A 243,483-nucleotide genomic window follows, 5' to 3' on the forward strand; every position below is an offset into this window, starting at 1 on the left:
TAACCATGAGGCACAAAGAAGGCTTCTAAGTTTGTTCAAATGAATGACCTGGACCTACATTCATGATCACAGGGGTCAAATAGGCTAAAATCTTTAAATGACCTTCTCAATAACCAAGAGGCCCAGGGACTTGATATTTGGCCTGTAGCATGCTTGAATGAAGGACTACCAAGTTTGCTCAAATGAATGACACTGACCCTCATTCAAGATAACAGAGTTGAAATGAATGACATTGACCTACATTCAAAGTCACAGGTCAAATAGGCTAAAATCTTAAAACCAAATCTCAATAATCAAGAGATTCAGGGACATTGTAAAAGGCATGTAGCATGCTTGGATGAAGGGCTTCTAAGTTGTTTGACTACCAAGGGGTCAAATAGGCTTAAATCTTTCAACAATGATTTCTGGACAGCCAAAAGAATCTGAGACCTGATATTAGGCCGATAGTATGCTGAAATGAAGGACATGAATAAATCTAGCCTACTCTGATATTTAAATAAAGTGGTGATCAGCTTAATATCTGCAGAAATGACCTAGATCAACTTCAAAATTACTGTAGAATCAGGCGAGCGATACAGGCCCATCAGACCCTGCAACTGAAGATCAAGGCCACAATGTCTAAGGTACCCTTTTTCACATCACATCCTCTTATCTTTTACTCAAATATCACTTCCTCTATTCTTCTCACCACAAACATCACTTCCTCTATCTCTCTCACACCAAACATCACTTCCTCCATTCTTCTCACCACAAACATCACATCATTTCCTCTATCTCACTCACACCAAAAATCACTTCCTCTTTCTCTCCAAATATCACTTCCTCTATTTCTCTCACCACAAATATCACTTCCTATCTCTCTCAGCACAAACATCACTTCCTCTATCTCTCTCACACCAAACATCACTTCCTCAATCTCTCCAAATATCACTTCCTCTATTTCTCTCACCACAAATATCACTTCCTATCTCTCTCAGCACAAACATCACTTCCTCTATCTCTCTCACACCAAACATCACTTCCTCAATCTCTGTCACAACAAACATCACTTCCTCTTTCTCTCCAAATATCACTTCCTCTATCTCTCTCACCACAAACACCACTTCCTATCTCTCTCACCACAAACACCACTTCCTATCTCTCTCAGCACAAACATCACTTCCTCTATCTCTCTCACACCAAACATCACTTCCTCTATCTCTTTCACCACAAACACCACTTCCTCTTTCTCTGTCACAACAATTATCACTTCCTCTATCTCTCTCACCACAAACATCACTTCCTCCATCTCTCTAACCACAAACATCACTTCCTCTATCTCTCTCTCCACAAACATAACTTCCTCTATCTCTCTCACCACAAACATCACTTCCTCTATCTCTCTAACCACAAACATCACTTCCTTCCTCTATCTCTCTCTCCACAAACATAACTTCCTCTATCTCTCTCACCACAAACATCACTTCCTCTATCTTTCTCACCACAAACATCACTTCCTCTATCTATCACACCAAACATCACTTCCTCTATCTCTCTCACCACAAACATCACTTCCTCCATCTCTCTAACCACAAACATCACTTCCTTCCTCTATCTCTCTCTCCACAAACATAACTTCCTCTATCTCTCTCTCCACAAACATAACTTCCTCTATCTCTCTCATCACAAACACTATTTTCTCTATCTCTCTCACCACAAACATCACTTCCTCCTCTCTTACTCAAAAAACATCACTTCCTCTATCTCTCTCACACCAAACATCACTTCCTCTATCTCTCTCACACCAAACATCACTTCCTATCTCTCTCACCACAAACACCACTTCCTATCTCTCTCACCACAAACACCACTTCCTATCTCTCTCAGCACAAACATCACTTCCTCTATCTCTCTCACCACAAACATCACTTCCTCCTCTCTTACTCAAAAAACATCACTTCCTCTATCTCTCTCACACCAAACATCACTTCCTCTATCTCTCTCACACCAAACATCACTTCCTATCTCTCTCACCACAAACACCACTTCCTATCTCTCTCACCACAAACACCACTTCCTATCTCTCTCAGCACAAACATCACTTCCTCTTTCTCTCTCACACCAAACATCACTTCCTCAATCTCTGTCACAACAAACATCACTTCCTCTATCTCTTTCACCACAAACATCACTTCCTCTTTCTCTGTCACAACAATTATCACTTCCTCTATCTCTCTCACCACACATCACTTCCTCCATCTCTCTAACCACAAACATCACTTCCTTCCTCTATCTCTCTCTCCACAAACATAACTTCCTCTATCTCTCTCACCACAAACATCACTTCCTCTATCTCTCTCACCACAAACATCACTTCCTCTATCTCTCTCACCACAAACATCACTTCCTCTATCTCTCTCACCACAAACATCACTTCCTCTATCTCTCTCACCACAAACATCACTTCCTCTATCTCTCTCACCACAAACATCACTTCCTCCATCTCTCTAACCACAAACATCACTTCCTTCCTCTATCTCTCAATCCACAAACATAACTTCCTCTATCTCTCTCACCACAAACATCACTTCCTCTATCTCTCTCACCACAAACATCACTTCCTCTTTCTCTCTCACCACAAACATCACTTCCTCTATCTCTCTCACCACAAACATCACTTCCTCCTCTCTTACTCAAAAAACATCACTTCCTCTTTCTCTCTCACACCAAACATCACTTCCTCTATCTCTCTCACACCAAACATCACTTCCTCTATCTCTCTCACACCAAACATCACTTCCTATCTCTCTCACCACAAACATCACTTCCTCTATCTCTCTCACCACAAACATCACTTCCTCTATCTCTCTCACACCAAACATCACTTCCTATCTCTCTCACCACAAACATCACTTCCTCTATCTCTCTCACCACAAACATCACTTCCTCTATCTCTCTCACCACAAACATCACTTCCTCCTCTCTTACTCAAAAAACATCACTTCCTCTTTCTCTCTCACACCAAACATCACTTCCTCTATCTCTCTCACACCAAACATCACTTCCTCCATCTCTCTAACCACAAACATCACTTCCTTCCTCTATCTCTCTCTCCACAAACATAACTTCCTCTATCTCTCTCACCACAAACATAACTTCCTCTATCTCTATCACCACAAACATCACTTCCTTCCTCTATCTCTCTCTCCACAAACATCACTTCCTCTATCTCTCTCACACCAAACATCACTTCCTCTATCTCTCTCACCACAAACATCACTTCCTCTATCTCTCTCACCACAAACATCACTTTCTCTATCTTCCTCACCATAAACATCACTTCCTCTATCTCTCACATCAAACATCACTTCCTCTATCTCTCTCACTACAAACATCACTTCCTTCCTCTATCTCTGTAACACCAAACATCACTTCCTCTATCTCTGTAACACCAAACATCACTTCCTCTATCTCTCTCACCACAAACATCACTTCCTCTATCTCTCTCACCACAAATATCACTTCCTCTATATATCTCACACCAAACGTCACTTCCTCTATCTCTCTCGCCACAAACATCACTTCCTATCTCTCTCACCACAAACATCACTTCCTCTATCTCTCTCACTACAAATATCACTTCCTCTATCTCTCTCACACCAAACATCACTTCCTCTATCTCTCTCGCCACAAACATCACTTCCTATCTCTCTCACACCAAACATCACTTCCTCTATCTCTCTCACCACAAACATCACTTCCTCTATCTCTCTCACCACAAACATCACTTCCTCTATCTCTCTCACCACAAACATCACTTCCTCTATCTCTCTCACCACAATCATCACTTCCTCTTTCTCTCTCACCACAATCATCACTTCTTCTTTCTCTCTCACCACAAACATCACTCCCTTATCTCTCTCACCACAAACATAACTTCCTCTATCTCTCTCACCACACACATCACTTCCTCTATCTCTCTCACCACAAACATCACTTCCTCTATATATCTCACCACAAATATCACTTCCTCTATCTCTCTAACCCCAAACATTACTTCCTCTATCTCTCTCCCCACAAACATCACTTCCTCTTTCTCTCTCACACCAAACATCACTTCCTCTATCTCTCACCACAAACATCACTTCCTCTATCTCTCTCAACACAAACATCACTTCATCTTTCTCTCTCACACCAAACGTCACTTCCTCTATCTCTCTCAACACAAACATCACTTCCTCTATCTCTCTCAACACAAACATCACTTCCTCTATCTCTCTCAACACAAGCATCACTTCCTCTATCTCTCTCACCACAAACATCACTTCCTTTATCTCTCTCACCACAAACATCACTTCCTCTATCTCTCTCAACACAAACATCACTTCCTCTATCTCTCTCACCACAAACATAACTTCCTCTATCTCTCACTACAAACATCACTTCCTCTATCTCTCTCACCATAAACATCACTTCCTCTATCTCTCACTACAAACATCACGTCCTCCATCTCTCTAACCACAAACATCACTTCCTTCCTCTATCTCTCTCACTACAAACATCACTTCCTCTATCTCTCTCAACACAAACATCACTTCCTCTATCTCTCACCACAAACATCACTTCCTCTATCTCTCTCACCACAAACATCACTTCCTCTATCTCTCTCACCACAAACATCACTTCCTCTATCTCTCTCACCACAAACATCACTTCCTCTATCTTCCTCACCATAAACATCACTTCCTCTATCTCTCACACCAAACATCACTTCCTCTATCTCTCTCACTACAAACATCACTTCCTTCCTCTATCTCTGTAACACCAAACATCACTTCCTCTATCTCTCTCACACCAAACATCACTTCCTCTATCTCTCTCACCACAAACATCACTTCCTCTATCTCTCTCACCACAAATATCACTTCCTCTATATATCTCACCACAAACATCACTTCCTCTATCTCTCTCACCACAAACATCACTTCCTCTATCTTCCTCACCATAAACATCACTTCCTCTATCTCTCACACCAAACATCACTTCCTCTATCTCTCTCACTACAAACATCACTTCCTTCCTCTATCTCTGTAACACCAAACATCACTTCCTCTATCTCTCTCACACCAAACATCACTTCCTCTATCTCTCTCACCACAAACATCACTTCCTCTATCTCTCTCACCACAAATATCACTTCCTCTATATATCTCACACCAAACGTCACTTCCTCTATCTCTCTCGCCACAAACATCACTTCCTATCTCTCTCACCACAAACATCACTTCCTCTATCTCTCTCACTACAAATATCACTTCCTCTATCTCTCTCACACCAAACATCACTTCCTCTATCTCTCTCACCACAAACATCACTTCCTATCTCTCTCACACCAAACATCACTTCCTCTATCTCTCTCACCACAAACATCACTTCCTCTATCTCTCTCAACACAAACATCACTTCCTCTATCTCTCTCACCACAAACATCACTTCCTCTATCTCTCTCACCACAATCATCACTTCCTCTTTCTCTCTCACCACAATCATCACTTCTTCTTTCTCTCTCACCACAAACATCACTTCCTCTATCTCTCTCACTACAAACATCACTTCCTCTATCTCTCTCACCACAAACATCACTTCCTCTATATATCTCACCACAAATATCACTTCCTCTATCTCTCTAACCCCAAACATTACTTCCTCTATCTCTCTCCCCACAAACATCACTTCCTCTTTCTCTCTCACACCAAACATCACTTCCTCTATCTCTCACCACAAACATCACTTCCTCTATCTCTCTCAACACAAACATCACTTCATCTTTCTCTCTCACACCAAACGTCACTTCCTCTATCTCTCTCAACACAAACATCACTTCCTTTATCTCTCTCACCACAAACATCACTTCCTCTATCTCTCTCAACACAAACATCACTTCCTCTATCTCTCTCACCACAAACATAACTTCCTCTATCTCTCACTACAAACATCACTTCCTCTATCTCTCTCACCATAAACATCACTTCCTCTATCTCTCACTACAAACATCACTTCCTCCATCTCTCTAACCACAAACATCACTTCCTTCCTCTATCTCTCTCACTACAAACATCACTTCCTCTATCTCTCTCAACACAAACATCACTTCCTCTATCTCTCACCACAAACATCACTTCCTCTATCTCTCTCACCACAAACATCACTTCCTCTATCTCTCTCACCACAAACATCACTTTCTCACCACAAACATCACTTCCTCTATCTCTCTCACTACAAACATCACTTACTCTATCTCTCTCACTACAAACATCACTTACTCTATCTCTCTCACAACAAACATCACTTCCTCTATCTCTCTCACTACAAACATCACTTCCTCTATCTCTCTCACCACAAACATCACTTCCTCTATCTCTCTAACCACAAACATCAATTCGTCTATATCTAACTACAAACACCATTTCCTCTTTGATCCCAAACATCACTTGCTCTCTCATCATCCGAAGCATCACTTCCTCTAACAATATCCCAAACATCACTTCCTCTCTCACATCATCCCAAACATCACTTCCTCTCTCATCATCCCAAACATCACTTCCTCTGTCATCATCCCAAACATCACTTCCTCTCTCACATCATCCCAAACATTACTTCCTCTCTCGCATCATCCCAAACATCACTTCCTCTCTCATCATCCCAATCATCACTTCCTCTTTCATCATCCCAAACATCACTTCCTGTCTCATCATCCCAAACATCACTTCCTCTCTCATCATCCCAAACATCACTTCCTCTCTCATCATCCCAAACATCACTTCCTCTCTCATCATCCCAAACATAACTTCCTCTCATATCATCCCAAACATCACTTCCTCTCATTATCCCAAACATCACTTCCTCTCATTATCCCAAACATCACTTCCTCTCTCATCATTCCAAACATCACTTCCTCTCTCATCATCCCAAACATCACTTCCTCTCTCATATCATACCAAACATCACTTCCTCTCTCATCATCCCAAACATCACTTCCTCTCTCATATCATACCAAACATCACTTCCTCTCTCATCATCCCAAACATCACTTCCTCTCTCATCATACCAAACATTACTTCCTCTCATATCATCCCAAATATCACTTCCTCTCTCATCATCACAAACATCACTTCCTCTCTCATCATCCCAAACATCACTTCCTCTCTCATCACCCAAACATCACTTCCTCTCTCATTATCCCAAACATCACTTCCTCTCTCATCATCCCAAACATCACTTCCTCTCTCATCATCCCAAACATCACTTCCTCTCTCATCATCCCAAACATCACTTCCTCTCTCTCATCATCCCAAACATCACTTCCTCTGTCATCATCACAAACATCACTTCCTCTCTCATCATCCCAAACATCACTTCCTCTCTCATCACCCAAACATCACTTCCTCTCTCATTATCCCAAACATCACTTCCTCTCTCATCATCCCAAACATCACTTCCTCTCATATCATCCCAAACATCACTTCCTCTCTCTCTCATCATCCCAAACATCACTTCCTCTCATTATCCCAAACATCACTTCCTCTCCCATCATTCCAAACATCACTTCCTCTCTCATCATCACAAACATCACTTCCTCTCTCTCATCATCCCAAACATCACTTCCTCTCTCACATCATCCCAAACATAATTTCCTCTCTCACATCATCCCAAACATCACTTCCTCTCTCATCATCCCAAACATCACTTCCTCTCTCATCATCCCAAACATCACTTCCTCTAATATCCCAAACATCGCTTTTTCTTTCATTAAAAAAAACACGTGTCATAGTTTTCATTCAACAACATTACTGTTTGAATGAATTATTTGTACATCATGAATTATTTTCAAAAATGATCTTAATTCTTTTAATCTTATTCAAACCGATTTCAAATGGACTGTAAACCTATATATGTTACATTCCATTGCATACATGTATTTGAATAACTAACATTTAAACTCTTTCTTGGTCGTACCCAGATGTGCAAACATTACGGTTGCACACGCGACAACAGCGGATAATCTGCCCTTGATCTTAGCATAGTTTTGGTATCCGAAATTGCCGTAAGAAATGTCTGCTTTTTGGGCTGACTTGACCTTCACGATGTTGGATGTTGTCAGATTGGCTTTTATTGTCAAAATCTGGTAGCGTCTCATCCCGAGGTCGCATTCTTTTCAACTTCCTCTGTGCTATTGTCGGCACTGCGGAATGCAGCGCATCTGTGTGGACCTTCATCAGGGCAGCAGATAACCTCGCCAAGATTTCGCGAATGTCGGGGTTATTTCTTTTATAACTGGAAACCCAGAGAAAACAGTAAATCTGACTCATTTATTGCAATTCGTGGTGTAGTTTTATAGTAACGATACATTCAAGATGTCGGCCATCATTCTAACAAGAACCACATGAAAAAGCATAGGCCTGTTTCCTCTTGACGTAAAACCTGCTTCAGATTCCCCAGATAAAAAACAACACTGTCGATTAAACCCGCAAGCAGCACCCGACCTTGCTAATTGATGGCATTAAAAAACTCGTATTAAAACAATTAACAATGATACGACGTTCTTGCTGTACAATGTTTAGTTATGCAAGGCAAGACGAATTCTCTTTAATTTGACAAAAATACTAACAGAGACGGTGGTTTTTAGACCCGATGTCGATCTTTTTTTTTATTTATTATCGTATGTTAATCATCGTATGCGGTTTTCTTTCTCTGTCTAAATATACAACTTCTAAAAAAATGATTAACTGGTTGCGAAAGGCCGCAATGACTTTATCTCCTTCTTCCGGTCATTATTATGAAATTTATCAGCGATGATATAAATGGCGAAACGTGCACGTGTATCTGTAATAGTTCTATTCAAAATGTGCACATTTTGTTGGATAATATTAAAAATGCTACAAATCTGACAAGAGTACTTCTGATCGGTTGAAAACGAGTAGAATAGACTGTTGAATATTTTGTACATTACGCCATCACCGCCCTCCAAAAATTCTATATTTAAAGTGGATTACAATTACTTGCGTCCCGAAGATTTTTTTCTGGCTCTACCTCTTTATTTTATCTGTAAATAATCGGTCTTATAAGCGGTTATAATTAAAATATCCCCCCCCCCCCCCCCCGTTTGTTGCTGTGAATTATATATATTTCTATTCCATGCAGGGTGCCATTTGTGATAAGCAGTGCTGTATATTTGTTTCGCTTACATGGCCTGTAATTAAGCTTGTTCGAAATTAAGAATTAGTTTGGTCAACTCCCGGGTTTCTATTTCATCGAATTGACCTCAAATTCCGATTGGTGGTCGGTGTTAACATTTTGCGACACTTTGAACAGTTTCTGTTTGCACGAAGTCATCCTCATATAACTTGATTGATTCAGTTCATTGTCTATATAGGTATTGTTTTCTATTTCTCTTTAAAAATTACATTGAGCATGACATTAAACAAGGGTAACGCAATATTTTCATAATATACTCTCCCATCCTCTCGCAGCGCTTGTTAAACAAACAAAAAAAAAATGCACGAGTTACCTCCCTTCTCATGTCAGGTTCAGATATTAGATTTTTAATCTGTAAAATGAACGATGTTTAAAATTGTTTGAGTTTGCTACAATCGTTAATTCCTACATATTTTGCTTGTTTAATCAATCATTTGAATTAGGCCTACATTTTGTATTATTATTATTTTGATGAGAAGTTGAGATATTCGCGCACCCAATACTTTCTTGTAGCAGTTTTTCGTTCAATGTCGCAGCGTTATTTTTACTTCTTAAATGTAGATATTTTGATTGTGGTCAGTTTGTGATGAAATAAAGAAATTCAGCAACAAAGAACCAGTGTGGCATACAGTTGGGACCAATTACAACATCCAATTAAATGCAATACCTGCAAATATTTTGGTTGTGCTGACTTCCCTTCCGGGTTTTACCGCTGGCAATCAGCTAATGACGAAAATGACATCATCATTAAAATAATGTATATTTCAAGTCACGTATACGTGTAAACTTAACATTTCAGACAGTGAAATATTTTCGTAAATGATTAACACCTGCATGGAGAAGTTGTATATAAATTTCAGTTTTAAACATGTATTCCGTGGACGAACAAAATGCAATTAAATTACCGCTAAAATTAAATGCGACAAATTTGTCACCGTCCGTGCACGCGCCTGCTCGAGTCCGTATTATGACGAATCGCAGGCCGTGTAGATAATGTCTGGCCCCTATCGAGATTATCCGCCCTGTCTCCCTGACGGGCATCTGATTACGAGATAACGACGAAACGAATGGCGATCGTTGGTCCGATACAATGATTTGTGAGGGATTTGTCAAAATTGTCAGCTTGGACAGATGGTGTCCTACCACAGGCCTTCGTAAAGGGCCACAAACCTATTAACAGATAATCACGTGACCAAGTTTAATACATATATACAATATTACTATTTTAATACTTTTAACGAGACAATATTTTGCGGGTAGGTAAAAAGAAAAAGTTTATCACTTGTATTTGTGTAAGTTATTTTTACACAAAAAAATGATATCTTTAATATGATTTGAATAGAGATTACTCACAGGCGCCTGTGCGCCAGACCACAACGCCGGACTATTAGCTTCGCGCCATACCCTTATCTTGGATTAGACTTCCGCACTAAAATAATATTACACCATAATGTGAGAATAATGACATTGATAGCTTCATTTCTCACAATGTGTGGTTATTAATTCTAAATGATTTCTGATTAAAATAATTCATTTATTTTATTTTTGGGGTCTTGGGATTTCGTATTATATCTTTCTATTATATCATATTCTTGGCATCAATTGTGTCGAAAATGCACTTTAAGCATACAGAACACAGTCAGATCACGGGAAATGGAATCGAGACCAAATATGCAAATCAAGTATTGATTCGCTTCCGTGAGCAACCACGTGCATCATGAGTAGTCTTTGCAGTATTACATGTCTAGATGCTCTTCTTCCTTTTTATGTTTGTTTTGTGATGTTCGTTTTTGTCAAACTGGAAGTCGTGTATCCAATCGCCTCTGTTTGGTAATCTGGTCATAGAGTTTAAAAAAACCCATATATTTTCATTTTTTTTATATATATATTTTAAAGTACATTCAAGATTTGACCATCTCGTGTTTTTCCCCCCTTCCATTTAATCTATCTATAAATGTTGAATCTGGTATACATAGCACATGTTGTGTTTTATACTTTGATTTAATACCAATCCGTTAGTATCCAAACTAATATCAAAGCCCTATTCTTAGATTAAGGTCTGAGTAATGCAAGGTCAATGTCATATACCCAAACAAAGGTGTATGTCCTATGACCAAATGTCTAAACTTAGGTCAAGGTATAATACTCGCACAAAGGTCAATGCTATATGTCCAGTAACAAAAGAGTGATCTTTCTCATGTTTCCAGTTTCTCTTTCTCTGTTGTGATCATGCCTCTTCCGGTTCTTGTGTCTATTTGCCTGTGAACGTGTCCATGGTTTCTGGTTTCAGTTCCATTGTATCCTGTTTGCGAGTGCATCATTGTTTCGTTATTTCCAGATTGTTCCTCTTTAATTGTTCCCGTTCCCAGTTTGCGTGCACATGTGTAACTATTTCCGGTTTGTGGTTTTGCATCGTAGTCCCCTGTTTCAAATTTGCGTGTACGCCCCTTTTTCATTCTTGGTTTAACTTTGTCTCCTTTCCTGATTTTCGTTTCTTCATCCCGCGGTCTTTCGGTTTCCCTCAGTATATCTATATTTCCAATCATCACGGAGTGTGTGTTAATAAGTCCCTATTTCCGGTTTCTCCTAAACTCATTTCAATAACCCCTATTCCTGGTTTCCAGTTGGCATGTCCCTGTTAAGTTTGAATCCTGGTTTTCGTGCCCCTATGTCCCGTTGTAGTCTATGCAGTTGTATATGTAACCAGATGTTCTATGTAACAAGCCTGGGAACTTCATTCATTTTATTCGTTGCCTGTCATTTCAAATATAAACGAAACTAGCCAACAGACTTATCATCTCGAAGATGCTAACAGTACGAATGCCGCGCTGCCACAAATCGAATTGGGCATGGAACAGAAAGTTCACCGTTTGCCCACCTTAAAATGTCTGTGGTCATAAATAAACTCACATATAGACGAGGAAGTCTACTTTTCTGAAAATAAAAATTATTTTATTACAATGACGTCATTTTTGGTAAGACGAGGCAGCGAAAACGACATCATTTAACCCGGTAAACGTTGCATACAAAATTCCAAGATATTAAATTTTATGCACGCGCAGTGAGAATCTAGCGTGCTGGTCACCAAAATGAATTTCATACATCTATTTTTTCTTATCAGGAAAGAAAGAAAGAAAGCCAAGTTTGATAAAAAGTACAGATGGTCTAAGCGAACAGGTTTTGGTATGTTTCAAAATTAGTCTGCGTACTAAAGAAAAAAGTTGGCAAACGCGTTTTACTGGCATAAAGTCAGACTACTTGAACTCAATTGAAAATAATTGAACCAATCAATAAAAAATATGAAAAAGTGTTGTTTTTTTAAACCAATGTTGAAAAGTTTTGAAATAATAACGGAATTATCTTTTATCTTACTCATACAGGTGTAGGTCTCTGTTGTAACATTTAATATATATTGTGCATGTAATTATTGGTATAGACATATATTTGTTTACACGGACACGCAAAAGTATTTATTTTACGCACCCAATTATCACATTATGTATATAGATCTATAGTCGTTACATTTTCACCTAGAAGATGCCCTTGTTATGACGAGAGCCTATTTGGTCTATAATAAACGATAGCATCTACCCTCGGACTTTTCTACTCGAATGGAAGTTTGACAGATAATTGTTTTATCGTTAAATGAAATATATGCCCGTAGCCCCCTGTTGTTCCAAATCATTTGCCACAAATCCTAATTATTTTGAGTGAGAGATCACCATCAGTCGGGTTGCTAGCTCAATGTCGCCCTCACAACCGTAGATGCTAACGGCGGGGCAGCCTGCCACACATGTATATTGAGATCTCGTGCTTATGTGGAGGCTACAGCGCACTGAAGTGGAAACCAAACTACACACACAGCGTACTACTATAGCCATTCGGTAGTGGCAAAGTGAAAATACAACACATGTTCGTTACTGATAGCCCGTCAACACCAAATGAAAGTCTGTTGTGAGGGGGTTTTCAGCACAAGAGTTCCTCAGTCTCTCGGATGTAAATTCATCATTTAAAAATTTCATACGAGAGGAAGCAACTGTCGGACGTTGGTGTTTAAATGTGGTGTGGATTTATTATTGTATATATATAATATCGTACCTCGTATGCTGTTTATGCACCCAAAAGGATAACGTTGGCTAGCGTTAGTTTCAGTTCGGAGTGGAACTCTGTAACATGAATACAAGTTAGGGCCTTCTTGTCCAATCCGAGAACAAAAGGAATTGTACCTTTATATTCATTAGACTAGTGCATTGTTTAAAGCCTGGATTAATGATGGCAATATACAGTAAGTATTACCTTTTAAATATATCTATTATAGACGTTATAAAAACGTGTGTGAAGTTTCTGTTTTATAGTATGTACACAATCTATTGTGTTTTATTTTACCTACCACCAAAAAGTACTGATATTTATGTCATTGTGTTTATGGTGTTCATTGAGCGATGAGAACATTATGTACATAATAAATATATCATAAACCTTTCAACAACATGTTCACAGTGACATAGTGTAGCAATGGATATTACAGGAAGTCGGATAAAAAAGGTGTCACTCTAGACGTCTCGCACCACGATATACATAAAGCATATATATATACATGTCTTATAAATTGTTTATTATTGTACTTATATTCTCCATGTTATTCTAAAAATCTGAAAAAAATCAGTATATTTCTTTTGAAACTTCTTCATCCTCTTATTAACTATGAGAATTTGCCAGCATATTAGATTTCTGTTGAATTTCACCATACCGTATTTGGAAAAAAAAAAAAATATCTGATTTAAGTGTATACAATTGTATAGGTTACCATTGTCTTAGTACTCTAAGGTCTTTCAAAACATAGGGGTCATTACATATGCCCTAGATGTCATAATCCACAGTTTTAGCATAAATTAACTTTTACCTGTAAAACTGGCCGGAACCTAATTAATACTGTGTTTTATATATATACATGTATATAACATGTACATGTATATAAGATGTTGTTATAATAGAAGCAGAGATAATTTTCATATGATGGAAATTTTACAAATTAACAGAAAGATTTGAAGATTGTTGATTTGTGATTTGGTCAGAGATATTGTACAGCCAAAATTGCACAACTTCCCAAAGTTATCAAAACTTGCACAAGTTATTTTCCCACAGTGAAGGAAAATAGGAGTAAAATTTCCTAATTTTATTAGAAAAAACCCAACTTATTAGGCTGCTGTGAAATTTTGGATGAAAATTAACATTTTGAAATTTAAAAAGACACATTTATAAATGAATTCTAAGAAATTTTGAACTTTTTTAAGATGTATGTAGTTTTCACAGTGAGCGACAGCGTAAGAGAAAATAGAATGAAAATTTTGACAAGACGATATGAAAAAGGAGACTTTTTTCATAAAGCTATCAAAGAGGTGTCCATTTTGGGATCAGATAGTATCTTAAACCCACACAGCTTAAATTATCCTTGATGCCAGAAAAAACAGCCCTCAGGCGAATATTGCTAACATGAGTGGAAATTAAAAGGTTACGATGGCCCATTGACTATTTTCATGGTTGGTTATCAAGGCAGGCAAGAGATCATTCTTTAGAATTTAATCTGAAACATTATAATGATTGGTTTAGTGTTTATTGATTATAATGGGGTACTGCAAATAAAAAAAGAAAGATTTTTTTTCGTCTTAGGGCTTTAAATAAATCTTAAATTGAGATAATTATAATTGAGTTCAAGTTGGCCACACCGAAATATTTTTCTTGACAAATTCTGGGATAAAAAATATGACATTAATGTTTTACAGATAAAATTTATGGCTAGAGCATTATACATACTGAACTTTTAAGAGGTTTTCGGAGACAAAAATTGATTACTTATGGGCCCTTGTAGACATATGTCGAAACACTGGGGGCATAGACTTGGAAGGAGTCTGGGCTGATATGTACAGGAGCCGTGAGAGTGAATATGCTTATACATTCCCTCTAATAGATAGCTTGTATATCCCGTAATGATGGACCGATAGCTGTTTATTCGTTCATTATCTTGTTTCCCCATGCCATAGTGCAGATGTCTGAATTAACCAGAACTTCTTCATCTATTGCCAGTTATTCTGGAATTGGTAGATGCAAAAGATTCGGTGAGAAATATGGGTTTGTAATAAACTCTCCATGTGTCCTTTTCATTGGCGGCGTCCCGTGCAATTCTGTGAGGTACATAGCTTAGAACGGCAACATAGCATGTCTTGTAATATCAAAATCATTATACGTATTAATCAGAATGATGTAATCTTATGTTTATCAGAGAGGTAAAGATCTAGCTTATGAGGTGTTCAACACATCATAATTACATCACGTTATTACGCAGTCATAAAAAGAAAATAGCATCGATTTATTATGCATTGAAAATAATATGGTTCTGAATTTGTTAAATTCATATCTTTATGTCAGTTATATAAAAACCTGAATCCAATCTCAGTAATGATGTTTGAAATTTTGGAAAACATGGTACGTCATTGTATTATTTTGTATTTTACCGTAAATTACCTGTTAACGGAGAGTATGCATACTTAAAGCGACTATTACCTTAGATTCATTAAATATACCCATTAAAAAGAGTTAAACAAGTGTATATCATCAACTGTTTTTGTATTTTTTTGGGGATTAAAATTTTGTCCACTTTGACTGTCGTTTGTAAACATGATATATGATCATACATAGTCATTGTGATTTAAAACCACTGTTTCAAAAATGTCCCAAATGAGGTAAGGGAAGGGATTTTACAAAAGGGAAGGGAGCTTATTGGTCGATATAATATTGTAACAGGGGTGCTTATTAGAGGAAATGCGGTAATTTCACTTTCATCCCTTTTCTATGGACAAGGTCACAGGACTATTGACAGGTTTACTACTGAGGTGGGGAGCTCGAGGGGTGCTTATAAATGGAAAGGAAGCTTATTGGTCCATATGATATTGTAACAGGGGTGCTTATTATAGCTAAAATGGTAATATCCCTTTCATCCCTTTTCTATGGGCAAGATCACCAGGGCTATTGACAGGTTTAGTACGGTATAGTAACAGTTTTATCAGTTATGTCTTTGATAGGGACATTATGTTAAATTACTTTATACAGTGTATGTGATATACGGGTTATAAAATTTCATACAAAACCTGAGAACCCCTACACAAAAATTAAAACAACAACATTCTTTTTGACAAACTCATATCAGAAAATATTTAAGAATTAAAATCATATTAGAGAATAAATCATCTTTATTCGGTTCAATTTGGTGCTGCACTGTATGTTTTGAACAGGTTTAAAAATTTGAATGACTTGGAACTCTCCCATTTATGCGCTTATATATCCGGTATTTTTGTTTGTTGTTGAAAAAAAAGTAATCTTGAATGCCTGCCTCTCACGAACATCAAAGACTGGTATATCTATCCATGTACCCATTAATTTTCTCTACCTGGGTATGTATTTTACTACTACAAAGTCCACACCGAACATTTAAGATAGCTGCGAACACCTTTAGGTAAATGATTGGTTAGCTTCCAAACAATTTCATGTCAAAAATAGTCGAGGTAATTACAAAAAGTAATTGTACCTTTACTTGTGTAGAATAAAAATCTAAAAGTTTTAGTTTGAAAGGGAGGATGAAGGACAAAAACATCTGTTTATTTATTATTTATACAAAGGAAATTGACAAAAATAAGTTTTGTGAAATCTTTTTAAGATTAACTGTCAGCTTGTACTAATACAGTACATCAAGTCTGCACGAAACAAGTGGTGGTGTTGTTCTCTTGTGTGTCGGTCCAGTGTAGGAATTCTTATGGAGGAATGGGGGTAGGGAGGGGTGTGAGGAAGGGGGCAGGGAGACAGGGGGGAGTGTAAGGAAGTGGGGGGGGGGGGGGGGGGGGGGAGTGTGAGTAAGGGGGCATGGAGACAGGGAGCAGGGGGGCAGGGGGGAGTGTAAGGAAGTGGGGAGGGGCTGAGGGAAGTGTGAATAAGGGGGGCAGGGGGAGGGTGTGAGGAAGTGGGGGTGGTGGGGGCTGGGGGAGTGTGAGGAAGGGAGGGGGGGGGGGGGGGGGGCAGGGGGAGTATGAGGAAAGGGGCATGGGAAAAAGTGTGTGGAAGGGCAGAGGGGCAGGGGCAGGGGCAATGTGAGGAAAAGGGGCAGGAACAGGAGGGGGCCTGGGACCAGCTCAGTTTTGTTTTTTTACTGGGAAAACTTTTTTTTTTCAATGAATATTCTTTGAAATCTTGAAGACAAACACTAAGCAGATTACCGATCTGATCTGATTATGATTAATTATGCAGATCATATAGTGGTAAACCAAGGTCATGTAGTATCATATAGTGGTTAACCAGTATCATATAGTGGTAAACCAAGGTCTAGTATCATATAGTGGTAAACCAAGGTCATGTAGTATCATTTAGTGGTAAACCAAGGTCATGTAGTATCATATAGTGGTAAACCAAGGTCATGTAGTATCATTTAGTGGTAAACCAAGGCCATGTAGTATCATTTAGTGGTAAACCAAGGTTATGTAGTATTATATAGTGGTAAACCAAGGTCATGTAGTATCATTTAGTGGTAAACCAAGGTCATATAGTGGTAAACCAAGGTCATATAGTATCATATAGTGGTAAACCAAGGTCATGTAGTATCATTTAGTGGTTAACCAAGGTCATGTAGTGGTAAACCAAGGTCATGTAGTATCATGTAGTGGTTAACCAAGGTCATATAATGGTAAACCAAGGTCATGTAGTATCATTTAGTGGTAAACCAAGGTCATGTAGTATCATTTAGTGGTAAACCAAGGTCATGTAGTATCATATTGTGGTAAACCAAGGTCATGTAGTATCATATAGTGGTTAACCAAGGTCATATAGTGGTAAACCAAGGTCATGTAGTATCATATAGTGGTTAACAAAGGTCATATAGTGGTAAACCAAGGTCATGTAGTATCATTTAGTGGTAAACCAAGGTTATGCAGTATCATTTAGTGGTAAACCCTGGTCTTATAATCTCATATAGTGTCAAAACTATTGTGATATTATTTCAATATCAAATTCATGTCAGTTGTTATGATAAAAATCTCTGATTTTGGAGTACCACAGGACTGCGTGTTGGGCTTACTGATACCAGGCCAATGCTGTCACACACCTCTGCTGCTCCGACTTCACTGTACTTAGACTATTAAACAACCATCTTATCCATATACGTTCAATATGACTCATTGGTTCCCATAAATGATATCAAATATTCATGAAATTACGACCAAACACGACATGTATGTATGGTGAGGAATTCTACTCATGCATGGCTGAACATTAAAATCGTTTTAAAAAGGAAAGCTAATCATTGTTATGGCGACCTTTAAAGAGATCAGAGCATAATTCATTAAGCATTTCTTTGATTGGTTTCGACCTGTACAACTTGGCAATTTTCTTAACTGAGAGGGAAGAAAAGGACATCGATTAACTGTTCCTCAATAATTTTATATGACCATGTCACGGTATGGAAAGGCTCACCATCATGTACAGCCCATTAACTTTCAGTAATAACAATGAAAACCTTTAAAGATAATTACGCATTTTCTCGTTTGAGGATCTATATCACCTGAAGATAGCTAAGTGTCCGTAAAATATTCATTGTTCCTGATACAACATTCAATGTCAAGGTTGTTTGTTATACCACATTCAATGTCAAGGTTGTAATACAACATTCAATGTCAAGGTTGTTTGTTATACTACATTCAATGTCAAGGTTGTTTGTTATACCACATCCAATGTCAAGGTTATACTACATTCAATGTCAAGGTTGTTTATTATACTACATTCAATGTCAAGGTTGTTTGTTATACTACATTCAATGTCAAGGTTGTTTATTATACTACATTCAATGTCAAGGTTGTTTGTTTACTACATTCAATGTCAAGGTTGTTTGTTTACTACATTCAATGTCAAGGTTGTTTGTTATACCACATTCAATGTCAAGGTTGTTTGTTATACTACATTGAATGTCAAGGTTGGAATACAACATTCAATGTCAAGGTTGTTTATTATACTACATTGAATGTCAAGGTTGTTTGTTTACTACATTCAATGTCAAGGTTGTTATACTACATTGAATGTCAAGGTTGGAATACAACATTCAATGTCAAGGTTGTTTATTATACTACATTGAATGTCAAGGTTGTTTGTTTACTACATTCAATGTCGTGGTTGTTACACGACATTCAATGTCAAGGTCATTACACTACATTCAATGTCAAGGTCATTACACTACATTCAATGTCAAGGTTATGATTATTACACTACATTCAATGTCAAGGTTGTTTGTATACTATAATGAATGTCATGGTTTGGATGTGAGGACAAGAGTGTTAGAGAACACTGGTGTGTCTTCTGGCTAATTGAATCTATTCTCCAAAATTAATTGTTTAGAGACACTATAATTCATTTAAGGCCTTGGCAAAAATTGCTTTCAAATGCAATGCTGTATTGAAGAGTTAGAAAGATGCTTTTGGAAGTTAAGCCCTGCAGGTATAATTGTTTGCACAAAAATTAATATAGAATGATTTTGTTGTAAACAAATTTTTACTACACAAGCACAAGAAATTTAAGAAATATGGTATATGTATTTTTAAATATTTTGTAAGTGGGTCCATCAGAAAACCTTAGTCATCCTTAAGTATACAATGTATATGCTTCATAGTAGTCAGGGTGAGACTCGACAGCATCTGAAAAATCAGAAAAAAGTTAATCTAAATCTAAACCAACATCTCGGAGGCTTGTACTCAAAGTGCATTCTAAAGTATAAAGTAGTCTGTAAGAATCTGTAGTTTTGAAGAGCAAATTGAATTTGACTGAAGTTGAGAAAAGGCTGGGCATGTATATATATAAATGTATATATATAGGACATGTTTTATTTTCAGTAAGGGGTATTAGAGTGCAGAGTCAAAAGATAGGGTTGCATTATTAATGTAGAGTACTTCAATCTGAAGGTTACGGCCATTTTGTTTACTTTTTCGTGATAAAGGATATAGGTCTTCGGTCCGTCTGTTGAGTTTTTTGTCTGTCGAGTTGTTTACTTTGTTAACTGTCTACATGTACATTTATTTTTTTATATACCTATAATATCTGTCTGCCTATTTTGTTTTCATCTTGTCAAGACTTTTGTTTGATTCGAATGGGGAAGTTATAAAACAATAAGGTTTCATAACATCACACAGCCTCTTGTGACTGTGGTAACTCAGTCACAGTTAGAGCTATTTAAGGTGACGTGCTTCAACACTTAATGTAGGTTTCTTGGGAAGAGGAAAAACAGACCGGTCTGTGCTGACATGGTTGTGTCCTTGGGCAAGACACTTTACCCTAATTGTTCTGGATTGCATGTGATGGGTCTCCTGTATGTTGTTCAGTTAGGTAGTCACCATCTACTACAAGAAGACCTCACCTCAATATTATCATTGCTGCATGTTCACGAGAGATTAACCCAACAAATGAATCTTGTTTTTCAATCAAAGTCACATATATGTATCTTCTTCTTTAACATATATCTGTCCTTGTAACAAGATTTTTATCTGTCTTTGGTCTGTCTAGCATATTTTGTTTTAATTTAAAACTTTATTTTACAACAGTTTGTTAAACAAGTTATATATCAACCAATTTCAATCACTCTTGTTGGCCCGTATGAAAGTATGCGAGCGGTCCCTACTGTGGGAGGAAACCAGTGTACCTGTAGAAAACCTATGTAGTCAGGCAGATGGCCTCTTTACATTTACACGTCCGATTGGGGTACCATATTTAGTTGTTTACAATAAGTTTTTGTCTTTCTGTCTATCCAATTTGTTTGTGTTTGCCTAGTTTTCTATCTGTTTTTTTCTACTGTATAAAGCATGGTTACTTACGCTGGGAATTAATTTCACGATTTTGTTATGTAAACTATACGTGTGGGGTAATTTTCGCGATCAATCCACCTTTGTTTGTAGTTCGAGATGAAATTTTCGCGATCAAAAGGACTCTACGTAATGTCGCCTTCCCGTAAATTTCCACGTTTACAGTATTATCTGCATATTTTTGTGTACGACAATTCAGGTTTTTGAATGAAGTTAATAAACAAGAATCTTAAAATTACAAGTGTCTATCACAATGCTTACGTACTAGTGATGAAAATACTGGTGTTATGTTGTATAATAAATCTCATAATGATTTACTGAGTTGCAGAGGTTCATGTGTGTAATGATTTACTGGGTCACAGAGGTTTGTGTTCATATTGCACAAAGCCAGGGCGCAGGAGATAACACTGAAATTTACGGCTAAACGACAATTCTTAATCCTCGTATGTCTCCTAAATTTTCTCTCCGACAAACAAAAAGCAATTTAGTGATGTTTTTTTTTCATATCAAGTGTCCATAAAAATTTCAATATCAAAGCATACACGATTCCCTGGGTAATCGGGTAGCATAAGAGGTGTATACATAAAAGAAGTGTGTTCTGTTTGACTAACTATCCCAACACCTAACAAACACGAATGATAATGTTTGACCGCCCGCTATGTAAGTAATTATATTGGTAAATAGATCTAAGACAAGGATTGATGCTTGTTACAATGCTGTTTGACTATTAATTTTGTGGATTTATTTTCAGCATTTAGTTATAATGTATTCATTTAATATTTTTATTCAAATAATTATCATAAATTATGGTTTAACAAATTTGCCAAGTCTGTCTATTTTGGAGGGAGACATTCTTTCTTTGACTAAATTTTATAGACTAACAAGAGAACTTCTAATACGGCTGTTGATAATAGTTACTTTTATGTCAGAATTTTTACTTTTTTACTTTAATATTGTTTTTTCTTAAGATATTTTGAGTTAATTTGATTCTTCCAGATGAAAAGAAAATGAAAAGTTGATGAATATTTACACTCATGGATGGTTTCGTTATCAATAAGATATCTCTATAACTATATCCTCTATACTGTGCAGTTGTTTGATGTACTTGTATCTGTTTAAACAGAACTATATAAATAAGAAAAATTATGACGGCATGAAAGTGAAGTGTTTGATTTCAAATGCAAAGGTAATAAACGGACTGTAAAATCGCTGAAATTTCCATACAGAAACTGACATGTGACCTCTCAAAAAGAAAGTTTGTCAAAAAGAAAAAATTTCATTATCAAATTTTGTGGATTAAATTAATTCTTTCACAAAATGTTGACATCTCATTGGTTTGTATATGGTCGTCTTGTGTTATAATTTGTTCAATGGGAAAACGGTTCTGTACTGTGGGAATTTATTAAGACCAGAAAGCCAGAAATTTACTGTATGTAAAGTTTTACACTGCAACTCACAAGTTACCCATGTGTTGATGAAATCTAGATTAAATCTCAGCATCGTCTTGTTTAAATACTTTTCGTGCAGTGTACACATCTACCAAGTGTATTCAAGATAAGACGAAATATTATAAAAAAAAAAAACACACACACACACAAATTACTTCATTCATCCATATTTACTTCATAGCTCTAATTTCTGTCGAAGTTCACTTTGAAAAAAAAAACACCCTTCTTTTGATTCGGCCCCAAAATATCATTACACATATTTAATGTCAAGATGAAAGATATATAAGGCAGGGTTATAGTAAAACAGAGTGTTTGTAGCCCTGATACTATCTGTGGGGGAGCGGTAAAGTTTGGGTGTCAGATCGTGGCAAAGATTGTCGGAAAAGTAACAATATCCTCGATGCTGTATTCTCTACCTATTGAATGACATCGAAAACTTACTAATCGGACACCTGCAGTTTCCGGAATTTCTTTAAAAAAAAAAGTTGATATTTATTAAAGATTTTGGGACTTCACTAAGTCTACATATTAGTGTTAATGATATAATACTGGTTTGTGGTATATCAGTAAGTCTATGGTGGCTTAAACTAATTTGGATGCATCCAGCATGTCTGGGATCAGATGGTATAGAGGATGAATACAACTTGTTTCACTAGCTCTAACGCTGACTGGTCCACAAGCTCAAGAAGACCAGGGTCCATTTAGTTATTCAAAGAGTGATTAGCTTAATCAGTTGGTTAGCAAAAATTTCATTTCTCCCTTAATTCAAATCTTGAGTGTGTGTATTCCTGAAAATAGACAGGTAGGAAGGGACTGACTAGTGTTATATAGTCTCATGAAATTTTGTCAACTTAGTTTTATCAAAAATGATTTTATCAGGATTTGTAAATTATCGTTAAACTGTGAATAGCCTTATCACCCTTTGAACAACTAGGGCCTGGATTTACTTATTAGTTCCAATGAAAATTTGGCATTCAATTAAGATTCAGATATGTATTAATGTGTATGCTGATAATTCAAGATTTTGGGACTATAGCAAGTCTATTGGTTTCTTGAACTACAAGTACAATTCAACATTTCTGATTTAGATGTATGCAAACATTAAAGTGGGACGGCTTGATATGCACTTGCTAGGCTGTTCTTGACAACGGCAGTGTCAACTCAAATTTATGAATATTCTGCATGTAAGGTTAATATAAAAAATCTGTCAACCTATTTCCATTCTGTTGACCTAGTTAATAGAATTAGAAACACAGGATTTCCGTTCTGTTGATTCTAGAAGATTGCCCTTCTGACTTCTTCAAATTTCTCAAAAAGCTTTGGATAGTGACTGCACTGCTGTTGTCTTTAATTTTGTCTAAATGTCCATGTAGTGACCAACAAGGATGTTTTGTATGGGACAGAATTTATCAAAGAATGTCAAACAGGATGGATGTTTGAAATAGCATATATGTGAATACTTTATATCAATGATAAAACACTGGTTTATTTTGGAACAGAAATTTTACCAAATGAATCCAAGCAGACTCATTGGTCAACAATTGTGGGGCTTGAGCAAGTCTAAGAGAGATTATCTGACATGTAATGTACAGCATGTTATATTGTACAGAAAATTGATATCAGTGCATCTGTTGGCATGTAATGGACGAGTGTAATGTACAGTTCTCTTCAATAAAACCTGCGTTTCATCCTTGGAGGGATGCAGATCTGCAGATGTTTGCTTTTTATTTTATTACATACCGTGCATGTTTTAATGACATTTTACGATGATTTTACATAAATCGTTTGATATTAGTGTAAAAAACAATATTAATGAAATTTTGATTGTACCACACTAGCGTATTGTGAGCTGATTGGCGTAGTAATAGAGTGGTAAATCGGGGATAAGGTACATCTTCGGATGTAATGTTATTTGAGGGTTTTGTTGAACACAGTGAGGTATCATGCCAGCTTTAATATTGATTGGAATGAGTTACAACTATCGTTTAAGAATAAAATGACACCTAATATAATTAAAAAGAGCATGGATGCAGTGTTTGCTGCTGAGAATGTTAATAATAAATTGTGATTAGTATTGTAATGAAAATGAATGTCCAGAGAGTCTATCACCTGCCCCAACCAGAGTGTGAATAAGGCCATGTCAGAACGAAGATCGAAAAATTTCACATTTAGTGTCATCTAACAACTTATTTCTAATGTTTTGTGTTTTTGAGCTTTTATAAACAATCTTAAAAAGAAAATGAACCACCCACCCGCCACCACGACCAAACCCCTCCCCCCCCCAATAAAAAAAAAAAAAAATTTTTGCTTTAATTCAAAAGAAAAAAGAAAAAGAGTAGGAATTAAAATTGTGTCAACCGACCTCTGGTTGTTGTAGATGTCTCGGGGAACTTTTTTTTGTGTGGCCTGGTGAGTTCTTCTGAATCCATAGATATTTAATGTTTAGACTCTCAATTATATTCTGATACAGTGTTGCTGATTTCTATTAAAAGCTGTAAAGTTTTTGTGTACCTGCTATTTACTGTCCTGGTCTCCAAGTGGTGTCCTGTCCCATGTCTGAATGTCACCTGTCCAGGTAGTTAAATCTGTTCAATATATGTCTATATCACAGGCGGACATAAGATCTCTACACCCATATGTGTACTAGTTACCAAGTCATTAAAAAGAAATTAACAGAATCTCCTTTGTTCATTTTCACATACAACAGAAGAACAGTGTCTGCCTAAATCAAGGATTGAAGCACTTTGGGACTCCAATCATCATAGCTCCATCATCCCATTTAAACTTCTGGGAAATCATTTTTAGAAGTTGACTATGATCGTATATATATATATATACAATGAATGCATTATCTCTACAATGGAGGGAACATCATCTGTTGGATGATGAGGTATAATGCTGGCCCTGTGTTCTAAATTTCATATTGTTGAAAGACTGGAGCTTTATATCCTGGTTGTTGAAATATTTATTTGAAAGTTAGAGAAGACTTTTTATACCTTTTCCGAAAATTAGCGGAAGACTTCTTACACGTTTTCAGTATCCCCTGCTAATATTGTTCAAATTTATATTCCTGGTATTCATGATATAGGACAGCTTAAACTGTGACACTTTACAGAAAAGGTTTTTTCAAATGTTCCTGGATTTTGCTACAAAGTTAATCTGGCTAATCCCTGTGGACAGTTTGAAAGGCACATCTTTATAATGAGAGAGAATTAAGCCGACAACTTTTGGCTGTTAACGTTTGATGGAATTGTATATGAAGCTACTTAGTTGACTTTTAGGACTTTATAATAGCATTAAAGGTGAATAGATAGACTTTAAACCTGGTCAATTTGTGTCGGTCAATGCTCTACAGCGGACAAATTGGGGAGGGGAGGTGTCAAAATTCCCCAACACCACAGGTGAAAAATTGTGGCCCTCAAGTTACACACCTGTCTGGGATTTTTATGAGGTCAAAGGTCAAAATTTGACATGTCAGCGGTCACTTTCATTCATAGTTGTTGTTGTACTTACTGGGACAGAATTAGAGGTGGCCACTCGATCTCATTAACCATGACAGGTATCTTCTTGGTCACCATTGTCACTTGAGCATGGGATCTATAAGCCTTTTCGAAATATGAACACTGGATATCTTAAACAGTTAGTGTCATCAATTTTTGTTTTTCTGACATTTTAATGTAGAAAATCTTTCATACATATATATTTTTGTTCTCCAGTTTTGTATAATTTATCTGACGAGTGCCACTCCCCGCTCTTTTCCCTCCTTTTCCAATATCCCCAGGAACCCTTTAAAAAATCTTGCTGATGGTTGGTGGTTTTGCAAAATAATATCTAAGAATGTATTTTTTATGTACGTACTTACTTGAGCTATGCTAGATATCTGGTCTCCATACCCTTTTGATACATTCCCCTAATTTTCGCAAATGAAATAATACCCAACAATAATGTTATTAAATTACAACCATTTAGCTGTATATACACATATAGCCAGCGTTTCTGATAACAGCTCTCTCCATTAGCAGAACTTTGTTTTTAGCATAGTGTACCAGATCTCTCTTGATTTGGAAAGATACTGTGTGTTTGTTGGAAGTTTAGATGGTACTGGGGGTCATACCTCTGCGAATGCTCCAAGCCTGTAGGAGAGGGCTGGGGTCAAACCTCCAGTTGAGTTCTAGGGGAGGAACATCAGACCTTTGAAAGCTTGGCAGCAGGGCAGTACATATCATCAGTGTTCTGAGATAGTAGACCTCATGGGATGTCTACATGTTGAAAACCTGTGATCGTCTCCATGTTAAAGGGTGCTGGGTAATCTTAACTGTGGTCCATGTGCCCAATTATATAATTAGCTTTACATTTGTGAGTTGTAGCACTCTTAATGTGTGAAAGTGTGAGTAGTTTAATCTGTCTTAAGACTTGAATCTTTTGTTGGATGTTAAACCTGTGTGTTTAGAATATCATGAGAGTTAGATGTATCTTGAAACTTGAATCTTGTGTTTGACAGTTGAATTTGCTTTTGAAATTTAAAACACTTTCAAAAAGTGAATATAATGATATATGTCTTAAATATTGAATTTGTAAACTGAAATTAGAATTCGAGATGGTTGATATTTTTGAAATATGAACCAGTCTATGACATTTGAATTTTTTTAGATATTGATAATTTGAATCAAACACAAAATGTAAATGTATATATTATGATAAAGGATGTTCTTTATGACATACAGATTTGGAATCTCACAATCTTTTTAAACAATTAAGCTTGGACATAGAAATTGTCCCTTTAGACTGGTATGTGGTCTTTTTAGAGAGGTATATCAAAGAAAGGTCTTTATAGAGATTTACGACAAAGAAATTGCCTCTTTAGAGATGTGTGAAAAAGGAGTGGTCTGTTTACAGACGTATGACAATGGAGTGGTCTCCTTAGACAGGTATGACAGCGGAGGGGTCTCTAGAGAGGTATGGCAAAGAATTGGTCTCTAGAGAGGTATGACAAAAGAGTGGTCTTTTTAGAGAGATATGGCAAAGGAGTGGTCTCTTGAGAGAGATATGACAAAAGAGTGGTGTCTTGAAAGAGATATGACAAAGGAGTTGTCTCTCTAGAGAGGTATGACAAAGGAGTTGTCTCTATAGAGAGGTATGACAAAGGAGTGGTCTCTTTAGAGAGGTATGACAAAAGAGTGGTCTTTTTAGAGAGGTATGACAAAAGAGTGGTCTTCTTGAGAGAGATATGAAAAAGGAGTGACCTCTTTAGAGAGGTATAACAAATGAGTAGCCTCTTGAGAGAGTTAGAGACAAAGAAGTGGTGTCTTGAGAGCGGTAAAACAGAGGAGTGGTATCTTTAGAGAGGTAAAACAAAGGAGTGGTATCTTTAGAGAGGTATGACAAATGAGTGGTATCTTTAGAGAAGTAGAGACAAAGGAGTGGTCTTTTTAGAGAGGTATGACAAATGAGTAGCCTCTTGAGAGAGTTAGAGACAAAGAAGTGGTGTCTTGAGAGCGGTAAAACAGAGGAGTGGTATCTTTAGAGAGGTAAAACAAAGGAGTGGTATCTTTAGAGAGGTATGACAAATGAGTGGTATGTTTAGAGAAGTATGACAAAGGAGTGGTCTCACTAGAGAGGTAGAGACAAAGAAGTGGTGTCTTGAGAGAGGTAAAACAAAGGAGTGGTATCGTTAGAGAGGTATGACAAAGGAGTGGTATCGTTAGAGAGGTATGACAAAAGAGTAGTTTACATTTGTTTTGACAATGCATTACCCCATGAATCTGCAACCATAACATAACAGATAAATACCATCTGGCACTAAAGGGAGATTTATTTTGTTGTAATCAAAATATCATTATAGTACTTGCATGCATGGATTATAATTTGTACATAAAAAAACTAATGTACTGTACTGCTGTGCTGTAGGAGGGAGTAACATCTGTAATCATCAGTGCCCTTATAGTCCCCAAAACTAGCTCGGTCATTATCCATCGTCTGGTCACCATACACGACAAATCTTGATTATGTAAAGTTGTTTCCATATCCTACATTCTCAATTGACATATATCTTTAAAACGTAACTTTTAAAACCAGAATGAAAAAATTCTTATCTCGTGATTTAAAAACAAATTGTTTGATTTTGATTTTTCAAGCTAACAAATCTTTTTTATGTTATACCATGTATTAAGTTGGACAGTAGGTTTCTACCATGGTAATGAGGTTGCCTGGGGGTTGTGTTGAAGTTTGGTATGTTGTAAACATTAATTTAATGATTCCTTCATGTAAATCATTGTCCAACATGTCATAGTTAGCCTACTAGTGAGTTAGCACCAGTAAAACTCAAGGAAGTAGAATCACAAGAACAACTTTTTTTTTATTTCTTCTGTCATGTCCTGCTCAAGATATTTTTATGTCCCACCTGGGACTTGGATGTCTTCCTCAAATTTTGATGCTCTACCTGGTGGCATTATATATCTTGTACTGCATGCTTCATGCATGGAAATTCAAATGTCCTCGTTTGGACAGTCTGGGGCCCAGAAGTCCTGTTTGGAACCCCATTGTCTTGGACAGTCTAAGGCTCAGAGGTCCTGTTTGGAACCCAATTGTCTTGGACAGTCTAAGACTCAGAGGTCCAATTTGGAACCCCATTGTCTTGGACAATCTAAGGCTCAGAGGTCCTATTTGGAACCCCATTGTCTTGGACAGTCTAAGGCTTGGAGGTCCTATTTGGAACCCCATCATCTTGGACAGTCTAAGGCTCAGAGGTCCTATTTGGAACCCCATTGTCTTGGACAGTCTGGGGCCCAGAAGTCCTATTTGGAACCCCATTGTCTTGGACAGTCTAAGGCTTGGAGGTCCTATTTGGAACCCCATCATCTTGGACAGTCTAAGGCTCAGAGGTCCTATTTGGAACCCCATTGTCTTGGACAGTCTAAGGCTCAGAGGTCCTATTTGGAACCCTATCATCTTGGACAGTCTAAGGCTCATTGGTCCTATTTGGAACCCCATCGTCTTGGACAATCTAAGGCTCAGAGGTCCTATTTGGAACCCCATCATCTTGGACAGTCTAAGGCTCAGAGGTCCTATTTGGAACCCCATTGTCTTGGACAGTCTAAGGCTCAGAGGTCCTATTTGGAACCCCATTGTCTTGGATAGTCTATGGCTCAGAGGTCCTATTTGGAACCCCATTGTCTTGGACAGTCTAAGGCTTAGAGGTCCTATTTGGAACCCCATCGTCTTGGACAGTCTAAGACTCAGAGGTCCAATTTGGAACCCCATTGTCTTGGACAGTCTATGGCTCAGAGGTCCTATTTGGAACCCCATCGTCTTGGACAGTCTAAGGCTCAGAGGTCCTATTTGGAACCCCATCATCTTGGACAGTCTAAGACTCAGAGGTCCAGTTTGGAACCCCATCGTCTGGGACAGTCTGAAACTCAGAGGTCCTATTTGGAACCCCATTGTCTTGGATAGTCTATGGCTCAGAGGTCCTATTTGAAACCCCATTGTCTTGGATAGTCTATGGCTCAGAGGTCCTGTTTGGAACCCCATTGTCTTGGACAGTCTAAGGCTCATTGGTCCTATTTGGAACCCCATCGTCTTGGACAGTCTAAGGCTCAGAGGTCCTATTTGGAACCCCATCGTCTTGGACAGTCTAAGGCTCAGAGGTCCTATTTGGAACCCCATCGTCTTTGACAGTCTAAGGCTCAGAGGTCCTATTTGGAACCCCATTGTCTTGGACAGTCTAAGGCTCAGAGGTCCTATTTGGAACCCCATTGTCCTTTTTTTTATCCTGATGTCCTAGTTTGGATGGCATAGGACTTAGCAGTCCTGTTTAGAATCAGATTTTACATGGCTGAATTCTGGTGTCCTATGTCGACTGTGATATCCTGCTTTGAACTCTTTTGTATTTTGTTTGAACCGACCTTCCACACACAAAAATTCTTATATTTAAAACTCAACTGTCTCAACTCAGTTTTTAGGGACTCCATCTTCTGTGAGACATATTTGAGATGAAAATTTGCAGTACCTAGTTTTGAATACTGATAACTACATGGTAGTTTCATGTGAGATTCTAGTGTCTTGTGTCTTGTTATGATACAAGCCTCCATGTAACTTGGTCTTAGGCTCAGAAGGGATGGTTTTAATTTGTGCTGATAAAATATAATCCTTCTTCATTTACAGAGCATAATGTGCCTTTACTTTTCTGCTAACAGTTTTGAGAAATTATTTTAAGATAAGATTTTAATTTAAAAAAAAAAAAAAATAGCTTCTAAGATTACAGGTTTGATAAGTTGGGAGTTCTACGTGTGTCAGTCTATACTTAGTAAACAACATAGCCACAGGTCTTAGGTAAATATCTTAAAGTGCATCGCTCATTGATTGGAATTATTTCTCTCATTGTCAATGGGGTTGTATAAACAGTCAAGATTTGTTTAGATTTTGAAGAATTACATAGAGGGCATTTTTATCTTCACGTTAAAAACACAGCTAACAAAATATGTGTGTACATATGATTGGCAGGTCGAAGTTTGCACCCTGCAGTTCGCATAGTCGCGTAAGTCACGACGCCTCCAGTCGGATTTTCAATTAATAGATTGTCCTAAAGCTTAATTCTAACAGACTGATGCATCGTATAATAGGCCAATGCTGAGAAATCAATGAAATAGCATCTAAAAATGCTTTTGTGGTATGGATGGAAATGATTAATTAATATTCCTCCATGTTAGGAGAGTTCCACTGACAACCAAATGAAATAGTAGACATTCTTTAAAGTTGTTGTATTGAGAAAAGTCAACCAGACCAGTAATCAGAGTGATTTTGAATCAATTTTCAATAAGTAAATTACAAGTGTGAAAAAATAATTGCCTTCAGCAAAATGAGGTCATTTTAGAATTGGACCAGTCTCAATATATCACGTACAGCTCCATTGATGTTATTTGAAAAGATGTTGGAGGTTCATGGTAAGAAAGTTAATGTTTAATTTTAAAGAAAAGAAAAAAATGTTGAAAATTTTTAGTTAATTTTTTTATAGAATATAAGGGCAATTATGCAAGTTGTTTTGTATTCAGCATTGAGAAATTCCGACTGCAGAATGGATCAGATAATAAATAGTCCCCATTAGTTTCTTGTCTGGATATTTTTCATACCATGATTAATCTAATCGATCCAGCCTTTTCTTATTTTTTTAAATTTTATAATGAAATATTTTTTGGCATATATCTGAATTAGAAATGTAAATTACAATGCTGTGCTAGTCAACGATGATGTAAGGGCCTTGAACACAGGGTAATCTTCATGCATAATAAAAGTTTAATAATGAAAATCTTTTTCAGTCGAAGTATACGAAACTGGTTTGTGTCTGAGCTTGAGTTGTATATTGCTATTTGTCAACACTTAATGCTTCTTACATAGGATATTGAGATCAAAGCAAATCAATTTAAGTACTTCCCTATTATTCAAATGACCTCATTTGCATATTCTTGTGCTTTTATGTGGATTTATATTAAAGTGAGTTGATAGGATATAAATTGATTGTAATAAAACAGCAGTAAAATATCACAAAAACAAAAATTGAGGAATTTGATTGTAGAAGTGATGTGGAGATGTTTGTAATCTAGTAAACCCACTATGTGTAATTTACCGGCTTTTACAAGATAACTTGAAAGACTTGTGTGTGCACATGAATTTCAGTATGATTTGCGGAAGATCAACATTGTATATCTACAGATAATCTCTGACCTTATTGAAACAATATTTGTAGACCATTTAAAATCTGTCTTAAACTAATTTTTTTTCGGCTGTCTTCTTAAGTTTGATGATATAAGCCTAACAACGGGAGACTTTTTCACTAAAAAAATCGTTGTATATTTTTCCCTGTTTTAAATCATATACAAATTGATTTTTATGAGTTTACTGGAATAGGTGTGTGAGGTACTGTGGTTCGTAGCAATTGGCTGCAGTGTTGAATTGATAACACACAAGCCCTGACACATTTTAATGGTACCACAGGAGATTGAAATCGACCAACCTTTTTTATTCGCACATAATTTGAGGACTCATTCTGTGTATATCCACGAATTTACCCATTAAACTTGAATAGTTTCATTCAGTTGTTTCCATGGCAACAGTTTCTAAGTAGACATTAGTCGAATGATTGGTGTTTTATGGGTAATTTTCTCTTCAAATTTCCACATGCAATATGTCATGGGTCGGTACATGCTAGTTTCCCAGTTATAATAGTAATTCAGCGTATGCTTTCACCCATCATTGACTTGGTCCAAAGGATGTTTGTCAAAACCTCGGCCATAACCAGGAAATAAAGATTTGTTTGTCAGTAATCGGGAGAAAAACTGTAAAAATAAATTAAAAAAGAAATTTTAACATCTGGAATGATCTCTGGAGAAGGGAGAGTACTAAAATGTCGGCCATATTTTGGTAACAAACACGTTCCTTTTTAAAATAAACTTAAGTCCTAGTATTTTATGTAACTTATGTTGTATGGAGCGTGAAACAATAGTGCATTGCTTATGGGAATGTCAAGAGGTTCAGTCACTATTGAAGATTTTAATAGAGATTTGAAGCACTATACTTGATATACTTTTAATTCCGTTTGCTTACAATAAAGAATCCTTCCTGTTTGGTATAGTATCACAGTACTGCAGTAATGTTGATAAGGAAATTTTAATTCTTATCAAGCATTATATGCGTGAAACAATAGTGCATTGCTTATGGGAATGTCAAGAGGTTCAGTCACTATTACAGAGATTTGAAGCACTACTTGATATACTTTTAATTCCGTTTGCTTACAATAAAGAATCCTTCCTGTTTGGTATAGTATCACAGTACTGCAGTAATGTTGATAACGAAATTTTAATTCTTATCAAGCATTATATTTATAAAACTAGATGTCTCAGCAACTCTTTAAATCTTAATGCGCTTATTAATGTCATCAAAGATCATTTTTCTATTCAACAATACATTAATTACAGTAAAAGTGAGAAAATTAAAAGGCAATTTGAACTCAATTGGAGAAAATGGAAACCTGTTCTACATTTATAGTCATCTGAAAAAGATAGTTCCTCTTTGCATATATAGCTTTAGGTCCCCAAAGACTGACATCGCCTGTTCTAGCTCCTTTCCATTACTTTTTATTTTTACCATTTAAAGAAATTTTCTCCCTTGCTTCAGTCATGTTTATTTTTGTCTGTCTTTGTGTGTGTGCGTTCTATGTGTGATGGTGTGTCCGGTTATGCGTCTGTCTGTGCGTGTGTCTGTTTTGTCTTGTGTGATGGTGCGTCTATGTGTGTGTCTGTCGGTGTCGAAGTGTGTGTGTGTGTATGTCTGTTTAATGGTGCGTCTGTCTGTGTCTATCTGTCTGTCTTGTCTGTGTGATGGTATGTCTGTCTGCTTCCTTCTCACTCTGTATAAATTTAGGTTAGGTTATGTATGTATGTTAATTAATATGTAAATGATGTAAGTAGATGTGAGGCTTGTGGTTCAAGCTTAAAATAATCGTGATGAAGATGATGTTTTTTGTGTGATGATAAGGATGATGATGTTTTATTGTGATGAAAAAAATGATAATAATTTATGTATGGATAATGATATCATGATAGATGATGATGATGATTAAGTGTGATTCTTTTGATGATGATGATGATGATGAATGGATGAAGATGATGATGCTGATATGATGATGATGATGATGTTTGATTATGTATGATGATGATGATGATGATGATGATGGTGATGATGGTGGTGATGATGAACCGATGATGATGAGGAGTAAGATGATGATGATGATGATGCTGATATGATGATGATGATGATGTTTGATTATGTATGATGATGATGATGATGATGAATCATGAGTATAGCTACTGTGGGTGTAAGAGTGAGAATGTGTGTGCATATATGTTTCAAATGTTTTGTATTTATGAAAAAAATCTTGAAAAATAAAAAAATTCAAAAAAAAAAATGTCGGCCAGTTCGGAAACCTTTACAACGATTACTGCTCACAACATGACTGCATGGGTCTGTTGAATGTTTTTTGGTGGTTCAAAGCTTGTAATTGTTTTAAATTATTCTATATTCTGTTTAAAGCTCATTTGTATTCTTCTTGAAGTAGGACTTAAATAACTTGTAAAGTGGAGACTTGGCTCATAGTTAGCCAGATCAATAACCACAAGTTAGATTTGAAACTCATAATTTCATTGCAGGCTGATAAGTTTGAAGTGGACTTGTTTGTGATATGGACCTTTGTTTGTTGTTTATTCCTTTGTGAATGAAAGGAAGTCAACTTAAAGGATGTTAATTTCTATCAGAATATCAGAAATTTCTTTCTATCAGAAATTTCTGCTAATAAATACTTGAGAAAGGATAGTTTTTAAAAAAAGAAAGAAAACCCCTTCTATTTTGAAATTTGACAGAGATTTGTCAATTTGATATCAGCGAAGCTTAATCCTGACTGAGTAACATGTTAGCTACAAAAACATCCAGACATAGATAAAATGGCTTCTATACAAGTTGTCTTACAGGTCAGCTCTAGATTCTCCCAGTTTAAGTGGCAATAATATGTGCATTGAATGGCTATCGGTGTTGTTTATGATCTGAAGATAGACATGAACCAAGTGCGCCCATCATTTATTGAAAGTACAGTCAGCTTTGTTTGGAATTTTCAAGATAATTCATCATTTTGAAATCCCTTTCTCTTCATCATATTTTAGGGGATCATGGGTAATGAACATTTATTTGAAAAAAACATTTTTTTCACAGGATTTTGTACTTGAAACAGCAAACTGTCTTCATTTTGGTTGAAATGTTACAATTTCATCTTTAAAATAAGAAATATTCTTCACTATATCACATTTCTGTTTTTGTGTTGAAATTTGAATCCAGTGACAAGGTCCAAGGGGATTATTGTGTCTCCTCTCCCAGGATTCCAATCTAAACTTAAATCAACAGATAGAAGTCGAAGATCATATCAATCCAACTCAAACCTAATGTGCTAAGCGGGAACAAGTTGACTAGGGAAGACCTGGTAGGCATTAGCACAGTGGGGCATCGCTTGGCCTTCACAGGAAGTTTGTGAATGAAGTCTTTGATTAATTTTGGTCCCTTTAGACGGAGATTAATCCATGGCTATTTATGGAAGAAGGGATATTGTTTGACTGAAAAATTGCAAGATGAGGCACTAACTAATTCAGATATAGTTTTATATGATTGCCTTTGGTTGTCCAGGCGGTGTTTAGCTGGATTAACCTCTTTGATCATTGTCTGACTCAACATTCATGTGTGTGCCTCAGCTTTAGTGGCTTTGGCAAGGAAAATCGACAAACAGCACAACCAATATAGAATATTCAGTAGTTTGGTTGTTGCATGATCTGAAAAGCCATATTTGTTGCTATTTTTAGCATTTTGTTATTTTTAAGTTTCAAATTCATGAAATATTGGGATTTTGTTAAGAAAACGTTTTTCTACAACAACATTTAATATAATATTACAGTCTTTCTCAAACAATAAATTAAATGAAAGAAACCAATATGCCATTTGGTGAAATAACCCTGTATTTGGCATTCTGCTTGGGATGAATAATTCATACATATCTGTCAAGAGCATGCTTTAATGTAATCTCGCTCAGCAAAGTGCTTATTTCCGAGTTATTAGAAAGCTTGTATAAGGGATGTATGATTACGAAACAGCCTTTGTATTGGACGTACATTGTCATTGCGTTTTGCTAGTTGTAGTAATCGTTATTATGCAAAAAGCTAAATGATGTAGTTTGCTCAGAGATGTATGCAGACGGCTATAGTACATGTAAGGTTGGCCAGATTGTGTTCGTAACACAAAGACAGGTTAAAAAGATATTCCAGATATTACGATTCCTGAGAGGCAACGATACTTGTAGTTCAACAAGGTTAAGGAGATCTGATGGGATTAGAAGGGCTTCTGTGCATTGACTTGTATATAAAAAAGATTCACTATACACAAAACAGCGGTATACTTTATAGCAAACTACTACGAAGCCAAATTGCACACAGTCAGTGTTGTAACCAAGAACGGCTCTTTTTACTGGCTAGTAAAACTTGGTACACGTACCAAGGCATATGCAGGTCCATTGTCTATTGAGTTACTATAGATGTGGTTTCAGAATTCTGATAATGTATCCCTTGAGACAAATTAGGTTAAAGGGAATCTGCGATCATATAGATGTTGCTAATGGTGCGTTTTCTTGTCCTTCCCAATATTGTGCAAATTTGGTAGGTTTGTCGTGCATAATACATTACGTACGTCTGAGTGTGACATTTCCTCCAGTATTCGTATTGATGAATAGTATTGCTTTTTTGTAACATGAAGACTCCATATATCCACTGGTCAGATATGAATGTTTGACTACCGATCGAATGAGAGATAAACAGTTCTAATGTGTTGTCGAATCATTAGCGGGTTATTGCACTAACTTATTAGTCCAGACAATTTCGTTTCCATAAAAATAGATCATAAATAAGAAATAATGGAGATATTTTTCGGATGAATGCACCATGTACTAACCTTTTATGTGTAGAGGAATGCAAATCTGAAATAATGGTTTGGGAAATCCTCGTTATTTCTCTTAAGTCCTTTTTAGCAAGGTGATGGGTTAGAGTTTAATGATTTGGATTAGCTAGGCACTAGATTAGCAGGGTGATGGGTTAGAGTTTAATGATTTGGATTAGCCAGGCACTAGATTAGCAGGGTCATGGGTAAGAGTTTAATTATTTGGATTAGCTAGGCACTAGATTAGCAAGGCACTAGATTAGCTAGGCACTAGATTAGCAAGGCACTAGATTAGCAGGGTGATGGGTTAGAGTTTAATTATTTGAATTAGCTAGGCACTAGATTAGCAGGGTGATGGGTTAGAGTTTAATTATTTGGATTAGCTAGGCACTAGATTAGAAAGTTGATGGATTGGAATTTGATGATTTGGATTAGCTAGGCACTAGATTAGCAAGGTGATGGCTTAGAATTTATTTATTTGGATTAGCTAGGCACTAGATTAGCAAGGCAATGGATTATAATTCTGGGCAAGGGCTTATTTGCAGATATATATGGTATACATGTACATATGTGATGTACGTGTGGGTTTAGATTAATTACGGTAAACTTGTGTGACGTACGTGTGGGTTTAGATTAATTACGGTATACATGTGTGATGTACGTGTGGGTTTAGATTAATTACGGTATACATGTGTGATGCATATAATCAAAGACTACGAACACATTATATCCTTAATTTGTAACCAGCTGATAGCAAAATTTACGCAAATGCAATATTAATTTGTGCTTTAAATGAGCTCTTTTAATTAAAATGTGATATATGAGATTATGTTAATTGCTAAATGAGATTATATGAAATAGATTCAGTTATACAACTGGAAAACAAAGGGTGTTTATAATAACAAGCATTAGTATGACTTGGAATCCTTTGCGTTTTCAGAGTAATATATCTGTACTGTAACAACCTTTGGCTTTATATCATATAAGTCACTTGAAAATATGAAGTGGTTATTTTTGTGGAAGGAACTCCCTTGCTACTTAATGACAATTCTGTGGGTGTCTGGTTAGCATAAGCAGTTCTTTAGCCAGTGATCATATTAAGGGAAGAAAATCAAAATCTGTTATTCGATTGGACTATTAATATGAAATTTTTCGATTGAAGGAATGTCATGTAAAATGATTTTATTGGTTGATAAATTAATTTGATGAGAAGATAAATAAAGGGAATTGTTTTGTTTTGAAGGTAAAGAGATGGAATTATTTGATTGGAGGATGAACATGTAATTTGATTGAAACATCAGGGAAAATGTGATTTGATTGGAAGATAAATTTTTTTTTTTGAAAGTTGAACAGAAGGAATATTTGGTATTTGGACGATGGACAGAAAGAATAATTTTGATGGAGGATTAACACGGAGTCTTTTGATGGGTGGATAAAACAGGAAATTGTTTGAAAGCAAATGAAAATTTCCTTGCATAGAAATATTTTAACGACTTTACGATATATCTGATAACTGGTCCACAAATCAAACGACAGTTGTCATGCTTTGCTGAGGTCATGTGATTGCGATCAGATTGTGTCATATCACAGGCCTCCATGTAAAGAACCACAATACTTCAAGGTTATTCACATTTGTGGTGACAGATCGATTTCAAATTACCTGCTTTTTAAAATATTTTATTTAAAAATTATCAGATGATTAATTCAAATATTATTGGATCCCATAGACTGGTTTGAAGGAGAATGGTGAATAGATGGGGCTGAATCAGATATTTGATTAAAAGGAAAATCATTCTTTCATTAACATAAATTATTAATATGTTGTGACCTATTAGGAGAATTCCTGGACTTGAGAGATGAGTCGGAGATGAGAGGAGATAGTGGGTTTCTAAAGGTTGTGTCTGGTATGTGGGTGGGGAAGTCCGCTACACACTTGTGAATTATGCCGAATATTCCTGCAGGATAATATTCATGACAAAAGTCATTTTTCATTTGCCAGTGTTTTGAGTCACATGCCCATACATTAAAAAGCCTGTGTCGTTTATCACCTGCGAGGGAAATAAACAGTCGGATATCATGAATGGCTATGTAATCGTTGCTGATTTATAAAACACTTGTATAGTCATATCTTCTAATTTTCATTATTATATTTCCGTGGTTTCAGATAGGCTGTAAATTTTGTATGGACATGCAGCTGTGATGTAATGGCTGGTCTTTGGTAGAATATACACGATAGCATGCAGCAACAAACCTACATTGATTGCATCCTTAAGTTTAAACATTTATATTACTGTACAAAGTCAAGTTCCTTCTGTAAGCTTGTACAACTATGATTATATAGATATTAATTACTCACAGATATGACTTGATACAAATATATGACTAGATATAGGAATAGATATGGATATGTCAATAGATATGGTGATGTGACTAAATATAGAGATATGAATAGATATGGGGATATGACTAGATATGGAAATGTGACATGATATAGAGATGTGTCAAAATAAAGAGATATGACACGATAAAGAGATATGACTGGATATGGGGATGTGACTGGATATGGAGATATGACTGGATATGGAGATGTGACTGGATATGGAGATATGACTGGATATGGAGATGTGACTGGATATGGAGATATGACTGGATATGGAGATGTGACTGGATATGGAGATATGACTGGATATGGAGATGTGACTGGACATGGAGATATGACAAGATGTGAAGATGTGACTGGACATGGAGATGTGACAAGATGTAGAGATGTGACTAAATATAGAGATATGACATGATAAAGATATTTTGCTGGATATGGGAATGTGACTAGATATGGAGATGAGACTAGATATGGAGATGTGAATAGATATGGAGATATGACAAGATGTGTAGATATGACTGGATATGGAGATGTGACAAGATGTAGAGATGTGACTAAATATAGAGATATGACATGATAAAGATATTTTGCTGGATATGGGGATGTGACTAGATATGGAGTTGTGACAAGATGTGGAGATATGAAGAAAACAAATGTTATTGCAAAATCATCATTACACAAAAATACACAACAGTTTTCTTTGATTTATATTTGATTATGAAAAAAAAAAAAAAACTCAAAAAGCAGTGTGCCTGTGCTGGATACAAAGCACATCATAGAATATTTCTGTGTTTGTATTTCTTTGTAGTATTGTTACAAGTAATCCCCACCAACATTTAACGCTGCCTGCCAGCTGGTCATTCGGTCCTGACGGTGCCCCAGCTGCAGCAGGGTGACTTCATCTTACTCACAATACAATACTCAAGTGGCTCGAGTGAGGCCGTTCACGGTCGAGTGGCTTATTATCGATCCCCTACATTACCTGGCATGTAGAATCGCTATGAAAATGGATGTTTGGTCGTTACTTTTTTCTGTCTTTGATGAAATTGTTCATTTTAGCTTGAAGACAAAGAGTCGAAGCCATGATGAGGGAAGTATAACTTTCAAACAGAACAGAAAAAAACTAATGACGGATTAAAAACTGAAAGTCCAGGAAAAAGATACTACTGGTCATGATCGAAACTGATGAATAATCACTTGGTGTCACCAAATTTCACGCATCGTTGCTTCTTGCCAACAGTTGCATGATAAACTAAGCGTCAAAGGACGGAGACAAAATTACCATAATCAATGGATAATGTCAATAGATTTTCACATTGTTAGATTGATTTTTATATTAAGCACCAAGGTAGTCATGGGGCTATTTAGAAAGGCAACACAGTATACTTTAAATCATGCAGAGATGCACGCAGTAAAAATGACAGGGCTGACGGTTTTGTCAATATGGAAATTTTTAAGTCTGGAAAATTAACTTTTACGTAACAAAAGCATCATGCATTGATTTGATTTTCTCTTTCATGTTTTAAATCACTTTTCAATTTTTTTTCAAGACTCGTGTTCGAACAACGGTAAAACTCTTGTAATCCAAATATTACATAATTGTGCTCGGTACAATAGTGACTAATTGACTTGAAACTTTTATTGATTTTTGTGTAGAAAATGGTAGGGAAAGTTGTCTAATAAAACTAGCAAGCACATACACAATGTTAACATGCATTGAATAGGAAATGAATGATGGATTATTTTACAATTTACAAAATCATTTATAGTAAAAAATTGGAAAAAATTACAGGGGCTTCTCACAGCTAACTGAGACGAAAAATAAAAAGTGATCTGGATCATCAATTAAAGATCTTGTTGTCATCGTTAGTGCTTTTTATCAATTAATTTATCAGTTCCTCTTTTCCCAGTTATCAGATTTCCCATTTAAGCATTAGATTATCAGAACCGATATTGAATGTTATCACTTAAAACAGACCTGATAGCTCAGACATGATTAAAGACATTTTGCATGATAATTTTTTTTGAGGATGTGTAAGAATTAAAACACAAAAGATGAACAATCTATGTATTTTTGTCTGAAGCCTTTATAAACAAGTATTTTAGATCACCCGAGACAAAGTTTCCAGTAGTTGATAGGTGATCGTTAAGGCAATTGGGCCTCTTGTATTAGTATTTGCTGCTAATATATTTCCCTTGCCCAATCTGTATCTGAAACAATTCTCCAGGTTAGGGTGATTTTGCTAACATGACAAAATATGGATGCCATATATAAATGTATCCAACTGGCTACATACAGTTGAGCTTTCTAAACACAGAATGTTAATTTTCATAAAATGGTGGCATATGTCCTCAAATTAAACTACCCGGTATGAAAACGAAAGCATGATCCATCGATCACAGAAAGGTAGAGTTGGATGATCACGTACCACGAGATAGTGGGTAATTTATAGACAAATACTGTTATGCGTTGCAGTGCAGCTGTTTGTTGACATACTATCAAGTGATTTTGATGAATGATGTCAATATCAAGCGATGGCAGACATGTTGAAATTGCCATTGAAATTTACACACTAAGTAAGAGAAATGGGACATGAGAGAGAATTGATTTCAATCTCTGCCATTATTTCCTTGTGTCATATCTTTGTTGTAATTAACAGAAAGTGAATTCTGTGTCAGGTACCAATAAATCTTGTGTTAATTCACATATATGATGGTAAAAAAAGAAAAGATTAAAATAGATTCGGGAAATTATCGCTCAGATAAAATTATTTATAAGTGTTTGTTGTCAGTCAGCAGTCAAACTTTTCCAGATTATTTTCAGCTTTGACAGATCTGTATATCTTGAATGATGTTTTTATTCAAAATAATCATTCAATTCTGTTCCTTAGTCGTCCAACAGAAATAAATAATATTATCATTTATTTTTTACCAGTGATAAACGCCTGCTCAGTGATAAGCCCACTCCAATGGGAAATCAGACAGGTAACATGTAAACATTCTCCGCACACACGGTCATTTTATGTCATACAGCCAATAGCTGTTTTATCCTTAAAGGATTCGAAAGATTAGGCTCCACGGCTTTATCGCTTGTAGAACACAGTAGGTAATCGGAAAACAAAGATATTTGTAAGCATCTGCATTTATAACACAAATTTTTTTAAGCATTTACAAGGAAGCAATCGTCCTTCACTTGAAGGCAGCAACTGATAATGTTTTACTGTCGTTTTTAACTTGAAGTAGACAGAAAAAACGTGATGGGCTTCTCCAAACAGGAAATTTGTGTAAAAAATGAATGATAGCTTCCCTTGGTTATCTAATGTCTTACTTATACACTAAGTCTAAATATACACAAAACTGTTAATTATTTCTTAATTATAATCTGTGGAAAATTTAAGGGTGTAACTTTAAAGATGATTTAGGTTTTTGTTTTTTCTGTATAAAACAAACTTTCTTTGAAATTTGATGGAAACTTTAAAATGCATTTGTTGGAGATTTTGCAATGAGTTCTGTGCCATGATTTTTTAGTTTTTACGCATCCGTAACATTCTTCTGGCTAGTGAAATGATGAGAGAAAGATGAAGGGATGTATGCTATTAACAATTGGAGAACTTTCAGTGGTTGATAGGAACAGTTTTATGCTTGTTTCTGAATATACTGGTCTATATTTACATTTGCATTCAGTGGGGATTGAGAAACAATTTGTTTTAAAATGAACATTTTGGTTTCCAGCCGTTGGTTTTATGAGACATATCATCATATAGAAAATTCTGAATTTATGCAGAATACTTGGAAGGAGAGTCGATTGCAAGTTGTTTTTTTAGAAAGTGGTTTGGTACATGTAATATATGAAATATTCTTCATGCTGAACCCAGGACTGCCTATTGGTATTCAACTCTTAAACACTGGTTTATCTAAGAGAATTATCCTGCTTAAAAAGAAAAAAATGATAACGATGGAGTTGATTGATTTCTGAATATTTTGCTTGTCTGAACCACAAAATTAATATGTGATATATCATTATAGGAAATATCTTTTTGCTGAACACATGGCCACCATTTTATGTTCCCATGTAATCACATAACCCTCCTGCATCTAACGACTCCAACCAAAATGATCTCTCAGAGATCTTCAACAGTTAGATTTAGGATATAAAACATTTGTATAACTCGATTGATCTGTATAGTATTCTTATTTGTCTGTGAACACAGGACCATCATTGGAGGTCCCCATTCAAGACATGTATCTATATAAAAATTACTAATAATATACAATTTTATAGAATATTGACATTACAAAGAAATTTAACTGAAATTTCCATTCACACTATCTGACCCTATGTGTGAGATATCAGTCTTTTTGGACGATAATGGAAGATTCATGTGTCCTGGAGTCAAACTGAGTTGGATGGCTTAGAATGGCAATAAAAGCAAAATGAAGAAAAATACACTGATGCTATTTTACTTTTGGAGTCAAGTTTTATATTACTGTAAACTGATTCGTATTTTTTTTCAATTATTGAGGCTGAAATGATAAAAGAATATCTATTTTCTTCAAATTTATTACAAGCCCAATGGTATCATTCACGCCTATCTGATTTGAGATCTGTAACATCTCCGATTGCCTCCAACATCAACAGGGGGCCCTGTTAGGATGGAAGGGTGTAAGGTATACATCTATATGGTGCCAGCGGTGGGATATACAATTATCTCAAAAAATGATTGTCAGCTTGTCATTTAGGTCGCTGTAAATTTATATATTTTAGTATATTGAAATGGCTGTAAGGTATGCCACTCGCGAGGGAATGATCGTTGCAAAAATAACAAAGAATACCAACATGATAATGAAACCATAATTCAAACAAACAAGGGGAAAATATAAATAAAAATATAGATTTGCATAGAGATCTCCTGAAAAGTACAAAGATAATCAGACCAGGTGTTCCAGTAGAGTAAGCGTCTTCTGCTTTATCCACGACACCCACCATACAAATCTAGGTTATGGACCATAAAACTTTCCCGTAGTCTTCATCAACCTGCATCTCTCGAAACCTTGTGTTGTTAATTTTTCCTCAGCAGTCAACATCTGTCACAGAAATCCTGATAATGGGAAGAAGCCTGGCTTGAATATTTAATCAACAAGGACATGTAAACACTATAGCTTGGAATACAGGGATGCATGTTGCTATTTAGAAATTAAATATTAACAATTGGGAAATTAAATTCATCACGTTTATCATGGAGCTTAGTTGTAAGCTGTCCCTGCTGGTTACGTTTAAGTAAGGATTGAGGTAACCTGATGTTCAAGAATCTGTGGTGTGCATGATTTCAAGATCTACAGGGTTTATACACGATCAACATTTTAAATGAAGTTTTTGTCATTTGATAATAACACATCATCAATATCCCCAAAGGTGAACTTGAAAGTTCTCTTTTTATCTGTTCTGCTTTTCAATATAATCAGCTTCGCATGGAAACAAAAAGAAGTTGGTCAACAGAGGGACACAGTTTGTTCTGATGGGTATGTCAGTCAGCCAACAGAGGGACACAGTTTGTGGGGTATGCCAGTCAGCCAACAGAGGGGCACAGTTTGTGGGGTATGCCAGTCAGCCAACAGAGGGGCAAAATGTGTTGGGTATGTCAGTCAGCTAACAGAGGGGCACAGTTTGTCTGGTATACCAGTCAGGTAACAGAGGGGCAGAGTTTGTGGGGTATACCAGTCAGCCAACAGAGGGGCACAGTTTGTGGGGTATACCAGTCAGCCAACAGAGGGGCACAGTTTGTGGGGTATACCAGTCAGCTAACAGAGGGGCACAGTTTGTCTGGTATACCAGTCAGCCAACAGAGGGGCACAGTTTGTGGGGTATACCAGTCAGCCAACAGAGGGGCACAGTTTGTTGGGTATACCAGTCAGCCAACAGAGGGGCACAGTTTGTGGGGTATACCAGTCAGCCAACAGAGGGGCACAGTTTGTGGGGTATACCAGTCAGCCAACAGAGGGACACAGTTTGTTAGGTATACCAGTCAGCCAACAGAGGGACACAGTTTGTTGGGTATACCAGTCAGGTAACAGAGGGACACAGTTTGTTGGGTATACCAGTCAGCCAACAGAGGGGCACAGTTAGTTGGGTATACCAGTCAGCCAACAGAGGGACACAGTTTGTTGGGTATACCAGTCAGGTAACAGAGGGACACAGTTTGTTGGGTATACCAGTCAGCCAACAGAGGGGCACAGTTTGTTGGGTATACCAGTCAGCCAACAGAGGGGCACAGTTTGTCTGGTATACCAGTCAGCCAACAGAGGGACACAGTTTGTGGGGTATACCAGTCAGCCAACAGAGGGGCACAGTTTGTGGGGTATACCAGTCAGCCAACAGAGGGACACAGTTTGTTGGGTATACCAGTCAGCTAACAGAGGGGCACAGTTTGTCTGGTATACCAGTCAGCCAACAGAGGGGCACAGTTTGTGGGGTATACCAGTCAGCCAACAGAGGGGCACAGTTTGTGGGGTATACCAGTCAGCCAACAGAGGGACAGTTAGTTGGGTATACCAGTCAGTCAACAGAAGGACACAGTTTGTTGGGTATGTCAGTCAGCCAACAGAGGGGCACAGTTTGTGGGGTATACCAGTCAGCCAACAGAGGGACACAGTTTGTGGGGTATACCAGTCAGCCAACAGAGGGGCACAGTTTGTGGGGTATACCAGTCAGCCAACAGAGGGGCACAGTTTGTGGGGTATACCAGTCAGCCAACAGAGGGGCACAGTTTGTGGGGTATACCAGTCAGCCAACAGAGGGGCACAGTTTGTGGGGTATACCAGTCAGCCAACAGAGGGGCACAGTTTGTGGGGTATACCAGTCAGCCAACAGAGGGGCACAGTTTGTGGGGTATACCAGTCAGCCAACAGAGGGGCACAGTTTGTTGGGTATGTCAGTCAGCCAACAGAGGGACACAGTTTGTTGGGTTTGCCAGTCGGCCAACAGAGGGACACAGTTTGTTGGGTTTGTCAGTCAGCCAACAGAGGGACACAGTTTGTTGGGTTTGTCAGTCAGCCAACAGAAGGCACAGTTTGTTGGGTATGTCAGTCAGCCAACAGAGGGACACAGTTTGTTGGGTTTGTCAGTCAGCCAACAGAGGGACACAGTTTGTGGGGTATACCAGTCAGCCAACAGAGGGGCACAGTTTGTGGGGTATACCAGTCAGCCAACAGAGGGGCACAGTTTGTGGGGTATACCAGTCAGCTAACAAATGGACACAGTTTGTTTGGGTATACCAGTCAGCCAACAGAGGGACACAGTTTGTTGGGTATGCGAGTCAGTCAACAGAGGGGCATGGTAAGTTGGGTATGCCATGGAGCTAACAGCAAAGATGTATTAGATCAGAAATTCAATCAATCTCATGATTTTATCTTAAGTGTATTTTCTATGAGCTCTAGTTGTATGTTTAATGAAACATGCTCCCACGAATAGTTCACAACTTTTACTAAAGAAAACACTCATTACAAGAGAATGAAGGCGTTCCTTACATTTGGGGCGTTCCTTACGTTTGGAATGGGGAATGGTAGTGTAACGAGTAAGAATATCAAATGTTTTGATAGAAGAATTGTTCTTCAGGAGCAGATGTTCAAAATTAATCAAAATATCTTTAGAGTTTTTCAAAATCCACATTCCATTAATTTCGCTTGAAAAGTAAACAGAATCCAAATGGGACTGCAGCCTCATCTTAATTTTATTAAAGGAAAAAATCTACCATATATTACAGAAATGTTATATAGACCTTTATAGACAGGTATGTTATAGAAACCTTTATAGACAGATATGTTATAGTGATTGATAGACAGGTTTATAGTGAGCTTATAGACAGGTGTGTTATAGTGACCTATATAGACAGGTATGTTATAGTGACCTATATAGACAAGTATGTTATAGTGACCTTTATAGACAGGTATGTGATAGTGACCTTTATAGACAGGTATGCTCTAGTAACCTTTATAGACAGATATGTTATAGTGATTGATAGACAGGTTTATAGTGAGCTTATAGACAGGTATGTTACAGAGAACTTTATATACAGGTATATTATAGAGACTTTTATATAAGTTTTGTTTAAGATACCTTCATAGACATGTTTGTAGTGACCTATATAGACAGGTATGTTATAGTGACCTATATAGACAGGTATGTTATAGTGACCTATATAGACAAGTATGTTATAGTGACCTTTATAGACAGGTATGTGATAGTGACCTTTATAGACAGGTATATGGTAGTGACCTTTATAGACAGGTATGATATAGTGACCTATATAGACAGGTATGATGTAGTGACCTATAAAGACAGGTATGTTATAGTGACCTTTATAGACAGGTATGTTATAGTGACCTATATAGACAGGTATGTTATAGTGACCCATGTAGACAGGTATGTTATAGTGACCTATATAGACAAGTATGTTATAGTGACCTATATAGACAGGTATGTTATAGTGACCTTTATAGACAGGTATGCTCTAGTAACCTTTTTATATACAGGTATGTTATAGTGACCTATATAGACAGGTATGTTATATTGACCCATATAGACAGGTATGTTATAGAAACCTTTATAGACAGGTATGTTATATTGACCCATATAGACAGGTATGTTATATAAACCTTTATAGACAGGTATGTTATATAAACTTTTATAGACAGATATGCCATAGAGACATTGAAAAGATTTGTTATGACTTTGTAAAACACCACAATAGATGTCTAATGCATCCTCCTGATCAATAGGTTTGTAGCAGCAAAGTAAACCTTAGAGATACCATCTGTGTCGAGGGGCTCATCACAGCTGTATGTAATCACAACCTCGAAAATTGCCACCTCTTTGTAAAACATATGGTGTCATTGTATTGATGGATACACTGTACAATTACTACCCCTTTTTGAGGTGGAATAAGATATTTATTAACCCCTATATTTTGAATGTCTTTGTAGTGTTGATCTATTTGTATTCATTCATCGAGGCTCAGAGGGTAGTTATCGTTATGATAGAGAGCAATCTTTTTGGTAACAGACGTTTTTTCATATTGATAATGAAAATGCTTGTTACCATTCATGCAGACATAAATACTGGTAGCATTTTCACAAATATTATTTCAGCTCAGTGTGATTGTCTTTTTGTCATAAATTTTAACGTCTATTTGAACATCAATTTTAATGTGAATTTTAAGATACTGGACATCTTAAAGCTTGCATTTTCATTACTTCAGTAAATGAAACTTTAATACCTTTTTGTGAGAATCTCTCTAGAACATTTCAGAGAAGTTACAATATTTTGGATGAATGAATGATTTTGTGGTCATCTTCAACCTGTGAACCCACAACAGATTCTAAATAAGGGACATGTCAAGGTTTAAAGTTTATAAAACATGACATATAGAGTCTAAATAGTCTGCTCGATTCGTACAGCGGTAGAACTTTACAGAATTCACGAGAAAGACAACATTCTTTGTTTTGTTGTATGTAGATGGATTGGTAGTTAAGGCAGTTTGAAGGTTGTTGGTAATGGCAGTGGAATGTGGAAAAGTTGCAGAACAAAAGAATTCTTATTTTTGCAGCTTCTGGTACATACCAATGTTAAAATGGCGGAATCTTTGGGGTAGTGTTGAAGAACACTGTTGACATGGGTATTTTGTGCAGTCAAAATTGATTTCTGTAATTTGTTTGAAACATTTTTTTTGTAAGTTTATGGTTATATTTTTGTTTGTTTAACTTTTTACACTTCCCACCCACTGCCCCCCCTCATTCCTTTAAGTTTGCGGTGGAAGGTCAATCCCCTTAGTTATAGGGAGTGTAAGGATATGCTCGTGTTTTAGGAAATACCAGTCAAACTTGAGAGAATATTCCAGATAGGTTTTTATCAGGCTTTTTGCCTGTCTGTGATGTTAATTAGTTCCTTGGTGCTATTTATCCCAGTTATAGCTTGAGTGATAGCTTCAGAATGATTTGGAATATTTTGATAAAGTTTTGTGTATATCATAATAAACCACAAGTCATTTGAATATTTTGCTAAAGTTTTGTGTATATCATAATAAACCACAAGTCATTTTCAATAATTCCTGGTTACAGATCTGCTTCAGTGGGTAAAGAATGAGACTAATGAAAACTCCAAGTTATGGTTGGTTCAATTCATACTCAGGCCAGTATATGTGTTTCTCACGAAGCTGAGATCAGGGTCTGTCCTATGTGAACGTGCTTGTGTCCTTGGGTAAGACATAATTTATCCCAATTGCTTTTGAAAGCATCCAACTGGCCTTCCAATTGTGATGTAGCCACCAGCTACTGCAAGGGGACCTGACCTAGCTGTTGTTGATTTGCTGATAAAACCAACCAACAAATAAAGAAATCATAGTTTGATGGCCTATTTAAGGAGTAATGCTTATTGATATAATACTGTACATGTAATTATGTGATGATATCTGTTATCTATCCTTCAAATGTTATCTTTGTAGTAAGGTCTGAAAAAAAGGTTTCAAAGGGAAATAACTCTTTAGTTCATTTCAGGAAGCATACACACTAAAAAGTGATTTATGTACCTTTTGAAGTAATGGTAAATGAAATAGTTGTGAACGGATACAACTCTTATACGTATAACAGTTATGTTGGAAAAATCCATAAGAACTAATTTATAAACTAAGATAAGGATTTAAATGTTCTGATGGGAGATAACTCTTATAAATACATATTTTGTGTAAGGTGGCATATGTCCTTAAGAACAAGTCAATGATTTTCCTGTAGAGAGTACACCTAGAATCTAGACAAAGGGGGAAATGAAGACCTCCATTATTAGTTATCTTGTGAAGCCCCTACTGAGACTTAATGTGTCTGATAATTACTAAAATTTAATGGAAACAGGAGCCTTGACCTTGGGTTTGAGGTACTCTGATGGTCTGATATATACACAGACTCAAAGTCTTAAAGATGGAAAGCTTGGCAGGTGAGGTGCTAGAACCACAATCAATTCCTCTGTTAAACATGTTTCCAGAATCATAGGAGGGGGTTCAAAAGAAATTTTGTTTTTATTTCTTTTATAAATACAGAGGAAATTGGAAACTTTAGAAAGTTTCTCTTTGTACTTTTTGTTGAAACTCTATTAAGAAATGTACTTTTTGTTGAAACTCTATTAAGAAATAATTAAAGTAATATAGGACAAACAAAGCAAATGTAGTGGTACCTGTTTAATGTGAACCCTTGGGGAATAATATTGTAACATTGTTTCTTTGGTAATATTGTGTAATTTAACATATATTTAGTCTGACCACTATATATTGGGTCTCCCAAGATGTCAAATTAGACAGGTTTATCTGAGCCACATATATGTCCTAAAGTGTGTCATATTAGACAGGTTTATTTGACTTATGAGTTATGTCTAACAGTGTGTAAGATAAGACAGGTTCATCTAATGAGCATGTGTCCAAAAGGGTGTCAAACAATGACTGCTATATTTTCATGTCAGATAAGGCAGGCTAATCTGACAACGTGTCCCACAGGGTGTGAATTAAGTTAGAACTATCTGATCAATAAGTTGGGTCCCATGGGGTGTCAGATTAGACAGGTTTATGTGACCAATATGTTGTGTGTCAAAGGGTGTCAGATTGACAAGGTTTATCTCACCAATATGTTTGTTCTCACAGGGTGACAGATTAGACAGGTTTATGTGACCAATACGTTGTGTGGCAAAGGGTGTCAGATAAGAGAGGTTTATGTGACCAATATGTTGTGTCTCACAGGGTGACAGATTAGACAGGTTTATGTGACCAATATGTTGTTTGTTCCACAGGGTATCAGATTATACAGGTTTATCTGACCAATATGTTGTTTCTCACAGGTTGTCAGATAAGACAGGTTTATGTGACCAATATGTTGTGTGTCACAGGGTGTCAGATTAGACAGGTTTATCGGACCAACATGTTGTGTGGCAAAGGGTGTCAGATAAGACAGGTTTATGTGACCAATATGTTGTGTCCCACAGGGTGTCAGATTATACAGGTTTATCTGACCAATATGTTGTGTGTCACAGGCTGTCAGATTATACAGGTTTATGTGACCAATATGTTGTTTCCCAAAGGGTGTCAGATAAGACAGGTTTATCTGACCAATATGTTGTGTTCCATAGAATATTAGATTTGACAGGTTCATCTGACCAATATGTTGCGTCCCATATAGTCAGATTAGACAGGTTTATGTGACCAATTTGTTGTGTGTCACAGGGTGACATATTAGACAGGCTTCATATTCTATCTCAATACAGAGTCATTTGGATAAATTGATATTCATTCAGATAATAAGAAGTTTCAAAGTCATGTTATCTATCAAATATTTAACTGATGTCTGGTTATATAGAGATGACCAGATTAGACAGGTTATGATTTTGACAGGTTAAACTATTGTTTACATATTTTGAAGTTAGCTAACTTTTGCAGAAATATTCTGATCTTTCGATATTTTATCTTGTTACTGTTTGTGTCTTAAGTATCAACCTTGCAGTTTTGAAAATAAATTCAACTAAGTTGAATATCTACTGTTTGATATTTTTTTTACTTTCCGTATTAAAGCAGATGAAAGATCTTTGAAACATTCAACTTCAAAATCATTTTTTTTTTCACAGTACTTAGGGTAGCTATGCTCATATCTCAATTTAAGATATGCAATATTTTTTCATTGAAAATTTTCCATAATGTAAAACTGAGCTAAATTAATGATATAACAGTTGTGGCAATTTCTCTGAGGAATGAAAAAATAATTGAAGAACTTGCAAACAATTTCAAGGTTACAATAAAAAAAAATACTAATTGCCTTATTCCGGATTCCATTCTCGAAAAAAGTTGGATGAGTACACGGCATGTGAATGAATGGTCTGTTAAAGAATATTACCTATAGCTTCCTAGACGACAGTCGTTGCAGATGTTGCCATGTTGTAATATACTCGAAATACCACAGAAAGATTAAAATATCTCTAGAATGAACCTTTCACTTGTAAATAAGAATGAAATTAACATCAGTGAATTATGTAAATGAGCCATATGCAAAGCTTCAAAAGAAATCCATTTTTGTATTTTTGTATGCTCTGTGAAAAACTGCCCAATCTGACACCCTTCAAGTACTATTATGGTCAGATTAGACAGGAAATATTTAAGGAAAAACATTTCTGGGTTGAAAATATTGGCTTAGAAGAATTTTCAGTATTATTGATCCACTCATGATTATTAATAAAATGCTAAAATTTTATATGAAAGTTATTTATAGATCAAAGATCAATAATGTGTATTCAAATTTGAAATTTTTTTTTTTTTCCATTTAATGTTTTTGGGTTTTAGATTTCTGGCTAAGCTTTCCTGTGAGCTCCATTTCTATTACAGCAAAAACTTGGGCATACAAGTTTCACAAAGTCCTTATTAACCGTTATTATGGAAAATGACAAGATAATTTTTTGTGTTAAAATATTTAAAATCATCTTAATTCATCTATTTAATCTAGATATCACTGGTTTGTTTTGAAATGTTTGTATATCTGACTTTGATTTAGATGTCGAATCTTCAGTTAAGACAGACACCGTACAGGAAACTGAACCTAATTGGTGTTTCTCGGCTATAACTAATATTTATATAGCTATTAATGCGTATTTATGATTTGTCATCTGGTTGTGTTAATGGGCTGTCTGCGGCTACAGCTGCTGCGAGAGTTTACACTAGACAAATATAATGATAACCTATTCAGACGAGGGTGACCTCTTTCTTTGTCAAAATGTACTTAAACATTCAAAATGATCATAATTGTTTGCTGCTTTGACTAAAGATTTTTTAACCCTTTGTAAAACAAAACTTTTTTTATGATGTTTCTCATCAAAAATTTTACTCACAGGTAGCTTTTGACAACCTGACCTGGTTGCCTAGTTCAGTTCGTACTGTGGTCAGCAAGGGACTTATCTCATGTTAAAAACTCTGTAGTTTAAACAGATATTCTCATTTTTTATTTTTTATATAATAACAAACTGTCATGATTACATATAAAAGTATCATTAATAATTTATAGTTCGGTTTGGTTTCATTTAACGATTGTAAAGCATTTTTCATTAACTTATTGACCGCATTCAAAATTATTTGCCACAGAATGTTATTCTAAAGCTGACATATTGTATTGGCGTATTATGGTAGTATAGATTTTCCTTAGAAATAGTGTTTTCCCAAAATTGATATTTCAATGTTCATTTTTTTAAAGCATTGTGTAGATTTATTGAATTTTTATAAAGGCTTTGTTTTCCTAGAATTACATTTACGCCCAAAAGTGGTTATTTGAGCTCTCTGGACAATGGACTAGAAGTAGATTAATGTTTGGTCGACAGGATGAGTTATTGGCATTTTCTATAAAAAAAAAGGCCATAGCACTGTTTTACAACATAATACTGAACTACCGTATTTAACCCAGTTAAGGTCTCCCGACACTTTATCACTAGCCCTGACGACCTCTTGGTCGCAAGTTCGAAACCCACATGGGGCAGTTGCTTTCCTCCACCTCAAAAACCTAACATGTCCTTAATGAACCAAGCTGCTAATATGAAGTTAAACAAAATAAACCAAACCAAACTCAACTCTGAAAATAGGGGTGGGCTTATTGTAGGACTTTGTACATGGTTTAAAGTTTAAAAACCAGGTTTGTATCATTTGTTAGTGATTTTACCTGACTGTATTAGACATGGATGGGCTTATTACAAGAATGGGCTTAGTGTCAGATAATTACGGTAGGCATTTGAAAAGTACTTTGTATCATAGCAATGTATGGAAAGTATCTTAGATGACAAAGAATAATATAAATGGACATGAGTGGGCTTATTACCAAGCATGGGCTTATTGTCAGATAATTACGGTATGTATTTAAAAAGTACCAGGTACTTTATAAATGTGTTTTACCAATGAATGAAATACCTTAAATGTCAGTAGATAATTTCAAGTTGAATGAGTACATGTAGATCAATGTTCAAATTAAACAATGTTTATCATTTGTTTATGATAATGATAATGTTTGTATATAGGTGTAGTATATTTTCTATCCTCTACCTGTTCGTTCTGTAGATGTACACCTTCAGCAGTCTGAAGTCTATCATACCCCGCGTGAAGACAAGACATCCCTCCTTTCATTATAGGTGCTAGGGTAGAGAATCATTTCTCACTCTACTCCTAATCTAATGTTGTTGTATTCATTCCCATTTGCCGCCACTAGCAAATTAGACAGTATTTATAAAACAAGTCTAAATGATCGTGTATAAACATCTGTGTTCTGCCGTCCCACTGTGTTCCTCAGATAGCAGGCCCGCTTCTTTACTTATTTCCTGCATACATAATCACTGCACGATTGATACAACAGCCTGGATGATTGATGGAACAGCTGCTATTGTCTATATCTATAATTTCATTGGCTGTTTGTCAGAACGTGTAAGCTTGATTGAACAACAGGAGGTAGGCTCAATAAATTACATAGCTGATTGTTCGAAAAAATACATCAAAATGGCAAGAGATTTACCAGCGAAAAAAAAGTTCTTTTAAAAGCCGAAAAGATTGTCAGGATGAGAAAAGAATTTACAAGCAATTTGTTCTTCGCCATATTTCAAACCTTTTGTTGTTCTGTAGATAGTTTTGAAGTATACATGTACTTTGGCGATTAACAGAAACGCTGAAAAAAGAAGAAGATATTTACCTTTGTGTGCACGCACAAGTGTCGGATGATATCAGTTTTCTCAGATTTTGAACAAGATAATTAATAATGTTCATTATTTACTTTGAAGTTTAAGTTGTAACTTCTTCAAAATTTCAAAGATGAAGCAAATTAAAAAGGAGTTATATCGACACTGTTTATATGTTTCTTCATCGCAACTTTTAAATTCTGTCTTTCATCATCCTTGACTCATGATGTTATTGTAAAAACGCTCTCGTAAAATTTCTGAAGAGTTGATACTGAACATGTGCATTCCTACCAGGCGTTCACAGGAAACAGTTATCCTTACTAAGTCCTGATAACAAAACCCACATCTGACACCAAAATTTGAAACATATTTCAAAATCTTACATGAAACCCTTTATGGTTTCACTTTTTTGGTGGATTTAATATGTTAATTGTTGATTATAGGTAAAATTAAAAAGTTTATTTTATTTTCTGTGTTTATATTTAAATTGAGCTGTATGTCGTTGGGGCCACGGTGGCCGAGTGGTTAAGGTGTCCCGACTCTTTAACACTAGCCCTCCACCTCTGGGTTGCGAGTTTGAAATCCACGTGGGGCAGTTGCCAGGTACTGACCGTAGGCCGGTGGTTTTTCTCCGAGTACTTTCCTCCACCTCCAAAACCTCGCACGTCCTTAAATGACCCTGGCCGTTGATAGGATGTTAAACAAAATAAACCAAACCAAAAGTATGCCTTATTCTTCTTAATCAGAACTCAGGGCAATTAAAGTAACTGACATAAAGGGGAGATAATTAAGATATAAATGATCCTAAAGGGGAGGTAATTAGGATATAAATGATCCTCTCAAGAACCTGGCAGAGTAAGGTGCCTCGTGAGTAGAAAAGTGTGTCAAAATTCTCATTGTATGAATATTGATAGAAGCTATTCACAACTCTTTCCAAATGTGTAAAAGTTGTGATTTATGATGTAAGTTGCTAAATAGCCATAATAAAATACCTTTACCTGGTCTCCACTAGGGAGGGGATGGGCATATTTACTGGGAATGTTTGGAGGGGCACTTACTGGTGTAGGCTTTTAATAATGGTGAATAATAAACCACGGAGACTAGTTAACCAGACCCTGTATAAACCAGACACCTTTATAAACCAGTCTCTGTATAAACCAGTCTCTGTATAAACCAGTCACCTGTATAAACCAGATACTGTATAAACCAGACATCTGTATAAACCAGACACCTGTATAAACAAGACACCTGTATAAACCTGACACATGTATAAACCAGACACCTGTATAAACCAGACACCTGTATAAACCAGACACCTGTATCAACCAAACCCTGTATAAACCAGTCTCTGTATAAACCAGTCACCTGTATAAACCAGATACTGTATAAACCAGACACCTGTATAAACCAGACACCTGTATAAACCAGACACCTGTATAAACCAGACACCTGTATAAACCAGTCTCTGTATAAACCAGTCACCTGTATAAACCAGACACCTGTATAAACCAGTCTCTGTATAAACCAGTCTCTGTATAAACCAGACCCTGTATAAACCAGACCCTGTATAAACCAGACCCTGTATAAACCAGACACCTGTATAAACCAGACACCTGTATAAACCAGATACCTGTATAAACCAGACTCCTGTATAAACCAGACACTGTATAAACCAGACACCTGTATAAACCAGACACCTGTATAAACCAGACCCTGTATAAACCAGTCCCTGTATAAACCAGACCCTGTATAAACCAGACCCTGTATAAACCAGACACCTGTATAAACCAGACACCTGTATAAACCAGATACCTGTATAAACCAGACTCCTGTATAAACCAGACACTGTATAAACCAGACACCTGTATAAACCAGACACCTGTATAAACCAGACACCTGTATAAACCAGACCCTGTATAAACCAAACACCTGTATAAACCAGACACATGTATAAACCAGACACCTGTATAAACCAGACCCTGTATAAACCAAACACCTGTATAAACCAGACCCTGTATAAACCAGACACTGTATAAACCAGACACCTGTATAAACCAGACACCTGTATAAACCAGACACCTGTATAAACCAGACCCTGTATAAACCAAACACCTGTATAAACCAGACACCTGTATTAACCTGACACATGTATAAACCAGATACTGTATAAACCAGACACCTGTATAAACCAGACACCTGTATAAACCAAACACCTGTATAAACCAGACACTTGTATTAACCACACCTGTATAAACCAGTCCCTGTATAAACCAGACCCTGTATAAACCAGACACCTGTATAAACCAGACACATGTATAAACCAGACACTGTATAAACCAGACACTGTATAAACCAGTCTCTGTATAAACCAGTCACCTGTATAAACCAGACCCTGTATAAACCAGACCCCGTATAAACCAGACACCTGTATAAACCTGACAACTGTATAAACCAGACACCTTTATAAACCAGACACCTGTATAAACCAGACACCTGTATAAACCAGACACTGTATAAACCAGACACTGTATAAACCAGACACCTGTATAAACCAGTCACCTGTATAAACTAGACACCTGTATAAACCAGACACCTTTATAAACCAGACACCTGTATAAACCAGACACATGTATAAACCAGACACCTGTATAAACCAGACACCTGTATAAACCAGACACCTGTATAAACCAGACCCTGTTTAAACCAGACACCTGTATAAACCAGACACCTGTATAAACCAGACCCTGTATAAACCAGACACCTGTATAAACCAGACACCTGTATAAACCAGACACCTGTATAAACCAGACCCTGTATAAACCAGTCTCTGTATAAACCAGACACCTGTATAAACCAGTCCCTGTAGAAACCAGACTCCTGTATAAACTAGACTCTGTATAAACCAGTCTCTATATAATCCCGACCCTGTATAAACCAGTCACTGTATAAACTAGTCTCTGTATAAACCAGACCCTGTATAAACCAGACACCTGTATCAACCAGGCTTTTCCGTAGTGTGCAGCAATTTAATCCAGAAAAAAATTGATTTGATTATTATCATATTACATGATAAAAAAATTATAGGATATTGTAAATTACCGCCATTTAATGAATTCCTGTTGTAGATGTTTTAGGGATATGACAGAAATTCACACACTTTCAGACATATTGTAATTTATTTTATAAGCTCTTTGTTTATGTTATAAATATCACATGAATCTGACAGTAGTTTACGCCCAGATAATAACACGGAGATTGGTATAAATCGGTGGAAAATTAACTGGTAACATTTTCTTCACAAATTACAAGTGATGTCGTTATGCTTACATTCATAACAGATAATAATACTAGTCTAGATTTATGACAGATTCTGTTGTTTATCCCCAGCGGCAAATGAACAATGAGAATTTTCATCACAAAGTCTTTACTGGAGTTTATATGATGCTTTTTCTGGCCTTCCTAATATTACTTATGACATCATAAACCTTCACAAATGAAAAATGTCCTGCTGGTGAAAAGATTTGTCAGCTTAATATCAAAAAGTTTTTATTTGATTTTGACATATCTTTTGTAATCATGAGCTAAATGGTTCTTTTATTTTGATTCGAAACAGTTCCAGGAAGGTGAGATTTAGGGAAATATGAATATATTTTAGATATTACATGAATTGATTCTAATATTAAAAATATTAAAAAAATATTGAAAGTTGAGGTGACTGTTGTTGTCGGTGCAATATGGCCCAGAAGTCTGGTAGCACTACAGCTCTGTATATATATATATATATATATATATAAGAAACATGTGTTTGACAGAGACGGTACATGGCAGAGGTTGAAATGTTGTCAGAAGACTTATGATATGGTGACCTCTGTATATATCTTGTGTAAGATTGGTGATATTTTTTGTAAGGTTGTGACCAAGCATCTGAAATATCGCTACGCTATTAACACTCCCTCAGAGCTATATTGTTACTACAGGTATAAAGGGGCAAAATGTTTATACATATAATGTATGTATCACAAACAATGGGAAGTCTTTAGACAAAAATATATCATAAAAAGAGTATTTTATGGAACATTTCTGGTCTAGAAAATTAAGTCTGGTCCAGGAGAGCTAGGCAGATGTTGACGTTTTAGAAAGAAATTAATAAAAATTTGGGTTGGGAGCAATTTAAATTATCATGTTAAGGGTTATTATGGGTATTTAACACCAAGTTCTACTGTGCTGCTATCTTATAAGATATCTTCTTATTTTTCATAAGTCTATATATAATGTTATATGACGTATATATTTATTCAAATAAACACCCTTTCTGTCAGATAATTACCAAAAGATCTCAGAGGCTGTTATTAAAAAGAGAACAAAGAATAGATTGTTAATGGGTTTATTTATAGACATTTATTGCCGTATTTATCCTCAATTAAGTTCTTTCCTTATTGTAAACGTTTAGTATCAAAGTTTGGAGAGGGCTCATTTGGGAACCACTTTATCTTACTATTTCAAAAATTGATGATTCTGTAAAAAGGAAGGAGGGGCTTACTTGTGGTAAATACGGTATTGTGCTTTTGTAAATCTTTATTAGGATTTTATTTTGAATCTCAGATTTCTTCTTTCTGTTTACTGTCCTTTTGTGTTGATTCATAGTTAGATAAATGGGTGGGTGCATCTTCATTGCAATAAAAATGATGGACCGGTGTTCTTTTACCTACCATATTAGTATTTATCATCTGATAACATTTAAAATTACAAAATTTTGGAAAAAAATGTAGAATGTATTTATTTATTGTAGCAGTTTTTGAGGAATTCAGACGTCAGTTTTTGTGATGATAAATATTACTGTCTTCTTTCTCTGATATCTTTTATAAAAGTTTGTAGGAATGTATATAAACCATAAATTCCATTCTGTGTGGCCAATAAAATTGGTTCTAAAATATCAAGAAACTCAAATGAATTGGGAAAAAAGTCTTCGAGATTTATACAAATTAGGGTACAAACCACAGCATATTATAATATTTATTTCAAACAATTAAAAACAGAACTGTTTAAAGGAAGTCAGCAAACTGTTTTCAGAAGTATTAAATTTCATACTTTTATTATATAACATTGCATGAGATTTTCAAAACACATGTTACGTGAAAATGGAGAAATGGGAAAACTAGCTGCTGTCGACATTTCAAACTTGGTGTGATTTGCTTGAATTGCGCTTAATCTCATAAACTGCCAAATATGTTGACTCATTGAGAGTTGAGTCTTTGAAGGCAGCATGTGTCCAATACATTTCTGAAATAATATACCATTTAATGAAACGTTAGTCACATTTTCTTATCGTAGACCCGGTTAACGGGGATCAAAGACGAGGGCTGGGGATGTAAGGTTAGCAGGGTATGCCTGGAATGGCACACCTTCGGGGTGGGTATGTGACGCAGGCGCATATCTCATTCAAACAATTAATATACGGTGTTAACACACAGCTGTAGATCAGTTGTATAACATATCTTCAATCATATTTATTGGCCAAATAATATCATTTGCATAAATGATGAATTCCTCCAGCAGTCTGTTTCACTTTTTAGAAATTACCTTGTAAAAAAGAAGTATTTTTCGAGATGAAAAAAATGAAAAATATTTTTATTTGTTGATAAGAAAAGCATTCCAATGTACGTACATCGTGTTGTATGAAGAGTGATATAATTTTTAAAAATGTAGATATCTTTGAGGTATTAGTGAATTAACAAAATTATAGAGAGAAATATGAAGATCGTCAAGATAAAAGAGAGCATGTAAGAAGAATATGAGAAGCACCTAAAGGACAGAACATATCGAGGAAAAACATATGTGTTATTAATTGTTAAAGGGCAGATAACTCTTATGGAATGCTGGAATAGATTTTTCCAATATGGCCAAACTAGATTTATCTTTCCCGTTTTCATGCGACAAAAGATCTTCAGGGACATCTGCAGTGAGCTTTAATATATGTATAGTTGTTCTATTTTTAGAATGACTTTAATTACAAATTTTGTGTACACTGTATTGTATAAAACTAGGAGAAGATACAGGACAAATAGACCTCTTGTTTTAGGATGTAACCATGACTGTTGACTGCCTAACAGCAATGGGAAGTTTATGTGAAGATGCTGTGTTCAGAGTTGCGGATGACAGAAAAAGGAAAATTCCTCCGCTGGGAGTTAGAAACGGGAGGCGCTAGGTTTTATGGCTCGGCATTCATCAGAGGACAGCATTTAACGGAATGCTAGTCAGAGGAAATTTTCTTTCAAAAAAATACTCAGAATTTAATTCATTAATGGAAAAAATCTGTTTTTGTTTTTGTACCAGGTTCTCTTTCTGGTACCTGGTTAAAGCGGAGCTTGGCATCCATTCATCGTTAAGTGAGAAGTGATAACTTCACACCTTACCACCAAATATGAATTATATCATGTTATACACTTTTTAAAAGACTAGTGATCTCATATTATCAAACGAAAGTGTCTTGAATTAAAAAATCCCAAGAAATGAAACGCAAATTATGAATCTTGAGAAACACATTACTTTTAAAATAGGCATCAGGTAATCAAATTACCGTAAATACCAACCGGCACCTCGCAAAACTTTTATTTGAAACAATTATTATTGTAAATTCGGTCTTCTAGCTTAATCAGATGTATTTGTTTAATTAGAACCCAAACTGTTCTAAGTTCCCGTAGTATTGTTAGGTTTATATGATAAAAGAAAAACACACCTGTCCGTGAATTTTCAAGATTCTGCAGAGATTTCTTCATACCAAGGTATTTTTTCTCTCCAAATTGTTGAATTTGAATTCTGTATACTTTCTAAACCTCAAATAAATACTTGAGTTGGATAAGGTTATTTTACAAAGAGAGTTTAAATAAATAACAGTGTGCGTTTATTTTATCAAATGAAAACAAGTTAATTTTCAACAGATTTTCTCCTCCATTTAAAATTTGAGAATTGATAGTTAAGCAGAATTAGAATTAGTTTCATATCAAAGCCTGCTTGTTATTTTAAAAATTTGCAATGTCATACATAATCGCTTAGTGGACTCCAAGGTAGGCTATGATTGTTAAACTATAAGCTAAATAACCATAAATAAACGTTATTAAATGTTCCTTCAGGTGATCAATTGCGTCAAGGTCAAATCAACAATGGTAATTTTTACACCAAAAATGTGCAATATCATTTGTATACAGACCACCAGTCAATCTTAATATCGACATTGAACAATATTACTGGTTAGTGAGTGAAAACTCAATGAAAGTGTTTTTCATTAAATAAAATCTATCTGGGTCAAGAATTTCAAGTGGAATTGATATCCACCTTACAGATTAGTTAATAAGATAAATTTTCATTGTTCGTTTTAAAATGAATGAGACTATTGAAAACTTGTTTCCCACTTTACTAACTTATTTTTAATATCTAGAAAACATCTTTTTGAAAAATCGCAAACCGGTATCAATATTTGCTTATTCCGAAACTGACTGATGGATCACAGTATTTATGACAATAAGCATTAAATGCCTGGTAATAAGCCCAGCCATATCTATCACAGTATTGCAGCTAAATGAAAATGCTAATAGTGAAGAGCTTTTTCGTTGTCCTGTAGTAAGACGATCCCTTGACTTTGAATACTGATTATGTGTTGGGGCCCCCTGGGTTTACTTTAGGACGAATATGGTACGTAGTATTTTAGACTCTGGTAAGTTCGATCGAGCGCTTCATTTATCACGCTATAAACCCACTGGTATTTGATTGTATGAGCCTACTCAGTGTCATGCTGGCAGAAACATACTTTACAGGTCTAGAAATTAGATATGGATACAGTTTATAATCTGGTATTTTAAAAAGCATGAGTACATGTACCATGTTACGTGAATTATTTATAGAAGCCCATCATTCTACGATACCTGTACATGAAATGTGCTTATAACTACTTGATCAATATTATGCATGAATCGACAGGTTGTAGATGAAAGGGGATGATGGGAAATGGATCCTTAGGGATTCCTGATGTTATTTATTGACGACTGTTACTGAAATATGTCAAAACTTGTACATGTCCCTTCTCGGATCAGTACAGCTAACAGTATCCATAAATAGAATACATATAAGTTCCTTGACTATCTGAGTTACAGACTAATTTTCATGATGTAATACTTAACATAACTTTATTATGCATTAGTCCACCAGTACCCCATATATTTGTATAAGAAAATACAAGGTAGAAATCCCACACACACTGTGTGTGACACACCCCTTGGGAGGCCCACCTCTTGGGAGGCCCCACTAATCCTAGGATGTGCACACATACCCAGGGTACTTCCTCTTCTTTTTATTGCCACCATCTAGAAACTGAGTTACAAATGAATGCAAAAATATGTAATGTTCATTTGAAGGAATAGCGTCTTTAAATCATATTCATTTCTGTGATTGATTTGCAACCAATCTGACCCACAGTACAAAGCTTTGCCATGACGATGATCAACTTAGTACCAAAATTAATTGCTCTCAATAAGAATCCTCACTGCGTTTGATTCAAGGGACCACGATAGCTCAGTCAGTTAGAGCGCCTGACATGTAATCCAGGTGAAAGACCAAGATGTATGGTTCGAAGCTCCCTACCATGTCGGTTTGTGGTTTCTAGGGAAGCTAAGAAATGGCCAGATCTGTGCTGTCATGGTTGTGTCCTTGGACGACAGGCATCCAGTATGTTGTTCAGTGAGGTAGTCACCAACTACTACAAGGATACAGCACCTATTCTCCGGGTGATATCCTTACATGTAGCAAACGAACAAACAAACAAACAAACAAATGAAAAGCGTTGAATTCATCTGTAGCACATTGCAAAGCATTTTCGTGACTTTCATCAAAATGGCATAAGGGTCACATCATGTGATCTAGACTATGTGCTCTTAGATGCAGCCTATCAAATGTAAATATAACTTCATGGAACTTATTCTTTAGACCAAAACCTTGCCAGAAGTCATAAAGTAAAAATAGTTAGGATGGTGCCTTGTAATGGCTAATTGCTGTGAGGTTTCTTGAAATAAATTACTTTATAAAATATGGAGTAAATATATTTTTGGTTTGAGTAAAACATGCTTGTGGTTTTGAATGTTTAAATAATATTTTGCCTTGGCCAATTTTGAAGTTCTGGCAAGGTCAGATGTTTGTGTACACTATTTTAAACAAGATGAACGATACAGATCTGTTGGGCCTTTTCATTTTGAAGTTTTGAATTCTTCTTGGTGACTATGGTCATGTGACCTAGAATTAAACCTGTTTACCATTAGTCAATATGATAGCAACTTCAAAGATTTCCCAACAACATCAAACGATCACATCAGAACGACATTCTATATATTTTTGGAATACCAAGATTGTGTCATTTTGAAGAAATAGGACAAATTCTTACTTGACAATTCACTGATTTCTCACTAAATAGATATGTTATGTCAATTTGCACATGTCTAATCCATTATGCTGCTTGTAAAAATTTTGGCAGTATGAGAAATTGCTGGTTGTTACGAGATTGAGCCTTGTCCCTCCCTCCTGGGGAGGGGGTGGTCCTTGGTTAACCCGCCATACCTCCCTTCTACTTACTCCTAACGGCTATCATTCAACTGTTGTTTTCAATCATACACCATGTAGCTTACCACACAATTTTAATATTTTTTGATAATTTATGTGTCATTATTGTGAAAGGTTGGTCTGGCATGGAATTCCATTTCTGACTAGGGTGCTGCCATCTGGTGTCAATCATGTCATGTCTGGTGTAAGAAGGTGCCGAGTGCATGTTCTCAGGGCAGCAATGATGACAGCAGTAAGAAAAAACTGTCAAAAGCTACATCAAGTTTGGAAAATAAGTCTTTTGTTGATATCATATGATATTCTAACAGGAATGAAATGACCTCTGATGTCACCTTGTTTCCTGTTTTGTGACGGAAGGCAGGGAGGGACAGACAAAGGAAGGAAGGATAAGGATATCGGAAGAGAGAACTTTATGGCCATGACGGTGAAAATCTTGACGTAATCCTAGAGAAAACTGAGAAAAAAAAAGTTTAAAAAAAATAGCTTAGAAAGATCTTCAGTGTATCTTTCTTTTCACTGCATGAAGTGTACCCCCTGTAATTTAAAACACGTAAAACCCATCTATATAAGTCAGGATTCTGGAACAGACAATTACTCACAAATCTGTAAAATGTTAAAAAAATAAAATGATGAATGAAAATCAGATTAGTAAAGTAACAGAATACAGTTAAATTGCAATGTTTGTTAAGAATAAAGTTAAAAAAGGAGAAAAATAAAAATTACTTCGTGCAAAAGAACATTCCATGATGGTCAAGGATGTCTCAGACGATAAGAAAATAACAGTCCCTGATGCTCAAGGATGAGACAAAACAAAAGAACATTCTCTGATGGTCAAGGATGAGACAAAACAAATTAACATTTCCTGATGCTCAAGGATGAGACAAAACAAAAGAACATTCTCTGATGGTCAAGGATGAGGTAATAACAAAATAACATTCCCTGATGGTCAAGGATGAGACAAAAACAAAAGGACATTTCCTGATGGTCAAAGATGAGACAAAACAAAAGAACATTCTCGGATGGTCAAGGATGAGACAATTAAAAAAAGAACATTCTCTGATGGTCAAGAATGAGACAAAAACCAAAGAACATTCCCTGATGGTCAAGGATGAGACAAAAACCAAAGACCATTCCCAGATGGTCAAGAATGAGACAAAAAACCAAAGAACATTTCCTGATGGTCAAGGATGAGCAAATAACGCCATTTTTTGTTTTCTGTGTTTACAATATACCAAAGGCCATGTGAAGACAATGCCATTGACAGCAATTGTAATTATATGGCCCCACGAAACGATTACTTTTATGTCCATCTCACTAAAAAACACTTTATCTGTCATTCTGAAAACAAAGTAAAACTTTCTGCCAGACATATAAGAGAAAAGATAAAAGTCAAACATGTTAAGATCGGGAAATCTGATGTATTTAAATTTTCCAAGATCTGTGAGCAGAAGAATCATTTTTAATCTCTCTAACATTTGTAAGTAGAAGATAAATTTGTTAACAGAAGATGAATTTTCGGGCTTACAAAATCTGTGGGCAGAAGAGGAATTTTTCTATCTCTCCAAAAGTTGTGAGCAGGAGATCAAATCCAAAATTTGTAAGAGGCTGTACACATTGATGGTGTTGATAAGTTTTTATGGCTGATCAGTACGTTGTTAAGTAATTTAGGGTCAAAACATCTGTCATAATTGGTTCAAAAGGACTATATTGTGTATTTCAATAAGAAGCCTAGTATGAAGATGAATTAGTTTATCAGCCAATGGTTTATTGTTTTATTTTCAGCTTCGTTTAATTTTTGAGATCTTTGAAGATATCCCATGATTCAAAGCTATTTCGGTGAGATAAGAAACAGGAATACCCGAAACACCAAAAAATGGAGGCATTTTGGGTTTTTTTCACAGCCAGTCAACACAGATTTGAAAATATTTAAAAGTTTTGGTGTGTATACAGACGGTCGTTAATATGAAAACTTGTTTGTGGTGACATGTAAGATGTTTTAAGTCTTTATAATCAAGTTTGACAGACCGGCAGACAGAATTACCCTAAACTCTTCTTAACATTACCACAAAATGCTTTCAAAAACCAGGTTGCGTAATCTGTTTCCTCTTGGTCGACTCTCTGTCCATATTCCACTCTCGTTGGCAATCAGCACAATGATGTTTTAACATCTTTAATGGTAATGGTCAATTAATGTCATGTAGCAATAATTGACATTTTGAATATGCAGCTCTTCTATGACATTTTGGTATGAAATTTCTACATTTTAGTAAGAAATGGACAGAAAATAAAGAATTGATTTTGACAGGCATATACGAATGAAAAAAAGAAAGTAATTTAATCCAGCGTTTAGGAGTTGTTCTTTTCCTTTGGATGTATTTTTTACTGGAATACACATAAAATTGTTCGTTATTGCCTGTGACAAGTTTGAACCGTATTGTTACAGGCTAGGTGTAATGTTTCTTTTTATTTGTTTATCAATTTATTTACTCTGAAGTTTTAGAGTGCCATTAAGTTGATTGAAATATATTTTTCACTATCAGAAAACACCTGCTGTTGAGGAGTTATAAAGCATCCAAATACATTGACAAGGGAGGTAACTCTAAACTAGAGAAGCTTCGTACATGTACTGTGCTGTTAGATCTGTATAAAAGGGAAGATAATTCAAAAATAAATAAATTATATAAAAATGGAACTCTTTTGTGTAGTGATCAATTTGTTCAGTGGTATGCTTTACCTTAAGTGTATCATGCTTATTTGTTTAAATCTATCTAAAACCAAAAATGACTATATAGTTAGAATAAAGACAGAAGAAGTTTAATTGATGTGAATTTGAAAGAGAGTACTTTATCTTTTCAACAAAAATATACAAAAAGTGCATTATAATTTCGTTTTGGTTTATTTCAAGCAAATGAAATGTTTTCTTGAAAGCACTATGGAAGAAGGTCTATGTGTAGTGTTTTTGTGTACATAAAAGGTTTTTCATACACTTTGTAGACCAATATAAAGGCTACATATCTATACTGGTAATAGTTTTGAGAAAAAAAAAAATTCATTATTTTAGAATTGCTCATTTTGAATGATCGTTTTAGTTTCAAAGTATTTCATTTCAAAATCGAAGTTCAAAGTTCAACACCATATAAGGTTAATTTTAACATGTGTTCACTTTAAGATGATGAACAAGAATGTTTTAATAGATTGTTTTGCTGAATAAAGCTTTTGTCAACCACAATCCATCACGTGTATTCCCAGAATAAAATTACTTTCAAGATAGTGAGATACCAATTTAAATGGATATTTGTAGAAATTACCTACCGCATAAAAACCCTGTCATTAACGGTTCAATTGGTTTTCTAAACAAGTCTATTACCATATCCTGTCGTCCAGTTGGGTCATTTCAGAAATGATGTTCGTAAATGGCCCCCTGACTGTGAGTTTTCTATAAGGTATATCAAACTTACCTGTATCGACAAATTACAAACTTACCTGTATCGACAAATTAATCCATGGATGTAAAAGGGGTAACTGTATATCTGATTTTCTCAATACAGGTAAATATTTGCGGTCAAGAAAATCATGTTTTGAAAATGACTTGTGAAATATTTTGATTTAAGTGTGACTGAAGATTTCTTCTCTAAAATACATCTTATTCTAGTCCCTTTAATTTAAAGGTGTATGCTACACTTGCACTTTCATATCTCCTTTCTGAAAGTTCAGGACTCCAAAATGTCAGGAATGCATGGTGATATTATATAAGTTAAAAATGAACAGATGTGACTTATATATATATATATGTACAATAAATTAAATTAATACTGGTTCACTGAATTCTGATCAGGAGTCATGCAATGCATCAAAATGAAAGGTCAGTACCTAACAAAGGGAACGAACTCAATTAAAAATAAAACCAGAAAAATATCCTATAAGTTGATTGCTTGATGTTTTAAGGTTTATTATTTGTAACGATGATTATAACCTTAAGTTTGGAATATGAATATTATCTCCCTTTTCATGGTTCATAACTCTTAGAAAGGTGGCTTATACCCTTAAGTTTGAAATATTGACATTATAATGAAGAAATATAAAGAATAAGAGTTGAATTTTTTCTAAAATGTTTTATTGTCAAAATGAAAAATGAAAAAAGTCTAGCAAGCTGCATGTAGGATAAGAATTAGACTGGCCCATGTCTCAAGAATATTAAGATTATATATAAATAAAATTGAGCTTTATCATTTTGGTGTCTACAATATAGTCTGATTCTTTCAAATTAGGGGGAGATAATCTAGTATTGGAATTCAGCTGGGTAATTCTTTACAAAAACTTAATGGCCGGTCTAGATAAGGATTCTACCCTATGTACATTATCAAGGACTTTATAGGTTTCTGTTTGAATGATTTCGTGCAAGCCAGGAAGTGTCCTTGAAAAGATAGTATCTTAAACTACCACAGTTGATTCAGATGATTGTATTGATAAGAAATGCTGTTAAAATCCAAGACAATTAGTACATGCATCCAATTGTGTTTTCAAGAAAAAAGAGTCTGTTGTGTTACTGATAACAAATTGTTTATAGAAGATCTGGAATTCACCAAGGACTTCAAATGTAAACAAGCATTCTTCTTCAAGAGGTAACCTTCTTTATTGCCGTCTGCTCAGGACATTCATGTGTTACAGTTTTCTGCAAATGAGAACATTTTTGTATAAACTTAAATTAGCACATCCTGTATGTAATCTCCAGGAGTGTGCAATTTTATCGTGAAGTAATTTAACAAAAACAAAAAACTACAAGATAGGTATTAAAAGATACTTATAATATGCCAATGCAAAATATCTGAAAAAATATTCAAAACATGATCAACTATTTTGACCGTACACTGAACCGATGAAATTGATATAGTGACTATTTTGTAAGATTACTTAAAAAAGGACATTGTTTTTTATTGATTCTAATGAACAAAAGCATGAACTCGCTGCCACAAGTTGCTTACAATATCGGCAGGTTATTGATTATTGACTCTGATGTCAGAAGTATGACACATCGCAGTTTCTACGGTAGCGAGACGACAGCAGACACTGGCAGTACAATTAAGAAGGATTTTTTTTACGTAACGCACACAGACCTCTTGTTGCGCATAACTGTAGCTAAACAGTAGATATTCAGGTAACTGGAAAATTGAAATTTCATACTTGATTTCATATGAATGCAAATTACACTCGTGGAACTATTTAATTTGAAATAAAGAAAATTACATTTAGATTGTGTTTTTGATAGATTTAATTTGTTAACAGTTATAGCCAGTCTTGTCTTTGTGTGTTTTTCCACGGCCCACCATCAGAAAATATCTGTAGCATCCAAGTGTTAAGTTCGGAGGGCTAGGTAAGAGGCTGAGTTGTTGAGGGAATTTGTTGGTAATTAACATATACCAAGAGAAATGCTTGAGGTGCATTGGGCTTGTCTCACACAACAATACTCTCCAACATTTTAGGTATGTGATTTCCTAGTTGCGTGATGAGAAATCATCACCAAGCCATGGCATGTCATCGGGAGAATTAAATAGACATTCAGGCCGTGTACTTACTATGGGAGGTGACATTGACCTCCCTGACTGCAATCTGTGATCTATCATCTGCTCATCACCTAGTGAAATGTCTACAGGGTGTGGCACTTAGTGGGCAGGAAGGGGAGGAATGATGCCCTGGGGCGAGGGAGATGGATGAGGAATCAGATAGGAGCACCAGGCATAGGGCAGCTGGGGATGGCTGGAATTAGGAGGTGGGGCACAGAGGGGGTATATATGGAAAGGGAGGATTAAGTATACATGTACATGTACATATGTATACTATTTTTTTTACTGGCGTGAAGGCAAGAAGGATTTTCTTTAGAAAAAAATGGGGTAAAATTGATACTAATCCAGGGCCATATTTTACATGAGGAATTTTATGGAGCGATTATTGACCCTTACTTGTGGAATATGTTGATAAGGGATTGGTTTGAGTTGTAACATAGTCTTATCATCAGTTCTCTAATTATAAGGTTCAGTTAAGTTGAATCCTGTTGTGTAAGGGTTCCTATAAGATTATCAGTGATAATTTTAATGTTATCTTCTGAAAAAGATAATTTTGAAATATAGACATTACAGGCCTAATTGAAATGACTGGTAAAAAATCTACCAAATATTTAATCAAAATGTTCTCATTGAATTTAAAACTACACCTCATTTTAAATCCTTCAAAAGGAAAAAAAATTGCCTTATTTACAATTTGAAACCATTTCTGTCTATGGCATGTACAGATTCTTAATAAATCAATGAAATGTCTTGCCTGTGAGATTTTGACACTAGCACAATTTTTCAGTTCGATGATCCGTTAAAATCTCACTTGTACTTTAGCTATTAGCTTTCAGTTGAATCAGTTGAAGTTGAATTCAGATGTGTACTAGATTTGAGAGAACAATAGATTTTGTTAACTGTCAAACATGTTCTAGGTCATTGCATTCGATGACAAATTTCCTGCAAAAACGTAACAATCTTTCAGCGTGACAATTTCGTCAGTGTGATGTTACCGGACTTTGATATAGCAATGATAACGCTAATGAGTTTTCGTAAAGACACTCTGCTTTGTACGGTAATACACCTTGAACGGCAATAATCTGATTGGGTGACCTAACACAACGATTTTTGTTTCAAATTCCCCGTTTAGTGTTATTTGATTACCGGAATAATCCATTTAAAGCAATCGAAAAAAATGTCGGAGTGTATCCCTAATGTATCTGTACACACGAGGGGCGATGAGGCCGTGGTTTGTGGTCCGGGTGGCGTACTTGTTGACTTGTGGAAAGATAAAAGACTTTGTCCCCTAACTAACGGTAGTGATCATGGTCCACCAGACTTTTTGTTTTGTGTCTGTTCTGAAAAAGTTTTTCGGTGGATAGTAGGTAAATTACTCATCAAAAGGATAAGACGTCTGTGGTTGAACATTGGGCCTGGATGTGAGGAGTTTAAGATGTCTTGGAATTCCATTCTTATGGGTAATTATTTCAGTTTTTATCAAAACATCCCCCGAAAAATATTTCATGTTCCATAATAATGACCGACTATGTATTCATTTATGTTTTTTCTAGGATAAGTGTTGTAGGTAAAAATCAAGATAATGTTTCATACAGATGAAAAAAATAAGCCTTTTTTAAGAAATTCATGAGATTTTTTTGTAAAGTTCATTACTAGGAGTGGTCTCTTTTAAAACTGTGAGGATTGACCGTCCAGGTTTTACCGTCTTAAGGGTGCATGGTCTCTCAAGACAGATTTTACCTAAATAACGGCGGTCTTTCAAGGCAGGTTTTCCATATAAATCTATAATTTGATGATATTTTGTCTTCGTATCATTGCTTTTGAGTTAGAGTTACGATTTTACCAGTTCCTCCTATTTTTTGTAAACATTTTACTGACTTAAGTGAGCTTGGATGGTGCTAATGACACAGAGGAAGGGAGAGGTTTATTGTTAGGGATGAATATCTAATTTTATGGTTTTATTGGGGAGGGGGATCAGAGCCAGTGATAGCTGATGACAATTACATAGGATTAGGCCCTTATTAAAGACAAATCGGGGAGGAATTGTATTTTCCAATTTCTGCTGCAAGCAGGCTTCACAGAACTGATAGACCTGTGAGCCTAATGGGCGCTTGCAGAAATAAATATGGCTCCTATACAGAAATTTAATCCAGTCTTGATATCAACATGTATTACCTAACTTACATCGGGATGTGGTCAAATGCATTTTCAACTCAGCAATTACACAGCTTATCTGTGTAACATCTTTTGAAGATGAGATGGAAACGAGGGAAGCATCAAGCTGTTTTATACATTTTGTATAGTGGAAGGGCTTCTGAAGACTCCCTAATTAACTCCCAGGGGACTTGCCATATCTTCACTAGGGGTAGAAAAAGGCCTTAAAAACCATCCTGGATGACGGAAACTTCTTTGAATTCAATGTAAAAATAAGCCTTTCTGAAGTAAGATATTAAGGCTCTGTGTCCTGAGGCACCTGAGTACATAGTTAGTACATCGATACAGTGTTTAATTATATATGGCTTTATAAAGTAAAAAATTCTTGGAGTTTCAGAGATTAAATAGTTTCTGAACCCTTCGGGGCTCAGATGTTTTTGATAATAAGGGTCGGACATGGACCACAGTGTTTGAATATTGGTGTGGGAGGTCCGAATGATTGGGGAAATATAGGGACCAAACTTTTGTGGAGTATCCAAATTCAGCTTCAGGGTTCAAATCTGGATTTGTTCCATTGCAGTTTTCCTAACATTTCAAATAAATTTGTAAAAATTGTGATAAACTGCCTCCATTTTGTTAATCTAACAAGGAACATATTTCTTGAAATGAGTTCATTAATCAAATTACTTTTTAATAACATTTTTGATATAAGATAATTCCCTCTTGTCTTGAAATATTCTGGAGAATTTTTGTTTGTAAATCCCTTAACTGTCATGGCAGCACATTTTTTTTGGTGATTTCAGCTTGTAATATTTTCATCTTTCTGTGGAAGATAAGGGCTATTTGGGGATCATGATTGTGGTTGTGTATTTCAATGGAGCTCTTTGTTTGAAGAACTACCACAGAATAAGAGTAATTAGCATACTTCTGGTATCACATTAATCTTTTTATATGTACTGGTATACCTGTACTGGGTGACCTCTAGTCGTGCTTTCATAACATATTACATTAATACACTACCTCATCTTTCTTTCTTTCTTTCTTTCTTTCTTAAATGTACCCTTTCTTTCGTTTTTAACTATCTACTCTTTCTTTCTTAGTTGTATTCTTTCTTTCTTTCTTTCTTAGTTGTATTCTTTCTTTCTTTCTTTCTTTCTTTCTTTCTTTCTTTCTTGTCTATTCTTTCTTTCTTCTTCAGAGAAGTTAAACATACAATTTAAAAGATTGTTTCCATCAATAATATCTCCACAACTGTTGACAAATGGAAACTGATATTTTCTAAGTAGTGTACCCTGTATTTATGTTCTGTATGTAAAGACACATTATACTTGTTCTCGGATTAACAGGTTATGAGTGTCTTCTTCAGGAATTCAAAATTAAAGAAAAACCCGAAAAAATAACACAATTTTGTGGTTGAGTTTTAGCTACGGTTACAAGATAGGGTGACTGTACAGATAAAGGGCTAGAAAAGTTAAAGGGGCGAGGGAGGGGAAAGTTAAATCTAACAATGTAGATAAGGATTTGAGATGATAATGGGGGAGGGGTCATTTAATCTGTTTCCTGACACCAAATGTCACCCACCCCATACTGGTCACAGTTCTTGGACACGCTTCGCCGGGTGTGTTAATAACAGGTCCCGGGGTTTGGAGACATCATTGTATAGGGGTTTACGGGACTCCATACCTACGGTCTGTCTTTGTGACCTGACGAAATTGGCATGGGCATCCCTCGAAGTATGATATAGCACGTGATTAAAGGGAGAAACCTACAATTTGATTGTCATGTCTTCGTAGTCGTGTGAATTATTTATGGTAGATGGTAACATGTTGTAGAGATACTAGTGTGTCTAGCAGTAATTATCTCCCCTTAGTTTATCCAATAAGCAGATTCCGGGGTCCTCTTATTAAGCTGTTCATATTTTTTATGTTGATGATGAACCGGTGATCAATTTGGAATGATTGCTTTTGGTTCAGGTCCATCACTCAAAGGAAAATGTGTCATCCAGTCAATGGGGGTCAGGCCAGTGGTTATGTATAGCCAAGCAGACGGCCATTGCAGATAGATTAAAATCTAATGATAAAAAACACACATTCACATTAGACTGTGTACTGTCAATATAATACATTAACACTTCTTCGCTGTGTTAATTTGTGTTTGTCCATTCCAAGATTTTGAGATTTCTGTACCCTGTATACATAACTGTCCGTTTTGAACAGGTGATCTTCAAACAAACCAGTCTGTGATTTTTAGTCCTCCATCAGTAAATATCTGATGGACACGAAAATGGTGTCATTCAGTGAGTCATGTTATCATGGGTACATATCTAGTATATACAGAGTTATGGCCCTTTATTCAGCCTGTGTCACTTGTCTGGGACATACCTCATATATTCTACCACATAAAAGTATATGTAGAGTAATGACCCTTTGTTCATCGTAGTTTACATAGTCTTGGACATATCTCAATGACCCTGGCTGTCAATAGGACGTTTATAAACAAAATAAAACAAACCAAATATCTCTACCACCTACAACTATATACAGAGTTACAGCCCTTTGTTCATCATGTGTTACATTGTCTGGTACATATCTCATATGCTCTACCACCTACACCTATATACAGAGTTATACTATATACAGAGTTATGGCCCTTTGTCCATCATGTGTCACATTGTCTGGTACATACCTTATATACTCTACCATCTAAAACTATATACAGAGTTATGGCCCTTTGTCCATCTTGTGTCACATTGTCTGGTACATACCTTGTATACTCTACCACCTAAAACTATATACAGAGTTGTGGCCCTTTGTTCATCATGTGTTACATTGTCTGGTATTTATCTCATATACTCTACCACCTACGATTGTAGGCAGAGGTACAGCCCTTTGTTCATTAAGTGTCACATTGTCTGAGACATATCTCTTATACTCTACTGCCTACAACTATATACAGAGTTATGGCCCTTTGTTTGTATTTCACATCTCGTGAGTGCCTTGTGGAGTGTGGTATACTGAAATATTGGATTCATACTATACACAGAGTTGTTTCCCTTTGTTACTGTCCATTTCATTGTATTACCATATTTACTCTTTAATGTTATGGGGTTATTGCCTTATAAATACGGTACCAGCATGTTAATTTTAGATGTATTATATTTTGTAGGCTGGTGGAGAGGTTGGTCACTGATAATGCTGTCCCTGATTATCGTATCACCTTCAACAGGTAAGTCTTACATTTTCATTGGATGGTTTTCAGGGTCAGAGGTCAATTTTGGCAGTTCTTGCTTTTAGCAAAAAATATGTAATAAGATATATTGTCTGACAGATAAATAATACACTGCTAAGCATATACGTGAATATTATCATGAAATAGCAGTATGTTGTAACTTTCACCTGCTATAATCAACATTTTGTGGTCTCTGCATAGAATTGTTGAAGTAGAAATGCTACATTTATGACATATACATGACATCTCAGAACAGGCATTATGTAATGACAAATAGTTATTGTCATACCTTAAATCTCATTTCCACGATTTATATCATTGAAAAGTATTTCCCCCTCAAATGTGGTTATGGTACCTTGCAGTTAAGAAATACTGAAGCCTGCCACACATTTTTCGCTGCACAACTCCGGAATTGTTGTATCAAACAAGATTGTTGTTATTTCATCACAGCTGGTTGTAATTAGTGTAGCTAATTAAAGCTTTATCCTATCCTTATGATAGCTTCACATGTAAATAAAGGGAAGCAACTACAGACAGAATGTGTTTTTAATTATCAATATGTTTTTTCTAGAAGTTGAAAATTTATGATATCTGTTATTTTTGAGAAGTTGTAGACAATTGAAAGTCGTTTGAAACCATATGTATGTCTGAAGATATTTTTGGAAGTCATTTCAAACCTTATGCATGTTTTAAGATATTTACTGCGGTATAGTTATATATTTACTGCGATATAGCTATATATTGACTATCTCCTGCCTATATTGTACCTTGATGCGACTGTTACCAATTTAACTGCTTCAATGTAAATAAATCTTTGATGTGGGAGTTTCTGATAGACAATTAAATTAACAGAATGTTGGCAGCTCTCAGATTTACACAAGTTTGGGGAGAAATCCGATTGGTTAATGCCAGATTTTACACATTTTGTTCTAACTTAATTATCCTATGATTTATTCATTATAGGAGGTAGGTTTATTATAAAAAGCTGGGAAGGAGATTAGTTTGTCTGAATTCTGCTTACACAATTTGTGTATGTATTTCCACACCATAGATAATTCATGGTTTCTAATTGATATCTTTCTTTTTTCCATCCTTTCATTTCCAAATCTTGTGTATTTTGTTTTTTACCTTGCTGTCCTTACGTCTCTCAATCTGTGTCCTTTGTTTCTCCATCCTGCCATCCATCCATCTCTAAATCTTTACCTTTTGTTTCTCCATCTTGCCCTCCGTCCATCTCTAGAACTGTGTCCTTTGTTTCTCCATAAATCCATGTCCTTATTTCTCCATTTTTCCATCTGTCCATCTCTTAAACTGTGTCTTTTATTATCATCTTGCATTCCTTCAATCTCTAAATCTGTGTCTTGAGAGATCTTCCTCAACCTCTAAAAGGATGTCTTGTCTCTTGAAAGATCTTCCCCAACTCCTAAAGGATGTCTTTTTATCTATTGAAGAATCTTCTTGAACCCCTAAAAGGATGTCCTTCATCTCTTGAGAGTTCTCCCTCAACCTTTAAAAGGATGTCTTTCGCCTCTTGAAGGATCTTCCTTAACCTCTAAATAAATGTCCTTTGTCCCTTAAAAATCTCTCTCAACTTCTAAAAGGATGTCCTTATAATGTCTCTTGAGGGATCTTCCTCAACCTCTACAGGGACGTCTTTCGTCTCTTGAGAGATTTTCCTCAACCCCTAAAAGAATGTCCCTTTTTCTCTCAAAGATCTTTTCTTCAACCTCTAAAAGGATGAATTTTGTATATGGAAAGATTTTTTTAATCAATTCTTGATTAATACCTTGTCTGTCCTTTGAACAGTCCTAAACTACTGAAAGGATCCTCCATCTTGAAAATATTTTATTTTTAGAGAATCCATCATTAGCCTTTTCAACTATGAAAAAGGATTTTCCTTATCCTCTTCCATTCTTCAACCCCTTAAATATGGACGAGATCCTCCCTCATCTCTGAAATGACTTCCTTCACCTCTGAAAGGCTCCCCCTCCATCTTTAAAGTGTTCCCTGTACCTATCTAAAGTGATCCCCCTCTTCTCTAATTTTGAATTTGTCGAGATGCCAGTGTTACATAGCGATAACACATAAATGTTTACATTTCGGGTCTCCACACAAAGCTATAAATATATTTTACTGCTGCAGTTGAAAGCCATTTACAGGACACTAATGCAAATATTCCTGGTCGGAACGACCTGAAACAAACTATTCTGTCACAGATGAACATGGTGCAGTTTTTGTAGATATTTATCTGCAAAGGAATGCTTTATCTCTTCTCGTAACTCGCTACACAAACTACAAGTGTTCTTTTTAATACAAGTGCTGGATAATTTCATTTGTCAAGTTTAATTGTCGAGTAATTTGTATTTGTACCTCAGGTTAATTACGTTACCTGGCTTCCATTTCACCTTCAACCTTCCATTAGCTTGACGTAAAAAAGAACCTCGCTTTATATAAAAATGACATTACTCATGTTAAATAAAAACAAAAATGATGAAATCTGTCTTTGACGTCTAAAACATATGCTTATGATCTGTCTAATTTCAGAATTCTCAGTGCACCTCAAGACATAAATATCAAACCTGAACTAAAAACATACAGAAAATTGTGTTTTTATGATACGGAGTAACCTCCCTTTTATCTTGCTATTTGTCAGCTCTAGTGGTAGATCGGTATCAGAGAAAGCATGGTGAGACCAAACCTAGAACCAGATAAGCTCATACACTGATGAATTCTGACTTTGTCCAGAAGATTAAGAAAACCGCACATCTAAAGTTATTGAGGATAATGTCGGAACGGAAACAGATATATAGACATGTTTTAGAGATGACCGAATAACTGCTTAATATTTATGTTTCATGGTGATCCACAGACGGACCCACACATGAACAATCATTATCATCTCTGCATTTCAATTCTGATTTCCAGCTGATGTTTATCGGTTGTTTTTTGGGGCGTTGCTTAGAGCGATGAGAACCCAGGATCCATTAAACAACCTTGGCCATGCGTTCTCCTTCCGTACTAGTTTTGACTGTAAGACTTCACAAAGTTTACCAGAATGATGAGGAAAGACAGCTTTTATGTGAAGCCTGAGGATTTTTTTCCTTGCAGGTGCAGGGGGTAGGGAAGGATTTAGTAGAACAGACCGAGGGAGGGGTAGGGCTTTTGGTCCATTATCATGATCAACACACAACGTGAACTTAACCGAGAAAAAAGGAAAGGTCACAAGGGTTCATACTCAATGTATAATGTACATAATCAGGGCCTTCCTTTAAGGTGTATTTATAAGATTCTTAATTAGAAAACTGCACTGTTCAATATTTTCTGAAATCAGTTACTTCCTGTTAAATTCTGATTTTCTCATACAAACTATAAATCATTTACTGCCAAGGTACTGTGATCGTGCTGTGAACATTTGAATGCACCAACACATGACCAATATTTTGAACTTCATTTCAAATGCTCCTAAAATTATCCTTGCCTACTGCATAGTTGATTTACCTAATGTTGAGTCAAATGGTTCACAATAGAGGGGAACTCCCTCTACTCGAGTCATTATCAAGTGACTAGATGGTTCACATACAGGGAAACGCCCTCTGCATGAGTCAGTAACTAGTGACTTGATGGTTCACAATACACTGACTTGATGGTTCACAATACAGGGAAACTAAAAAAATTACCCTCTACTTGAGTCAGTAACATGTGATTGATGGTTCACCATACAGGGAAACTCTTCCTACCCGAGTCAGTAACAAGTGACTTGATAGTTCACCATACAGGGAAACTCTTCCTACACGAGTCAGTAACAAGTAACTTGATGGTTCACCATACAGAGAAACTCCTCTACTCGAGTCAGTAACAAGTAACTTGATGGTTCACCATACAGGGAAACTCTCCCTACCCGAGTCAGTAACAAGTAACTTGATGGTTCACCATTCAGGGAAACTCTCCCTACCCGAGTCAGTAACAAGTAACTTGATGGTTCACCATACAGAGAAACTCTCCCTACCCGAGTCAGTAACAAGTAACTTGATGGTTCACCATACAGGGAAACTCTCCCTTCACGAGTCAGTAACAAGTAACTTAATGGTTCACCATACAGGGAAACTCTCCCTACCCGAGTCAGTAACAAGTGACTTGATGGTTCACCATACAGAGAAACTCCTCTACTCGAGTCAGTAACAAGTAACTTGATGGTTCACCATACAGGGAAACTCTCCCTACCCGAGTCAGTAACAAGTAACTTGATGGTTCACCATACAGGGAAACTCTCCCTACCCGAGTCAGTAACAAGTAACTTGATGGTTCACCATACAGGGAAACTCTTCCTACCCGAGTCAGTAACAAGTGACTTGATGGTTCACCATACAGGGAAACTCTCCCTACCCGAGTTAGTAACAAGTAACTTAATTGTTCACCATTCAGGGAAACTCCCTTTTCCAGAGTCATTAACAAGTGACTTGATGGTTCACCTATCCAGAATCAAAGGCAGTGTTAAATATGTTTGAAGATAAAATGTTATTCAATACATTGAATGTCAACACGTTGGAGATTCTTATCCAAGGATAGCTCCTTCACATTTATTTACGGGAAAATGCACCCAGTTGTATTTTCTGGGTTCGTTAATTTTCAGATGAATTTCAGAAAAAAAGTTTAATGGTACATTGATGAAGTAGGTCACAATGACTTCTCAGTATGGTAGACGATGTGCAGCTACCGTTTTATGAAAGGAAGTCATTTTTATCTAAAACGATGTGATTTAAAAGAAATTAAAATAAATGAATTCGTTGCATGCATTGAAACTCATATTACATGATCTGTCTGCTTTATAGGAGTCAGTCATTCGAACTCCGTTAGCTGAAAGGGCGCAAAAAACTATCGTTTATCCTCATGATGTTAATGTAAAGGTTTAACTTCTGTTTCTTAAATTTGAATATCGTGTTTCTTTTTGTCCCTGTCTGCCTAAATAATCATGAATATATATATATAGGGTCTAGTAAGTAATAACGACGGTATATATATATATATACATAGACATATCTTGTTATATAAGCTATGACACCTTATGAAACCTTGCTATAATCATGGGTTCCTTGCATATGATTATTTTTCTACAAACCTGGAATGAAATTGATTTGAATATGAAGCTAAAATTTTATGTGAATTTCCATGCAAATAAATTTTGAGTTCCATCCCTAGACAGTATAGCGACAGTAGCAGTTTTGTTTTATGTGAATTTCCACATAAATGTTTAATATATATAAAGTTTAATCATTCAAGTGTAGTGAATTCAGATAGATTTTCTTTGTGTAGAAATCAACTAATCACAAATATAGCAGTAAGACCTACTTCCTGCAAAGATGGTACCCATTCATACAGCTAGATGGGCTGTAGCATCTTGTAAAGGACATAACCAAATACATCAGGTAGACAGTTGGTCGGGGCCGTGGTGGCCGAGTGGTAAAGGTGTCCGGATCGACACTTTATCACTAGCCCTCCACCCCTGGGTTGCGAGTTCGAAACCTACGTGGGGCAGTTGCCAGGTACTGACCGTAGGTCAATGGTTTTTCTCTGGGTACTCCTGTTTTCCTCCACCTCTAAAACCTTGCTCGTCCTTATATGACCCTGGCTGTTAATAGGACGTTAAACAAAAACAAACAAAGACATTTGGTCAGAAGTACCCAATAGATCATTTTGCTTTAGATAATTTCTGGTGGTTTCTGGATGCTATTTTTTGGATTAACATGGAAAATAAAAACTTCTTTTATGGGTTAAGATGATGTGAGAATAAATGAGGCTGAGTACCTTTGTTAGTTTAGGTTTTAGCTGTGGGTGTTTATATAGATGTATGTAATCCTTGACCTTCCCCTAATCAACCATTTACTCTTAATTCTAATACAATGGAGCCGATGAGAAGCCAAGGATACCAAGACAAGACAATCACTACAAACTGTATTCGATGATAGCATTTGCTTCAGTATGGCAGCTCAGCTTCCTGAAAAAAGGGCTAAGGTTACTCAATCTGAAATGATTAAATTGTGGAGAGATCTGTCAGAATGATGGATGGAGATCATTTATTCCGTGTGACTTCTTGACACTATTCTTATTATCCTTTGTAAATATCCTGGTCGATCACGGCCATCAGCATCAGTAATAGTACATGTGGATTGGTGCTGACAATACCGTAAAAATTAATCCATTAGTACCCAATCAAAATCAAATACTTGGCCTTGCATGGTTATCTATCTGTTTTATGGACACGGACACACAGACACGGACACACAGACACAGACACACAGACACGGACACACAGACACGGACACACAGACACAGACACACGGACACACAGACACGGACACACAGACACGTAGATACCAGGGATGTATCATAATAATCATATTAAATGTGTATCTAAAGTAATATTTTGGTACTTTGAAAAATATCTATATTTAAGATATATTCTGTTAAAAAAATAAGTTTAATTTTTCATGGATACTTTATGTGGTGGAAATTCTGCAGCTTTTAGTGTTTTTTCGAGCAAGGCAATTTTTAAAGCAGAAAACTTTTTGGGAAAAAAATTAAGATGTGTAAAAGACCCATGTAACTTCAGTTGACGAAGTAATGAACATTTTGTGTGGCATATATACCAGTATCTTGTATCCTGTTTTGTGTGAGGGTCCTGTTTTATTAGGACTGAAGAGTTACACCAATGTCAAAATATGCCACCTTGAGATAGGGCATACTGGCTTGTGAGGATTTATGATGTAATAAATCAAAGTGCCTCATTCTGGAAAGAAAATGGTTGTTAGCCATTGCCATGACAACATAATTATAAATTTTCAGTCATTAATGTCTAAAACTTCACAAGATATAGACTTGTTTCTGAAATTTGAGATTTCCCAAAGACATTATAGATTGCTCAGGTTTTTTTGCAGTTTGTTTGTTTTATGACTAAATCACCTTACAACCTCATTCTTAAATTGCGAGAAAAAGCATAATGATTGATGTTCACAGATAATTTCTGATCAGAATGTCTTATATTGTGTTAAAAGTTTTTGGAATTCTTTTTTTACAGTGAATGACCTCTGATGAGGTACTTATTTGAGTTAATAGACCCCCCAAGAAATAGGGAAAAAAAAGTTTATATAATGTACTAATAAATGAATACTTCTTGTTTGACCCAGCAAACTACAATAATATTTTTATTAGATCATTATATAGCCAGAATTATATTTTTTAGCATGAAATTTTTTCAAATAGTTATGATTAAAAATATTTTTTTCCATTGTGGTTCCATGTAAAAGGTCCAGAATTTGTATTTTTCACAACTTTTTTGTTTTCCATTTTTTTTTTTTTAAACAAAATGTTAAGAATCTAGCTGATAGAATTGCTTTCTTTTGCAATGAGGAACATCAAGTTTCCTACAGTTCTTGTATGTTATTAGAGGTTTTAAAATGTGATTTGAAACCCAATAGGACAAACAGGAAAAGGACTATCCAATATTATATGATATTTAGGAGTTTTTGGCATGCCAGCCGCTATGTTATACTGACAGGAGATTCAGCCTGATATGGGCTCTCTGATGGCCACACCACCTGACGTTGACCTCCTCTTGTCAGGGTTCACCCGTTTGACTGTTGTGATAACTACTTTCCTATAAATAAGACTTGCCATTTTTCCTATGGCAGTAATATTTGGTAGACATGTCAAATTAATATGGAACAAAACATACAAATAGACCCCCTGTTCATGTCAGACAAAACTCGATTGAATTCTCTGAAACACGAAGTTCTGATAGTTCAAACTCACTTGTAACTGCAACAGCTTGCACTCTAAAACAGAAGCTCTTGTCTAAGTGGCCGCCCACTCATCTGTTCTGATTCCATTCTATCGAAACCAAAATTGTCCTGCAAGAGTGGGAATCTTATGAAAAAGATTAGCTGGAAATATTGAACTAAGAACAGTAAGTCTGATCCCAAATCTTTAATGTTTGAAGAAAGTGGGGTAGTTTAATTAGGAAATGTTTATTTCCATTTAGAGAATTTTGTTTGTTTTATTGTGTTTTATTGAATCTTAGTTGTTGGTTCTTTCAGAAAAAGAACCATTTCATGTACAATTTAATGGTTTATTATAAGAATTTAAATTTTCTGTATTTTTGAAAATTTTGATTTGGTTTCAATAAAGTTTCATCGTAAATCTAAATACATTATCTAAGAAAACATAAATTTCTTGAAAAATGAAAGATTTGTTGTAAATAAATCACAATTTGAGGTTCATAAAAGCAATTCATTTGGCTTTGCAAGATGCCAAGCATATTCTTCATCATAAAGTTTGAAGCTCTTCAAATGATAAAACCATTTACATTCATCAAAAAACAAACATTGTCTCTCAACTGCTGGTACAACGGCAGGACGCCCTGCATGCTGCGGCACATGGCAAGCGGAGATTTGTACAATGGCAGAAACAGGCGCTTGGTTTCGGTGGAGAAAAAGGTATGGTGACTAGCCCCCTCATACATCACCACTGAGCAGAACTGATCGTTTTCTGAGTATCTCCGATCTCTGTGAATTTCTTGGTTTTGCTGTGGATTTAATTAAAATTTCATTTCTTATTTGATGCGGACTACATTTATGATGCGATTATGTAAGAATAATTGTGTCCGGTAGCTGTTAGAAGTGAATGCTTCCGACACAAGTGTCGGGATGTTATAGCTCTGCATGTTGATTGAATTTGCACATTGCGACCGATTGTGAGATCGGTGAAAGCAGAGGTGGAAATGTTTGTGCTTATACATACTCCTGTTGGCAGAAAAAGTTATCATTCACATTGGGTTGTATACGATGTACCACATGGCTTCACGCATTAGGTCGCCTCCCTAAGGCACATGTGATCCGGCCAGCCTCTCCCTATCTGTTAGAGGCGATGGTCCATAGACAATCTATACCATTCAAACGCTGATATATACATTTGTGGTATTTTTATGGTAGAAGGAGTGATATAAAAAACCAATCTCTTGTCATTCTGTTGTTTTAAACATGGATATGAGTCATTATATTTTTATTCATTTTTGTCGGAGATTTTAAAAACACATTCTATAATCTCTTTCTGTACCTGTTTACATTTTTTTGATTGATCGTTGAAATCTGTCGGAGACTTTTTACTTCCATTTTGGTATTCATATCCAACTAAGTTTGGAATCAGCTTACACATTCATAAATCAACTTTATGATTCTGAGGTTTTCTATTAAAATTTTTAAATCTTTCTCATAAGAGTTTTTATGCAAGTTCTACAATGCACTAAATAAGTTGTTTTTTGTTATCAGGAAAGATATTTCAAAATAAATTTATTTAGCAATTTTAAGCTTTTTCCTGACTCAGTCAGCCATAAGATCTAAGTGCCTGACAGCATTTGTGAAATACAAAGTGTTTGATATAGCACAAGTTTGATACATGATGTTGGGAACAAACTTGAGTTCAGCTTATGAATAAGTATTACGATCTTTTGATTCTGTTATAACCATGCAACTATCTTTGCATATCATTGATTGTCTGTATCTTATTGATTCTTATGTGTTTGTATGTGGAATAAAATAAAATTAAGAGCAATTGAGATACACCTTTGGAAAGGTTCCATTGTCTCTCAAAGATAATAATGGAGGGCGTGGTGTGTGTGTGTGAATGTACTTCCAAGTCTACTAGTTTGGATATAGACGGAACAAATTAATACAGTTACTATGATGTAAATAATGTGTTTATCCCATAATTACTTCCCTGCATGTTGGTACCCATTGGTATAGCTGGGTTGTATAGAGTAATCCAGATCAAATGATATCCCATATAATTCTTATCAAGGGTCTTTTATGTACAGGTGTAATTCTGATTTTAATTACTTTGTTTGATAATTTAATTCCAAAAACTTATTTAGTTGTGATGAAAATAATATATTAATCGTACTTTAATGCTGATTCATACATAGGGGTTGGAGATAGGTTTGACATGCACTCGTATGGAATCTTCATTTGAATACCTCATGTGAAGTGAAATGAATGAAAAAATATTCAAAACTTTGAGTCAGCTAGGGGTTTGAGATATTTTTTGAGAAATTTGAGTCCAAATCTACAAAAACATACCTAGAATTTCAAAAAAGCCATACATGTGTCGTTCATTATCGCATCATGCAGAAATGCATATTACCCTGACAACGCATTTATCATAACTCAATGCGAAATATTTCTGCTTTAGATTTGAAAAAAACATGCAGACAGTTGTAGTGTAGAGCTGTATGTGTCAAACGCTCACATGATCAAGATGCAGCTGTCTTTAATTCCGTTTGTCTTTTGAGTGTAACGCTATCATGCTATTATGGGGACTTGTGTTTCTGATCTTTCAGAGGTTTTTTTTCAGAAGATTAATACAGTACAATAACCTACCAAAAAAAGTGATAGAAATTAGAGCCTGCCGTCCTTGTGTCTCGTCAAAAAAACGACACTTTGTGAAAAAACAGCTTTGACAAGGGCACAATTCAGTTATATAATGATTATATAGGCATGTGATAAATGTTAGTAATTGTCAATGCCTGTTAAGGAATATTGTACTGCCTTTTAGTTTTTGGCGATTATTTATATGAATTTTGTTTACAAAAAAAAAAGATTTTGTTAGCAACAGGACAAAAAAAAAAAACTATAAAAAATTATTTTTTTGATCAAGAAAATGATGTATGTTTTCTCTTCAATTTTATTTGCACCAAATTTTGTATAGTGATAAAAAATCTGCCATAACATTTCTGATAAAAAAAATCATCTATAAACAAATGAAAGCTTGAAGCTGTAGCTAAGTTTGTCGCTGTCAAATTGAATTGGAACAACTTTTGATTTTTAAATGTTTGCTTTAGAACATAACAAATTTAAAAGATCAAAATGGTTTCTGGAAGAATTTAAAAGATCAAAATGGTTTCTGGAAGAATTTATTGCCAGTTTTGGTTTCAATTTAATGCTTGAAATAGAATAATGCCATCCAGCTAAACATATTTGGAAATCATTCTTTTGATGATAAGGGAACAAATTTCACTTAATTCTGATATACATATTTGATTTCAATCGGTTCACAGAAATGGTAATTGAATTACTTGAATTGATGGAAATTGTCCTAATTACTCTGAATTTAAAAAGTCTGTACCCCTGGCTTGTTTGATAATGGGTGGTCCAGGCTCCAGTTACATACAGCACAAGCTCACTTAAGACTAGAGTCTTATTTGGAGTACAGACTGATTAAAATCCAGGTCAAAATGATGCTTGAGTTACAATTAAAGTCTCCATGAGTTTTAGTTATAAATAAATTCTAATTTCTTCTGGGTGAATTAATTCAATGTTTGAATTACATGTACAAAAAGCACTGTGAGTTTCTGTTACAAAGTAAATTTTATTTTTTATTTTTTTTTTACATGTAGTTCTTTAATTTCACATGCTATTTAGGGTTGATGAGGTTTAAATTGTCCTGCTGATTTCTTCATGTCTTTATTAGCAGCTAAAACAATGTGGTCAACTGTTTTTGTTTAGGAGAGGTTGTGATAATCAGCTGTATAGTCTGGTACCAGCTGGACAACCCTATAGGCCTATACTGTTCGGCTACACAGGGAAACCTGATGTGGTTGTAATCACTCTAAGATGATGACAGAAGCACAGATAATGACTATATAAACGAGAATTGGCTTAATGTTTGGTTCTGGTCTCCTTCCTTCCATTTCCTCCCACACTTGTCTCTCCGTATCCCTCCTTCTTTGTCTCCCCCCCCCCCTCCCCCCAATTTTGCCCCCTCCCTGCCCTATCATCTCTTTCCCGGCCACTCTAAGCTCAAAACCCCTGTCATTAATCATAAGTAGTAGGAGGAGCAGAACACCTGATGATTTACCTCCCTTGTTATCACTCTTTTTTTTGTATATGTCTTTTATGTATCACTCTAAATCAAAGCATTTTCCTTCACCTTCTCATCATACACTTAAGCACCTTGCTATCATCCTTTCCCCTAGAGTTTGTGTACTTACTATGGATACTCTTCTTTCTATCTTTTCTATGATAAAGTCTGTATGGAATCCTGCATCATTCTTCTTCGATCTTTCTCCCATTTTGTTATCTTCCCTCTGCTTCCCTTCTTCGTTTATTTTGGATTTACATTTATTTGATTCTATAGATGCTGTCTCACTCCTTATTCTGTATATCTATCTAGCTATGTACTTAAAACTTTCCCCTTCACCTTTTGTCCAATCCTTTCTGTGTACCTCTCTATTTATCCTAAACCTTCCTTTCTTCCTTCATTCCATCCTTTCTGTGTACCTCTCTATTTATCCTAAACCTTTCTGTTCTTCCTTCATCCCATCCTTCTGTGTACCTCTTTATTTATCCTAAACCTTTATTCTTCCTCCATCCTCTTAATCCTTTTCCTTTGTCGCCTAAACAGCTCTCTACCTTCCATGCGGTGGGTAATGAATGTTACCTTAGGACAATTCCCCTTTAAAACGTATATGTACACCATATTTCCGAGCATTAAGGCTGTGACTAAAAGAAAATAAACCCACCCATGTTACAAATACAAGGGTTTGCTATAGAAAAAAGGGTAATAGAAACAAATTCTGATTGGTTGATTAATTTAAAAAAAAAATCATTTTCCTGAGGAGCTGACAAACAGCAAAAAACCTTAAGGAGAAACCCTTATTCTTGTAAGTTTTGGTATCTGTGTGATTGTTAATTTCTGGAGGAGGTTTTGAAGAGTCCTACAGAAATTGTCTATGGAGTCATTATTAAGTTAAGTGTGTGAATGTTTAGGGAGGAGATAAATTGACACTTGTCCCTGATGAGAGAGGTGAGATATTATCTGATGATAACATCTTGATCAACATGAAGTGTACTTTCCTGTCATCATTTTTATCTGACATAATGAAAACATCAATCAAAGTACAGGTACACATCAGTAAAAATATTGATTTGGAATAATTATCTAAGGAGAATGTGGGCAGTGATGGTGGATTGACTTTAGGAAAAGCTTACAGCAGTCTTTTGTGGGAGGAGAAATCCGTCATGGTGTATGGAATGGTGTATGATGCTTGTACAGCTGTCTTTGTAGTGTAGGGGGTGACACAAATGTCTAGTGTGCAGGGAGGGACAGGTTTGGGGTTGAGGTAAGGATTATAGCTGTCTCAGGTATAAGGATACACACCTGTCTCCAATGTGGGAGGATTCATAGCTGTCTCCAGTGTGAGAGGAGGAGACATAGCTGTCTTCAGTGTGAGAGGAGACACAGCTGTCTCCAGTGTTAGAGGAGTCCAGCTGTCTCCAGTGTGAGAGGAGACACAGCTGTCTCCAGTGTGAGAGGAGTCACAGCTGTCTCCAGTGTGAGAGGAGTCATAGCTGTCTCCAGTGTGAGAGGAGACACAGCTGTCTCCAGTGTGAGAGGAGACACAGCTGTCTCCAGTGTGAGAGGAGACACACCTGTCTCCAGTGTGAGAGGAGACACACCTGTCTCCAGTGTGAGAGGAGACACAACTGTCTCCAGTGTGAGAGGAGTCACAAGTGTCTACAGTGTGAGAGGAGACACAACTGTCTCCAGTGTGAGAGGAGACACAACTGTCTCCAGTGTGAGAGGAGTCACAAGTGTCTCCAGTGTGAGAGGAGTCACATCTGTCTCCAGTGTGAGAGGAGTCACAAGTGTCTCCAGTGTGAGAGGAGTCACACCTGTCTCCAGTGTGAGAGGAGGCACAGCTGTCTCCAGTGTGAGAGGAGTCATAGCTGTCTTCAGTGTGAGAGGAGACACAGCTGTCTCCAGTGTGAGAGGAGACACAGCTGTCTCCAGTGTGAGAGGAGTCACAGCTGTCTCCAGTGTGAGAGGAGACACAGCTGTCTCCAGTGTGAGAGGAGACACAGCTGTCTCCAGTGTGAGAGGAGTCATAGCTGTCTCCAGTGTGAGAGGAGATACAGCTGTCTCCAGTGTGAGAGGAGTCCAGCTGTCTCCAGTGTGAGAGGAGACACAGCTGTCTCCAGTGTTAGAGGAGTCCAGCTGTCTCCAGTGTGAGAGGAGACACAGCTGTCTCCAGTGTGAGAGGAGTCACAGCTGTCTCCAGTGTGAGAGGAGTCACAGCTGTCTCAAGTGTGAGAGGAGTCATAGCTGTCTCCAGTGTGAGAGGAGACACAGCTGTCTCCAGTGTGAGAGGAGTCACAGCTGTCTACAGTGTGAGAGGAGACACAGCTGTCTCCAGTGTGAGAGGAGACACAGCTGTCTCCAGTGCGAGAGAAGACACAGCTGTCTCCAGTGTGAGAGGAGACACATCTGTCTCCAGTGTGAGAGGAGATACAGCTGTCTCCAGTGTGAGAGGAGTCACAGCTGTCTCCAGTGTGAGAGGAGAGTCACATCTATCTCCAGTGTGAGAGGAGACACAGCTGTCTCCAGTGTGAGAGGAGTCACAACTGTCTACAGTGTGAGAGGAGTCACAGCTGTCTCCAGTGTGAGAGGAGGAGACACAGCTGTCTCCAGTGTGAGAGGAGTCACAAGTGTCTACAGTGTGAGAGGAGTGACAACTGTCTCCAGTGTGAGAGGAGGCACAACTGTCTCCAGTGTGAGAGGAGTCACAAGTGTCTCCAGTGTGAGAGGATACACAACTGTCTCCAGTGTGAGAGGAATCACAGCTGTCTCCAGTGTGAGAGGAGTCACAGCTGTCTCCAGTGTGAGAGGAGACACAGCTGTCTCCAGTGTGAGAGGAGTCACAGCTGTCTCCAGTATGAGAGGAGTCACATCTGTCTCCAGTGTGAGAGGAGTCACAACTGTCTACAGTGTGAGAGGAGACACAGCTATCTCCAGTGTGAGAGGGGTCACAGCTGTCTCCAGTGTGAGAGGAGACACAGCTGTCTCCAGTGTGAGAGGGGTCACAGCTATCTCCAGTGTGAGAGGGGTCACAACTGTCTACAGTGTGAGAGGAGTCACAGCTGTCTCCAGTGTGAGAGGGGTCACAGCTGTCTCCAGTGTGAGAGGAGACAGATTTAATAAAAGAACATGTCTCTTGATGTTGATTATTGAGCCCCATCAAAGCATGTCCATAGCTCAGAGCTATTTTTACTCTGTTCATTTGACCTTCAGCAACCCCGGTTGGTCCATTTGACCTTCAGCAACCCCGGTTGGTCGATCAGGGTGAGTTTGCTGATCCCCAAGTGACAGTTGTGGTTTTTTCAGCCATTCCCAGAGAGCATTTTGTTTCAAATCCGATCCTTTAAAGTGTCTGTCATGCTTTGTTAGCCAATTCCTGGGAGATTGACATAGATTCTTAGCATATTGGTGAGTGTAAATGTCTTAGTTTGTTAGAGAAATCCTCAGAGTCATTTTAATGTTTTGATAGCTGATCCCTCTTTGAGTGTTTGTCAGGCTAGGAGAGCTAGAAGTACATATGCTCCTTTGGCCGGACGGAAATTCCTGTCAGTTTCCATTCCTCCTTATTGATTTGTAGATGATTCCTCGTGTCTACCTCCAGTACAAGGTATGCTATCTAAGGCCCCTCCCCTATTTACTTCTCATACCCATGCTCCGGTATACAGGTTTATATGTTTTTGACAGTACTAACATTGTGATGCACAGCTGCCAAATTCATGCATCAGTTCTCTGTTCGAGTGAAGTTTTTCGTCATTCTAGATGTTATATGCAGATGAAAAAAAAGTTCTTAGGGAACCTGTAATTCATTTTCGTATGAAAATTTATCTTACAGTTAGCTGTCGAAATGTAGCCTTAACAAACATAGTTTTATCTTATATCCCCGGGGATTACGGTAAAGCTTGATCGCTGAAGTTTCCACCGAAAAATTCCTTTTCTTGTGAAACAGATTGAGGTATAGATGACCTCGCATATCCCTATGGATATTTGGGAAATGAGTTTGTTCTGGGGGTCAAAGGGGGAAATCATCAGATGATCAAGGGGGGTAACTCTCAATTTACATTTTATTCAAATCTTCAAATTAATGGTGGTCTTGATTTAGTGGAAAGTGTTCCTGTGTCTCACCTTGTATCAATCATAGACCCTTGGCTGATAGAATTTGAATAAAACACAGACTTATCTCTGGAAAAATGTGCCATGTAGCTGTAAAAAACGTGAAAATCAGTTGATTTATTCCAAGTTATAGATATGGTAGACTGTATTCTAACAGGGGAAGTCGGAAGTCAATTTTATCAGATTTCACACTTATGGCAGATCAACTGGCTGACTTGTTTTTATGAAAGAAAACAAGATTCCATCTACACCACACAGGTGCTTCAGAGGTCATCCCAAAGGTCATGAATCCAGCATCCAACAGGCATGTGGCATGCAGCTACAGGGAGAGAATTTTGTAGGCATGCTGGGTAATTGGCTTCATGAATAGTGTCATCTCTGTTCAATGTGTAGAAGGTTCAATGTCTGGGGATAGAAAAAAATGGTCTACCATGCATCAGTTTTAAAGATTATGTGATAGGGAAAACAAGCAATTTTAACAAAATATTGGTGTTTAGTATTCATTTTTTCTCCTTATTTACTCCTTTTTGTTTTTTTTTTTTTTTTTTTTTTTTTTTTAGTTCTTATTGATTTTACTAATTTTATGCTCATGTTACTCATTTTTAACAGATCTGGTTTATTTTGGTTTATTTTGTTTACCGTCCTATTACATATAACAGCCAGGGTCATTTAAGGACGAGCCAGGTTTTGGAGGTGGAGGAAAGCCAGAGTAACAGGAGAAAAACCCACAGAACTGAAGGGTCTAAATTACAATAGACCTTGCCCTGGTACTGTACATTTTCCTCCTTTGGCATAAAAAGAAGAAAAAACCTACCAGTATTTAATTTGATAAATTTTATGTCACTTTTTATGACCTGTTGTTGCAAAAAGAATTTTCTGCTGAAATGTTTTGTTAATATGTCTTGTCTATAATCATGTATCAATGAGAGCATTTTCTCCTTGTTGTCTTGCACTATCAGACCTTAAGTATGGAGAGCAGAAAAGCTGATATTCAAATTTCAGATATAGTGATTTTCAAGCAAAATCAGCCCGTTTATGATACCTCTATGGGATCATTTTGTTCCTATTTAATTATATTTAAAACACAAATATTTTTTTTTGTTTTTATTTTTTTTTAAGATTTTCACAAAAACAAAATCTTTAGAATTTGATTAGTAAAATAATAGAAATGTCAAAAAAGATAGTACATGTACATTTAGGTCTTTTGACAATGGCTGCTGTGAGGAAAAGTACATGTATATGAAGGTCATTTGACAAAGGCTGCTGTGAGGAAAAAGATCACCTCCATTAGAAGGAATAATGGCTTACAACTTGTTTGAGTGGAAAATTGAAACCTTAGGTCAATATCCATTAAAAGGATGAGCTTGCGTGACTAGCAGACTTATGATGGACTTACCGCGGAACGTTGGATACCAATCAGAGGATTTTGTGCCATATTGTGGCATCGTTTTGACTGTTTCCGCAGGCTTGACTGAAACGCTCAGTGCATAGAGATCAATATGTCCAATTATAGAAGGATAAAGCATCTACACTCATAGAACTGACCGGGACCTAAGTGAGTGTAACACGATTTTGTATAGAATGTGGCGTAGTCAATGACGTCATGGTAGAGTACGCTGACCTTGACCTTGGTCATTTGGAGCTTACTTGCCCTGACATTTTGCAGATTTGTCGGCTCGTACAGAAATTTTGACGAAGTCTATGGTTGACCAGTGTAGAATTTGTTACTCTGGACATTAATTTGTGATATGCTTAATGAATTTTTTAAGAGTATCAATATTTGATGTATGTTGTTGGATTAGGAAATTATAACATGTGGTAACTTGGCGAAATAAAATAGCATTATAGGGTGTGGATACCATTAAAAGAAAACAAAATAGTATGTCTTGACCTTGATAGAGGTCATGATATAGTTTGCTCCTGGCCATGACCTTGGGACAGGTCATCAAAGATTTCCTGAACATTACAAAGGTCATTGTAGTCATTATAGACCTGAATAGAGGTCATTGAAAGGTTTGCTAACCATGACAAAGGTTATCTTAAAATGCACTTTGACCTAAGTGACCTTGACCTAAGAGCTGTATAATTTTCAACAGACATAGACAAAGGTCAAAATGCGTTCCTTTACCCTGACAATTATATATATAGCAGGTCTTTGCCGTTGTTTATAGGTTTTGGAATTTATTATCCATAACTTAATTGGCTCATAATTTGTTTTGCTTACTGATAAAAAGCTGGCCTTCAAACTGAATATTTGTATGTAGTACATTTAATATTGATGAATTGGGCAAACAGTTAGGATAAGTTTTTTTATGATATTTATTTTATATAATACCAGACACTACATGACAAAAGAAGCCATATTATCACTGTACAGGTTCTTATATCAGAAATAAATTCTACAAAGGACTAAAAGATATCTGACGTATTCAGTATGTAAAGGGGGTGGATTTACAATTTAGACCAGCTGGTCTTCCCTTTGAGCTGAGGTAGGAGGGAAACTGGACACCTTTTAATAAGACTGAAGATGTCTAATCCATTTTGGCATGGCCTTCTAGAGGTCAATTGAGCTTACTGTGCTCTGTGATTACCAGTGAAAAGAGGTATACGAAGGTCATCAGAGGGGGGGCTTTTTCTCTATTTAATGACCATGGACGAAAATAAATTTTATTAAAACAACTTTCTCTCCATTTAATGTGTAATTTAAAACGGTCTCTCTGAAGGTTCTGGAGTCGGGTAGCAAGCAAATCGCTATTCAGCATTTTCTATGTAATTTCTAGCCAACAAGAATTCAGCGATAAAATTTAATTTAATCCTGTTGTTCCGTTTATGAGTCTACATGTTTTGAAATCCGAGAAAAAAACATTTCACTTGACGGATTTTTATGATGGAAGTTTTATGTGCTGCGCAGCTAAACAATAACCTGGGTACTTTATTAAGATGATATATCATTGTTATGATTGATAGGGGAAAATATTTTTGTACGTCTATTGTATGCTGGAGACGAAAGGCAATGATTTGACACGTTTATTGTCTGCTCTGCCATTGAAGCATTTCCAAATTGTAGATTATGATTTTTAGCTTTAGAATTTGGGAAGTTTTTTAAATTTCAAAGCTGTTATGAAAGATTAAAAAAATATGGAAAAACTTCTTGTGTGACTTTTAGACTGAAGAAGATAAAGGAAGAAAAATCGTAAATTAACTTCCTCAGTTTTCATTTTGCATCTGTTCCCGTGACCTTCTTAAGTGTTTTTATTCTAAATTGTAATAGATCTATCAATATAAACTCACGGCAATGCATTCTCTGCCATTCTGAAGATATATGGTTACTTTTTGTACGATTCGAAGCTCTCATAATACTAAGTGTCCTATTGAGTCTACAGAGTGTTCTACACTGCAAACACAGATTGGCAATGGTTTTTTCAAAGCATGTTGGGTTTTTGTAAGTAAAGAAAATATGCTAGTTATAGCAAGCATATGGATTTTTACGGGATCCTGAGATGGTTTCTGAGAGGTATATCCTCAACTGTGATAAGTTGCAGAAGGTTGCACCCATTGTGATCCCCTCTCTGAGAAATATTTGTCCAATGTAATTAGGAAAGTCTCCCAAAGTGCCTTCAATACTAGGGTATGCTGTACTGTAGAGCATTAGGACATTCCAATAATTCAGAGATGGATGATCGGACTGGTAGACCAACAGTTAGTTAGATACCCCCCGTTATGAGACATATAATCTAGATTGGATCAGACTTTCATTTCTGGAATTTCAACTCAAATTCAAATCATTTTTGATTTCTTCTTTTTTAGAACTGTTTGGAAATGGCTAACATTGGCATTTGTTACAATGCTTGATGATATCTTGTGAAACAACATATTGTATATATATACATATGTATATGGTGTCTGTACTACGCAAGCGATAAAAAGGTGATAGTAAATAATCTGTGTCCCACACCTCTATAGTCTCTGTCCTGTACAAACTTCCATGTGGAGGGGCTGCCAGGTCTCTGGCCTCTCTAAATGTGATGGTCGCAGTACCATTCAAGCTTTTGTGTGAAAGTGAGGGTGAGTGCATGATCTCTTTACTATACAAGTTTCCATGTGAAGGTGATAGTCTTCGGTCGATACAAGCTTCCATGTGAAGTTGATGGTCTTTGGTCTATACAAGCTTCCATGTGAAGATGATGGTCTTTGGTCTATATAAGCTTCCATGTGAAGGTGATAGTCTTCTGTCTATACAAGCTTCAATGTGAAGTTGATGGTCTTCAGTTGATACAAGCTTCCATGTGAAATTGATGGTTTCTGATCTCTACTATAATGCTTCCATTTGATGCTGTTGGCCTCTCTGCTTTTTGTACAATACAAACTTTCAAGTGAAGTTGATGTTCGCTGTATTATACAAACCTCCATGTGAGAGTGATGGTCTCTTGTCCAGATACCATACAAACTTCCATGTGGGAATCATGGTCTCTGGTCTTTGTACAATGCAAGCTTCAAAATGAAGTTGATGGTCGCTGCATTATACAAGGTTGAAAGTGAGATTGATGGTCTCTTATCCAGGTACCATACAAGCTTCCAAATGAAGTTGATGGTTGCTGCATTATACAAGCCTCCATGTGAGAGTGATGCCAGGTCTCTTGTCCATGAACCAAACTATAGCTTCCATGAGGGAGTCATATGGTCTCATGGTCTCAAAACATTTCTGATGTTATAATGCTGACGATGAATTCATATTTGATTTGTCTTCTGTGAATAGGTGTTTTTCTTGGATATGTTTGGGCGTTTTGCAATAGTTTTATAATAGTCAGACCTGGAATGCTCTAGGTAAAATGTTAACGTGAGAGTGTACGTCACCTGTACTGTTACTGTATAATTAGGTTAAATATTCCTGCTGTCTGTCGTACCAGAGCTTCAAACACAGATTCTTAAGCTTTCAATTGCTTTTCAAATCATTAGGACAGAAGTTTTGAAATTAAAAAAAAAAAATGTTTATTCCAACAGTGTGTGGTGTAGCGACCTGTTTGTACTGGTTATTGCTTTGTCTATATGAGTAAAACACATGTCGGTTTGGTTGAAGGCCAATCTTACTCGAGATATTGAGGTGGTTTTTCTGAGTCATATCAGATGAGAAACTTTAGTAAGTTAATTGATATATAAAAATAAGATTTCTTGTCAAAGAAAGTCCTAAAAGTTTAATTAAACTGACAATATCTCTCCTGTACTAGATTGTATAAGACTTTTATGACTATTTCCTGTTGGGGGTAAATTCTTCTGTAATAAATTTGGTAAAAGTTTTATATGTGAAGAGAGCTTAAGTGATGAAAAGTCTATACTGATGATGTTGAGCGATATAGGTAAGCATTATGTATTGGATTTTACTTGGTATCTTTTTTATCTCATCATTTGAAGCATCAAATATAACATGCATGACATACAACAGGTTCAGTGAATGAGTGATGTAGAATTCATTACCAGGGGATGACTTTGATAATTAATATATATGAAATAAATACAAATTTGTTTGAGGAATTCTGGGTAAAATGGAACCTTGTTGCTTTGGATAAATATTTACAACTTTTCCTCTTACAGTTGATTCAAAGAAAGCCAGATGCTATTTTGCTATTTCCTTCAAAACTTAATACAAACACAAAATGATCGAATAATTATAATTAATAATAATTCATTTAAATAATCTCAATAAATACGTTTTGTGATAATTTGTCATACAGTTTCATTTTCAAACATCAAAGTTGGGACATCTAGACATTGTTTTTGGTCAATAGAACCTTATTAGATGGGACACTGGTTTGTGTGTACAGTAGAACCTTGTAAGTCTGGACACTTTGGTTTGTGTGTACAGTAGAACCATGTTAGTCTGGACACTTTGGTTTTTGTGTACAGTAGAACCTTGTTAGTCTGGACACTTTGGTTTTTGTGTACAGTAGAACCTTGTTAGTCTGGACAATTTGGTTTTTGTGTACAGTAGAACCTTGTTAGTCTGGACACTTTGGTTTGTGTGTACAGTAGAACCTTGTTAGTCTGGACACTTTGGTTTGTGTGTACAGTAGAACCTTGTTAGTCTGGACACTTTGGTTTTTGTGATCAGTAGAACCTTGTTAGTCTGGACACTTTGGTTTGTGTGTACAGTAGAACCTTGTTAGTCTGGACACTTTGGTTTGTGTTTACAGTAGAACCTTGTTAGTCTGGACACTTTGGTTTGTGTGTACAGTAGAACCATGTTAGTCTAGACACTTTGGTTTGTGTATAAACTGAACCTCTTTTGTCTGGATATATTGATGTCTTGATGCAGTAAAATCTTATTAGTCAATAGCTTTGACTTCTGTATCAGGTAGACCTTTGGTTCTCTGGTATTTTTGGTTTCTAAATACTGTGACACTTTTTAGTGTGGAGGACGTTTCTGTTTGGGCTGACATTGTGATGCGCTATGTCGCATGAATTGTCAAGATACCTTCCAATCAGGATCAAAATATTGACTATTGACTATACGGCTCTTTATAGTGTATGAAAAAAAGATTATTCTGCATCCGACAGATGTTTTAAACAGTTCTATAAACACCGTCATCATTAGGTTAAAAGCTTTGGATGTAGATACGGATACGAAAAAACAGCAGAGAAAACCATGGCGTTACATATTGCAAGGAGTCTGGTTACGGGCCCTATTGACTTGGGGTTGATAGTAGCTTTATGAATACATCATGGGAGAGGGCTGTTTTGACAACTAGCACAAAATAAAGCCATGTTGTTTTATAAACAGCAAGCTGCCTCTCTATAGCCAAACGGTGGGGAATTACTCCTGAGGTCTAGCTTACCCTTTAATGTCCGGGACGGTAAAGTACTTATATCCTCGGCTTCTCTCCGGATCGGTCCGCGCCATGCTGGGATGTGTATCTAAGATGGAGCCTCCGGTACGCCACAGTAGAATACCACCAGTCGGGGACTTTTCCTGTTAAATTTGTTTCTCATTTTTGTTTTGGGTGGTGGTCCTGACTTGAATTGTCTTGGTTTTTTTTCCATCTGACTTAATCATTCATTTTTGATCATCTCCCATCAGCTGTTGTTTCCACACCATGTACACGCACTGTAAACGATGAAATTGATGCTCAGGGCCAATTTACTTCTGTAATTATAACGCTTAGGTTTTAATGAAAACACCTCTTAAACACCGTTTGTCTTTAACCTATAATTAGCACGACCTATATACATGATATGTATATGATGATAACTCTTCCAGAGAAAAAAAAGGGCAAAAAAAATAATACACTTTCAGAAAAATCTATTTACGATAAAATGAAAAATAATTAACGCAAAATATTTTGACTGGGTGTCTGGTAGCCTAGGTATCATTAAGTTTCTGTGTATCAGAGGTGTCATAGGGAAGATTTCTTCTTGTTCTAGGTCAAGCCTTTAATGTTTATATGCTTTCTGGTCAGTGACCTTTAACTCCTAGTCAGGAAAGATTGGTCAGTAAAGTCAATTTTTAGAGATACAAAGTTAAAATGACCGACCTTTACCGTGGTAGTAAACTAAATAGAAAACTTGTTTGCCAAAGTGTAAACAGATTTGGGTAAGGTTGAATTCCATCAGTAACTGTTCTCTAAAAGGTCTGATCCTGAAATCCAGTGTTGAAATAATTTGAAAATCTCATACAAGATATCACAAAAAATGTTTGAGATGTCACAAAATATCACTAGAAATATTTGATACCTACAAAAAATATTTGATACCTAAACCTTGTAGTTTTGAGATTGTCGATGTAGAAACATTGGCTAAGACATCAGAGGTTACCTCCCTTGTATCAGTTGGATGAGAATGTAGTCTTATCAGCAGTTACTTCCCTTTGGTCAGTAGTGGCAATGAGAATCTCAACATTATTTGACTTGGGATTCTCATCGTTGTTGACATCATGCATTAAACTTCTTCTACTATTGACATGGGTACGAAATTTACTGGTTCTGAATATTTGTCATAGTTTAAAAATGATATTTCTCTCAAAATATTAAAATTTTCTTTAGACATATTGAAAAAAATTTCATAACTTTAAATCATATTCAGTAAACTCGTGTGATCGGGCAGGTGACCCCATACCTTTCCATGTCTGATCGGGGAATCGAACCCTGACTGCCTATTTGAAAGGCGATTGTGTTACCACTGTGCCACTCAACCACCCTTTTTAATTTTCTGTATGTTTTTCTCTATGGTAACATTTCTGTTAAAGATAAACAATGCATTTGTCATAAAAATAAATTAAGAATCAAAGGAAAATATTATCAACCTCAAACTAAAGTCTTTTGTGGACTTTGGTTTACGCTCATATACTAAAAAGATATTCTGACTTCAAGATTTCAATTGCTAGAAGATGCTTTTGAATAGAAGTTTCAACTGGGTTTGAAGAAAAAATGTAGATTCATCGAAGTAATGTTATTAAGATATGCATTGCCTATAGCATGTAAAACTTAGATATGTACACGAGGCCAGAGGTGATCTGTATTTCACAAAATGGCAGGATCATAACACTTTGTAATTGATAATTTATCAAGTTATTTTATAAAATATTTGTTCATATCAGCATTTTGTTTTCATACCTGTAAATTTTGTGAAAAAAAATGTTCATATCAGCATTTTGTTTTCATACCTGTAAATTTTGTGAAAAAAATATCTGATCAAGCACACAGATTTTTATGAAGGAGCAAGGGAGGTTACTCTGGAAGTCCTACACAAAATATTGTTTTCACATGCAATATAAGAAGGGAAATAACTCTTATAAAATTCTAAAAATGTAAGAATTAAAATTGATTAAAACTAGACGTGTGTTTCCAATGTTGTAATACAACTTTGTATTGATTTTTATTTCCTTTATAAGATATTGGATAATGCAAAAATAATTGAATATACATTAGAAATGAGCACAAAAGTTGCTGAAATGTTTTATAAGGACAGAAACAAATCACCTTTGTAAGTCTGAATTAAACATATTTAAGGGTGATAGCTAATAGAAAAAAACATCTTTAATTAATAAATTCATTAGTAGTTTATTATGTAGGTAAGTCCTATAATAGCAGGGAAGGAAAGCACTTTTCTTGTCATTAAATTCCACTGAATCCCCTCTGCTAAGAAAAACTTTGCGAGGAGTTACACCCCATTGTGTTAATTTGCAATATTCCCTTGATAGTATCACATAATGAAATTTATTGGCAGGAGTTACTTCCCCTTTTATAAATTTTGCAATTTTCCTTTGCAGCGGCCGACATGAATAGTAAAGTTTGGGATTATTTGACTGGATGGGGTCTTAGTGGTAGAACATTTTTAACATTAATTTCAGACAAGAACCTACATCTTTTATAGGTGTAAGTGATATATAAAGTTATGGTAATTATTACTGAAATGAAAATTAATTTCAGACAAGAACATACGATACACATTGAAATGACACTGGCTCAGTATATATAAGTGATGATGACAGAAAGGAGTTTAAGTTCAGAGTTACTTCCCCTGTAAAGGTATTCATCTTTCATTTTGATGCTGTCTATTTAGTATAGAATGTAAAAGGTCATGAATTTCAAGTGGGTTTTTTTTTTTATTATTATTATTTTAATTTTTTCCTGATTATTTCATATTTCTTTTCCAATACGCATTTTGAATAAATATAATTTAAAGTAGAACATCATAACATGGGATTTATATGGAGTTTTATGCAATATACATACATGATTATACAGATAGTATTTCAATATATTAGTAATGACAGCAGTAAGTTTATACTTGATGTTAGCTTTGCTTTTAAATGACCATTTCTGACACGAAATCCCTTGGGTGGTCTATGGTAAATACATAATTTACATTATGATACTTTTCCAGCCTGTAGCTTGCCTATATTTTAAAAATGTATATACTGGGGTATTCCAATTTGACTGTTACTATCTTCTATTTGTTTATACAGACTTCGGAACTGAATGAATGGTTTCATGTCTGGTTCCTTTTTCAATGGCAGTAGATTAGTCGGTCAGGTCACAAAAAGCATTATGGTTGTAGAAAGAGACATGAGCTATGATCTGGCAGGAGGGCTGGGTTTTCCCTGGAGAAGTTGGTTCAGGGGGAGGAAACCATTTCTCCTTCTATTCCACTAAATCTATCAATGGAGCCCAAATTTCTTTGAATCAAGAATCCAGTTTCACACCGAACCAGTTAAGTTAGGAGTGATTTATGTAATATCTTAATCATGCCCATATGTCTACGTTTGGATCCTGCCAAACTTAACCCTCAGCATGGCGTCTTGGTGATCACACTGGCATGGTTTATAAACTTCCGACTTTCTCTATATTCTTTTATTTCAACTATGCTAATTAGAGGCACCGGGCTTCAAATTAAATTATCAATTCAATTCAAAATGCAAATTGTCATAAAAGATAAAGTTTTTGATTTTTTTTTATGGTGTATATTTTTGCAGTGTTATGAAAACCTCCAAGCAAAAAGGATGGTTACCAAAGAATTAAGTTATAGAACAGGCAAAAATTCTGAATTGATAGTTATATTTCAAGTTGAATTTTTTCAAAATTAAATTAAATCCTTAAGAATACTGAAGAAAAACCTGTTGAAAATAGCTAGGTTTTCAGTTGAAATCTAATAAGTCTAAAATTCTGGGAATACAATATTATATATATACAGTATATTTCTAATATATGATTGTTTCAGTACTGCCAGGACTCTAGTCTATCACTCAATGAATTATACAAATTTGGCAGGCACTCAAATTGTCTCTCTTCAATAAATTTATCTATTTATTAACTATAAATTAAATACTTTTTATTCCACAACTTCTAGATTTTGATTAGGAACATCTGTAGCATTGAATGTCAAAAATGTATCTTATCTCATTTAAATCAACAAATTCTAAAGAAAGTATTATTTATTGATGAAATCAGCTTTAAAATAAATCAATATTCATTATGGGGGGGAAAATTTGGAAAAAATAATAGACTTCGATGATTTACATGTGATTGTCATTCGATACTCAGCCCAGTTTCTTTTGAAGCTGATGAACGGTGACACTGTTTCATGATTTGCGACTTTCATCACACTTTTTTTCGCCTGAAATGGGGTATAGTCTTAAGAATGACAGATTTTTCACTGTGGCATTGTATGCCATCCACAAATATATTTGGTTTTGTTAGCTGGGAGTGAGGTGTCTTTAGCGACTACTACTGGGTATTATCCGGAAAAATATAGCGTGATTCGGAACGAAATTTCATTTGCACTTCTTCATGATTCATGGCAGTCGTTATTTTTTATTCGCCCTTCCTGCTGAAATTCCTTCTGGAGGAACATGGGAGCAACAGTCATGAATCGTCACGTCTCAAACAGTTGGATAGAAAGCAAATCAAGAAATTCAAATTTCACGATGATCCAAACAATTTATTTCCCTATGTGTCAGGGTTTGAATTTGTCGTGGAATGAGATATGAGTTTAGATTTAGCCAGAGTCGGGACCAAATATCATCTAAACGGATGCATGGGAATTACAATGTTTACTTGTAATTACAAACACAAATTCTGTGTTTAATTTCCTCTGTTTTGTTCTCATCGCTTGGATAAGCTGGCTGACACCATCTATCGTAGGGCTGGTATTACAAGCACCCTCTAGGGGGCGCTGGTAGTCCCCACCGATCTACTGAGACAGCCTCTGAGTGCTATTGGAAGATGGCCCTAACAAGGCAGATTCCTCATAAGCAAATTTGAAATTCAAGAGGATTGGGCAATTCTGAGAAACAATTTGTATTCCTGTTGATGGAAAAAAGCAAGAGATTGGTTATAATTCTTGAATTGTTTGGGTGAAACTGACAAGTGCTGCCAAACAAATTGAGAAAGAATTCAAAAGCAGACTTAAGGTTTTGTAGCCAGGAAGGATTTGGAGAAATACTTATGTTGGCTAAATTGGTGTTCACACCTGGAATAAATACAATAATGTAAAGCAATGATTGAAACGATACAGTATCATAGATGGTGGTCTGTTCAGGTCGAGATAAATACTATAGTTTTACCCTGTGAGGTCTTCATACTGTCGTCTGCTGTTGTGAGGTCAAAATATTACTGTCGTCTGCCAAAGTGGGGGTGACTCTTTCTATTGTCTTCTGCCCCTCTGATGGTGTCTGTATATACCCACATCCAACCCTGTGAGGGTGTCTGTATACTGTGGTCTGCCCTGTGAGGGTGTCTGTATACTGTGGTCTGCCCTGTGAGGGTGTCTGTATACTGTGGTCTGCCCCTGTGAGGGTGTCTGTATATACCCACATCTAACCCTTTGAGGGTGTCTGTATACCCACATCTGCCCCTGTGAGGGTGTTTATATATATACCCACATCTGTCCCTATGAGGGTGTCTGTATACCCACATCTAACCCTGTGAGGGTGTCTGTATACCCACATCTAACCCTGTGAGGGTGTCTGTATACCCACATCTGACCCTGTGAGGGTGTCTATATATACCCACATCTGCCCCTATGAGGGTGTCTGTATACCCACATCTGTCCCTGTGAGGGTGTCTGTATACCCACATCTAACTCTGTGAGGGTGTCTGTATACCCACATCTAACTCTGTGAGGGTGTCTGTATACCCACATCTAGTCCTGTGAGGGTGTCTGTATACCCATATCTAACTCTGTGAGGGTGTCTGTATACCCACATCTGTCCCTGTGAGGGTGTCTGTATACCCATATCTAACTCTGTGAGGGTGTCTGTATACCCATATCTAACTCTGTGAGGGTGTCTGTATACCCACATCTGTCCCTGTGAGGGTGTCTGTATACCCATATCTAACTCTGTGAGGGTGTCTGTATACCCACATCTGCTTTCAGATATGTGGTGGTGTTGTTTGGATGTGGCTTTCAGATATGTGGTGGTGTGGTTTGGATGTGGCTTTCAGATATGTGGTGGTGTGGTTTGGATGTGGCTTTCAGATATGTGGTGGTGTGGTTTGGATGTGGCTTTCAGATATGTTGTGGTGTGGTTTGGATGTGGCTTTCAGATATGTGGTGGTGTGGTTTGGATGTGGCTTTCAGATATGTGGTGGTGTTGTTTGGATGTGGCTTTCAGATATGTGGTGGTGTGGTTTGGATGTGGCTTTCAGATATGTGGTGGTGTGGTTTGGATGTGGCTTTCAGATATGTGGTGGTGTGGTTTGGATGTGGCTTTCAGATATGTGGTGGTGTGGTTTGGATGTGGCTTTCAGATATGTGGTGGTGTGGTTTGGATGTGGCTTTCAGATATGTGGTGGTGTGGTTTGGATGTGGCTTTCAGATATGTGGTGGTGTGGTTTGGATGTGGCTTTCAGATATGTGGTGGTGTGGTTTGGATGTGGCTTTCAGATATGTGGTGGTGTGGTTTGGATGTGGCTTTCAGATATGTGGTGGTGTGGTTCGGATGTGGCTTTCAGATATGTGGTGGTGTGGTTTGGATGTGGCTTTCAGATATGTGGTGGTGTGGTTTGGATGTGGCTATCAGATATGTGGTGGTGTGGTTTGGATGTGGCTATCAGATATGTGGTGGTGTGGTTTGGATGTGGCTTTCAGATATGTGGTGGTGTGGTTTGGATGTGGCTTTCAGATATGTGGTGGTGTGGTTTGGATGTGGCTTTCAGATATGTGGTGGTGTGGTTTGGATGTGGCTTTCAGATATGTGGTGGTGTGGTTTGGATGTGGCTTTCAGATATGTGGTGGTGTGGTTTGGATGTGGCTTTCAGATATGTGGTGGTGTGGTTTGGATGTGGCTATCAGATATGCAATATGTACCAATCTATATGGAAAATAAAAGGAGATGATGTTCTGTAGTGAAATAAAACTTTTCAAATGCCTGTTTAAAAATACATAATGTTTATGACCACTACAAAAAGATTGAAATAAGGCTATTAAAATGAAGCCATTATGTTTAAAAGTTTCATCTCCTTCCCCTGGCAAGTTTATTGGGAGATTTTCTGTCTAAATTGCAGGGAAGGAATGTTGTATGAAATATAAGGCCTGCACATTCAGAAATCAATAAATGTTTTGTAGGTCTGTGTGACATGTTTAACTTAAACTTCCAGAAGTAATTAACAGGTTTGCTTTTATGCTAGGTATGCTCGATTAGAAAGAAATCATAAGAAATTTGAAACAAAATATAACTACTGAGCACCTTATTATTCAATGTTTCGTACAAAACAGGAAGGGTCTGTTGTGGAATTACAAAAATCACGATATTTCGACCCTCTACTAGCTCCGCTAATCTCCTACTGGAACAGGGATGAGGTCATCCTTAGTTATTACGCACTCTGAGGGAGATTTGATTGTCGTAGATTAGTGCAGGGATTCGGACGATGCTGTAGTGTGCAAGTGGTGTGTGTATGGTGACAATTGTTGCACCAAATCTGCCACTAGGTGTCACTGCCGTAGCCACACCTCCGAATCCTGATGGAGGAACAGATGGACTTCATACCGTTCTTCTCACACGACCTGTAAAGTCATTTCAGTATAGTTAGCTTAAAAATTCTATTGAACCGCAAAAACTACACCAATATCTTCCCAGATGAATTCAAATATTTCTGAATGAAATATTCATGTACATAGATACGACAGATTTAGAATATTTTGTGCTTGAATGAGAACGGTTCATATAAGTGGAAAATTTGTGAATTTATATTTTGAAAATTTTCCGACTAAAAAAAAGGCTAAGCTAACGGAACTTTAAAGAATTTGTCTCCCGCTTTATTGTCATTAACTGTGGGTAGTTAAAGGTGCAAAATACTGGCAAAATTGATGGGAAAATTAAGATGAATGAGAGGCTAGTTTGGACAAGTGTTAAAGTCCTTTTATACAAGAAACGGTATGCAGTCGGACTGAGTTCATTCTGTTGCTTTTGTGAGCAATGAATGTTTAATTAGATTTGAAACAAAATGGTTGAAAAAGTAAAATGCACATTTAAGCTGAAGAATGTCGAAGACTACAGTTGGACAATTAGTGATGAATAATTACAAAGAAGCTAATTACTTGTTGTTTTATATTGGGGCTTGTTGCAGATGTTTCATACAGAAACGACAATGTATTACTGGAGAATGGAAAAACGTAGGAGTAAATAATAGGAATCAAAGCGCGGAGGTCACTGATTGACGTTAATATTATGATCAATGACTTATTGTGGTAAAAGTACATGTAATATAAATCAAATAGTTGGAAGGGAAGGGTTCAATCTCTTTTGTACATACACATGGTCAATGTTATGATAACTTGACAGTTGCACAGTATACCACCCTATTGATAGCAGACGATGGCTTAAAATCTCTTAAAAACCAAGTTCCACCATCCTCGGCTAATATTTGTAATGACAATTACACAATATGTATATCAATATGCTGAAGTATCCCATGTGCTAAATAAATAAATAAAATAAATAAATAAATAAATAAATAAATGTGTAAGAACTGTCCGAATGAACTGTTTGTAGGAACTATATCCTGCGATAAACACGGTAAGGTATTCATACGCAAAAATACGAAGTGTGCGATAAACACGGTAAGGTATTCATACGCAAAAATACAAAGTGTGCGATAAACACGGTAAGGTATTCATACGCAAAAATACAAAGTGTAAAGGAGGAGCTATAAAATTGTGACATGGCGGGAAACATTACGCACAACCTGTCATGTCTGTATAGATTTTGGGTTATCTCAAAGGGAAAGGGGAGGACGGCTGCTTGTAATTATGGACGGTGAAATTTCACTGTCCAAAAATGTTTAACGTGTGAAATACAGTAAGATGTTGATGACAAAAGAAAACCTTCTCAGTGTTGGTGTATATTGATGTGATTACATAATCCGAATGGTGAAGAAAGTAATAAATGATGGGTGGCATTCAGGCTAAGACCATTAAGTAGCTAATACATGTACTGCAGTTACGAGGCTACACCTATTCTATGAAGCATTATCTCAGACAATCAAGACACAGACAAACTCACTCAAAATTTGTTGAAATACAAAAAAATGTTTATTTCATTTCATGAACATCCTGTTTTGCACTGGTTATTCAAAATCGTTTAACTACAGTTGCCGCATGTGTATAAGGGATGTCATCCAATTCTGAAACTTTCTATGTCATTGCACAATGCCTGATCCCCCAATAATGCGTGCTATCTTTCCCTTAAGTGCATTGTATATCAGTTAAAACTTTTTCTCAATAAATCAAACTTTTGCATTGTTTTGGATGTTTTAAGCAAAAATTGTCATTTTCATGACTTTTATGAAATAGACAATAATTTTCTGTCTTTGATTTTATTTTCACGGTCACTATTTTTTGCAGTTATGTACTTTCGTAAAAATTGGCAAAAATTATAATCCTTGAACCTTTACATAATTTTAGAATGTCTGTTTCAGTGTTTACCCAATCATTCCTCCAGTTCTCATCCCTTATATTGCCCCATATTTACATGTGTTGTCTCTCCAGTTCTCATCTCATCCCTTATATTGCCCCATATTTACATGTGTCGTCTGCTCTTTGTGATATGAATCTTACCTGCTCCTTGATTTTGGTTTTGTCTTGTACTCTAAAATTTTCTGGGCAATCATATCGGTTTTTTCTTCTTGTACAAATCTTACCTCAAATTGACTAGGCTGTTGTGTTTGTTCCTCAGAGGTTAACAACTGAAGCACCTGGTGTCTCATTATATGTTATGGCTGCCCAGGGGATGATAAAACCCCTAGTGAAGACTGCTAACAAGGCTCATATTGTCTGTTTTTATTGTTCCCTTATCTGGCTCATTGGGTGCTAAGTTATCCCACACAAGTGTGAGAGGGCATCTATCTAAGGTCAGACAAGGTCAGCCAGACTATTACCCTATAGTTCGGACAGGAAGCCCATAGCAAGTCTATGGTTTTATCTGCTTTTGTTGAGTATGAGGAACTTATGGTACTCAATTTGTTCAAGAGTGGAATTTTTAGGTCACAGGAACTTAATTTATATCATCAGAGCTATTTACCTCCTTCACTGAGTGAAAGGGAACAGTGATAATCAATTATAGAAGTAGTGGTCAGGTCTAACGATTAGATATAAAGGTGACAGGAACTTAGGAAAAAAGGCCAAGCCAATCAGGAGGACAGGTGTACTAGGTATAAAAAAAGGCCAAGCCAATCAGGAGGACAGGTGTTTGTAGGTAACAATCCTGTTATTTCTTCAGTAGGACAGTAAGTTAGGATGATAAACAAAAATAATTAAGGCTGACAAAGTTTATATCAGGACAATAAACTTTAAGGACAGTCAAACTAGAGTAACACTTGCCCTTAAAGTTGATGGGATGGTTATCAAAAAAGAAGGTCACCCTCAAAGTAAAACAGACATGCCATACTCTCAAAGTTCATGCAAGAACATTAAAATTAAAGGCATGATGTCAAGACAGTAAACACATGAGGCTTCAGATGTCAAACATGATTTCAACAGTAAACAAACAAGTCTTGATGTCAAACACGATTTCAACAGTAAACAAACAAGTCTTGATGTCAAACACGATTTCAACAGTAAACAAACAAGGCTTGACATCAAACATGATTTCAACAGTAAACAAACAAGGCTTGACGTCAAACATGATTTCAACAGTAAGCAAACAAGGCTTGATGTCAAACATGATGTCAAACATGATTTCAACAGTAAACAAACAAGGCTTGATGTCACATGATTTCAACAGTAAACAAACAAGGCTTGACGTCAAACATGATTTCAACAGTAAACAAACAAGGCTTGACATCAAATATGATTTCAACAGTAAACAAACAAGGCTTGATGTCAAACATGATTTCAACAGTAAACAAACAAGGCTTGATGTCAAACATGATTTCAACACTAAACAAACAAGGCTTGACGTCAAATATGATTTCAACAGTAAACAAACAAGGCTTGATGTCAAACATGATTTCAACATTAAACAAACAAGGCTTGATGTCAAATATGATTTCAACAGTAAACAAACAAGGCTTGATGTCAAACATGATTTCAACAGTAAACAAACAAGGCTTGACGTCAAATATGATTTCAACAGTAAACAAACAAGGCTTGACGTCAAATATGATTTCAACAGTAAACAAACAAGGCTTGACGTCAAATATGATTTCAACAGTAAACAAACAAGGCTGGATCTCAAACATAATTTCAACAGTAAACAAACAAGGCTTGACATCAAACATGATTTCAAGACAGTAAGCAAACAAGGCTTGACGTCAAACATGATGTCAAATATGATTTCAACAGTAAACAAACAAGGCTTGATGTCATTAATGATTTCAACAGTAAACAAACAAGGCTTGACATCAAACATGATTTCAAGACAGTAAGCAAACAAGGCTTGATGTCAAACATGATGTCAAACATGATTTCAAGACTGTAAACAAACAAGGCTTGACGTCAAAAATGATTTCAAGACTGTAAACAGACTTGCTTGCCCTCAAACATGACCTTAGGATAGTAAACAAAAACAAGGCTCGCCCTTAGGACATAAAAGGATGGTAAGCAAAAACAAGGCTTGCCCTCAAACTTTATGTCCTGTGGTGGCTGAGCCTCTGATAGCCTACAAGTACAGTACAGGATAGTGGGAGTCAATGGTCAAAGCACCTGCCAGCTATTTGATTGGCTATCATCTGCCAATGAGACAAATACCCCACCCCTCTGTCTCCTCCTTGGTAGGCTTTATAGAGGTTACATTCATTAACTACCCAGCCCTAAAGTCAAATGGGTTCATGGAGATCAGAAGAAGATCAATTCTGTGTGCTTTTGAATCTAAGATAAAAAAAATTAATCTCTGCAGAAAATTATTCATTTGAATAAATAGCCCTGTGTTTTTATTACATTAATTATTTTGAGATATATTTGATTAAATGAAGGGGTGTTTTGGTCTCTCTAAAGCTGTAGTTAATTGGCAGACCAGCGATGAATTCCAATTTTTATTTACACAACTTTATAGTGGAATTCTGTTTATGAGGTTTTTACCTTCTTATCTAAGAAGAAGAGCAAGATAAGGCTGTAGTGCAGCTTGTAGACTTTTATGGGTGTTCTGATGAAATTGTAAGAGAATTTTCATCATAATGATGGTGAGATCAAAAGGGTCAAGGAAAAGTGATGTCCTCCAGAGATTGGCAGTATTGAGTAAGTAAATTTAAGCAACACAACAAATTTGAAATGATGCAAATTTTTTCTTTTAATTTTACAAAATTCTGTTGTGGAGATGTGTTTTGATAAGTTTCTTTTCATTTGAATTATTATTTTGTTGTATTAGTGATGTAGCGGGTATATGATATTGGTAGATCCTGTTGGCTATAGGCTGTAGGTATACATTCTGATTGTTAATTTATATGCGTGCACTTGGAATACAAGTACTCTTATTGCAAAACATGACCTCTGATTCATAATTAAGATGAGGAAATTGGCATCAGCCGAAGCAGGATCTAAAGCTTAGAAGCTTTTGATTTTTGAAGAGCTACTTATTGGTCAGTTTTGTTCAAACTGGTAGTAATGTGTCGCAAAAAATAGTGTAAGTGTTGACAAATTTCTTCTGGGTTAAACATGGTATAAAAAAAATTCATTAGTTTCATGTAAAACATTGCCTACAACCTGGAAGATAACATGATCAATTCTGTTTTTCATTCAAGTGAATCTTAATTACTCCACAATAGATTACTTCAGCTGACTGCCCATCCATTGGCTGTGTCTTGTGATAAAAACCATGATGCACTATGTTATAGTTTCGCCAATAATAAAAAGCGTGATGTGCTAGGTTACAATTTCTCTAATAATGACATGATAAATTGATGATGGTATTGGGTTTGGTTGTATATATTGGATTCCTGTAGACAAATTGTATTAGTATCGGTAGATAAAGAGGAATTTGTGGCATTGCTGTCGATGTTGTGGGGGGAAAAGACCATTTTTTATTACGTTCTGAAATAGCTTTTTATTAGGAGTTCTGGATGTTCTCAATCCAATTCTACTCCTGAATTGTGAGTGTTGCCATGCTCATTTTTCTGGGCAGTAGTGTCCTTGAGTGGGTTGGAGCTGTGGCCACTGTTGTTAATTTTAGGGCCCTATTAAGGTGCTATAGTATCCCTGAAAAGGTCTCTGGTTCATCAAGTCCTCGAGCTCCTCAACATGCGGTAGTTATAACTGTGGCCTCTAATGGAAAGGGACAATTGCGGAGTTCCTCTATCAATAAAACAACGATTTATACCAATGCATTCATGTTCCAAAGTTAGATTTTTTCACTTGCCTTCTGTGATCCCAAATGAATCTTTACAGCTTTTATTATTGAATGCTCTAATAAATCTGTGGACAAAGTTTCTCTATCTTAGGTATTGAGATCAGGCTAGCTAAGTTGTAAAAACTTGCCCCCACTCCTTTTTGTCATTTTCATGGCATATTTTTAAACCAAAAGTGATATACAAAGTGATATCATTAATTTTTCTTTGTTTTCATGGTAAATACTCAAATGTGATTGGTCGAAAAATTCTTTTCATTCTTCTATGAAAGAAATTCCGAGAATGGCGCGAAAAATGTGATGTCACAATACGACAATTGACGTTGCGTATTGATTTGAGAAAAAGAATCCCATTTAAAACCAGTAAAATTGTACATAAAACATGTCTTAAATTAGAAAATCATTTTCAAAAATTGATTATAAGCGTTGATGTCAATTATGGCTACGCGGATTCATACAGTTTGCAAACAAAATTTGTTTCATACCCTGATGAAACTAAAAAAAAATGACATCAATGCTTAAGTATATTTCAGAAAATAGTCTACAAAAGTGATACATTCTGAAAAATGTAGTATATGGTGTGTTTAATGTTTCAGATGGTAGTTTTAATACTTGCATATTGGCTTTTAAACATTGGTTAAAATTTGATCACTGTTTCGTATGTCTATGTATATATACAACATCACTGGTTTGATTCAATAAATCTAAAAATCCATTTTGTTATAATTAAGTTGCAAGCTATGTTTCGTGAATTCAGTCTGCTTTTAAATATCCGAACCTATACATATCAGCAGGTTTTGGTAACTTCTGAAACTGACGTTCTCCTTGAGATCTGGAGAATCAGCTTACAAAGCTTAGGCAATTGAAGATTCTTAAACAGCAGACTTTTATTCTGAGAATGTCTGAGAGACGGTTTTTGTCTGTCCTACGTTTATTTGCAGCTGACAGGTACTGCCACCGACAGTGACAATTTTCTGGGAGTTGTTAGTTAGGTGGCACCCAGCGGCAAATTTGGTGGCCTTAAGTGGCCTTGTTTAAGCTCCAGACGTAGACGAAGACATAGAGGAAGTCTTGAAAAACATCACCTCTGTCTAAAAAATAGATGTTTTTGAAATCAGTTTGATATGTCTCCATTGCTTTTGATATCAAAAGATATTGGAACAAACAATTTTGTTTTTGTTTTTGTCGTTCATATTCAGAGTTCTTTTAAAAAAAGCATGAAAACAAAAAGCTAGATGGATGTTGTTATTGCTTCATCTTTCGATGAATCTTGTGCCATGGAAGAAAGAATTTGAAAAAAGAAATAAATAATTAGTGAGGACTACATGCAAATTTCATAAGTAGGGCAACCATTTTCAAAAGACCGTGTAGAAAGGCTGATGGTATAGTTTTTTCGACTGTTGGAGTGCAGGTAACGAAACTCTACTTTAATTTGGCTGGTTCAGTAATATAAAACCATTTTCCAGATAGCCAGCTGCATGTATCCGATATCACTTGTAGTTTTTTGCCAGAAACCCTTGTTAGAAGTTAACAAGACATCACATTGGAAAATAATTCAACAGAAAAAAAAAATAAAAAACCTTTTTTTATGTTCTTTTAAACCATTACTGTCACCGCTGGCTAATTGGACGTAATTATCACAATATTTTGAAACATATTAAGAATGACTTCCATCATTTTCAATCTAATTCTTGCATAATTTTATGTTCATTTTGAATTACAATATCTAATCCCTGTCCCCCGTCATAAATTTCAGTCCAATTAGGAAGGCTTTGGGATTATAAATATCAAGGGATATTTGTGAGATGGGTAGCAGTGCAGCCATTGGAGGTCGGTGGTTGTGTACAACATCGGATGTGTACTTTAGACGACTTGTCACATACTGGGAATCCATTTTAATGTATTTTCAGGCTATAAAGAAGTGAAATAGGGCCCACATCCTTCCCCCTCCCCATTCACTGAAAGCTGTTAAATTTTAAAGCTGGAAATTGAATCCATGCCTTCTGCAATACTATTTTTTTTTGTTCCGAAAAATGCATGATTTATAGAAATTTGTTAAAGTTTTTTCCCTGTGGAATCTTGTATAAAATTTGAACCTGCTGTATGGGAAGGTGTTTATAAGTCCAAGGTGTTTAAAACATCTTAAAAGTTACAGAATCAAACTTTCAGTGATTTAAGGCTGCATGCTACCTTTAAAATTTATTGTACATTTTTTTCAGAAAAGTTTAATGATAAGAGATGTACTTATAAACAATTTTACATACAGTGAAATGCATTGATGATATATTTAGATGGTGCACGGAATATCTACATTAATGACACTAAAGCAAATTTGAAATATTCAGGGGAGGTAACTGAAAATAACTGTTAACCTGGGTTTAAAACAAAGGGGAAAATTGCTATACTGGATACAGGTCTTTTGATGTGGACTTTACAATTCAATTGTTTTTAGTATTTTGTGACTAAAGAGCAGTAAAATTCACTTACTGTTATTGTACATATTTTTTGTGAGCTCAAATTGTCAAATATTGACAGATTTAATTAACTACAATATAGCATATTATTGAAATGTGTTAGATTGGTATGTAATGTGAGTTTCTCACTCATAAACGTATGTCTGCAAGAAGAACATCTAAAAAAATGTTAATAAAATCGGGAATTAGAAAAGCGTTGCAGGATATATTTTACTGCCTTGCACTCTAATCGGCGCTAGAGTTATAGGTTGATACTTAGGTAATGAAGTTTCTGAAAGGTCAAGAATATCCGGTGGCCAACTCAACTACTAATAACATTATGTTTTACAACAAAAGGCAAAGAGTTTTGGTTTCTACTCTTATTGTTTCAAAGGGATTTATTGGTATTAACAGCGTTATTATTAGGACCCCGATCAATATATCCACTGTTTCACCAATCTCTGTCACAAACCTACCCAGACTAATCCGTCACCTCTCGATAATAATGCCGTAATTCACTACCTCACAACAAGGGGCAACGCATTCTGTTAGTCATAGCCAGGTCATGTGACGTCAAATGTAAGACACTTGAAGGTCAAAGGGCAGTCATGTGATCATCGATCAGGACTTTACATTTCCACGGGGACATTGTTTAGGTCATTAAGTAGGGCCCCGATGGTATTTATGTATATATATATAGAGAGAGAAAGTGTTAAAGGATTATTAAACCAAAGTTGTCTCCCTTTGATAGAGCTCTTCTTATTTTTGATTGGAGTTTGATCAGTTATAAATGAGTTCGAGTTTGATGTTTATCAGACTCTTGTAAACAATGCCGTGTCAGTGTCAGTGGAAGATGAAATGTACACAGAATTATCTTGGAAACATTTGGTATCGAATAAAACCATGAATTTTAAATGAAGGCAGACACTGTGTCCAAAACCATGTTGGATATTTCAGAACAAATGTGTTTGAGGTTACCTAGGAAACAAATGAGAATCTGCAATATTTCTCATATTCTGGGATTTAATCATAAAACTATTAAACATAGCAAAACGATCTGTCATTAGAGGAAGCAAAATTTCTGCTGACATTTCTCATACTGAACTGTAAATAACCAGGAATCTGGTCAAGCCCTGGTCATGCTTGAGGTCAGTTCTGTAAAGGTTATAGGTCGAGTGATGTGATTGGTCGATATGTCACACTGGGGCAGATCAGGTCTGGGATAATGTCGTTTCGGTTTACAGAATCCACGACTCGCACTCTGTGCCGACAAAACACAACAGGAGCTAACAAACAATCGATATCGGTGACTCATGCCTTCAACGGGCCTAATTTTTATAACTTTCTATGCACTTCAAAATGATAGAATGATGAACTGGGCCATTCTTCAGAATATAATTAGTTTACTTTAATCATTAGTGGGTATAAACTTGGTGTAACATATAGCCGTCCATTTGAGCCCAGGCTATCATGGTGGCTATGGTGTCCAGGGTTGGGTTTCTGAGCATTAATCATAGAATTGGTGAGAAAAGTTAAAGAACTCATAATTTACTTCTCAGTTTGGCCAACAGGGGGATAATTTTATGTTCATAAATCTTTATTCCTGCTATTAAAGGCTTTGGCATAATTTGGTTTTTATTTTGAAATGATCATACAGTTCATGATAGAACGCAGAGGCCACCATCTTGCCCATACTTAAAGGAGAAGCAGTTTTTATCTTCTTTTGCCCTTGAGCAGGTCGGATTTTCAGCATAAAAAAATCGTAGAAGTCATCTCTTTTTACCAGATCAATTATTTCTTGTTAACATTTTGAAATAATTACACACAGCAATGATGAATTGCCGAAAATATATAAAAAAGTTCACAGCCAAAGTGTTGGTTGGGGACAGGATTTAGTTTGATAGTCCATTGTTGTCCGGCTCAATCACCATCATGCTGAACAGAACATTTACATACCTCAGAAATGACAACTTTGATGGCCATCCAAACGCTTTTGTCTCACACATCAGGGAAAGTTGCATAAAAATGACCAAAAAATTTTGACTGCTAATAGCCATCTGTCCAGTTGTCTGAATTCATCAGTGGAAATAAAGCTACATTTGACTAGGACTATCACCATGGAGACATTGACTAGGCCCTCCCTGAATATTTAACACTGACATGTGACATTGTAATGAAGGGAAATGGCTTGACATTATCATTATAGCCTTCTTAGTTAGTTAAATTGTCATCCAAAAGTTCAGGATTTCCTGTTGTCACGATGCCAGACAATTTTAATTTTCTCCAACTTTTTTTTTGTCTTTGTACTTAACCAGAGTTGAAACATTAGTTTTGAATAAAGCATTCTTTGAGGTTTTACGTCATTAGTTTTTGTAAAAGATTTTAGATGATATATAATATATTGGAGGTTTTTGGCGAAACTAAAGTACATGTGTAAATAGATTTATAAAAAATTACACCTTATCTAAACTGACATCTAACTCAGTATCAATCAAACAACTCATAATTACTCTACACAAACTTAACAACTAACAATTAATTCACACAAATTTCATTTTTGTTCTTATCATTATTTCTTTATTTTCATCCTGCTTTAATTTATGAGTTTTTTCCGATCAGCTCAACCAAATTTGCTTGTATCGATCATTAATAAGGTTTTATTTTCTGTTTAGTGACCGGTCAGTTGGACCCAGATGACATACCCGACCCCAACACCTCCGACTTTGATTACAGGTCCGGTCAATATCACGACCACCTATCGTCGTAAGTACTCAATCTCTTTTTATTTTTGCATGAAATATCACAACAATTTATCTCTTTGTTCATATATTGTTTTCAATTTTCAGCATTTTTTTTTTTTTTTTCAATTCAACTTCTGCCTCTATTTTGTGGAAAGTTTTACATCCTCGAACATACCTCCTTAACCACTTGACCTACAAGTGCCATCTTGTGAAGGCCATTGGGTATAATCATCTATTTTGAGGAAGGGACTACGGTCCACCGTAGCCATTGTCTGCCTGTTTTCATTCTCCTTATTGATTTCACAGATATATATTTTGACATTTTCAATATACAGAATTGTAGCAACTAGCACTTATTTTCCTTTAAAATCTCTGAAGATTTGATGTTGTGTATTTAAGTTCTTTGTTCTAAATTCAGGCTTAGATTGATTTTAGCTGGTCAGGAGATCAACAGTGCTCAAACGTGTTTTAAGTCCCTGTGGACCATGCTCTTGGGTACATGATGGATTTTAAATGTCAAATTACGGTGAATCTAAAAAATAAAACGAAAGATTTTTAAGGAACCCACAGTTAAATGAATGCTTGAATTCAAGTCAAAATTAATGTGATACAAAAAATATTCTATGTGTGAAAAAATAAAGCTTGAAAGTACCTGAACTTCAAAGCAAAAAGGTTATATTATTTTGTTGAAATTATGAAATTGACTCTACAAAAAAAAATGCGAAAAACCAAATCCCGTAATTCAATTAATACTCATTGTTATTTAGCTGGAGTCAAAAAAATGTCTTATCCCAGACAGTATATGAAATGGTTTGTAACTTCTACAGTTGACCTGTAAGATATGGGTTTACTTTTCGAGGAAATAAGGTGAAAACAATATGGGTTGAAAGGTTACCAAATCACATCAGATACCCAGATATCTTAATTGGTGAAAACCGAAAATGTTGACACAAAACTGGATAAACCGAAAACAATGTGGTTGGGAAGGTGACCCAATATCAGATTTCCAGATATTTTAATTGATGAAAACCAAAAACGATGTGGTTGGGAAGGTGACCCAATAATATCATATCCCGGCTGTCTTAGTGAAAGCCGAATGTGTTTACCACTACACCACCTGACAACTGGTGCTTTCCAAGACTCTTGATACACAACTCCAACTTGTATTCATACCCTTCAATATCAATTCTATTCCTTGTTATCATTTTTACCTTATTTACCAGAATAAGTCCATGTCTGGTAATAAACTCATATCTGGTAATAAGCCCATGCCTGGTAATAAGCCTATGTCTGGTGGCAATAAGTCCATGTCTGGTGATAAGTCCATGTTTGGTAATAAGTCCATGTCTGATAATAAGTCCATGTCTGGTAAGAAGTCCATGTCTGGTAATAAGTCCATGTCTGATAATAAGTCCATGTCTGGTAATAAGTCCATGTCTGGTAATAAGTCCATGTCTGGGATTAAGCCCATGCCTGGTAATAAGCCTATATCTGGTAATAAGCCTATGCCTGTTAATAAGCCCATGTCTGGTAATAAGCCCATGTCTGGTATAATAAGCCCATACCAGACAATAAGCCCATGTCTGATAATAAGCCCATGTCTGGTAATAAGCCAATGTCTGGTAATAAGCCTAAGCCTGTTAATAAGCCCATGTTTGGTAATAAGCCCATGTCTGGTAATATTAAGCCCATGCCTGGTAATAAGCCCATGTCTGGTAATATTAAGCCCATGCATGTATATTACAGTTTAGTGATAATTGATACTAATAAGTCCTTTATCCTTGTCCTGTGATCAACCCACATCCGGACTTTCTGATTTCAGTAATACATTACCATAACCTGATTAATCCACCAGTATCCCAAATATTTGTATAAGAAAATACAAGGTAGAAATCCCACACACACCCCTTGGGAGGCTACACTAATCTTTAACCTCAACTAAACCTCAGGTTAGTGGTCAGAAAAATGCAGATGAATCCTTACAGAATTTATTTGATCAAATCCGGTATACATAACTTCTATATCTCCGACTGATTTCAACAGAAATGACCTTAGTTCAAGATCTAAACAAAATTTATGGCAGTGAATTTTGCAGCCCATCAAATTGTTTACAAAGTCAAAAGTGTTTTGCTCCCTACTCGTAAATGTATTGGTTCTTGAGATACTGAACGGTTGTTTATATAAAACAAACGCTCTAGAATGCTCCGTTATGGCTATGTATATAGAGATAAGGTCGGATCTTGTCAGATTCCTCAATGAAATATGAGGGAAATATAGAAGGCATTGCGATTTCTCTTCACAGAGTCATATGTGATACAAGATTTGTAAGTTTCATAGAACATATGGCACCATATATGATTTGTGCTTGTCTTAGATTCAAAACATTCTGGGATAAGATTTATCAAGAAAAATGTAATCTGCCATATTTTAATAATTGAATGTAGAGGGAGGTTGGGAGGGCCACCAATAAGACTCGGCCATATATTTTCTTGTCACATTTGTTCAGGGGTACAGTAGTCGTAGTGGCTGTTGTGAATCTGGAGCCGATTCTAGATATGTAATGCTGAAATTCTGGATTATTGGGAACATGTGTAGCCATGAGTCTTCTAGCATAAAGAAGGATTGAAATTTATTTTGCTTCTTTAGAAAGTGAACCATTCACAGGAGTGACTTCTGTTGTAATATTTTGAAATTCAATGATAAGAATGACCTTTCAATGCTTGACTTTTTGCTGATTTAAAATTAGACAAAAATATTGTTCTGGTAGGGGAAAGATAACATTTCCTCACATTGATATCTCGCTACTGCGAAGAATTCCAATCTTATGCTAAGATCAAACTTAATCTAAGTTTACACTGAGGGACCCAGACTGTTGGAGATAGAGACTGCACGAATCTAAAATTTAAGGTGAAATAAAGTAATAGCGATCTATGTAACATGGCCCCTTAACTTAGCTTAATTGAAGGGAATTCCTTACCTTCAAATTTCCATTAGGAAATCATTACATAATTAAAGAAGGTTCCTTAACTAAGAGGTCTTTTTTTTAAATCCAATAATTCTTTCCTTTGGAAAACTTGAAGTTAAGGAATTTCTTTGACTTAAGGAACGTTGATGTCCCGTCACGTCCTGTCCCGTCCCCATCCTTCCCCGTCCCCTTTTCATCGCCATCCCGTCCCATCCTGTCCCAATGCAATGTAACAAGCTTATCTCAGGAACTGCTGATCCAATCCTCACCAAACTTTGTTTCAGGGTGTGAAGTGACAGCAGGGGCTTTTATATCTTACAAACATTTTCTAGTTAATTGACAACCCATTTGTAATGTAAACAAGAATGCACAAAATAAGTAATAAAAACTCATTCTTGATTTTAAAAAACACAACAACAACAACAGAAAATAATTACTACAGTATGCAAGGGGAGTAACTGTCAAATATCATAAGAGCAATTTGTTATAATATATCGGACCTCCTCGAGGGTCAGAGTCATGGTGTAATTAAATTCTAAAGAGTAGTCCTTTGTAGGAACAGTAAATCATATTTTTTACAAAATGTAAATTAAGAAACATTCACTACTTTCTTAATTCACATTATGTGTTGATACTGTCGGAAGATCAACTTTTGTTTTTGAGACAGATCAACTTTACCAACCAAAACCTATTAACTTGGAGTTTGATTTATCTTTAGTTTGGTATCGCCATATTTCCAGCCTAAATGTTTTTAGAAACTAGATCTTGATTAATTTGTGATTTCAGTAATCATGTTATCAGAATAAGCAGTAAAAAGGATTTTTTTCCCTATGGTTCTGGAAGCCGTTTTGTGTTGATGCAGCAGACATACACTTGTAGGTTGTCGCATTCCGTTATGTGGTGTTGTTGTCGCACACAAACACTGATGTATCATATGAATGCTATAAGGGGTTTTATTTTGGTCTTTAGACATGTGATATCCAATCCAGAAGAATGCTGAAAAATTTCAGGGCTTGTAACAAATTTTAACATCTTTGACTCGGACCCTATTTTATCTGGAACCTGTTTAATATGGAACCTCTCTAGTTTGGTTTTATCTGAGAGGTTATGTATTTGGAAACTTCTTTGAGACTTCTTTTATAAGTAAGCCTGTATAATTTGGAAACTCATTAATTTGGTTTAATCTGACACTTCCTTAATCTGAAACCTCCTTCATATGAAACCTCCTTAATCTGACACGTCCTTAATCTGAAACCTCCTTAATCTGAAACCTCCTTAATCTGACATGTCCTTAATCTGAAACCTCCTTAATGTAGTTTATTTTGATACTTTAATCTGATACCTTGTTAATCTGATACCTTGTTAATCTGATACCTTGTTAATCTGATACCTTGTTAATCTGATACCTTGTTAATATGACACTTTGTTAATATGATACTTTGTTAATATGATACTTTGTTAATATGATACCTTGTTAATATGATACCTTGTTAATATGATACCTTGTTAATCTGATACCTTGTTAATATGATACCTTGTTAATCTGATACCTTGTTAATCTGATACTTTGTTAATCTGACACTTTGTTAATCTGATACCTTGTTAATCTGATACTTTGTTAATATGATACTTTGTTAATATGATACCTTGTTAATCTGATACCTTGTTAATCTGATACCTTGTTAATCTGATACATTGTTAATCTGATACCTTGTTAATCTGATACCTTGTTAATCTGATACATTGTTAATCTGATACCTTGTTAATATGACACTTTGTTAATATGATACTTTGTTAATCTGATACCTTGTTAATCTGACACTTTGTTAATATGACCTTTGCTAATATGACCTTTGTTAATCTGATACCTTGTTAATCTGACCTTTGTTAATATGACACCTTGTTAATCTGACACTTTGTTTATATGACCTTTGTTAATATGACCTTTGTTAATATGATACCTTGTTAATCTGACCTTTGTTAATATGACACCTTGTTAATATGACACTTTGTTAATATGACCTTTGCTAATATGACCTTTGTTAATCTGATACCTTGTTAATCTGTCGACCCTTGTTAATATGATACCTGGTTAATCTGACACCTTGTTAATCTGACCTTTGTTAATCTTAAACCTTATATTATTCTGACACTATTTCAATCTGACATTTTGTTGATCTAGGACCTTGTTGATATGAAACCTTGTTGATCCTATGATTAGATAATCTGAAACCTTACTAATATGAATTGCCATTTCTATTGTAATAATCCCACTGTCTACAAGCTATCCGGAAACATATACAGTTTCATTACCTCAGTATTGGCCGCACCAGGTGTGGTTTTGAAGGAAGCAAAATAATTGCACTAATAAGTTTCATCTTTACATAATATTGCTACGAAAGGAAGGTTTTGTTATTTTCCATTAGGTAATGTTCCGTGCAACATCGTTCATGATATTGATTATAGATTTAATAATCGAGAGACAAGACGGTATGGTTTGTGTCGAGTTGATTGATGAGCGAGGATAGGAAAGGAACAGTGCTAAAAATTCTCAATATATCTCTCTAGTTATAAACGCTGTCATCAGAAATATATCATTTTCTAATTATTGTAGAAAATAAGAGAAAGAATTCATCATAATTATCATAGAATAGAAGACATGAACATGCAAGGAAACATTTTATTGTCGATTTTTTTCAAATTTTCAATATTACAAAATCCGTCATTGAAATTGGTATGTTGGAATGGACATAGCCTGAAGTATATGTAATTAAAAAGTGTTCTGGTAACTAATATCACAGGAATGAGGATGGAAGCTGTTGTGTAAATGATCGAAGCTTGTTTTTGTGGACATAAATTGTGATGTTGATCGATCAAATAAATATGGCTATACTACAAAACACTTTGTAGATGAAGACAGTTTCGCTACTATGAATATTTGATGAAATTTAATCATACCCTTGCTAGTAGGTAATTTTGCATCAATCAAACAAATTCCTGATGTTTTTTTTACACTTTTTTTGCTAAATTTCCAACAAAAGACCTGATGCTGTCAACTTGAAGAAGTGATGGAGTGCACTTTTACACAACAAACCACAATGCATCATGAGCATAATTCAGGAATAAAACAAAGAAAAACGATGGAGATGATTGAATGGATAAATTTAAAAAGTACAGTTTCTTTTAATACAGTAATTCAATATGTGGTCATCAATCTTCTAGTCATATGTAATGGGTCCTGTTTCAGATCATTTTTTTTTTTTTTAAATATTACTTTGTTCAAGTAGTGCACTTCTGCAAGGCGACCTAGAATCAAGGTTAAGTGGGTGAGACAATGGTCCTTCAAATCTCGACTAGCTATCCCCTTCAGTTGCAGTAAAATCACTTCATTGTTTCTGTTTATTTCTCACCCAGCCACTGCAGCATACCAGATTAATATCTCTAATCCACAATAAAAATTTCGTTAAAATTTGTCTGACTTCAGGAAATATGACAGACCAATATCCATAAAACTTATTAAAAAGAGTTTCATTGTAGGAAGTTATTTGAAAAACTTATTTTTGTATGCAAGATTTATGGAGAAGCTGTTTTATAATTTGATTTTATGTAAGTTTTGTGGGGATACAGGTTAGTTAATGAATAAGCAAGATTTATGTTTGAAATGTTTTCAGTACAAATATATGTACAGTGTATGACTTATTTTGAAGGAAAACGTTCAATTTTTTCAGATTTGATTGATGGTTAATTGTTAAAGTTACTGAGATCTTTTTGATCTTTCACCTTGGCGATTTAAAGGAAGCAAATTTTCACAAAATTATTTCAAATACATGTACATGTACCAGTAAAAAAATGGATGCAAAATGGTAAATTGGCTTACTATAGTACAGATCTTGAGAAATAAAAAAAAAATAGAATTACTATGTAAGGGAAATGATCAATTTTCTGTGGACATTTTTGATCAATAGCTAAACTACATTTTGATTAAATATAAAAAAAAACTAGATTTACAATAAGTAATCTTATCATTCTAATTTGTCTTTTCTATTTTAACAAACAAAATACGTGAGAAAGAGACAACTTGACTGCTTTGCTGCAGTGCGACTTTAATATGTACAGAAAAGCATTTCAGGATGAGTAGAACAATTTGACACCTTAAAACGAAACAATCCACACATACGGTCTTGGTATTGTCAATTTCATTTACAACCATTTACTACCTAATCATCGACGACCACGTTTTAATTTGCAGCCTTTTAGAAGCGTTTCTGATCTTAAACAGCGAGAAGTAATAATGGCTTTTAATCAGAAGGCAGGGATGTTTTTTTTGAAACTTTAGGTGAAATTGAATGCCGTCTAAAAGAAGAGACTACAATAAGTGTTTTCCGTTAGAGAAAGTTACGAGGGTTTTCAACGCTCATTAACTGAAATTGTATCCAGATGAATGAAAGAAATGATATTTCAAATCAGTAAACCTTTGGCATTAATGTAAACTTGTATTGTGTCCTATGTTTCCGATATAGAAGAGAAAATCATATTTTTCATCATGAGTTCATGATACGCACCATGAATTGCTGAAACTGTATCTTAGATCTGAAGAATACAATCAAGATTTTGATGGTATGATGATCGCGTATTTTTTTTAACAATTCTGCGGCAAATATCCGAGATTCTTCTTTACTCTGAATATACAGCTTCCAACAATGGCCTTATTTAGACATAATAAAAAAGGCTGATGTGCTGCCACTGAAGTATGTACAGTTGCCACGGTGATCTCTATCAGCCTACGAAGTCTCACATGGCATGGAGTAACAACCTACTCGAATGCCTACCATTGTCTGTCATAATCCATGATATTAGAGGGAGGAAGGATGGGAGGGGGGGATGGGGGTATCATTTGTCTCATTGGAAACCAGAAGTAAAGAATTGCTGATGTATTGAAAGAGATTGGTTCTTCACCCTGCTGGTTGTTTGTTTAAAAATTGCTGATTGGATTTTTATGCATGTAGAAGTAGTCTCCCTTGGCGAAACTTTTGTAATTAACTGACCTATGCCGATTACCAGCATGCAGTCCCCCATCATAGTGATCAGTTATCCCCCTTGGGAGTATCCGAGGATGGATATTAGTCGGAAAGGAAAGAATTTACTGCCTGAAGGTTATTTCGGCCAATCTAATTATAGAAATATATTTTTATTTATTATAGAGATACAAAAACATCAGATGTTTACGTGCGATATTGTACTTGTCTTTATGATGTACAGATGAAAAAAATGTTATTTGAATGAAGATTTATGAGTAAGAATGGCTGAATAAGCGGGATCATTCTGCCTCTTTTTGGCGTAGACTCATCAGAACCAGTAACTTCATTATCATTATTGCGGCAGCTGACCAACACTCAAAACAAGCCGGGTCTGGTGACATCAGTTCTCCCTGGGGTTGCGGCACACACAGCGCATCTTCATCACACTCATGTAATTGGTCTTGTGACCCTGTGACCCTCATTGACCCCTATCAAGCTGTGTGGTACTAGGGATCTGTACCAGTTTCTGGCTTCCCTTGTAACCCCTATGTGTAAGTGGTAGTTTGAGGAAAGGTTTTGGATAATCCTTCAAACCCATCCTCGTAAGGCTTTGTTAATAATGACGTCTTCTTTGTCACTGATAGATCGGCCGCACGAAACAACGGAATACACGGAAACAATACGAATACAAAAAAACAATTAGAAACTCCACATTGAGATTATCTCTGCACTACCGCACTGTTGACGAAAGACGGTCTCCAGGATTCCGTCAATATCCCTAACCAATCAATTATTGAGGCGTTTTAAAAAATCATAATACAAAAAATACATTCAAAAAGACTTTTCAGGCAGAACTGTGAAATAGTCCCTGAATCTTTTTTTTCTTTATTCTGCAGCATTGTTCAGTTTAATGATGTAGAATTTCTTGTTATGTGACAAAATCTGAGTGGTATTTGACAGTTAGCGAGATTTAAATTTCACTGCATTTTTTTGCCATTTTGATTGATGTTTAATTTCAGGAATATTCTATGATACCTTCTTTTTAATTTCATTTTATTTTAAAAAATTTTATTCAAATATTGAAAGTTTCATTTGAAAAAGAATAATGTTTTTAATGGCACACACAGCCGGGCTTTAGGTAATCTATCTATAAATATTGATTCACACATGGGGAGTTTGTTCTGGATTATTTTTTTATGGCGATAATTTGTAATTACAGAAGTAATCTTAGCAAGGCTTTGTAATTCAAAACTATGGAAATTTGTACAGAAAACCCTTACATAATGCATGGGATGCTGACGTTTTTCTTCATCCAGTTATGAGATAGTACCAGAGATTATCCTCTGCGACAATGAGCGACTCCTCCGAGGGTTGGTTTACACCAAATTCCCCATTCCCTAGTGTTGACAGCACATGTTATTTTCCTATAACACTGCCTAAAAAATGGGGCAGTTAATCCGCTAATCTTGCGCAAACGATGAAAATGTCGAGATGATTTGCTGGTCAAAGTTGAGACATCTGTAGAACTGACTATAAACGTCAATGATTTTTATCACGAAATTGTCAGCATCCTTGGCTGATGGTGTGTGTTCTTATGGATAGACTACAGACATCTGTTTTTACATTTAAGTCATTCTGATGACAGGGAGAATATGTCCGGCCAAAAAATCCTGATTTTTATCACATTCATGACATCAGTATTTTGTGATAAAACTTGTCGTTATTCGGTTGACAGACAAAGACACAAAAATGACTTCCGCATCATCTACTCTTTCATCCTCTTGATGAAATTATCTGATATCAATGAGAAATTGATTGACATTTGTGACAGACTGCTTAAGCAAGAAATTGATGAAATTAAGATAAATTATTTCAGCAGTTGTATATACAAGAGAAGAAAATTTCTCCAATATTTATATATTTTGTTTTTCTTTTGACAATTTGATTTTTTTAAAAAAAGACCCAAAAAAGTTATATAAAAAACTTGACGCTTAAATTATAGCCAGATTAGTTGCTAAAAAACTTTTCAGAGAAATATTTGAACATGAAATTTTCATGGTTTAACAAAACAACAGATTTATATATAGAGATTTATATAAAATGTTTGAATTTTTTACCATTAAATTGACAAAGCCTTGGACCATTGAACAGAAAATTTGGAATTGTTAATTGTGGGTTCAAAATACAGGCTGAGAAGTTGGAACTGTTGAATCGTGGGTTGAAAATACAGACTGAGAAATAGGAACTGGTGAATCCTGGGTTTAAAATACAGGCTGAGAATTAAGTTAGAACTGTTGAATCGTGGGTTGAGAATACAGATGTAGAAATTGGAACTGTTGAATTGTGGGTTGAGAACTGTTAATTCCCTGGACTAAAATACCTGGTGAACACCCACAACTTAAGTAAGACGTATGTAGTAAATCTTGTCACAGATGTCTACGTCACTGATTCTCTGCGTAATACATTTCTTTCTTATCAAATGCGTTAAGTCAGCTTTTACAAGCTTTGAATGATGCTACCGGTACTTTTTCCACAATTTATTTTTAACCTTGTCGTCTGCTTGTCAGTAGATGTAGAGTTATCTCAGAATCCATTTTTTTCTACCTTTCCTTTTTGATAAAAAAAAAGTCAGTTTATATCGTAACATTTTCTAAAAAGGAATTTTCTGTTTGAAATTAAAATGTCGGACAAGTATCAGGAAAAACATTAGTGCTGGGTGCAAGTTTAACTTAACATGTCAAACTTACAGCAGAAAGTAAATGGGAAACTAAATTAGAATTGAAATGTCCGACATATACTTGGAGATGCACTAGAAACGCTAATTTCTGATGTGTCGTTTGATATATTTTTCAGCTTTCAACGAAATCTTCTTCCTTCTGATCATCATTTGTCTGTTCTACAGATAGCATTACAAAAAAATATTTTCTCAAACTTCTTCAGTCAAATTCTGAATTCACAAGTGATATTTCAGTGGTTTATTTTACAAACATTGTAATTATATATATATATACCGCCATTTTGATGTGTAAGGTCAGGTCATGTTGATGTTTGAGAAGTTCAAGGTCGGTGCATTTTTTGAACATCTTTGGTTTCTTGTTTACATAGCGTTCCAAGCCTTTGGTCAGAGGGATATTTGGACAGTAAAGCTCTTAAGCTCATCAGGTTCTCAACTGGGAAGTATACACAATATGTTAATGATAATATTATTTTCCAGGAGATTCAACTTTTCAACCCTTGAGTTTCTGCTGTTCCTCTTCTTGTATATCCAAGTCGTCCGTTTACTTATCTTTTTAGTATGTATATTCCAACATGACTGAGCAGGGAAATTGAGAAGCGTACTAGTGTTAAAACAGATATAAACAAATTTACGATGATAAAAAATTGATGTACAAAAACAACAAATCTCAACGTGACCGTAATGCATTTAGCATTTAGGTTCTAGGTTGGTCAAATGCATGCATATATAGAAAACAAACCAAGGTGTATAGTATATTTGTGGTCCGGCATATGGTCCATCCTTGGGTCAGTCTTACGATGAACTGTCTGAACTCTGGCCACTTTTCACCAACTGAGATATCAAACTACAGAATCTCTAATCTCCGAACCAGCCTAATTTGTCCCAGAAGACACATTTAAGATACCATGCTTCCATTTCTCTGTTTTTTTCCAATGATTCTGCCCAAAATATAATAACATTTTTAAAAACATTAACATGCATGCACAGCAGAATTCGAACCTATATGTTCGACTCCTAATTCTTTAAAAGTGTTCAGCCAACCGGAGTATCTGGTCATTCATAGATGAAGCCATTTCAGTTACGCTACATACATATTCCATATAACATACAGGGAACTATAGGATGTTTTATCTGATTGATATTCGATATGAGACATTTGGGAATGTCAGATAGATCTGATGTTGCGGAATGTTCCTCTGAGAATATGTATCGGTGTTCATATCATCAGTATATAAATGACACACTGAAGCATATATGTACACTCTATATAATTATATTGAGTGAATATATTCATACATTTATCCATGGTTTAAGATACATGTATACAGTCAAATCTGCTCAAAACCAAGAATGTTAGTACCTCTCATTCAGCAAAATTCTGTCTTTTAAGTGGCCAGCAATTCTCTCATTCCCATAGAGCAATTAGACTATTTATCACAACAACTCTTAAGGGCTCACTAATGTTAAGAGATTAATGCTTTCAAGAGATCACCTTTGATAAGAGACCACCTCTGTAATGAGACCACCTTGTCAAGACCAACACTGTTAAGAGACCAGTACCTCTGTTATGATACCTATACCTCTATTGTGAAACAACCTCTGTTATGAGACCAGTACCTCTGTTATGATATCTGCACCTCTTTAACGAGACTATACCTCTATTGTGAAACTACCTCTGTTATGAGACCAGTACCTCTGTTATGAGACCACCTCTGTCAAGTGACCATCTTCTCTCAGGGATCACTTTTGAGCCTTCCAGATTTGGTTGTTTCCAGTACAGAATTGTTTTTGTCAAGAGCAAATCTGTTAAGATACAATTACCTCTATAATAAGACCACCTCTGTAAGGAGACTACCTCTATTGTGAAACAACCTCTGTTATGAGACCACCTCTTTCAATTAAGTGACCACCTTTTCTTAGGGTCACTTTTGAGGCTTCCAGTCTGGGTTGTTTCAAATACAGAATTGTCTGTATTTCTCTATAGGCAATAAATCGCCATCATTATTTCAAAATTTTTGAGAAGGGGATTTTTCTTTTCTTAAACATTTAATTCAATCACATATTAGCAAGAGATTGTCTGGGATCAAAACTAAAAGGAGAATTTTCAATCTTCATTACATGGTGTAACGTAGAATATTTCGTAACTTAGGGGTCATGAAAAATCTTAAACGACCTCTGGTTTTTCCAGGGTTACATGATGACCAACGAAGTCTTATACGAAATAAACAGAAATAATCCTTTGTGTCTTTGGGAAAAATATTTTTTCTGAATTCCTGTAATCCGATCTTTATTGTTTCGGCTGATGTAGTGAGGGATGTGTTAAGTGGTGCCAGGAGAGAAGGTCAGCTAGACTGGACACCATATGGCTTTAAAGAAAACAACGCCATTTGGTGTCGGCATTTCTGATTAAAGCCAAAACATAACTCAGAGGTTTGTCATTATCAGATTTTTAAATCTCTTATTTATTCTTTAATATTGATATCAGAAGACAAAGTTAATTTTTTTTGTTTGAAACTAGACATCGGCCTTCCATAATCTTGATCTGTTTCTCCTTTAGCTATAAATTTGTAGAGGGACATATTTGCTACATTAATATGTTTAAATATCTATATTTGGTTGTTGAAAATATTTTCAAGTCATTAACTTGCTACCCACTTAATTGTCTTTGACAGTTAATGCTCAAAGGATGATTCCAGATTTGTAATTTTCCCTCTAATGAGGAATCCAAATTTTCATTGTCGCCTTAAGGATAATCAAAGCCAAATAATGACGTTTTGCATTTAGGACAATCTAATTAAAATTGTCTTTCTTATGGAAAATCAAATTTAATACAAAATCAAATTTTACTTTTTTTCTGACTGAAATTCAGCGACGAGTACTCTGAATTCATATGCAGGAGTTTAATTGTCCCGAACAGCTCGTTAGCGTCAGAGGTTGGTAATGATTACCAAATCAGCAACAACATTTCCAAACAAAAAATCAAAAGAATTGCAGCCTTTGTTGCCTGACCTTAAAGTTTCATTCTTCTCCTTTATTGAAGACAGAGTATTTTAGAGGATCAAAGTTTCGTATATTAAAAGGTCGCCCACTTGGCTTTCATTTCCTGCAAGTAATTAAAAGACATAAATATGTTTCTCATTTCAAATGTTTGTTTTGTTGAATGCTATGTGTGATGGTTAGAAGCAGGTAGGTTAGTGATCTCTTATAGTCGACTACAGGTAAACAAATCCCCATCTGCCCTGGTCCTGCCCAAAACTCCTTCGCCAAGCTAAACATGTCAATTAAGCTTTAAAACAAACCTGGCGAATCGCACACAGATGCATCCTCCATACAGAAGCCAGACAAGGCAGCTCAATTAAACGTTTTAAACAGATTCTTTCAATTTCATTGCGTTTCAATTTCCACATTTCAAGTGAATTTGTAGCTAAAAATTGGCTGATCATTGATATAGAATTAGTGTCAAAATAAAGGAGTTTTAGTTCCTGTATCTGTTTAAGAAAGAAGTCTTCAGGATGTAGAGTTCACATCACCTGTAATTTTACACTCAGAATCCGTAATATTTGGTTACAAAATTATTTTGAAAATTGAAAGAAAATCAATTATTTATAACTTGAATGTAAAGAAATGAGATATATTTGTGGAATGTGATTTCCCAGAACTGTCTATTTGAAAGTTATCTGGTCCAAATATTCAAATTTTGAAAATATTAGGCAAGCGCATGTGCTTTCAGTTGTGATCAAGCTCTTTTGCTGTGGTTGAATTTGCCCATGTGTACTTACCAATATTGCAAACATGAGGATTTACTCTATTTAGACAGAGAGATCTCAATGATTGAACAATTAGGGTAGAAACAGATGGACAAAATTGTTGGTTATTTATCCTGTGTAAATGGTGACATTATAATTTGTCAATTTCGGCATTAAGTGATAATTGCTTAATTATGAAACAATGATTGTTAGATGGTACCTATTTTTTATTCATATACTTGCATTCATTATAGGACATACATAAGTAAAAATGGTTGTACATTTACATTAACCATGCCTGGTAATAAGCCCATCCATGTCTGATTTGTAATTCAGTCAAAATGGCAAAAAACATTATTTCGTTATCTTAAAGTAAACCAAATATGCTTTCCCTACTTTGAGTAAAACGATAAAGAGCAGAATTATTTCATTAGTCTTAGACATGCATGGTCAAAAATTTATTATATAAACAATATTGTCACATTTCGAAATAAAAAACAGGCACAGAAAACAGAAGAGATTTGTGAATATCATGATTCTTGTGATCATGAACGGCTATCTGAAGACAAATCTTGATGGTTTGTATAAATGGCAATCAAAGCGCCCTTTATCCACGGAGTATATCATGTATAAAATTTGGCACACTATCACACGAATGCTATAAGAATTTTTTTATTTATTTTTTTGTCTATTGTGTGATCTCGGCATGTGGCACCTTCAGTAACATGCGAAACAAACACACTCCAGCACCAGATTAGAAGAAAATTTATTATGTTTTATACCTTTCGTATCTAGATGACCTTGAAAAAACACATCATTACCGAGGCGGAACTGACAATGCTCGGGGCCCCGGTGATGGACATGGGTGCCAAAGGAGGGGTGTGATGCAGTATGTCACTGTAAAGGGATTCCAACTTATCAGTAGACCGATAGCTCTGGCCTGCACCGTCAATCATTCATAAATCTGTTTGATGGGTAGACGGGTCAAAAGAAACTCAGACTACATGTCAAACGTAATGAGATGTTGAAAAAATGGTATGCTTCATTAATATTGCTGTCTGTACTTACGGGAGCAATTTGTGCCCTTTTAAGCCAACATTTGGTGCATCAAGATTTCTGTGGTGTTGGTGTCAGTCACTTGTCTTGATTAGGGAGTGTGTGTGGGGGAGGGGGAAGGGGGTGTAGGTTAAGGGTGTCCCGGGTATGTGGGGCCTTTTCTAATGAACCTTTTACTTAATGAGGTTGTAGGCATATTCCCATGTATAACTAGGTGTTTAAGACAGAGGTCATCCGGTGCAGTTCCATCTGGTGCCGACCTCTGCGGTGAAATTATCTCTTCTCCCTGCTGGTGATCAATGATCTATTGAAGTCAAAGAGCAACAATTTACATTAGGAGATTTAAAACCCATATATATTACCACTTATATTGGTGAAGGATGTATTTAAGTCTGGATTTACAAATGCATATATTTCCAGGTAATTTTGTTTTGGCCAAAGTCATATTTTAAATGTCCAATGCATTCTTGTTATCTAAATCTACTGTAAGAATGAAATGGTATTAAAAAGTAAAACAAGATACTCTTAACAGAACTTGGTTTACAATAAATTGTTAGCATAATTAAGCATGAACTTTTTTTTTTTTTATTATTTAATTCTAATTTTGTTTTCATATTGTATTAACTCTGAAAATCCATTGTTGCAAAGAGAAAAAAAACAATCTAAAAATCAATTTTAGATTAATCTTGATTTTTTGGAAATTAAAAAAATAAATCTTGGCAATCATAAGGTAATGAACTATACTTTAATTATCATATAGATATAAGGGGATACTCCTCAAACTCAGAAACATGTGTTCACACTCTTTTTAGAGTTAGTAGAAACAGGGTTCGCACACTCTGTTTTAAATTTGGCGTACAAAAAACGTGTGTTCACACTGCGTATACCTCCAGCCATCTTTAACTGCCATTCGTAGACAGTTTGACATCTGCACCCAACCCTTGCCAAGAGTTGGAGAGGAGAGTTCCACTTCCTGTGTGCCCTCATCAGACTTGATATTAAAACCCTGATACCCACACATAGCTCACTGTACTTTTAATGTAAGTTGATCCGTTCATGCAAAGCTATATTGGGAACATGTGATGCATGGGAGACACGATACATTGATACATTTGCTTTGAAATATTTCAATGTGGGATGATGTGCAATTCAAAAAAGCGTAAATGAAAAATCAATATACAATTCATGAAATGAAATATATACTAGGTACGAGGTACAGACATGCTTGTTGAAATCGCAGAAAGATCTTTGAGGTTAAATAAGTTATTGGCAGACTTCCTATCTAGAAGTATGAGGTATGACGGAACAAGGCATATTTGATACTCGAAAAATCTTGTCGTTTCCTGAGTTTACTGGTTAGTTAGCATTGTACAAGGTGTTCCACTGGATGACCTGAAAAATATACAAGTGAAGATGAGTTCCATTGACTTCAAACTCATCAAATTTGAGATAAAAACGATCCTAATTAAATTAAATCAGAAAACATATATGTATACCAACTCAATGTTTGGAAAACATTTTCTTGATAAAATATTGTCCAAATGAAAGGAAAATATCAAAAGATTTTTGAAAAAAAAAAACCAAATTAATTTTTAGTATTTTTTTTTATTAATTTAAACTGAAGACAGTATGCAGTTTGAAAAATAGGCCCATTTAAACTTAATTCTTGAATTTACTTCATGCCCTAAAGAGGACAGTCCTAATTGTGTCATGGTGACCATTGAGGACAGTCCTAATTGTGTCATGGCGACCATTGAGGACAGTCCTATGTGTCATGGTAACCAATGAGGACAGTCCTATGTGTCATGGTGACCAATGGGGACAGTCCTATGTGTCTTAGTGACCAATGAAGACAGTCCTAATTGTGTCATGGCAACCAATGAGGACAGTCCTATGTGTCATGGTGACCAATGAGGACAGTCCTATGTGCCATAGTGACCAATGAGGACAGTCCTATGTGTCATGGTGACCAATGAGGACAGTCCTATGTGTTCTGGCGACCAATGAGGACAGTCCTATGTGTTCTTGCGACCAATGAGGACAGTCCTATGTGTCATGGTAACCAATGAGGACAGTCCTATGTGTCATGGTGATCGACCAATAGGACAGTCCTATATGTCATGGTGACCAATCATAGTGGATTATTAGAGCGAATATTAAAGCTGAAAAAGTTGAAGTATCACAGTTGAATTATGAATCCAGAGGGATCTATTTTGTTACAATATTCCTACCATTTATAAAAATAACAACCTTGGGATGGAATGACTGCTGTTTTAAATCTTTAGTTTGACATTCTTGTTTTGCGTGGGAGGGGCTGGAGATTTCAAACTGCGATTTTTTTCCCAGTCATTTCGAAATTTTCCTTATATGACAACCCCGGGAGTTGAAATCTGTTGTCCCACCTACAGAGCAGATGATCTACTGCCTGGAAGTGTAGCCATTACAGGATGGGTAATAGAGAGGAAACACAAGCAAAATTATAAGCAAGTGTGCTGTAAATCTTAGGTTGCTTAGCAACCACTATTGATAATATACACTGTCATAGTAACTATTGTGTTTTCTTCATTATGGTATCATTAATGTGGAACAATATATAGGTATTTGGATATTGGAATTCTGCCTGCGGAACCATTACCTTTCAGAGTTCCGACAGTGGAAATACATTATGGTAAAAGGCGCTTGGAAGGTAGATGGCACTATGAGGATACATTAATGAACTTCAGAAATTATTACCAAATGAAAACCTTATATAGAATGTTTTATTGAACACCAAATTATCACTTCTTTTGTTCTCAACTTTACGAATTTCAGTTTTTAAATGTCAATGTCTTGGTAAGACACCTAAATTGAAGTCATTAGAGGCTTGACTATATACCAGCCATACTATAAGCCTTTCACATACAATGGCATTAATCTTTTTCATGCCATAGAGTGGACACCATATTTTGATCGCATAAAAATGACATGGTCGTACGTATTCAAGCAACAGTTTTTAGCTCACCTGCCCGAAGGGCAAGTGAGCTTATGCCGTGGCGCGGCGTCCGTCGTCCGTCCGTCCGGCCGTCCGGCCGGCGTCAACTTTCCATTCAAGCAACTTCTTCTCAATAACCAAAGGGCCTAGAGACCTAATATTGGGCCTGTAGCATGCTGGGGTGAAGGGCTACCAAGTTTGTTCAAATGAATGACCTTGACCTTCATTCAAGGTCACAGGAGTCAAAAAGGCTAAAATCTTCAAACGACTTCTTCTCAACAACCAACAGTCCCAGGGAGTTGATATTGGGTCTGTAGCATGCTGGGGTAAAGGGCTACCAAGTTTGTTCAAATGAATGACCTTGACTTTCATTCAAGGTCACAGGAGTCAAAAAGGCTAAAAATAAATTAGACGACTTCTTCTAAATAGCCAAAAGACCCAGGGACTTGATATTGGGTCTGTAGCATGCTGGGGTGAAGGGCTACCAAGTTTGTTCAAATGAATGACCTTGACCTTCATTCAAGGTCACAGGAGTCAAAAAGGCTAAAATCTTTAAACGACTTCTTCTCAATAACCAAGAGTCCCAGGGACTTGATATTGGGTCTGTAGCATGCTGGGGTGAAGGACTACCAAGTTTGTTCAAATGAATGACCTTGACTTTCATTCAAGGTCACAGGAGTCAAAAAGGCTAAAATCTTTAAACGACTTCTTCTCAATAACCAAGAGTCCCAGGGAGTTGATATTGGGTCTGTAGCATGCTGGGGTGAAGGGCTACCAAGTTTGTTCAAATGAATGACCTTGACCGTCATTCAAGGTCACAGGAGTCAAAAGGCTAAAATCTTTAAACGACTTCTTCTCAATAACCAAGAGTCCCAGAGGCCTAATATTTGGCCTGTAGCATGCTGGGGTGAAGGGCTCCCAAATTTGTTCAAATGAATGACCTTGACTTTCATTCAAGGTCACAGGAGTCAAAAAGGCTAAAATCTTTAAACGACTTCTTCTCAATAACCAAGAGTCTCAGGGAGTTGATATTGGGTCTGTAGCATGCTGCGGTAAAGGGCTACCAATTTTGTTCAAATGAATGACCTTGACCTTCATTCAAGGTCACAGGGGTCAAAAAGGCTAAAATCTTTAAACAACTTCTTCTCAATAACCAAGAGTCCCAGGGAGTTGATATTGGGTCTGTAGCATGCTGGGGTGAAGGGCTACCAAGTTTGTTCAAATGAATGACCTTGACTTTCATTCAAGGTCACAGGAGTCAAAAAGGCTAAAATCTTTAAACGACTTCTTCTCAATAACCAAGAGTCCCAGAGACCTAATATTTGGCCTGTAGCATGCTGGGGTGAAGGGCTACCAAGTTTGTTCAAATGAATGACCTTGACCTTCATTCAAGGTCACAGGGGTCAAAAAGGCTAAAATCTTCAAACGACTTCTTCTCAATAACCAACAGTCCCAGGGAGTTGATATTGGGTCAGTAGCATGCTGGGATGAAGGGCTACCTAGTTTGTTCAAATGAATGACCTTGACCTTCATTCAAGGTCACAGGGGCCAAAAAGGCTAAAATCTTTAAACGACTTCTTCTCGATAACCAACAGTCCCAGAGACCTAATATTTGGCCTGTAGCATGCTGGGGTAAAGAGCTACCAAGTTTGTTCAAATGAATGATCTTGACTTTCATTCAAGGTCACAGAAGTCAAAAAGGCTAAAATCTTTAAACAACTTCTTCTCAATAACCAAGAGTCCCAGAGACCTAATATTTGGCCTGTAGCATGCTGGGGTGAAGGGTTACCAAGTTTGTTCAAATGAATGACCTTGACCTTCATTCAAGGTCACAGGGGTCAAAAAGGCTAAAATCTTCAAACGACTTCTTCTCAATAACCAACAGTCCCAGGGAGTTGATATTGGGTCAGTAGCATGCTGGGATGAAGGGCTACCTAGTTTGTTCAAATGAATGGCCTTGACCTTCATTCAAGGTCACAGGGGCCAAAAAGGCTAAAATCTTTAAACGACTTCTTCTCGATAACCAACAGTCCCAGAGACCTAATATTTGGCCTGTAGCATGCTGGGGTAAAGAGCTACCAAGTTTGTTCAAATGAATGACCTTGACTTTCATTCAAGGTCACAGGAGTCAAAAAGGCTAAAATCTTTAAACGACTTCTTCTCAATAACCAAGAGTCCCAGAGACCTAATATTTGGCCTGTAGCATGCTGGGGTGAAGGGCTACCAAGTTTGTTCAAATGAATGACCTTGACTTTCATTCAAGGTCACAGGAGTCAAAAAGGCTAAAATCTTTAAACAACTTCTTCTCAATAACCAAGAGTCCCAGGGAGTTGATATTGGGTCTGTAGCATGCTGGGGTGAAGGGCTACCAAGTTTGTTCAAATGAATGACCTTGACCTTCATTCAAGGTCACGTCGATCAAGTATGCTTAAATCTTTAAATGACTTTTAGTGAAAAGCCAAAGTGCAGAGAGACATTATATTGGTCCTGTAGCATGCTTTCAAATAACTGCAGGATCCATATATGAAAAGATCACTGCATTGCAGGTGAGCGATTTGGGCCCATTGGGCCCTTGTAATGTACTTGCGTGACAATTGTGCTGTAGGTGGAGCACCTGAGTTTAAACGTATGCCAATTAATGAAGCCATATCTTCAACCATCTTAAAACCATAGAATTGGAATCCAAATCCTTTTCTAGCCATAGATTGGTCGCCTGATATCTTGACCACGTAAAAATTACAGTCATAGTAAATATGACAATTATTCTTTGGGTGGGGCACCTGTGTTAACACATATGCCTATTAAGCTATCTCCAACTGTCACAAAACCTTAGAATTGGCAGTATTCATATATAAAGAAGTGTAAAATTCGGAATATTCAGAGAATCCAGTTGTTATAAACACTGGGTTAAATTGAGGTGGATAGTGAGTTATGTGAACCTTGTCACAACTTGTGCTATTATGTTGTCTGTGTAATCACATCCGTATGTTTCATGCTTACGAAAAATGGGGTGAGTAATTTGCTGTGAAATCTGTAAGAGTAGCACATTTATTTGGGAGGAGCCATAGAGGAAGAAACAGGGACGCCCTCCGTCAAACTGTCATTCTTAAAGTCCAGACCATTCACAGCTCAGCTGAGGAATTTCTCCAATATGAATATATGCATAAAAAATTTGTTTATTTTTTCAGGATTTTTTTTCTGAGTTGGTTAAAAGTAGGTTGATATATATTTTCAAATTTCAAATAAATTGTAGATAAAAGTACCACCTTGCTTAAAATGACTGTTGTCTCATTAATAAAATATTTTAATTAGTTAGAGAGAATTGATACATTTTGCAGAAGTATAGTTGTTCAGAATTGGCCAATTTAAAACATTTATTTTAATCTAAAAAACAAAAATGCATACATAAAAGTAACAAACAAATATCAAATGAAATATATAAAATCATTATGTGATTTAAATAAAGAAAAAAAAATTAGGTCAAACTGAGGTCCGAGTCACTCCTGAGCCTACAGTTGACCTATGATGAGTATCATCCAGGAATTACAAATACACAGCATCAAATGAAAGATGAATATCTGAACAAGAGATAACTGTATTGGTTTTTTTTTGTAGAATTATCAATGATGAAGTTAGATATTCCAGGAAATTATATATATTTATATACATTTTACTATAAAAACATGTTTAAAGTGATCATTATCCATTGGTTCTAATTTAAACAGAACTTCAGAAATTCAACATTTCATATCCTGTTGTTTGTATTAGTTTGGTATGAAATGAAGATACTGATTTGGATTTTAATTATTTTGAAATATATATAATATACTACCAACCCGCTGAACAATATAATTTTCTTAGCAGTATATTTGTGTGAGATATATTTGAAGTAAAGAAACCATATATGTACAGTTTTGTGTTTTCTGTAACTCTCCGAGATAAGGATCAAGGAAGCATATGGCTCTTTATTATGTCAATGACAGTCATTTTAAGATATGGTCCTGTTATATTGTATCGAATGAGAAAAATCTGTTGATAAGTTTCCCAGACAAGATGAAAACATCAATCTATATTTGTGTCAATGGTAGCCTTTTCAGAGTAAAAAGGCAGCGGACTTGTTGGTAGCTTTTTGAGGAATAACATTCCTCATTTGGAAGGGCACACACTGTACCAGGCAGGGACTGTTTTTTACTGTGACTCATATGGTATTTTAAAGTCATTCTAATGAGCCGGCATGATTCAATACTGCCATTAGGGAAGTTTTTCTCTAATGCTTAAGGCCAGATTTAGAACCTTAATGGTCAACTCCCTATTACACAAATGGACACAATGACAAAGACATCATGTGAACATCATATTTATATTTCAAATCAGCAAAATGTTTTTATAATTTACCAAAATAATAGTGATAATTGTCCCAAGACCTCATCAGGTGCCCTTAATCCATTCATTCTAATCATTTCATTTTATAAAAAAAAAAAAAAATCTAATCTGCAGTGTAACTCCACAAGTTCTTGAATAAGAAAAATACACTTCACTGAAAATGTTTTGTTAAGGGAGCATGCCACCAATATGATCTTGTGCAATGGTTCTACTGTACACAAAAACCAAATTGTCCAGACTAACAAGGTTCTACTGTACACAAAAACCAAATTGTCCAGACTAACAAGGTTCTACTGTACACAAAAACCAAATTGTCCAGACTAACAAGGTTCTACTGTACACACAAACCAAATTGTCCAGACTAACAAGGTTCTACTGTACACAAAAACCAAATTGTCCAGACTAACAAGGTTCTACTGTACACACAAACCAAATTGTCCAGACTAACAAGGTTCTACTGTACACAAAAACCAAATTGTCCAGACTAACAAGGTTCTAATGTACACACAAACTAAAGTGTCCAGACTAACAAGGTTCTAATGTACATACAAACTAAATTGTCCAGACTTACAAGGTTCTACTGTACACACAAACCAAAGTGTCCATGGCAGACTAACAAGGTTCTACTGTACACACAAACCAAAGTGTCCAGACTAACAAGGTTTCTAATGTACACACAAACCAAAGTGTCCAGACCTTTAAACAAGGTTTATGAATCTACTGTACTTACAAATGTGTTAATGTTTTACAAAAAGTGGGTAATTACCATCAAAATAAAGATGTTTATTGTATAGTTCACACAAAGCAAATGTTCATCCACAAAAATAACCTATTTTGAATAATACCATGCAGAGAGAGAGTATTTCCCTCTGGTATACCAAGGTTTCTACATGTTGGCAAATATGGATTATTTAGCATATTTCCAGAGCAGAGAAAAGGATGTATATTGTCAAGTGTATATCTCTGCAGTGCAATTACACCGGAAACAATAGGACATCTCCCGTCCATAATGATGTCTCTTGTTCCATCGAGACCAATGAGAATATTCTAACTGATACAGCTTACTATAATCCCCATCTATCATCACCTCTCAGCCTGACAGACTGATGTTGTAAAGGACAGTTTCCTTTACAGGAAATCTTTGCTAATAAACTCTTAAGAAATCTATGTTGATCAGACTCTTGTAAAATCAGTGTTGTTGAGACTCTTTCTATACGGTATGGTAATTTGGGTTATATCTAGTCTATTTATGTCTTTTAATAAGGAAGCAGAAAAAAGTTGGTATTGTCTGAAGATGACAGGAGTCAAGACTGATCTACCGGTATTAATAGACTCCTTGATGGGTTTTCGCCAGTCTTTAATTCGCAAATGATGGGATCTTGTTTCATAAGAAAAAAGTGTATGTTACATGTAGAAAGGAGCATGAAAATGAGATTATATTCTGTAGAATTTAAAGGGCATTAGGTAATAATTTCCTCCTCATCGGAAAAAGTCTAAGCTATATATTTTTCAGCTTAATGGACAATGGAATATGCTATGTATCATTATGTCAAGCAAAAATTTTTAAATAGACATAAAAGAATAACATGTTTTTAAAACAGGCAGTAAAATCAATTTCATATATAGACCAGTGTCTAGTCCAGAACTTTCAAACTTAGACCTGAGTGTGTGGCCTAGACCGTAACTTACTCCTAGGTGTGTGGTCTCGACCCTAACTTACACCTAGGTGTGTGATCTAGACCCTAACTTACTCCTAGGTGTGAGATCTAGACCGTAACTTACTCCTAGGTGTGTGATCTAGACCGTAACTTACTCCTAGGTGTGTGGTCTAGACCCTAACTTACTCCTAGGTGTGTGGTCTAGACCCTAACTTACTCCTAGATGTGTGGTCTAGACCCTAACTTAATCCTAGGTGTGTGGTCTAGACCCTAACATACTCCTAGGTGTGTGGTCTAGACCCTAACTTACTCCTAGGTGTGTGTTGTCTAGACTGTAACTTACTCCTAGGTGTGTGGTCTAGACCCTAACTTACTCCTAGGTGTGTGGTCTAGACCCTAACTTACTCCTAGGTTTGTGGTCTAGACCCTAACTTACTCCAAGATGTATGGTCTAGACCCTAACTTACTCCTGGGTGTGAGATCTAGACCCTAACTTAGACCTGAGTGTGTGGTCTATACCGTAACTTACTCCTAGGTGTGTGGTCTAGACCCTAACATACTCCTAGGTGTGTGGTCTAGACCCTAACTTACTCCTAGGTGTGTGGTCTAGACCGTAGCTTAATCCTAGGTGTGTGGTCTAGACCCTAACTTACTCCTAGGTGTGTGGTCTAGACCTTAACTTACTCCTAGGTGTGTGGTCTAGACCCTAACTTACTCCTAGGTGAGTGGTGTAGACCCTAACTTACTCCTAGGTGTGTGGTCTAGACCTTAACTTACTCCTAGGTGTGTGGTCTAGACCCTAACTTACTCCTAGGTGTGTGGTCTAGACCTTAACTCACACCTAGGTGTGTGGTCTAGACCCTAACTTACTCCTAGGTGTGTGGTCTAGACCCTAACTTACTCCTAGGTGTGTAGTCTAGACCCTAACTTAGACCTGAGTGTGTGATTTAGACCCTGACTGAGCCCTTGGTGTGTGATTTAGACCCTGACTGAGCCCTTGGTGTGTGGTTTAGACCCTGACTGAGCCCTTGGTGTGTGGTCTAGACCCTAACTTACTCCTAGGTGTGTGGTCTAGACCCTAACTTACTCCTAGGTATGTAGTCTAGACCCTAACTTAATCCTAGGTGTGTGGTCTAGACCCTAACTTACTCCTAGGTGTGTGGTCTAGACCCTAACTTACTCCTAGGTGTGTGGTCTAGACCCTAACTTACTCCTAGGTGTGTGGTCTAGACCTTAACTTACTCCTGGGTGTGAGATCTAGACCCTAGTGTGTGGTTAAGACCCTGACTGAGCCCTTGGTGTGTGGTTTAGACCCTGACTGAGCCCTTGGTGTGTGGTTTAGACCCTGACTGAGCCCTTGGTGTGTGGTTTAGACCCTGACTGAGCCCTTGGTGTGTGGTCTAGACCCTAACTTACTCCTAGGTGTGTGGTCTAGACCCTAACTTACTCCTAGGTGTGTGATCTAGACCCTAACTTACTCCTAGGTGTGTGGTCTAGACTGTAACTTACTCCTAGGTGTGTGGTCTAGACCCTAACTTAATCCTAGGTGAATGGTCTAGACCCTAACTTACTCCTAGGTGTGTGGTCTAGACCCTAACTTACTCCTAGGTGTGTGGTCTAGACCCTAACTTACTCCTAGGTGTGTGGTCTAGACCCTAACTTACTCCTAGGTGTGTGGTCTAGACCCTAACTTACTCCTAGGTGTGTGATCTAGACCATAACTTAGACCTGAGTGTGTGATTTAGACCCTGACTGAGCCCTTGGTGTGTGATTTAGACCCTGACTGAGCCCTTGGTGTGTGGTTTAGACCCTGACTGAGCCCTTGGTGTGTGGTTTAGACCCTGACTTAGCCCTTGTTGTGTTGTCTAGACTCTAACTAGTACTTGTTGTGTTGTCTAGACCATTACTTAGACCTGGGTATATATTTACAAGTATTTAGTCTAGTGCTTGGCCATGAGAAATCCTCCACTGATGAAAGGAAGCGAGGCCCTGTATAATTGTATGCTGTCATGGAAATGTGCCTGTGATGCAGATCGTTCTGGTGTAGAGGCTACAATTACCTGTTTTCTCTCTCTGATTTTATATGTCTCTCTGAGAAATCCGATTTTTACAGGGATCTCGATTTCCCAGTCACTACCAGGCTTTTCTGTTGTCCACCGAGAAATAACTATATAAACAAGATTGATTTTGTCACATAGGTAGGGGCCACCCCATCTTGGTGATGTCCTCACATTAAAACATACAGACCCAGTTCTCCCATTCCACCTTCCCCATGACCCCCTTCCCTAACATACATTCAGCTAGCTCACTGACACGAGTTTGAAAATCTGTAGTGTCAAATGTTATTGGAACTGTCTGAACAAACCTGTTCTTTTTCTCTATCTTTCTATCTCGATTCTGTTTAATTTATCCCTGTATGTGTCTAGATCTTCTATCCAGATTTTATCAGCAAAATTTCTTATTCTTCTTTTACCAACTAATGCATTTTTTTTTGTATAGGGAATTCAATTTTAGAGTTACAGAGCATTATAGAAATATCATGCATTTTTCTCCTGTGTAAATACCCCTCCCCTCCTCTAACTAGAATTTCTGTGTAAACCCCCTCCCCCTCCCCTCCTCTAACTAGAAGTTCTGTGTAAACCCCCTCCCCCTCCTCTAACTAGAAGTTCAGTGTAAACCCCCCCTCCCTCCTCTAACTAGAAGTTCTGTGTAAACCCCCTCCCCCTCCTCTAACTAGAAGTTCAGTGTAAACCCCCCCCCCCTCCCTCCTCTAAAAGCTCTGTGTAAACCCCCTCCCTTCCTCTAACTAGAAGTTCAGTGTAACCCCCCCCTCCTCTAACTAGAAGTTCAGTGTAAACCCCCCCCCTCCTCTAACTAGAAGTTCTGTGTAAACCCCTCCCCCTCCTCTAACTAGAAGTTCTGTGTAAACCCCCTCCCTTCCTCTAACTAGAAGTTCAGTGTAAACCCCCCCTCCCTCCTCTAACTAGAAGTTCTGTGTAAACCCCCTCCCCCTCCTCTAACTAGAAGTTCAGTGTAAACCCCCCCCTCCCTCCTCTAACTAGAAGTTCTGTGTAAACCCCCTCCCTTCCTCTAACTAGAAGTTCAGTGTAACCCCCCCTCCTCTAACTAGAAGTTCAGTGTAAACCCCCCCCCTCCTCTAACTAGAAGTTCTGTGTAAACCCCTCCCCCTCCTCTAACTAGAAGTTCTGTGTAAACCCCCTCCCTTCCTCTAACTAGAAGTTCAGTGTAAACCCCCCCCCCCCCTCCTCTAACTAGAAGTTCTGTGTAAACCCCCTCCCCTTCCTCTAACTAGAAGTTCTGTGTAACCCCCCCCCCCCCCTCCTCTAACTAGAAGTTCTGTGTAAACCCCTCCCCCTCCTCTAACTAGAAGTTCTGTGTAACCCCCCCCCTCTCCTCTAACTAGAAGTTCTGTGTAAACCCCTCCCCCTCCTCTAACTAGAAGTTCTGTGTAAAACCCCTCCCCTCCTCTAACTAGAAGTTCTGTGTAAACCCCTCCCCCTCCTCTAACTAGAAGTTCTGTGTAAACCCCTCCCCCTCCTCTAACTAGAAGTCCTGTGTAACCCCCCTCCTCTAAATAGAAGTTCTGTGTAAACCACTCCCCCTCCCCTCCTCTAACTAGAAGTCCTGTGTAACCCCCCCTCCTCTAAATAGAAGTTCTGTGTAAACCCCTCCCCCTCCTCTAACTAGAAGTTCAGTGTAAACCCCTCCCCCTCCTCTAACTAGAAGTTCTGTGTAAACCCCTCCCCCTCCTCTAACTAGAAGTTCTGTGTAACCCCCCCCCCCCCCCCTCTCCTCTAACTAGAAGTTCAGTGTAAACCCCTCCCCCTCCTCTAACTAGAAGTTCTGTGTAAAACCCCTCCCCCTCCTCTAACTAGAAGTTCTGTGTAAAACCCTCCCCTCCTCTAACTAGAAGTTCTGTGTAAACCCCTCCCCCTCCTCTAACTAGAAGTTCTGTGTAAACCCCTCCCCCTCCTCTAACTAGAAGTTCTGTGTAAACCCCTCCCCTCCTCTAACTGGAAGTTCTGTGTAAACCCCTCCCCCTCCTCTAACTAGAAGTTCTGTGTACCCCCCCCCCCCTCCTCTAACTAGAAGTTCTGTGTAAACCCCTCCCCTCCTCTAACTAGAAGTCCTGTGTAAACCCCCTCCCCTCCTCTAACTAGAAGTTCAGTGTAAACCCCCCCCCCCCTCCTCTAACTAGAAGTTCTGTGTAAACCCCCTCCCCCTCCTCTAACTAGAAGTTCTGTGTAAACCCCTCCCCCTCCTCTAACTAGAAGTTCTGTGTAAACCCCCCCCCCCTCCTCTAACTAGAAGTTCTGTGTAACCCCCCCCCCTCCCCTCCTCTAACTAGAAGTTCTGTGTAAACCCCTCCCCCTCCTCTAACTAGAAGTTCTGTGTAACCCCCCCCCCCCCCCCCTCTCCTCTAACTAGAAGTTCTGTGTAAACCCCTCCCCCTCCTCTAACTAGAAGTTCTGTGTAACCCCCCCCCCCCCCCCTCTCCTCTAACTAGAAGTTCAGTGTAAACCCCTCCCCCTCCTCTAACTAGAAGTTCTGTGTAAACCCCTCCCCCTCCTCTAACTAGAAGTTCTGTGTAAAACCCTCCCCTCCTCTAACTAGAAGTTCTGTGTAAACCCCTCCCCCCTCCTCTAACTAGAAGTTCTGTGTAAACCCCTCCCCCTCCTCTAACTAGAAGTTCTGTGTAAACCCCTCCCCTCCTCTAACTAGAAGTTCTGTGTAAACCCCTCCCCTCCTCTAACTGGAAGTTCTGTGTAAACCCCTCCCCCTCCTCTAACTAGAAGTTCTGTGTACCCCCCCCCCCCCCCCCCCTCCTCTAACTAGAAGTTCTGTGTAAACCCCTCCCCTCCTCTAACTAGAAGTCCTGTGTAAACCCCCTCCCCTCCTCTAACTAGAAGTTCAGTGTAACCCCCCCTCCTCTAACTAGAAGTTCTGTGTAAACCCCCTCCCCCTCCTCTAACTAGAAGTTCTGTGTAAACCCCTCCCCCTCCTCTAACTAGAAGTTCTGTGTAAACCCCCTCCCCCTCCTCTAACTAGAAGTTCTGTGTAACCCCCTCCCCCTCCCCTCCTCTAACTAGAAGTTCTGTGTAAACCCCTCCCCCTCCTCTAACTAGAAGTTCTGTGTAACCCCCCCCCCCTCTCCTCTAACTAGAAGTTCTGTGTAAACCCCTCCCCCTCCTCTAACTAGAAGTTCAGTGTAAACCCCTCCCCCTCCTCTAACTAGAAGTTCTGTGTAAACCCCTCCCCCTCCTCTAACTAGAAGTTCTGTGTAACCCCCCCCCCCCTCTCCTCTAACTAGAAGTTCAGTGTAAACCCCTCCCCCTCCTCTAACTAGAAGTTCTGTGTAAAACCCTCCCCTCCTCTAACTAGAAGTTCTGTGTAAACCCCTCCCCCTCCTCTAACTAGAAGTTCTGTGTAAACCCCTCCCCCTCCTCTAACTAGAAGTTCTGTGTAAACCCCTCCCCTCCTCTAACTGGAAGTTCTGTGTAAACCCCTCCCCCTCCCCTCCTCTAACTAGAAGTCCTGTGTAACCCTCTCCCCTCCTCTAACTAGAAGTTCTGTGTAACCCCCCCCCCCTCACCTCCTCTAACTAGAAGTCCTGTGTACCCTCCTCTAACTAGAAGTCCTGTGTACCCCCTCCCCTCCTCTAACTAGAAGTCCTGTGTACCCTCCTCTAACTAGAAGTCCTGTGTACCCCCTCCCCTCCTCTAACTAGAAGTCCTGTGTACCCTCCTCTAACTAGAAGTCCTGTGTAATCCCCCCCCCTCCTCTAACTAGAAGTCCTGTGTACCCTCCTCTAACTAGAAGTCCTGTGTACCCCCTCCCCTCCTCTAACTAGAAGTCCTGTGTACCCTCCTCTAACTAGAAGTCCTGTGTAATCCCCCCCCCTCCTCTAACTAGAAGTTCTGTGTACCCCCCTCCCCCTCCCCTCCTCTAACTAGAAGTCCTGTGTACCCCCTCCCCTCCTCTAACTAGAAGTCCTGTGTACCCTCCTCTAACTAGAAGTCCTGTGTAATCCCCCCCCCCTCCTCTAACTAGAAGTTCTGTGTACCCCCCTCCCCCTCCCCTCCTCTAACTAGAAGTCCTGTGTACCCCCTCCCCTCCTCTAACTAGAAGTCCTGTGTAATCCCCCCTCCTCTAACTAGAAGTCCTGTGTACCCCCCCCCCCCCCCTCCCCTCCCCTCCCCTCCTCTAACTAGAAGTTCGTTATTGAACCTGTTTACAACATTGCTTCCTTGCTAACTGATTCTTGAGTGATGGATTTCCACAGAATGTGTGATACATTTTCCATGGAGATATAAAAATAATTTGGTGCTTCCGAGCCCACCGGGAGTAAGGACTCAGAAGACGTATCAATGTAGTTTGCGACATACCAATATTCTCTTAAGATTAGGAGCTACGTTTAATTCTCTGGGAAGCATCTGGAAAGGTTGCTGTAGCTGCAGATGTAATTGCATTTCAGGTTCTATCGCAATTATTGATTTTATTTGTCAGATGTTGACAAATACCTAGCTAGGCAGTTGAAAATTAAATCTAATAGTCTGTTTTAAGACTGAAACAGAATGTGATGGCGTATGTATGTGAAACGCTCTCTGACTTTCAACTTACAGAAGCTCTAAATTTTGAAACTTTCAGTCTTAATCTTGCAATTTTTGTATAAAATATATATCCCAATTTAACTCTCCATAACAGTTGTGTATATATATCCCAATATTTTGTCTTTGGATTTTTTTTACTTTTAGTTTAAAACCGAGTATAGAACTGGGAATACTGGTTGTTTATTACACAATGAGTACATATAAGGTTACTGTAGATATACTTAAGGTACTTTGGTGTACGCAAATTTTAGTGAATAACTGAATTTCAACAGATTCATGCAACTATGAATTGGTGCATCCATAATACTTGTCATAGATATATAATGTAATGTTTTTTAATTTAATGTTTTGCAATAAGCTTAGTCGTAAATAAGCAGAATGGCAAACTACATGTATAGCATGAAAAGTGCTGAAATAAGATAACCACTAAAAAAAGATAACTGCTAAAATAAGGTTACAACTAAAATAAGATTACCACCAAAATAAGATTACCACTAAAATAATACCACTTAAATAAGATTACCGCTAAAATAAGGTTACCACCAAAATAAGGTTACAACTAAATTACGATAACCGCTAAAATAATACCACTAAAATATGATTACTGTTAAAATAATACCACTAAAATAAAATTACCACTAAAATAAAATTACCACTAAAATATGTAGGTTTACAGTATATCATTTGTACAGTAACATATATTGACTGGCAGAAAGCTCTCTCGAGACCTTTCTGTTGGCAATGCCTGACGTCAGTTTGACATTAAATTGGTGGTTCTGACCCACGACACAAAATTATGCTGCTATATACAGATACTGGTCATAACTGATTATTACAATGAGTAAATATAAAATGGAATTTGGTTTATTATACAGCGGTACTAAGAAAGAATCAATATGCGTTACAATTATTAGTCAAATTTCTATGGATACCCTAGCCCTACGCATAAAACAGTGTAAAAATATAATAAACTTCTTCAACACTGCCAACACATCAAAGGCATTCTGATCCAAATAACACCTTTTATGATTTATCTTAACAATGTAATAGAAATACTATTTCACAATAGATGCTTTTTCCTCTGCGATATGATATAACAAATAGGTCATTTATTTGTGATTTTTAGCCAATGAAATGACAGCAACAAATTATGCTAATGTATTTTCAGGTTCTATTGCAGATGGGGAAAATTGAGAGTATCTAAGCTCAATTTTATCTACGTCAACCACATAATTGTTTGTTTTATGTCTTTAAATGTTGAACATTTGTCCTCCAAAATAATATTCGCAGCCATATTTATCCTGTGATAAGGGGGCCAAATAACACATAAAGTCTGACTCAAATAAGAGGATGGGCTATACACAGGACGTATTCAAACTTTTACATTTGTACTGAATTTCAATCGATACCATCATCGATACTTATTGTTGGATAAATATGGTCATAATGAAAATTTAATGAAACTGACATACGTGTGTGTACAGGCCTTTCTTGGATGTTGGAGTGACGACACATTCAGATATTTGGTCTTTGTATCATTAAATATACAGAGTGGTGGCCCTTTTCTAGCAAAAATCACCTTAGTCTGGTATAGTGTTACCTTCATTTTTCAAAATTTTTACAAGTACTGTTTGGGATGGAAGGATGTTGAGTAATTAAAACAAGGGTTTATGTAGCCAAAGGGTTCATGGTTGTTATTTCACTCCTATATATATTACACTTACTGTATCTTATTGTATTTTCTAGTACTGTTTATATATTGTGTGATTATATTTGTATTCTTTTTGTTTTGATAAAGGGGCAGATTGCCTCGAAAATGTGATATTTTTCAATGTCCACACTGTTGGTATATATATATATGTTGGGCCGCGGTGGCCGAGTGGTTAAGGTGTCCCAACACTTTATCACTAGCCCTCCATCTCTGGGTTGCGAGTTCGAAACCTACGTGGGACAGTTGCCAGGTACTGACCGTAGGCCGGTGGTTTTTCTCCAGGTACTCCGGCTTTCCTCCACCTCCAAAACCTGGCACATCCTTTAATGATCCTGGCTGTTAATAGGACGTTAAACAAAACAAACCAAACCAAACCAAACCAAACCAAACCAATGGTATACATAAAGAGAGAGAGTTATTCCCCTTGCTTTTCGTTCTCACTATCACATTTGCCTCAAGAGGTATGTTCTATTGCATTGCTTGCAACTGACACATTGCCTCTTTCAAAAAATGAATACATATGTTGCTTTCTGAATAATGTTGTATTTCATATGTAAATTCTATTTTTTTCTGTCAAGAAACAGATAAACTGTTCTGCTGATTGGGAAAGTGACAACTGGTTTTTGATAATGTCAATTTCATGACAGAAGTGATAATTTTCAAATCTTTTTATACCAGCCTGCTATCTGTATATTGTCACGTGTTATGCAGGCATTTCATATACATTTCCTGTGGTTCTGTAAGGAATTTATATATTTTTCTGTCCCGTTTCTTTCTGGTTGGTTTGCTTCCTGGTCTCGTCAGCTATTCCTGTACATTTTGTTGTGCTCGCGATTTTTTTTTTCTTACAAAAAAAAAATTTATTGTTTGGTAGATCTGTCCTCCCAGACAATTTGACATGACACAGAAAAGTTGTTGGTCATTGTCCTGATAAAAATAGCATTGTCTCTTCAGCTGTCCTTGGCTGTTTACTTATTGTGATTAGCAATTAATGAGTTTTGTCATTTTTTCCCTATTGTATGTCTTTAGGGTAAGAAGAGAAAAAAGACAATTTGAAATCCGAATATGGAGTCTAGACAAATCATTTGTTTTAACCTCAGGCAAATATTTTTCTTTATCTACCATGCAATATTCTTAACAAAATAAGCGGTCTTAAGTGAACATTTTATAACCCAAAACCACAATAAAGTAGACATTTAGATTTGATCAAACCTGCATGTCTGTGTATATCAAAAACTTATCTATATTTAATAAAGGGATTGGTCACTGTCTTTTGATTAAGGCAGGTGTTAGTAAAGAAAATGTCCACTATCGTGTCTGGCTTTAGAGCTTTATTTGGTTTAAATATGTATACATCTGTTGTCATATAAACAGATTTGTCTTTTGTGTTCAGTATAGACAGGTTTTACTGTGGTGTTCTGTATAGACAGGTTTTACTGTGGTGTTCTGTATAGACAGGTTTTAATGTAGTGTTCAGTATAGACAGGTTTTACTGTTGTGATCAGTATAGATAGGTTTGACCTTGGTGTTCAGTATAGACAGGTTTTATTGCGGTGTTCAGTTTCAAGAGGTTTTGCTGTGGTGTTCAGTTTAGAGAGGTTTTACTATGATGTTCAGTATAGACAGGTTTTACTGTGGTGTTTAGTATAGACAGGTTTTACTGTGATATTCAGTATAAAGAAGTTTTCCTGTGGTGTTCAGTTTAGACAGGTTTTACTATGATGTTCAGTATAGCAGGTTTTACTGTGATGTTTAGTTTAGGCAGGTTTTACTGTGTTTTTCAGTATAGATAGGTTTCATTTAGGTGTTCAGTATAAAGAGGTTTTAGTTGTATTGATGCATCCAGTATATATGAGATAAAACTTCAAACATATATCAAGTTAGAATATCCATACTTATCAAATTTGGGAATTTCCATGTGTGTACCATAACACTCGCTCAAACATTACAGCTTAAGAAAAGTACGTATAGTCATTCTCCTGACAAATTAAACAACTTAAAACTGTTGTTTTTATACTGCTCTTTTTAATGGACTAACTGGAGTTTTGAAATTAAAGATAATAAAATGGTTGAAACGGGAAAGGTTGACAGGAATCATTATTATAGAGCTAGATATATTTTTGATTCTATTTTTGATATTTCTGTAGTTCCTGTAGTGTTATATTAGACGAGATTGAAGGACCCAGCCATATTTATTCGGCAATAAGCCCATATATGATAATTCTGCTTATTGTCTATTGCAGTTCCATGAAAGTGTTATCAAACACTGTCGACTGCATGCAATAAGCCCACCCCTCTATTTTGAGTCAAATTTCATGCGTTGGTCGCCTGGACATTTTACAGGATTACACAGAATTTTGAAAAGTTCACTTGTATTATTAATGTTTAGTCTCACCGAACACTGTCTGGAAAATCTGGTGTCAAACAAATCTGCAGCCAATTAGAATAAAACAATTTATGTGACATCCGAACTACCTGGCTTCCAACTGTGTCCCATGCATATTGGACAATAGACTCCGGATGAGACCTGGACCAATTTATACCAGTATAGAGTTACTGGGTAGGACGTGATAGGTCGGCCATTGTTGTTATTGTCTATGTCACAGCAGTCAGCTTAGCACCTCCCCATGGCCAGAGTGTGGTCAACTTATGTGGCAGGTTGGCTGTACTTCAGAATGTCCAGTCTGTGGTCAAGAGTGTCTGGTCAATACAGGGCCCGATTTTTACATTGTATCACTCTGAACTCAAATTAATAAGATTCGCTTAAGGTCAGATTTTTATATTGTATCACTCTGAACTCAAATTAATAAGAGTCGCTTAAGGTCAGATTTTTATATTGAGAATTTTCGAAGCCAATTTTCAAAGAAAATAGGCTTCACATAGCAATTAAGTCTCATCCCTGTCTATTGTAATGGGTGTAGAATTATATTTATTTTATCTTAAATAAAATTGATTCAATTTATTTTCTCTGTATTTATACAAAAAAGTGTGATGGTTGCATGGTTGTTTTGGGAATGAAGTCATTTTTTTTTCATGTTGTGTATATTTCAGAAAAGTTTCAAATTTCATCATGATGAATGGCATGAGTGCAGTGTTAGGTTAAGCTTCTCTGCTTCAGTTATAATCGAAATGTCCTAGGATTGAATTACTGCAGTAGAGATAGATTTCTGTTCATTCAGCATGTTGATATACAGATGTTTAGATCTGGGAATCAAAAACGTAAATGAATTCAAATTTCGAATTCTGATAAAAAAAATTATGATTCAAATATTATTCTCTTCAAATGTGAATTCTAACCTAACAAGGCTTTTACACTGACCTCTAGTCACCCTCTTGTCAGTAAACCGGACAAAGTTCTTTAAAAGACAATAACAACAGCAGGAATTCTAACCTGACAACCATAATAGGATTGCTTTGTTCTTCTCCTTTTAATGGCAGTGTGTACTGCAAAATTAATGGGTTCATTTAAATTAATAAGATAAATTATAATTACCTGGAGATATTCCCATGTTTTTCTGCGTTTTGTACGAAGCTGTAGTGGCATTGTCTATTTTTGCCACGGTTTATAGTTGAACCTAATTCTTGTATACGGTATGTCTAAGGCTCTCGTGGGACTTCCTGAGCTCATATGATGGGATTGGCTGGATGTTGAATTGATCTACTCTGATACTGAAGTCTGTGTATAAAACCTCATCTTGACCCCGTGATGTTTTTTTAACAATAATTCGGAATTAACTATTCAGTTGGCAGAAATCGGCTTGTCATCGAAAAACAGAAACACATCAGCTGTATAGCCATGTTGTCACAGATTTATAGATGTTCCCGGTAGGGATACTGTTTTTGTACGACTCGGAGTATCGGAAAACAAACATTACATACTTACAGTGCTGAATACACAGTTAGTTATATAGGAAAAATATTAAGATCTTTAGCATTGTTCTAGCAACTTATGAGAGCAAATTATTTTTCTACCGTTTTTTCACAGTTACTGAAACAGAAAAGTGGTAACCTCATTACGGTTTTTATATCGTATTTTAAGTACCAACGAAGACATCTTTAAGTGACTATAGGAACATTATCTGGGTGATTTAGTCAAGTGTATCAAATACAAAAATCTACATGTATCTAACTGAAGTCTATAATTTTGTAAGGCTGGTCGACCCCTTAATATAGAGGATAATAGGGGTCATTTGGCTATGAAATATTCTCAAGCACTGTGATAATTACAGCCCAGGCATTTTATAGGTCACCCCGTGGGCTTTTAAGGAGAAATGTAGCGACAATGAAAAATACAAGTAGACACAATTTATATATATGAACAAAAAAGTTATGGAGCTCTATCAACTAATTAAATAAAAAAAAAAAAAAAATTGAATTTAGAAAAAAGCTATGTTTAGAAAAAACTTGTGTTTACAGAGGGTCATCATTCACAGGTTTGTATGGTGAAAATAAAAAAATTGGGCGACTGAAAAAAAAAATCTCAGGTGAAGATGTTTTGGAAGTGATGTTTTTCGTAATTTATAGGTGGTGGAGATATTTTGACACATGACATTATTAACAATCTTTTTTTCTATCCTCTGCTATGAGCCATTGGTTATGCCTAGGTACCTGTCGGGGACAAGTTTATGAGGGATTTGTATTGTCACAGCCCTATTTGTAATTGGCAGGGTTCCCCCTGGTCCTACCCTACCTCAGGTGCTCATTCATAGCTCTATACACCGACCAAGTCATGGCAGAACAGGACAAGTATTTGTCTAACACAGAGTACCATAGAGTTCTCTCTGATATGTGTATATAAAAATCTTACGAAGATTGAGTGGAACATGTTTTGATTGTAGGAGTGTGGACGGCCCCTTTATTTGTGTCAGAGCTGGAGCATTTTTTTCGTATGTAGTAGATTGAAGGGTCTCTTTAATTGTGTAAGTGCTATTGGAGCCATATGTGTTTACAGAAGGATTAAAACAGAAGCAGATTGATTAATGTAAGCAGATCTGGAAAAAATATAACAGGAGAAAGTTTTCAAGGTAGATATTTAAAAAAAAATATGTTTTCTCAATTCTAGGCTCAGATGAAGACTCAACAGAAAAGTTAGAAGTAGATCCTGTCGAAAACTAAATGTAAACTCAATATTGACTCAGTGGAAAACTCTGGTATATATCAATAGGAAACTTCATATAGTAGACTCAACATAGACTCAATGATCATGATATATTTTATATAGAACACTAAACATAGCAACTCAATATTGACTCAGTGGAAAACTCTGGTATATCAATATGAAACTTTGTAGACTCAGCATTGACTCAATTAATGATTCATGGTAGATTGTATAGAACACTTAACGTAGCAACTCAATATTGACTCATAAGAAATGTTTGCAGTAGGTGCTATAGAAAACTGTCGAGTTGACTCAATAATAGACTCAATCTAGGACTCAGCAGAAAACTGTAATATATCAATAGTAACTTAACTTTGTGGGCTCAACATAGACTCAGTTAAAGACTCATGGTAGATTGTATAGAACACTATACATAGTTAACTCAATATTGACTCAATATTTGCAGTAGGTGCTATAGAAAACTGTCGAGTTGACTCAATAATAGACTCAATCTAGGACTCAGCAGAAAACTGTAATATATCAATAGTAACTTAACTTTGTGGGCTCAACATAGACTCAGTTAAAGACTCATGGTAGATTGTATAGAACACTATACATAGTTAACTCAATATTGACTCAATATTTGCAGTAGATGCTATAGAAAACTGTAGAGTTGACTCAATAATAGACTCAATGTAGCACTCGGCAGAAAACTGTAGCACAAGTTCCATTGACTGTAGACTCAAAACTTCGTAAAATTGAAAAAAAATAAATAAATAAATAAAAAGAAAACTTAACAGCAGATTCTATAGAAAAGCTTCATATAGTACACTCACTCAACATGAACTCAATTTGAAAAATCCCAGGAACAATGTTATGTGGAAAAGGCCTGTAATAGTTTCTGGTCTTGACACATAGTACTTCCCATAGAAGGCTAGCTGCATAGAAAATTACAGAGTAGAGCTTAATAGAATCTTTAATAGGGATAATAATAATAATATTATAGTAGAGAAATCAGTAATAAGAGTCAATCTTAGATATAGTAGACTTCATAAGTATAATAAACTTCAAGAGAGGACTGAACAGTAGAGAGGTTGGTAGATATAGTAGACTTTATAAGACTGAACAGTAGATAGTTTGGTAGATATAGTAGACTTTATAAGACTGTACAGTAGATAGTTTGGTAGATATAGTAGACTTTATAAGACTGTACAGTAGATAGTTTGGTAGATATAGTAGACTTTATAAGACTGTACAGTAGATAGTTTGGTAGATATAGTAGTGACTTTATAAGACTGTACAGTAGATAGTTTGGTAGATATAGTATACTTTATAAGACTGTACAGTAGATAGGTTGATACTTTATAAGTATAGTAGACTTCAGATGAAGACCCTACACAGAGAGACTAGATGTCAATATTAGATAGCCAATGTTAATGATTACAGAGTGCCTCTATACAGCTTACCAGTGTTGTGTATAGCGGTGTAGGACAGAGGTGGGCTTTAAAAGCCTCAGTCAGGGATGATGTGTTCATACACTGGTCAAGACTCCCTATAGAACTTCGTAGCTACTGCCCTCCATTTCTACCCACTGGGATTATACAGAGCCATTCTCCACACTTACATCATCTTGTAAAATCACATTGACCTGACTCAACGGATTAAATTTCTATGGTGACTTTGTGAAATTATCTACCTATCTATCATAGCCATTACGAGGACAGTTTACGTAGAATTGTGCAGGGATCTATCATATGGACAGATACTCTTGCTAGATAACCCTGGTAAAGTTTACACGTGCCTCCATCAGTGGCACGGTATTGATTTAAGATCCTCGACATACCTTTCACCATCACCAAGGAAAATCGTAATTGTTTATTGTTGATCGAGACAATAGGGTAGATATCTGTGTATCTGTTTAGATAAAGAGACAAGAAGATACATAGGACCAAGGGTTATAGCTCCGCTGTCCATTTCAACCTGATTTATAACTGGGATGCTGAGAGCCCGTAGGTACGATTTAGATAATAATGGCTAGCACCAGACCATAAGTAAAGCCAGCATGACAATTGACAGGTCTACACTTAGACCTTGTGTGAAATTTTATCCCTCGTGTGTTCAGATAAGATAAACCTTGTGAGCTTTTCCACACCAGACTTTCCAGGATTTCAAGAATTTTTTCTTTTTGGATAAACTGCCAGAGAGAAAGAGCGAGAAAAAAAACCAGATTGCTAGTGGTGAGGTTCGGTGGCGGTGGCAGTATTGAAAACAGAAGAATTATTTGTGGAGAAGAGTAATTCAAACGACAAGCAAATAAATTTCTTGGGAGAGAAAAGCGATTTGGTTCGGATGTTTAGCAAGCCACCTGCTTATGGATACCTACGGGATTGGTTTCAGATTTTTGTCGCCCAGGTCTTACTAGAGGTTGGTTGGTGATCGGAGCAAGTCTGTGTTGTTCAGGCTCTGTGTCCTAGCTTGCTTTAATGTGTTACACCGAGTTGGATAACAGTGTTCTCTGCCGGTGACAGAATTGTGTATCATTCTAACCCTTTCTCCGACATTCTGTTGTGGAAGAAAAAAAATTTTTAAATATGGTAACGTCAACGGAGGGAATTTTTCAGCCTTTGATTGCGATCAAGATGTCAGTTTTAAATCTACACTCTAGATAAAAATTTTGGTGTTTCCGGATACCGAGGAAAAATTGGATATCTTAATCGGAGACAAGTAGTGGGAAGTGATTTCCTTTCTGTCAAAAATTCGCCACCATGGGGGATCAATATGATTTTCAAGACATTCACGACCTGAACATTGGGTAAGTATCCTGTCCTATTCATTGTTGATGTCTCGACACGTGACTTAAACCATCAGCCTAAGTCTTCAGATTTTAAAAGAAAAAAGCACATATTTTATCTATATTCTAATTTTGAAAAAAAAAAAAATAATAATTTTAATTTCTAATTTTTTGTAAAAATGAAGTATTGGTAAATATAGTGTTCTTTAGAGGTTTTACAACTTTTAATAAAAATTAAATTTAAAAATCATATTAAACTGTTTGTTTTGTGGGAAAAGGATTTTAATAAAAAAATACCCTAATCATTCAAATTTAATATTGTCCATTAGTTTGAACTGCTTTAGAAAAGCTTCATGACAATATTTGTAATTAAAGTGTAATTTCAGCTATTTTTTTCTGAATTGTAAAGATGGTGTACCCATTTGTAGAAAAAACGAGAATAAAAATTTGATACGATGAGCTCAAAAGTTATAAACGGCCTTGTATCTTAAGATACTTGAAATGTAGAAAGGCCAAGGAACTAAATTCCAAATTACTTTGTGGCTCCGGTTTCATTTCAAAGCATTTATTTACAAAATAGTTTGTGTAAACACGTCCCGAAGTTTTTGTTAGGATGTAAGCTTGGAATTACCTGACATATCCCACTAAATGAAATTTTAAAGGAAACCAAATATTTGTGAGAAGATATTTAACAAGATGTACTTAGGTAATATCTCCAAGTGGGTGGATTTGACATCAGTACTATTGCAATGCATTGGAAGTCAATTTCTTTTATGTGTATTTATAAGTCCATTCATCTTATTAGTGAAAACATTTTATAATGCTTTCAAATTACATATAATATCATCTTTAAAAATTCTTTTAAAAAACAAATTGGTACTTTTTTTTTTAAAAAGAAAACATTTAATGTTTTTTTTTTAATTTCAAATTCAAACATCAAAATGATTATATAACATTGAAAGGCAGTGGCCTTTCAATGTTATATAATCATTTTGATCAATATCAATGAGAAAATCTATCATATTTAATTTTCTTTTTAACGAAAACTAAAGCATTTCTTATTTCTGAATGGTTGTAGACTTCAGATAATGTAAATTCAAATTTGAAATTGACATCTGAATGTTAATTTCTGTTTTCCTTCTTGTCAATTTAAAAGTTCAGTTTAAGAGAGAAGTTTTCAGTGCACAACATAACCAGCTACCATAAGTAAATGAACATGAGTTTAGTTTCTGTAATTAATGATCTAGCAATACTGTTCTTAATAAACTTTAATTGTTTTTGACAACTGTATTGATAATTGGAATGTAATTGATAATTTGATTGTGTGTGATAGCATGTGACCCATATAGATAAACATTTATATAAGTAGCTGGTCGAGAGTTTAAAACTTGCTATCAAAGACATCAACAGTCAACTCATTTGAATAGTTGTACACACAATATGTTACAGGTTTTTAAATCGACAGGCTTTAAATTTGGGACCTTTGGCAAATTAATCGACATCAAAATTACATTGATAGTGATGTGTTTTAAGAAACTGAGAACAAATTTATGGTGAAAATTCTGTATAACAATTTAGGATCATCCTGTGAAATTTGTCAAATTTGTTATTGATAACACTGTATTTGAATATAGATTTAGGTATATACAGTGTCGTTCTTTTGTCGAGGAATAAATTGAAGAGTGTATCAACACTGTTGACCTGGAATAATTTAATTTTCACGTTTTGTCGGTAGGTGTTAACTGTAGCTAACTGTTTGTATTTAGGCAGTGCGATGAAGCATGTCTCTTTATCAGATGCTCATTGTCCAGTCTTCGCACTATCGCACTCCACAGAACAAAGTATCATAATAATGTAAAGCGATTTGTAGCTCGTTAACTATAATCACGACAGGTAGCATCGCTAGGTAAGGTAGGAGAGATGGAGAGATGGCCGCTGCAATTCCAGGGATCGTTGAATGTAGAAATTATCAGGTGTACAAATGAATGCGTCGTAGGGAGCAGCGATTATGTCGTTAATGACCAGATACATCGCATTCATACAGGAAACCGTTCCGATTCATAGGTACCTGGTAACCACGGCAACCAGAATCAGTCGTGTAAAAGGATAAGAGGCAGATCTCCTCTGCAGGAGTGAAACTGACGACAGTAAACAGTCATTCAGGCTTATTGTGTTAACAAGGTCGTATTGGTAGAATGTAGAGAATGTGTCGTGCTTCGACGAAGGAAACTGTATATGACCCCGGTCAATTGTCACCTAGGAACACGCGAAACCTCGAGTCATGACCACGATATATAACCTAATACGCATATGTAGATGTCTAGATCTACATAAAAGATATTTATTTTGATATCTGATGCATCAATACTCTTATCTATATCAATATCACATTTTTATGAAAAAGAATAATTTGCTGTGTATTTATTGGTTTCAGTTACATAAAGGTAAAGAGTATGTGTTTTGTTGTGACAAAAATAGTGTCTTTTTATATAATGCACTAATTCAGGTGTGTTAAAGGCGGTTTTGATTTACATATTTTAAACAAACTAAACAAACTCTGTGACAGTGTGAACTACGATTTTCTAAAGTACGTACAATTCAGTGGTATTGATATCAGTTCGTGTAGAGATTGGAAGAATTATGTATTAAATTTTATCTGTAACTTTTTAAAAATTTCATTGTTTTCTTTATCCATGAATAGAATTAAAATCATTTCTACCGATACATTTTTGTGTGTTCGTTTTTAATAAAATGTAACATATATTTTGATAGTTATTAGAAGATTGGTATAATTATACGTGTCGATAATGGAAAATGATATTTGCTTTACCTTTTCCACAATTTAGTGTGCAGTCTTTCCATAGAATCTCTTTTACAAATTAATCTTCCCTCCTGAGGGCCGTAAATTAATTGAAATGCTAGCCCTGGTCATTTGTGTGCTAGGTGTGATTGTGGAGTCGTGTTTCCCCGACTACTCTAGGTGATTACACGGAGCAGCGCTGAAAACATCAATGAATCTGAAAACATTTGGTGTATAAAGTATATGGTGATGATTCTGGGGAATCACTAGAGTGCTACATGTGTATATAGAACAGATACTATCTTGTTTTCTGATATACAGAAAATATTAATGACCCCAGTCTGTTAATCGCATCTGTTAAAAGTGCAATTAATCTAGCGGAAAATGTACATACCAGTAAAAAATTCAGATGTAAAAGAATATTATAGATCCATATATATTTATATTATATATATTTTATTATGGTAATTTGAATTTCTTTTCTTCAATAATAATTCTTCTGTTTTCAATACTGCCACACCATCGAACCTCACCATATTATATTTATTACTTATTATGGATGCTGAGAAAAGCATATTTCATTATAGTTGGTTGTAAATAAAGAATATAAGAATTTTTTTTAATATTGATATATATATATATATATATACTTATATTTTTCTTTTATTCCGATTTGATAACTGGCATGGTCTTTAAAAGACTATGCACTTTAAACTGCATGTTAAAAGTGATAGTTTTATTGTCCTTGTTAAGGAGATTCGATACATGTACTTAACTTCTTTGATAGAAGAGTTCCACTGTTCAACATGTGACTGTATAGTTCCTAAAGAAAAAAGTTCTACTGTTAAACACGCAGATGAAATCTGTAGGCAAAGTAAAAGATAAGAATACGTTGTAAAAAATGAGTTGATTTGATATATATCAAAAGAACATCAATGAATGTCAAAACAGAGACTACATTCATGTAGAAATGGCATTTATTGTGTTGATGAATGTTTATTTTCTTGCTATCTTGATAGGGTAAATCTACTTACCGTTGGCTTTGCCACTTAAAAGGGACTTGTATACGTTGAATGTGTAAGGTGTTCGATGTCTACACCTTTAATCACCTGGATTGATGGTCGTTAAAACTTTTGTTGAAAGTGTGTATGTTATTCACCGCTATATACAGGTGTACGATACACAGGTACACATAGAGACCAGAATTTTCAATTACAGGTAAGGCTGTGCCAACAAGCTGTCTTGTCTTATGTACTGAAGTGCATGCAAAGTTGTGATGAAATATTGATAGAGTTTTCTTCTAATCGGCACACCTAATCAGAATAAACATACATGATGCCGTATTTAAAACACAAAAGAATGCATGCCAGGTTCGATCGGGCACAGAAATCCTGCGATTGCTCCATCGGGTTTGGCCGGATACTGGAGCTGATAACAGGGCTTACTTACTGTTGGGTTCTATGCTTTCTGTCATGCAAACAAAAGGTCATGACCCCAACAGTATGCAGCTTTCTATCAATGGATGATTAAGGAGTTTAAAACAGGTACAACTGATCATGTACATGAAGCTGTTTATCAAGGGTTTAGTTAACTAAACAATGAAACTGTTGGCAAAGGTAGAAACTGTTGATTAATCCAAGTTGTCTCCCTTGGGAGATAGGGCCAATTCTCTGGGCAAAATGGAATAGATCCCTTTGGGAACAGAGTCCAATATTATTGTTCCCAAGGGAAACATGAATAATTCCTTTGAAAAGACAGTTTTGTGATTTGGTTTCCTTAGAAGGTCTATAGAAATTGTTCCTTTCAGAGGCATATTTAGTTCTATTTGATAGTGAACAATATGTCAGCTTAATGAGAAATAAACAATGCATAAATATTAATAAATTTCTAATAATAATTTCAAAAACTATTGAAATGTAAATTCACAATCTACATTTACATAGATATCAAGTTATCCATTTTATCCACAAAAAAAAAAAAATGTACAATTTCAAAAACTTGCAAAGGTTCCATTAAGAACTTTATATCTGCAACATATTAAGCTGACCATGCCAGTTATCTTGGTCAAGTGTTGGCACTGTAGCTGTAATAGGATTGACCTACTTTGTGTAGTTGACCTGTCCTGATTGACCTTTAAGGTCAGTAGCCTGATGGGATAGATGTATACTCTCTAAGCTATATGTAATAACCTGCACATTGATGACGATGACCTTTCTCAGGTTGCAAAGCCAGATCATGTAGAACCGTATTCTCAGAAACACGTTCCCATCGGTAATGTTTGATGGAAAGCCTTAGTCGGCCATTGATCTAGTTAATTTTACTTGATGGCCAGATATTCATTTCAAAATAAGTGATAGTAAGAAAACATTTACTTGGACAGGTAATCAGGTAAATAATGAGAAAGATAGCAGCGTCCATTTATCATGTAATAAACGACGGACAGTGACCCTTCCCTGTGGGAGAGCTGCTACTTCCTCTACGCACCCTCAAATTTACGAAAATTTATCGTTTTTTTGTGTTCAGGCCTATAGTTTTCTGTCAACTCACATTATACTCTAGCTCACCAGGGACTTGAAATAATTAATTATATATGTTAATAGTTTTTGGGTTCGGCTTCTGTAAAAATGTGATCACATTTCTCAAGATTTGTTAAAAAAATTTACATTCGCAGAAATGCATAGAAGATAGATTAACTGGCATGTAATTATCAGTCTTTGGTAGAAAATAGATTTTCTCTCTCTAATTCCTTTATGTAAAAGATAGTAAACATGCATTAAGCTGTGTCAGAAAACTTTTATTTCATACCAGGGTTTTAAGAGTGATGTAACATTTCGTAATGAATTGACGTCATATTTCACTGCCTGCCATGAAATCAGTATTTTTCTTGTAATACTCATGTGTCTATTTCATTCTTTTAAATAGAAATTAAGTGTAATGTAAACTTAATGTAAATTTGACAACAGTCAAACAATTAAAGTCATTTCACCTTATATTAATCACACGTTGACCCGGATGGAGGTGTGCGAGGGGTCTTACTGTAGGGGGAAACCAGAGTACCCATGTGTGATAGGGGAATCGAACCCCGGGCGCCTAGTTGAAAGGCCAATGTGTTACCACTGTGCCCCTCGAACACTCAGTTGAAATTAAAGGAATAGGTCACAAATCCTTGGTAATGTTTTTGTTATAATATTAGTATAAGAGAGATTTGACCTCTTTAATTTTCTATGGTTATTTAAATTTTCATTTCAATATAATTTTTCTGATTAATTAATCAAAAAAAAAATTCAGAATTCATTAAATCACCATCAAAGGAGGTCATTAAATCTAACACGTTCCTGAAAATCCATTAAAAACTCCTCAGAATATTCTGTATTTTCATTGATTTTAATGTTAATGATGTCACTTCCTGCATATTATTCCTTTAAAACCTAGACTTGACCTCAGAAACAAAAAACAAAAAAAAACGTTAACATGGAGGTCTGTGGCAGACAGGAAGACTGGACGGCATTGTCAAGTATGTGACTCAAGTAAATTGATTTCAGACTTTAGTCAGTTATAAATCAGCTCACTAAGGATTAGGCTGTCCGCCTCTCCAGTTTCATTCAGATAAGATATACTTTTCTCATGATGTCTCCAATATGCTTCAAATAAGCATTTCAATATTTTCATTCTTAAAGTATATCTATTAAATACAAACAAACACCAGATTATAAGGCTACACTCGGGCCAGTAGTTTATGCCAATTTGTCAAAGCTCTATGTGATTCTAAGTGGGCTGTACAAATTTTAATTATTTTATCTCGGGAAGGATCTGTCCTGAAGCGGTCAAGTGGTTTCAGGGTTATTGAGAAGTTAAAGGCTTGAATAAAACATTTATTTACCTACACAAAGGAAAGAGTATCACCCAGGACTAGGCTGACCACTGATTGACCGATGTACTGAGGAAGTGTTGACCATATAAAGGGGATCTTTTACTGGTCAGATACACAATGTCTTAATTGTAAAACTTTAAAGTTACTTTTGTTTGTCTGTACTGTTTTGACAATCTACCAAAAACAAAGTGTTCAAATATCTTATTTGATAACACTATATGTGTCTTACGTTGACAGCTCTATGAGCTTCTATAACACAAATTTGTCCAAGTGTCTGACCTTTGATCATAACACTGTAGACTGTCCAAGTGTCTAATCTTAGTACATAACACTGTAGACTGTCCAAGTGTCTTATCTTAGTACATAACACTGTAGACTGTCCAAGTGTCTTACCTTTGAACATAACACTGTAGACTGTCCAAGTGTCTTATCTTAGTACATAACACTGTAGACTGTCCAAGTGTCTTATCTTAGTACATAACACTGTAGACTGTCCAAGTGTCTTATCTTTGTACATAACACTGTAGACTGTCCAAGTGTCTTATCTTTGTACATAACACTGTAGATTGTCCAAGTGTCTTATATTTGTAAAAAAAATAAAACTTTAGACTGTCCAAGTGTCTTATCTTTGTATATAACACTGTAGACTGTCCAAGTGTCTTATCTTTGTACATAACACTGTAGACTGTCCAAGTGTCTTATCTTAGTACATAACAATGTAGACTGTCCAAGTGTCTTACCTTTGAACATAACACTGTAGACTGTCCAAGTGTCTAATCTTAGTACATAGCACTGTAGACTGTCAAAGTGTCTTATCTTTGTACATAACACTGTAGACTGTCCAAGTGTCTTATTCAAGTGTCTTATCTTTGTATGTAACTCTGTAGATTATTCAAGTGTCTTATATTCGTACAAAACTTAACACTTTAAACTATGCAAGTGTCTTAAATTTGTACATAACACTGCATGTAGGCTGTCCAAATGTCTTATCTTTGAGTTTCTAATACAAATGTGTCCATGTGTCTTATCTTTATGTACATAGCACTGTCCATCTATATTATCTTGGATTTTCTTAAAACATGTGTCCAAGTGTCTTATTTTAGAAATAAAGTGTCCAAATGACTTTAATTTCTAATACAGGTGTCTAAAGACTGTCCATACATAGATCTGTCCAAATGTCTTGGTTTTGGACTGTCGACAGGAAGGAGTCTGGTTGTGCTTCCTTTTAGTTCTATCCGAGACAGTCACCAATAAAAACGGTCTTATCTTTTAACCCATCTTCTCCGATTCGACTCCATTTGATTGACATTCAGTTCGAACCCACTGGTGTTATTTCAACTGCTTAATCCTGTAAGAGAAAGTAGATAGAATGTATGTGACTAGATATGGCGATATAGGGATTCAACAGACTGAAACAATGTATGGAGCATCTATGAGCGTCTATCGGGGCTGAATTTGTAATAGCTTTGGTTCCTGACGGCTTCAGACAGAATTGACAGGTACAAAGATATTTGTCCCAAAGGTGAACGGAAGCTTCTGCTAAACCCACTAAAGTATACGTGTCCCAGCTTGGCTTGCCTTCCACCATTTGTACAAAGTACATAACTACGTGCATGAAAAATATACCATTCTAAAAATATTTTTCTTTCAAATACCAAGTCCGATACCTTCTGGCCCTGAAGGAGCCGGAGTTGAGATGTTATCGCACTGAAGGAAATTCTATATGAAATTCTGGGCTATGTCTAAACATACCGGACAGGGATAGGCTATTTTGATCTAGGATTTGCCATTCATATACTAGATAAATATTTTCGAGACTTTTTTTGAAAGAAATTTGTAGTGTCAATTTTAAACTGCCTGTTTTAGCCAAGGCTAGATGGAGGATAGACAGTTTTTGAAACATTAGATTCCAGATAGACTGGTCGCTGTCTCTAGAATATTTGAATTACAAATAGAAATGAGACTCAATAATAATTTTGATCTCTTAAGATCTTTTTCATCCTTTGATTCAAATTTAGAGAAGAAGAATTGGCTTTGCATTTCCATCTTTATGAAATTGTATAATCATTGGCTGGTTACCCACTCTAGCTTCCAGAATGCTTGGTTATTTTTAGTTCACAAACTAGTAGAAGTATTTATACTAAAATTCAAATTAATTTTGATCTGTCAGTGTTAATGAGACCACAGGTATCTGTTCAGGTTAGATTGATGTAGAGTCCGTATAAGATTAAAAATATATATATAAACAAGAAATATCTTTAAAAAAGATAAACGGCATAGTTTTAATGCTGGTGGTTATAATGTAATACTGCTGGTGAAATAAATCAACAAACTAATGCGTTTCAGCACGTATAACAAAATTAGATCAGTTTGAATCATGTTTGGTAATAATAAGACTGCATTTGAATCAGGAATATGATTTTATCAATGTGTCATTTGAAAAGATACATCCACTTATTTAGCTTGCATTCAATCTTAACTTTGTTTCGTTTTTAACTGCATATCTGCATTTTGCATTGACCGCTACATTGACCAATCACATACTTAATCTTGACCAGCAACGCCACCTGTCGCGTCATATCCGGGGCCAAAACAAAATTAGACGGCTTTGCCGAAAAATCATATTAAGTAAAATAATTAATGCATATCTGAATGCATGTCACACTTTAGATAATCCAAAGTCACCTCATGATCAGTAAATTTGTTGTTATTGATAATATATCCATAACATCTATCTAAACCAATCAAATTGTATGTTGATCACCCAAGCAGTTTGTGTATATGAAATAGATATGGTAAAATGATGGAAAGAATGAAAGCAGCATAAAAACAAAACAAAATACAAATAACCCCAACACCATTTCCACCTACATTTCTGCTAACCTCCGCCTCACAATGTCATGTAAATTATAGAGTCCCAATAACGCGACTTTAAAACTCTTATTTAAAGCAATTGCAAAACAAGTAATATTAAATTATATCAAACATGCTTATTGGCCCGAATTTAAAAATGCGAGGGGTCTTACTGTGGGAGGTATAACCGGAGTACCCAGAGAAAACCCAGGTGGTCGGGAAGGTGACCCCATACCTTTTCAGATTCCGATCGGGGAATCGAACATCAGCTGCCTAGGTGAAAGGCAAGTGTTTTACCACTGTACCATATGACCCCCCCATACATACTGACTATTGTAAAGTCCTGATTGTCGTATTGTTAACCATTAGCCACATGTTGTCTCGATTAGCTTTTTGGAACTTATCAACAGATTACAGAGGACTTTAATAGTTCCCTTCCTCCATGTTCAGTAGTTATGGTGTTGGCTCTGAGTCAATAACAGGATGTGCCAGGTACAGTTTTTCATAGGGTCGTGACGGTGGGGTAACACTATCAAATCAGAATTGTCTCTGTGAAAATGAAGAGTGTCGTATGAAAGATTTAGGTTGTACTAAAACATGTTTAAGTTGCTGAAAATTGATAAATAGATAAATAAATAAATTAGATAAAGTGTGAGGAATGCTTTTAATTATTTGAGAACTGTTGAAATGTTAATGAGAGTGTGCTGGTTGTCTTACTGGGTTTGAGGGTAGGGGTGGGGGATAGTTGAATGGAGAGAGGATGAAATGTTTCAGTCCATTGTCTTGTAGTATATGTACAGCGCTGCAACATTCCCATAATTATTGTCATACCTTTGGCTTAAGCAAAGACATCATAAAATGGTGAAACAGAGAATAGTTCTGTCGCTGATGCAGGCATGTACATTGTGGTCGAGTTTGTCAGCCAAGTACATGACTAACAGTACCAGGACAACCTGCAGATTCAAACCGACAAAAATACCTCCTCATAATAACAAACAGCCAGCTTAATTGGGCAGAAAGCACATGAATCCATCTTAAAGCCTTCGAGAATTTCTTTTCCGTTTTTATTTGTACATGTTGTATCCATGGTCTGTTTCATTGACTTTCGTCTTGCTGGTTAATTAAATGTGCTCCAACCTTAGCAACTTGTGCTGTAGAATCCGTTCAATTTTGAGCGCTATTAGTGGCAAGATTTTGGAAGTGTTTGGAGTTGCTTTCCATGCTTGGGCTGGATTTAAATAGAGGTTTTCATCACAGGAACTTTGCTGTAACGGTTGCAAGGGCTTTGTGCTTTGAATAAAGACCGATTTTTACAAAATAACACAAAATGTTGTTGTGGAGTTGGTCGCTAGGTCGTGTCGTCGATGGAGGTAATTTGAGATGGACTAGCGCATGGGAAGTCTTGTCGACAATTTTGGCTGCTGTTCACAATTGTATTGACTTTTATGTTAGCAAGCAAGTGCTAAAGGGAAAAAAATACATAATTCTGAATTAGGGTCACTATTGAATGGCGCTGGGGAATGTTAAATGTTTTACGTTGTATGTTCACACAAGAAAATTGTTATGTGGTATAAGGTGATCTACACAGAAGATGTGTTGTGGGTGTTTGTAGCATAGGTTATAGTTTAGATGGGGATAAATCTGGCAGGGAATTAATCTCATGGGGAGGGGATGGGAGGTGGTGTGTGGGGGGGGGGGGGGGGGGGGGGGAGGTGGTGTGGGTGTGTGTGTGGGGGGGGTGAAACAAGTAGTGGGTGGGAATAGTGGAGAGAGGGGGTTGATAGAGGCTTACTAGGGAGGATATAAAATATGTAGGAGGGAGGGAATATAATTTGGGGAGGAGAATGCAGGTATCTGAAAATATCCAGGGCAGGGGATAAAAATTTTGGGAGAAGTTAGCAGTTCAAGACTTATGGGGTTGCAAATTTTTATGACAGATTCTTCACACATTACCACAATTTTTGTGTAAACCTTATAATTAAATTCATTTTACTTTTTAATACTGTAACATGCTTTTAGAAATAAAAGATGTAAAATGTTTTCTGCCATGTCCAACCAATAGACAGACTGTCTGCCAAATCTGACTGCCACCATTTGTACTGTAAACCTTTAATTTGATAGGCCCTTCATCATACGCCTGAAAATTCTCATCTTTCCTTGTTAATTTTTTTTATATATTTTTTGGATGAAATAAAAATTAACAGGAAGATGTAAAGTCATTGCTTTAAGATCTATAGATAATGTGATGGAAATATTAGGAGTTTTATTTCAGCACAGTTATTTTGAAGAAAAAAAAACATTTCAAAAATGGTTGAAATTTCACTCCTCCTGTGAACAATATGGAATTCATTTGTCATCCTTATGTAGGCCACCGTATATTATGCGTCTTGACAAACAAATTATTCATGTGAAATTTGAGATATAATGAGGAGTGGATATATATGTGACCATGCACTTTTCTGTAGTTCAGGAGGATGTATTTGTCTAATTTGTCAGCGCCTCAGAGAAAACACCTGTCTATGGATCAAGAGGATAATCTGATTATCACTGATTTTTGGAAGAAAATCACAACTTTATGTTAAGAATAGCTTTATTAACTATGATCAGATTGACATTCCAATTGAAAAAATAAACGAAAAAAAAATGAATAAATCTGTATTAAGGGTTCTCTTCATGGCATATTTTGGGCTGACATAAGTGCTAACACCGAAGTTGTTATATGCTTTTCTAGCCAATGTTGGGATTCATGTCTCAAACACATTAAGAAGATTGTAAAGGAAAATAAGACAAATACCTACCTACCTACTTACCTACCTACCCACCCACCCACCCACCCACCCTTAAATTCTTTCCGTGTAGTACATGTAACCCTAGCATGCAAATCGTTTTGGCCTAATAAAGATCGCAATCCATCAGTACTACGTGCAAACAGAAGATGCTACATGTCTAGTAATGCTTAGTCCGTCCTCTGCAGTTGCTTAATGTATGGGTGAACTTCTTGGAATGTGGAGTGTCATATACTGATATTAGGTCTTGTGTCCAAGTATATACAAGTATATACAGAGTTAAGGCCCTTTGTTCCTCAGGCTGTCACTTAGGCAAGGTCATATCTCAGATGATCTGTAACTTATGTGTTTTAAACGAGAATTGTGACTTGGCTGGTAGAGTGTCTTCTGAAAATGGCTTATATGCCCATTATATACAGAGTTTTGGCCCTTGATTGTTTTCATTATGGTCACTTAGCATATTTCATGTACAATAAATGTCATGTATGAGTGCAAAATTCTATATACATGTCTTGGAGCTATGAATGTCAAACATTTGGGTGTCATTCTCAAATATATCATTCTTTATGGCCCTTTATTTTGATACCACAACACCTAGATGCATGTACATACCTATCTAGATATTTGGCTAATTGTTTCATCAAAGTTTACTAAAGTGACAAAATGTCATATTTAAATGTTCAATTCTTTGAAAATATATTATGGCTGTTTTCGAGTCTGTATTTAACATTTTCAGAGCTAATTGAACATATAGTGACGAAACTAATATCGTTCAACCTCATTCGCCCTTAATGGATTGTGAAAGAACTGATCATGACAATTTCTTCAGTATAAAAATCATTTGATCCTCAGAGAAGTTCATGTAACCCTGCCAATATGATGGGAATAACATGACGTGACGAAAAGTATTACTCGTGTGTAAAAACTGCCACTAAAGTGCATCCCACACAGAGGAAATCTGATTTGATAGGTATTCTGGGATAAAGTGTACATGTGTTGAGAAGATCTCTTTTCAAGTTTTGTATTACTTTTAATGATGTATATTGCAGTGGTTTAAAGTGAAATACTACAAATGATTGTCAGGTATCAGTTTCATTACGTACAAGATATATGCATGACCTTTTGCGAAAGGTACATCCTGTGTTTTTAGCTGTCATTAAAATGAAGGGTTGTTTAAAGTCAGTGAACCTCGTTTAAGAAACCACAGGAAGGATATTGACCTTATTGAGTATGAACTTCCAATATTCCAACTTTGTACTTTATAGTTTTGTATTAATGATTCTGGGACACAGCTGTGTGGTGAAAATATGGTATTAGTAGTATAATGATTGAATATTTTACTAACATATGTTGTTATCAACATTTAAATTCCATTGTGTTTCCAGTTTTATTAGTGGGGTGATTTTTACACATCAAGAAAGTCTTTCAAAGTTTTGCGGTAAATAATTCAAAAAGGTTTTTAATTTGTACAAAAGTGTTGTTTTTTTCGCTCAAAACATTTTGTGAATATAAAGTTTTATCAGCAATCCTGTCAAATTTTACAGACTTCGTCCTCGATGCAGCTAGCCTTCAACCTCGAGACAAATGCCATTTTTTCACCATTACTACACATGCATAGCTTTCACTTGATCCAAACCACCGCCAAAATCCATACAGACATACCCCCTCCAACCCTATCCCGCCCCTATTTTGCTTCCAACCCCTGATTGGGATCAAGTCCTTCATCATTGGGGTAAAACTAAGTGTTTAAAGATGCTATCTTATCCTTTAGGACAAAAACATCTTCTATGTAACACCCCAAAAGATTTATGTAACCAATTTCTGCCATTGAATTAACGTGATTACTAAACTGGTTAGTTTTTGCTGTATCTGTTTCCACCATGTTGCCTGTAGAGAGTCTGTTTGTCATTATACATAAAAATACCAACCATACAATGTTTTGATATACTGCAGTTCTGCCATGGTAGAATTTCTTTCTCAGTTTCGGTAATTAATCTTAGCTAACCAATAGATTTAAAAAAATCAACTACCAGTTTGTTTAAATATCCCTGAGATTAAGATATTCGAGTTGTGTTTTTGATAGTGACATGTAATTCCGCAATATTTAGGTAGCTAGGTTCTCAGGGCCTTACATGGATCTGTGGGACTTTTAAATATTTCTTTAATGTTATTCACAGATATCTCATGGATTTATTTCATGCAAAGTAAAGTTTACGAAACTATTTTTTTTCCTCATGCCAACATACTTTCCTAATATCTGTGTTTCTTCATTAATCAGATTTCAAACAATGAATTTAGCTGTAATTTCTTTTGAAGATTTTTAATTGAAAATATGAAAAAAAATGCTACTAGAAATTGTTAATTACTTAAATGAAATGTGCCTTGGTTAGACATCATTGCAAATGAGATGGAAATTTTCGCTGAAATAATTTTTCAGGCCACTATTTTGCACAGGAACAAAAGTGTTAATTAACAAGAGACAGTCTTTAAACAGAATGTTTTAAGTGTTAAATAATTAGGTTAAGTTAATTTAGTTTCTGGTAGCAGGGTAAAATGAAATCTGAGTTGAATGTTTGGGAAAAGACTTCAGGGTGAAAATTCAAGGCCATAGGGGTCTCCAGATTTTTTTCACCCCTATTTTACGAGTACCATGACCTTCACCTCTAATTCCAATGTTAATGAAAATAATTACAAATTTTTTTGTGAAACCTTGTCCAGGCTGTACGTGGTTTAAGATATCTGGATGGAATACGACCAACATTAACAGAGGATGTGCCATACACTGTGTTTAGGTGACCATGACCTCTTGGTCAAAGGTCAGACAATACATGCAAAATTTTTTGACGAAATTTCGTCAAGGGTTGTAAATTTTGAATATGTATAAGATATATATTCATGATTCATGTAAGCTCAAAAGATTATTCACATTAAACACACAATATATTAACACCTTTCAAATGATTGAGAGTTAGATACACTAGAGCCAAACTGAAACTGCGCGTATAGCTGTTTCCTCTCTCAAGGATCCTAAGGGATGCGACCAAAAACAACTTGAAACATGCCAAAAGAAATGCCAAAAATCAGGATGGGAAGGTGCAAAAGACCATAATTCAATAAATTTCATAATTTACAATATTGGATTTGCAAAAAGTATACCTTCAACATACTATCCTCCAATGCTCCTCATCATCTATTGGCTAATATGGAGAGAGGCATGTTTTCATGCACAAAACAGATCTCTAGATTTAATTGGATTTAATAGTTAATTGATTATGAGGCGATTTTTTTTTATTTTTTTTCCTGAAAGACACATAAAGGCTGCAGCTTACATTACGAAAGGTCTAAAAACTTTAACCATTTTATTGTGGTATTTTGGGATTGCATTTTAGAATGTGACAGCCCTCCATTAGCCATGATGAGATAACAGAAAACGCTGTCAGGTTTATAGTCAAAATAAGTAGAGGATCACTTTGTAATTCTCCGTAAGTTTTTGCGAGGACATTACTGTTATTTTGTGCAAAAAGAAGAAAAGGTGTATTTGTTAATATGTTTTGAAGTGTTTATATATGTACGTTAATTCACAAACATCTGAGAGAAATTTCATCTTCCTTATTTCTGGCTTAATTTCAGTGACGAGTATTTCTGAGGAAATTGAATCATGTTAGTTTAAACACCTTGGTTTTGAAAATAAATGTCAAAAATAGTAAATTTCATAGAGTAATGCAGGAAGACTTAACAACAGCATCTGAAAGTTGTATGGGATATTCTAGACCTGAATTTTAATGTTTTCATTATTGAACAGAAAAGAACCTTCAACTATTTCTACTTCTAAACGTTATATACATATTTATTTACTTATTTGTAACTTCTACAAAGAAATATTATCAGAATTAATTTCCAGAAGTTCTAACTAAAATATTATTTGGATTATCAGTTAATTACTTTGTATGGTAATTGAATATTTTCCTACAACTTCTAGCTGTCTTCAATTTGAGAGAAATTACAATAAACAGAGTTGATTGGTCCATCTGCTATTTGGGCAAGCCAACCAGACAGACAAGTAGTAGTAATCTCGGGATCCAAGATGGCCATGGGGATAAATCACGGTTGATCTCATTATAAACATGCCTCTGTTTAACAAATCTTTAATGAACTTGATGCAAGCCTGATGAAAAATATTGAATCTCCAACGCTCTTTCTTTGTAAGAGTCGCTGCATGGCTCTCCTTTTTCCAACGCATTCCAATATTTAACACCGGTAAGGATGATATTCTGTTGAAAATTTGTTGAATTATCATTGAATTATCAAAATAAAATATACTTGAAACACATTTCCCTTGTTTCCGGACATTACCTCACGAACCACCATACCATGAACAACCTCAACTTTTGACAACATGCAAGCACTACATGAATTTGACTTTGTAATGACAAAGCAATTCACATTTGTAATATCCCGCCTCATGAAATATAAATATCTGCTGCTGTCATGCATTTCAAATGGCCACTCTGTGCTACTGTTTCAAGAATATGAAATGATATCTATATTAAAAAGTGTCACATTGACACAGAGATTGAAAAACACAAATTATAATTTGACATGATGATTTCACGATTGTCGGAGGGAGGAGCTGTTGAGGACGAGTTTAATCCCCAAATGTGACCATCCGATACCAAAAACTTGACAGTAGAGAGCCGATTTCGCCTGTCCAACCTCGCGTATAATGCGTATCACATTCGGATAAGTGGACAATTGACGAATCATTTGTCACCTATTTGATAAAAAAATACCTCGGTACAGCTGTAATTTCCAAAGCTGGCTGATCTACAGTAAACATAGGAATTTAATTCCATGTATCTGTCTGTAATTTGTGCTTGACAGGGGACTTCTATATCTAGCATGATGTGTCACTTCTGTGTCAAATTTAGTCATACGTTTCTAAAGCACGATAAATTGTAGATAATTTATCCAGTAATTTGGAAAGGATATGCACATTCAAGAGTGTCACATTTGGCAGGTCAGGTCATTTAATTTAATTGATTGTTTAATGGTTCCATCAGAGAATTTAATTGTATTGTCAGAATTATATTTTGGGCTTTTTCCCTTAGAACAATATTCTGAAATCAACAACAAATGAGATACATTTCTACATTTTGTCAAAAGTTCAAGGAAACATATGGGGAAAATTCAGTATTGGTCAAATAAGTCTAAAAGGGAAAAGATAAAATCATGATCGTCTTAATTAATGGCCCAGATGACACATATGAAAAAGTCAAAAGGTACTCAAGAATGCATGCCACATTTAAAAGGTACACAAAATTTGATGACACATTTGAAAATATACACAAGAATTGATGATGCAATCTTTTCTTTAAAGGGAGACAACTTATATATCAATCAAGTATGATTTTATTAAATGTAGAATTTGGTATGGTGTTTTTGTATGAGCATCAGGCATGGTAACAGGAAAAATTCAAAGAAACTCTTCTTTGATTACCTTGATTATGCATATCGCAGGTGCTGTGGATTGTGTGTAGCTCTTTGATAACTAATCAAGTATTGTTGATGAGCTAGCCCTGTTTGTTAATGAGGAACCCCACATGCATGTCTCCCATTAGGCTTGGATTCTGTTCTAATCAAATTAACAATTGATGGGAAAAGCCAGGTTCACAGGAACATGTAACCTTCTATTGGTTAGTATTAGAGTTTATATTGTACCTCTGTTCCATCGGTCAGCTGTATAGACTGACCATCAGGGACATTAGTCCAGGCCACTCTCACACCTTTGGTGTCCAGGAAGTGGTCACTTGAGGGGGGTATCCAATTAAGTGATGGAAGTATATAAAACAAGTATAAGCATGGTCATTTTCTGCTCTAGTTTGCTTCCCAGACTTGTATCCTGTTTCGTAAAGGCAGTTTCAGGGAATGGACTGTACAAAATCATTAAAAAGAATAATTAAAGGACAATTCAAACTAGAACAAAAAGGTCTTACGACAAGCTTGAATAAAAAAACACTATATAATATTTGCTATAAAAAAAACAACAGATTTTTCTCATAGAGCTTTAAAAATCTGATTGTATAGACTAATAGATATGAAATTTTATTCCTTTGATTTAGTCTGGGTTTTAAGCCTGCAGAAAACAAAATCAGCTTTTTATTTGTCCTCAAATCACTGAATCAGCTTTTATGACAGTGGATACCAACTCTTTGTTGAGCTAGATATCAACTATGTATTCTATAAAATCAAAAATGGCTTTGACAAGACACTTTATCTTGATTGTTACAGCATACCCAGCTGTAAAAACAGGTACCAAATATGTATGGAAGTAATCCATGGAATGAGTGACATTCTTTCAGAGTACTACAAATACCAAAAGGCTCAGGGATAAGCTTTGGGGTTTTGTGGGCACATAGGGTTTCTTGTATGTTTTGAATGTTTTTATGTTTCCAACATAGCATGTATAGAAAAGCACACTACCTCAGTCAGTAGAGCACCAGGGTAATGCAATATTAGATGAAGTTGATCTGATGGATATAGTTCAATCCACAAGAGCTTAACACGTCCCGATGACCCGGGCCAGAACAAAATACTTAACACCAGGGTATGACCCCCAGATCACTTAGAGATGACCAAAAATGAAATATTCAACCCCAGGGTCCGACCCCCAGATCACTTAGAGTTGACCAAGAATGAAATCTTCAACCCCAGGTCCGACCCCCAGATCACTTAGAGATGACCCAAAATGAAATATTCAACCGCAGGGTCCGACCCCAGATCACTTAGAGTTAACTCAGAATGAAATATTCAACCGCAGGGTCCAATTTAACACCCAGATCACTTGGAGTTGACCCAGAATGAAATATTCAACCGCACAGTTCAACCCTCAGATCACTTAGAGTTGACCCAGAATAAAATAATTTCAACCCCAGGGTCCAAACTTCCAGACCATTCATGATAGTAAGTGATCTATGGGTAGGACCTTAGGGTTGAATATTGCATTCTGGGTCATAGGAATGTGTCAGGCCCCTGTGGTTCAATCCCTTTCTAGTGTAGGTTGTGTTTCTCAGGTAGTTGTTATCAGAGATCGCTCTGTGCTATTGGGGTCATGTCAATTGAAAAGTCACTACTCCAGTTTCTCTGAAAAGAATGATATGGTCATCCAGTGAGTTGTTCAATGATGTAGCCACCAGCTACTACAAGGAGATCCTGCCTCAAAATAATTATTGGTAGCCACCAGCTATTACAAGGAAATTGAAATAATCCTTGCTGTTTATGGGGTGATAAACTCAGCAAAAACCAAACATATGTACAGGGTTTAGATTTTAAAGGAATGGACTACTTTTTATTTTGTGATCAGCCATAGCTATATTGCTCTGTAATAAGCCCCCCCCCCCCCCCCCTAACAATTTTTTTTCTTTGAAATATGAATTATGAAAAATTTTAATTTAAGCTTTGACTGAAATGGATATAGATATCTGTTGACCAAAATAATTGTTACTAACATATTGTTAAACTCATAAGTAAACAGCCATATCTATATTTATCTAGAACTGATTACTCATTGATAAAGCCCACATATTGGTATTTCCCTCGTGTTGATGATGTGTTTGTAAACATAATACGGTGACCTCATGATAAATGGTCTGACACGCAAAATATTAACATCATTCCTCTGCTCTGCAAACTATTAACCTTGACACACCCTGTCAAGGGAATCAGGAGACTGATGTTTTATATACATATACATCGGTCATTATATACATGGACAGAAAAACTGACCACTATATGTCAGCTAATCTAAAGAAAACAGTGTAGAGTTTTCCTTAAAACATGAGTCAGATGGAAAACTCCAGGCTAAAGAAACCCACTGAGGTTTGGTATAGTACCGACCTGGCTCCAAACAGCCAGAGTCCATTGATTACTCTATCTAATCACTCTGACCTCTTCCTATCCACTTTTAGAATTAAGACCTTTTGGCCAGGAGAAACACCTGCTCAGATTGAATACCTGGCCTATATATTGAAGTTGATTCAGTTGCAGTTCAGGCCCGCAGGGCATATGTTTGTGGCTGTAAATGTTTCAGCCTGGCTCCATTCATTATCTCAGATTTAGGTAATTGGCCAATTCCTGAAGTTTTTAAAGTTAAATTCAGCCAAACTTGACCCCCTGTATAACCTGTTGGATGTCTAACGCATACTTGAAAAGCATCTGAAGCTGAAACATCAAGATTGATATGCTGTCATTTAAGGCCATATGCTACCTTATTGTGACATATATATCTCCTTGGAAAAGAGTTCTACAACGCAATATTTACATTTGTTGATATCACATTGTAAATGTCGATCTCAAGTAGTGCTGAAGTGTAACAATGCTTTTAAGGAAGACAATTTCTAACATAAATCACTTAAATAATGATCCTTAAGGGGAGATAACTCTTAATATAACACAATTAATGTGTAAGGTAGCATATAGCCTTAATTAACACCTGATAGCCTAATTTAAAAAAAAAAATTGTGATTATATTTTGAGATTTTAACCTCTTTATAATACCAATTTTATCCAATACACATATGATATCAGTAAAGTGGGAGTTAACTGTTTGCATCCCTCAATCCAGGGCAGGATCAAGGGTGTGTTTAGCTTCAGTGAAGAGTGTCACATAATGGTTGGATATGGACAATCCTATCTATCATTTGATACATAAAATGATAAGAACTGATTTGTGGGTGTTCATTTCAAGGATACAGGCAATGTTTTGACTACCAGGCCATCCCTATAGAGTGGAATGAATTCATTGATCTTGTGAATTATCTGACAGCTGAAAGACCATGTAAGCTAGGTCAAGTTGATATTATTCTGAAAGACCTACCATTAATTTTGTCTGCCTGTATCTCTATAGGTGCATTTTAATCTTTACCCAAAGATAAAATTAAAGTAGTAGGTTATATATAGCAGTTGTACAATTATATATATTTGACTTTGGTTATCTCTGTCTGTCAGTCTGTCTGTCTGTCTGTCTGCATGTTTGTCTTTCTTTCTTTCTTTCTTTCTTTCTTTCTTTCTTTCTTTCAATATGGATTCAGTTGTCTAGCTCTCTTCCTGTCTATTAATCTATCTTTCTATCTGCTGTTAATCTCTATTACTCATTTTACTGACCAGATAGCCTTTTGTATTAAAAATTAGTCTGATAATTATCCTGCATTAGATAGCCCATATAACATTGGAAGTTCATGATAATATCGCCACTCACATTACTTTTCTGTATCAGATACTTTGCTTATATCTCTAATAGGCCTATATTTATTCAAAACATCTCTCCCAGTATTGCATTAACCATCAATAAGCCAATGCCCAGTAATAAGCCCATCAATATCTATTACAATTAAGGAGAAATGCCAACACATATTATAGTCCCCTACAGGTGAAACAAGGCAGGATGATAGTTTCATCTCTGTCCGTCTGTCATTCTGTCAGTCCGTCCACTCACTTTTCTGCACTTTTCTCAGCCATGCTTCAAGTAATGTTGGTGGAAAAAAGTATGTAACTTCAGTATGAGAAGATACAGATCAGGTTCAAGTTTCAGGGTTTTCGGGTCAAGGTCAAGGTCACTGTTACTATTTTTAGAAGGGACCAGTTGGGGATATTGCTTTAGCAATACCATGCTTGTTCTATTTAATTGTCCTGTAATAAACTCACCCCCTACTTTGAGTAAGAGATTGTTTGTTATCCTCCTGGGTTTATTACATGATAAATACGGTAATGTGGTTTACTCAAATTCAAAATGTTGTCACTGAAAACCTCTAAAGAGCAACACCAATGAAGATGTCTATTAAACACCAATGGGAGGTGAAAAGTGATTGAATACTGGTATACATGTATAGTAGGGCACTTTGCTTTGACCACTGAGAAGTGTCACCAGACTGACCAAATTGACAATTGTGGGCTTGAAAACCTGGTGTGAGGAGCCAGTACATGAAAAGGTCATTGAGAGGCTTGACATGTATGAGGGAGATGCATTGAGCTGTAATTGGTCTGAAAGAAAGCTTAAAGGGCCAGTGTGTGCTAGGTTGAGAGGTATTAGGGGCTGTAAAATATATAATAAGGAATTTTGTTTTTGTATAAGAGGGGCTTGTTTTGCTGGGTATACTCTAATACTTGAACAGTGGCTGTATAATTTTCAAGAGGCTATGTTCAAGTGGCTGAAATGTATTGGGAGTTATCTGAGGGGGCTTAGTTACCTTGAAGGAGCTAAAAAGGGGCTGGTTCACATGTAGGTTAGGAGCTGTTACCTAAGGACCATGAGTTTGGAGCAGTTGTCAGAAACAGATTAGCGTTTAATTGATCTATATTATATTGTACAGTGTCAGAGGTCTTACACATGTGTCCACTTGTGTCAGTAACACATAACCAGAGATCATAGTGCTTTAGCGGACAATGCATATGCTGTAAGGCCATGTAAGTTCTATAGTGTTTACCGAAGGGCTAATGATGCTGGTCAGTTAGGGATAACACAGCGGGATATGTCCGGACTGGTCAAATCATTCCTGCCAGGCATAATGGCTAAATGGACGGATGTTCAGTAAGCTCCCTAGTAACTTGACATCTAAAGATCATTTTCAGTTAAATGCACCGCCAAGGCAAACTCATTTCTCCATTTGTCAAAACTTGAAAAACTGGCTTCCTGGGCAGCTGTTCAGCCAGGCTTATATAAAGCCTCTGTGCCTGATTTCTGTTAGGTTGTTCACAGTGTATTCAGCAAATCTCTGAATGTCTTCTCTGAATTATCCAGAGAGGTCTTGGAGCAGATTTGCTGAAAGAAACAATGGTATACATTGTTAGTATGCAGTAGCGCCTCCAAGTGACCATGTGTACTATGGTACACAGGCCTAGGCTATGTAGGTCTAATTTACACTAATTATACGCCACAACCAATACAAACATACAAATTGTGCATACCTTCCGCTTCATTAGAGTTGGCTGTGTGAGCCCTGTGGGAGGAAGAGGGAAGGGAAAATGTGATGTACAACCAACAATGGCTGGGTCTCGTCAGACTGAGGTGACAGGTTGACGGCGATGTACACTGTACTATTGCAGCTGCTTCAGATATCCTCTTGTACCTTCCCCAGCCTCAGAGTATTCCCCAATATACCCAGTGATAATGATATATTTAAGTGCCCTGTGATCCCTCCAAAACCCTCAGACCAATCCTAGAAAGCTAGGAAACTGGACGTGTAAAATCTGGTATATTCCAAAGTATTCTGCTTCTTAACACATTGCAATTTTCCAAAGTTGCCTTGTTCTGAAGATCAACATGTAAGATTATAGTTTTTGGAATTCAAATCTGAATAATGGTCGCTGTTTGATAGAAAAAGGAATGAAGTTCAACTGTGTTATATACTTATATACATATGTTTTCATCAGAGAGACAATGTTACACGATTTGTTGAGAATGTATACTGATTGAAGACATGTTAAAAAAAAAATTAAGATTTAAAAAAATATATATATTTAGAAGTTTGATTAATTTACAAAAAAGAAGTTAATTTCATGAAATTTTAATGATATGTTTCTTTTTGTGTCTTTGCAGGGAGGTGTTCGATACTGATGGTAAGTCAATTTTATAATTGCGTGTCTGTTTTGTACAATATCCTTGTACATTGTGTGGGCGAGTCTGGAGTGTTGTGGTGTTGGGGAGGGGGGACTGGGGGGATTGGGGATTGGGGGGAGGGTTTGAGTAGTAAGATAGCCATTGCTGTATATCTTATCTCTGACCACTTGAGCATTTCACCATCTAGACCTCATATAGACTTCGAGGAATGCATGCATCCAATAGTAAAAATATTATTATTCTTTCCGAAACTCCCTCTGTGCACAGCAGCCATATCAGGATCGCTGATTTACGTTAAAAAGCACGCCATTCAACAGCTTCAGCAAAAAAAAATTGTTCCTTCAGAGCAGAATTTAATTAGAATTGGATTTTCATTGGAATATGACACCTCTTGATAATGTGTTTATACGATTAAAATGAATTAAAAGTACAACTGTTTCTTCATGATTTCCTTGCACTTTATTCAATGCTAAAACCTTCCCTTTTCCTGATTACGATGTGCCATCTTTAAGATTTATTATCATTGATAAGACACATTTGAATTAACAATGGCTGTCATATCTTGGTACATTAAATAAATGACTTGGGAAGGTAAAATTTGAAAAAAATAATTCAAAAGTACGCTGGTAATGTATACATATAATCACTTCATCAATTTGTTTTTTGCTTTAAATCGAAAACTATCACCAGAAAGTAGAATTTAAACATAAAAAAAATTCAAGCTTTATCATTTTGACATTGGGAACATGCTTCGTGCTTTTAGCAAAATGACAAAAGCTGAAATAACATGCATGGTGATGAAAAAAACTTTTAGTTGCTTTATACTAAACAGTCAAACTATTTAATATGTTCCGAAACTTTTTCAGCTAACGGTCATTAACTGAATAATGATTTACATATTTTTATTGCCGTTAATTCAAGATTTTTATCTCGGATATTAAATTTATGTCTGTCAAGATCCCTGACAATCCTGCAATAAATTTACCAGTAAAATATGAATTCAAAATAAATAAATAAATATATTAATAAAAAAAACATTAAAAAAGCCAGCTGTGACCATTGACAGTTTGCATGAAAATGATATCTTGGCAGGTGAACAGAATAGTATGAAATATTTTAGCACTCTTGACCTTTGTAATTTAACACAAATTCAGAAGTGCTTTTAATTATCATAACTTCGTCTATTTCTGCATGTTTTAGACAATAACAGCATTAATTACATTATAGTTTGACTTGTTGATATTACATAATAGTGCATTGTCTTAAAGATTGTAACATATACCGTATTTATCCTGCAATAAACTCTGAGGGGCTATTAACTCATAACCTTTTAACCTGGAGGTTAATTGGCTTAATTATTACAAGAAAGTGAAATACATTTGTGGATAATTTTTCTTAACTGCAATGGTGTGGGTGGGATTCTTCAGTTCAGTATCTTCAAGAAAAGACCATTATGCTATTTTTAGAGACTAATAAATATCACAGTATTTCTTCAGAAAGCAAATTGTATGAGAACCAGTTTATGTTGTGAAATGACCTTCATAAAAATGGTGACATCATGAATTATGAAAAATTACTGACATCACTGAAGTTCATAATTCTTTCTAGCTATGACATCATAATTGATTGCAGTTGATGTGGATTAAATAATATTAATTTCTAGAGAGGGTGATATTTCAAACTACCAAGCCTACACACAATGTTCATCAACAGCTCAGGTGTTTATGTCTGCCACCATCGATAAGTAAATCTATCAAGTGACCTTTGACAATGTAATATTAGCTGGCAATTCAATCAGAAACATTAATCTGAAGATTAGAGATCATTGTCACTATGACAGATACTTTGAAATGTAATCCCGATATTATACAATATCTTTCTACCATTGATTTTCTTCCCTACGGACAAAAAATTCCATTCAAATCACCTGATAGATTAAAATGAAGTGTCTAATTACATGACAGTTTTCGTTTTCCCCTCAATCCGAGCAGACGACCTACCATGAATAAGGTCTACCTATTATACCTATTATTGTCAAGTTTGTGTAAAGAAAATGGATGAGATTGTCTGAAAAATGCACAAAAATGGATTGTTCGGCAGAAACAGAAAAGTAGAAGGTGTATTTATATGAATGTGGTATTACATCAAAGTTGAACAGTGATTGAGAGAGTCCAATGGCGTACCTATTCCAACAGAACCTAGCCCTTTCCATTTCGTTTCTTCATATAGCCTTGAAGCTTCAGTATAAACTCTATAGTTTGAAGCTTTGATCTAATGAAAAGAAATTTCAGAAAAAAAATGCTGGTCAGTTATAAACTTTTATCATGGCAGAAAGACAAATTATATTCTCGAAAAATACAAAGAATCAATTGGTGTGTGACATCAAGATTTATCTAATATTGAGGGACAATTTAACAATGACATTTTTTATCAGCGGAAATTCACATCATGTTTAACCATGCACGGAACAAAGGCTTTCACTAAATATTATGATCTATGTTAAGGTAAATTGTATGTGAATGGTATAGGAACGTCTAACAGATTGAGTTTTCTCTACAAACGTGCAGAACTCGCTATGATCGGATCACATCAGTTATTTTTTGTAATTATAGTTGCTGGAAGGAAGCAGACGACATAGTCGAGGGAAAGCCGGGAAATAATAAATCACTTCAGAAAATTATAGTGCAACTCTGATATTCTTTGTTACAGTCCTGTCTCAGCTTGTCTCAGGAAAGGTCTATTTTAGTATTTCCAGAAAAATATAGTTGTCCAGCCCTTCATTTTCGCTAACATGATGAACCTTGCCTAGATCTGTATATATAGGCCTCATACTTTAAAATGCAGAGAGAGGGTTCTTTGTATACAGGCAATGGAAAGTTTTTGTTTTTTAACAAACTAATGCAGTTTCTTCTATATCTATATGAAGTCAGTATTAGCTATGGGGACCAATTTAGGATTATTCCTATCAGAAAAGTATCAACAATATATAACAATGAATTGTGATGACTTGAGTAGCACTGACACTTGATAATCAAGCTCCCTGTCTTGTTATCATGATTTGTTTGCTGGATTTATTGCCCCATGAACACCTGGGGTCTCCTTGTAGTAGTTGGTGATTACCACACGGAACAAGATACAGGAGATCCATCGCATGCCATCCAAAGCAATTAGGGTAAAGTGTCTTGACCGAGGACACAACCAAAGCACAGACTGGGCTGTTTCTCAGCTTCCTGAGAAACACAAACTGACATGGGTACGATCGAGCGTCAATCCACGTTCCTCAGGTCTTCACCTGATATTACATGGCCTGTGCTCTAACCGACTGAGCTACCCCATCCAGCCCCCTATGTTCAAGAGGTAATTATAATCCTGCAGAGAAAGTATTTGGTGGAAAAAGGTAGATCAGTATATTTGTATATATGTCACTTTTGGTGCAGAAAAATATCAAAAAAAATATAACTCTTTTCTGATGGAGATACATTAATTACACAGAATGCTGGGGCTCTAGCTTCTTTAATATAGTCTCTTTAGTTCCAGTTCAGCTTTAGGCAGATCCAATCCAATTTTATACGAGCTGGTAATGTTTGGACAAAACAGTTTAATTAATTAGTCAGATTTCCTCATAAAATCAGCACTTTTGCTCAGAAATTGCCAAACATTTTCTTTAATCAGTAATAAAACTGAAAATTTTAATTTTGAAGAAAATTTTCTTGTAGAAGCAAGCATCTAGATCAAAATGTTTAAATACTAAAAAAGGTCACATGCCCTTTGTCATCTCGATTTACTTGGGGTGTCAAATGATTTTCTGTTTGTAGGGTATAGACATATGCAAGGACGGCACAAAAATATTACGAGCCTCTGTTTGAGGTTGATCCATTAGGCATTCCCTTCATTGGTCGTCCCTATAATCAATATTAAGTATTTTAACCCAGATTTAAAGCCAATTTAAGTAGTTGGATTTTCTCACTTTCCATTTGCTGTGGATTCGTTTATAGGCAAATAAATTATTTTCCATTATTTTTTTTCGATGCAATTTAATAGAAGGACTACTTTGACTCGAATTTATGAGGTAATGATTTAGAAATCAGGGATATGCTATTTGTAAACATTCAGGAGAGACATTTTTTAAAAGGCTTAATATTTCCCCGGAGAGATATAAATCATCATTCAAAGTTCCTATTACAGATTGTATAAGGTTGCACTATCGAAACAACCGATCTTACGGAATCCCAAGGTGCCGAAAACATTGGATGATCTTGGTCTGCCCTATGTTTTATTGTTTTTACTCATTTCTAGCTGTCAAGGTTTGATTGGTATCTGTAAACATTTCTCTATAACACGTATTAAGGGTTCAATGGAGAAGCCTGTGGCTAAAAAGCCCCCTTGACAACACTAAAAGTCTGCACTAGCATGCCTACAATAGGACCAAATAGGAAAAAAAATAGGATTATGTAAGTGCGTTAATGTAGCTCTAAATATCGAATTTTCAATGCCATCAAACGAAAAACTCCAGATAACCATTCACCCAATGTTTAATGGTCAGATTTATTAAAATTTTATCACCGCCAACAAGACATGAACAAATTTCATGGATTTTAAATGGCCGATAGTTTGAAATGTTAAACGGCAAAGTACGGTGTACCGACTTGGAGATGAAAGTCTTATGATTGTGATTAGGAATTCAAATCGTGTTAGAAAAAGATCAAAGATGGAAGATTTTTGAGGTGAAGTTTGAAGAGGATGAACAAACTGTTAGGAAATGTTTAGCTAACACGTTAGCCTTGTAGAATCCACACGACACAGGAAGCTAGGCCCACCGATCAAATGTCCCTGTCTATATCTAGTCACCGTTAAAACATTCAAAGTCATGATCATTTATGTACAGAAAAGAAGGCTATCATTTTGTAAGAGATAAGAGTTTATATGAATAGGCATGTGCAGGTATACATTATGAATATTTATTGTAAATTAATCCTGACTGATAGTGGTATTGACTTGAATTAATAATGTAATTCTGATCATGTTAGTATCTATGAATAAAACTCCAGGCATTGACCTGTTGTTGGTGAATAAACTTGTGAATTATGTACATTTCTGATGATTAAACATAGTTTGGTAAGGAAATTGTCTTATACAAAAATTGTGGAAGCTGTAGTTTACTTAATATTGGAATTGAAGCCTGCATGGAATTTTTAATTTCTTGGTTTTGTAATCATAACTTGTGTGATGATCGAGGTACATTACTGAAAACCCATTTATTATCGTATAGTTTGTTGCTTATTGTGATTGTGTTAATTGAAGTTTATAAAGTCTCTATATAGCTGTCATAGTGTATATTAATTGTAGCTCTCTTTGATTGTGGATTTCCTGGCAAAACTCAGCTTATGTCATAATTCCTATTGATTAAAGATTTGAGGATCTGGTCGAGTCCAGGTTCAGAGGCTCCGCTTGTAGATTTGAGGATCTGGTTGAGTCGAGGTTTAGAGGCTCCAATTGTAGATTTGAGGATCTGGTTGAGTCGAGGTTTAGAGACTCCAATTGTAGATTTGAGGATCTGGTTGAGTCGAGGTTTAGAGGATCTGGTTGAGTCGAGGTTTAGAGACTCCAATTATAGATTTGAGGATCTGGTTGATTCCAGGTTTAGAGGCTCCAATTGAAGATTTGAGGATCTGGACGAGTCCAGGTTTAGAGGCTCCGATTGTAGATTCCAGGATCTGCTTGAGTCCAGGTTTAGAGACTCCAATTGTAGATTCCAGGATCTGGTCGAGTCCAGGTTTAGAGGCTCCAATGGTAGATTCGAGGATCTGGTTGAGTCCAGGTTTAGAGGCTCCGAATGTATATTCGAGGATCTGGTTGAGTCGATCAAGCTTGTCTTTCAATTTCTAAGATTTTAGGATCGTATCAGTATCAAGTCTAGCTTAAAGTGGATTTTCTTTTGAGGATCTGATCGAGTGCCTGAGTGAGCTCGTTTCTGATTGTAGATTTGAGATTCTGGCCATTTCAATACTGTATCAATCAGTATATTATGCAGCATTTGACAAGATTTCTGACATTTTAATCAGGTCAAAGATCTGGTGAAGATGTTCACCTAGAACAGCTTGTTGGCCATGTTTGGTTTGCACTTTTACAAGAAATTGTAGCTGGGAGCCAGGCATTCAAAGTCAATTTGTTTGTAATTATTATCTTGTTGCGGTTGAAAAAAATATGAAAGTGTTCAGCATAGGCCTAATAAGATTGTATCTCACATCAAATTGCCATAACTGGAATCCCCGATGGAGCAGACGGCGTGAATTGTGTTTATGAGAATGGCAGGGTTTTACATCCAGAAACGACATGTAATTCCTGATTATAGATGAAAATTCAACAATTCGAAGATATATATTCGACCAATTTTCGTTAAAAGGAAATTGAAATTTGAAACAAACTAGTTTCTATGTAATATGTGAAGGAATTGATTACATTGCGCTAGAATAACCCAAAAGTAGATAGGAATTTTCGACAGGATGAACAATTGGTTGTGGCTATAATGACAGTATGACCCCTATTGAGTCGTTTTGAATTAATTTTCGTCATTTTAGGGGAAATATTTTGCATGGGGCGTACTTTTGCCGAATTTACTTACCAAGTGCGAAACCATTGATCTTATAAGGATAATTTACATTAGAGTATAGGGATCTGTCGAAATATGGTTATATTCAATATTTACTGTGTGAACTCAATCCCATGTGTACCTTACTCTCGTTCACAAGCGAGACGCCACACAGTGATATTAATCATATCTTTTCTGTGTGAAATTTCAAGAACTTAATCCATTTAGTAGAATAGAAGTACGTTTATAATAAGATTCATATCATTTACATAGCTCTATAAGTATCTTTTTGAATTTTATTGACTTTGAAGGCTGTCAGTAGGATTTTCAGTGCTTTCTGTGTGAGGAAATAATTTTTTTTAATATTTATCTTATTTTAAACAATATCATAATCCAAATTATTTACTATAGTTACCCAAACAAACCACTTTTGTTATTGTTTAAAAGTATTATTTCTGTAATTGAATGATAAATAAAATGTGGTTGCCAAGGTGCGGCCATGTTTACTAAGAACTTGGCCTGTATATTTATGTTTGAGACAATCTATTAGATTGGGAAGGGCAGTTGTCGGGTATATGTACAAATCCTTGACTTGTAAGAATTAAATACATGTGTTTTATTTGAACAACCCTATAGTGGCCATGTGTCACACATGTTAAGGTGCCAAAACGTTGACATGTGCACACTGTGTATGATACATGTGAGATGCCACCACAGTGGCCTTGTTGTGAAGAGCCACCGTTTCGACCTGGTGTTCAGATCGGCCATAGCCCTGTGCAAACTGTCAGTCCCCTCTCAATATATCAGACAGACCTATTGATCTGAAAATCCAGCCAGCCTTTCTAATACCAACACTTGCAGTCGGTACAGCGCTGTAAATTCGCTGTAAATCCCCTGTATTCCTCGCTCCCTGTCAGAGCTCCACATTAAACATCCATTTATATATATATATACCTACCGGCAACAGACAGACAATTTCTATGAAATGATTTACTCTTTGATGTTTCATAAATGAAGCACCAAAGAAGTATTTTCATTAATTTCTGTCATAAAAGCAGTCTAATCTACTGAAAGGTGACAAATATCATTTTGTATCTTTATTCTGATTCAATATTTTTTTGCTCCAAGATTGGTTGAATGTGACTTTTCTTTGGGCAAAAGCTGCTTTAGATATCAAAGCTTATCACCATCTCTTTCATTTGATGGCTTGTTTTCTAAGAGTTTGTTGTATGGCAATGGCAGCTATATATATATAAATGACACTCAAGGAAAAGATTCCTCTCAGGGAGAACTCCCTCGTTACATATTTCAATTTCACAAAGGTAATCCCCAGAAAAAAGATCTATTAGAAAGTCCTAAAGTACAAGGCAGAGAAGGAAACATTAAAATCTTTGCCTTATGCCACATTTTTCTCTTTGATCTTCTTTGTCTTCTGATCAAATCCCAGCTAAAAAATCAAAGGACTCAGCCGTAGAGTGCAGCAGAAAGTACACGTATATAACAGAGATCATCTTCTAACAACCGACAAAATTTTGCCTTTAAGGAAACCGTTTCACAGCTGGGTGGAGCATTTGTAAGATGGCCGGGTAATCCCCATCGGGGGTGATTATCCTTGTGTCTCCTAGAATATGGTGGCTGCCCTGACATATCACATTTCAGAGCATAGCAATATGTCATTCATTCCATCAGTCCGGGCTTTCCGAGATATTTCCCAGGTGAGCTGTACCTATGTCATTTCCTGGCCGGATCCAGGCATTGTCTGACAGATAACATTGCTGTGCAGCGAGTCGCGCACATCATACTGCTACTTCCTGCCAAATGGTGTCAGTTCCGGTCGGCTGGCGCTACTCTTGGTATTAGAATCTGGAGAGATGGCATCGAACCTGTTGCTATTAATCATGAACAACCTCCTCGGAATTCCCTCTTGAAATGGTTTTATTGGTGATGGAAATGAAAGAAAAACAAGTTTTAGTTCCAGTTTAGATTTTTTTGAAGGTTTTTGATGGTTTTTGTTTTCTGTGAAATGTGTTCTGCTGTTCTAGACTTCTGTTTATACTGGGCATTTTTCTGATGTCATCAAGCTTTGTAGTAGTTATAAGTATAGGCCCATATTTGTGATGGACTATTGTAATGAAACACTTCTTACATTGGATACATCTTTTGTTACATTTTATACAACTTGCTGATCCGTCAATAAAGTAATAAAATAAAAACTGATATCCTCAGCTTGTTTTAAGAAAATTTTAAATTTCAGAAATCAATTTAAAGCTAATTTAATTTTTGGTTTTTAAGAAGAGTTAGTCATTCAATTCCAAAATTGTGTAGATTAGATCTTTATCTGGAAATGTTTCTTCAATCAAAGGTCAAGGTCATTGGCTGTTATCGGTAGATGCTAAAACTTGTATAACAAATATTAATGTTAGAGCTGGGTGTGCAAAGTTGGCTTGATTTTGATATATATGAGACATCAGACTGAAGATTGTAATGCTGTCTGCATTTATCTCAAGTATGAATGCCAAAGTAGAATTTGTTACAAAAAGAAGGTTTTCTGATCTGCAGTGACAAATAAATGAAAGATAGGCTTTTATCAGCAATGGAACCTGAGGCTTGAAAATCTACCATATCTAATAGTGACCTTGATTTCAAAGCCACAATCACATCTGCAAATTACACTTGAAGGCAAAATCATACGTATGTATTACTCTGATAGTGTCTTTTCACTTTGACATTTTTCCAGAGTTGAAGATAAATTTATCATAGTTTTCCTCGAAGGAAAGCAACTGGTAGTCATGACTTCAGCGGGAGCTGATATCATTGGAAGAGTTCATTTGGACAAAAAGACAGCTTCCTGGAATAAAACTTTAACATTTTTTTCCCAACATTAAAATCAATTTTGAAGTATAATTTTGTCATTATTTTTTAAGATAAAATGGAATTTGTTTTGAAAAAGGAATTTTGCATTGCTCTGAATTAAGCAACAGGAAGGATGTACTTGGAAAAAGTTGGTCATGTAGAATATTCTAATTATTGAAATGGATATTGTTTGACTGTATGAAAATCGGCCCTTAGAGCCTGCCTATCCGTCACAGGTAGACAGAGCATCAGATACCAGCCAAACAACTTTGCAGAAAATGTCGGCATCATCGTAGAGATGGCAAAGATAGGTGATAGTGCATTGACGTGGGGACTAAAGGAACCTTCCCGATAACTGACACGCTTAAATCCTTCCAGACATTTATAACCTAAAGCAATATCTTTTTTTAGAAAATATCCTCACGAAAAAAGTGCATATTTTAATTTGTATCGTTTAATAGCTTTCTTAAAAATGGAGCACTGAAAAGTTATTAAAATATCTTTTTGGGTGGCTGAAAGATTGTTAAAAATCGTGTAGTTATCATGTAGGTGGTAGTTCGAACAGTTGTTTGTTATATGATTAAGCATGATATCTGGAGTGAATAAGTTAGCTCCACATGTTGGGTGATTAGTTCCATCAGTGACCGTTTATGTCCAGTTTAAACTTCATGGGGATACAACTGAATCAGGATGTTCAACTGGAGTGTCTTGCGGGGTTCCCAGGTAACCTGGTAGTTGTTTATAAAATATAATCAATGTTGATCAGTTCATCTCAAAATAAGCTAATGATGTAGGGAGAGTGTTGATTGTAAATTGAGAGGAGACTTAAATCTAAACATCTTAAAGTATAGATCTCTTATAGATCAGCAGGGTAGGTAAGATTGGACTGGATTAGGGGATGGGCTTAATTAGGGGGATGGATAGATAGACAGATGAGAGAGTTTTTTGGAAGTTGGGGGGGGGGGGGGGGGGGGGGGGGGAGGTAGAAGGTATTTTGGTAGTTTGGGTAGGACAGGATTTTCCCTTACCCTGGACAGTGATATCTGCAATTTTAATGATATGAGATTTTCTTTTCTCTTACCCTGGACAGGGACATCCCACAGTTTTACCTGGTATGAGATTTTCTTATCTCACCCTTAAGGGTTGAGACAAGCTACATGTGCTCTTTAATCACATTCTCAACAATTGTATGATGTCATGTCAACAATTCAATCACGTCACGTCAACATTGTCTTGCATCGATGTAACATCAATATTAGATAAAAAAAAAAAAAAGAGGGTAAACAGGGGAAAGAGAAAAATAAGCGTTAACCCCTTTGGGAGCTAGTGATACAGGGAGATAATCAACCCTCAGGGTAACAATTCTGCAAAGCACCTGGCAAGACCCATGTTTGGCAGATCAATACCCATCCCCCACCCCCCAAAGCTCAGATCCCCCTTCTCAATTAACACCCCCACCCCACCCCACCCCACCCCACCCCACCCCCAAAGGGGTGCTTAAACATGGGATTAAGCTCACAATGACAATACTTAGACGGATATCAGCTGTGTTTGGTAGTAAACCATTAGCTGTATTTCCCAGGGTAGTAGTGCCACAAAAAGGTTTGGGATGTAGACAAATGACTTTTACCAGTTCTAATCGTGTTTAAAATCGAATGATGTAAAGTGAATTGTCTGCATGTATGCATCCCTATCATACAGACAAAGTACGATAATATGTGTTAAAGTAGTAAAAACATCTTATCACAGAGCGGTAACATTTATGTAAACACTTCTGTGACTATATCTCTAGGGAGGTTACACCAGTCCATCGGTAGTTTTACTTTCTTACATGCTGGTGTCCATTTGTACAGCTAGAAAACTATATTTATGAATACTATCATAAATTCTTATATAAGTATGAAGATTTTAGGCTTTCTTAGTAGTGTTTTTTATGTCACTTTGTCTATAATTTGCTGAATATGCAATTGTATATTAAGATTTATTTCTTTTACTGAATAAACAACGCAATACTTGTATCTTTTGTCCAAATAGAAATGATACACCAGAAAATCGTGAAAAGGATTAATCCCATATATCAAATAAGAGTTATTTACCATGAAGTCAGTTCTATTGTGATTCATCTAATGGTAAATGTCAGTTTGCTACTGCAGTTCATAAAGGCATGAATTTCCAAAACTGTGAAGTTCATATCATTCATGATGTTATGATTCATTCTTACCACCTTTTTATCAATATAAAGCTGTAGAAATGTGCATTTAGAATTTTCTCAAGTGTTTTAAAGCTTTCAACTTTTAAATGTAAATATCTACTATGTGACAAGCATAAATAATCGCAATTTAGCACAAGTGTGACAAAATACTGTGTTTATCTACTGGGTGGAAGATTAAAGGTGTTATTCCGACACACCTGTCGGTATTGGTTTCGGAATACTATTGTTGGTTGCCATGACAACATGTTACCTAATTGAGGGTTACTATGACAACTTTTTTTACCTAATTGATAGTTACGATGACAAGATCGAGTCACACCTTCCAGAATCCCGCATCACAAAACAAATAGTTCTCTGGATAAAAAGAATTCAAATACAGCCGTTGGTGATGGTGTCTGAAAGGCTTTATTAGGGATGGGATAACAACACGCTGCGTTATACGATTCTATTTGCTATATGTTGACCTGTGCAAGTCTATGGTCCTAAACCAAACAAAGCTTTTAAATTGAAAATAAACATTTCACCCGTTTTCAAATTTTTCAGTTAATTTGGAGGTGTATTTTTATGCACTTCAGCTGAAATTTGTGGTGTTTTTATAGCATTAAGTATCTCACAAAGGCATTGTCCTCCGAGTTTGTCAGCGATATTTGAATGAATATTCCACGTCCATGAAGTCAAGTCGAGTACCAAGCAAACATGAACAGACGCTTAGATGTTTTGTAGGTGGCATTTGTATTTGTACAAACCACTAGGAATAGATCATATTTCATCGTGCCGACCCCAGTCAGTGGGCCTGACTACCTAATTTTAATTGGTTGTTGTATATGTATCTAAGACATGTGTTTGTCCAGCTTCAATATTATCTCCTGCCCAAGTTTGATCTCCGGTTTGAAAGTGATTTCTGTAGACATTCGACAAGTAAAAATATTGATGTTATTATTCAGAGTGTTACTTGAATCGATGTTTGTCATTAAACAACTCATTATATGTGTAACTGCTAACAGTGAATTTTTATTCCTATAATTTGCTTTTCGTCATTTTCATACCTTTGTCTTTACAAAGGTGTCAATTTTCCCAAGGTACTTTTACAGTAAAGGTAATGTTTAAGGTTTTCATTGCAAAAGAAAATTAAGAAAGGATTTAATTAAAAAAAAAATTTAATATCTTTTTGTTTAAATTTTAAAAATGTGTAATAAAGGTGAGTTGCAAAGCAAAGCACAATAACCAATTCATTAAGCTGACCTGATAAACTCCCCAGGCCTTTATCAGCAATTTGGGAACAAATTTAAGCATGATTGGGGAAACTTTCAATTCTATAAAATATTGGTCATATATCATATTATTTTTCCCATAAATGATTTCTCAAATTAAAGTGAAGGGATGTGAGAAGAAAAATGTAGGGTCAATAATAATTTGTGGGCAACTTATTATGGCAAATACAGTATAGGTTCCTGTTACAGAATTGTCCCCAAAGATTCATTCCAGATTTTATTTGATTTCAGTCCGATTCTGTATTTTAATTATTTTTTCTTATTTCCTGTTCACAATAAAAGTTAATAATCTGCTAATAATAGGATGTAAAGAATTTAATTAAATCTTTTAAGAAAGAACTGTTGGTACCACTTTGGTATTGAATAAGACTCCTCCATCAGATGACACTACCAGCTTACTACCATCGGTACAGCTGTGAAATATGGTACCCTACTGTGCCGTGTCGGCGGTGTGAACCATTAACGTTGTCTTTTATTGTCTGACAATTAAACAAACAATTTGCCGTGAGTATTTACCACAGTAGAAGTTGATAGCGCTAACATCTTGATTTAGTTGAAGTCACCAGCAACCGATTACACATGCCCAGTGCTTTAGCACATATATAGAACATTTGCTGGGAATTAGCTAGAATCGTATTTGACACTTGAGGTCCGTGATGCTTTTCGTGGAATATTTGGCATGTTGAGAAACATACGATCACTATCCAGTCTAATTGACGTCATTTTTGACATTTTCTGAATTTAGCTATTGTACAATTATGTACTAAATGGTGTACTAAATAGTGTACTGAATAAGGTTTTAAACTAAATTAGCAGTATGCCAAAAGACACAGAATTAACACTTTTGGCCTGGCAATATTAATTATTTTATGCTGCACACTTGATAAATTTTCACATTAATCTACAGAAAGACATATTCAAAAAAAAAATTGAAATCTTGCCAAATTTATAACATATAGATGATTGTTAGCCATTATAATTCAAATAGTGCCCAATCACAGACATTTTCTAGTTTTTTATATTAATCAGATGATTAAGTTAAGGTTGGATTCCTCAGAGTATATATATGAATACCATATCATCTAGTAAGCCATTTCGCTCAGTGTAAAAGTTTAGTATCAAAGTTTTGGGAGGGCTTATTTTTAAACCTACTACTGGTGTTTTAAAATTGATGATTCTAAAGAACAAATAAGGTTGAATATTTGTCGGCAGGGGTTCATAAACACGGTATAAAAAATGGTAAAAAATTTCAAAATTTACAAAAAGTAGGTCACAGTTCTTGAGGCAGTAAACGTATATACAATTAATCCATCCCCCTTTTGGTTTTATAGTTGTAGTAGCTGTGATTCAACATTCGGTAGATTCGCAGCGGAGATACAAGTCTATATTGACAGTTCTACATTACAAAACCTTCTGTTGTACCCGATTGTTTGCAAGGTCTGCCGATTAGAGTAATGGATTTTTGAATTAATATTGACACTTTCTTGTGACAGAATCAAGTAAACAGATGCCAGCCAGGGAACTAGTGGTAAATTAGTAATTAAGTCGAAATAGCAGTAGAGAATTGTTTGTCTTATCGAGTTTTGTTTCTCTTCAGGAAATAGTCCATACATCAAACCTACTTAAGTTCCACTTGAGAAGTCATACGATTGGTAAAATGGTTAGTACTAATACATATCGAACGTATGAGAAGTCATACGATTGGTAAAATGGTTAGTTTAATACATATCGAACGTATGATAAGTTATACGATTGGTAAAATGGTTAGTACTAATACATATCGAACGTATGATAAGTTATACGATTGGTAAAATGGTTAGTACTAATACATATCGAACGTATGATAAGTTATACGATTGGTAAAATGGATATCATATATCAAGCACATTTTAGTGTTCAGCTTGCAAAGTCATACATTGGATGAACTTGTTCAACACATCTAGAATTTTCAAGTTAAATTCAATATTTTTATTTTTTAGAAATTTAAAAATTTTCACAATTTTCCAAAGAATTTGAAGCAATAAGAACAATTTTTTAACAAAATTTATGAAAGTGATTAAAATTCCCTCTGTTATTTTATTTTGAAGGTATCTACTTTTAGCGAATTTCTTCTTATCTTGAAAATGGCTAAAATTGGAAGCTGTTGAAAATAACAAGCTTTTCAGCAAAGGGGTAATAATTTAGGGTGTCTACCTCGCTTAAGAACATTGCATTGATGCAACACAAGTTTGCTGTTATATGTACAGAAATTTCACCATCAGTGCCTGTAAAACTAGTCAACGTTTTTAATAAGTCATGAAATCATGCCTTGATATCGTTGTTGGCATTTAGTGGCAGTTGTAGACATACAGACCGTTCCGCTATGGTACAAACACCCCAACGTTCTTCCAAACTTGTCTGCTCTTATTAATACTGGTCCATATTGAAATTACACTTACAAAAACCCTAAGTGCATTCTATCATCATTTGTAGTTTACTGCACTTGGATTTTTTGGGTTTGAATATTTTGAAACAGACTGAGTGACTTAGACTAAGAAGTTGGCCATCAACAGTGTGTACCTGTGACAAGAAAGTCCTTTCCTGACCTTTGATTGACCTTTGATAAAGGTCAAGCATTTTACGAACTTTGAACTTTCAAGGGTAATAGAAGCAAGTTTCTAGGGACTTATGTTTTTAGCCATTGGGGTAAGGGAATAGCTCTTTTTATGTGAATTATACATGGTACCAGGTGTATTTCTGAAATTTGAGCCGATTAACGGAAAATGTCAGAATTTTCTGATGTGACTTTTATATTCAATATCTGTTAAGAGAAGCAATGAGCTCAGTACCAGGCTGTTTGCAGTGTTTTTCACTGAAAGATCATGTCTTCAGTTGCCTGTATTTACTTCAGATACTTAAATATCTGTGAACTTGAAGAGTAAAAGAACGGTTGTAAATGTGGTATTTTCGTTGCAGAAATATTTCCTACGTATGAAATTACTTTGTACAATTGTATTAACATTGTCAGAAAAGCAAGAGCCCTAGATATGGCATATTGGAAATGTCTTCATTTAGTTTTTGTTAATGGCTGAAGATATGTTTGGAAACTGATCTGAAAGACCTGTAGTACTGATGGCTACTGACTTTGATGACAGGTTGATTAGGGTGTGAACGGATCAGAAATGAGGCTTATATACACCACACCTGGGTAATGATAAGGTTCTGCTTGGCCATCTTGTTGACATCATCCCGCCCCTAATTCACACCTGATGTTAAAAAATAAACAAGAATGCGATGTAAATCATCAGCTATGGTACTGGTACCATTCCTGAGCCCTTTGTAGGTGCTGACTGTATATAAACGCTGGCAGTCCTTCCTGTACCTGTGTGTGTATGTTATTAGCTATAGTATATACACTCCAGTATTGTTTGTAGTAGTATTTGTATGCTTTGGACATTTGTGTTAGGTCTGACCTTTCAGTTTTTTCTGTGTGATTATTTGAACAGTTTTGTCTGGTTTGCCTGGTATAAGGAGTTTAGTTTTATTTGAACAGTTGTTCCTGTTGTTTTATTTAGGTTTCAGTCCTCCTCAATAGTTGTCAGGATTGTAATGTTCTTTGAACAGTTTACATATATATCCCTTGACCAGTTTTTTTCTTGTGTTGTATAGACACAGTGTGAACACTTTGACTTGTGTTGTGTAGACACAGTGTGACCACTTTGACTTGTGTTGTGTGGACACTGATGTCCCTTAAACAGTTTTGTTCTTGTGTTTTGTGGACACAGATATCCTGTGAACAATTCTGTTCTTGTGTTTTGTGGACAGATGTCCCTTGAACAGTTCTGTTATTGTGTTGTGTTGTGTGGACACTGATGTCCCTGGAACAGTTCTGTTATTGTGTTGTGTAGACACTGTCCCTTGAACACTTCTGTTCTTGTGTTGTGTGGACACTGATGTTCTTTAAACAGTTCTGTTCTTGTTTTATATATACTGATGTCCCTTGAACAGTTCTGCTCTTGTATTTTGTGGACACTGATGTACCTTGAATAGTTCTGTTCTTATGTTTTGGGGACAGATGTCCCTTGAACAGTTCTGTTCTTGTGTTCTTTGGTCACAGATATCCCTTGAACACTTCTGTTCTTGTTTTGTGTGGACACTGATGTTCTTTAAACACTTCTGTTCTTGTGTTGTGTGGACACTGATGTTCTTTAAACAGTTCTGTTCTTGTATTTTGTGGACACAGATGTCCCTTGAACACTTCTGTTCTTGTATTTTGTGGACACAGATGTCCCTTGAACAGTTCTGTTCTTGTATTTTGTGGACACAGATATCCCTTGAACAGTTCTGTTCTTGTATTTTGTGGACACTGATATCCCTTGAACAGTTCTGTTCTTGTATTTTGTGGACACAGATATCCCTTGAACAGTTCTGTTCTTGTGTTGTGTGGACACTGATGTTCTTTAAACAGTTCTGTTCTTGTTTTATATATACTGATGTCCCTTGAACAGTTCTGCTCTTGTATTTTGTGGACACTGATGTACCTTGAATAGTTCTGTTCTTATGTTTTGGGGACAGATGTCCCTTGAACAGTTCTGTTCTTGTGTTCTTTGGTCACAGATATCCCTTGAACACTTCTGTTCTTGTTTTGTGTGGACACTGATGTTCTTTAAACACTTCTGTTCTTGTGTTGTGTGGACACTGATGTTCTTTAAACAGTTCTGTTCTTGTATTTTGTGGACACAGATGTCCCTTGAACACTTCTGTTCTTGTATTTTGTGGACACAGATGTCCCTTGAACAGTTCTGTTCTTGTATTTTGTGGACACAGATATCCCTTGAACAGTTCTGTTCTTGTATTTTGTGGACACTGATATCCCTTGAACAGTTCTGTTCTTGTATTTTGTGGACACAGATATCCCTTGAACAGTTCTGTTCTTGTATTTTGTGGACACTGATGTCCCTTGAACAGTTCTGTTCTTGTATTTTGTGGACATAGATATCCCTTGAACAGTTCTGTTCTTGTGTTTTGTGGACACTTATGCACCTCGGACAGTTCTGTTCTTGTATTTTGTGGACATAGATATCCCTTGAACAGTTCTGTTCTTGTGTTGTGTGGACACTGATGTCCCTTGAACAGTTCTGTTCTTGTATTTTGTGGACACTGATATCCCTTGAACAGTCCTGTTCTTGTATTTTGTGGACACTGATGTCCCTTGAACAGTTCTGTTCTTGTATTTTGTGGACATAGATATCCCTTGAACAGTTCTGTTCTTGTGTTTTGTGGACACTTATGCACCTTGGACAGTTCTGTTCTTGTGTTTTGTGGACACATGTGTCCCTTGAACAGTTCTGTTCTTGTGTTTTGTGGACACTGATGTTCTTTAAACAGTTCTGCTCTTGTATTTTGTGGAAACTGATGTCCCTTGAACAGTTCTGTTGTTTGTGTAGTGTTGACACTGGTGTCCCTTGAACAGTTGCAAATATTAAAAAACCAAAAAACAAAGCAAAAACCCCAGACCTCTATTAAGCCTGGCACAGGATTACTTTGCTAGAAACTTTTAAAAGTTCTGTTGTAGCCAAACTTTACAAAAATCTATACAAAGATCACAAATATAGGTATACATTTGGAAGTTTATACACCACAGGCCAAATCTGCCAGGAAAGTTAAAATTTGCACATGTTGTAATGGGGTCTTGTGTATAGTCATCTAGCTGTCTGCACTGTATAGTGTATATATCCATGCCACATTAAACATTGTTTTGTATCCGTTTACAAACTGTTAGGGAATCGTTTTAACCTGCCAAATAAATATTCTTCCATGTTATGTCAATGTTATTGATCTTTATGTCAGAACTTGGTGAAAACATCCATTTTTTTTTCACAGTCTAACATGCTGAAATTTTTGCAAAAGCCGCAAGCCATCATTATAGAGAATTGCTTGCCGAGATCTGAGGACTATTTTTACTACTCGACAAACGAAGATATTCCATTTCCTTCCATATAATCAGCTAGCGTTGATATGATAGCTAGGATAACTCATTTAAATGGGTGTGGACGACTTTATCAGCATACTTCATATCTAACTACAGGTGGGAGTTGCCAATTATTTGTCTTAGAAAAAAATCTCTTCAGGTTTTTTCGCGATTTTCATTAAATGAAATGAGAAATATTGCAGGGAGAGGTAATTTTTTAGGAAGTGGATAGATCCATTTGATAAAAAATTAAAAAGATTTATTGATGGAAGCTATAACTTTAAATATTGCATTTTATCAAGAACTTATATAGGCCAACCAAAATTTGATTTGTTTTCTAGGCAGATTGGCAGAAAAATGTGGGATTTTTTTATGAAATTGATAATTTACTCATACCTATGTTAATTAATTAACATATTGGGTCTTGGTTAGTTTTATATAACAAAACCTACAGATACAAATCCATGAAGAATCCATTTGAGAATGACAGTACTGTTTATTTGGTAGAGTTGAAGTACATTTCCTGTGAAAACAGAAATAACAAATAAATTGCCAATACCAGCATGCCCCGGTTTCTGAACATTCCTTAAGTAAATTCCTTAACTTTTAGGATAGCGTTATTGTATTTAAGGGAAAATAATCTTATTTAAGGAATTTTCCTTAAAAATATTGCATGCTTTTTTAGGGAAAATTTTAAGCGAAGGAATATTTATGAATCTGGGGTGTGGTATTACCTTGAAAACTCTTATTTTTTTATATCACATGTTTTAGAATTGGAGATGATTAATATTTTTCATGACTAGTTGGAAGACGGTAAACATAGATGTTGGTTTGTTTTGCCTGATCTTGGGTGTCATTCATTATACAGCAGCAATTAAGGGTACTTTCAATTAAATAAGAAGAATTTGCCAAATGTTGGTATCATTTTCTTCATCCAACCAGAATTGCAGGATAGCTTTTAAGGCAGTAGCAGATTGCTGTATTCAACATTGCCTTCAAGACAAAAAAACCAAAAAAAAAACAGGTTTCTTCCCGAAAAATTAAGGAATGATTCTTGCATACTCACGACTGTTGAACAAGAATCGTTTCTATGGCAACATGAAATGAATGCCACACCAACTTGTTAACACCAGAAAGTCGCTAGAGGGTCTAACCAATCATAACCTAATTGTTGAATGAAAATTTGTCGCATTAAGCCTAATTTGGAATATTTCCCTGTGGGTATTATATTTTGTTACTAAGCAACAATTTGTTGGTGATCCAGAGTCTCAGAAGATGAGGAGTTGCGCTAGACATTGTGGGGTGAAGGTCATCGTTTTATGGATATACATTTTAGAGAAAAGGACAGCTAAGCAGATAATTTATTGTTCTTACACACTTTAGACAAGTTTCCAAAACAAAACAACTGAAATATTTGTTATTGTCAGGCAAACTGTAATTTTGAACAAGAATTTTACATTTCATATTGATTTCTAAGAGAATTGCAGCATAAGCATAAAAGGTGTTTTGTGTTTCATTAGGTAGCCTAGGTAGTCAGTTGGTAAGTAAAGTTATTTTGGTGAGGGAGTTTGGTTTAGAAATAAATCTATGTATCACTTGTACTGGCATAGTTTCTTTTGTCTATCACAATTAAAAGCATAGGACCTATAACACAAAAATACATAAAGAATATTACACAACACATCAGGGGGAATATATACTACAAACACAAAGAGGGAATGTTACACAGTACACCAGGGGATATTACACAACACATCAGGGAATATTACACAACACATCAGGGAATATTACACAACACATCAGGGAATATTACACAACACATCAGGGAATATTACACAACACATCAGAGGGAATATTACACAACACATCAGGGAATATAACACAACACATCAGAGGGAATATTACACAACACATCAGGGAATATTACACAACATGTCAGAGGGAATATTACACAACACATCAGGGAATATAACACAACACATCAGAGGGAATATAACACAACACATCAGGGAATATTACACAACACATCAGGGAATATTACACAACACATCAGGGAATATTACACAACACATCAGAGGGAATATAACACAACACATCAGGGAATATTACACAACACATCAGGGAATATTACACAACACATCAGGGAATATTACACAACACATCAGAGGGAATATTACACAACACATCAGAGGGAATATTACACAACACATCAGAGGGAATATTACACAACACATCAGAGGGAATATTACACAACACATCAGGGAATATAACACAACACATCAGGGAATATTACACAACACATCAGGGAATATTACACAACACATCAAAGTGAATATAACACAACACATCAGGGAATATTACACAACACATCAGGGAATATCACACAACACATCAGAGGGAATATTACACAACACATCAGAGGATATTACACAACACATCAGAGGGAATATTACACAACACATCAGGGAATATTACACAACACATCAGGGAATATAACACAACACATCAGGGAATATCACACAACACATCAGAGGGAATATTACACAACACATCAGAGGATATTACACAACACATCAGAGGGAATATTACACAACACATCAGAAAATATTACACAACACATCAGGGAATATTACACAACACATCAGGGAATATTACACAACACATCAAATGTGATATTACACAACACATCAGAGGATATTACACAACACATCAGGGAATATTACACAACATGTCAGGGAATATTACACCAACACATGAGGGGATATTACACAACACATGAGATGGAATATTACACAACACATCAGAGGATATTACACAACACATCAGGGAATATTACTCAACACATCAGACATAATATTACACAACACATCAAACACAATATTACACAACACATCAGGGAATATTACACAACACATCAGGGAATATTACACAACACATGAGGGGATATTACACAACACATGAGATGGAATATTACACAACACATCAGAGGATATTACACAACACATCAGGGAATATTACACAACATGTCAGGGAATATTACACCAACACATGAGGGGATATTACACAACACATGAGATGGAATATTACACAACACATCAGAGGATATTACACAACACATCAGGGAATATTACTCAACACATCAGACATAATATTACACAACACATCAAACACAATATTACACAACACATCAGGGAATATTACACAACACATCAGGGAATATTACACAACACATGAGGGGATATTACACAACACATGAGATGGAATATTACACAACACATCAGAGGATATTACACAACACATCAGACATAATATTACACAACACATCAGACACAATATAACACAACACATCAGGGAATATTACACAACACATCAGGGAATATTACACAACACATCAGAGGGAATATTACACAACACTGTGTGACTGTGAACCAGGACTTAAATCATTGGAGTATGATCAGTTTAACAGTGCCCTGTGTGACTGTGAACCAGGACGGTATTTATTGGAGTATCAGCGATGTCAGTTATAGTTATAGGTAATTTGTAGGCCATGAATCATCAGCAATCACTTGTAATTATCTATGTGTCTACATTTTAATTATTTCTCCGAGGTCCACAAAACCCACATCATTCCTCAATACCTTACATATACTACACGGATTCAGTTATCACGGAGAGTCTGACAGGTTATCGTTTTGTGTTTTAGCCCTGCGTTTGTTTATCCCGTAACAACAGTTATACACCAGCTTCTCACCAGGGTGAGAACATATTTGACATTTGTTTGCCAGAAAGGAGAGTTAAATGACGGATTTATTGTGGCTTCAAAGCAAGTTAGCGTCAAACTGTAGAACAACATGGTAACACAGAAAAAGTAGCAGATAGAATAACGGCGAGATACCTGGCCACCGGATGAAGCTGTGATATAAACCAGGCCTAAAAACCATCACATACAAACGCCATCTTTTACAATTGATGGGTTTAAGATTTAAAGATGAATATAATTATAACAAAAAATGGGGTTTAAAGTTCTGATGAGTGATTTGAAAATGTGACCACCCATGTTCGTGTATTCGTTCCCGATAATGCTCTAGTTTTTAGTTTTTCATGTTTAATCAACATCAGGTTAAAAAATTGAGATCTGATATATCTTCTTCATTTTAGCATTTTTTTTTTGAATTTCCATAAAGAAGTGCTTAGATATTTTTTTTTTGTTGAAAAAAAGCTAAATTTGATAAAGAATATCTTGGTGTATGGTAGTGTTGAAAACTTAACTGTTTAGTCTACAAACACAGTCCCAGTAGTGTCTGGTCAGAGAGCTTATGTAAAAGTAAAATATCTTATATTTCTTCGTGTTGATGTGCAGTTTGATTAGCTGTTAGTTTTAGTGTAAAGGGAGAGCTAATTAGCGAGGGAGGGAAAATAGACTGACAACAGGGAGTGGGACTGCTTGTTGGAACAGCCTTGTAATTGCTTATTAAGACTGTTACAATGTATAGGACAAAAAGAGAGAGTGGGACTTCTTGTTGGGACAGCCTTGTCATGCAAGGAAAAGGTCGGGCAACAAAGGGTGAGACTTCTTGTTGGAACAGCCTTGTCATAGAAGGAAAAGTTCGGGCAACAAAGGGTGAGACTACTTGTTGAAACAGCCTTGTCAAAAGAGCACTTGGGGACTAGCTATTTGGAACAACCTTGTCATACAGTGTTGTAACGAAAAACCCCTTCTAGTCAGCAGCCTGGTCAAAGCAGGTTAACTAGTGTATCCAAGGGCAGCAACATGTAGGAAGGGACTGCCATCCTGTAACCAAGGGCAACAAGGTGTAGGACGGGACTGCCATCCTGTAACCAAGGGCAACAAGGTGTAGGACGGGACTGTCATCCTGTAACCAAGGGCAACAAGGTGTAGGACGGGACTGCCATCCTGTAACCAAGGGCAACAGATGGGATATCACAAGATCATGGTATGGATGTTAAGAGATTAGACAAGTCAAATGGTGCATCAAGTCTGGCCATGGAGCGGCAGGGCAGGGGGCAGCTGGGGCAGGGGGCATTGGCAGGGGACAGGGGGCATTGGCAGGGGACAGGGGGCATTGGCAGGGGACAGGGGGCATTGGCAAGAGTAGGGGACAGGGGGCATTGGCAAGAGTAGGGGGCAGGGCAGGGGCATTATATGAACTGTCACATTTACCAACAAGGGGTTAGACAAGTTTAATGTGTATCAAGTCTGGCCATCGAGGGGAAGGGAGAGGGGAGGGGGAGGAGGCAGGAAGGAAAGGGCAGTATAGGAACTGTCACGATTACCAACAAGCCCATTACAGAATGGAACAGTCTTGTCAGGGACAGAAGGGACACCCAATCTGGTCGTTTCAGAGAAACAGGCCTCCCATGTTACCCAGACCAACAAGACGTTTTGATGAATGGTGTACGTATGACGGACAGGTTGAGGGTATAATGACAGTGATAGGCAGTCCCTCACCATTAGTTCCTGGTGTCTCATACAGCTCATATTAATGCTGACTTGCCCTGTACTAATTCATTACTTGTGAGTCGAAGCAGATGCTAGGAGTTGTGTCTATCTTGGGACCTTTGTCCCCTGTTTTGGAAAGTCGATCCTGTGTAATGGTAGACTAAGTAAAAACTTGGGTATTAACTCCAGTAGATTGGGCTCTCATAAAAGTGCTGGATGTTGTCATTCATTCAATCCCCCTCCCTCAAAAGAATGTAAGATACTTGCTCTCCCAGTCCTATTCATGATTACCACTTACCCACCCCATTATCAAACATCGATTCTGGTCTCTCTAGAAATGGCCTTACTTGTAACGTACAGAACTGAGCAAAAATATATCATAAATATAAAATGTAATGAAGAATAGAGTATATTTTCAAATTTAAAATCCATGGGGGAAACAATTAAATGAAATTTAACTTTTGATGTCTTTTTGAATGACACCTGTCTTTCATACGTTTACTTCCCAGTATGTTGCTACTCATTATTTCAGCTAGGTAGACAAATGCAATAAAGATAGAGAAAAAGTTCCTGCTCAAGTAAAAACACATCAGGATGTTTCAATAGCAAATCACATCGGCTTAATATAGTCAATAAGGCTGGTGAACTGTTGGTATGGCCTGCTGTGATAGTCCAGAACATTCTGGTAATGTTTGGTTACCACATAGTGCTGCCACCTAGTAGTGATGGGCTGTATTTTATTGCAGTGTGTCAAGAGCTGTATTGTGCTAAGCATTGTGGGTAAATGAGTTATGCCCCTAGTAACAACAGAATAGACCGGTGTCAGGAAACATGATAACAGGTGACACAATAGTGGCCATTTGTTGTTAGACTGCCAGTCTCGTTGACTGGGCATGAACCTAGAAATAATTCAACAATAAAAATGCAGGATCATGTTGAACTGTATAAGAGAATTGGAGTGGTGATTCTCATTCTGGCTGGCCAATGATCTCTTAATTCCTGTTTGATTTGAATACATTTGGCCTTCTAACCATTACTGGTACTTGTCCTCTTTTTTGCCCTTTGATAATGGTCATACATAGTCACACCTATGTGGGGAGTGTTGTTTATTTTCAATGTCATTATATACATTTTCCAGGTCATTATCAAAAACTTGTTATATGTTTTACTGGAAGTAATTAGTACTTTAACTAAACTTATATTAATGAGGAATCAGGAAAATAATGACACATTTGCAAGCTTCACAAGAATTGATGACACAAAATGACATAAAATGCACATCAAAATTGCTACATTTGAAAGGTACACACAGATTGATCACACATAAAAAAGATAAATACAAGAATTGATGATACTTTTGTAAAATTCTTGCATTGAAAAACATTGATTTTCCTAGATTCCTGAATAAAATTGTTTCAAAAAATCTAAGGGAGGTAACTCTTAAACAAATCAAGGTAATATATGTGAGGTAGTGTGTAACCTTATGGTCTATGTTCCTACTGTACTAAGGATGTCCCCACTACATGTACACAGAAAGGGGCAACAACTCTGCTTATGTAATACCGTAATATTTTTCTACACACCAAAAAGTGAAATTTGCCTTTCAACATATCTGTTTGAGAGAAAAACCTAGAATTTAAAAAATAAATGATAATAATTCTAAAGTAATTTAAAAATATTAAAAAAAACAGTATTGATATCACTGGGTCATGACAGCTTCCAAAAAATTAAATATATAATATATAGTTTTTATTTTTCAGAGATTTTTATGGCATTGTACCAATGTTGTGTTACCATGACTGAATTTGCGAGATATATATCTATAGATCTGTATATGATATTGAAACAGTCCCTTGGTGACTCCCATTGGAAAGCATATGTTCCGTCATGTTGGTACTCGTAAGCATGAATAGGAACTACTAGACGAGCAGACGTCTCGGTCCAGGAAGTGCTGAAAAACAAGCAGATGGTCAATATATCATCATCCGATTGTATAGTTCTGTAAATGTCATATAAAAATCGGATGTCCCTTCTGAGTGGCAATCAAAGTCATGTATGATTTCTTCATGGTTAGAAAATAGAAAAACTGTCTCTTTCTGTTTAGGGATTTTTTATCTAGAAAATTTTTCTTTCTTATTTCATAAATTTTGGAAAAAAAATTACAGTTTATTTCTGTTTTGAACATTCTTGGTTGACTTAAACAGAAATAAAAAAAAAACTATCATGAGAACAAATTTTTAAATTGCATTGTTAAATATAACAAAGATAATCAACGGATTGTAATTGCAGTTATAAATAAATAAAATTTCTGTATTTGATTTAGTGGTCACAAGTTAAATGAGATGGTCAGCATAGTTTGGCCATTTCCTTTACAGCTGGGTGCCTAAGAGGATGGACAGGGATGTTCAGGTTAATTAGATGTCATGTTATTCCTTTGTGTCCTGGTAATAAGGACATTAAAGAGACCATCATAGGTTTAGTCATCAAAGGTGAGCAGACGGAACAAGGAAATCACTATGAAATTTGTTTTGATCTCTTGAGCTTCAAGTTTCAGCAAAGAAAACTATGAATGGAAAGTGAAAATCTTGGGGGAATATTTTTCGGTTATGTATTTGTTTGAATATTTATTTCCATTATAGCTACATATTAACTTGTTTGGTGAAAGGCATGGCAGAAGTCCTGATAATTGAAAGTTCTGATTTGTGGCATTTCACTGTATAACCGTTAGTTTTTGGAGGGGATACCTAAATGTAGGAAGTCTCTCCGTGGAATTATAGTTGATGGTTTTTAGATTGAAGGAGTGTACGATGATAACCTTGGAATTTGAGTTGATGGTATTTAGATTAAACGCGTGCAGGTGTTAACCTTAAAAGTATCATTTAGTTCTGCGGATCAAACTATCTATTGTTCAGAAAAAAAGGATTCAAGGATAAATGGTTCATGTTTTTTAAATACTTAGCGAAATGGTATCTCAGGCAATGGCATCATGAATAAATTAAAATCTGGCAAAAACTTCTCAATACTTTCAGAATAATCCTTCAAGACATCTCATCCTCGCTAAGTGCGAAATTGGCCACCCAAAAAACTTCATCTTAATTACGATTCGTGAAGATAGTCTTATAATATTATTGTTGGCACATGATGTAACAGGTATGAAACCTTGTAAATATATAAAATCAAATGAAGAAACCTGCAGTTAATTCCGTCTGTAATATTTGTAACATCTGTCGGCCACAGTTCCCGAATAATCACTGCTTCTCAAGATCTTCCAAGTTGCTTAAATTTCAATTTTCTTCAGCCATAATGAAAAACCAATGCTTCATCAAAACTAACTAAATAATGAGGGTAAAGTATAAATAGAGACTCTTAAAAAGTTCAAGAAACTTGGACCAGGTGTTCCAGAAGGGTAAGCATCCTATGTTTCCTTAACAAAACCCATTGTGTCAAATCCTGGCAATTTCATATCCTGCAAATGTGAACCAGGGCAGTGACAACAGAACCACCAGGCATATAAACAAGTATTGAACACTTCTAACTTCATAATTTGGAAATCAGATACTTCCCTGATAATTTGAGCTGTCATTGAGTTTGACTTTTTTTCTGTCTGCAGCACAAGGTAAAACTTATTTTCAGGCATGGGAGGCCTAAATATTTATAAGTGTATGCGAAAATACTGTGGAAATCGAACAACTTTTGTGAGAAATCAAATTCATAGTAAATATTTACAGATATATGGACTATCCCCCTGTTGGAGCCCCATGACACTGTGACCCTGCGACCTTGTGACCTCAGTATCGATTTGTTCAGAATAGAACTGACAGGGTTGTCAGAGTTATGGTGTCTGGATGCTGAGGATTAGGGGTACAAGGTGACAAAAGGGGGACATTACGGAATCAATACAATTCAGCCTTATACAAAAATTAAAACACTATACTCGTGACTATAGTCACCAAGCACGTGAAATAATCTATCTTTAGCATAGCCCTGTTGCCAACTCTCTAAACAGTAAGTGAAATTTAAAGAAATAGATGTTTTGAAATTTTTTCTTTAATTTCACTCAAATTGTAAAATGTAAATGGAGGTATTAGCTACATGATTGCTTTACATGTTTTATCAAGGAGGAGGGGCACATGTTTTAAAATCAAGATTTATGTTGTGAAGGAGAGAAGGGTGAAGAGTTATTTATGCCCTGGGTCACCCTGTGTATCTGCCTCTAACCAAGAGTACCTATACATTATTGATGGAACCACACCAAGGAGAGACTATAAGTAAAACTCTTTAACCTTTGTGGAACGTTTTTGGCCATTGATTTCAAACCAGCAAGATCTAAATTATTCACTTTGCCAGAGAATTGCCGTAGGATATGCCGCTGTCTTCTAGTACGCCATGAGGTCGTAGATCTGGGCACTTTGGCCAATCAGCTACATCGGGCACGCACACCAGTAATTACCTATAAACAAAAAATAACATTTAATTGAGGCATTGCAGAAAACAAGAACTGGATGTTTGGTCTTAGATCAACTTTTTCTGGTCAAATCAACCAAAGGGTGCAAGTCTGTCCAGTCCAGATTTTCATGAAACCTATGACATTGCCCTCTGGAAATAAATAAATCTTTATTTGCAAGAAGTAGGTAGTCCTGAAGTCAATTGGACAGGTGATGTATGTTAGAGAAGGCTGTTTTAATTAGAATTGATACATCCTAACAATGATAGATCATCACAACTCCTGGATTGCTGTCTTTATCAGAGTTGAAGCAGATGTAACCAAGGACAAATTGGTTGAACTTGAACACCCCATTTTCTAGGTGCTTTCATCTTTATCAATATCAGAAAAATGGCATTGGGTTGTCTCCAACCAGGTGCAGACCAGAACGTAATGAGCAAATGAAATGATGCTGGTACAACAGCTCCAACCGCTTTAAAAGTCAGCCAGCATTATGGTGCATTAATCAACTGGCCAGGCTAGTTGATCAGGGTCATCTATAACCTTACAATGGAACTATCATGTTGGGTCAAAGGGTTATTTATTCAAGAGTTTACATGAAGCAGAAAACAGCCAAAAGAGGCTGTCAACTTGCGTTTCCTGAGATCTTGGCTACCATTGGCAAAAATCTAATCGGGCAAATGGAATCATTGAGGCACAGTAATTGCAGGGCTCTCTGGTCAATGTAAGGGTCTGAATACCTGCTGACCACAAGGCATGCTAGCCCCTATTAATCTGATGACAGCAAGTTTTGTGGATATATATTGTACCACAATGCAGAATCCATAACACTTATTCACAATATGTTGCCTAAGGGAGCCAACACATTAAATTTTTTATTCTAAGTTGTGTGTGTGTGTGTGTGTGTGTGTGTGTAGTGATGGTGATGGTGGTGGGGGGATGGAGGGCTTATTATGTTGTTAGCATTTTTACTGAACTGGGCTTATTGCAAGGCATGATGGACTTCTTACCAGACATGGGCTTATTACCATGATTGGCTTATTGTCAGACATGGGCTTATTGTCTGGTATGGGCTTATATTGTCTGGTATGGGCTTATTACCAGACATGGACTTCTTACCAGACATGGGCTTATTGCCAGGCATGGACTTATTGCCAGGCATGGACTTCTTACCAGACATGGGCTTATTGCAGGATAAATGCAGTAACAAATTATTATCAAAATTCACAATTCTTGTTGTCAAAGTAGATGTGCTAATAATTTCTATAGTTTTTCTAACAGAACTGATTTATGACAGTACTGCTTGTATTGCCTACAGTTAAATTTCATTTTTATTGTTTAGAAACTGGGAAAAATCTGCCATTTTCCCAAATACTTATCTTTATCAAAGATAAAGTTTATCTGATAATGAAAACATTTCAGACTTTTTATTCCTTTTAAACATTAATATTTTCATGGCACATGGGTGTGAGTTTTGTAGATTTTTTGTAGCTATTACAGAATTCGTAGATTCCCTGTTTTGATGGCTGGTAACATATATATTACCTAATAGTGATGAACTCTGAACTCTAAACATAAATCAATCGAACTTGAAAAATGCCAACATTCAAACTATGTTTCTTCAATATATGTGAGATTTATGCTATTCTGCATGCAGACAGAATGCATGCCTCTCTATATCACATTAACGGCTGACATCTGCATTTAATGATTAATTGCATTTAAAGGGTTTGGAGAATTTTAGCCCTATTCCCTTAGACACCTGCCAGCGTTATAGGAACCTTGTATCGTGATTAATTCATAATGCCTTTTGCTTATAAATTACTCTGCCACATCATTAATAATATAGTATCACATTATTCCGTACATATATCATATATTTTTGATATATCAGTACATTAAGGGTGGTTATGAAATAGAATTACTGATAAACTATCGTGATGAATGTGAGGTCCTTCGTAGTGAGCATGGTGACCGTTATCAAGAATTGTCCAATAATTCTGTGCTATTATTTTATCATAAAGCATTTATGTAAAATCTATATTATTTATACGATTTTAATTCTGATAAAAAGGCATGGTTCAGTGCCATATTTTCTCAATATCTGGTAAAAAAATAAGATTTATAGTGATATGGTACATGTTATCAGAATCAGAAATCATCCAAATTGGTCTTTAATCAAAATACAGCATTCGAGGTCATAGCAACAAAAACAAATCTCTACACTTCAATATTTATATCAAAATTTAAGATGTTGCCTTTAATTATTCCGATATCAGCAGTACATGAAATTGATTATGATATCTACATGATTGATAGAGTATTGTTTAGCATATCTCATGGGCTTGGGATCCTATGAAACTAAGTTAAGGGGGTATGTTAGGTTCAGTATGCCTGTCTTTACCAGTTGTTCTTTACTCTCTCTCAAGTTCATAAGTTGTAGGTTTCCAATTTATTTTCATTTTGAGGTTTTTTCTTAAGAATTATGTCCCTTTAATTATGATTTTTATGTGAGAGCAAAGGTGTAGTGTGTGTGTATATAATATATATGATAAATGTACATGTATTTTTTCTGACATTTCCTACATTTCCATGTTTCTTTCTATTTTGCAAACTTTTTCGGATTTCTACTCACACTTAATCTCTACAATTGTCTGTGAGTATACTAACTATTACGTTTTTTAAATATATTGCACGATTACATTTTTTGTTCTATAAATTTCAGTATCTTTCTTTTTTGGTTTTTTTTTTTAATTGTGACTGTGTATCTAGACTGATATCAATGCATGAAGATGGCTTTAAACAAAGCTCATCAAAGCCGAGTTTCAGATGATAATCTTCTGTCCTACTGAAGCATTTAGATAAATTTTTGTCCAGAACTTTACTGATTTTAATTTTAATTTTTCTTTCTTTAAATCTCTGATTTACTTGCATAACTTCAGAAATAAATTAACCGTTTTGGTTTTTCAATATTTCAGTGTCTTTGATGCTGTCTGATAAATGGAAATACAATGTTTTTAATCCTTACAATGCAGAAGATAAAATGAATTTAGAAAATCTAAAAACATGTTCATCAGTCATTCTAGATAAAAGTGATGATTTTCCTGTTTCGAGGCTGACATACGTTGTGTCAATCCGTTAACACTATGTGAACTGTTGCTCTTCTTGATTGTACGTTTTGAGCACGTTAGGGCATTGGTTACAAACGTACGCATCATTGAGTGATTTAGTTTGAAGATCGCCTGACATAGAACCGTTAGTGATTACGAGAAACAGGTATTTTTGTAAACCCGGTAATGAAGTTCATTTGCACAGCGAATTGATAAGCATTGTTTGCCTGATAGGTAATTAGGTTTTTTTTCCAGTTTACTTTATCAGAGAAAAACTATTTAATACATAAATATAAAGTAGATTTCAACTTTGAACAACTGTACTTCATTATTGCATCTATTTCTATAATTGTATATCGATATTTAGAACAAAGCAAAAAAAATAGGATTAAAAGTTTTCAATACAACATTTATCAATTTCAAAATGCATAGAACTGAAATATGACAGGATAAAGCAAATAGTATCTATGACAAATTCAGATTAAAATTAAAAGTGATTATAATTTAGTTCTGCCCTCGATAAGCTAAAGGCTACAATATTTTGAGCTCTAATTGATTTGCATGGAACAAATTTAAACTTGGTGTGGTCATAGTTAATTGTTGATTGCTGTTGTTGCTCAGTTTTCCCATTCCTAAAATATCCATTTTCTAATTCAAATATTTGATTATGTGAATTATTTTTTTACTATGTTTTTTTGTCAATGAGCCTGTTTTGCTGTCATAGAATAATTTAATTATTTCACTTGTAATTGAACATTTATTTACATCAAAGTTTACTGACCTAGTAGTGACATTATCTGGATATGTCAAATACAAACGTTACAGTTTGTTGTGGGGATTCCAACAGGTAAATCTCCAAATACTTATCAGATTAAGTCTAAAATGGCATGCTCAGGAACAGAGAATATCTTGTGGTTTAATTTAAGGGTTTATGCTACCTTTGTCTAAAGTGTTCTTCACTGTTATGCATTATCTCATTACTTGAACATTTTTGAAAGGGATGGATCTTAATGCTTGACCTTATAATTTTTTTAATTTTTATGCAGTTTATAAAAAAAATAAAATAAAGGGAGATAACTCTGACATAAATAGCATAACTGTTATGTTACAGGCAAATAATTCAAACACAAACCACAGATCCCAGGTATAGTATGTAAGGTAGCATACACCCTTAAGGGAGATAATTCAAACACAAATCACAGGTCCCAGGTATAGTGTGTAGCATACACCCTTAAGGGAGATAACTCAACCACAAATCACAGGTCCCCGGTATAGTGTGTAAGGTAGCATACACCCTTAAGGGAGATAAATCTGGCACAAATCACAGGTTCCAGGTATAGTGTGTAAGGTAGCATACATCCTTAAGGGAGATAAATCTGGCACAAATCACTGCTTGTATATGTAATATGTAAGTGGTGTATGTCTTTTAAGCATTATAAACCCATTTAACTTTGTATTTTAACAAGTGTTCTTTTTGTTATCAGGAACTCCAGCCAAACTGGACTTGGATTATTCTATGAAAAACATCAGCAAATACAAAACAGATAGTGTGCGGATCCGATGTGAGATATCCGGAAATCCGCTTCCTCGCTACAAGTGGTTCAAGGACACTGTTCCCATTGGAGAGAATGAGGGTCGTATCAGTATTAGACAAACTCCTTGGGGATCACGGTAAGTAAATGATAGGGTTAAAGTTGAAGGTCACTGGAATATAAGCCAGATTGCTTTGGTTTTCATGACATTTCAACTCCAAGAGCTATGATTATCTGTGATAATGCCTCATAATGGTGATTGAATGTACACCTCTCTCTCAAATAAGAGAGAAAACAAAAAGGAAAACAATGGTGACAAAAGATGGTTGCTATTTTAGATTCTGTTTCTCATGAAAAGAAAAATCCCAGTAGACTCTGTGAATCACATAACACAAGATTTATTTATTGGCTAAGAATATCACATGACACAAAATATATTTATTGGCTGAGAATATCACATGACACAAAATATATTTATTTGTCAAGTATGGTCATTGAGACATTGTTAGGGATACATAGATTAAGGGGTGGGCTTCTTACAGAGCATGGGCATATTGGAGACAATGTACACATAAATATTTAGTAGCAGTTAAAACTTGATGAAATTCATTGATCATACATTTGTTACTATTAAAAGGAAATATAAAGGCATTAGGTATGCTGCTCTCCTTAAAAGGAGATTGATATGCTAGAAAGTCGTCTCAAGGAAAGGCTAATTATAAAAAGAATATATCAAGTTGAAATTCAATTTTCTTATGGTGAATTATCTGAAAGATAATATGTTTTTTTTTAATGTTTTTATACTGATATCATTGGTAAGGCAAAAAACAATTTAAAGTGGTTTCACCAATTGCACTTTAAAGATTAAAGACTTTGAAGTCTATAGAATGATGAATTTTAGTCTCTAGTGTTCATATACTAATGATTACAATACCATGTATAACTACCCCCAGAATCGTACATTACAATAAACGCAATTATGGAACAGCCAATTATCTTGTGCAAGAATAATTACTAAATGTGTACCAAAGCATTGCTATTAATTGGTGTACTTCTCGAAAATCAATTTAGACTTAACGAGCTAAGGAGATACCTGTTTGGCTTTTGATGGAGAGCCTGGAACACCTGTTGTTAATGGAAACAGTACCTGTCACTGTGGCAATCTATGGCTGCAGCACCACTCTGAAGCTAGTTACGATGGAAAAAAAACCCATTCTAGAGAAAATTAAGATATAAATTGCTGATAAACCAAATGATCCATATTCTGCACTACCATCTATATATAGAATTGGTGTGTTTATTGCCCATTTCTCATTGGCTGTTTATGTGACTCTAATCTCTTAAGCCAAAAACAAGATACAAGATTTATAAGTTAAAAGATTTAAATTTTGGAGATAATTATAGATTTAATGACTGCCGTGTCAATGGTTTAAACACAATTCTGCTTGCAGATGTTCGTTATATGTTTTTTTTATTACATTTTTTTTTTAACTTTTGTAATACCTAATTTCACAATTAAAATTCTGAAATTGTAGTTGATTGCTAAAAGACAAAAAGTTACCTTCCTCCTGGAAAACAAAAAGGCGGTTACTGTATTAATCCTCAAATTAGCCCCTCTCCTATAGTGTAAAAGTGAAGTACTGCATTTATCTTCAAGTTAAGTGCTCTATTTATCCTGAAATACTCCCCTCCCCTAGTGTAAAAGTTTAATACTGTTTTTATCTTCAAATAACCCCCTCCCCTAGTGTAAAAGTTTAATACTGTATTTATCCTCAAATAACCCCCTCCCCTAGTGTAAAAGTTTAATACTGTTTTTATCTTCAAATAACCCCCTCCCCTAGTGTAAAAGTTTAACATTGTATTTATCCTTAAATAAGCTGTTCCCCTTGTGTAAAAGTTTAGTACTGCATTTATCTTGAAGTACACCCCTCCCCTTGTGTAAAAAATTAATACCGCATTTACCCTCAAATAAGCCCCTTCACTAATGTGAAAAAAATTTTATGAGAAAGGCTAATTTGTTAATCACTTAATAGCTTACTTTTAGTATTATTCGAAAATTGATGTTTCAGCTGCAGATCTTTTTCTGCCAATTATTAATGGAAATAATTTCATGATATTTATAATAAATCTTAAAATGTCTCATGAATACTGACATTATTTTATACAGTCCAGATTTTTTTTTTGTCTCAACTAGCAAAGCATTTTGTTCTGACAATTACAAAAGTACATTCTATAATCTGAAACTCTCTGTAATTAACTGACCCTGATCGTTGTGAGGTTGTTAAACCCTTAAAAAACAACAACAAAAGAACAAATTAATATTTAATCAATCTTACAAGGATTCAAGGGGAAATATGCAAATGAACAGGCCCACAATATGAAGATCAGTTTACAATGTAGTATATATTAAATTGCTTCCCTGTTAGAGTGCGATATTAGATCGTACTAGATCGGTACTAGATCAGTCTCCTGTTGTAGAACAGATGCCATCTGGTGGCAAATAGGCACATCACATGTAACTGTTGGATGATAGAATGGTGCCACATTGGTAATTGAAAACTGAATTTACCCCCATAGAAAAAAAATTGGAGACAGAGATCTTAGAGAAAAGTGAGAAAATAAAAGATTTAGAATTTTGGATGTCAAGCACGAACCAGGTTCGCCATTATTCCTATGAACCCAGGCAGCCCCCTGTTCCCCCAGGAGTTGACAACTCCGAGATGTATGGCCATTTTGTCACCCAGTTCCCAGTTAGGGTCAAGTTGTTTATGGAACTCCGGCATGAAATCTTTTTATTTTTAATTTCACAATATCGTGATTTAAAGACTTTGTTGCCACATAATTTTTGCAGAATTTGATTGAAATCTAAAATATGAAGTGTGATAGTCAATGTAATTGTCTGATGAAACCTATTAAAACCAACTAAGGGCTCAAGCTCCAAATGGAGATATATTAAGTTAAACATCTTTACTGAAGCCATTGTTAAGATTTTGAAACCCATGTTTAAAATATCATATTTACCAATCGAAAGCTTTGAAAGTAATTTTGGAAAATTTACTGAATGAATAAATCTAGATTTAAGTATGGAACACTTCCACAGAACAAGAAATGTAAACTCTTTTAAATACATTAATGTGTTCTTGACTTACATTGTCTCTGTCCTCGTTAATCCTCAATATCCACGAAACAAAAGGACACTTAAGATTTCCGTAGAAGTATATATTACACTGACAAGTCGTTACAATGTTTTATGGAGGAAAAGTTAAGAGGTTATAAATATATAACATCACTCTTGAGCGAATAATGGAAATAACAGATTGTGTTAGGATCGTTACAATTCTCATCACCTTTGTAAACTCATTCTTAGACAAAATTGATTTATTTTGTAAAGATCACCAAATGTGATGAAAACAATTTAATTGTCATTATCATCTGTACTAGCTTTTTTGGAGTGAGTTAGTTTATTGACACCATAGGTTATACTGATCATAGAATTTCCTCAATAATATAAATCAAAATTAAAATTTAATTTTAATTAATGTAAATTATAAATAATTTTCTTGAGATTTTTTTTGTGACATTTTATGATATATTTGGAAGAACAATTTAAAAAGCTATCCTGTCTGATCATTACATTGGTAGATATATTTAAAGGTTGATCAGACTGAAGGTTAAAGATCTGGTCAACTTGACATAATATACCCATAATGTCAAGCTATATTGGTTGGATTAGTTATCTATTGATAATTTCATCTGGGTTTATTTTATATAGAAATTTTCTTCTCCAGTATCCATGCACAGAAATCTAACTGCCCTTGCTCGGACCACAGGATTTTGAAGTTTATCAAAATGCATAAGAATTACCTCATAAGCTGTTATTAATTCATTTAAATATTTCAATATCATTACGCAAGGAGGGAAAAAAATTTATGTTTAGAAATGCAAGCAAACCAACTAGAATCCCATCTTTAGATTGATATCATACTAAGTCAAAAAGGCATAGAATTCCTGGATACGAGATTAATTTGATCTGACCTTCACACAGGTCAAGGTCAATGAGGAAATCTTTCTTAACATAAAAGAATGTTCTTTAATCTTTTTTACTGTACATTTATACAGATCAGTGTAAACAAAACTGAACAATAAACATTTCTCGCATGCCGCAAAACGATTGTTGATTGCAGTCACAATACAAGTTAGATTGATGCTCCTGATATTCCGCCCGCTCAAAATCATTGCGTTTCCTGTCACCTGATTCGATATAAATGAGAAGTTTTGTTGTCCCGTTTTGGCGAGGTTAGATTTATACAGTGATGTTGAATCACCTCAAACTGAATCATTACGATAACACGTTTATTTATGGTCGGGGCTTATGGTGTAATTTTCCCCATTTTTTGTCCGATAAAGCCAAGATCTGCGATTGCTGGCAATATATTATACTGACAACTAGCAGATTGGAACGAAAAGTTGTCGAAAGCAAATCAAATATATTTTACAATGCATTGATTTTTCCCCCACTGTTGTAAAAGGGCTGGTGGGTTGTCTGTGTGCCACTGTCGGTATGATACAGAACCTGTCTAGATCACTATAAAGTGATCCGTGTATTTAATCAGTCTCTGGTGAAAATATACTTTATAATTCCCATCAAAGAACCATGCTGTTTAAAATATTTAGTTTGTCTATTAGAACTCCTACAGTTTGGAAACTCTGGGTTTTACTGTATTTTATTTCAGCTGAATTTTTTGTTTCAAATATTGAAATATATAACATACACAGAGCACACATAAATTTTTACGAAAATAATAGATTTTAATTCCAATACCGTATTTATCCTGCTGTAATCCCAGGTGACAACAACACATATAATCTGTGTTGGACATGGAAGTGAAAATACATATGTTGGAATTTTTCCTAACCTGCATTAGATAAGGGTGGGCTTATTACCAGTCATGGCCTTATCCCTAGACAAATATGGTATGACTCTATATGTATAATACTTCATGCCAGGAATCTTTCACATTTTTTTTTGACAATTTCACCCAATAAGAGGGCATGCTGGCAGAATAAGCCGATATACAGTTTTTCTAATCCCTAACATCTTACAAATGGTCAGGGTGAATCTTAAAAAATGGCAAAAAGGTTTTTATGTCAGAGGGTAAATATTCCCGAGGGGAAACTTTTCCCTATATATGCTGTATTTCCTTGAAATATTTTCAGATTGATACAGAAACAATTGAATACAATCTGGTTCAAATACATGTATCACAAAATAATCAATATCCAAATGTGATTTTGTGAATTGTGTATGCAGTATCTAGGACTGTTTCAGCCATGTAGACTAATTTTCAAGAAAAATATGAAAATCCAAAATTTGAACCTTCACACCTTAAATGGAAGATTGTTTCATGAACCCTGGCAAAGGCTTCAAAAAAGATTGCTTCATGAACCTGGAATGAGGCTTCAAAACGATTGTTTCAGGAACCTTGGAAGAGCTAGGCTTCAGTTAATTGTTTGTGCATTGACCGCGGGGCTTCAAAAAATGTCGCTCCAGTTGTTTATGTTGATATCCTGATATAGATGTTAGTATGTTATTTTCTGTGTTGTCAGGTTGAAGATCGAGAAACTAGAGCCATACGACAGTGGCTGGTACATGTGCCGAGCGGTCAATAAAGCTGGACAGGTCAACACCACTGGGTTCTTAGAGGTCAAAGAAGGTAAGACAGACCAATCGCTAAAAGTTGGCTCGTTTAGAATTACTGGAACTAACGCTGTTCGTCTAGACTTTGTCCAGTTTATGTACGTATTTGGCATAGCCAGATTATTAGGTGAAGTGAAAATTCTATATAATCTTCCTAATTTACGCTTCATTTGTGAACAACATTTTTGAAGCCATTTTGTTTTTTGTCTTTTTAGCAACTTCTTACAAATGTTGCATCATGTATTGTCAACTTGTCAACAAAATATTGTTTGACAAATCTGTATAACAAGTTTGATTATTCAATAGAAATACAGACTATTAATGAATGTTTGTGTTGCCAAATTTGATTGGATTATTCAAAAGAGATATCCATAGTAACAAGCTTCGTATGACATTGCTGACACAATCTTCCGGACGCCATCAGCTTAAATTTACATTTGATTTGGTTGAGGAAGCATTTCAATATTATAATTCTTCTCTGAATTTTGAAATTTCATCACCAATTTAGTGATGTACAAAGCTGTACTATTTTTACTCTATTTCAGGGTATCCTCCAATTAAGGACAAGGATTCAGGAGGACGAGATGGAGGCAGACCTAATCCTCCCGACATCAGTGATAACACAGACAGGTAAGGGTCAGAGGTCAAAATGTGTATACCCTAGGACATGTAAGGCAGTTTGAAAGACAAAGGTCAAAAGGTCAATGTGGCAAATTGGTAGAGTAATATAAGAAACAGTTCAAGGACAACAAAGGTCAATAGGTCACAAGGTCTATGTGGCCCAATGTTAGAGAGATACAAAAATAGTTTAAGGACATAAAGGTCAGAAGGTCATTTTGGCCCAATGTTAGGGGTGGTATAGGAAATAGTTGAAGGACAACAAAGGTCAAAAAGGTTAGTGAAGCATCCAATGAGGAGAGGTTTTAAATGATCAATGATGAAATATCAGGAAAACAGTTTCATGAAAGATTAGAAGTCCACATGCAGCTTTTGTAATTTTAATTCTTGAACCTGATTAATTATTTTGAAATCTTTACAGACATGGACATCTTGATATGCATATAAATTTGTCCTAACAAAGCTTGAAAAACGGAACATTTTGTGAATATTTTCAGAATAACTAGACACATATTTTTTTGGGTCTGTTTCTCAAACCTCAGTCTAGTGGTGTTGAAATCAACACCATTCATAAAAAAGCTGTTAACTTCCTGTCAATCTACAAACAGAGATATATGGGTAATGATATATACATAGGATGTTTATCTAGGTCTCCTTTCACCCCACTCTGACTTCTTTATATGCATTTTAGGACACGTCTTGTTTTGATTTGTCACCGAGGCCACTATACAGTGTACATGTAACTACTATGGAAATCATTGGAATTGTACATCTTTCTAGTCAATGTTATCGAATGTCTTGTTCGCCTAGCTTAGGGCCACGGGTCTTCTTTGTGTTGCTGATTGCCTTGAAATTCAAGATGAGTAGAAATGGGAAATCCTACCCAGCTTGAACAATGGTTGGGGGCCTGGTAGACAAAGCCCTGTCACTCGGCAAATTAATGGCCAACGGTGCTGCCATCTAGAGGTGACACTCGAAAGGTCACATGCAGACTAATCTAGCTGTAATATTACGTTTGATTGGTTAGAATGTCACATTTTGTCACTTCAAACTTGAAATGTAGATCGGAGACTTGGGATGGGGAGTGTTCCAGGCCTGTTATTTCGCATTTCTACCAATTAATTTTATTCCTTTTGTGGATATAATATTCTAGTGGGAGGGTGTTTTTATTGTATGTATCAAGCAGATTTTAATAACTCCAGGCAAAATATTTTGTTTCAAACAATAGGAGAAATTAGATTGTAACGTCCAAAAAAACATGTGTCACTTTCCCTGATTGACCCCTGACCTGCAAGCGCAGGCCCATTGACCTTTTGTCCTCAACGACCGATATCAGTATCATTGATAATGTGTGTAGTTCTTGTATATGGTGTGTATCATGGACATTTAAACACAATATGTTGATAATTTGATATTATCACTACAATGTGCTTATATGGCCATTTAACACAACATCTGTCTTTTTTTTTAGCAAAGAAAAATGCACATATCACAAGAAAATTTATTTCTTAATAATCCGTATTGAGATTATACTGATTCATAATTCAGGACAGCTAGCTAGCCTATCGATCATTTTACGATGTTAAACATGGAGAAAAATAATTTTCCGCAAAATATCCCTGACATAGATTAATTGAGTCCTATATACATTGTACCTGAGGTATTTCATTGGTTCGTTCATTGTCAACCCTAATTATTTTGTTTAAGTTTTTTTTGTGACTTGTGCATAATTAGTGGACCTATTTATTCAATTTTTTTATGGTATATTCCTATTAAGATCCAATAGAATCCTTTTAATATTAGAGATAAATGATTTTAGTATCATATCTATCCTATGATAAGTCCAGGGAAAAAAATCTACATTATGAATAAAAATAAAAGTTGGCATCATTGCTTACCTTGTAAACAATTTTACTGAACTGTAATATGTATGGGTGGGCTTATTGCCAGGCATGGGCTTATTACCGGATAAATACAGTAAGGAATTAAAAATGTTATTATTGAAACATATGTGTGAGTTTGGTGTACCTATTTCTTTACAAGCTTCTATGGGAAGTATGATCCAGACATTTACAACAAGTAAGTATGCAGGAATGTCCCGGATAGTTTACGTATCGTACTCCACATGTTAAAACACCTCACAAAATATACTATATATACATTTTCTTTTGTATCTATTTATCAAATGCAAATTTCAAAATATCTTACAATTTGAATCAGTGTGGCTGCAGTGTGTGCAATAAATCTAGTGGGTAAAATGCTATATATTTTACGCTTTAAAATTCATTGAAGTCATCTCTCAACGTATTTATCAAATCCAAATTTCAAAATCTATTTTTGATTTGATTTCCTAATAGTTTCCTTGTGCCAAATTCAAAAAGAAAATCTCATTTTGCAGAGTTGACATGGAGAGTACGATTATTGCGTAAACTTTGGGATAATTCTATGTTGGAACAAAGACAGCATTTTTAGCTTGTATTCACATCCTTGCCAAGTGTAGTATATTGTTTCACTTTGCTGTTTGGAAACTTCTGCCATTTTCCTTCCTGACTTTTAAATGTCTGCCATTTTTCTGACCTGCTCTTTTCTGATTAGGCCATCTGATTTTACATTCAGCTAAAATAACTGGAAAATATATTTCCAGTAAAAATTTTGCTTTTTATCTTTCCTAACAAACATTTCATAAGAGAGGGGAAGCAACTCTTACTTATCCGTACTTTTTGTACAAGAAGGGAGAGAACTCTATTAGAATGACTGCATTTGCCTTTTCAAGCTTGTGTTTATAATATATACATTGTAGTTATGTTGAGTGTTGTGCTTGTGTGTTTTTGTGTTGATGCTTTAAATCATTTATTTACAAAACATGCTACATATGTAAATAAAAAATTATGCAACACTACTGCGTAGAGTTAAAAAAAAAAAAAAATTTTTGAAAATTTCAGAGTTTTTGTTTTTATTTTTAAACTTCATGAATTTGACAGTAATATCACAAGACGTTTAATTCAAAAAATTTATTTATAAATTACAAATTCTTTCTGAAAGTAATAACCAACTATTGTAACAAATTTCTTCTAGATAATCAACAAATACAATTTTCTGTATCAATTAAAACATCAAGGTAACACTTTATTCATACCTCTGTAATTAACAAATATTTGCTCAAATATAATATTCATATACTTCACACTTACAAAATTCAACTCTTATTACTAAACCAAATTTGCATACATGCATATTCATTTATCATTCTCTATGCGCTCATTAGAATATGCTAAGTTGTTGGCAGCAAGGCATGGCTCATTGATATTGAAATATATTTGTGGAGATTGCAGCGTTGATTGGTTTGATTAATCCATATCTTGAAGTTTTGAAATTTTGTGTGTTTTTAAAAATTTAACTGACAATTGAATACATGAATATGAAAACATATTGATTGGTGGTGCAGTCAGAAACTCACCTTTCACTTAAAAGCAGTTGATTATGATTAAATATCTAATATTTTCCATTTCAATGAATCACAAAAAAAATCCGATTTGTTTATATTTATGTTGATATTTTTCAAAATTTATAGATATAATTTGACAATAATTGTACTTTGTTGTGTTGTAACAGTGCTGTTTACTGATGTTTGTTTGTGAAACACGACATCTTTGAAAGGCAAATGCATGCAAATTATACGGAATCATTGATATATCAATTTAGAAGAGAAGATTGCTTTGAAGACATTTTTTTTTTGCGTATGGCTGTAAATATTTGTGGTCCTAGTGAATGCTTTGCTCTGTGGAAACATTGTGTAACTAGTGAGTTCCTGGAAGATAACCCAGTCTTGTGTAAAAAAGTCAACCTTGGAGTAATGTTTTAAGGGAATACTTTTGTTCTTAGAAAAGTCTTTTATGATGACTTGAATTATTTTCCTTTGTATATTGGTACTGCCCTGGATTACCTCCCTTTGTATATTGATACTGCCTTGGATTACCTCCCTTTGTATATTGATACTGCCATGGATTACCTCCCTTTGTATAATGGTACTGCCCTGGATTACCTCCCTTTGTATATTGGTACTGGCCTCAATTACCTCCCTTTGTATATTGGTACTGCCCTGTATTACCTCCCTTTGTATAATGAAACTGCCCTGGATTTCCTCCCTTTGTATATTGGTACTGCCCTGGATTACCTCCCTTTGTATATTGATACTGCCCTGTATAACCTCCCTTTGTACATTAATATTGCCCTGGATTACCTCCCTTTGTATAATGATACTGCCCTGTGTTACCTCCTTTTGTACATTGATATTGCCCTGGATTACTTCCCTTTGTATAATGGTACTGCCCTATGTTACTTCCCTTTGTATATTGGTACTGCCCTGGATTATCTCCCTTTGTATATTGGTACTGCCCTGGATTACCTCCCTTTGTATATTGGTACTGTCCTGTATTACCTCCCTTTGTATATTGGTACTGCCCTGGATTACCTCCCTTTGTATATTGATACTGCCCTGTATTACCTCCCTTTGTTTATTGATTTTGTCCTTGATATTCCCGCTTTGGATACTGAATCCTCCTAGGTTATCTCCCTTTGTATACTGATACTGTCCTGATTACCTCCCTTTGTTTTAAAGAAGACCATGGCTTTGCATTGTAAGTGTAGCCACACATAAACCTATTGTATTACTCTGTTTATCCAATTTGTATTTATGGAGGACATATTTTGGTCTTTTATCTTTTTTAAAGATTCAATAATTTTTTTTAAAGTAATTCATCTGTCTGAATTGCCTACAACTGAGTCACATTTGCTTGAAAATAACTTTTGATTTTGATCGCTGATGTACTGCTCATGGTGACTACACTTCACATTCAATTTCTTGAGTCCAAGTTCAGGTTGATTGGTGTTTAACAGATATATATTGGTCAGTTAGGGTCTAACAGGATTCTCTAAAATAGGCCACATTCTTTGTTGTTTCGTTTTAGTCCTTCAAGAAGTTGCAAGTGGATTTTATCATAGAAATGTTTGAAAATTAGAAATTGAAAGTAAATACCACTCAGATCTCTTTAAGTCAAGAATTTCAAGGCATGTAGCTTTATCATGACATGTAAAATTAGAATGTCATGTCATTTGGTCAGAACATGGAGTTGACGTATGTTTGATGGCATCAGATGTCATGTTCAAGGTCAAACAGATTTTGAGTTACACATGATTTGTAAGATTAGTCGTGAGACATCATGTGCTTGGAATATAATCTTTATGCATATGTATGATGCTGTATTTGGAGTTGACATGACATCACACATGTTTATGTCATGTTTATGACGTCATGTATTGTAGATACAAGGAAGAAGAACGAAAGTCTCAGGAAGAGGGTGACGGTTTCTGTCAAGTGTTCCGAGGCACAACATGTTCACGTTTCTTACAGAACAAGACAATCTACGTTACCTCCGAGTACTCTCAAGGCATCAAGGAGGAAAATTTCCTCGGTAAATATAAAAATGTGTCTACGCTAGCCCCTTATATAAAAGGTATTAAAGGTCATGTTTTATACAGGAAATTTCTTGTTTCCAAGAGAACAAAATATGTTAAATTCTTTGTGAAAATATCTGGGATTTCTGTGAAAACAGTCTATATTTCAGACAGAATGAAATTACACTGACAAATTCCAAGGTGATGAGTTGATTGGTTCAAGTTGGTTGTCATGGGAATGTGACTCTGATCGCGATACCTTCTGACATTCAGGCATAGTAAACAAAACCATGAACAGATGATTTAAATCAGATTCTCTGTTAATACATATGTCCAGGAAACTCAACCTTAAAGTCCTTTGGCCTCTCAATTTGACATTGTGTTTTGAGATTTCCTTTCTCTGTAGAATTCACATTAACTTATGTCCACTTTGTTTTGTAGCGGCCTTTACAACGATCCAAGCGTCTAACACCATGAGTAAGGAATGTCAAGCCTTTGCGATACCATTCCTGTGCTACCATACGTTCCCTCTTTGTGACAACGACCCCATTAGTCCAAAACCACGCCAGGTGTGTCGTGACGAGTGTGAGATGCTAAAAAGTAATATCTGTCAAAAGGAGTATGTCATCGGCAAACATCATCCTCGCATCGGTAGGTCACAGGCCCTGTAATATGTATTTGTAGGTCACAGGCCGTGTAATATGTATTTGTAGGTCACAGGCCGTGTAATATGTATTTGTAGGTCACAGACCCTGTAATATGTATTTGTAGGTCACAGGCCCTGTAATATGTATTTGTAGGTCACAGGCCCTGTAAAATGTATTAGTAGGTCACAGACCCTGTTATATGTATTTGTAGGTCACAGGCCCTGTAATATGTATTAGTAGGTCTCATGCCCTGTAATATGTATTTGTAGGTCACAGGCCCTGTAATATGTATTTGTAGGTCACAGGCCCTGTAATATGTATTAGTAGGTCTCATGCCCTGTAATATGTATTTGTAGGTCACAGGCCCTGTAATATGTATTTGTAGGTCACAGGCCCTGTTATATGTATTTGTAGGTCACAGGCCCTGTAATATGTATTTGTAAGTCACACATTTTTTCTGTATCTTTCTCTTGTAGATTAAAGTTCAACTCCAAAATACATAGGTCAAAGGATGAAGGTCAAAATTATAAATAATAGATCAGAGGTTGTATGCATAAATTATGACTTGTGAATGAAAAATAAAAAAAAAATCCCCAGAGTGACTTGTTTATATGTCAGAGGTCATAGATCATGTACAGGGTAACATAGTTCAACAACATTTCCAGAATTAAATACCTGTATGTCATAGAAAGAACATTTTGATGAGAGTGGCATTATTTTACAGGTGACAAGTTTCTACCAAAGTGTTATGAGTTAGCTCCCCCTGGCACTGTGGAGGGTGATCGATGTATAAGCATTGGTGTCACAAAAACACATCCGAGTAAGTAAAAGTTGTGCAACATTTCGGGATAATCACATTCAAAGGTATCACTATATATATAAGGTATCACTGGGTATAAGGTATCACTGGGTATAAGGTGCCACTGGGTATAAGGTATCACTGGGTATAAGGTACCACTGGGTATAAGGTACCACTGGGTATAAGGTATCACTGGACATAAGGTATCACTGGGTATATGGTATCACTGGGTATAAGGTATCACTGGGTATAAGGTATCACTGGGTATCAGGTACCACTGGGTATAAGGTACCACTGGGTATAAGGTATCACTAGGTATAAGGTATCACTGGGTATAAGGTATCACTGGGTATAAGGTATCACTGGACATAAGGTATCACTGGGTATATGGTATTACTGGGTATAAGGTATCACTGGGTATAAGGTATCACTGGGTATCAGGTACCACTGGGTATAAGGTATCCCTGGGTATAAGGTACCACTGGGTATAAGGTATCACTGGGTATAAGGTATCACTGGACATAAGGTATCACTGGGTATAAGGTACAAAAAAGTATCTTGGGGGGAAAAGGTAAAAATTGTGATTGCATTTGGTTATACTAAGATATGTAGGAAAATATATCACAAAGATTTGATATTTATAGGACAGTTATATCATTGTGATTTTGGGGTGGAATAATGATAAACTGCTTCTGTTAATACCATATTTATCCCACAATATAAGCCCATAATTTTATCCTGTACTTTATTCTATTACAGAGGAGAATTGTTACAACGGAAGTGGGGAGAACTATCGAGGCCATGTCAATAGGACGCGTTCTGGTCGAACCTGTCAAAACTGGCTACACAACCCAAGCTTCAAGTCCAAAGATAATAAAGAGCTTGGTATGTACATGAGATTTGAGGGAATCTAATAATATATAATTTTAACTTTCATATGATACTTAAACACAATTTACATCATGTCGTTTTTTCCAAAGTAAATTAACATTTATATTATACTTTTTGACTTGCAGGAAATCATAACTTTTGCCGGAACCCTAATGGGACATTCACAGGCCCCTGGTGTTTCACAGACCCGTATTACCACCATAGTGAGCTGTGCGACATTCCCAAATGTACACCATATCAAAGTAAGTGCTCACATTTTGTCGACAGTTCCAAGATATAGATTGATTTACAATAATAAGCTAAAACCTGTGTGAGAGTCCACCCGTCTTAGGAGATTATTTGTGTTAATTGAACAATGGGCCACCTGTGTTCAGTGACCACTTCTGTTAAATAACCACCTATGTTAAGTGACCACTTCCGTTGAATGACCACATGTGATATGTAGCCACTTCTATCAAATGGCCACCTGTATTAAGCGACCACTTGTTTTTAAAGACCTTGTTTTCATCTTTAATAATTAAGAAACAAACGGTTTTAGGAGACCATCTCTAAACATCTTATTCAAATGATACTTTCTTGGAAACATATCTTATTTCAAGTTTCTAAAAATGAAAGCTGTAACTGGAATTAGCAATTACATAAACTTGTAATGAATAAAGATATAAGATATATTTCGTTGGCATGGATACCGTTTATAATCTGTGTATAAATCTACGCGACGTTTTTCTGACTAATATTTTGTCTTTCTCTTCCTAGCTGGCGAGCCAGTCGACAAACTCATGTTTATTTTGGTACCGGGGATCATCGTACCACTGGCGCTTGTTCTGCTTCTGGCAATTGTCTGCCTGTTCCAGCGACATCGAAAACAGAAAGGTGTTGGTTTGAAAAATGGACGTCAGGCACCACAGAATAACACTGAATCTCATCCACTTACGGCAAAATCTGGTACTCGTATCCGCGAATTTCCTCTCTCGTCAATCCGATTCATGCAGGAGCTTGGAGAGGGAGCATTTGGGAAAGTTTACAAAGGCGACCTGCTCGGTCTTTATGCTGAAAACACAGTGTCCAAGGTTGCTATAAAGACTTTGAAAGAAAACGCAACACCAAAGATGAAGAACGATTTCCGTCGAGAAGTTGATTTAATGACGGAAATGCGTCACCCAAATATAGTGTGTTTACTTGGCGTGTGCATGAAACAAGAACCTATGTGTATGCTGTTTGAGTTTATGCCTCATGGAGACTTACACGAGTATCTTATCTGTCGTTCACCAAACTCGGATGTGTCGGTAGCAGATGACGATTGTGCTCATAAACCGATGCTTGACTACCCAGACATGCTACATATCGCCACCCAAGTGGCCTCGGGAATGGAGTACCTGGCCAGCCATCACTTCGTACATAGGGACTTGGCTGCCAGAAATGTGCTGGTCGGAGAAAACCTGAGTGTAAAGATTTCTGACTTCGGACTTTCCCGGGACATCTACTCGTCAGACTACTACAGGGTTCAAAGTAAGTCTCTACTTCCAGGTTCGCTGGATGCCCCCAGAGTCAATTCTGTATGGAAAGTTCACAACAGAGAGCGATGTATGGTCATTCGGAATTGTGATGTGGGAAATTTTCAGCTATGGCCTGCAGCCATACTATGGCTTCTCAAATCAGGAAGTAATCGAGGTTGTAAGGAAACGCCAAATTCTTCCATGCCCAGAAGACTGCCCTACTCGTATATATGGTCTCATGGTTGAGTGCTGGCATGAGACTCCAGCACGACGACCCCTATTTAGGGAAATAGCTGCACGTCTTAAAGCATGGAAGACTGAGATCATGATGCAAAACCCTCACTGGAGCTTGAGCCAGAGCCACTCGGCCCACTCCAGTAGTCATCAGAGCTCCCAGAGTGGGCCGAGTCACCAAGGCAGTACGGGGCCTAGCAACACTACAGCCCTTACTGGGTTGACGGGATCGAGTGGGGGGTCGGATCCATCCCAATCCAGCCATGGAATGTCCCCCGCTCCACCACTTGGTATGATGCCCCCGAGTTACCATGCCCTTCCCCCGCACTACCTGGCTAACCAGGTTCAGATGCCTCAACATCCACACATGATGGGCCAGCCGCAGGGCCAACCAATGAACCAGAAACTTTTAGCACAGTTCAACAGCCCCCCTAACCAGATCCCTAATGGAATTTCTAAGCTATCTCCTCCGGGGTCCGTTGCTAGTTCTAAGGCATCGAATAGTTCAGGGTCGCAGGGCTCGGGACAACCATACAAACCCAACACAATGCCACACCCTCAGACAGTGCCACAGGGTGGCCCTCACATCACGAGTAACGGTCCAGCGGTTCTCCCTCTCACAGACAATAGTAACAAGTATGGTCCACAGAATACATACATTCCAGACCAGCGGACTGAGTACAATGAGATTTAGTCTTCTGTCTATGGGAATACCTGTGAATTTACTCGTAAAAGTGTGATATATCCATGTACTGCGGAATTTACATCAGAATGAAGTGTCAGCGGTGATTCAATGAACCTTTCGTAACTGGTGTAGATTTTGGAAATGAACTGCATCGATAACTTGTGTATGGTCTGTAGTACTGCAAGTGTTCTGTATCCCAGACTTCGTATAATTGAATACAGGTATTCAGTGTGTTTTTCGCGAGAGAGTGGAATATCAGTATTATCATAAACAGGATAGTGAAATACTGATATATCATTGTGGAAAACCGGTACATCATGATTGGATAGTGGATACCTGTTTACAATTAATGGGATTCTGGAATTCCCGCGGTATATTATGTTCGGGATAGTGGAATATATGTTTTCTGTGATCTGTATAACTGAATCTAGGCCTGCTGTAAATGGAATAATGTTACGCAAGTACAGCAAGTGTATAATACAGGTTTTGTCAGGCTTCAAAAAGTGTTAGACTGTTGTAACAAATCTCAAAGAGCATTATACAGGTGTAATTGACTCGAGACGAGTGTTATACAGGTGTGCAGCTGTACTGGTATTCCAGTTTTGTGACAGAGTTAGAGCAACGTCATGCCACGATAAAAGTGTGGAGAATTTAACAGCTCAGAATTACTTACCCCTACTTTTATACCAAATTACCTTTACTTCAGTAACAGAGTTGTTGTGGAATTCCATGATCAGCTCGGAATGCCTGTTTAGTTGAATATGTTGTAGCAGGAAGATATTACCGAACTTAACCGCTACATGGCATGGTAACTTGGAGTGTAATACAAAAACGTTTAATGACACGGATAAGTCACCCGCTGGATACACTAGAATGATGCAGAGTTTCTTGTTTGTCTTCATGTGGAGAAAAAAATATATATATCTGTTTTGAAAAAACAGAAATTGACCATATGTTATATAACTGTGCTAGTAGCCAAAGTTAACAATTACTTGGAGATGCTAACTTTGAAATTAATGCCTCGTTTAAATATTAACGAGATATTGTGTTATTATGGACCTGGTAAGTACTACATGACTTTTTGTCATAAGTGTAAGTTTATTGTATTTGCATAATGATATAATGTTTTATGTGATAGTAGATGCACCGTTAAAGTTTCCATTCAAGGGGAGGCAAATTAACCACATTTGACTCCAAGGGAGATAACTTAACCCTTCCAAGACAAAGGGAGGGAACATTCTTCCTCTATTAAAGGAAGTTTCCCATACAAAGGGAGACAATTTGTTCATATTTCCAAATAATATGTCCAGTTTATTTTGCAGTAAACAGCACTTGTAATGGCCAATAGCAAAGTCACCTTAACTTCTAGCATGTAAGAATTTTTATTTATGAAAGATATATTTTATTCTGAAATTTTCAGATATTTTATCAAAATTTTCTCTAATTCTTTTAATTTTATCATGAAAAAAAATATATGAATTTTATCAGATATTCTAATGTCATAATTTAAATATTTTTATTATTTTTTTAGGAAAAAACTGAATCAGGTTTTCCCAAAACCTGAAGGAATTGAAGAATATCACTGTTTATTTATAATTGATTATTGGACAATCCAAACCTAATTAAATTATCTAAACTTAATTGATAAATATCTCAGGCAGAATTTACAAGTGTTACGCTGATTAAATATCCCAAGGCTGTGTCTCTAAAATATTCTTATTTATTTTTTTTAGAATCTCATTTTAGTTCAGTAATATATAAAAACTTTAAGTAGATTTTAATGAGTAGAACCAATGTTTAGGACTGTATATTCAGACCAGGATTTTTACTCTGATACCATGCTAACTTATTTAAAAAAAACACAAGATTTTCTTGAAACATTGGTCTTAGCAGATATTTTTTTTTTTTTTTTGTCAAATTCATCTTTTAATCTTTATGAGTTTAATCATAGTTTACCAGATACAAACATTATTATATATATAATATATATATATTGCTGATATATTATAGTTCATTCAACATATATAATCACAAAATTTTAAATATAACTATATATATGTATAACATAAAGATTTTCAGACTGGTGCTACCATCCGAACTTGTGGGTGGATGTATGCAAAAAGGATCGTGCAAGAGTTGTGTCCCTTCATTACAATTGAAACTATATGGTATTGGTATTCTCAGTTTTTTGCAACAATGTTTTTGGTAATCTTGGCATTAATCTGAAATTGTTTGACCAACATAGGTATATGTAGTTACCAAAAAATGCTGAAAAGTTTTTTATACAAGTTTTTTTTTTATTATTTTCAAAATACCTGGTAGAATCATTTATCAAGAAAACTAAAATCTCAATGAACTCTTTATTTTCTTAATTTTTGAAAACCATTGATAGTTCAGTTCAGTTCACAGATGGATAGTTTTTAAACTGTTGAAAAGCTTCTGGAAATCATAAGAAATTTTCTGATATTGCTAAACAATGAAGTAATGTTCTGTCACAGTAAATTGAATGTTTGTACAGTGCATGGACACAGAATCCATTCTATAGTAAATTGTTCAATATGTTTATGAGGAGTGTAATATAAACTAATATTTCTGCGATCAGCAGAATTGTGGCTGTTTATTGTGAAGTCAAATGCGAAATACAGATGATTTTTGCTGTCATTTGTGGTATTTTTATTATGTTTGTTACGATGTTGTTTGCTGCATGATGGTAAACTTTTCTAGTCAGATGAATTGTAGGATGTATTGTTATCGGAAATATTTCAGTGCTGCAATTATTGACAATATTTATATTTAATTATGATAAGTTTATATAAATATATATATGTGTATGTACATCTGTCATGGTTGCTGTTGACCATGTTTTTTGTTGTGTATAGCGATCATTTCTTTCACATTCATACCGGAATATTTTCAACAGTCTTAAAAGAAAAAGCATTTTTGAATACTCCAAAAAATGGAAATTACTTAAAAGTAATGTTGCATAATTTTTTTTCTTTTGTTTCACAAAGCAAAAGCTGTACAACTTCTTGTACACTTTTTCATTTTTAAGGTACAAATTTATATATAATATCTTGTATACTTTGTCATAGATCTTATACATGTACAATTTCTTATATATACTTTTGCAAGTAAAAGTGCACATAGAAGCTGGAACATATCTATTCATGAAATGTGCTTAATCAGAATCTTTATCTACAAGGCATCAAAAGGAGATTAAATACATTTATCAAAGAAATCAAACCAAAATCTAGATTTAATTCAGATTTGAATGTTCTACTTATCAACCACATACAAATAACTACATGTGTATTTCATTTGCTTTCATATCTGTATATGGCTTAAATGTGTACAAATATTGAAGATAAATAAAAATATACCCAATATTTTTTTTGATGTTATGATGAAATGCCAATTAAGAAAAATTATATTTATTACACCGTAGAAGAAATATGGCATGTCAGAAATCAAAATTTTTTCATTTCTTTTTTTCTAAATTACAACTTCTACATAAGAGTTTTGCTAATATAGAAAAAAATATATCTGTGTATGGTTGTGAAATGCTCGGATGCCTTAACAGTACTAGTAGTATAGTGATGTAATTCCGGTGTATGAAATACAGTTTATTTACAAATCATTCAGTTCTTAAACAAATATTCTTTTCTCGCACAAAGTTAAAATAATTCAAAATTTGCTCATTCAGATTATAATTGCAAAGTTGAAAAATAAAATATATTGAGAGAAGGAAAATTTATCTTCAAAATTTTTCAGTCAAATATATTTTATATAATATACACACCCCCGTAGTTTGAACAGTGGATAAAAATATTTCATCTAAAACTTTAAATAAAATGCATTTCTTTTTTTTTCATTTTGTGTTGATGTCATTGCCTAGTGCAAGGCTAAACATTTAAAAAAAAATGTCTTTAACATTGAAATTTGTTTCTAACAAATAAAAATCATTCACCTTTAAAAAAGAAGAAGCTTATATGATTATATAGATGGAAATATATATATTTTCACGCCATTTTAAACATTTTGTAGCTTAAATTTGTACATTGAAATAGCTGTGGAAAAATTAGTCATGTTTGAAAGAATGTACAACAAATTAAATTATGCCATATGGAAGTCTGATTTTATGCTTGATTCATCAATTTTAAAATACGTTGAAAATTGGTTATAATTTTCACCTTAAATTTTTATTGATACATTATGGAGGTTTGTATAAGACCTCTCGTTTAATGCCATACACAAATGTACTGGATGTTGTCTGTAAGATATGGATATCCTCATCAATAGCAAAATATTTGTATAAAACGCCTCAGTTTCCATGCTATATATGTTTTATTTGTATAAAAAGCCATGATCTATATTTCCCCGATGAAGTCCCCGTATTATCATATTAGCGCCAAAGTTGCTTCATTTTGTAAATAATGACTTCTTAATTCCATGTACTTGTTTGTAAGCAATTCTAATATATATCACGCCTTTTTTTTAATTTGATTTTATTATAATGCTACATACATTAAAATGTATGGAGTTGTCTCCCTTTTGTCAAAAAAATTCGGACTTCTCCTTTCATCAGTGTTGAATACAGAAGAAGAAGAAACTGGTATAATATTTCAGATGTTAAAAGTTTGTACAATCTACTTTAAATTGTTATTTATAGTCATATGCAGGAAAATCTGCCCTAGTGATGTTCTGGCTATGGTGAATATCTGTCCATAATGACAGATTTTTACACGTGCCAAATGAGTCACTACACGCAGATTTCTGTAATATTTGCAGAGATCATTTTTTCTTCTGTAATTATGTATTCTTTACATCTTGGTAGATCTCTAGATCTAGTACAGAGCAAAGCTTGCTTTTATATATATACTCGGTGTATCTGAATATTGCAGGTGACGAGCATAGTGCGGGCGAGTCTCACATTTTTGAGATAAAACTTCATATGAAATGATTTTGTTCAAATCAGAGATTTCTGCAAAGACAGGATTCTATGAAGTACTCCATGGTCATATATATATTTTGCTGGTTTATACTCAAGCACTACCCTGGTATGAACACATGTCTGGTAAATAGTCCCTATGAACTATCCACATATCTCAACTGTAGGCGCTTCTTCAAGTCTTTTTTTTTTCTCTTTTTCTCAACAGATTCACAAAGGTCACGCCTTTCAAGTAATTTGATTTGGTTTTGTATTTCTTAGGCAGATTATTATTCCTTAAAAACAAAATGGAGAAAAAAACGGAAAATATTTCCTGTACCAATATATTTTGTTGCATCTAATTTGTACAGATCCTTCCTTTGGGTAAAACTTAAAGTATGCCCTGAAAACTATAACAAATAAGTAAGAAATTCCTATCGGGGGGAATTATAAGATGGAAAAGGCTTCTATTTAATTTAAAATTCAGTTTGAGACTTGTGTATATGGTTCAAGGTCATTTTGATGCCCTTTGTAAATTTCAAGGTCATTGACAGTTTTTGATGCTCTTTGTAAATTTCAAGGTCATTGACAGTTTTTGATGCCCTTTGTAAATTTCAAGGTCAGTTAATTTGACAGAGTGTTTACTAATACCCTCTGTAATTTTCAAGGTCATCAAAGGTCAAGGAAGTTTTGTAAACTTCAGTCAGCAGGTTGAATGCTGAAGAGGACCCATGTGTACATTTCAAGGTCAATTGATGTTATTGGCGACCTGCATATGTTTCATAGAATGTCATGTTTATTCCACATTAGTGTCAACAGCTTAGCATGTACCATTATTACATTATTGATCATGTGTTGTTGTGGTCACAACACGGTGACAACTCATCCATCCAACACAGCAAAATAAAGTGTTTGACAAAGCTAACCATGCCTTCCTTTTTTGTGTGAAGAACTTTTTATGCTCATATAGCTACATTTAGGAGCAGCCCCAACACCTGAACAAAAAGCCATACAGCAGATTCATACAAATATGAGGTCCTTAAATTCCAGCCCTTTTCTAGAAAAGTCTTGGAATTTCACTTAAATGTCTTTAAAAGTCTATTAGTTTGTCTTACGTGTTGAAATGAACCAAAGAAGATACTGTTGTTCTCCTGAAATACATCGAAGGTGTCGTTATTAAAATTGTGTGCTACATACAGTCTATTACAACATTGGTAACATAACAGGAAATCAAACTGTACCATACTTGCCAACTATTTGAAATTTTCATGAGGGAGATATTTAGCGTGGACAAAATTAAAACACAATTACATATTATACATTTATGTATTGCAAAGAAAGTGAAGGAAAGTAAGTTATCTCCCCTCTTGTTTGTTTCCTGATATGCAAATTACTTATCACCACTTTCATGTATGTCTTCAGCAATATGAAATATGATTGACAACATTGAAAACCTTAAGCCCCATCAATCAATCAGAGCCTTATATTGAAGTCTGTCAATTGACTAGTAATGATTTCTTGCTTTTGATTATTTGCCCTAGTCCTTCTAAAACTCAGTCTGTAAATGCAAAGGACCTTGGTCACAACTGGATTTTCATTGAGGGGTAACCTTGTGCATGGCTGTGATGTGGTTTAAAAAACCAAAAATGTTGATTACTTTCTCACAGATATAGAATTATATCCAGTTATGAAAAATAGTAGAAAATTATCTCCCTTTTGAAATTTGACATAATATGCAAATTAGTTTGTCAGCAAAAATAAAATATCTTCTGAAAGTATAGCAGAAAATCACCTCCAGAGGGTTAGTGGTTGGGTGGGACAATGAAATTGGGTACAATACATGCACTGTATTTCCATAAAAAAAGATTCCTTAACAATTTACTGAAACAGATTTTTGTTTATTGGAACTGGTGTGACAACATTGACATTTCCTTTTCAATATTGGAGTTCTCTCCACATAGTATTTCTTTTCCATAATAATGGTATATAATATTTTTGATATACATGTACTTCTAAATGCATTTTCTTATATGATTGTATTGTAATTTTTAAGAAAACATCCAATATGTACCTTTTTTAGGAAAATCCTAGACATGGTAACACTCATTTGCATATGAATTTAGTGGTAATATTGAAAAGGGAGGTAACTCTGAAAATAGTTTGTCATGATAGCGAGGCAACAGATTTTCTGTAGTCATTTGTTAAATTATGATTCATTTGTGTTTCTAAGTCTGATCAAGTATTCTACACGAGGAACAGAAATAAAGAAACTCATGATATTCTTTTGTTTTTACCTCATCAGTAAATTAAATAGTCACATGTTTCAACCAATCTGCTTACTCATCAAACACACTGACTTAAATTGTTGTGAGTGTTGTAAGCAGGAATTCTCGATGAAGCAATCAAAAGCTAAGTTATTTGTATGAGATATAACATTTTATTATATTTCTATTGCATAATCAACACAAAATTATACACCGATACAACAGTACAGGATTCTTAGGTTGCTTTAACATAACAGGTTAAAACAGTTGAAACAGCAACAGAACCCAGAATGGCAATATATATTCAGATGTTCAGAGGGGTCATTGTTGGTCCAAAAACAAATGGCTGATTTTCAGGATTTCTGAAAGATCAGTACACACATATATAAATATCTATATATACATGTATATATACATTGTATATATATATATATCAGGACATGTTTAATTATGATAGGTCACAACTGCTATCATTTATCATGAAATACATGTAGTTCTGTACCATTTGGACTGCTTCAACCCGTTTACATGAAAGCACACCTTAAATACAAATAAGTTCAATACTGTTACATAAAAATTGTCCATCCAGTCTTAAATAAGTTAATTATATACAATATGCAAATTAATATGTAAAGCAATAACAAATACTTATTTAAAATTACTTTTATTCATGATGGATTCATGAAGATTTCATTTTGTATGATGATATATATATTTAAAAAAAAAAATAGTATTCCGATAACTGTTAATAAAAAAAATAGGGAAAAGTTGCTGTCTTTGAAACATAAATGGTTTCAAAATTTTGTTCTACATTTGTATTTGTATTAATTAATTTATGACAAAATGAAATATGTTGCAGATTTTTAAGCCAGTACAAGAAATATTTTCTCACTAATAGCAATTGAAAAATTTCAACAATTCAATACTGAAACCAAAGCAATGAATGAACACAGAACATGTTTGTATAGTGAAACCTGTCTAATCAAAGACAACATATTGGTCAAACTAAACAAGTGGTCGTATTACACAAGTACACTGAGGTCAGATTAAACAGGATTCACTATACAGTGTACATTGTTAATCGAGGTATATATCGATCACAAAATTGTTATAAGCTCCTTTTTACAAGCATTCAAAATACATGTAATAAATATCTGACGAGAAACTGAAATAAAAAATATTGCAAATATCTCATGATCTACAAACATTTTTTTGAATACAAGAATACAAGTAATTCACAGGTCTATCACAAGTCATTGAGGACATACAAAAACATAAAAATCTTAAAGTCCATAGTCCGCTCATTTTCCTTTATAGAATAACACCTCTATATTGGTATATCAAGTTCATTAAATATCACAGAAAACTAAGATTATTTCAAAATTATTTCTAGTTAAAATTCATGTTTTTATTTTAATATTTTAAAAAAGAAATTTTAATAAATTCATATTAACCTTTCATTGGCCCATATGTTCAGAAATGCGACCTTACAAAACATGTTTTAAATTACAAATAAGATGCAATCCATATTTCCGTGTGAAAAAAAAATGCATTTTGAAATTTTACAATATAGTTTTTACACATTCAACAAACAAATGTTCTACAACCAAACTAAGACCTGCCTTTGACCAAACACAGCTTTCCACCTGTAGTTACATATGGTAGAAAATGCTACATACAGTAAATCTATATATAATATTTCATCTATCTTTTAAGCCAGGTCTGAGTAAATTTTTAAATCAAATCTGTTAATTTCACTAATTATAAGTTGTTACTTGTATGTAACAGTAGTTTTGACAATAACAAAATGCAGTCTAGATCTTTACCCTGGTCATTGCCAATGTCTGTAATTAGCCAACTTATATCTGTATTATATCTATAGCACTTCAGTTAAAATGCAAAGAAACAGTATTTCATTGCCTGTTAATAAGCCCACCCCTTACTCGGTGGGAAAGGTGATGGGTTGATCCACTTACAGTAAACTATGATAGCAGATCTGTGGTTAGGTCATCACTACAATATGTCGGTATACAAATATTGGTGTGACGTACTGATCCTTCTTCTAAAAACAAAACCAAAAAACAAACAAAAACTGTAAGTAGAAAACAATGACTGTAACATGTGGCAAAAAATGTTTTTTTTTTCCTAATTCAAATTAATTAACGATCTAATCAAAATATAAACATACTAATTAGGGAGACACTGTGATCAATTAGGTTATCACCATTCTTTGCATAGCAAAGATCATAAATATTTAAAAAAAAAATTTATTATATTCTGACTAGAACAATAGCCAACAGAGGAGTGGTGCGAGACTTGTTAAATATTTGAGACAACACTGAACAATTCAGAAATCAAACCTGACTCCAACACTCGAGTCTTGGGAATGGAATTAATAGAAGCTCTAAGCTTATTTTCCCATGCCATATTAATACATGTATGTGCAATATGGTTGAATACTAAATGAAATATTGTTTGAACTAACAGTCGAGTCAGACTCTCGTGGAATTATTGTATGTCTGAGACCCTATACATTGTTCCAATACATACACACCTGGGCCAAGTTGTTCAAAAGGTGATTAGGCTAATCACAGTTTAACAACAATTTTAAAACCCTGATAAAATCATTTTTTGGTAGAACTAACCAAATTTTACGAATATCAAGCACTCTTCAGTCTCTTCCTAGCTACGTGCTTATTTTCAGGAATACACACACTCAGGTTTTGAAGTAAAGGAGAAATGATATTTTCCCTAATCAAGTGATTAAGCTAATCACCCTTTGAAAAACTGGGCCCTGGTGTCAGGGATTGCTGCAGACTCAGTGTGTGAGGTTTATTTACCAGTTTAACACAACAAGAACTTGACAGAAGAATAAAAATCCACATGTTAGTTTCACATGTTAGTCCAAAAATGAAAGGTCAAACAACAGCTATAAATCTAAACTAATATCACATTAAGATTTATTGCTTCAAATGTAATACCGTATTCCACCTAATAAGCAAACTTGCCCCTATAAGTGCATCCCAACTTTTTTCAGGGAATTTGCCAATACAATCTTTTAACCAAAGATTAGATAATTTTCACAACATAAATGTATATATGTAAAAAAAAAAAAACATTCTACCTAAATGTCACATGGTAACATGACCTTGTACATTATTTCATGAAGTGTATCACTTTTGTGTATTTGTTAGTGGATGGTGCACTTATTAGGTCGAATACAATAATATCACTATATTTGTATTCTATTTATATATACCTTTTGTATCTATACATCCACATAACAGCTACTAATCCAATCACTTCCATTTAGCACTTGAAAAATGTATGATTAACAAGTCCTCAAAAATCTAGAAAATATAAATCAACCTCTACATTAAATATGATTACACTCACTAAAATGCTTCTGTTATCATTTGTTTTCAGGATAAAAATATTAATCTCATTGATCCATCTGACCTATCATATTGAAAAGAACGGCCAATCGTTCCTTACCAAATCATCATAATGTCCTTGCACTCAAAGAAATATTCAACCCTTCCTTTTGGCAATGTATCTACAAATTACCTCCCTTTGCAATTAGCCCTGTATCACATAGGGTGGTCGAGTGGCAAAGTGGAAGCACACTTGCCTTTCGCCTAGACAGCAGGGGTTGTATTCACATGTGGACTTCTGACCAAAGGGGTTTTCCCAGGGTTCTCAAGTTTCTTCCAACAGTAAGACCCCTCGCACCCATCAATCAATTGTAAAACAAAGAAATTTTACCCAAACAAATGCCTCCCTTTGTAAATGACTTAACATCCTACAAATTACCTCCTGACGCCTCAAATCATACCAATTCTCTCCATTTAATACTGGCTGTACACCAAACAAATTATCTCCCTTAGTTGTTGGCCCTACACAAACTATCTCCTTCCCTTTTGCCATTTAAGAAAAATAACTTCATTAAGGAGCTTTCCTTATTTTCCATAAAACACTATGGAAAATTTTGAATTAAGCATTATTGATGAAAAATGGGCCTGATCAATTTCAAGACACAAACACCCTGCTTACTCAAACATGAATGTATGGTATAAGATGATTTGTACAAATTAAGGCCTTTTATTGACTCGATTGTGGATTGGCTGTAAATGATGGATCACTATCCTAAAACATGGTTTTACACCAGAACAACACTTCACTAATCTGACATCCATTTACACACACAAGTGCAATATATACTGGTAGGTTGCAGTTTGTGTTGAAATTGGTTTGAAGTGTGATACACAGGTGAGATGCATCTGTCAGGTGTGACAAATGTCCCACCATACACAGGTGAGGTATGACAAATGTCCCACCATACACAGGTGAGGTACGACAAATGTCCCATCATACACAGGTGAGGTGTGACAAATGTTCCAACATACACAGGTGAGGTGTGACAAATACCCCACCATACACAGGTGAGGTGTGACAA

General features: G+C 35.8%; 1 protein-coding gene across 1 annotated transcript; it reads left to right on the top strand.

The window, feature by feature from the left end:
• The first annotated feature begins 13,119 nt into the window (after positions 1-13,119).
• Positions 13,120-237,688, top strand: LOC117326047 (inactive tyrosine-protein kinase transmembrane receptor ROR1-like). The gene is given in 15 exon segments (XM_033882638.1): positions 13,120-13,519; positions 75,666-75,725; positions 117,137-117,227; positions 181,872-181,891; positions 215,267-215,453; positions 220,922-221,028; positions 221,558-221,642; positions 223,674-223,709; positions 226,953-227,101; positions 227,526-227,735; positions 228,456-228,551; positions 229,290-229,415; positions 229,547-229,663; positions 230,178-230,947; positions 230,949-237,688. Coding segments are annotated over 15 exon segments (2,967 nt in total). The 5' UTR covers positions 13,120-13,503; the 3' UTR covers positions 231,846-237,688.
• Positions 237,689-243,483: the final 5,795 nt, after the last annotated feature.

Source organism: Pecten maximus, chromosome 4 (assembly GCF_902652985.1).
Source record: "Pecten maximus chromosome 4, xPecMax1.1, whole genome shotgun sequence".
Lineage (NCBI taxonomy): Eukaryota > Metazoa > Mollusca > Bivalvia > Pectinida > Pectinidae > Pecten > Pecten maximus.